Here is a 242,575-nt window from a genome sequence, read left to right as displayed (position 1 = left end):
GCAGGTGTTCTGGCCTCCCTGCAGGGCAGGGTGGCACTGCACGTCTGCCTGGGGCAGTCATCTCTGTCCCTCGACACCTCGGATTCTCCGACAGCAACTGGGGCTCCGTCAAAGGAACAAGACTGGACGAGTGAGGTGAGGAAGGCAGTTGGCTCAGCACAAAACTGAAGGGTGTGCCAAATGACTCGATCATCAAGATATCTTAATGCGACATTTTATTCTATTTTATTTTTCAGAATTATTTTGATTGTTCTTTGGAGTTTTTTTTTTCTTTTTTCTTTTTCATTGATTTTAGAGAGAGAGGGAGGGAGAGGAAGAGGGAGAGAGAAACATCGATGAGCAAGAACATCGACTAGCCGCCTCCTGCATGCCCCCCACTGGGGATCAGGCCCACAACCTGGGCATGTGTCCTGACCAGGAATCGAACCGGCGACCTCTTGGTGCATGAGTCGACGCTCAACCACTGAGCCACACCAGTGGAGCTTAATGCAACATTCTAGAAAAATCAAAAGTAGTGCAAAAAAGATGTTGATGAACAAAATTTCAGACCTTTGTATCTGCCTCAGGTTGAGGCCCTAGAAGAGCCCTGGAGGGACCCAGGGACACCTGCCACACCAGCCAGGCGGCCGAGCTGGGCCAGAGCCTGGGGTCCTGCAGCATACCATGCATAACCAAGAAGTCCACGACGCTGAAGAAACTGCAGTCCCTCTGAGACTCTTAGTTTACACGGGGGAGAAGACTGGCTTGAGTTCTCTGCAGTGACGAGGCAGGCAGGGATCCAGGAGCCGACCTGCCCTCCAGGGCCCACCATATGTTTGCTGAGACATATATAGACAAGAGCGGAGTATTAGGGACCTCCCTGGCTGGGCTTTGCAAAACAGCAGCCAGGGGGAGACAGCACCCAGCCTGTTAGCAAACTAGCCCACAGAAACTGCTGCCCCCTGGCGCCCTCTCCCTGCGGCAGCCAGGGACACACTGCCCCCTCCCCAGGTACTGTAGCAAAGTCCCGAGATTCTCAGGTCCCTTCACAGACGTGTCATCCTACAAAGTTAACACCCACAGGCTTGGTGCCCTTTACCCTCCTGGCAAAGGCCCAGGGGGCTGGGGGGAGGCGGTATTTATCTCCAAGGCAAACAGAGCTGCCTCCATACCCATGACTAGTCCTGTTTACTGATGGTAATCACATCCGTGGGGCTTCCTGCTTCATGTGACTCAAGCTACTGGTCAATGTGAGTCAGGCCTTGACCCACCCAAACAGGCCAGAATGTGGCTTCTGGGAGAAACCCAGACATTGGAGAGCTGAGCTGGAGGGAAATCCTGGCAGGAGCCTTTGTCCACGCCACGTGTGTAAATCTCAGGGCAGCTCGTTACCGTTTCTCAAGTGAGGAGAAGGGCTCCACGTGGAGAAGCGTCTTGTCCAAAGACACGCAGCAAGCGGCAGGGGGTTTTGCTTACTGTCTTGGTGACAGAGGCAGCAAAGTCGGGCCAGGAGCAATGATTGCAAAAGGCAGAGAGGGGAGAGGGGTATTCCATACAGAGGTGGGGAAAACCGGGTTGGAAAAAATCTAGCAGGTCACTGAGATCTCTTAAGTGGGGGCCCGAGTTCCAACAGCATGCCCCTGGCTTCCTCCAAAGCAGTCTTCTCCATTGGTGGCCCAGGAACAGTGTCTTTCAGCCTGGTCACCTGGCCCCCTATGGCTTCCCCCTTCTCTAACATCATAACTGCTAAAGGTCAGTGATTCAGATTGGGTAGGTCACCAAAAAAAAAAAAAAAAAAAAAAAAAACAAATCAAGGAGTATTATAGAGAAGGAGCTGAGGGTTTGCCAGAAGAAAGGAGTTGGGGGATGAGAGATCAGTTTTATCTTATGGAATAAAAGAATGGCTTCAGAAATGGCTAAATCCAGGTGCGTCAGAAAAAGAAGAGAAGTGTTAACTTTGCAAAAAGTAATGCTGCTGCTGCTGCTGATGACAACTTGAAATGCATCTGCACCGTAGTTGCACCACCTGTGAGGAGTGTGCAAATTCCATGTGACTTTACCAAACGGGCTGGGAGCCTGAAGGTGGGGGGAAAGATCAGGCCAGCCCATCTCGGCGTGAGCTGCGGTCTCTGTTGACAGCGCAGTGGAGTGATCTGGAGATCAAAGGCAGACTCCTGGAAAGGGACGAGGTAGGGAGCAGGCTGCAGCCTCGGAATGTGGACCCATGATCTTCCCTCAGGCTCCATGAAGGTGGCCCAGCGGCCCCAGGCCTCCTCCTGGCCAGCTCAGCTGCTCCTCACTCCAAGGGGGAGCCTGGCTAGGTCGCTGCATCTCTGGACAAGTGCCATTGAGGAAATCAGGTCCCTCACCACCCTCAGGGTCACCTGGAGTACTGTCTACCCCCATTCCTATTGATCAGGACATGGAGGCCCAGGGACATGACATGACTTGCTCCAGGACACCCAGGGATTGTTATCACTGAGATAGAAACTCCATTCAAAAGACCTACGCCCTTCCCACTATGTCAGGCACCCTGTCCTCATGCCTTACCTCATTTCAGTGGCAGAGGAGACCCCTGTCACCAAGTCACAAACAGGACACTTACTGGAGTGTAGGGCTACTCTGATATCAGTGTCAGGCTTACAACATTACAAGCCCCACATGCTTCTCTCTCCTAGCCGCTGTTTCTACATGGAGGGAGGATCCACTGAGTCTGCACTCAAGAATCTCCTCAACATCTAACTCAAGCAGAGGAGAGGAAATCCAGACACACAAGTATTTTGTCTGCTTAGTATCAAAGATCCGAACGTTTCACAGCCTAAGGAGCTCTGAATGATATTGTGTTGTAAAATCTCATCTCCTTTCGTGTTGGGAAGAAAGCCACTGCTCTAGGAGAAATCTTCCAAGAATTATGAACTCAATTACAGGCCCAGAGATGGATCATCATTTCAGTATAATAATAATAATGCAGGAATGCTTTCCTATCTGGGGATATTGTCATTGTTGCTGCTGCTGTTGTTTTGTGGGAACAATAACTGACTCAATAGCAAAGCAGATGATTAGTCTTTACAAGGTTTTTATTTGCCAACTTTGAAAAATGATTCAGAAATATTTTTCTTGGAAAAGGGGGTGTGAAATTATGTTGTTCAATGAAAGTAAAATAAAAGTATTTCTACAAAGTAGCCCAAAGATATAAACTCACAGATAATTGGGAGAGTCCCAGTTTTAACAACATCCTCCCCTTGTCTCCATAATCCTATTCTTACTTGGCAGTCCATGGGTCTTGTTTTATCTCCAAAATATGGCCACCCCTCAAACAAAGAAATGCAAATGTATTAAAATTTCTAAAAAGCCCTTGGATTTTTCACTTGGAGAGTCATTCCATTTTCGTGTGTGGACCTCCTCCCCCCGTTTCAGTAACAGCAGGTCACTTGGGAAGGCGTTCAGGTGCGAAGAACAGTCAGTGCTCCCTGAGGCTGCGGTCCCATTCTCTCCCTCTCCGCTTGCTAACCTCCGTGCGTGGTTCCAGCCTGTTCTCTGCTTCCCGCTGGCAAAGACGGTGGCTGCTTCTTGCACAGACTTCACATTTGCTTTCTAGGAAAGGATCAGGGGCTGCCTGAACCCCAACTGTTTCACTTTTGACCCTCTCGGCAGATCTTCGTTTCCTTGATCTCTTCGGCCAGACTGTCTATTCTGCCACGCCTCACTGCAAGGGAAACCAGGAAAATCCAGCTTGTTTGCTCTCTAGACCCTGAACAAGGAGAGGGGTTGAGTATCTGCAGTCAGATGCCTGCTTGTTGCCTTACCAAGGTCACAGTAATTGTAGACTTTGGATATCTCTAACTACAACACATAATGCATAGAATGCATGCTTTTAATTGGTGAGTGCACCCTATTGAAGACTATTAAAATAGTGAAGCACTTTCCACCACAAATTTGTGATTCCTACTCTTAGGCCCAGAGTACGACTTCATAGCCAAATGCGTGCTAAAAGTTTTATAGTGATTGGATATTAATGGGACATCATGACCAGCTTAAGTGGTGGAGGCTGTCTTTCATACTCGGCAGAGTTTCCATTGATTCTTCAACTTTCTTGTGCTTCTTGGTCAATGTCAATATGTTGGGGACATTGTTAATGAAACACATAAATTACTACTCTAGGTTTTTGCTTAATTATTTATCATTGCATGCATTTACCTAATGGAAATTTTTGTTTTATGCTGAATTTCAAGATCCACGGGGCTAATACTTCCCCTTTTAGCAACACCGTCTCATTCTCTCATTGTGTATCGTTCTCATAGATCCGTGGAAATTCAGAGCCAGTCGGAGTGGAGGGGCAGTTATAGACACAGGGAAAGGTTACAGAAGGTCTGAGCTGTTCTGGGAAAAAATGCACAGGAAATGCCACAGCCCAGCACTGAAGGGGCCCGTGTGGTGAGGTGGCACCTGAATGGCTCATGGACACAAACATGGGTGTGTGATGGGGGTGGGGGGGTTCAGACAGAAAAGTGCAGAGGCCAGCCTTTGCTCTCCCTGAAAGAGAGTGTGGAAAGTCAGCCAGTCCTCATGGAAAAGAATATTGCATTCCATTCCGCCCCTTAGCGCCCCCTGCTGTTCACTTTGGGAGAACTGCTCGATGCAGCTTCATTGCGGTGACAGCGGCAATGGGGAAGAAAATAAGAAATGTTTATCCGACTCGATCGATTTCTGTAAAAGAACTTCAGCGTGTCTTTTCCCAAGTCTTCTCTCTCAGAAAAAGCCCCAACTTTCTGAGAGCGTTCCAGAATGCACTGTACTTGTGTATCAAGGGAAATGCTGCTCAAGGATTTAAGTCCAGTGAGGAGGAAATGTGCAGATGTGGTCGATGTTTGGAATTTGCTGAATACAGAAAACAAATCTGCTTAGGAAAAGAAAGTCTGGAACTTTCTCTGCTGATGTTTTCCCATGGAAAAATCAAGACAAGGCCAATGAACATTAGCCAGATCCACTTCCACAAATCGACCACTTCCCCCGTGAAGCCATATCACCGAGGAGTGTTCAGGACAACAACCCGGTGTCTCTCCATTTCTGCCCTTGGAAAAGGAAAGAATGTTCAGGTTATCTTGGCCTCTGGCAAACAGCCTCTCTTAACAGAGGCCAACGGCACCTAGAGATAAAGAGAGACTTCAGAATCAGTGCTGTGAATAGAAGTTAAAAAGAAAAAAAAAATTTTTTTTCAGACAATGTTAGAACTAAAAGTAACTTGAAGACCAATACCCTCGTTCAGAGGTGAAAAAACTGAGACCAAGGAGTGAAAAATGCCTCGCCGGGTCCTGCATACCAAGAGAGGCAAACTGGAACGTGATCCTTGGCTTCCCAGCCCAGCCGCCCCTTATCACTCCATGAGCAGTCTCGAATGCAAACTACAAAGGCCCTTTAAGGCTTCTGGTAGACTGAAGACCCAGAATTCCTCCAGTTACAAATAGTTAGCAGTATGGCTAAAATGTAACAAAAATATTTTAACCCATAGCTGAGTTTGCAAGAAAAAGGAACCATCTTCAATACCAAAAACACAGAGGAAAGGAAACCAAGAGCTGGAACAGATACTATGACAGCCTTGGGCGTGTGGATGGAGGATAGGAGCTGGAAATGGGCCCAAATAGTCAGGTGTTTCAAGGGTTGTATGTTTTACCTGTATAAGGACTTGAGCCTTGCGTAAGATGGAGGGCAGACACTAAGACCTATTCATGCAGGTGGTGCCCTCAGAAAACTTCATGCCAGTAAGAGGGGCACGAGGAAAGGACAGAGAAGTTTGACTTTAGTAGATCTTTAGTAGAAGAAAATAATATCCTAAGAGAAATGAACCCATCAAGCCTCTGTCATGAGACAGGCGCAGAGTCTGAATTTTACACTCTCCTATGGAATACCTACCAGGAACAAATGCAAAACGTTTCTGGAGGAATGTTTTACAACCCAAGACCATAGGGTTCTTACAGACAAAATGGATCACCACTAAAGATGACTTCATAATAAACAAAATTTAATAAAATGAAAGCATGTGATCCACCATGAGAGAGAATCAGCAGGCACAACCCTGGCTGAATGACACAATAAACAACCACACAAAATAAAACAAACAGATTCCACACAGAGGTATCTGGTAGACATCATAAAAGAATATTGTAAATAATTAAAGAGATGAAGGAATAGAAACCATAAAGAAATAACACTCTGAAAAAGAAATGGAAAGACCTGTAACAAGAGACTGGATTAGTAATTTCAAAACTTTCCATAAAGTAAAGTTCAAACTTAGATGGCTTCACTGATGAATTCTACCACACATTCAAAGAAAAATAAATACCGGTTGCAGTCTGTCCGGCCCTCGTTGGGTCACGTGGGTGGCAACCACTCGATGTGTCCCTTTCATGTCGATGTTTCTCTCTCTCCCTTCCTCTCTCTCCCTCCCACTCTATCTGAACAAAAAAATGGAAAAATGTCCTCGGGTGAGGATAAAAATAAAATAAAATAAAATAGAAAAATAAATACCAATTCTTCATAAACTCTGCCCCAAAAAAGAGGATGAGGGAATACTCCCCAATCCCTTCTATAGGGACAGTATTACCCTAATATCAAAACCAAAGACAATGCAAGAGAACAACCGACTAGTATCCTTTTTTAAAAAAAATTATTGTTCCTTTATTGGTTTTTTTAGAGAAAGAGGAAAGGAGAAATAGAAACATCAATGAAAGAGAACAATTGGCCGCCTCCCGCATGCCTCCCACTGGGGACTGGGCCCACAACCTGAGCTTGTGCCCTGACCCGGAATCAAACCAGTTGACCTCTTGGGGCATGGGTCAACGCTCAACCACTGAGCCACATCTGCCGGGCCAGACTAATATTCTTTATGAACATAGACACAAGTGTCATCAACAAAATATTAGTGAACTGAATCCAGCGATAATATAAAGGATTATAGTTCCTGGTCAGTTTGGCTCAACAGTTAGAGCATCGGCCTGAGGACCTAAGAGTCTCAGGTTTGATTCCCAGTTGAGGGCATGTGCCTTGGTGTCAGGTTCAGTCCCTGGCCCCAGTCGAGATCATGTGGGAGGCAACCAATCAATGTGTCTCTCTCACATCAATGTTTCTCTCTCTCTCTCTCTCTTCCTCCCTCCCTCCCTCCCACTCTACCCCCCCAAAAAAATCAATAAAAAAAATCCTTGGGTGAGGATTTTATATGTATATGTATATGTATATGTATATGTATATGTATATGTATATGTATATATATATATATATAGAGAGAGAGAGAGAGAGAGAGACATATACACCATGACTAACTGGAATTTAATCCAGAAATGCAAGGATAATTCAACATACAAAAATCAATTACTGTAATACACACCAAATCAACAGACTAGAAGACAAAAAACACATGATCATCTCAATAGACACAGAAAACACGTTTGACAAAATCCAACAACCTTTCATGATGACACTCAAAAAAAGTAAGAATTGAAGGGAATTTCCTCAGTCTGATAGCTATTAGAACTAATAAACAAGTTCAGCAAGGTTGCAGGTTACAAAATCAATATACACAAATCAATTCTATTTCTATACACTCATAATAATCTCAAAATGAAAATAAGAAAACAATTCCATTTACAATGAAAAAAAATACTTAGGAATAAATTGAACAAAAGAAGTGTAAAACTTATACTCTAAAAACTACTAAATATTGTTTTAAAAATTGTGCCCTGGTCAGTTTAGCTCAGCAGTTAGAGTGCTGGCCCGGGGACCAATGAGTCCCAGGTTCTATTCCAGCCCCGGTCATGTGGGAGGCAACCAGTCAATGTGTCTCTCTCACATCAATGTTTCTCTTTCTCTCTCTCTCTCTCTCCCCCTCCCCCTCTCCCTCTCCCTCTCTTTCTCTCTCCCTCTCTCCCACTCTATCTGAAGATAAATGGAAAAATATCTTCAGTTGAAGATTAAAAATTTTTTTTGAAAATAAAAATAGAAATTGTACCCTGGCCAGTTTGCCTCAGTGGTTAGAACATCGGCCTGGGGACCCAATGGTCAGAGGTTCAATTCCCAGTCAGGGTGCATGTAGAAGGCAACCAATCAATGTGTTTTTCTCACATCCATGATTCTCTCTCTTTCCCTCCCTCACTTCCACTCTCTCTAAAAAAATCAATGGAAAAAGTATCCTTGGGTGAGTATTAACAACAACAATGTAAGAAGACCTAATAAATGGAAGGATATTCATGTTTATGGATCAGAAGACTTCTGACAAGGGTTTTATTGAATCGAGGTGGTTAGGGAAGGACTTGCTGAGGCTGCACTAGGCTGAAATCCAAATTTTGGGAAGATGCTATGGGGGCATGGAAAGAACATTCTGGGTGAAGGCAACAGCTAAGTGAAAAGCTATGCAACAGAAATAAACTGAGCATGCTAGAGAAGTTAATGCTGCCTGGACTGGAAGAAAGGTACAGGAAAGTAAATGAGTTTTCTAGTTAAATTTGCCTTTTCAAAATAAAAGCGCTCACTACTGACTGACAGTTTAGCTGAGTATAGAAATCAAACCTCTCTTTCACATCCTCTCTCTTGATATTTTATATGGGAATTGGCCTAAAACTACTGTTATCAGCAGAGACCGATTTTGTCACAGAACAGCAGAATTCTCATGGACATACCAGGGCACTCATCAAGACAGAGTCCCTAACAGGCCTCACAGTAAGTTCAGAAGAAGTTCAATAGCAGAGCCTGTTTGGAGCATGGCTGTCAAAATCTTATTGATATAGTCACCGGCAATTGTGTCTTACCACTTTTGTTACCATAAAAAGGATTTTTTATTATTTAAACCCAATCAGAAGCTAAAAGAGGAAAGCAACCTTGGTTGCTTCAGGCCTGTGTTCTAGGCAGTTGGAGAGTGGCCACAGGGCTTTCTCAGCAGGTAGAGAACTGTTTTTTGTTTGCTTGTTTGATTGTTCAGTTGTTTTTTTCCCAAGTCTGGCCAGAAAAGTGCTGGCAAGGTCACCTCATCGATTTTGAGAACTGTTAGCTAGCTGCTGCTCCTTACCTTCTCCTGAGTCATTTCTTCCTATTAACGCACTTCCATTCACTCTGAGCATCATGAAGTCTCAGGACAGCTAAGACTATGGGTTTTCAAGTTTATGTGAAACTCACAAACATACTCGAAGAATCCAATATAAATAGCCTTTGAGACCATGCCCACCTTTTGACACCTACAGCACATTTGACTGTTCCTCTACTACAGCTGTCATTGCTCCTGAAATTCTATCTCCTGCACGCATATTACAGGTTTGGGTCAAGCCAGTTCATTCTGTTCTTCTCCAGCAGAGAGCCTGGCACAGAGCAGATAATCAATACTTACTTGTTCTTTTGTTCAACAAACACCTGCCAGGCATCCATGTGTCAAGCACTGAGCTGGAGGCTGAACAGCACTACTCTTAATATCCATACCAACGAAGAACTGACCATTCTCGAAGACTTTTAAAGGAGCAGAATGATCCTAACCAGGAAATTATTTCTATAAAGGAGAACTAAAAATGGCCAAATGTCTGTTTGAAGATTTGCATACAATTATGAACCCGTTCTTCGATCAAATTCCAAATTTGGCAATCAAATTGGGCCATCTGAGATACTTGCTGGTTTTAGGATGGTTTGTTAATCCGTCTCTCCTAGCTCTAAATTACACTGCTGAGCTGTAGGGTGTTCAAGGTTAAGCCTCTGCTCTCTTTCCAGCTCCTTGGTTGACTGCCCTGCAACTGAGGTCAAAAGACCCAATCATCAGCCCTGGCCAGTTTGGTTCAGCGGTTAGAGCATCAGCCTGCGGTCCAAAGAGACCTGGGTTCGGTTCCCACTAAGGGCACGTACCTCGGTTGCAGTTTGTCCCTGGCCCTGGTTGGGCCCTGTGGGAGGCAGCCACTCGATGTGTCCCTTTCACATCCATGTTTCTCTCCCCCCCCCCTTCCCGCTCTATCTGAACAAAAAATGGAAAAATGTCCTCGAGTGAGAATTAAAAAAAAAAAGGACCCATTCATCAGAAAACACAGAGGGACGTTCTAAACAGTGATCTTCAAAGTCAAGGCAGCGATTTTCAAGTTTAAATGAAAACTAATAGACATTCTTCAGAAGCCTAATACGTAACAGTGATAATTATAAGGCCACAAGTACATCTCAATATAAAGAAACTTACCTGGCAAATCTTATGACCCCAATGCAGGAAACCTGTTTTTTAAAAAAAAAGGCCCTGGCCGGTTTGGCTCAGCGGTTAGAGCATCGGCCTGCGGTCCGGAGAGACCCGGGTTCGGTTCCCGCTAAGGGCATGTACTTCGGTTGCAGTTTGTCCCGGGCCCTGGTTGGTTGTGCGGGTGGCAGCCACTCGATGTGTCCCTTTCACGTCGATGTTTCTCTCTCTCTCTCTCTCTTCCTCTCTCTACCTCCCACTCTATCTGTGCAAAAAATGGAAAAATGTCCTCGGGTGAGGATAAAAAAAAAAGGGTGAGGATAAAAAAAAAAAAAAAAAAAGGGAGGCATCTGCTTCCACTGCCTGAAACCTAAAACTGATGTGTGATTCTCCCCAACATCCAAGAACACATAACCTTTTGGTTGCTAAGCATGATATGTTTTATAGCTTGCAAATCTGATAACATTGTCCCAGAGTCCAAGTATTTGTTTCTGGTCTAAGTCCAGCAGCATCTCATACACTTGGAGTTCCCACCTGGGCCACACAGTGCTTTCTTTGTGTGCACTTTCCAGTGAACTTTATCACTGGAGCAGCTGAGAAGCCTCACATCCTAACAACCCATAAAAGATGCAATTGCACTCAGACAGGAGTTTTTAAAAATCAGAATATAACCTTTCACTATGCTTGTTGGGTGAATGTCTCAGATGCTGAGTGGTGGTTCTGGCTGGAAGAAGCCTATTCTGGTTCCTCCGGGTCTAGGCTGGAGCTGGGGCTGGGGCTGGGGCTGGAGTGGAAACAGAACAGGAATCATCAGGAGCCGATGCACCTGCTCAGACTGAGTGTTGAAAGGAAGAGTTGCCTCCACATCTCAGCTCAGCATGGATTTCTAAATCTAGTAAGGGGCTTGTGAATAGCATGGTGAAATTGCATTGAGTTAAAGGTTGTTCTTAAAGTCAAGTTTAAACACCCACTGCCATCCTATAACCAGATCTTGGCATTTATTAATTTTTGATAAATGAGGAGCTTCCTAAAGTGCAAGTGGCAGGTTCCCTTTCTTCATCTATGAGAGTCTGTACCATGGGGTCCCTCAGATCTTTGGGGTCAGCAAGAGGGGTGCGCGGGAAGGGGTCAAATGGGGAAAGCAGTGCAACTGGGGGACGTGAGCCCCCCTTCCCGAGGTCCACAGAAGACAGGGCTGGGAGTGGGAGGGAGAGCCTGAGGATGCTATGGGTGTTGGGGACTCTGAGACCAGCTCTGTGCGGCACAGAGAGGGCTCTCGGAGCACAGAGGCCTGACCCCCTTCGGTGCGGGTCCTGCCCAAGCAAAACAGAAACCTGAGCTACCGGCGCCTTGCGGGGTCCCTGCGTCACCAGGAGTTCCCCGCTGGAAGTGCGTGGGCACAGGTTGGACGCCCCGCCGGGTGCAACACAGGTGGCGACACCCCGCCCACGTGGCCCACCTCGCCTCCTCCCCGCCCACCCCGGGCGCTAGGCCCCGCCCACCCAACTCGGCCCGCCTCCGCCCCGGCCGCTAGGCCCCGCCCACCACGACGGCTTCAGGTGGTGCCGCTCCGCCCGCCGCGGCCCCGCCCCGCGGCCCCGCGGCCCCGCCCCCCGCCCCTCAGGTGGGGCCGCCCGGCCGGGCGCGCTCGTCCAGCTGGCGTCAGGCCGCGTCTCCTCAGCTCCGCGGCTCCTCGCGGTCTTCCGCGGCGGCGCTGCAAGTTTTGACACTTTGGCGGCGGAGACGCCCGCCGGCACTCGCGGGCCCACGGCTGTGGCGGCGGCCGACCCTCGAGGGCCCCTCCGCCGCGCCCCGGAGCTCCCGCCGCCCAGGGTCGGGCGGCCACGAGGCCCGGCCGCGACCTCCCGCGCTCGCCCGGCCGGCGGCTGCAGCCATGTCGAAGGGGCCGGAGGAGGTGAACCGGCTCACCGAGAGCACCTACCGGGTACGCGGCCGGGGGAGCGGGAGGCCGGCGGGAGGGCGCTTCCCCACCTGGGGCGAGGACGGGACCTGCCGCGGGACTGGCCTCCCCTCCCCCCTCGCGCCGCGCGCCGGAGACGCCCGAGGAGGGGCTTCGTCCACGGCCCGACGTTCGGGGAGTTGGGGGTCTGCTCCCAGCGGCGCCTCGGAGGGCGGACTGCGCGGCCGGCGGGGGGGGCTCCAGGGACGCGGCGCCAGGTGCGGGCCCGGGACCGCGCGGACGGCCGGGGCGGGGGCTCCAGGTGTGAGCCCGGGGCTGTGCGGGGGGCTGGGGAAGGGGGGTGCCAGGTGCGGGCTCGGGACCGTGCGGACGGCCGCGGGGGGGGGGCTCCAGGTGCGGGCCCGGGGCTGTGCGGGGAGAGGGGGGCGCCAGGTGCGGGCCCGGGACCGTGCGGACGGCCGGGGTGGGGGGAGGCTCCAGGTGCGGGCTCGGGGCTGTGCGGGGGGAGGGGGGCGCCAGGTGCGGACCCGGGACCGTGCGGACGGCCGGGGTGGGGGGAGGCTCCAGGTGCGGGCTCGGGGCTGTGCGGGGGGAGGGGGGCGCCAGGTGCGGACCCGGGACCGTGCGGGGGGAGGGGGGCGCCAGGTGCGGGCCCGGGGCTGTGCGGGGGGAGGGGGGCGCCAGGTGCGGGCCCGGGGCTGTGCGGGGGGAGGGGGGCGCCAGGTGCGGGTTCGGGCTGTGCGGGGGGAGGGGGGCGCCAGGTGCGGGTTCGGGGCTGTGCGGGGGGAGGGGGGCGCCAGGTGCGGGTTCGGGGCTGTGCGGGGGGAGGGGGGCGCCAGGTGCGGGCCCGGGGCTGTGCGGGGGGAGGGGGGCGCCAGGTGCGGGCCCGGGACCGTGCGGACGGCCGGGGGGAGGGCGGGCTCCAGGTGCGGGCCCGGGGCTGTGCGGACGGCCGGGGGAGGGCGGGCTCCAGGTGCGGGCCCGGGGCTGTGCGGACGGCCGGGGGGGGGGGGGGGGCTCCAGGTGCGGGCCCAGGACTGTGCGGCGGGAGGGGGCGCCAGGTGCGGGCCCGGGGCTGTGCGGGGGGAGGGGGGCGCCAGGTGCGGGCCCGGGACTGCGCGGAGCTCGGCCTGGCCCGCGCCCTCTGGCCCCCCGCCCGCCGAAGTGGGCTCGGCTGTTCCCCCCGACCCTGTCCGAGGTTCCCGGACGCCCCGGGTTTTCACGCCGCCGACCGAACCCTAAGGAATGATGGCCGTTCTCCTACCTGCCACTTATTGTGAGAATTTTTCCACAAACAGGCATAGGCTTCGCATTGGGGCCAGTTGAGGGAGTTTAAGTACTTATAAATGAATTCCAGTGGAAACGAGATACGCGTTTAATCGTCTGCTATTAATAGAATACAAAACAACTTTTGTTTTCATTCGGCCGAGGCTCGCGGAACCCCTGAGACTTTTTCACGTTTCCACATTCATTTGTAGTCACTTTTCAGGCCCACCGTGTGGTCATTTTTATGGACTTTTTTTTCTCTCTCTCTCTCTCATCCTAAAATTTGGTTTCTAGATTTGCAAGGTCTGCATGAATTCCTGAAACCAGGGTTTATTGACTTTTGTTGGATGGGAATGTTAAAAGAGCGTGGAAATATATTCATTATCTTTTGAAGCTCAAAAAATTTGATTCCGTCATCTGAATACGAAAGTCCTGTAACGTGAATTATGATTTGTAGACATATAGACGCGGTTGACACGCCGTTTGGGGGCTCAGTAAGTCGCTGTGACCAAAATCTGTCCCTTGTTCATGTGTTGCCTTAATAGAGGGCGTTTAGAAATCCCAGATATCTGAATGTTAAAGTTTAACAGGTGTATCGAGGTTGTTAATATTTAAATGTTCCTGAAGATGATGTGGATCAGAAAATGTGCGGTCTTTTCCAAGTGTGTAAATGAAACATTCTTACTCTTCTGAGACTTTGGGAGTAGTAGCGACTCTGATGACTGTCAGTTAAGGAGAAACTATGCAGTTGAGGAATGCAGATGATTGCTAATTTCAGGCAGTCTTTTTCCGCAGGGCCACGAAAGCTTTAAAAAGTGAACATAGATTCCTCGCCCCCTGCCTCCGAGAATCAGGCACACATATCTTTTCAATCTGAGTGGAGATAACAACTTGAGACAAGCATGCAGGTGCTCCCAAGTAACATGCTCTGCTTTTTCATCCACTTACTCCTGACTTTCACTTTTAGTGATGACTCAGTAGAGGGGCTGTGTACTCCAGTGAATTACAGCACCTCAAATGCCAACCACTTTGGCATGTTGCCTTACTCAAGAAACCGGAGCAGGAGGGGAAAAGTGTGGAATTCATAGTTTGGTTATGTGTATTTGTAGATGTAAGGCAGTGTAAATAATTTTCATATTTTGAAAGGTTACACAACACTGAAGATCAGAGCCAGCACGTTACTTTCCATTCCCAGGTGTTTTCAAACGTGCTAAAAGCTCACAGATGTTTGTTGATTGACTCTAATCACTATTTCCTCGTTAATGTTTTAGGAGCATGTTTTTTATGTTGAGATGGTGGAATAAGAATTTACAGCCCTAGCCCTGGCCGGTTTGGCTCAGCAGTTACAGTGTCAGCCTGCGGACCAATGAGTCACGGGTTCGATTTCTGCGAAGGGCAGGTACCTTGGTTGCGGTTCATCCCGGCCCTGGTCCAGTCGATGTGGCTTTATCACATCAATGTTTCTCTTTCTCTCCCTCCCTTCCTCTCTATCTGATGATAAATAGAAAAATATCCTGGGGTGAGGAATAAAAAAAGAAAAAGACAAATTTACAGCGCTAGACAACAAGTTTATATATAATCTATGAAGTGAATGCTGCTAGCTCATGTTTTGGCTGTGATGGAAATTACGCAGTAACATTTTACATTCACAGGTCTAACTGAAAGCCTGAAATTCTTTCACCTCCTGCTCATTGGGTTCTTGCTCCCCCTGACGCCGCCCCACTACCAAAGCTGAAAACAATTTAAGCCTAATATGGTAAAAATCTACTGGCAGTGTTGATGAGTCTACCTAGTTCTTTTTTAAAAGAGGCTTCTTTTATGTTACCTAGCAATCTACGATGTTTTACTAAGAGAACCATAACCTAACCAGGTGTGTTTACAAAAGCCACCTGCAAATGAGATTTTATGGGTTTTAGGTTGTTGTTGTTGTTTTTTATAACACTCAAATTTCTTCAACTTTGAAATAAAGGAATAAATTCTTTAGAGAACATGGGGATTATAGAACGGTGTGTCCTCTGTATGCAGTATCAAATATCTTTCAACATTTATACATGCAGAGTTTTCTAAATATATACTTAGACAAATGATTACTGGAGAGCCATGCTAAATCCCAGAAGGATGTGTGTTTTACCACTTCACAAACAAATGGCATGATAATAAGCCCCAAGATGTCAAGTAATATCACTGTTGCTAATTAAGAATTAAACCAAAGATCCCTCCCCTTCCCCACACTTCAGTCTATAGTATGCCCATAATTTGCTGCTTGCTTGTGGCTTTGCATGGTTTTCTGATGAGTATATGCTTTAGTGGTACCAGGAAGAAGTAAAAACAAACAAAAAACAACAACAAAGAAAACCCCTAATTAAGAGTAACCACAACCTTCCTAGAAGTTAGAACTGTTAAAGTCTTAGGAAGTTGAGGAGGGATGAGTGTGACATCATCCAGGGTTGTCATACCTACATTAATCTTGCTAAAGCAGCAGTGAAGGGGGGAAATGACAAGAAAAGAAAGAGGTAAAGGGGACACAGAAGTCTTGATTTAAATATCACCTCAGAGAATCCTGCTCAAACAACTCTTTCAAATTGCAGACACCACCATCCATCTTGCAGCCCTAGCTAACTACCTTTTCCCCATAGCTCTTACTACCTTAGGGTATAATACATTTATTTATTATGTTTGTCCCTCTTCCCACACCAACTAGAATGTGAGATCCCAAAGGAAAGGCACTCTTTTGTTGTATTTGAACACTTAGAACAGGTCCTGGCACATAGTAGGTGTGCACGTGTGTTGAATAAATGGACATTTAGTAAGCACCTATCTTATGCCAGGCTCTCACCCTGCCTTGACACTTTTTATGGAGCGTTCGTTTCATTCTAAATATACATCAGACTTCAAGGTGGCTATGGATTTTGTTTGTTTACCATTAAGAAACTGAGTTCTATGCCCTGGCCAGTGCGGCTTAGTTGGTTGGAGTGTCATCCCATACACCAAAAGGTTTCAGGTTTGATCCCCTGTTGGGACCTGTTCGGGAATCAACTGACCGATGTTTCTGCCTCTCTTCCTTCCTTTCTCTAAAATAAATTTGAAAGAAAGAAAGAAACTGAGGAATCAACTGACCGATGTTTCTGCCTCTCTTCCTTCCTCTCTCTAAAATAAATTTAAAAGAAAGAAAGAAACTGAGTCCCAAAGCCAATGAGTGACCAGCACCCACATGCCATTTACCATGCCAGCCTCCATCCCTCCCATTTTTATATAGTAATTTAGTCTTTAGTGACTAACACACACACAAACCAATGCCTTTTTATAATTTGGTGATTTAAGATCTCACTGACGTTTTCTGTCATTCTGGTAATTCGTCATCATCGTGTTTTGAGCAAACTTTTTTTTTTTTTTTTTTAATAAGAAAATGAGGTGCTTTTGTTTCACTGGGAAAAGCAAGCAATCTCGGCATGTATACTAGGTTTTGTTTGCTTGTTTGACGGTTTTTATTTTCTCCATTTAATTGGGGATGTGTAAGTGAAAGTCACTGCCTGGTTGTTTTCCAGTGTGGACTGTGCTGGACAGGTCTAGCTTTTAAAGCTCTAAATTGTTTTTTATGTGTATTGCTGTAGCTTTATACAGTGTTTGATATCTTCATCTCTTCCCATCATGCTACTTTCTTCAAGTATGCTGAAGATAAAGTGGGATTTGCAAAAGCCTAGACAAGTTGCTCATGGCTCCATGGTGACTAGGGTAAGACTCATGTGCCAGGTAGTTGCAGAAGGGTTGCCAGGCATCCATATCAAACCAAACAGCTTAGTATTGTAGCTTTTTTGTCTGAGGAAAATGAAAATACAAAGCCAGACAACAGATGTCTTTTTCTGTCATCATATTTTTCTTGAGTGGAAAGAGGTTTTATGATAACATGATTGTCCTGCAGACAGAGCAGCAGCCTTTATTTTGAAGACTGGAACCACTTGGACAGGTGACACCATTCACAAGTGTCAGGTTGCTTTCGAATTTATGACATTATTCCAGTATTGGGCGTGAATTCTTACCCTGCACTCTGTTGTCCTGAGCCCCAGGTAGACTTGCAAGGTGATCTTAATGTGGGTGGAATTGCAACAAATTGGGTTTTTGTTTTCCTCAACATTCCACACAGCAGTTTCTTCTGCAGATCAAAGTAAAAATGATTCTAAAAGCACAAACATTAAATGAACTTATATTGGCATTTGCAAATATCTTTTAAATCTATTTCTAAAGCTTTTTTATTGATTTATAATATACAAACAGGGCCCTGGCTGGTGTGGCTCAGTCAGTAGGAGTGTCATCCTGGATTCAGTTCCCAGTCAGGGCACATGCTTAGGTTGTGGGTTCAATCCCCAGCCTCAGTCAAGGTGTGTGTAGGAGGCCACTGATCAATGTTTCTCTCTTTTTCCCTTTCCCTCTCTCTAAAAATCAATGAGAATGTCCTCGGATGAGGATTGAAAAAGAAAGAAAGTTGTGTTAGGTGTGTATAGCTCACTAAATTGTCACAAACTGAATACACTTATACATCCATCACCCAGATCAAGAAGCAGACCATGACCAGACCCCTGAAATTCTTCACATGCCCTCTTTCGGTCACGACCCCTCCTCCGAGATAACTACTCTCCTAACTTCTAACAGCACTGAAATTAGTTTAGGCCTATTTTGTCTGCCTTCTTTCACTCAATGTGTTTGTTGGATTCATCCATATTATGGTAGTAATTGTAGTTCATTCTTTTTGCTGTGTAGTATTCCACTGTGTGAATATGTCACACTTCTCTTGAGAGGCATGCGGATAGTTTTCAGACTATTTCTAGATATTATGAATAGTGCTGCTATGAACATTCTAGTACATGTCTGAAGGACATAGGTGTTCTTTTCTCTTGGGCATATACATAGGAGTGGATTTGCTGGGTTGTAAGGTATTTGAATATTTAGCTTTGGTAGAAACTGCCAAGCAGTTTGTAGATTGTACAATTTACATTCCCATCAACAGTATATCATAGTTCCTGTTGCTCAAACATTGATATTTTCTTTCCTTTTTATTTTGGTTTCTCTAATGAGTGGAAGGAAATAGAAAGTTTTAATTAAAAACAAAACAAACAAAACTGTTTGCTTCTGGCTTACTGGTTAGATGTCTGCAACCTCAGCAGGAGCCAGGTCTCCATAGGAGTTACTTAATGTCAGAAGACAGAGCCAGGACCCGGGAACATAGGGCTGAGAGAGGCCTTACAGTTGTGGTATTCAGTAGAATAAAACATACATTTAACTTTCTTAGACTCTAAAACTGTCATAGCTGAACACATCAAAAGGATTGTGTAAGAGATGTTGGAGGCATAGATATACACAAACTGGAATGCTGGGGGCATGTGGAGTTACAATTAATTGAATTTTCTTATTGATTATTAATGAAAGTACCTTTGACTTTTTTTTTTTTTTTTTACTTTTCTTGAAAATGTACCTACTGTTATAGGCACAATAGACTACTTTTTAAAAAGAATTTCAGTGACTTGTACTTGAATCAAGAGGTTTTAAAGCTAGTACTTTCTAGAGGAAATGTTATTTAAACTTAGATCTTCTCCCCACTTAGGTTGTACATGCTTGAGAACCAGTCTGCCCAATTATACTTCTTAGCATTTCCAACAGTCATTCATACTTTTATGTGTATGTTTTGGTTTTAATCTGTTTTTTAAACTATATTTTTCTCTGCTACTAGAAAAAAATTTTTTTAATTTATTGATTTGAGAGAGAGAGAGACATCAATTTGTTGTTCTGCTTATTTATGCATTCATTGGTCCATTCTTGTTTGTGCCCTGACCTGGGATCGAACCCACATCAGGACAATGCTCTAATCAACTGAGCTACCCAGCTAGTACTGCTGCCAGAAAATTTCCAAATTTTCTATTAATATTTATACTGCAAGTAAAAGCCCTGAAAGCCCACAACCCAGAGATAACACTATTAACTCTTGTTGTCTCTCTTCCCAGTATTTTTCAGTGCATTTGTCTTTGTCAATCAGTATTGTGTGCCTCGTTTTTATGAGTCCACAGAACTTTATTCTTTATCATAATTTATTGATCCAGTCCTCTGCTGGACACAGATCTTTGCCAGTACTTTGCTATTAAGGCACTGCAGTGAACATCACTGCAGGTAAAGCTTTGCACAGATCTGTGGTGGTTTTCTAAATTCTCAGGAGGGAATGTGGGCCAGAGAGTAGGTACATTTTAAAGGATATTTTGCTATACATTGCAAAAGTTCCTCCATAAAACATGCCCCAAATTATGCTGTAATCTGATTATGTGTGAATGAACCTTGTCTGAACCCCAATTGAGCAGATCTTTACAAACCACTTCCTTTTCTGTAACCTATAGAGGACTTTTTTAAAACAGTACTAAAACATACATACTTATAATATATAGTGGCTTATGGACATTGGCCAGGAGAACACCCTCTCCGTGTTCATGTCCACCACTGCTGGGTATCATTTCCTCCATAAACTTTGTAACTTGTAGGTGTGTACAGAGTAATTACAGCTCTGTGGCTTTTCAGGCCTGTATACTTCTATTTAATTCCACCTTGATTTTATTCTTCTATTTATGTTTTCCTGACTTTGAGTGTCTTTCTAACTTATCATTTTTTAAAAGGACTGTGTTCTGGTTGTAACAGCTGCCTCATATCTTGTGGATAAAGCTGAGACTTGTGTAAATGAGATAAAATGTTGTTGGTTTCTCTCTCGTTCAAAACTAAGTGAAAAATATTACCAGAATGTGTTTCCCAGCACAGGGAACAAAATAAATGAGCACCCCACTGGGACCTAACCAAGGGTTCACAGCCTTCTGCTCTAACTAGAGTTACCTGTGCTATAGAGAGAGCATCAGGCAGGGGAAGATGCCCTCAGGTTTGTTGCTTTTATTTATATGGTGCTTTGGAGGTTTAAAAGTCCCTAAACAGTAGCAATTTCTTCACTAAAAATATCAAAGCATGGTGGTGGTGAACTCTTGGGTAGGGTTGAAGGAGACTTTACTACTCACTTATAGTCTATCTTCTGGAGTGTTTACATTTTCTTTTGTGAGTGGATGACTTTTATAATGTTTAAGTAGCCTTTTTGTTTTTAAAACAGAAAACAATATATACCATTTTAATTGATAAAAAGTTTTAAAATCTGAAATGTGCCATTTTCTTTGTTTTGCAAATTGACGTTTTAAGGATAAACCTAATTTGAAATCTTAACTACTTTTCTCTTTAATTTTTACTTGTGGGGAGTACATTTCTAACGTTTACTCACCTGAGACTATGAATGGAGCAGAAAAAGAATTTTAAACTGAGAACCCCCCAAATTTTAGTTCTTACAGTTATCTTTTAAAAGTCTCGTTCCTGATGTTACGAGCAGTTGTATTCTTGAAAGGTGCAAAAGTAATAACAAGGACAAGAAAAGGTACAAAAGTAGTCACAACAGCCGGTCAGAAGTAAGTAGCAGTAAAAGTCCAGATGATTAGAACACATAGCCTAGAATAAACCTGAGAAAGATTGAGTTTGGGGGTCAGAACAGATCTCAGGTCACCAGTTCATTTCTGGCCACAAAAACTCAAGTGCCAAAAGAAAATCAGGAAAATCACAATGATAATTCCTTATGCTTAAGTGCTGTGATTTTTAAAAAAAATAAAACTTTAGCCCTTTCTGGTTTGGCTCAGCGGTTAGAGCACCAGCCTGCAGTCCGGAGAGACCCGGGTTCGGTTCCTGCTAAGGGCACGTGCCTCAGTTGCAATTTGTCCCCGGCCCTGGTTGGATGGTGTAGGTGGCAACCACTCGATGTGTCCCTTTCACGTCGATGTTTCTCTCCCACTCTATCTGAACAAAATATCGAAAAAGTGTCTTCGGGTAAGGATAAAAAAAAAAATAAAACTTAAATGGTGTTAGTAGACTAAATTGTATATTTTCTCACAGCATGGGCTTCATCGTGCCCTTGGAGTAGCTGGGGTGCACGATACCAACTATGTCTGACAGTACTGTATATTTCAAGGTGTGAAAACCATTTTAAACATTGTTCTTATTGGACACTCAGTCCAGTTGTGCCCTTTTAAAAGACAGCTTCTTCAGCTAACCAATCCATCCTTTGTTATTCCAGGTTTTGTTTTTTTTTAAATCCTCACTCAAAAATATTTTTCTATTTATCTTCAGACAGAGTGGGAGGGAAGAAAAGAGAGAGAGAGGAGAAAAACATCGATGTGAAAAAGACACATTGACTAGTTACCTCCCGCATGACCCAGACCAGGGCCAGGGACAAGCTGCAACCAAAATACGTGCCCTTGACCGGAATCGAACCCACTACTCTTTGGTCCATGGGCCGACACTCTAACCACTGAGCCAAGCCAGCCAGGGCTGTCCCAGGTTTTTATATGTTCTTGGTAATGTCATATTCCTCCACATGACCTTGTGCTTCAGTTTTCGCACCTGTAAGTAAGGATGATAAAGTACCCACCTCATGTGGTTGTTGGGAAGATTGAACATGATGATACATAAAAGCACAGAGAAGAGTGTCTTAGCTGCTAGCAGTAGTGGCCTGTGTTTGCTAGACTGCAACCACAAGAGCATTGATTTTCATCTGTTTACTGCTTATCCCTAGTATCTTATCCCCAGGGTGACTGACACAGAGGTGGCGCTCAGTAGATACTAGATAAAAGAACAGTGCGAAACAATTACTGGTACAAATTTTTCTGTCAATGAGCTAACCACTCCTTGAGAGTTTTGTGTATGTGTTTACCCTCCATTGTGCTCTTGCATGGTAAGAACTCAAAAATGTTTGTTGAATAAATACTGAAGATCTGTGAATATCACACAGTTGTAACTAAAATCCTCACCTCCGTTGCCCTTGGGCCTGAGATAGCACTCACAGTAATCGCTTCCATGTTTTGAGCACTGGTTATATATATGCCTGGCTTACCACCTATACTCATTCTTTCTGCATCTGTTTTTTTAGCATCATAGCTGTGCCAAGCACTGTGGTCACTACTGGGACCCACACTGGAAGAAAGATAGTCTATCATGATCCACAGTTTATAGCTTGTGCCAAATTTTAGTATCTCCAGCCTTGCCCCTCCACTTTTGCCTTCCCAGCATCCTCCTTCCCCACCATCTCTCCAGCGTTCTTTGGACTTTATTTTGTCCTGTAATGGAAGTGTTGGAAGAAAGAAGGGAAAGAGTAATATACGTGCAGGTTAAGTTCAAGAGGGTATTTTTTTAAGGCAATTTGTAAGATGTCTTTGGAAAATTGGATGTATGAGAGAAGTAGAGGAGAAACAATAAAAAATAAATTTGGAAGTTTTTATTCCCCTTACTGGCATTTGAGAAATATGAGTGATGAACTTGAACTATTTTAAAATTATTTTTGCCGTTTTGAACAATATTTCTCAGACTGTGAGGGCTGTGATTTTAATACAAAGCAGAGTGACCCATCTCATGGGATCTGGTTGAGGGGAGTTTTTTAGAATTATTCCAGATACTATTATTAGAGGTATTTGGAAGGAACTAGTCAACAAAGAAAAAAATGTCACTCGCTATATGAGATCAGCAATTTACTTTGGTCTAGTAAAGGTCCTGTTTACCTGTTAAGTACTTTGGGCCTTTCTAAACAAACAATGGAGCCCATGAGACACTCTGTCCTGTAAATTCATTGCTTGTTCTTTATTCCATGACACACCTTTTAAAAACAACTAGTCAGGCAGGAACACTTAGGCAAACAGTCCAGTATGGTCCGTAGCCTTCAAAATGTGTATCTTTGGACAGCTATTTAAAATCTAATAAAACAGTTACTGTTTCCTTAACATACAACATTTGTCTGTGATAAAGTTATATCTGTCTAAATGATATTCAAGTAATATTAAAGATGTGTTCATTTCTTATTTTCACTACATCAGCCTGGATTGCCTTGGTCTTGTTTCATTGCTGTCTCCCTGTTAGACCATGCATTTTTCAAGGGCTGGAACCTTTTCCTTGTTTATCTTTGTGCTCTCCACATCCAGCATGGGGGTGGGCTTGGGCTCACTATAGTTATACAGTAAAAATTGAACAATTGTATATTGTTTCAAAGGCCCAAATGTGAGAGGATTTTACAGAGTTAGTGGAGTGAAACGTAAATGCACATGTTGTCTAGTACTTGCAGTAATCTCATCCATCTATACCTGTCTCTCTTCCCCTTCTCCCAGTTTCCCCTCTCCCTCTCTCTCTCTTGCGCGCGCGCACACACACACACACACAGCAAAATACCAGAAAAGAGATACATTTTCAGATTCTGACTGAAAGTTATATAGTAGTCAACCTGGTATGTAGCTACCTATAGGCAAGATTGTGTTTCCATTCTTTCAAATAAGAACATGTGCTTCTATGCACCAAGCAAAAATGGATACTCGTATTATTATCATAGTTGGAATCTCAAGAAGTAGTTTCTATTCTGGTCTCACTACTCCTTCTGAAGTTCAAGGTCCAAAAATGGCTTGAATTCTGGGCCAGGGTTCCCAGATCCCTGCCCAATGGAAGTCATTGTGGCCTGAGCATTGTTACACTGTCTGATAATCTGCTTACTGCTGAGGCTAGGAACACCTCCTTTCAGCCCCACAAGTTTACTTGGCACTTCCAAGAAATGTAAGTACATGGAGTTAGAAAACCTGTTGGACCTTGGACCCAGTATAATCATCTGCATTTAAACTACAAGGAAAAGTGGTTTCAAATGATCCCACCCTCAGACAACTATACAACTTTTGTCTAGAATGAAACTATCTTGTGTTAAACTAGTTTCAGACCATTCTTTTTTTCTTCAGGTTACTTTATCAGATGGTCATGATCTCAGATTGCCCATAATTTGGTTCTCCCTCCACAATTAAAAAACAATTGAAAATGTATATTATTACACTAATTTACTGGGTGGGATAGCTCTGGAACTTAATTTTTCTAGATACACTTGATAATTTCATCCAAAGATTTGAACCATTATAAGACACACTTCTTACTTTTTCCCACCAGTGTGTGAATACCTTTTTATTTTGCTTAATTATGCTTTTGCTTCAGAATAGTTCTTGCTATCTCAATGAGGAGGGAACAGGGAAAGTGGAGTTTGTCACAGAAATCTGTTTCTTTAAACCAGGCATGGGGAACATCCGGTCCATGAGCTGCCCCCGAAATCAATACTAGCTGACATCACACGCCTTAACCAAATTAGCCTGACCAAATATAGCAGGCTAATTTTTAAATTGATAACTTTGTATCGCCCTCGAATGATGTTATAAATATCCAAATGGCCTTTGGCAGAAAAGAGGGTTCCCCTTAAACAATGAAATGGAAGTTCATGGAGATGTGCCTTTGGTAATGTTTTGGAACAGGTGGTACACACACCTTTCTGGACGATTACACTGGTTCTCATCACTTGGTTGGTTCTTAAGAAACTCGGGATCTAATAGATGTTTTGCGAATTCTCTGAGAATATTCTAGGAGAGGCGAAGCCCAAAGATGTGGCCCTGTGCTTTCTGACCACTGGCCCAGCGCTTCTCGTGCTCAGCCGTGTAACCCTCAGGCCTCAGGGCTTCATTTCTGGCATGCCCTTTGCACTCTGAAGGGCCACTTTGGCAGAAGGCATTTTTTTATAGACCATTGCCTGGATTATGGACAAAGGAAAGGAAAAGTGAAGACAGAACAATGTTTACGTCGTAGTGGGAGGTGCATGGAGCCTTTTCTCTGGGGGCTGAAGATTTCCTATGAAACTACCTTAGAAGAACACAGTAATTATCTAAATGTTTCATTTATTGCCTGGAGACAACATTTACCAAACTCCTTCCCTAATTACAGCTGGAAAGACAACTGCTAATCCAGCAGAGATTTGTCTCAAAATAGCTGGGTTATCTTTTTCTACTAATGGGTCCAATTGATTTTTCAACAGAGGAAGAGACATTGCTGCAAACAGCGACATGGGCATAAATGCTTTGCAGGCCAGTAGCACTTTTCTGGCAGGTCCTGGAACAGTGTTCAGAAAGGACAGTGGGTGACTTGCATCTCTGTACACCTGACTCTTCTGTGGGCAGGCTAGTTCGAAGAAACCCAGGAATAAGCAGGCACACAGCTTTGTGGCATTCCATAGCAGTAAGGATATAGAGCCTTAATCCTTAACAGCCTGGAACATCCAGGAGTTAAGACTCTTTGATATTGCTGTTCTTTTCCTTTAAAAAAAAATAATAATAACTTTATTGATGTGTAATTTGTAAACTTTAAAATTCATTTTAAATGTACAAGTCAGTCATTTTTAGTAAATTTCCAGAATTGCCTAACCATCACCACAGTCTAATTTTATAACATTTCCTTCATTCCAAAAAAGGTCCCTTTGTGCCTATTTGCTTTCTTTTCTCATTCTCAACCCCAGGCAATCACTAATATATTTTTGGTCTCTCTAGGTTTGGAGTTCATCTACGTTTGTAGTGTTAGTACTGTGTTCCTTTTTATGGCTGAATAATATTCCATTGATGGGTGTACCACATCTGTTCATCTGTTCCCCATTTGATGGACATTTGAGTTGTTTCCAACAAGGTATTTTTTTAAGGGCCATATTACTGCCTAGTATCTAAATAATTTAAATGTCAACTTGGAAAAACATAGGGTTAGGAAGTAAAAATCCCAAGGAAAGCTCTGATGTTTTCAGACGTTGTAAGCCTGTTATGACTTCATAGGTAGAAGGCAGAACCTTGCAGCTTTTGTGACCTCTGGTTGAAGCTGTTACTTTGAGCTAATGAAGTTGAAAGCAGTGGCCCCATTACCTCATCCCAGACTTTCAAGGCTAATTGGCCCACTGGGTCATTGTGTCTGTGGCAGTGTGTCAGATAAGCAAAAGGCACATCATGAGGCTGATTTATCCATGAACACATACATTCCATTTCTTAGACTACTGCGGCTGATGAGGACACTTTGAGGTTAGATGGTTCAGGCACTGTTCTTGGTGCTAGAGGTACAGTGGTCTTTGGCCTTGGTTTACATGCAGTTTCTACTAACGAGACAGAGGAAACAGGTAGTAATATCATGTGAGGTAGCGACAAGCCTTTGGAAAACAGAGAGGCAGGGACCTGATAAAGAGGATTAGGCTGGAGCTGCTACCATCCATGGGAGGAGGAGGATGGAGGAAGGTGTCTTTGAGTGGTTTGGAGCTGAGACCCAGCTGGGTGGGTATCCAGAGATAGAAGAGCAAGCACAAAATCCCTGTGGTGGGAATGGTTTGGGCCTATTCTGAGAGCAGCCCGGAAGTCACTGTGCCTGGAGCACAGTGATGGGGGTGGAGGGGGAGTGGCCACAGCCCAAACCTACTTGATTGCAGGTAATATCCAGGCTTGTGGTGCCTCTTCCGCCCTGTTGTTAACGTGACAGAAGTCACTGGTGGTGTTAATCTGATAGACATGAGAGCTGAGTATAACTTTCACAGTCATGCATCGCTTAGTGACAGGATACATTGTGAGAAAGGCATCATCGGGCAGTTTCATCCTTGTGCGAACATCAGAGTCACACAGGCCTAGACGGTGCAGCTTAACTACACACTTAGGCTATAAGGTATAGCCCACTGCTCCTAGGCTACAAACCTGTACAGCATGTTACTGTACTGAATACTAGAGGTATTTGCAACACAATGGCAAGTATTTGTATATCTAAACATAGAAAAGTACAGTAAAAACATAGTATAAAAACACCTGTATAGGGCAGTGGATGGAGCTTACAGGGCCGAAAGTTGCTCTGGGTGAGTTAGCAAGCAAATGGTAAGTTAATGTGAAGGCCCAGGACATCACGCAGCATGACCGTAGGCTTTATACACACTGCACTTCAGCTACACTAAATTTATATTTTTTAATTTTTTTTTCTTCAATAATAATTTTAGCTTATAGCTTAATGTCATTCTTTTACTTTATAAACTTCAACTTTTTGACTCTTATAACACTTAGCTTAAAACAAACACACTGTACATCTGTACAAATATATTTTTTCTTTCTTAATTTTTTTTTATCCTCACCTGAGGACATTTTTGCATTTATCTTCAGATAGAGTGGGAGAGAGGGAGAGAAACATCGACATGAGAGACACATCGAGTGGTTGCCACCCACACGACCCAACCGGGACAAACTGCAACCGAGGTACGTGCCTCTATTGGGAACCGAACCTAGTACTCTCAGGTCCGCGAGCCAGCACTCTAACTGCTGAGCCAAACTGGACTATGTTTTTTCTTTATGTCCTTATTCTATAAGCCTTGTTTCTGTTTAAAATTTTTTTTAACTTTTTAAACTTTTTTGTTAAAAACCAAGACAGACGCACACTGTAGCATAGGCCTACACAGGGTTAGGATCATCAATATCACTGTCTTCCTTCTCCACATCCTGTCCCCCTAGAAGGGCTTCAGGGGCAATAATGTAACAATGCCTTCCTCTGGAAGACCTCCTGAAGGACCTGCCTGAGGCTCTTCTTGTGGCGGTGTCATTCTCTTCAGATGTATATTCATGGTGGTTTGATTTGTTTCTTTTTTCATCACAATATGGTGGACCAATTCTGCCCAGAAATAAGCAGATAATCCACTGTGCACATTCCTATGAATGAAAACCTTTTTGTGTTGAGGTCCATGTTTGAAACATTCTAAGGAGCTTGTTGAAGTCTGCAAAACCTTCTGCTAAACCCTTCACTGTGAAATCTCTTGGGGGTTCTTCTTATTTCTTCTGCAGTTTCAGGAATACCATACAGAAGTTAAATAGGAATAAACTTAGTATGTACCAGAGTGAGCAGGTCTCAGAGGCATAACATTAAATTTTTAAAAGTAAGATGTAAAAGTGAAATATATCATACCATTTATTTTAGTAAATGCACAAAGCAGAATTATATATTAATCATGACTACATGTGTGTATAAAAGTATAAAATACGTTTTAGTACATTAGAAAGTTAACAGCATTCTTAATTAGTGGTTCCCTCTGGGGAGAAAAATTGGGATATGAAACTTGGATAATGTGATTAAGCACATGTCGTTTTGTAATGTAGGTCTGTAATGTTTCAATTCCTTCTCAGCAAAAGAAATCGATATGACAGTGTTAACCATTATTAATTCTTGTGAAGTAGTTGTGGAATCTTCTTTTTCTTCAAGGGAAAGAAAAGGAGATCAGAAATATTTGTTTGCCTGGGCAGAATTGGTCCACCATATTGTGATGCTATTAGATTAATTGTATCCATCCAAAAATCATAATTACGACTATAAGAAAGCGCTCTGGCTGGTTTGGCTCAGTGGTTAAAGCATCGGCCCACGGACCTGAGAGTCTCAGGTTTGGTTCCCGCTAAGGGTATGTACCTTGGTTGCAGTTTGTCCCCTGCCTGCCCCAGTTGGGGTCGTGTGGGTGACAACCACTCGATGTGTCTCTCTCACATCGATGTTTCTCTCTCTCTCTTTCTCCCTTTCTCCCTCCCGCTCTATCTGAAGATAAATGCAAAAATGTCCTCAGGTGAAGATTTAAAAAAAAAGACTACAAGAAAGCTTCTAAAAGCAAAATAATGTAGAGACTCCCATAATTTCTCATACTAAAATGGTTCTTCGTCATAAAAGCAAGTTTCATCTCACTTTTATTGCACAATTCACTTCAAGGAACTTGTTGTGAGGCCAGAGGGGTGAGTACAAAGGTTCATGGGGAGGTTGTCTGAGCTGACAGCACTTCTTACTGCCCGTGGGACCTTCAGCAAGATTTTAAAAAATCTAACATTTCAAAGATTTGTCTCATCTGTAAAATGGAGATAATAATAATAATCATGTTGTTGGGATCTAATGAGACAACCCATGTGAAATACTAGGCATAGAGCCTGAGACATAGTAGCACTTTATAAATGTCAGAATGTATCTCAGATAGAAAAAGGAATAAAATGTTCTCAACTGAATAAAGCAGATAACACTTTTGATTTCCTTTGTACCACATACACACACTCGAGAGGTTTTTGTATTTATGGTGTCTCTCATCCTAACATGACCCTTTAAGCAGGAGAGCCAGTATCATTTATTTGCATGTCACAGAGCAGAAATGAGGTACCTGGAGACACCTGTGGAAATAGGAATGTTCATCCATTTGAAGAGTTGACTGATATTTTAAAGCTTTTGTCTTGCATTGTTAATTATTACAACTGATTTGGTGTGCACTAATTATCAAGTATTTAGAAGATTAGTAAGTGCTCCATAAATATTAGCTATTATCTTCATTGACTCCTCATAGCCCTTGTGAGGTGGAAATGATTGTTATTCCCATTTTATAAAGGGAGAGACTAAGGCTCAACAGAGTGGTGATGTGATTGGCCCAGGGACTCCAGGACAAAGTTTTTTCATGACATGTCTCATTCCCCCTAGGCTCATTGCTGTGGGGATGGCATGTCACAAATTATATCAAATTGATTTATAGTGCATGTTTCAAATTTATTTATAATGCATATTGATAGTTAGTAGCATACATATATAATACAAACTGAAGGGGAACCAAAACATTATTCACATTTGACGGATGGGAAACATTTTTGTGTGTTTATATATTTGAATCCATGTATTTCTGCCCTAGCTTAATACTTCTTCAAACAGAAAACATCTTGGTTGTCTAATTTTTCTTTAGTTGGCTTGTGCCCCCCATTTAAGATGGGTATGAAAAACCTGACTTTTCTGGCCATCTGTTAGTCCACAAGCAGCTGCCTTTTTGCCCCATTTACTCACTTATATTTTCCCTAAAGGCAGGGACATAATCGAGTATTGATGTTAGAACAGCAGCTTCCAAGAACATGAGGAAGGAGGAAGTAAGATTTTCTATGCATGACGTCTATCTAGAAGTATTCTCAAATATTTAATCCATGTTAACAGATGTTCTTGTCACATGACATTAAATTAGTTTAAGCATTTGCAACATTGCTAAGCTCATTTGTATAAGATTGTATAGAATAAAATAGTATGGAAATTTTCAAGACTACATGCATTACCTGAATCAAGTTATAAAATGATTTACTTAAAGATTCTTAAAACACTTTTAAAACTTATTCCAGAGTGAATAGTACCTACGTTTTTTCAACTGAGAAAAATAAAGCACTCAAATATCAAATATGTCCTTGGTCATGGGGAGAACTGAAAAAAACAGAGAAACAATTCTTAATTAAAGCTCATTTTAACTGGCTAGCTAGTCATAATTGTATTACTTTATGCTTCATAATCTATAGTTCTAGGTTGGTAAAGGTAGTAATTTTTCAAAACAAAGAAAAATCTAAATGGTGAGGAAGTTAAAACCATCATAAGATTGTATACTTCGTTTAAAAATTGTGATCTCTACTCCACAGGAGTAGAGGAAATGGATTAGGTAAATGGATGAACTCGAAATCTGGTGAAAAGGGCCTGGAGGTTCCAATAGCCTGTTCTCAGCATTTTGTGAGGAATAGCTAGCCGCTGATTTTCCAGTGCTGGTGAGCTTGTGCAATAGAACCAGCCCCTCTTCCCAGGAGACTGGGCACAGGTAGTACAGTGACAGTGCTGGTTATTTTATTTCAGCCAAGACTCCATATTCTTCTCTGAGTGGAAATGAAACTCATTCTGTTTGAAACTAGTTTGGCAAATTATCCTCCTTGCCAGGCAGTAACCGGTGGAATACATACTAAGTTTTTGTTATTGATTATAATAAAATCATGCTTAATACCTTTTATAATTATTTTGTTTTTATACTTGTTATCTTAAACCTTTTACTTTTAGGTTAAATTAAAATGGATTTGTTCATTACTACTGTTGATCCTCCCTAAATTTTAGGCTCTGTAAACATTTCAGATCTTGACAAGCCTTGATACAGCATGACCTTTGACCCATCTGCTATCCTCCCTCCAAAATACGGGACTCATTTGATTCACAAGGACACCCACTGCTGCTATAAAATTTTATAGCTGTGGAACACAAAGGCAGCACTGCTTTTTTTGTTTCTGGGTTTAAAATGCATTTACCTCAGTTAAAATAACTAAATTAATGGCCAAGAGCCAGTATAGAAATGGATTTTCCACTGTTCAAAGAGGCCAAAATTTATAGGGGAAAAATTTCTGTAGCTAAAACTAAATAATAAAGAATTGAAGTATATGTTGAACTTTCAAGCTTAAAAACTCTTGCATTTTCTGTGAAGCTGATTATACTCTGAAGTCTTAATTAAACTTTTTTTTTTAATCCTCACCCGAGGATATTTTTCTATTTATCTTCAGATAGAGTGGGAGGGAAGGAGAGAGAGAAACATCGATGTGAGAGGGACACATCGAGTGGCTGCCTCCTGCACGACTCTGACCGGGGCCGGAGATGAACCGCAACCGAGGTATATGCCCTTGATAGGAATCAAACCCAAGACTCATTTGTCCACGGGCCGACACTCTAACCGTTGAGCCAAACCGGCCAGGGCTTAAACTTTTTTTCCTGTAGAATCATGTGTCTAGTGATTTCTGCTTGGTGTTAACTTTGGAAAGTCTCACTAATTCATTGTTTTTGACATTTTAAAGTAGGAGTTATATGTAAACATTTCAAGAATTGCATAAAGAAATCAAATTATATTTTCCCCTTATTTGAATAAGTAGAACTAAGAATAGTCTTGAGAAAGAACCAAGATCTGGGCTTCTTTTTTCGAACTTCTTGTGCTAGGAGGACAGGATTAGCTCTATCAGTTTCCTTCTATTCTTACCATCCAGACTCAGCATCATAAGATTATTATAAGAATTTTAAATGATATTTTTATCTTTTGATTAGAACTTATATTATTACCAACCAGACTTGATATAATATTATAAGAATTTTAAGTGACATCTTTGAAAAATAGTTTTATTAGAAAGTAACCATTTTCTTTTTTTTTAATTCTCACCTGAGGATATTTTTGCTTTTTTTTTTTTTTTAATAGAAGTAGAATCGGGGGAGAGAAAGAGAGAAAGAAACGTTGATATGAAAGAGACACATTGATTGCTTGCCTCCTGCACATGTCCCCACTGGGGCCAGGGATCGAACCTGCAACCCAGGTGCCTGCCCTTGACCAGGAATTGAACCTGAGACCCTTCTGTGTGCAGGCCAATGACATTCTAACCACTGGACCACACTGGCCAAGTCAGAAACTAACCATTTTTCTAACGAAGTTATTAGATTTTTAAAGTTATGGAAATCTCATACATTGCTGATAGGAATGTAACATGGTGTGGCCACTCTTGAAACTAGTTTACAAAGTTAAACACCATATCACGCAGCAGTTGAACTTCTAGGTGTTTGTCTTAGAGATACAGGCACTTATGTTCACATAAAAACTTATATGCGTCCTGGCCAGTTTGGCTCAGCGGTTGAGCATCAGCCTGTGGAGCAGAGAGTCCCAGGTTCGGTTCTCGCTAGGGGCACGTACCACAAACCAAAAAAAAAAAAAAACTTATATGTGATTGTCCATATCAGGTTTATTTGAAATTGCCAAAAACTGGAAACCAACTCAAATGTTCAGTGGGTGTATGGATAAATAAATTGTAATACTTCCATACTAGGAATACTATTAGGAAAAAAAAAAGGAATAAAACTACTGATACACCCAATGACTTGGATGGTACTTAAGGGCTTTGTTCTGAGTGAAAAAGCCAATTTTAAAGGTCACATGATTTCATTTATATACTTTTTCACAATGACCGAGTAGGAGTGATAGAGATCAGGGGTTGCCAGGGGTTTGGATTGGAGGAGGGCATGGCTATGAAGCAGGGAGCATGAGAGAAATCTTGGTGGTGGTGATTTTACAAATCTGTCCATGTGATACAATTTCATAGAGACAGTGCGCCCCTTCAAAAAAAATGAGTGATATAAAAACTGGTAAATCCAAATAAGGTCTGCAGTTTAGTAATAATGTCAGTTTCCTGGTTTCAATAATGTGCAAGATAATGGACTATGGTTATATAAGTTATCCTTGAGGGGGAAGCATACATGAGAACTCTCTGTACAATTTTTACAACTTCTTGTGAATCTTAAACTGTTTCAAAATAAAAAGCTTAAACACAAAACAAGGGAATTAAATAAAGAGACAGAAGTAGCCAGCAGTTGTGGCTACAGGTCCCGTGTTCAGGCCTTGAGGGGCCTTCGTGACTGCTAGATATGGATGAGGTGCTTTTTTTTTTTACTTTGTTACAGATGTTTCTCCCCTCACCCATTGACACCCTCCTCCCCATTCTCCCCTACCCTATCCCCAGGTTTGTTGTCTATGTCCATCGGTTATGCATACATGCATAGAAGTTCTGTGGTTTATCCCTTCCTTCACCCCCTTCTGAGGATTGTCAGTCTGTACCCTCCTTCTATGACTCTGGGTCTATTTTGTTCATCAGTGTGTTTAGTTCATTATATTCCAGAAATAAGTGAAATCATGTGGTATTTGTCTTTCTCTGGTTGGCTTGTTTCACTTAGGATAATACTTTTCAGATCCCTCCACATCGTCTCAAAGGATAAGAGATTTTCTTTTTTACAGCTGCATATTACTCCATTGTGTATATGTACCACAGCTTTTTTATCCACTTGTCTACTGATGGACTCTTGGGCTGTTTCCAGATCTTAGCTATTGTAAATAGTGCTGCTATGAGCATCGGGGTACATACATTCTTTCTGAATATATTGGTGTTTCAGGCTTCTTAGGTTATATTCCTAGAATCCTCACCCGAGGATATTTTTCAATTGCTTTTTAGTTAGAGTGGAAGGGAGAGAGGGAGAGAAACATCAATGTGAGAGAGACACATGAATCGGTTGCCTCCTACACAACTCCCACCGGGACCAGGGATGAAACCTGCAACCCAGGTACATGCCATTGACCAGGAATCGAACCTGTGACCTTTGGTCTGTGGGTTGATGCTCTTAACTGCTGAGTCAAACTGGCCAGGGCTGGATGAGTCTTAGATAGCTGACTGGCTTCAGTAAGACAGGATGAGTAGACCGCCAGTGAGGCATGGTAGATACACCTCATGTGTTTTTCTACTCTTTTTTTCTTGAGAATACGTTAAAATAAAATACAAAATCACTTTTTTTAAATGTTCTTATTCTTTAGAGAGAGGAAGGGAGAGACAGAAACATCGATGCGAAAGAGAGACATCAATCAGCTGCCTTCTGCAGACTGCCTACTGGGGACTGAGCCCACAACCTGGGCATGTGCCCTGACCTGGAATCAAACCAGGACCTCTCAGTCCATGGGACGACTCTCAATCCACCAAGCCACACCAGCCGGGCACAAAAGACGTTGTTGTTTTTTTTAAATCTGTAAATCTATAGTATAGAGACATGAAAAAGGAAATATCAGTTGACAAAAGGCCCAAAGAAATTTGGGGTAATAGAAAATGGACAGAGGAATGATAACTGCCTTAGAGAACTCAAGAGCCCTAACACCCCAAAAGCCTGAAGAGCAGGCCCCACACACAGAAGGTGGGGATGGAGGAGACACATGGGGCTGTAACAGGAGTTCTACAAGGTAGTTAAACTGCCAGGTTCCCTTTTGTACCTAACCACTTACTACCAGTAGTGTCCTCTGCCTGGCAGATTGGAGATTTAATCTTAGAATATAGTGTCTTGGAAACACCAACCGAGGTAGGGGGGATGATGTGAAACTCAGAGCTGAAAACAGGAATTCAGTAAACATCAGCTCAGTAAACTGTGGGATTACCAACCCCCTTCCTGACTGGGAAAACCTCCTGGTGATTGCCCTTCCCCCACCCAATGACAGGGAATTAGAAACATCTCTGGAATGACCTGGTAGCCTCTGGTTACTGTTGCATGGCCAGTTTGTCTGCAGCTGACCTGCTGTCAGTCACTCTGCATGAAGCCTGCCAGTCCATAACCACCCTGCATACATACCCACACCCACAAGCTTCCAGCCAGCATGTTAGAGTTTATTTCTAAACACCAACAGATCAGACAGTTGAGGAAGCCTTCCAACATAAAAGACAGATGAATAACAAACAATGAGAAAAAATAATTAGGAGATAACATGAGGAACTGGAAGGAAATATCCCAAAACTACAGTTTATTCAAATAAGAGATAATATCTCATCCATAAAACAAGAACAGGATGCTTTTAAAAAGGAATAATAAAAAGTAAATAGCCCAGTTGATGTGGTTCAGTGGATTGAGGGTCTTCCCATGAACCGAGAGGTCCTGATTCCATTCCTAGTCAGGGCACATGCCCGGGTTGCAGGCCCTATCCCCAGTAGGGGGCATGCAGGAGGCAGCCGATCAGTACCTCTCTTACAGCCATGTTTCTCTCTCTCTAAAAAATCAGTAAAAACATTTTAAAAAAATAAATAGGAATAATAAAAAATACATAAGTAAAAAGGAATAATCAAAAAAACTTGACAGAGCCCAAATTGAAAATATATCAAAAGTTTTTAAAACATAGTGGGAGATTTGAAATGTAAAGTTGAGGATCTCTATCAGAGATACAGAACAAAAAAGTGGAAAATGAGAGAGAGAAAAAGGAAAAAATTTTGGAGACTAACTACAGGCTTTTTTTTTTTTCCCCCAGACCTGAAGGACATCATTTTCTATATAGATTAGATTGGGTCTTTGTGTGCCCAGTAAAATAAATGAAAAAGGTATTGAGACAGACCTTTATGTAGTTTCAGAACACAGGGAGGGATAAAGCAAAGGCTTCTAGAAATAAGCACCCACCACCACCTCCAAATAAAAAACATATAGAAAGGAAGAAGAAATGATGGCCAACTTCTCTATAGCAAAATTGGATATTAAAGATAGCAAAGCATTATCTTAAAATTTCTAAGAGAAAATTGCTTTCGATCTATAATATTTAGCTAGCAAAATACCAATCAGATGTCAAGATAAAGCTAATTTCAGACACATGGGTACTCAGATTTACCTCTCACACATCAGTTCTTAGGTCATTCTTGGAGAATGGTCTTCAGTAAATAGGAATAAATGGAGAGAGAGAGGAAGATGTGGAATCTAGTTAATGAGAGCTCTCACACAAGGGACCAGAAAGGGACACTCAGGCCAGACTGGCAGGAGGACAGAGAGTCTTTGGAGGACGTTCTGGAGGAAACAGTGGAATGGAAGATTAGCTGATAACGTTGTGAGTTTGAAAAATAATATTGATAGGCTTCTGCTAGATCCAATGGAGCACATAGGTGGGGAGGTGAGATGATTGTTAATTCTACAAAAAACAAAAAGGCTGTACCAGGAAAGAAACTGTAGTCCTTGGTACATTTCTTGCTTTGTAGTGATCAATATTTACAGAGTAACAAAAACCCTATTGACTTACCAGGAAATGGACATTTAACTATGTAGCAAGAATTGGGGAAAGGAAAGTGGGGTGGTATGTAGAGCCACATCCTCATCTACTGTAGCAGAAAGACTATAATTATTGCCCAAAATTGAGAAATTAAGACTACTACTCAAAACTGTGGCAGTAAATACAAGAATAACAGCACAGTTGAGAGTGCTCTTGGAAATAAGGCCCCAGGGGTGGGGATAGGTGAAGCAGGGGTGGTTTTTCATAATAAGCCTTTATCACTGTTTGATAAAGTTAGTATTTTCTAATTACTCTTAATGGAGAACCTTTCTATCCTGAATAGCGTGCATCAAGTATCTACCCCTTTGAATGTTGCTTAATTTTTTATTCTTTGTATTGCCTGGTCCTCTACAAATGTTACACATCTTGGGAAAGGGGCTGAAGAAACTTGAATCGTCTGCCTGGAGTGATTAATATTGTGAAGCTCCTAGTTTTCAGATGGAACACGTATATTCAGTCACTGTGTGTTCTGAGTCGAGTCAGAATCCCCTAGGAATGATTTCTTGTCTGTACTTAAGATTTAGGATATTTTACATTTAGACTAACATTCTAAATAATTGCCTGTCTTATACCTGTTGTAACATTTGTCTGTGAATTTGTGGAAAACGACATCTGCAGAGAGATGGTATGAAATCCAAGGGGGAACCATGCTTCCCATCCACCGCTGTGTACAAGACCTAGCACACAGGAGTAGTTACTCCATAAATACTTAATAAATACACTGATGATTACATGGGGGCGGGGGGCAGTGACCACCTAGAAAGAAAGTGTCCTAGAGCCATCAGCAACACTTCCCCCACTTCCCCCATAATTAGATATACTTAAAACAAAATCTCTTGGAAGTTTCTGTCCAACTGATGGTCAAAACGTTGCCCATATAATTAAATTCCAGTCGCTAGAATGACAAGCATTGGCCAATCTAAACCCAAAAGGTGGCATCAGCTTCTGGGCTCACAGCCCTTGCAGGGTCCACTTGGTAGAGACAGCCTGTCTGCTACTTGCTCCATTTACAGTAGGTTCTAGGCAGCCCTTGGTTAACTGGAGAACTTCGTAGGTTATAGGCATCTTACCAGGGCAGCCCCCTGTTCATTGGTAAGGAAATAGTGCTCTTCATTGCCTTCAGGTCAACATTCATGACTTGTAGACTGTACTGTCCAGCATATAGATATTCCAGGCTGTGTAGTAAGAAAATCTAAAGATTACTTGGTCTACTTTTTGCTTATTTTATTAATTCGTTCGTTTTGTTTGTTTGTCAGAATGTTATGGAACAGTTCAATCCGCGGCTACGGAATTTAATAAACCTAGGAAAAAATTATGAAAAAGCTGTTAATGGTAAGTCTATTTTCTAAATTTGTAAATATTGAGCACATGTAAAAGGTATTCAGTAAACATTTTACTGAATTATTTCAGAATGCTTGATATTGAATTTTTTAAATACCTTTGAATTGTTAGAGATTATTTACAAATAACTTAATCTACAAAACTTTGCAATAATAGGATATTAGTATATTTGAAATGAGTAAGCCGAATAATAAGCTACTATGAGTTATGTATTTTAATTATCAACTCATACTTTTTGACATGGTTCTGTCTTTTATATCATTGCCAAAACATGTTTTCTACTTTTTCAAACAAATTATTTATGAACTAATAACATATTCAAAATGTATACTTAAAATATTTATGTTAGTATCTGCAGTGTAGAAGTTATTCTCCTTTTATTTATACAGAAGAATTTCTTGCCTTTGGGTGTGTCACTTTTGAGAGAATTTTGAGAAGTAAAACTTTTAGCCTGATTGGAAAAAAAATCTAACTTAAAGGTTGAACTTAGATTCTCATCTCAAAATGAGTACTTTCTTTAAAATGAATGTGAGCACTGGCTGTTGTCTCTCTTTGAGAACCAGAGTCATCTGCTCGTTTGAAGGGGCTTCATTTGGGGAAGCTGACATCATGTACACGTGTGTTTTCTTACTAAAAGGTGAATGTTGTCAATGATCACCTTATACACTTGAGGTGCTAGCAATCGCCAAATTCTAACATGGTCAAAACAATGTTCCTTTCTTGTAATCATCACCTCCAAAATACTCAAACCCTGGTTTTACCCTTCGTTTCTAACAGACTTGAAAAAGGCTTCAGATCAAGTTTTGTGTCTTTTATGTATCTCTCATTTTTCTCTTTCACCATGCCCCAGATTTGTGTGTTCCCTGTTGGTTTTGTTTTTTGTTTTTTGTTTTTTTTTTAATAAACTGGTGGCCTCACAGGCCTTCCGCATGAGCATTCCCCAGGTAAAGGGGTGTACTGACTAGACCTTAGATGATGGATGCCCTATTGTTGTAGTCAATGGAGAAGTACACTGCTTATTTGCTTCTGGATCTCTGTGCTGTTTGCCAGACGTTTCCAATGTCAGGAAATGCAACAGGCCTGGGTTTGTTCTCTCTCACCCTCCAACAGTATTGTGACTTCAGTGACTTCTGCAAGTGCCCTCTCCCTCCTTCAAAGAGCAGGAGTCTTGCACAGGTGACTCCCTTGGTGACTGTTTAGTCACAAGGCTGCAAAGTTTGCTTTAGATGCCTCTGTGAAAGAAAACACCATGACCTGCAGCGATTTTTTTCTTTATTTCTAGCATTTGCTGCCTCTCTGAGACAGTTTTACAAGGTGACTCAGTGAGTAGCCTGCAGCTTAACCTCCTGCTAAAAAGGCTTCTCCCCAAAGGGTTCTTATCACTTTAACACCTTCTGGGGACTATTCTGCACCTCCTCGGGTATTTCAGGAATTTCTGCAGGCCCTCTGGTTTTTGCTGAAGCCATTGAGAAATTTAGATAAATTTGTAGAGTCCTTGGTAAGAATTTGCAGTGTAATTGAGAATGCCAGATGAACAGTCAGTAGTGAGGTTATAACTCAGAAGAACATGCACAGCTAACGGCAAGCATGGGATGAGCAGTGTCACTGGAATTTGAGCAATGGAGGGAAGGGGACGGGAGCAGGCAGGGGCCTTTAGGAGCTGAGCTAGCTGATAGATGTTAGATTTTAGTAGGCAGAGGGCTGCATACAAGTACTTCAGGCAGAAAAGACACTTGGGGTCCACACTGGCATAGGTGAGAAACTGTTGGGGAATACTAAAACATGGTGGAATAGGGTCAGATTATTAATGCATTTCAATGCAGAATCAGTTATCTATTGCCTTGTAACAAATCGCTCCTAAACTTGGTTGCTTAAGAGAACAATGGTTTGTTATTTCTCATGGTCCTGTAAAGGCGTGCAGTTCTCTGGACCCCTCAGTGTCACTCCTGCAGCTGCAGTCACCTGTGACCTGGACTAGGCTGGGGGCTGGGCTCCCTCCCTTCTACTGGCATAGCAGGCTGTTCTAAGAGTGTATGCCCCTGTGGGAGTTACAGTGGCTGGTACCCCATTGGCCAAAGCAAGTCATATGACCAAGCCATCCATCAGTGTGTTAGGGGCTACACAGGCTGGGAATTCCGGGAAGTGTGATTCATTGAAGGCCATTAAGTACAAATCTATCATGAACTCTGGAGTGTGGGCTTACTCTCTGAGTAGTGGGAGACCTTTGGAGGTTTTTTGAGCAAAACCATAACCTCATGAAATCATATTTTAAGGAAAAATTATCTGGTAGAAGTACGTAGATTAGATTGATGAAGTAGTTGGTCAACCAATAAAATAGCACTAATATGGAAGTGATGTCAACATCATGGTGGAGTAAAAACACTCCATGGTTTCTCTCCTTAAAATTACAAGTCAGACAGCTGTAACTCCACAAAAGATCCCCTGTTCAACACACAAACACAATCTGAAAGATCCACACATTGGAACATCTGAAGGCGGGCATATTGGAAGGCATGACAGGAGGAAGAACATGGACTGTTCCCTCAGATGAAGTTCAACATCCACCGCTGCTCCTGCTAGCATGGCAGTGGGGGAGGAGTTGGCCCGCACTCTAAGAAAGACAAAGCAGTTTCCCGCCCTGAAAAATCATCTTCCTTCCCCCATCCCCATCACAGCAGAACCAAGTAGAAGTGGCTGGGAAGCTGTAAATAACACAGTCAGAAGCCGATAGCCAATAATTAACTGGAAGGGTGGGGCAGAACCACTGGATCACACACCTTCTCCCCCCACACACCCAGTAAAGCCAAAAACAATAGAAAAAGGAGGTAGCTTTGGAAGTTCACAAAACCATTCCCCCACCACAGTAGTGGTGCCCCATAACCAAGGTGAGCTGGTCACAGAGAGGACCCCTGCAATGCAAATAGTGCAAGTAAGAGAAAACAAAAACTTACAATGTAGCACTACCTACTGGAAAATAAAAGAAAGTACCCTCCCTACCAACTGGCTGAATTGTTGAGAGCAAAACTGTCTCTAAACAGAAGAGTACTACCTCAGATGCTCAGAGAAACAGTCCGTCAAACACCATAAACAACCAAGGTCCCATGGAAGCATAGAAAGAAAATGGAAAGTCTCCAGGAGCCAATCAAAGACGTGGAAGATAGTGATGTAAATAACAGAGAAGTCAAGGTTGCAGTTATGAAAAAACTCAAGAATATACAAGAAAACTCAGGAAGGTAGTTTACTGAACTCAGGAATCAAAGAGATTAAAACTAAAAAAACCAAACAAATGCTGGAACTGAAGAACTCTATGAATGAAATGAGGAATGCATTAGAGAGCATTGGAAATAGAGCAGTTCAGATGGAAGAGAGAATTAGCAAACTCAAAGACACCTAAAAATAACCCAGGAGGAAGAAAAGATAATTAAGAGTTTAAGAAAATAAAGGAAAGGTAATTATACGAGAACTGACTGCACTAGAAAGAGCAACCTAAGGATAATAGGTATATGAAAAGGAGGAGAGAGAGAAAAGGGAACAGTCTGCTCAAGGAAATAATTGATGAGAGTTCCCCAAGCCTATGGAAGGAATGTGCTTTAGAATAGAGGAAGCTAATAGAACGTCTAATTATATTAATGTAAAGAGACCGTCTCCAAGACGCAACTTACTTACTCAAACTGTCAAAAATTAATGACAAAGCCCTGGCCAGTTGGCTTAGTGTTTAGAGCGTTGACACCCAGACCAAAGAGTTGAGGGTTCAATTCCCGGTCAAGGGCACTTACCTCGGTTGCATGTTCGATCCCTGGCTGGGGTCATACAAGAAGCAACTAGTTGATGTGTTTCTCTCTCCCCCTACCTCCCTTCTACTCTATCTTAAAAAAAAAAAACTCAATGGAAAAGTGCCCTCGGGTGAGGATTAACAACAAAATAATTAATGACAAAGAATTCTCAAGGCATCCAGGGAAAAAAGACAAATTTACAAAGTAAACCTCATTTGCCCTGGCCAGTTTGGCTCAGCAGTTAGAGCATCAACCTGCGGTCCAGAGAGACCCGGGTTCAGTTCCCACTAAGGGCAAGTATCTCCATTGCAGTTTGTCCCCAGCCCTGATTGGGTCATGTGGGTGGCAGCCACTCGATGTGTCCCTTTCATGTTGATGTTTCTCTCTCTCCCTCTCCCTTCCACTCTCTCCATCCCACTCTATCTGAACAAAAAATGAAAAAATGTCCTCAGGTGAGGATAAAAAAAACAAAAAAACAAAGTAAACCTCATTAGATTAATCAGATTTTTCAGTAGAAGCATTACAAGGCAGGAGAGAGTGGAAGGAAATATTCAAAATATTGAAAGAGAGGAGTAATCAGCCAAGGATAATATATCCTGCAAAGCTGTCCTTTCAATACGCAGAAGAAATAAAGGTTTTTTCCCCCAGACAAACAAAGGCTGAGAGAATTTGCCACCATAAGACCTGCATTACAAGAAATGTTGAAAGGAACTCTTCTACCAAAAACAAAAAAGACAGAAGTGTGTAAAACTTTGAGTAAGATGATTGACAGAAGCAGGAAACTGCAGATCTACTTCAGAATCAGTTATTAAAACACTTAATTATAATGTAAAAGTTAAAGGGGGGAAGGGACATTAAAATAACGACTACAATTGGTAATGAATGCAAAGTAAAAAGGGAAGATTTGTGACAAAACTATAAAAGAGGAGGAGAAAAAGGACTGAACGGTTACAGGTGATTGAAGAGGCAGTCATAAGAAAAGGAACTACTGCATGTATGAGATGTTTTACTACCACAAAGCAAAAATCCAGGAAATGGGGGGGGGAAATTATAGAAAACCGCCAGACGAAAATAGCAGGCAGAATCACAAAGGAAAAGAAACTGGAGATACAGAGCAACCAGAAATCAAAAGCTAAAATGGCTGTAGTAAGTCCTCATTCATAAGTAATCACCCTGAATGTAAATGGACTGAATTCACCAATCAAAAGGTACAGAGTAATGAAATGGGTTAGAAAACAAGACTCGTCTCAGCTCCAAAGAAGAACATGGGATCAGAGTGAAAGGGTAGAAGATGGTACTTCAAGCGAATAAGGAAAAAAGGAAAATGACTCAATCAGAAATGAAACAAGAAGTTACAGTAGACACCACAAAAATACTAAGGATTATACAAGAATACTGTGAGCCCTGGCCAGTTTGGCTCAGCGGTTAGAGTGTCGGCCTGCGGTCCGGAGAGACCCGGGTTCGGTTCCCGCTAAGGGCACGTACTTCGGTTGCAGTTTGTCCCCGGCCCTGGTTGGTCGTGCGGGTGGCAGCCACTCGATGTGTCCCTTCACGTCGATGTTTCTCTCTCTCTCTCCCTTCCTCTCTCTCCCTCCCACTCTATCTGTACAAAAAATGGAAAAATATCCTCGGGTGAGGATTAAAAAAAAAAAAAAAAAAAGAATACTGTGAAAGGCTGTAGGCCACCAAGTTTGATAACCTAGAAGAAATGGACAAAGTCTTAGAGATACATAACCTTTCTAGGCTGAACCATGAAAAATTGGAAAACCCAACTAGACCGATCACTGGTAAGGAAATTGAAACAGTAATCAAAAACCTAAAAAATAAAAGTCCGGAACCAGATGGCTTCGCTGATGAAGTCTACCAATCATTCAAAGAAGATTTAACACCTATCATTCTCAAGTTTTTCCAAATATTGAAGAGGGAATACTTCCTAACTTGTTATGCAAGTTCAATATCACTGATACCAAAACAAGGCAAGGACAAAACAATAAAAGATTACAGGCCACTATCTGGTGAACATAGATGCAAAAATCCAAAAGAAGCCCTGGCCAGTTTGGCTCAGCGGTTAGAGCGTCGGCCTGCGGTCCAGAGAGACCCGCGTTTGGTTCCCGCTAGGGGCACGTACCTCGGTTGCAGTTTGTCCCCGGCCCTGGTTGGTCGTGCGGGTGGCAGCCACTCGATGTGTCCCTTCACGTTGATGTTTCTCTCTCTCTCTCCCTTCCTCTCTCTCCCTCCCACTCTATCTGTACAAAAAATGGAAAAATGTCCTCGGGTGAGGATAAAAAAAAAAAAAAATCCTAAAGAAAATATTAGCAAATTGCCTGGCCAGCGTGGCTCAGTGGTTAAGCATAAGCCTATGCACCAAAAGGTTGCTGGTTTGATTTCTGGTCAGAGCACATGCCCAGATTGTAGAACAAATCCCCAGTGGGGAGCATGCAGAAGGCGGCCAGTCCATGTTCTCTTATTGATGTTTCTATCTTTCCCTCTACCTTCTTCTCTCTTGCAAATCAATAAAGAAAAAAACAATTTGTTAAAGAAAATACAGCAATATGTTAAATGATAATATATCATGATCAAGTGGGGTTTATTTCAGGGATGCAGGGATCGTTCAACATCTGCAAATCAATCAATGTGTACAACGCAGTAACAAAATAAAACACAAAAATTATATTAATAGATGCAGAAAAAGCATTTGACAAGAAACAACATCTATTTATGATTAAAATACTAAATAAGCCCTGGCTGGTTTGGCTCAGAGGTTAGAGAGTCAGCCTGCGGTCCAGAGAGACCCGGGTTCAGTTTCCTCTAAGGGCACATACCTTGGTTGCAGTTTGTCCCCGGCCCTGGTTAGGTCAGGGCCGTGCGGGAGGCAGCCACTCAATGTGTCCCTTTCACGTTGATGTTTCTCTCTCTCTCTCCCACTCTATCTGAACAAAAAATGGAAAAATGTCCTCAGGTGAGGATAAAAAAAAAAACCTAAAATGGGTATAGAAGGAAAGTACCTCAATACAATAAAAACCTTATATGACAAACCCTCAGGTAATAAATATCATACTGAATGGTGAAAAACTGAATTGAGATCAGAAACAAGACAAGAATGTTCACTCTTATGGCTGTTATTCAACATGATACTAGAATTTTTAACCAGAGCAATCAAGCAAGAGAAAGAAAAGGCATTGCAGATGACATGATTCTATATAGAAAACACTACAGAGTCCACCAAAAGACCACTAGAAACAATAAATATAATTAAGTTGCAGGTTCAAAATCCAACATACCAAAATCTGTTGTGTTCCTATATACTAACAATAAAATTTCAGAAAGAGAAATATAACAATCTCATTTACAATTGCAATAAAAAGGATAAAATCCCTCAGAATAAACTTAGAAGGTGAAAGACCTGTACTGAAAACTGCAATACATTGTTAAAAAGAATTAAAGACACACAGAAATGGGAAGATGTTCCATGTTCATGGATTGGAAGCGTTATCATTGTTAAAGTGGCCATATTACCTAAACCAATATGTAGACTTAATGCAATCCCCATTAAAATCCCAATGACATTTTTCACAGAAATAGAATAAAAAATACTCAAGATATGTATGGAACCACAAAAACCCCAGCCAAAACAATCCTGAGGGATCAGGGAGGGGAGGGGGGTTGGTGGTATCACACTCCTTGACTTTAAACTATACTACAAAGCTATAATAATTGAAACATTATAGTATTGGCAGGAAAACAGATACCCAGACCAGTGGAACAGAATTGAGAGCCGAGAAATAAACCCACACATATATGGACAACTAATTTTCAACAAAGGAGCCAAACACATACCATGGAAAAAGGAAACTCTCTTCAATAAATGGTATTGGGGAAACTGGAAAGCCACATACACAAGAATGAAACTATACTGTTATCTGACACTGTACCAAAAACAACTAAAAATGGATTAAAGACTTGAGTATAGGACCCGAGACAGTAAAATACATAGAAGAAAACATAGGTACTACATTTATGAAACTTGGTCCCGGGGTTTTTTTGTGAACTCCAAAGACAAGGGAAGTAAAAGAAAAAATAAATAAATGAATGGGACTACATCAAACTAAAAGGCTGCTACACAGCAAAAGGAACAATCAACAAAGTGAAAGGCAGCCAGCCAATTGGGAGAAGATATTTTCAAACAATATCCAAAATATGTAATGAACTACAACAACAGCAAAGCAATCCAAAGAACAAACAATTCCATTAGAAAGTGGGCAGAGGACCTGAATAGACACTTTTCCAAGGAACACATACAGATGGTCAACAGATATAAAAGAAATGGTCAACATTACTAGTTATAAGGGACATGCAAATCAAAGCAAAATGACATATCACCTCACACCTTTTTAGAATTTTGATTATCATCAAGGCAAGGCAGAAGTGTTGGAGAGGATATGGAGAAAAGAGAACCTCACATGCTGCTAATGTGTGAATGTAAATTGGTGCAGTTACTAATGGAAAATAGTATGGAGGTTCCTCAAAACCTTAAGAATAGAGCTACCATATGACCTAACAATCCCTCTTCTGGGTATCTACCCCTCCCAAAATGTGAAAATGCTTATTTGTAAAGATGTGTGTACCCCTATGCTTATTATAGCATTATTCATAATAGTTAAAGCATGGAAACAACCTGAGTGCCTTTGAGGATGATGGGATAAAGAAGAAGTGGTACATCTATACAATGGAATACTACTCTGCCATTTCATAAAAGTATGAAATATTGCCTTTTGCAATAACATGGATGGATCTTGAGAGTATGATGGTAAGGAAAATAAGTCAGATAGAAAAGGACAAGAACCGTACGATTTTACTCATATGAGTGATATAAATCAAAAAACAAACTCATTTATGACAACAGAGTGGTGGTTACCAGAGGGGTAGAGAGGTGGGGGGGGCAAAGAGGGTGACAGGGTTCAGACACATGGTAACAGGAAACTAGACTTCAGGTGGTAAGCACACAGAGTATACAGATGTCGTATTACAAAGTGTCTACCTGCAATTTATATAATATTAACCAGTGTTACCCCACCCCAAATTTAAATAAAGTAGAACTACTATGCTTCATTCCTTAAAACAGTAAGTGGTAGAAAATCTCTTAATGTGCTTATTTGCAAAGGGAGCCAAATGAAAATATTATTTTATTCTTTATTCTGAATAAATTATATAATGTTTAAAGTTATTTCAACTTTATCATAAAAACAAGCATATTTTGCTAGACAAAGAAGGTTAAATAGTTTGAAATGTAAGTCAACAGATAATGAAAAATTTCACTTTGTGTGGGTTCAGACCAAAAATTTTATTTAAATATTATGTAATCCTGTGTACCATTCTCCCACAAACTTGCATTTCAGTTTATCTCAGTACCTTGCAATTTAAAATCTTCATACTAAACTATTGCATATATTATCTTGACAAGCTACTGGCTACAATATTGTTTTTAGGTGGAGTTGTCTCTTTTCCTGTTCTGAGGCCAAAGAGTTTAATAAAAAAAAACCAAAACACCATAATTTAGAGCTGAGGAAGTGGAAGTGCCTTAGCTGGAGTTGTGTACACTCCTCTGCCTTGCCAATGACATTGGGAATGTCCCAGAATATTTCCAGTTCATTCCCCTTCATGAAGCAGGGCGATAACATCGCCGACCTATGTCTTAATGTTGTTGGCTAGAACAACTTAAGTAATGACTTGGAAAGTCTACATAAATGCAACATATGATTGATCTTTTTTTTTTTTATTATCCTCACCTGAGAACATTTTTGCATTTATCTTCAGATAGAGCGGGGGGGGGGGGGATAGAGAAAGAGAAACATCGATGTGAGAGAGACACATCAACTGGTTGCCACTCACACAACCGCAACTGGGGCCAGGGACAAACTGCAACTGAGGTACGTGCCCTTAGCAGGAACCAAACCCGGGCCTCTCTGGTCTACAGGCCGACACTCTAACTGCTGAGCCAAACTGGCCAGGGCATGATTGCTCTTTTTTAAGATTATGATTCTACTTTAAGATTATCCTTCGTCTTATGAAATAACTGTATAGTAGCACATTACATTTCCCAAGCTTATATACATATATAGCAAAAGCCATAACTTTTATGTTAGGAACACATTCATCCTGAACTGGCATCAGGAGCAGGCAGGGCCTTCTCTGGACTTGTGCCTGCTGCTGGACGGTTCCCCAGGGCTGGTCCGAGGTGAGAGTCCCATGGTGCTCTCCAGTGGTGGGGGCCTCCGCCCCTGGCACAGCTATCAAGCACACACCCTGCCTTCTGAGAGCCACACTGGCCACAGCCCAAACCTTCCTGCAGCCAAGGGGACTGTGGGATACGTGGGAGAAAACCTCTGCGTTGTTTCCCCCTTTTCCTAAGTGATGATTTTGTGTCACCTTCCCTGTCTAGCTATGATCCTGGCGGGAAAAGCCTACTACGATGGAGTGGCCAAGATTGGTGAGATTGCCACTGGGTCCCCTGTGTCGACAGAGCTGGGTGAGCTGATCATCATTAATTATAAACCCAACTCGGGCTGTGGTTTGGGGGCCTTTCATTCTGTGAGTGCTGATGAGAACACGTGAAGTGGCCCAAATCCAAACTAGAAAGGAGAGCTAGCCCAGCACCCCGGTGTGTGTACTTGTGGGACGATCGAGTTCACTGCAGTGTGTCGAAAGTGGAGGCTTATTTAGAGAGCAGGCCAAAGCCAGTGCCTGGCCTCCCTGCTCCTTAGGAATTGGGCTTCTGCCTCTGAGGCTTGAACTCAACCTTTTCCCCCTGAAGCACAAAGCCCAGGGAGCTCTGACCTACATTCTTGACTGACTTAGGGTGGGCTGGGCCTCCCCGCTCTGGCAGGGGTGTTTCCTGACTCACCTAGCAGCAAGTCAGCCCTTTGCATTCTGTTCTTGGCTCTCGCTGCTGCCACAGTTGCTCCCAGTTGTGATTTTTCCAGTCTTGCCGGTATGAATTGGTCTCCTGTGCACACGGAGGGCGACCACACCCTCGGCAGTGCCAACTGCCAAGGGAATCTGGGTTTCTGTTCACAGAGCCCATTCTCCCAGTACCATCTCCTAAGGGGGGGAAGGTCAATTTTTTAAATAGCCCCACACATAATGATCAGTTTTAAAACTTGTCGAATATGTTTTATTTTACAAAGGGTAAAATTTCTGGCTTCCAAATGTTCTAATTTGGAAGGTTCAGAAAACCAAAAGAAAAGGTAGGTGAAGTATGTGGGTGATTAAAGAAAAGTGGGTCTGTCTCCACTTAAAGGTGGAAAGGAAAGCAGAGGACAGGCATAGGAGCATACATTTCAAGTTCGTATAATTCACACCATTTCTGTGTGAAGTGTCTTGAGGGTTTTCAGCATTGATTGGAGAACTCTTCTTGTTTTTTGTTTTTTCTTTTTTTTATCCTCACCCAAGGACATTTTTCCATTTTTTGTTCAGGTAGAGTGGGAGGAACAGAGAGGAACAGAGAGAGAGAAACATCAATGTGAAAGGAACACATTGAGTGGCTGCCACCCGCACGACCGACCAGGGCCAGGGACAAACTACAACCGAGGTACATGCCTTTAGCGGGAACCGAACCCGGGTCTCTCAGGACCGCAGGCCGACGCTCTAACCGCTGAGCCAAACCGGCCAGGGCTGATTGGAGAACTCTTAACTGACCCATAAAAGTGGAGGAACAAATCTGAGGTGTGATGACAGTGGCGGGGTTGGAGGCTGGGCTGTAGGCTATGAAGTGAATCTGGGTGCTCATTAACATTCTCTAACAAAGTTTGTACTTGGAGCGTCTGTAGTCTTTAAAACCTAGAGATGAAACCTAAGCCTGAAACAGTGCTCAATGATGAATAAGTCGGTACTCCTGTCTTTACTAGAATCCATTACATGCAGAAATTTTTCAAAACCTTGCCTGACTTGTGTTCTTTTGACATGCTCTGCATGCTCTGGTGAGGCCTGACCTAGAGTAGCTCTGTCCTAAGCAGGATCAGTGTAATACTATACACCCTGGGATATTGGAGGGATGGCAGAGATGATTATAGGGTTCCACAATATAGGACTAAATGAAAAAGAAACATCCTATCTGTGTCAAGCATGGGGGAAAAAAACGTATGACCCTCACATTAAAACTGGTGGTGTCTGACTCACCATCGCTCAAGTTTGCCATTTTTGTTTTATGGATCTTGCCACTGTTTAAATAAGACTTCTGTTCCACACCTTGTTTGATTCAGCTGTGAGTTCATAATGTTGACTCAGCTATTTCCACAGCAACAGTGTTGTTATGAACACAGGCTTAAAACTTCAGTTCCAGTAAGGAAAGTATGTTGCAATGGTGAGGTTTCATGTGGCGGTATGTTTTTTTTTTTTTAATTGTTTTTCTTTATTATTGATGTTAGATAGGAAGAGAGAAGGAGAGAGAGCTAGAAACAGCGATGAGAGAGAACATCGATTGGCCGCCTCATGCATGCCCCTCACTGGGGATTGGGCCCACAACCTGGGCATGTTCCCTGACCGGAAATCAAACTGGCAACCTCTTGGTGCATGGGTTGATGCTCAACCACTGAGCCACACCGGGCAGGTGCAGCTGTGTGTTTTATTCAGAGGGAATAGGAGTACCTTTTTGTTGTGTTTTATTTTTGTTTCAAGTTGTCTCAGATAGTTATTAATTTTCTACTCATTTATATCAACTCCATGATAAAGTTCTGTCCTAGTTAGAATTGCTTGTGGAGGCTTAATATTAACTTATTTTGATTTGCATAAGTTTTTGTTGTTGTTGTTGGTAAAGTTTAGACTAAAACACTACCCTATATCTGTTTAAGATCCCTGTATGGAAGTGTAGTGGACAGTTCATAGAAAGAAAGAGAAAGACCTAGGTAGATTGCGTTTTTCAAGAAGATTTTACTGAGTTACTGACTTTATTATGAAACCTGTTATAAATTCTGTCTGATAAAACTGAAGGGACGGTCCTGGCCGGTTTGGCTCAGCGGTTAGAGTGTCGGCCTGCGGTCCAGAGAGGCCCGGGTTCGGTTCCCACTAAGGGCACGTACCTCGGTTGCAGTTTGTCCCTGGCCCTGGTTGGGTCGTGCGGGTGACAGCCACTTGATGTGTCCCTTTCACATCGATGTTTCTCTCTCTCTCTCTCTTCCTCCCGCTCTATCTGAACAAAAAATGGAAAAATGTCCTCGGGTAAGGATAACCAAAAAAAGGATGTATCATGTGAAGACCATGAATCATTTCAAAATTGTTTTTCCTTAAGATTAATGTCTCTGAAAATAAAGGTCCTGTAGCTTAAATGTTTTCGATTTAAAAATATTGCTCTACCTCTGGCCAGTATAGTTCAGTGGTTAGAGCATTGGCCTGAGCACCAAAGGGTCTTGGGTTTGGTTCCCAGTCAAGGACATATACCTGGGTTGCAGGTTCAATCTCTGGCCCAGGTTGGGGTGCAAGCGGGAGGTAACCAATCAATGTGTGTCTCTCACATCGCTGTTTCTCTCTCTCCCCTCCCTCTCTCTCTTCCACTCTCTCTTTAAATAAATAAACAAATAAATAAATGGATGGATGGATGGAAAAATATTCTTGGGTGAGGATTAACAAAAAGTATATATTTTTTAACCCCTGTGTTTAATTGTTAAGTAATAAGTCGTATGAATAATAATTCACGTAACTCAGGTTGTCAGGATGTGTGCCTGTTATCACACACACAAGTCTTTACCACATGTACACAGTTCAACTCAAAGAACTACTCATTTATTAATTCACTTTTAAGTATATTTTATTGATTTTTTTAGAGAGAGAGGAAGGGAGAAAGAGAAACATCAATGTGAGAGAGATAATAACAATCGGCTGCCTCCTGCACACCCCCACTGGAGATTGAGCCTGAAACCCGGACATATGCCCTGACTGGGAATCAAACCAGGACCTCTCAGTCTCTGGGATGATGCTCAATCCATTGAGCCACATCGGCCAGGCAGAACTGTACTCATTTAAAAGAGGAAACTGAACTCTGGCCAAGTGCTCAGTGGTTAGAGCATCGGCCCTCGGACCAAAGAGTCGCAAATTTGATTCCCATCAAGAGCACATACCTCGGTTGCGGTTCGTCCCCAGCCATGGTCATGGGGTTCTCTCTGACTCCCTCTCTCTCACTCACTCCCACTCTATCCGAAGATAAATAGAAAAATGTCCTCAGGTGAGGATTAAAAATAAATAAGTAAAAGAGGAAACTGAAATTTGTGCAAAACTTCCGGTTTTGTCCCTAAATCAAACAACATTTATTTTAAAAACTTAGAAAATATTGCAAAGGTTGAGGAAAAAACACATGGTCATGGGGTAATGTTTCGGCAAAATATTTAAAAGAAACTTTGAACCTGTTTCAGCATCTTTAAAGCATAGAAAAATAAAGCTTTTTCTTATTTATTTCTCAGGAGACCTTCTTTGGGAAGTTGACAAATTTGCTTTGAGACTCTTACAGCTCACCATTACATAAATTTAGAATGTTACTTTGTTTCTGTTTAGTCAGCTATTATGTTATTTTGAATCAGTTATTAAATTGTTTGGGCCAGTTTCTTAAATTGGGCACAAATCAGAAGATTTATATCCCCTCACCACCAGGGAACTTAGAAAAATCATAGGTTTTCTTTTGTTATTGATAGAATGTTTATAGGTCATGTAATTTAAAAATGTATATTTATTACAGTATTGCCTTGCTGGTACTCAAAATTCAACTTGACAGTCTTAGGTCTTAAAAATAAGAGAAGGGGAAAAAATCTGAAATATTTTATTTTTATTTATTTCTTTTTTAAATCCAAACCGGAGAGCATTTTCCTCATTTATTTTCAGACAGAGAGGGAGAGAGGAAGAGAAAGAGGGAAACAATGATGTGAGAGAGACACCTTGACTGGTTGCCTCCCGCACAACCCCAACCAGGGCCGGGGACAGAGCACAACCAAGGTATGTGCCCTTGACCGGAATCAAACCCGCAACTCTTTGGTCTGTGGGCCAACGCTCTAATTGCTGAGCCAAACCTACCAGGGTGAAAATCTGAAATATTTTAAAAGAAGTGTTATGTATTCACAAAAAATATTACAAATATATTCCTACGGTTTAGATAAAAGAATCTAGCCCTGGCAGTTTGGCTTAGCGGTTATAGTGTCGGCCCATGGACCTAAGAGTCACAGGTTCAATTTCAGTCAAGGACACGTAACTCTGTTGTGGTTTGTCCCTGGCTCTGGTTGGGACGTGGGGTCCATGCAGGAGGCAACCAGTCAATGTGTCTCTCCCTCCCTCCCACTCTATCTGAAGATAACTAGAAAAATATCCTCGGGTGATAAAAAAGAATCCGTATCAGAGTTGATGAGAGAGAGACGTTGAGCCAAAGCAGTTATTATTGCCTGAAACCACTTATCTTTTAGATGCAAGTTTGACTTGCTTTAAAGAGATTAAAATCCATCCCACAAAAATAGAAAATAATTAATAGGGAATTTATTTTATTGGCTGAACACAGCAACTATTAAGTGCCAGGCACTGTTCTAAGCACCTTACAAATACTAACTCCTGTACTCATCCTCATAGCCCTCTGAAGTACCTACTATTATTTCCATTTTACAGGTGAGGAAACGGGGGTTCAAAGAGAGTAAGTGTGTGCTCAGGTCACCCAGCTGGTTAATGGCTAGTTAATTTGATCCAGGCAGGCTGCCAGCTATGTGGTCTATCAATGCCAATTTAATTGTGTCTATGTCCGAAGATGTGCTTTTTCTAACATGCTTTATTTTGAGGCAATGAAGCTGAACTTGCCCATTGCAGCTTAGCAGGTAGAAAAGGCTGTGTTACATAGTGAACCGTCATATAGTCTGACACTGACTCGGCACGGGTAAGCCTGTATTTTGTGTTTCCTTCCAACATAATCAGGAGTTGTTATAAGAAAAGCATTCCTTCTTTCAGCTTTGAAGTAACTATATGTGGAAGTGATGTACTATAATTAGTAAAAAGAACTACAGATGTGAAAGCTAAGTTGTCATATCAAGATTCATCAGTTTCACAGTCAATGCTTCCTAACTGCATGGTGGGTGCATCCTGAATGTAACTGGCTACGTTATTGTCTCGGTTTCATCTCACTGTATTGTATTTGCCTGTTCTCTTAAGTTTGAATTTTGAAGTATGTGAAGAGCAGATTATCTTGCTTAAATCCAATTTTCACAATTATTCAAATGGGTCTTTTACTTCTTGAAGGATATCGCGTGTCCTTTCAACTCAAATGGGGAGAATGTAGTGGTGGGGTCAGTAGTAAGGGGTCGCAGTGAGGGGTGGTGGCCCAGGGGATCAAGGGGGCTCTGCCTCACCACCACCACCATCAGTGTTTACAAGAACTACTCACATCACATCCTCTTACAAATGTGCAGTGTCTGTTTGTGGCACTGTGCTAGGCCTTAGAGTATATGTCAGAAATAAATCCAGTGAGTTCTAGCACACAAACAGAGGAAGGCAAGGGACTTTAAAGCATGCCAAGAAAGGATGACTCAGGTCTGAGGCACAGGAAACCACAAAGGGATGTGGCCCCTATGACAAGTTGAGGAAGGAGGACAACTAGGTAAAAGGGAGCGTGACATGCCGAAGACGGTGCAGATAGAGTCAGGACATGAGTGAGGCCTGACTTGGCACACGTTCCCAGGCATGTGGAGGGGGACAGCCTTGATTGGGATTAGCTAGATTCCTCATTAGTGCAAGTGAAGTTGTGAAAGTTTGGGGGCGGTGAATGAACCTCCTCTGGTGCTCTTTCCTGTAAACATTAATAACAGAGAAGATGCCAGCGAGCCCATAAGAAGATGCTCAACCTCATCAGCCACAGGGAGATAGCACTTCACACCCAACGGAGTGACTATAATTAAAAAGACAGACAATAACAAGTGTTGGCAGAGATAAATTAGAATCCTCACACATTGCTGACAGGAATATAAAACAGCGATTGTGTTGGAAAAGCGCCTGCTAGTTCCTCAAAGTTTAAACAGTTACCACATGACCCTGCAATGTCATTTCTTAGATACTACTCAAGAGATATGACACCTATGCCCACACAAACTCTTAGCAGCACTCGTCCAGCAGCTGGTGAATGGATACACTACATAGTACACGTGGGAGTATTATTCAGTCATAAGGAAATGAAGTCCTGATGCATGCTGCAACATGTTCAGTGAAAGCAGCCAGGTTTAAAAGGTCACATGCTATACGATTCCATTTATATGAAATCTCCACAGTTGGCAAATCCTTAAGAGACAGGAAGCTGCCCAGCCATTGTGGCTCAGTGGATTGAGCATCATCCCAAGACTGAGAGGTCCCAGTTCAACAGTCAGGGCACATGCCCAGGTTTCAGGCTCGATCCCCAGTAGCAGGTGTGCAGGAGCTGGCCGACCAATGTTTCTATCTCTCTCTCCCTTCCTCTTCGTCTAAAAAAATTAATTAATAAAATTTAATTTAATAAAGAGAGACAGGAAGCAGCTTGGTGGTTTCCAGGGGAAGGAGAGAATGGGGAATGAGTGCTTAGCAGGTGATGAAAATGTTTTTGAACTGGATGATGGTAATGGTTCTACAACATTGTGAATGTACTAAATGTCACTATTGGTAAATTATGTGTATTCTATCACACAAAAAGAAGAAGAAACAACAAAAAACCATAACTGTGCTACTTCTTAGAAGTTCCCAATATGGGGTGTCCTAGTTAAGTCACCCTTAATATAATAAAGATGAGAATAAATCAGAAGGCAGGTGCCACATATTGCCCGGCCCCTTAGAAAAGGCAGGCAGACCAGCAGTACTGTTATTAACATCCAGTCATGACTGATTCTCCTCAGCTTTTCACCAGAGGAGAAATCTGAAAACCCGAATTAGAATTCGGGTTGGTCAGAAATCTTTAGACAGTTTGCTCTGTGCTTTACAGCACGTCCCACACATGCTACCTCGTCACTGCAGCATGACCCTGTGACGAGTTTTATTTGGCCCTGGCGCAGTGTGAATAAGGCAATAAGTGGGTTTTGTTGGCATTACTGGAAATAGAGTTCGAAAGTCTGACCTCATTCTCACAGCAGTCCTCTGGGGGGGGTGTATGATCCTTTAGTGACATCTGTTGTAGGGACATTCCGGAGGGGGAGGTGCCAACAGTTATAACGAGTGTCCCATCCCTGTCCCACACAGCAAGACTTTTGATGGGGCAAGGATGTGAGAGCTAGATATACTCCAGGATGAGCTTAGAAATGTTTGTTGCCCTGGCTGGTTTGGCTCAGTGGTTAGAGCATCGGCCCTTGGACCAAAGGGTCGTGGGTTCGATTCCAGTCAAGAGCACATACTTGGGTTGCAGGTTCAGGCCCAAACCCTGGCCAGGGTCATGCGGGAAGCAGTCAGTTGATGTGTCTGTCTCACATTGATGTTTCATTTTCTCTCTCCCTCCCTTTCACTCTCTCTAAAAATCAATGTAAAAATATCCTGGGGTGAGGATTGACAACAAAAAATGTTTTCTGATTGACTAAATGAGTATATCAGATAAGGGTGTTGGGGCTCCGCCATTCTAACTCTATGCACTAGGTTTCTCTAGGCTATCATTTACAGCGTTAATAAGCTTGGTCCCTGCCTTCAGGACACCTACAACATAGAAAGGGGGATTATGAAAATGTATACATACGTAGCCCTTTTTTTTTTTTAAATCCTCACTCAAGGATGTTTTTCCATTTATCTTCAGATAGGGTGGGAGGGAGAGAGAGAGAAACATCAGTGTGAGAGAGACACATCAACTGGTATGGTAGCCTCCTGCATGACCCCGACCAGGGCCAGGGACAAATCACAACTGAGGTACGTGTCCTTGATCTTGGAATCGAACCCACAACTCATTGGTCTGTGAGCTAGTGCTCTAACCGCTGAGCCAAACCGGCCAGGGCTACATATATAGCTTTAATAAAGGACAAGTGCAAGAGTGAACGGTACAAAGGCTATAGGATTTCATGGGAAGAGGTGAACACACCTGCGTCTGGGTTGGAGGAGGTGGAGGGGAGCTGATGTTAGGGTATGCTGCAATATCCTGATGGTCAGCATAGCAGGTAGAAAGGATGGCGGTTTCTGGTGGAGGGAGCAGATAGAGAGGACAGGATAGTTCAGTTTGCCTGAGATTTGGGCTCATGGAAAGAGAGGATCATGGGAAGTAATGGGTACAAATTAAAATTGGAGCCTTGTTATTTTGAGTAGTAGGCCGCGGATTCTGTTTGCATGTCTTGTTTCAAATAAGAATTTATATATATTAGGACTGAAAGGTGTTGAGTTATTAAAAGCTGACTAATATTTTAGGAGCATGGGTTCACAGATAAAATAAAAATTACAAGGTGACTAAAGAGGCAAATTACATGGCAAGCTCTTTACAACTAAGAACTGGACTCAGAGTCCAAAATAAGCCTTTTCCTGGAACTCTCTCATGTGGTGAAGCTGATGTATATATGATTTGGGTGTTTATAACTCGGGCCATGGCTGACAGTCAGCAGATTCCATTGTTGTAGCAATAGAAATGTGACGTAATGAGGTCTCTTTTCTCTACATAGATATATGACTCAATATTTTAATCTCATCTCACTTTTATTTTCTACTTAATCCTGCCCAGCTTCCCATTTCATATAAATATTTTGAAATAGCTTGAATCCTTTAAATAGTTTAGAACTAGACTTTCATTTTATAATGAGTATTAAAGTATGCTTCAAGTTTTTTTAAAAATTACCTTTACTGCCCTGGCCAGTTTGGCTCAGCAGTTGGAGCATCAGTCCGCGGACCAGAGTGTCCCGGGTTCAGTTCCCGCTAAGGGCATGTACGTCGGTTGTGGTTTGTCCCCAGCCCCAGTTGGGGTCGTGTGGGTGGCAACCACTCGATGTGTCCCTCTCCCATTGATGTTTCTCTCTCTCTCTTCCTCCCACTCTATCTGAAGATAAATGCAAAAATGTCCTCAGATGAGGATGAAAAAAAAAATTACCTTTACTAAGAAAAAAACAGTTTCTATCTAATAAACAGTTTCTATCTTTATTATTTTTAAATGTTTTTACATAATTAAAATCTATGACTGTATAAACACTTTTGTGCGCTGCTTTTTTTAATTTAGTGTTCCACACGTATTTCTTTGCATTCATACGTCATTCATTGACTCATCATTTTTGATAGCTGCCTACATTTCACTTTTTTAAATTGTCCTCTGTTGTTACTGAAGTGGAGTCCCTGTTCTGGTGAAGGGGGTGAGCACTGTGACACTGGAATAAATACAGGGTTTGTTTCTGATTAGCTTTTTTGAAAAATTGTTCCTTGCCCTGGCCGGTTTGGCGCAGCAGTTGGAACGTCGGCCTGCGGACCAGAGAGTCCTGGGTTCGGTTCCCACTAGGGGCACGTACCAAAAAAAAAATTGTTCCTTAACTGAGGGGGGAGGAATCCTTCCATGGTATTCTGAAAAGCACATAAAAGCAAATATTCAGTAATCAAGGGATCACAGTAGTTTTTCTTTCCTCATTTAAATTGTACTGTACTCAGCCAAATGGAGGCATTGTCTTAGTCCCTGGGGATAAACCCAAACATAAGACGTCTTGCTCCATCAGGGGTGGAGTGTGGCCAGTTTAGGTAGAGTGGTTAGGGACTTGCAGTGGGGGGAGAGTGATGTCTGGGGACACTATTCCAGTGGATGCTGAAAGTGCAGCTTGGGTCACAGTATAGAAGCCAGACTGGTTGAGGTGCAGTTAAGAATGGAACAGTGGTCCAGCCAGTGTGGCTCAGTGGATTGAGAGGTCCTGGTTTGATTCCCAGTCAAGGCACATACCCGGTTTCAGGCTTGATCCCCAGTAGGGGATGTGCAGGAGCCAGCTGCTAATCAATGTTTCTCTTTCACATCGACGTTTCTATCTCTCTCTCTCCCTCCCTCCCTCTCTAAAAAATCAATAAAAACATATTTTAAAAAAAGAAAAAGCATAGCCCTGGCCGGTTTGGCTCAGCGGTTGGAGCGTCGGCCTGCGGTACAGAGAGACCCGGGTTCGGTTCCCGCTAAGGGCACGTACCTCGGTTGCAGTTTGTCCCCGGCCCTGGTTGGTCGTACGGGTGGCAGCCACTCGATGTGTCCCTTCACGTCGATGTTTCTCTCTCTCTCTCTCTCTCCCTCCCACGCTATCTGAACAAAAAATGGAAAAATGTCCTCGGGGGGAAAGAAAGAAAAGATGGACTGAGAGGTCCTGGTTTGATTCCCAGTCGAGGCACATACCCGGTTTCAGGCTTGATCCCCAGTAGGGGATGTGCAGGAGCCAGCTTATGATCAATGTTTCTCTTTCACATCGACGTTTCTATCTCTCACTCTCCCTCCCTCCCTCTCTAAAAAATCAATAAAAAACATATTTTAAAAAAAGAAAAAGCATAGCCCTGGCCAGTTTGGCTCAGTGGTTGGAGCGTCGGCCTGCGGTACAGAGAGACCCGGGTTCGGTTCCCGCTAAGGGCACGTACCTCGGTTGCAGTTTGTCCCCGGCCCTGGTTGGTCGTGCGGGTGGCAGCCACTCGATGTGTCCCTTCACGTCGATGTTTCTCTCTCTCTCTCTCTCTCCCTCCCACGCTATCTGAACAAAAAATGGAAAAATGTCCTCGGGTGAGGAAATAAAAAAAGAAAGAAAAAGCATGGAAGAGTAGGATTGGGAAGGAAGGGGGTCTTGAGACAGAGCAGGCTTAAGGAAGGGGCCAGGTCTGGTAGGGCCTTGCGGGTCATGGTAAGAATGTTGCTTGAGTCGGGGTAGGGAGCCTCTGAAGGTTTTGAACTCAGGAGTGTTGTGGCTTGACTGATATTTTAAAATACAAATGTTTTAAACTTATATTTAGATGTGTTAGGTTCATGATGCCTGTTAGACCCAAGTGGAAATGTCGACACAGCAGCTGGAAATGTGAGTCCGGAGTTCATTGTGTGAACGTGTAGTTCTATTTCCCTGTGAACAAGACGGGCCCTGTTTTGCTTGCCCAGAGACACCGATACTTAACCCTTCTGCCCTGTGGCCTTCCTCAGTCCCAAACCGACAGTTACCGAGGAACACAGCTGTCAGATGCTCCACTTCTGTGTTCCCGTTGGACTCTCATCAGGTCCTGGGAGGGGCTATTTACAGGACCATCTTACACCCAGCCCTTTTGCTTGCACCCCTTCTCCAGTGTGAGTTGTTTGTGTGGCAGGCAGTGGGGTTTCCTGCCATTTGTAACGGACAGTCATGTTTTTATGCCTCTTTAGTTCCTTTAGTGTTTTAGTGTTTCAGAATTTCAGGTTCAGCCAGCCAGGTAGCCAGTGACTGCTCCATTTGCCTGGGATTCAGTTCCTCTCTGTGTGTGATGGGGTTGTGGCAGGTGGGCCAGGGCAGGGGGGCTGGTCTTCATAGGTCTGGTGCTTTGGGGAGTCAGTCCCACCACTTTGGTTTTACTTCCTGCCTAACCCAAACACACTGCTCTGAACCAGCTGAGTGACCCGGCCAGTCCTCAGCCACTGCATTCATGCCTCTGTGATACTGCCCAGCCCCGCAGAGGTAGCCTGTTCCATTTTAAGACAACTCTAATAATTAAAGTGTTCTAGCCGATGTCGAGGAGACATTCCTCTCCCTGTAACTCACCTGTTCTGGGCATTGTTTCACCCTTGGGTGCCCATTAAGGAAAATCTAATTCCTCTTCTACAAGATTTCTCTTTGCACATGTGAAGGGAGGGTCCAGAGTAATTAAAAGTGCAGGCTGGGGATCAGACATGCGTTCGATTTCTGGCCCCACCACCTTTACTCGCTTAACTTGGGGAAATCACCTGAAAGCCCCCCAAGGCCTCAGCTTCCTCCTGGGTGATGAGGGTAATAGCAGCCACCCCCCCACCCCACCCCCACCCCCCAGGTTGTGAGGACTCAGAGAGGCCATCTCTGTAAGGTACAAGGGAAGGACTGGATACCTGAAGCTGTTGCTATCTTCAGGGGTGCTCCTATGGTGTGATGTCTGTCATCTTCCCCTCTGAGGTAGAGGAGGGTGAGGGTGACGTTTAAACTTCAATGGCACGGAGTCATTCTGTGGTTCATTGGTCAGTGTGGAGTGAGAGAGATAATAAAATGGGTACTAAGTTTTGTGGAATGCCCTTTAAATTCACATAGTAGGACCACCAACGTCTCCTTGGGTGCAGTTTCAGATCCAAGGAAAGGATGGCATTCCGACTGAAAGCTGGGATCTGTACCTTCTTTTATTTTATGTTTTTAAACTTGCTCAGTCAGAAGTGATTGCTTTAAAACAGGACAACAAAAGAACCTTAGGTCTGTTGAAAAATTCTGCACTTAAAATGTATGCGATGGTTTTATTCAGTAACACTGAACAGAAGCTGCCTGAGTGCCTTCTCTGCCTGTGCACTGTCTGCATCTCTGTGATTTGGGGTCCTGTTTTAACACTTTTAAATGGCTTTTTAAAATTTTGGATGTAGCCCTGGCCGGTTTGGCTCAGCAGTTAGAGTGTCGGCCTACGGACCAGAGAGTTCCAGGTTCAGTTTCCGCTAAGGGCATGTACCTTGGTTGAAGTTTGTCCCCAGCGCCGGTTGGGGTTGTGTGGGTGGCAACCAGTCGATGTGTCTCTCTCACATCGATGTTTCTCTCTCTCTACCCCTTCTCTCCCTCCCACTCTATCTGAAGATAAATGCAAAAAAAATGTCCTCGGGTGAGGATAAAAAATGTTTTAAATTTTGGATGTAGCATTTTTTAAGCTTGAATGGGAATGCCTACAGTTAATTAGTGATACCATAAGGAATAACTAGTCAGCTTCATTTATTATTGATAATACACCTGCTTTCATTTTCATGAGTATCAAAATGGTTGTAGTTTAGCCTTAATCTAATCAATGAAAAAGATGAATAATTAATGTTAACTTACCTGATATAATAGCTTGTAGAAAACTTGTAATCTTTGTAATGCTATATTTACATTCAGATGTAAATAAAACAATCATTTGTAATCTGTATATGGATGCAAAATTGATCTGTTATCTCTGTGATATATAATGTATCAATTTGAATCCATTGACATTGTCCTTTTAGCTAAAATAAGAGTAGTACATTAAAATCTGACTTGGGAAATAATTGTTCTTCATTGCAAATCCTGTAGTTTAATTTGATGGTACTAGTGTATAGCAGGCAGGCTTAGTTTAATTGCTAATAAAACATGAAATGGTAAGAAACACTCAATTTGCTCTCTGAGTCGATTTATCAGTCTTCATGACAGAATTATCACCTGCATCTCCCTGCTCCTTGCTGTAATGTTTAGTTATAATTTTCAGAGAACACCGCTACTAGGTGTCACCTTGTATATTGAAAAACTAGGTCTCTGCTACTCTTAGCTACTGTTAGTTCTCAACCTCGTTGAAAAGACTTGATTTTAAAATATCCAGAATATTTTCTTTTTAAAGCACTTCTTGCAAACAAATTAAGCCCTGGCCAGTTTTGCTCAGCAGTTAGAGAGAGCATCATCAGCCCACAGATCAAAGGGTTTCGGGTTCAATCCTCGGCCCTGGCTGGGCAAGAGGCAGCCAGTCAACATGTCTTTCTCCTATCCATGTTTTTCTCTCTCTCTGTCTCTCCCTCCTTCCTTTCCATTCTGTCTAGAAATCAATGGGAAAATGTTCTGGGGTGAGGATTAACAAACAACAAAAAAATCAGCCCTGGCTGGTTTGACTCAGCAGTTAGAGTGTCGGCCTGTGGACCAAAGAGTCACAGGTTTGATTCCGATCAAGGGCATGTACCTCGGTTGTAGTTCAGTCCCCGTCCCTGGTCGGGTCATGTGGGAGGCGGCCAGTCGATGCATCTCTGTCACATCGGTGTTTTTCTCTCTCCCTCTCCCTCTCCCTCTCCCTCCCCTCCCCCTCCCCCTCCCCCTCCCCCTCCCCCCTCCCCCTCCCCCTCCCCCCTCCCCCTCCCCCTCCCCCCTCCCCCTCCCCCTCCCCCTCTCCCTCCCCCCTCCCCCTCTATGAAGAAAAATGGAAACATATCCTTGGGTGAGGATTTTTTTTTTTTAAGTTAATTCATATGTCAGTTGTACAGGGTTTATTGGTTTCCATTTATTCTTCCCTCAATCCTTAAATCATCCCCTTGCTTAAAAAAAAAAGAGGGGAAAAAAGTTTAATGTTGCTGTTTCTGGCTACCTTCTTATGTTGCTTTTCCTTTATTGCCAAACTTCCTAAGTAGGTGCTTCATACCAGCTTTCTCCTTTCTGTGTCGTCTCGCTCTTCCTTTCCACTTTTTACCAGAAGTCAGGAAGCTGGAAGGACTCTAACACTGAGTCTTGTGTATGTCTAGCTTTCGGCACGTCTCCCAGGTCAGGATACTTCATCCTTTCAATGTGGGTTGCCAGGTGTCCAGCACGGAGCCCACACAGTCTGGGATTGTAGCTTCTTGTTTGGCAAAGTGAAAAGTTTGTAAACAAAATGTCCCTTGTTTGTGTTTTTGTTTTTTTAAATTATCTTGTTTGTGGTTCAATATCCTCTGAGACCAGACCTCTGTGTTAGTAAACCTTGGTTAACTAAAAGCTGCCAGGAAGTTGCTTTTGAAAACTGAGATGGAAACAGCTCCGTGTGGGTGCCAGCCCTGCCTGAGGGGTTCTATCAGCCAGGGCTCTGGGTCATGCGGACGGACGCGGGGCGCCTACACTCCACATGCTGCCTTACAGAAGCCTCTGTTTATCTAAAAGAAGTTTCAGGGGAGGAGAAAAAGGCTGGCAGGATGTCGGCCAGTGATTCAGGTTCAACAAAAGTAATTTTTCTGTAGGGATTTCTGTAATAAATATATTATATTTATCATATAGAAAATTATATCATTTATCATATAGAAATAATAAAAATATATTTATTGTAGAAATAAAATTCAGTACTAGAGATGCCACCTTTGGATGGGTCGGGCTTTTTCTTGTCACTGTATTTGACGTTCTTTTTCACTACAATTACCTTTTCATTCATTTGTTCAATATATGTATTTATTGACCAGGCGTTTAAGGCCTGTTGTATGCTAGACAGGGGCACACAGGTAACTAAGAATCGGCTTCCAGAAACATTCAGACCCTGCATGCATTTCCCCCAAGCAGCGTGCTGGTTCCTAATGACCACTAGTTTCAGATGGCTGCTGAGATGATTGTTTTGTTGTTGTTGTTGTTTTTGTTGTTAATCAATAGAATTAATTTTTTAGAGCAGCCATATGTTTACATAAAATTGAGCAGATCTTACCCAAGAGTTCACACACACTCCTCTCTCCCCATTCAATTTCCCCTGCTTTTTAACATGTATTACATTTGTTATAAATGGAGAACCACTATTGATAACACTATTGACTAAAATCCATAGTTGACATTAGGATTTATTCTTTGTGTTCTATGAGTTTCAACAAATGTTCAGTAACGTATATCCACTCTCTGCTCCCCCCCACCCTTGGTCATGACTGATCTTTTTAATGTCTCCAGTGTTGCCTTTTCTGGAATAATGTCATTTAGTTGGAATTGTATAATATGTAGCCTTTTCAGATTGGCTTCTTTCACTAAGCGGCCTGTACTTCAGCTTCCTCCACATCTTTCTGTGGCTTAATAGTTCATTTCTTTTTTATCTCTAATGATATTCAGTTGTATGAATGTACGACAGTTTGGTTATCCATTCATCTCGGTTGCTTCCAGTTTTGGGCAATAGGAATAAAACTGCTATAAATATTCATATACAGGTTTTTCTGTGGACATAAGATTTCAAGTGATTTAGGTAATGGTGAGACTGTTTACCTTTGTAAGAAACTGCCAGACTGCCTTGCAAAGCAGCTATACCATCTTGCATTCCCACTAGCAGTGAACGTGAATTCCTATTGCTCCACATCCTCGTCAGCACTTGGTGTTGCATGTTTCCTGGATTTTAGCCATTCTGATAGGTGAGTGGTGGCATTTCATTGTTGTCTTCGTGTCTGATTCCCATTGTCATATGATGTGGAGCATCTTTTCGTATGCTTATTTGCCATCTGTATATCTTTTTGAGATACCTGTTGGGGTCTTTTGTTCTTTTTTTAAATAAGTTGTTTGCTTTCTTATTGTCCAGTTTTAGGTGTTCTTTATATATTTTGGGTATAGGTCCTTTATTAGATGTGTGTTCTATATATTTCTCCCCATCATTCTTTTACTTTCAACCTTTCTGGATCTCTATATTTAAGATCTTTTGTAAACAGAATATAGTTGGGTGGTGGTGCCCTTTTTAAAAAAAAAAAATTTTTTTTCTTAATTGAATTTAGAGAAAGAGGAAGGGAGAGAGAGAGAGACATCGATGAGAGAGAACATCAATTGGCCACCTCCTGCATGTCCCCCACTGGGGATTTGGCCCACTACCTGGACACGCGCCCTGACAGGAAATCGAACCGGCGAATTCTTGGTGCATGGGTTGACGCTCAACCATAGAGCCACACTGGCTGGGCATGTTGTTGCTTTTTTAATCCTAACAGTCTTTGTCTTTTAATTGGACTATATAATCTATTTACTTACATTTTTACTTTCTACTCTCTGTCCTACGTTCACTTCTTCTCGTCCTCTTTTTGACCCCACTAGCTTGGTAGTTATGCACTTTATCTTTCAGGTACTACCCTTGGAGATTTTCAACACGCGTCCTTTCTTGTCAAAGTCAAATGTTAGTGGGATTCTCCTTTCACCTCAGACAACGAAAGAACTTCGGGACACTACATAATTCTATTGTATAACTCCTGTTTGTCCCACCTGCTTTTATAAGATGGGATACATTGTGCTCAGTGGCAGAGTAATTACAGTTTCTATGCAAGACATCAATTAGAACTGTGGTACTGGAGTTGGTTAAGTCAGAAGCCTAACTTTTGGAGGAATGTTCAATGACGCTCACCTATTACTTAGCATTATCCCTACGTGCACCTTGTTCACTGGTACAGTGTCAACACAGACGAGAGGAGAGTGCTTCTGATTGCATCCAGGGACTGAGTTTAAATAATCACTGCTATTCTTAGATGCTGGGAAAGCCTCTCAAGTTAGGTCATGTGTTCATGACATAATCTGCCTCTAATTCCTGGTTGGTTACTCTAATCTGTAGACTACATATTTGTGTGTTTAACGTATCCCATCCATGTGTAGCTTGGTTTTACTTCCATTATATTTTCTCCAGTGACCTTTTTGGTCAGTTCTACTTTAATCCATACAGTGTAACTGGAGGCCAGGCTGGCTTCCACCTGGTGTTTTATTGTCTGGTTGCACTTGAAGTAGCTTGGAGGAGGTAGTGTGTGAGTCTATCATTGCTCTGTGCTCTCCTGAAATAATAAATGTGTTCTGATTATTCATGATCAAATATAAATGGAAAAAATGAAAAAGTATTTATGCCTTTTTATTTATTTCAGCACATGTTCTGTGCTACTCGGGTCCATTAGTAGTCTCCATTTGGTTCCTCTAAATTTATACCATGAATTGATGAAGAAGTATCTGGTTGAATATAAATAGTCCAATGACTAATCTGTATTTCAGATAAAAACTGTGTTTATACCAGTACTTTTTCTTTTTTTTTTCCTTTTTCTTTCTTTTTTTTTTTTTGAGAGAGATCAATTTGTCGTTCCACTTATTTGTGCATTCGTTGGTTGGTTCTTGTATATGCCCTGACTGGGGATAAAACCCACAACCTTGGTGCATTTGGACAACACTAACCAACTGAGTTACTTGGCTAGGGCCTATACCAATACTCTTTTAGTTTTTATTTAACTTTATTTTTAAGTCCATACTGCCTAATGTCCAAGTATATACCTTTAGATAGTAGACAGTATTGTTCAAAATGTTTGACATAATTGTTCATAGTTCCTAATATTAGCTATTATTTATATTAATTTTAAGGGGAAATTGGTGGTAGACATTGACTTTTAATTATGTCAAGTTCATGATTTTAAAATAAGTATATCTTTAAATTCCTTTAATATTGCCATTTAAGAATTTAATTTATTCAGACTGAGTCACATTCCTGTACTTACTATGAGTTTCTTCCCAAAGTGTTGACTCAAAACCTAAAAAGGAAATGGTTGATTCAGTACATACGGTACTGTGATTTCTGGGATCAACACGTTAATTCCTGTTTGGGTGTGTATTTGGTTCTGTTCCATTAGAATCTGGGCTGTGCTTTCTCAACTCCACCCTCTTTTTTTTTTTCCTTCAAAAAAACCATATTTTTTTCTTAAATGTAACTTATGAAAATGTAGGTTACGGGGCTAAGAGTAAACAAACATGTATGATACCGCTTCAGACATAAAGTAACACATAGTATTAAGAATCAACTTCTGTAGATTAAACATAAGGGCTGCTTTCATTTTCTGTTTCAATATACACATTTGGCAGCTTTTGCATAATCACAGCGAAGATGTTTTTCAATCCCTTTTATGACTGAGGACTCCGTGGCTGCTGCTATGAGGTTGGCATTTAAATTCCATGAGCTACAAGGGACAGAAATAACAAGGATAGGGTCAGGTGTTCCACTCCTGCCCGCAGAGTGAATGGGCTTTTCACGGAGCCTTTCCACCCAGCTGCCTCCTGGGAGAAACCGTGGGCAGGAGGGCTGAGTGCCCCGAGGAGTGTGGGGGGAGCTGGGGCCTCCGGGCCAGAGCACCAGGTTCAGCAGGCCCACACTAGCACATACTTTTGTTTTGGCAACAGGCTTCTCAGAGATCTACATTGTATCAGGTTGTAGGAATAAAGTTTGTGGCAGTATGGGGGGTAGGGAATGGTTTGATTCTAGCTTGAGTCACTCTGACTTATTTTTAGACTTTTTCTTCTTTTTTTTTTTAAGTAGATCTGATTGCCAAGAATAGAGTGCTGGATTTTCAAGTAATTGAAATGGGCTTTTATTGTTGTTGTTGTTTTTTTGTCTCCAACCAGGAGTTGGTTGCTTGTGGATTTAACATACATGTGAAAGTAACTTAGATTATTTCTGTATCTGAAGTGACTAAATGATTAAGGTGACATGAATATAATTATATTCTTGGTCATGTGAGGGCTTCCTTTGTGAAGAACTCTTTTATATTGAGCTTGAAGAGAACTTAATTATGGGGTAAATGAAGTCAGTGTTGTCATTAAGGATGTAGAGCAGGTATTTTGATAACTCGGCATGGTGGACCCATGGGTGCTGGGGATGAGTCTGCCCTCACTATCGTATTTATCCAGCAGGCTATTCTGTTAGAATAGAAGACGATGCTTAGGGATTTACAGGTTATGTACCTATAACCTTACAAGGTTTTATCTTTACAGGAGATCCCCTACTCCCACCACCCGCCATGGTTATGCCACTGTTACTTTAAGCAGTGCCATTCACAGTGGGCTTCCTGCTGAGGACACCAAGAGGAGGGGTTTGGGGGAGGGACGTGTTACATTTGCATTTGGAAAGATCCCTGGCATCTGTGAGAAAGAAGGTCCAGAAGAGAACAAGCTGGAAGTCAAGAGAAGAAGAGCTTAGAGGGGGCAGGGGACTTTAGCAGTCCAGCTGGCAGGTTTCAGTGTGTTGGAGGGGTCGGACGGGGAGACTCCCCCTCCACCGCTAGTGGAGCAGATTACTGGACGAGCATAGACTCTAGGTGTTCCCTTGCGCCTTCTCTCCTGGGCAGGGAAGGGCTGGCACATTTGTTACCCAAAGTAGCAGGATGACTAAGGGTCATGGTTCCACCCTAGAATGGGCCCACATGATGGCACCACACGTACAAGGGAATGAGTCCTTGTCTTTGGGTATCACACAGGCATGGCTGGCTGGCAGCCAAGAGCTTGGATTAGAGAATGGGGTGAGCTCACTTTTAGACATGTTGAATATGAGGGTGCCTAATAGGACATTCACATGAACATGTTCAGGAGGGGGTTGAATTTCTAAGCCTGAAGATGAGGGAAAGACTGAGCTAGTCATTTGAAAGTCAGATGTCTTAAAACGTTTTTTGAGAATGAGGCATGCCAGGGTCACCATATGGAGGTGAAGGCTGAAGTCATAGTCCAGTCAGTATTCTTTTTCTCTTTTCCCATATTCTACTACAGTTATAATTTTAATTCTCCCTCATGTAGAGCCTTTCATTTCCCCTATAGAACCTACCCTTGTATCTATCCACTGAACTGTGGGATGACCCGCCCAGCACATTTTATTGTTTGGTCTGGCCTGGTTGGTGTCCCATATGATTATTTGGTTCTCCCAGTTCTTAGGTATCAGACCTATTTGGTCCTTGCAGGTAAGCTGGCAGAGAGAGGCTCTCATTCACCTTCATCAGAGTTTAGTAGCAAAGATGTACATGCTGCCATGAGCAGCAAGAGATATGCTTTGCAAATTAGGCAGCCGTCTTGCTGCTTTTTGGAGTGAGTCTCCTTTGTCCTGGAACATTTTATTCTGTGCGAGGTGTTTCTGAGAATTGGCATAGTCCCAAGAGACACGAGGCAGCGCACCATCCCTGCCATGGGTTTCCATGGCATTAATATTTTCCAGAATGAGATAAGAACTAATGTGAGAAAAAGAAAATGACTTTTATCTTTTATATCTGAGAGATAATCAGACTACAATGGGGATTAGATAAAAATAAGTTATGTGTGCCCTGGCCGGTGTGGCTCAGTTGGTTAGAGCATCATCCCATGCACCAAAGGGTTGCCAGTTCCATTCCCGGTCAGGGCATATACCCAGGTTGTGGGTTCAGCCCCCAGGTGGGATACATAAAGGAGTCAACCAAGTGACTCCTTTGTCTCTCTCCCTCCCTCTCCCTCCCTCCCTCCCTCTCCCTCCCTCCCTCCCTCTCCTTCTCCCCTCCTCCCTCCCCCTCCCTCCCTCTCCCTCTCCCCTCCTCCCTCCCTCCCTCCCTCTCCCTCTCCCCTCCTCCCTCCCTCTCCCCCTTCCTACCTCTCTCTCCCTCTAAAATCAGTAATAGCATATCCTCAGGTGAGGATTTTGTTTTTAAATGGTCATTTGTTCTTATAATGACCAAAAGAATCTTTTTAAAGAGAATTTAAAAATTAAACCAGAAAAATTCAGCACAGGGAGTGAGTAAATATAGAAAGAACAATGTGACTTTTAAGACAAAGTTGGCACTCCTTTTTGTTATTGTTAATCCTCCCTGGAGGATTTTTTTTTCCATTGATTTTTAGACAGAATGGAAGGTAGGGGGAAGGAGAAGAGAGAAACATTGATGTGAAAGAGACACATTGATTGGTTGCCTCTCGCATGCACCCCAACCAGGGCCGGGTATTGAATCTACAACCCAGTTACATGCCCTTGACCGGAAATCGAACCAGAGCACCTCCAGTGCTCAGGCTGATGGTCTAACCACTGAACATGCTGGCGTTCATTTGATGAATGGTGGTGTAGAGTGAGTCTGCTATCAGCTGCATCCCTCTGGCCCCACCATGGGGACGAGGCCAGTGTGTCTGAGGGTTGGGGACTGATGCTCACAGGCCCTGAGGACAACAATGGACTGTGCCTCACTGTTTTACTTTCCTTCATCTCTTTACAGAAACTGCACAGTGGCTTTTCCCCTAACATGTCTGGTTTTGTTCTCAGGCCATGTTCTCATAGAGATTTCCAGTACCCACCAGAAACTTGATGAGAGTTTTAAAGAAAATGTATGTGAACTCTTTCTACATTTTTACAAAATGTATTTATTTTTAAATTTTATTTTGCTTGAAGTCTCAAATTGGGTATGAATTTTTTTATTTCCCTTTGTTAACAGTTCAAAACGTTCCATAAAGAGATCATACATGAGCTGGAGAAGAAGACAGAACTTGATGTAAAATACATGAACGTGAGTACAGGGTTTCGCCCATCTTTGTGGTGGAGGCAGGTGGGGGCACTTACCTGGTATCTGAGCCTGAAGACAGCTTCCCCGCTGTTGACTCAGCTGTAGTGAGTGTGGGTGAAGCTTGGGGTTGAGTGTGCACAGATACACAAGATGGACAGGTCCCTTGGGGCTGAGTGGGCTCTTTCTTCTAACACTTGGGATCTTTATTGAAAAGCATAGGAAACAATGTTGTGGGGAGTGCTGCTTCTGGAAAGCATTGTTCTCAAAGAACACACATGCATTAGTGCCGCTGTGGCTCGCAGCCCGCTCCACGGGATGAGAGGTGTACCGGGAGAACACCGTGCAGGGTTCCAGGTCTGGTGTCAGAGACCGCTCCTGCGTGGACCTCTTGCTGCCACCTGGTATTGCCGGTTCCGGCAGTTTTCTCCTGCCTGGCCCTCGAGCCCCAGCACTCAGGGCTCATTTCCTTTGCCCTGACTGCCACCCAGAAGTCCCCTTTCTTCTCACCAAGACCCCGTGTGGCAGTAAGCGGTGCCCCTGCGTCCATGTGTTCTGTGTGCCCGGAGGAAGGCACAGGACCAACGGGGAGTGCGAGGGGGTGTGATACGAAGCACCATACGTCCTCCGTCAGATGTTCATCCCTACAGAAACTTCTAATGTGGGTATTCTTAGTATCCTCACTATACAGACGAGACTGCACAGGTGGATCTTAGAGAAATTAAACAATACTGAGATCACACAGAAAATGAGAGAAGAAGCCAGAATTCTAACCCAGGTCTGTTAGGCTCCAAAAAACCCATTACTTGGCATCCAAGTACCCAGAGGTGATTGTACCTCTTCATTCTCTTTCTTGAAACGTAAGTCATAAAATTGGAACATGAGATTTGATATTGCTGACTTTTTTACCAAAGTCCTGACCACTTAGTGTCCAAACACCTTTGAGTAAAGAGGAACAAGAGAAAGTCCTCTGATAGTCCTCTGAGAGCTGCCCTTCTGGTTAAGAGCCCCTCATGTAAACAGAACTGGAGGACAGACAATGCGTGAACATTCTAGTTGAAGGGAGGGCAGTGTGAAGTGAGGGTGTGCGGGGCCAGGGCCAGGGGAGGGCAGTGTGAAGTGAGGGTGTGCGGGGCCAGGGCCAGGGCCAGGGGAGGGCAGTGTGAAGTGAGGGTGTGCAGGGCCAGGGGAGGGCAGTGTGAAGTGAGGGTGTGCGGGGCCAGGGCCAGGGGAGGGCAGTGTGAAGTGAGGGTGTGCGGGACCAGGGCCAGGGGAGGGCAGTGTGAAGTGAGGGTGTGCGGGGCCAGGGCCAGGGGAGGGCAGTGTGAAGTGAGGGTGTGCGGGACCAGGGCCAGGGGAGGGCAGTGTGAAGTGAGGGTGTGCGGGACCAGGGCCAGGGGAGGCAGTGTGAAGTGAGGGTGTGCGGGCCAGGGCGGGTGAGGGGTGTGCGGGGCCAGGGCCAGGGGAGGGCAGTGTGAAGTGAGGGTGTGCGGGGCCAGGGCCAGGGGAGGGCAGTGTGAAGTGAGGGTGTGCGGGGCCAGGGCCAGGGGAGGGCAGTGTGAAGTGAGGGTGTGCGGGGACAGGGCAGGGGAGGGCATGTGAAGTGAGGGTGTGCGGGGCCAGGGCCAGGGGAGGGCAGTGTGAAGTGAGGGTGTGCGGGGCCAGGGCCAGGGGAGGGCAGTGTGAAGTGAGGGTGTGCGGGGTCAGGGCCAGGGGAGGGCAGTGTGAAGTGAGGGTGTGCGGGGCCAGGGCCAGGGGAGGGCAGTGTGAAGTGAGGGTGTGCGGGGCCAGGGCCAGGGGAGGGCAGTGTGAAGTGAGGGTGTGCGGGGCCAGGGCCAGGGGAGGGCAGTGTGAAGTGAGGGTGTGCGGGGCCAGGGCCAGGGCCAGGGGAGGGCAGTGTGAAGTGAGGGTGTGCGGGGCCAGGGGAGGGCAGTGTGAAGTGAGGGGCAGGCTGGCCGCACTGAGTGGAAATGTTAGCCACCTAGCTGCCTGAGGGTTTGTGTGGTACTGTTGTAGTGAAATAAGTCCAACTTTTAACTTGCAGGCCACTCTCAAAAGGTACCAAACAGAACACAGGAATAAATTAGATTCTTTGGAGAAATCTCAAGCCGAATTGAAGAAGATCAGAAGGAAAAGTCAAGGAGGACGAAATGCACTCAAATACGAGCACAAAGAGATTGAGGTGAACCATTCAGCACGACTTTGTTTTGTTGATATTTGTGCAGCTTCTGGGCAAGCATGCTCACCTCGGTCAGCCCATATTTATCCACTTACTGCTGAGCTGCTATTGAAGTTAAAAATAAGCATTTTAACTTAATATGAGCTGCTGCAGAGTTTTCCAGAGTTAAGGCTACTCAGTGGCCTCCTAAAAACATTGGCATTTTCTCCTCAGTCGGGGAGGGTAAGCATTGTTCTCCCCATTTTGCAGGTGGGGGAGATGGGACTTAAGGTAACTCAGTCCCTAACTGGGCTTTGAACCCAAACTCTCTGGTTCCAAAGCCCATGATTTTCCAGTAGAACATGTCCTTATCCCTAGAGTACAAAGTGATATTTTGTGCCAGTTGCCCACTGGAGTGGAAGGCCTTTGGCAGCTTCTCTCCATACTTGAGTCAGGGATCGTAATGAGAAGGGTGATATCTGCTCGGGTCAGGTTACAACTTTGTTATTTTGTCTGACGTTTATCTGCATTTAGTAGTTCGTCCATTATCCAAATAAACCGAGTGTAAAGATGCAGGAGATAAATGTCAGGCTGACGAGGGATCAAACAGGCTGAGTCACTATTTGATCCCTCGTCATACATGCATAATTGTTCTCTATTTCCCTAGTATATAGAAACCGTTACTTCTCGCCAGAGTGAAATCCAGAAATTCATCGCAGAGGGTTGCCGAGAAGCTCTGCTGGAAGAGAGACGGCGCTTCTGCTTCCTGGTGGACAAGCACTGCAGCTTTGCGAACCACGTGCACTACTACCACCTGCAGGTGGGGCACAGCCTGTTGTGTTGCGTGTGTTAATTTTATGTCTTATTGAAATGCCCTTGAAATGCTTCCCTTTCCTACATGTCCCACAACAGGTCGCAGTGGGCCTACTTTGCCCTGAGACAATTTCAAACAAATAGTTTTTGGCCAACTTGAATGTGTAAACTTTTAGACATGGAGATGAAACGGTCAAGTGTCAGCTTACAACATTTACTGAGCGTAGTAACACACCCATATTTAAAATCGTCCCGTGACTGAGAAACGACACGTTTTCCCTTTTCTCACCGGAGCCAGCGCTTCTCAGGCTCTCGGGGCAGCATCTTCGGTCTCCGGGCCTTCGGCAGAGCCACAGGGCGTCCCGCAGGCCCAGGGCCACGTCACCCGTGTGCTCTGAGATGCTCACCTTGAGAAATTGTGTCCGGGCTGTAGACCCCATTTGCAGCATCAGGACACTTATTTTTTTTGTTAATCCTTTCCCTAGGATATATTTTACATGGATGTTTATTTTTTTTTTTTTTTTTTTTTTTTTTTTTTTTTTTTTTATCCTCACCCGAGGATATTTTTCCATTTATTTTGTAGATAGAGTGGGAGGGAGAGAGAGAAAGGGAGAGAGAGAGAGAAACATCGACGTGAAGGGACACATCGAGTGGCTGCCACCCGCACGACCAACCAGGGCCGGGGACAAACTGCAACCGAGGTACATGCCCTTAGCGGGAACCGAACCCGGGTCTCTCCGGACCGCAGGCCGACGCTCTAACCGCTGAGCCAAACCGGCCAGGGCTTACATGGATGTTTAGAGAAAGTGGAAGGGGGGAGAGAGAGAGAGAAACATCAATGACTGCCTCCCACATATGCCAACCCGGGCTGGGCATCAAACCTGTAACCCAGGTGCATGCCCTTGACCGGGAATTGACCTGAGACCCTTCAGTGCATGGGACGATGCTCTACCAGTGATTCTCAGCCTTCCTAAGCTGTGAACCTTTAATGCAGTTCCTCATGTTGTGGTGACCCCCAACCATAACTAATTTTGCTACTGTTATGTCTTAGGTGACCCCTGTGAAAGGGTTGTTCGACCCCCAAAGAGGTCGCAACCCACAGGTTGAAAACTGCTGCTAATCAATGGGCCGCACCAGCCAGGGCTGTGGGAGCTACTTTTCATTCCCCTTCAAGGTGGTGGTCATGAGCTCATCAGCTTTACTGCCCTCCTTCAGCACATGCAGTTTTCAGTTCGTATCCCAAGAAATCATTACACAACGTGTCAGCCCTGGCTGGTCTGGCTCAGTGGTAGAGCATTCGGTTCTCGCTGAGGGCACATACCTCAGTTGCAGTTTGTCCCCACCCCGGTCGGGGTCTTGTGGGTGGTGACCACTCCACGTGTGTCTCTCACGTCGATGTTTCTCTTCCTCCCTCTCTCCCTCCCGCGCTGTCTGATGATAAATGCAAAAATGTCCTCAGGTGAGGATTAAAAAAAAAAAAAGTGTTAAATTTTCTTTCCTCTTTTTTTAAATTATGAATTTGGTTGGACTATGTAAGCATTCACAAGCAGCATCAATTGACGTCAGTCATTTGTTGTCATTTGGAGAGTGCTGCATGATACGAGACACTATGTAAGAGCCTGGATATAAGGCGACTTCCTCTTTTCTTCAGGTGAACCAAAAAATGCTTAGCCTTGTATGTGTGTGTATGTCTTATGTTATGTATTCTATAAAGTTTTTGCAACTTTAAGGAATATTCAGCCACCAAATCTAGTGAAGACCTAAACTTATTACAGGAAATAACTGCTGCCTTAGGTGATCACTTTTTGTCAACAGTGCGTCTGTACTAGTTTCAGCAGCCTCGGTTTCCATGGTGGGGTGTCCTACTGGGGCAGGGTCACAGTCTGGAGAGGGACAGAAAGTGACCTTGAAGCTCTCTTCCTTCGGCAATGCCCTCCTGGCAATGGGGCACTCACAGCGTCATGAGGCAACCTGGCCGATTTCCAGAGAGTCCTGGCTGTTGGCAGTCTTTCTTACACTTAACCTTGGGTTCCAATTCGGCTTTTTAGAGTGACATAGACCAAATCTGTTTCTTTCTATATGCTAGTCTCTCCAACTCTGAAAATCCCTTTGTACTGTCCCTTACCCCAACTGAGGCACCCCAGTCCTTTGAGTGGCTCCTAGATGAAGCAGGCCGCACAGTTGGTGGTCAGGGTTACAGTCAGGACAGAGGTGGTTTGGGGGACGGGCTTTGCCCTCTCAGGATTTACATCAACACCCCCAGCCCACACCTGATGAACATAGACTCTAGGTAAAAAACATTGCGGTTGCTATGAAAACAGCTTCAGAAAAGGTCCCCTGCTTCCCTTTTCCAATCAGATTGCTGTCCTGGAAGAGAGGGTTCATTGAAAGGCTTTTGGGGAACCTCCAGTTGAAAGAAGCAGAGCCAGGCTTGTGGGAGCCTGGGACAGATGTGGGGTTGTGGGACGTCCCTCTGTCCATCTGCATCTCTGCTCTGTAGTCCACCAGCCCAGAGGACCAGAGCATCCCCTCTGCACCGTCCCTGACTCTACAGAGCCCATTGAACCTTGCCTCTAGACCCTTGGTCTCACAGACAGATCTGATTCACTTCCCTGACACAGACATCGGTTCCCTGGGGCTCTGAATCCACTCCTGGTCCTCCGCCTGGATTGGGTGCTTTCTATGGGGAGGGCAGCAGTAGTTGGCATTTCTTGGGCTGTAGGAAAACAGTGATGATTAATACGGATTGCTCAGACTTCCCTTTTAGTTTACAATCCTTGTATTAGTCTTAAACTCAGTATTCACAGAGAGGGAGAGGATAAATTCTTTTAGAAGAAGCCTGCATCCTTCTGAGCAAATAGCAGATACTCACAGATGCTCAAACCACTTGCTGAATTTAACTCCGAGCTCCCGTGCTTCTGGTAATCAGCCGGTAAAACGTTATCAGTGATACTGTTTGATGTACTGTTTGTCATCTCTTCAAGCAGTACACATTTGTCTTCAGTTTTGTTTCCTTTGGATTCACAGTCTGCAGAATTGCTGAATTCCAAACTGCCTAAGTGGCAGAAAACCTGCGGTGATGCCACCAAAGTACCAGAGGAGATTATCAACATGATAGAAGAAATAAAGACCCCTATCTCCACCCCAACATCCTGGACACCTCAGCCTTCACCAATGGTCGAGAGAAGCAGCATGGTAGGAACTGGTTCCCTCTGAGATTTCAATTGTGTATTTACTGTTTAAAAATTTTTCTTTTTAGAGGGGGGGAGAGAGAGAGAGAGAGAGAGGGAGGGAGGGAGGGAGGGAGGGAGGGAGGCATTTATTGCCTGCCTCCTGCACACCCCCTACTGGGGATCAAGCCTGAAAGCTGGGCCTGTGCCCTGACACTCAACCAGCTGAGCCACATCAGCCAGGACAAAATAATCTAGGCACAGGGTGAGGGTGGGGAAGCATACATGAAACGGGATTGGCCAGGAAATGACAAGTGTTGAAGATAGGTGTTGGGTACATGGAGATTCAGGGTGGTAGTCTCTACTTTTACACTTGTTTGAAATTTTTCTAAAATAAAAGTTGTTGTTTTTCATTTCTCCCTCTACCCTCAAAAAAACCAACAACAACACAATAACAATAGGTGGGCTCATTAAAAGAATGGAACTTCTTGGAAAATAAAGCCAGAATTCTCTTCCAAAACACTGTGCAAAAACAGAAAGAGGACTTATTTTTTAACCAGAAAGAGGATAAGCAGGATGTTAGACCAGCTGAGACACGGGAGATACGTTTGGCTGCCTACCCAGCATCACCACCAGATGTCTAGTGGGGATCTCACCTTCAGCTTGTCCAGAACCAGATAACTGGTTTTCTTCAAACCTGCTGCTCCAGTCTTACCCAGTAAACGGCAGCTTCATCTTCCAGTGGCTCAGACACAAGACGACTCCTTTCTCTCTCTCATGCCACTCTCAGTCCATGGCCCGGCTCTGTTTCCACCCTCAGAGCACGTCCCCGGTCCAGCCTCCTCAGCCCACACTGCTCTCTGCGCCCCTGCACAGGTGACCACAGCAGCCAGGCTGATCCTGGACAAGTAGAAAAGACCAAAATCTCAATGGATTGCAGAATGTTAGGGATAAAGAGAAAATTCTGAAAACGGGGGGGGGGGGGGGGGGGGGGGAGTAGAATTACTTACCAAAAAAAAAAAAAGAGGGAGAGAGAAACCTATGCAGACCAGATTTCTTGTTAGCAAAACAATGTGTTGGAAATTAATGGAGCAGTGCACTTTGAGTTCTGTGAAAAATTATTTCAAATGTAGAATCCTCTATCCAAGCACTTAGAGGGAGCCTGAAATCCATAGAAACAGGAAGTAGATTAATGGTTGCCTGGGGGGGAGGGGGTATGGGGAGTAACTACTTTGTTTTTGTTTTGTTTTGAAAGATAACTGCTTTGTTTTGTTTTTTGTTTTTGATTTTTATTTTTTTAATCCTCACCCAAGGATATTTTCCCATTTATCTTCAGATAGAGTGGGAAAGAGGGGGAGAGAGAGAGAGAAATCGATGATGAGAGAAAGACACATTGATTGGTTGCCTTCCACATGACCCTGACCAGGGCTGGGGACCAAAATGCAACCAATGTTCGTGCTCTTGACCGGAATCGAATCCAAAACTTTCTGGTCTCTGGGTTGACACTCTGACTGCTGAACCAAACTGGCCAGGGCAGTTCTGTTTTTTAAAGACAAAAGTGAAAAAAATGTGGTATTAAAATAATTCAAAATGAGTTATTGCCTTACAACTAAGAGGACTTTGGGAAAAATTGGAATTTAGAGCATGTAATACAAAACAGCCCTGGGAACCTATAATTCCATTGCTGGGTTATTCTAATATTAAACTAATAAAGATTTCTTCACAGGTTGGGAAAGAGTATGACACCCTTTCTAAGTCCTCACCAAAGGTGCCCCCAGCTCCTTCAGCCAGAGCAAACACCAGCCCTTTGATTGATATGTTCAATAACCCAGCTACAGTTGCACAGAATTCAGGTAAGGTATTTCTTCTAAAACACATCTCTAAATGTTTAAAGTAAATGTGTCGTGAGGTAGAGACAAATAAGCACGTGTGCAGCACACGCCCAACACGAGGAACTTACACCTTAGAACAAGTAAAGGCCTGGGTTTATGATAAAACCAGAAGACATTTTATAAGTGACACATTTCTTGACACAGTAATTCTGTATACTGAATGATGTTTACAAGAGTCAGTATCCTATGGAAAGGTGCTATTTTTGAAATAGGATATGATGTACAGAGAACCTCCCACTGTGTCCCATGTTTGGTGCAACTGTAATAAAAGTGTTTTTTCAATAAGAGAAACTATAAAAGTTCACATGACAAAATTATGGTTTGAAATCTTACCAGTAGGCTCAGTTTGAGTTATAATTGGTGGTTTTCATCATCTCTAACATCACGTTTTCTAGAGATGTAAGTTCTAACTGCTTACATTTCTGAATTCTGTTGATTTATTTCAATAGAGACCAGTTACTGTTTGCAGACATTTCAGGGGCTTTGGTTACACTCAGCTCTGCCTACAACAGAGTCTTTGGCACCCAGGACCCTGGAGACTGCCTGGCAGCTAGCTGCGTCTCTGTCTGGGGTCTCCAGGCTGCCGGGTATGAGAGTCATGGCAGTCGAGCCGTGTGCTGCAGACCCTGGATGATCGCGTACGCGGCTGTTGGCAAAAAGATGAGGTTTTCAGATTGGCAGCTGGGAAAATAATAGTCTGTAGTTATTTGCCTTTGAGGGAAGGACTACAAGTTATATACAATATAAAGTTAGAATAGATAATGACGTGTGCTTCCCAACCAGTCAAAGGATTCTTTGATTCTTTTTGGTGAAAGCGAAATAAAATTGCTGGTGAATTCAGCACTGCCAAGGTAATTAGAGAGTGGCGTGGTAAGAAGCTAGCAAGTTTATACTGTAATTAGTAAGACTGCAAGAATAATGAAGAAAGATCTCACATTGCTTTAAAGACTAGGTTAGCAAAATTTGACTGGAAGAAATATCTAAAAAGAAAAAATCTCCATTCCAGTTTCGTTTGGAGTGATGAGTCGGGCTGTGTGAACCGAGACACAGGGTGCACAGCATGGTGCCCCAGGCGGTGTGGTTTGGGCTGTGCAGCCAGGCCGCTGCAGCAGTGCCTGGCTCTGTCTCATGCCAGCCTCAAAAGTTGTGAAGGTTCGAGAGCCCAGACGGGTGATTCTGGAGGGCTCAGTGTAGGTGCTCATGCCCACAGCAGCATCTTCAGCCCTCCTTTGCAGCCCAGGTCTTGGCGAGTTGGGTTTGAGTCGAGACCTCCCACGGCCCTGTGGTTCATTCTGAGAGAACAGAGGAAGGGGAAACGGCAGCACCTTTGGTGGTGGGCAGTCTGCCTCTCAGCCGTGCTGAGGGGGTGCGGGTGAAGCTTGGCAGAGCCTGCCTTAGCCACTTGGTCTGCAAAGGGGTCTCTGGGAAAGACAGGGGCCAGGGCTCTGCCTGTATTCCTTGTCCCTGTCCGTCCTGGCACAGGCAAGGGTGTGGCAGTGGAACATGCCTGAGGTTGGTGCTGGAGTGGCCTCACTGTCATTCTTGGAGAAGCCATCACTCTTGTGTTTGCCTTCAGCAGCTGCTTCAGATGATCCCAGTTTACAGCGCTCGGTGTCTGTTGCGACGGGACTGAACATGATGAAAAAGCAGAAAGTGAAAACCATCTTCCCGCACACCGCGGGCACCAACCAGACCCTGCTTGGCTTCGCACAGGGAGACATCATCACACTGCTCGTCGCTGAGGAGAAAGACGGCTGGCTTTATGGAGAGCACGACACCTCCAAAGCGTGAGTCTCGGGGTGGGTGCGTCTGCTGGGCCGCAGCTGCCCAGCACTTCCGAGAGCTGCTGTGTCTGCCGTTAGCAGCAGGTTGTCCCTGTGGACAGACGATGTTTGAGCCAACTAGCATCATAGTTTAGTTATAGTTCTGAAGTCACCTCTGAAAGGTTTAAATAGTCTCTTGTTTTCTTCAAAAACAAAAGCGTGACTTTGGATTTCCCAAGGATAATCTGCATCTCAGATGTACTTTGAGACTTAGCACATAAATAATTTAAATGGTGGCATCATTGAGTCAGCCATGAGTATATGCACAGCCTTACTGGAAGGAAGTACGTTAAATTGATTTTCTGTGTAGATTATTCATGTATTAAATAAAACCGATGTGTAGGGAAAAGATAAAAGAGAAATCCTAATGAAATTAATACTGCATGTAAAATGCACATTGTGTCATGTGGTAAAAGTGGCCTCAGTGTGTTACTGTTCACTGGTCCACTGCTGACACCAGCCACGTCTCTTCTCCCCTCCGCATGTGCAGGAGGGGCTGGTTCCCGTCGTCCTACACAAAGTTGCTGGAAGAAAATGCGAAGGAGACAGTGAGTGTGCCCTCACCAAGGTAGGACTGACTGCTCACCTTTCCCGGTGACAGAAAACTCGACCTGCTGTTTGCAGGCGTGTAGGAAGGAGTTCTGTCTGGATTTGTGGGAAACCCGGGTCGTGGGGACTAAGCAGGAGATTGCTGCGTCCACACTCGTGTCCACTGGCTTCACTGTCTGCCGTGAGCACGCACAGCCCCGCCCTCTGGGACCACGCCCACACCCCCGCAAGGGCTGCTTCCAGGCCCACCTTTCCCTCTTGCTGAGCAGCCTGTACCACTGGGGACATGTTTTCTGAAAGGCTGTCCTGCTGGGGTTTCTTGACCGTGCTCTCGATTTATTTTCCTTGCACCCGACAAGCCTCCCTCCGTCTCCTCACAGGCCACTCTGCTGGCCCCTGGTTCGGCACGGGTGTCCTCGGGATCTGGCCTCGGTCCTTTTCCTTCCATCTCCTGGGCCATCTTGTCTGCTGCCATGGTTTGAGTGAACCGATGGGCTTCCCTTGGCACCTCGATCCCAATGACCCCAAACTCTCTGCTCCGATCCAGATAACATGAGAGAGAAAGAGTGTGTGTGTAACCTCCTTCTGCACCCTTTTTTGCGATTAATCCGTTATTTCGGGTGTTTAGGATTCCAGTGGCAGGACCTTCTCTAACTGTGTTCTCTAATTTGGGGCTGTTAGCCCAGCCCCCGTGAGGAGCATGAGCACCGTGGACTTGTCTGAGAAGAGCTGCACTACCGTCCCCATCCCCCCACCTGACTACCAAGACTGCTTGTCCATGCGAGCGGCTGCAGATAAGAGAGCAGATGCTTCCAAACCTACTAGTACCTTTAAAGCCCCGGCGTTCGGACCAGAAACCACGTCTCCTGTGAGTAGAGCTGTGCGTCATATCCTGGGTACTTGAATCCTGAGTGGCGTCTCTAGAAGTGTGGGGGCGGGACCTTCTGTTTGCACCTCTAAGTTCCCTTCTCCATAACACAGCCTTTCCACCTCCTAACTTCAGTCCCTTCATTTTTATTTTACCTGCAAATGACCATTTGCACACATATCTTTAAAAACTGACCATAATTTCTGAGTGCCATTAACCGGTCACTCCAAGTTTCTGATCATCTCGTGAGAAGTTCCTTGACAGTGTAGTTGTTTGAATCTGGATCCAGGTCAGCTCTGTTCATTGCAGTCAGTTGCCAAGTCTCGTGACAAGTGTTCGTCTGTCCGCAGGTCTCCCCTGTCTCCTTCCTGAAATGTATCTGGACAGGCAGGCTGTGGGCCTGCAGGGTCTGTCCCAGTCTGGGTTTGCTGATTGCAGCCACGTGATGCCCTTACTCTCGGTTTCTCTCGCCTGTATTTCCAGCCTGGATCAGTCTGATGTTTTGTTATTCTGCTTTGTTTCGCTAGAGCATTTCTTTTTTTTTTTCTTATTAATTAATTTTTGTTACAGATGTTTCTCTTCTTCCCCCCACTGATTCCCCCCTCCCCCTCTCTCCCTGCCATCCAGCTTTGTTGTCCATGTCCATTGTTCATGCACACATGCATATAAGTTCTGTGGTTTATCTCTTCCCCCCCTCCCCCTCTTCTGGGGATTGTCAGTCTGTACCCCACTCCCACGTCTCTGGGACTACCCCATTCCTCAGACTGTTATGTTCATTAGATTCCACAAAGTGTCCATCAGTAGACGAATGGATAAAAAAGCTGTCGTACATATACACAATGGAGTACTATGCAGCTGTAAGAAAGATCTCTCATCCTTTGAGACTACATGGAGGGACCTGGAAAGTATCATCCTAAGTGAAACAAGCCAAACAGAGAAAGACAAGTATCATATTATCTCACTTATTTGTGGAATATAATGAACATAACAGTCACTAGAACATTTCATTGATTGGTCTCGTTGTCCATCAGAGACAGACATGTCCAATTATCCCTGTTTCTGTGATATTAGTAGCCACTGATAATGACCACCTGGCTCCATTACTTTATTAATATCGTACAACGCCTTTTAAGGTAAAAAGAAGTTTGCTCCAAAGTCATAGCACTGGAATTACAAGTAAAAACACTGGCATTTTAGCCAATGCAGTCACGAATTTAGAAAACGATAGCATGTTTTGTGTTTCAGTATTTTTACCATGTGGGTAAAGGGGGATGAAGAAAGCATTGATGTGGTTCTTACTACACTGAATTGGGTAAATTGAAAGGTCCCGTTTTCAAATATCAATAAAGGCATTATTTAGCATTTGAGCTTTAAATGAGGTCTAACTTTGTTTTATAACTGACTTTTTTAGAGAAGAAGGGAGAGAGAAACATCGATGTGAGAAACAACCATCAGCTGCCTCCTGCTCGCCCCCTACTGGGGATGGAGCCTGCAACCCCGGGCATATGCCCTGACCAGGAATTGAACAGGGACCTCTCAGCCCATGGGACAACACTCAACCCACTGAGCCACACCGGCTGGGCTCGCTTTATTTTTAAACCTCTTTGTTGGCTGGATCAGAGCACTGTCAGTGTAGGAAGGCTGCCTTGAAAAGGGCTGAGACTGTCCAGTAAACGGGACTTCAAACAGTGCCCCATCTTACTAATCCTGCCCTTCGTTGCGCAGCGGAGCTTTAAGCACCCAGCTTCCTCCTGAGGGCTGGGCGGGGCTGCGCAGAAGTGACCTGGGGCTCTGCCCTCCTCCATGGAGGGAGACATGCATGCCACTGCAGAGGACAGGGTGCAGGGGTCCCTGGATCGCACTCCCTGTCTGCTTCAGTCCTTCCCATCCCCCACAGCCCTCTCCCCTCCACACACTATCTCCACTCAACCAGTAATCTGAAGTGTCCCACCAAAGCCCTAGACCTGATGGCGTCCCTGGTGAAGTACCTACCCCACATGTAAGGAAGAACTACCGACCAGCAGCCCTTCACAACCTTTCCAGCGGGCTGAGGGGGCACTTCCTGCTAGCCCGGTCTGAGGCCAGCACTGCCCTGACCCTTCGTCGTTGCTTTGTCTTGCAGGCCAGAGGCTTTTTGTCAGTCTTCCACTTTAGCAGCCGGTAGTCTTTGGTTTCATGGAAAAAGAACATTTAGAATCCCCAAATATCTCATGCGATCGTCCTGCTTGTATGGATTCCAAGGGTGATTTCAGTTGTCATTGATTTTACAAGTGACAGAATAATGAATGTTGTTAAACTCCTTTCTTAATAACCACAATCTTCCATAAAAAAGGCATGTTTAGTAGGTAGTCGATACATACCATGAGGTCACATTTATAACTCTGGCACCAAAAATTCTAGGGCATCCAACTACTCTGCCTAACTAGACTCCTTTCTATACACAATCAAGACGGCGTGTGAAGGCACACGGAGGGGAAGGTTCGGGGTCACGAGGGGGCCTTCACCTTGGAGTTCATCCACTGGGCATTACCAGCAGCTTACGGTGGTCCAGGCCCTGGGTGAACTAACAGGAGTGAGACCAACCCAGGAGTTGAATCTGGTGAACAGGTGTTTATTGTGTGTATAAAGGTTCCTGGTGAAGAGGTAACAGACGAGGGGGCAGGGCTCCAGCTCCTGGGAAGCATCAGAAGTGGTTTCTTCAGGGCAAACATTTGCGCCAAGTTCAAAGGAAGAGCTGTGACCAAACACAAGGCCTCAGGCGTGCATTCTGGGAACTTGGGTGCTGGGCACTGCCTAGGGTGGTGGTCCCAGAAGCTGTGGGGCAGACAGGCCAGGAGTGGAGCACCGATCTGGGAGTGTGGGCTGCACGCTGTCCTTCCTCCATCCTCCTGGGTGGGTGGGTGGTATCTGCAGGCGGCCGAGGGTGTGCGCTGGAGCTGGGAGGTGGACCTGAAGCAGTGTGGTCATGGGGAGAGGATGTGCAGTGCAGGTGGGGGAGGGGGGTGACAAGAAGTAGTTACAAGGTGAGAACTGACAGCTGGTGACTACCTGGTGTAGCCTACATGGGAGAAACCAGTGTTTGTTGGAACTCTGGGAGCAGGTCTGGTTTGCCCACGTTTATGTATTTTGGAGGCTTTATATATAATTTATGTAATTTTGAGCTCCAGATCTTTACCATGCTAACATTATAAAGGAAAACCATTCTTAGTTACACATTTAACTACTAGAAAAAAGATTGTTTTGGACCAAGGTTCTGAATAATTAAAAATAACCAGTGTCCTATAAGCATCCTGTGTTCAGGGAAGACAAAGCTCTACCTACGCTTTCTTAAAGTGCCTGCAATTTGAGAGGCTCTCGTCCCATGTTTGCTAAACAGATTATCAGTTGCCTTTCATAGGGGTATTTATATATTTTATAATTTAACCTATGTTAAAGATAGAAATGGCTTTATGGTGAAAATTCTATGTAAAATTCTACAAATAATCAAATTGATATGTGATCCTGCTCTTGAGACAGAGATAGGATGAACTCTTGATTTAACATTTCCCAGTCCCATGCTACTTTAAGTAAACAAACATATGTTTCAGTATTGTTTTCACCTCGACCGTTGCCATTTGCTACCTGCGTGGAACGCGCTAAAATGCGGTTTCCTTCCACACCTGCCTGGCAGTCACAGCTGCTGGTTGTGGCTGACGAGCAAAAGTCCAAGCTTGGTTATGGTCCTTTTGTAAAAATATCTAATCACTACACCTTATTTAAAATACTTTCACAAGTAACATTTTTTCTGCTTATAAAAATAACCCAGAGAATTTCTGTCTAGGCAATTTTGGAAAAAATAGACAAAATATTGAAAAGAAAATTTTAGTTATCTATAATTTATTCCAGCATAACTACGGCTAACGTTTCATTCTCTTTGAGATGGACATAGGTAAATATATTTAGCTATCCAGTAGACATTCCTCCCTCCCTCCGCAGCGCCCACACAGTGGAGCCCTAACACTTGTCACATCGTGAAAGCTGTCATGAGGCAGAGCAGCCCGAGCCCTGCTGCCTGGGCTCCGACGAGCTGCTGGCTGTGACGGAACAGTGCCAGCCCACGGACAGCACCTCCACACCCTTCCTGCCCTCAATTGCCACCTGGGTGTGGGCCCACTTTCTGATATCCCAGGAGGCATTGTGGGGCTTTGTATGGCACAGGCATGTGACAGCAGCTTTCTGAGGTCCCAGAGTGGACTGAGAAATGCGGTTTTGAAATCTCAGCCAGCAGCTGATCAGTGTCCCTTCATCAGAACACTGTCGGCGAGACGGATAGTGTGTCATCTGTGTGCTCTTTATGAGGGATTGACAGGTTGCTGTAGTATTTTTCTGATCTGGAGAATATTGGAAAACTCCATTTAATAAAGGCCACAAGAAAGATTAATTGACTTTTAAAAGCCAGCAAAAGCTTTAGGGTTTGAGGCAGTCTGGCCACAATTCCAGAACGGTCACTTTTCCTGACCTGTTAAACCTGTGTGTCTGACCTTGGAACAAAGAGGGTGATAATCCAGAAATGAGTAGAGGGCGTGTCACAGATGCACAGCGAAGTTAAATGAATGGCTCATGTTTCTGTCACTAGCATCTTTGAAGCGATATTTCAAGATCTTAAGCAAACTGCAAAAGGGAAAAAAACGCAACTCTGTCACCAACACACACCCTCACACGCATCCTCTGCTGACATCCTTCAGCAGTCAGACAGGCTGCCATGTCATCGCTGCTGAGCCAGAGCAGAGGTCCAGGAACACTGGCTGAGGGAGACATGCATGCCACTGCAGAGGACAGAAACCGGTTCTCTCCGAAGGAAGAACCTCAGGAGGGTGAAAACTCCTGCCTTTAACAGCCTGTTGCAATAACAGCAGGAGGCACAGGATCATCCCGTGTGTCAGAGTGGGAAAGACAAGAAGTGCTTCTTCAGTACGTGCAACTGGAGAACTGTGGGTCAGACGGAAATGTTCCAGAGCTGCACTGCCCAGGACAGCAGCCACGGGGCAGCGGGCACCTGGAAAGTGGGTGGTGACGCTAAGGAATGAGATTTTTAATTTTTAACTTGTGTTTAATTTTAATCTGATCATATATGACTAGTGGCTGCCACGTTGGGTAGTCAGGTGTAGATCACACAAAATAGACCACTCTTCTGTTTAAACACCAGGTTAAGAGCATAGTGGTTGAGACGTACATACGGCCCGGCTGGTGTGGCTCAGTGGTTGAGCGTCAACCCCGGCACCAAGAGGTCACCGGTTCGATTCCCAGTCAGGGCACATGCCCAGGTTGTGGGCCTGATCCCCAGTGGGGGGCATGCAGGGGGCGACCAGTTGATGTTCTCTCTCATCACTGTTTCTATCTCTCCCTCTCCTTAAAATCAATAAAGAAAGAAAAAGTACATACCATGGCTGAATCCTGCCCAGGCACAGTCCTGGAATCTTGGATCAAAACTTCTTACGCCCAACTGGACTAACAGTTTATTTCCTAAACTAAAATGTCTAAACCAATTGATGATGTTGGGGGAAGTGTGTTCTCTCTCAGCCAAAGGCAGGCAAAGCATTTTTACACATAGTTTTTATACAAGCAACCATCAGTCACTGTCAGTTACACATAGAGCTTTGTTTAAACACCAGGACGCTTAGGCTAAGTACACTAAACGCCCAGTACCGTTGCCACGCTGCCCTGTGATCTGAGGTGCAGGGGCAGGGCCTCGGGCTGGAGCAAGAGTTCCCTACTGTAGTGGCAGCAGTTCTAGATAATCAGGGGACCAGGCTTTGGAGCGCTGTTGAACCACTGGGCCCACCTTCACTTCAAAGCGTGCCTTTGCTGACCCGTTAGCCTCTGTGCAGGCCCTGTGAGCCCCCTGTTTGCATCCACCCTCCGCTCATGGAAACGGGCACCCTAGTTTCAGAAAGAGCCCGTGACTCAGGGCTGTTGTCTTTTCCCTGGCCAGGCTCTGTGTCCTCAATTTAAGAACAGAAGGGTTGAACCAGATCAGAGGTTGTGGACTGGGGGTAAGTGGCCACAGCTGAGGACTGGCAGCTGCTGTAACGTTTAAAACAAGCATCAGGTATCCTTATGTTGCAGGTAACAGCTGACCTGTTGGCTTCAGAGATGAAGGGAGGCTGTGTTTCAAGGAAGCTGCAATAGAGAGGGCAGGCACCAAAGATGCCCTCAGGGCTGTCTCATCACCAGCCCTGCCTTCTGCACTGTGGGACCCGCCTCACCCTGACTGGGGGCCACACAGGTCCCTTGCCCTGAGTGCCTTCTGCCTGGGAGATGAGCTGTGCTGAGTGGTCTGAACCAACCAGGACCAACTGGTCCCCTTCAAGGAAGGTGGGCCTGTGGTGGGCACCCGAGCAGAAATCTGGGTGGAGAGGATGCCATGTGAGTCAGCAAATGCCCACTCCAGGTGGACCTGGGTGTGGTTTTTCCTGGAGAAATCACAAGGTGTGCCCCACTCTGCCGAACCCTGCTTGGCCACAGCCAGCGGGGGGGTGCTGTCTTGCTGTGCAGTCCCAGGGCCTTCACTGCCACTGTCCTGTGGTGGCCACTCCACTCTCGATGTGCCTGACCTATCAGCACCTGGTTTCGTGCCTGGATGATCTGTCTCGTCGAGTGCACTCTGGACCCACAACAGGCTGTGCCAGCAAGGCCACAGGGACCGGCGCTCAGGGCCTTGCTCTGACAGTCTGAGGGGGAACGGGAGACAGGATGCACACCGCTGCCTTGGAGAATGGGATGTGTGCAGGAGCGGTTTTTCTGCCCACTGGCTATGGGACCTGGTGGCTTAGCTCCGCAGATGTGGTCTGAGCACATGCTGTGTGCCCATACTGTGCATGTCCTGAGGGAACAGGGATGAGGCAGCCCCTGGGCCTGCAGGAGCCATACCAAGACACATCGGGTCCAGGGACAGAGCATGAGGAGAGACCTTGGTGTTCCTGCAGAACAAGGCAGCATTTGTCAGATGATGGGGAAGTGCATCAGCCGATAAGAGAGATGGGGCTGTGTGGTCAGGTGTGAGGTGGGGGGTGGTTCTGCAGACACTCTGGATCTAACATGAGCTCTCACTGGCCCAATGAGGGCAGTGCCACATCCAGCCTGGAGGTGCCCTTCCTCTGCAGATGGAAAAGGGGGGAGGGCAGGTTTGGGGACAGTGATCGGTTGTGGCCATAGCAAGGGGCTTGGTGGGAAGTGTTAAAAAGGAAACCTTTTAGAATATGTCATGTTTTTATGGTAAACACTGGAGGATACCATGTAAAGTACACAGTGACTTCACCAAGCAACAGGTGTAACCAGCACCAGCTCTAGAACCACAGCACGACCCATGGCCTCAGCACTGCGTGGTTCAGGCCATCATCTTAGGTGACGGTGCCCTCCTCCTCAGCACAAGCCCTTCCTTCTTGTCACTTCTCTGCCCAGGACGTTCTGTGCTATTTCTCTCCCCCTGTGTTTCTCTCAGATGTTGTGGGCTGAGCACCCAGGTGACACAAGGTGGCCAGACTGGTTCTGAAGCTCCCTTGGGGCGGGAGGCCGTCTGGGAACAAGCCCCAAGGCTTGAGGACAGTTGGGGTGCTCCCAAGTGAGGTGTTCTGGGTTCAGAGCAGACCCTTCCCCAGACTCGATACACATGGGAGGGAGACACTGCCCTGCCCGGAGGAAAGGCAGAACATGGTTTCTAGTGTGTCGTGTGGAAGCAGAGCATGGGCATTCCAGTTTGGCAGGAAGTGCACTTCCCAGACCGAGAAGACTCAGCTGCCCTTCCTCCTGACCCTGAGCTGCCACAGGGACCTTCTCTCACAGGACTCGGTGCCTTCCCAGCCCTTGGGGCCCCATTCTGGGCTTTCTGCACGAGGCCGTACACGTGAGCGCCCGTGGAATTGCATGGCAGGCATCCTGGTGTACTGGCGTCCCTAAATCATAGAATATGAATGCTACAGCAGGCGTGCTTGCTAGGGGCCTGCTGAGGACACATGTATGTCCTGTTAGGGTACACTACGCAGGGCAGCTGCTTTGTGAGAAAGGGTGAGTCGGGAGTGGGGACTCTGCCTCCTGGTGCTGGAGCTCGCCATCAGGATGACCTTGCTGGCCCTGGAGTGCAAGATCAAGATGTGAGGTCCTCAGAGCCCAGAGACAGCAGGCTCAGGTATTCCTAGCCCTCTGCTTTGTCAGTAGGTCCAAAGTACAGGCCTCTTCAGGAGCCCTGGTCTGGGCATCTGCCTGGCTTGCCTGCCACCCCCAGCTGGCTGCAGGAAGTGAGAGGAGCTCGCCTCGCCAGTGTTCAAGGTCTGCGCACCTGACCGCAGGGAGTCCTGGGAGCTGGCAGGTGGCCCCTTGGTCAGACAGCAGCACACCGCCCTCTTCTGGGCGGCCCCTGAGTAACCCCACGGTCTTGGAGCAGTACTTTCCTAAAACAGCCAGAGCAGGTTTAAAGCAGATTTTTCATCTGCAAGCTTTCTGGACTGAAGGGAAGGTGGCACACACCTGGCCCCTGGCCCTGGGGGACCCTAAGTCCCCGGGAAGTAAGGCCTGCCAGGCACCCGCAGGGCTCTGGTGGTCCTTGAAGGCGTAGTGTTCACGTCGGTCTTCCCTTCCCTTTGTGGAACTTCTGCAAGATCTGGGTGGCAGTTGGCACCAGTCTGTGGGCACCAAAGCCCACCAAGATTTCAGTTTCGCTCATCGTTTTTCCATGGCTCCCTTTCAGTACTGGGCTTCCAACAAGCCAACTGCACTCGCTGGTTCTACACCTGAAGGCCACGGGCAAGGAACCCAGGCCCTATTCCCCGAGCCCGCGACGTTCCAACACTCGTGAGGGTCCCTCACTGTCTTTTAACATGTTCTGTTCTTGCCCTTATTCTTTCAAGTGACTTTAGATTCTAAACAGTCTCAAATGAACTGAGACTCCAGGGCACCTTTAAACATTCATGGCTTTAACCAGTCCTGTCTTTAGACACCTCTACCTTCGAGTCTAACTTTAAATGTCCCAGTTTCACGAGCCTTCCATAAACTGCATTATCTTTCCACAGAGTAACACAAACGGGACTGCAAAGCACCCTTTCCTCAGGTATGTGAACTCTCTCCGCAAGCCCTGCCAAGCTGCCCATTGCCCTCCTTGTTGGTGAGCAGCCTGGAATGTCCCCTGGGAGGGCCGCCTTGGTGCAGAGCCCAGGAGCCCGATCCTGAGATGGGCTCAGGAGAATGTGGCCACCTTGCTCTCATCACAGTCCAGGGAGGATCCAGAAGGGTGCTCACTCGCTGCACATGGCAACTCAGTAACCCAGGCCTGGTCCTAGACGGCTGTCCCACCTAACCCCCCAACAGAGGCCTGCAGAGGGCTGGGCTCTCCTGTGTTCAAAATGGAGAGAGCTGCTACTGTGAGACTTTTCCTATTTAGAAAATGCTGCCCGGAATTAAATGAGGTGTATACTTTTACAGAGCCAGAACAATTTTTAGTTTCTTCAAATTCCCATCTTCTGGTATTTCTGCAGACACATTTTTTCTTCCCCCACAGTGGAGAAAACCCATTTGCTACTGTGAAACTCCGACCGACGGTGACAAATGATCGATCAGCACCAATCATTCGATGAAAAGATGTCCAAGGGCTTCTTCTGAATCTTCTGATGTTCTCACTTGCAAAATCATAGGTGTGGTTCATGCTGTAACTGTCATGACGCTTCACCAGAGGGCGCCTGATTCTCAACGTGTTCTACTCGAACAAATCAATGCATTTTCTCAATTTCACATAGCTGGGTTTGCACATTTCTGTCCTTAAGAAGATAAACTAGTTGAGTGACCAACTCAAAGTATGTGCTTCCTATTCTGTTCAAAACAGTAAATTTGGTTCCAATCCTGTCATTTTTTTTTAAGCCTATGATGATTTTTTTAAATAGCCAGAATAAGGGGTAGTCTGTGCTTTCATTACTGGTGAAATTTCTGTACCTGCATGCAGATGAGACCACAGTTTTATTTTGTAAAGCACCTGCTCTGAAGTAGCATTACGATGTTTATCTGAAGAAGCATCGTAAGCAATATAAATTATGAAAATTTACTTAAAATGTTTAAATTTTTTTTAGTTAAAATGGAGGGACTCCGATCTTCCCCCTGATGTAGACCCAGCTGTGGCGTGCTGACATGTTTGGCCTCTCCCAGCCACGGTACTTGAATTCCCCAGAGCTAGTGAATTTGGTGGTTCTGAGGTGACCAATGAAAACCCGCCATGCCGCATGTGGGCCTGGCCAGAGGGTAACATGCGCACCTATAGATCCACGTGTAGAAACCAGGGTGCTCTTGCTAAGCTAGTTGACCAAAGCTGCCTCTGGAACTAATTTCCTCTGACACTTCTCCACCAGGTACCGACGCATAAACTGTGCTTATAAAGCCAGGAGGACCGCTGGGAGGGTCTGTACTTCTGCTGAGACCTACCGTCACGCACTAGGAACCTGGGCTTCTCTGGGAGGGAGCTCTGAGCAAGTGGCCAGGTTTGTTGCTGGCTGTCAGGGATTAGGTCCTAACGTGGAGGATCACAGCTCAGTCACACCTAGGCCATTCGCTGTGTGGGCAGGGAAGGGGGCTTGTTGCTCAGAGCTCCTTTGGTCTTACCATACATATTATCATAAGCTTGAAATTGGCCAAGGTAAACCAGTGTGAGGCTTCAGGTACATAGTCCTATCCTCCTCGTGGCTGGGTCAGCCAAGGGGTGCTAATGACACAGGGCTGTGTGAGGCTCCCCCAGGACTGAGCCAGGCAGAGTGCAGGTGTCAAGCAGCACCCATCCTGAGAAGGACGCTCCCGCCAGCAAAGAAACCACAATCGAATTCAGTCAAGTGGCCCACGGCTCCCCTCACCATCTAGGTAAGAGTAAGGTTCACAGAAGCCCATTATTTTCAACAGTGGGCAGGGGAGCTGGGTCTAGGTCTCAGGCGTGTTAATGAGGGAGAAGACCCCACCTCTAGAGCTCTGGCCCTGGATCGCCAGATGCAATTCACAGCCGCCTCGACTCGCCCAGCCCATCTCCACCTTCACAGAACAGACCTTAGTGGTCACTTACCTGCCTCCCACAGGACGGGAGGCTTGCCTTGTCCTGGCACTGAGGCGCATGCTCTGTAAAGGTCAAGGTGTTATGTTCATTATAATAAAAGAGAACTTGAAAACTTTTCTTGAGCTGTAAATGCCTATCAAGAAATAACAGAATGGAACAGTGTTAAAGTTGGGTGGTATGTTGCTCCAGTCTCTATTTCACGTCTGAAATTTTCCAAATAAAGTTGTTTTAAGTGGCAGTGTACAAACACTGAATAAGCAGAACCAGGTAAACAATGGTATGAATCTCATTTATTTAAAACAGAATTTCTCACCTTTTTCAAATTGAAGACTGCAAAAAAATAAAAGCAGTGCTTTACTGAGTTGTCATTAACCCTGGGAGCAGTGTCGCTGCGTGTCCACTCTCCATGACCCCGGCCTGCACATGCCAAGTCTATCCCACCTCCCTTTACAAAACAGTCCTGAAGCTTAATCAAATAAAGCTATTGTACACGACATTTACATTAGAAAAAGATAGCTGGATGGGGGAAAGCCAGATGTGCTGTTCCCTTTAGGTAAAGTTTGCTCCACAGTTGGGACATCTTCGCTTCCTCAAGGCGAAACAGCAGATGAACCCAAAGGGGAACAAGACGATGGCCAATAAGATGCCCAGGAAGGTGAAGGAGTCCTCCAGAACCCCGACTCTGCGGAGAGAGAGATGGGGCTCGGGTTAGGGCCCTCGGCCTGATGTCCCCCCAGACCTCTGGCACGTGACAGTACAAAGGCAGTCTTCACCTGCCTTCGGCAGCCAGCCCTGTGGCCCGCAGCTCCGCAGCACCGAGGCCTCGTGCGGGGGGAGGCCACCTGCTGCGCTCAGCCACTGCCCAGAAAGGGGGGGGGACTTGAAAGCTATCACCATTTATATAAAGGCAACCTTCAGTTGCCATGTAATCTGCCACATTTTCTTTTACAAAAGAAAGAAGCAAATACTCGTTTTTATAAAAATTCTTGCATCTCTGAAAACATCAAGACCAAGACAACCAAATCATTTTTCCCCCCCAGTATTGAAAAGAGTGTTTTCTATCCTCTAGAGGGAAATTCCAAAAATAGAGGTAGAGTTCAGAATTTTGATTTTTATAACTGGGGGGGGGGGGGCAGATTTTAGTGAAAGACTAAAATCAGCCACATTCACATAGTCTGAAAAGCCACTTAGAAATTTCATCTCAAAGCTTCCTCTTCAGAAAAAATGTCAAGTATACCTTTAATGTGCACAATATAGAATACCTAAGACACGTAGGGGGACATCGCCAAAATCAGGTGCCAATGAGTATAGGTACTCACCACTCAGATTCAAGGGTCCTTTTCAAAGCCCCCCCCCCGCCCCCCAAAGTGGGAAGCAAGAGCTGTGTGTTTAGCTCCACCTTTACTCCTTAAGCTACTTCGGGAAAGTTCTGGACACGGCTGAAATTAAAATGAGAACTACAATAGCCAGCTCGGCCCGAATGAGAAATGTCTCTCTCCCACCTGACAGACCTGGGAGCTGGACAAAGCCAGCAGGAAGCAGCTGCGCCCTGGGGACCCTGGCGCACCTGCAGCCCTGTCCACCACACTGAGCTAAGGGCAGCTGCAGGTGGGGAGGCCTCGACACTCCTTCCCACTGCTTTACTACCTTTGCACCCATTCCCATGCCCCCGCATGTCCCTCCCAGCCTCCTTGTGTCTTCCTGAAGCTAACTTTCTCTGTCCCCTCCTTAGCCCCATCGTCAGCAAATACTGCTGAGGATCCTTATGCCCACAACGTTCTGGAAGCAGCTGCTTCTCCCTGTTTTGCCACCTTGTATGGAGGAGGAAGGTTCAGCTTAATAAAAGAGCAAACAAGCGTCAAGGTGAAACATGCCAAAACAGGGCTTCCTCCTCTGAAGATGAGAGCTGCTGCTGCTGCTCACAACTGTCGGCCTGCTGCAGCCTCCCAGCTCTGCTGGGGTCACAAGAAAATACATCAGACGAAAGAAATCTGGTTTTCAATAGCTTAAAGAAAAAGTCTCACTCCATGCCCACCTCCCTCCCTCACACCCTCAGGAGACGAGTGCCCGAAACGTCTACAAGGGAGGATGCGTTCTAGAAGCATTTCCCAAAGGTGCTCATCCTGAAACACAGGTCCCCCTGGTGAACTTCACAAAAATAAAACGGCCCTGGCTGGGTTCATCAGTGGTTAGAGCGGACCAATGAGACCCTGGTTCGGTTCCAGCCAAGAGCACGTACCTCGGTTGTGGTTCATCCTCCAACTTGGACGGGGTCATGGGGGAGGCAGCCAGTCTATGTGTCTATCTCACATAGATGTTTCTGTCTCTCCCTCTCTCCTTCCTTCCTAATCTTTCTAAGCATAAGTGAAAAAATGTCCAATTTTGGGAAACCGCCCACCTTCCCCTCCTGAAGTCATGATATACATTAGTTTAGAAAGGGCTCTGAGCCCTGGCCGGTTTGGCTCAGCGGTTAGAGCATCGGCCTGCGGTCCGGAGAGACCCGGGTTCGGTTCCCGCTAAGGGCACGTACCTCGGTTGCAGTTTGTCCCCAGCCCTGGTTGGTCGTGCGGGTGGCAGCCACTCGATGTGTCCCTTTCATATCGATGTTTCTCTCTCTCTCTCTCCCTCCCGCTCTATCTGTACAAAAAATGGAAAAATGTCCTCGGGTAAGGATAAAAATAAATAAATAAAATAAAGGGCTCTGAGAAGTCTTGCAGGGAAGACACCTGTTTACCTTTGTTTCACCCCATTTCCCAGACTCAGGAGTGCCACCCTTTCTGTGTGTGCTGAGCAGCTGGACTAGCGCACAGCAAGGCCCGGTCTAAGGGACAGCGACCAGCAGGCCTGAACTTGTATGGCAGCTACCGTTCCTGCTAGTCCAAGTATGACAAAGGTTAGGCCAGCACACTACTCCCGAGCCCGTCCCCTGGCTGTTCAGGGCTCTCTCTCAGACCATGTGTCAGGACAGCATAAGATCCAGCTGAAAAAGCACCTGAGGCCTTGTGCAAAAGTAGGGAATGGGGACTTCAGGAAGGCCCGGGGCCACCAGCTGTGGCCCCGCACATAGGTGGCTGGGAACACCTGCTCTGTCCACGGTCATGGCCAACAGCTCCCACTACTACTAATACGAATCAAGCCACTTCCAGAGGAACGAGGTGGCCTGCTGGCCTTGGACCACTCAGAGCTCTGGCACCGGGTTGGCTCCATGTCCTGCTTCCTCCTACAGCTGAGACCCCAAGAACCACATGGACTTGCACTTCCCATTCGAACATCCAGTGGAAAAGCAGAGTCCAAAGCGAACCACGGTCCCATGAGTCACCCGAACCAGCCAAGAAGCTTCTAGAGGGAAGCCAGGGTCCTTTCCCCATATACCCTCCAGGGACCGACCACCTGGGCTGGACACTCTGTATTATCCACTTGACAATCAAAGCTGTTACAAGGCAGAGCCTAGAACCCAGACCGTCCCCTCAGAGGCTCCAGGAGGCCACCCCTGCAGTGCTGCCCAGTGAACCTGCCCATACGAACTGTCCAGCCTGCTGGTTACTTCTGTTCTCTGGGGTCAAATGCCAAAGGGCAACAGCTCCCACCTGCATTTTCCCTCATTCTGTTCAGACCCAAAAACCCTGGTCTACACTGTCTGCAGCTAGAGGAAGCCCAGGAGAGTTGGACACTCTCACCAGGGCCCTCTGTGCCAGGAGGCCAGGGAGACCAGCCCCACCTGGGCACTGATTCCCAGTGGGCATCAGACCAGCCTCAGAAGGCCCACACCTCCCTTGTTCGGTGCCCCAGAAGCCCCCTGTGGTACTGTCTGCCCAGATCCATCACTTTGGCCAGAGCTAGCTGGCAGTGGGCTGCCTCTTCTGATGCTCAGTCAGGGGCCCGGGTTTGAGAATGACAAGACCCACCCCCCACGCACACACACACGCACCCCTCCCCAGCCCTGCCCACCCAAAGCAGAGCCCCCATCTTGCTATCTGCCATTCAGCAGGCCGTGGTCCCCAGAAAGAGCTAGAGTGTTCCCTTCAGTAACAAGGGGGCTGGGCAGAATCTAGTTCCTGCCAGCAAGTCCACGACCAGACCCACACCACCTTCCTCTGAGATGAGCCCGAGCGATCAGAGCCTGGAAACTGGTCTCTGCCCGGCCAGCAGGAGGCTCCGAGCACATGGGCAGTCCTCCCTGGAGTCTACAGCTCTCACCCACAACTCCCAATGCCAAGAGCTCAGGAAGCAGAGCTTCTCGGCTCGCAGCACTCACCGAACAGCCTTATGTGAGCTGCTCTAGCCACTTAATGTATCTGTGTCTTGCTGCAGAAATGTTAATGTTTTGCCTACAGGCACTGCCCCAGACCTCAATAGCAGCATTGGCGTAATTTACAGTTTTTTAAAATCTAAAAGATTAGAAACTGAGAAGCACAGTCTGGTCTCTAGGCCAGTCCTGATGCAGCAACACGCACCCTGGTACCCATTTCTGTGGAGCCCCTGCGGGCGCCAGGGGATACCCTGAACAAGCATGGAGTGGGAACATCCCCAGGGAAGATGTGCTGCCCTCCATCAGCCTCTGCCCAATAGCCCTGCACTCTTCCTCTCCAAAACCCCAAAGACCCCAATCAGTCCCGGAGGAGTGAACTTCAGCTCCTCAACTGGCTCACAACTCCAGCTGAGTAAATGGGCTTGGCAGTGGCTGAAGGCCCTGCCCCCACCCTGAGCAATGGGTCCTATGGAATCTGGAGAATCAGAGAACTAATTCTGAAAATGCTTAACTCTTGACTCTGACCTTCCAGAGAAAGTGGCCACTAGGTCCCACTGCCGTCTGCAGGAGCAGCCTCGGGCAGGCCTCTAAGATGAACTAGACGGAGGCCCTGCAGCCCGCATGGCCCCAGAGCATCCCAAGGCCAGGCACCCAACCAGGAAGAACCTCGTCCTCACCACCTGTAGTCCTCACAGCAAGTCCCGCCCAGGCACCATCACTGTGCCCCTTACAGGAAGCTGGAGCCCAGAGCGGGGAGGGCCCAGAGCGGGGAGGGCCCAGAGCGGGGAGGGCCCGTGCAGGCATCCACTGGTGTGGTTGGGAACAACCCACCTGGGGCCTCACCACTGCTGTGCCCCAAGCAGTGAGTGCCCTGGCTCCTGCAGCCCTCCCTGCTCATGCCCACTCACTGCTAGCAACCCCAGACCAGCTGTCACAGGCCGGCCTCCTCGGGGAGGGGGCAGGGGCAGATGCCCCAAAGCACCCGGCCAGCCCCCTTCAGAGACCAAGTCCCACTCCCCCGTCAGGAGTGGGAGGCACACCTGCCTGGACAGGGGGAGTGCTCAGGACCCCCAAAGAGCCACAGGCCACTCGGGCGCAGTTGGGAACAAGCCTGATGACCAAGCAGCCTCAGGCCCTTCATTCCCAACCCCCCAGAATGCCCAGGCACAGCTCTGCCTCCAGTGGGGGCTGAGCCTGAGGTCAGGGGCTCAGGGAGGCCCACCAGGCAGCCGGGCCTGCCAGGGACTCACTGTGGGCCACGCAGGCTCAGGCCAGGAGCAGCCAGACTAGAGACTCTGAGCACGACCTAAAGGGCCAACAGGTGACAGCCAGCCAGCTAGCTCTGGGCCCCACAGTCTGCACACCCTGCCCAGTACAGACCAGGACACAAGTCCCCACTCATTCGGGTGCTGCTCCCCCCAGGACAGGGAGAACCACGGGCTGTGAGATGGGCAGGGCCCGTCCTGGCGGCCTGTTTTCTAGCCAGTCCAGATACAGCCAATTCCCCGAGGTTCTGGCACAAGCCCCCTCCTCTCATGAGCCGTCCACACTCCGCCTTGCTACTGCATGCCATGTGTCACGTGCTCAAGGCCTGTCTGCCTCCCAGGGTCACCAGTAGCACCCATGCTGACCACCCATGCCACATTCTGGACTGACGGCTATTCCCTGAGTCTTGGCTTCCAAGACCCTTGTTCTTGGAGTTTCTCCTACCCCTCTGGTCACCCCCAAAACTAAATACCAGTGATACCCAGCCAGTATCAGCAGGGGGCCCGGTGCAGACCAGGCCCTGCGTCTGCTGCTTTCATCACATTCCAGCCTTTGACCCCTGCTGCTCAGGCCCTCTCCACAGGCTGCCCCATCACAGCCCAAGCGGAGCCCGGCCAGGCCCAGATCCCAGACCCACAGTGCTGCCACCGGGTCCTGTGTCTGGGATAGCCACATCCCCACGGGAGGACCACACGCTCACCTGCTGGAGTAGACAGAAATGCTCATGCGGTTAGCTAAAAAAGGGAGGATGGAGTCAGGCTGCTTAAGGGAAGGCTGGACAATGGCAAAGTGATAAGTGACACAGACCTCTTACACCAGACCTCACTCACAGGGAATCGCAGCCGTGTGACTTCAGCAAATTCCTGCCAAGCTGCCAGGGAGGGAGGGAGGGAGGGAGACAGAGCTTGGCGAGCCGAGTGGAAAGGGAGGCGGCAGTGTGGTCACTGAGAAGTGGCCTGTCTCCCAAGCCTATGAAGCCCGACAGGCAGTGGCTGCACTGGACCACACCCAGGGGAAACCTCTCCACTCTCCCTGGAGAGGACGCGCCCCAAGGCCCCCACGCCCACGCCCACACCCACACCAGAGCGGTGCTTCCGTGGAAAGCGCCCAGCCTCTCCCTCACTGTGCTGCCCAGCCCCAGCCCATGGCCAGCCATGCCCACCCCCACACACCGCTGCAAAGGCAGAGGGCTAAGGGGCCACCGGCTCCAGCAGGAAGGGCAGAGACACTCCCACGTGAGAAACCCGAGTTCAGGGAAGGACCCTTACTGCTGCATCTGTCCTCCTCCCCCCACAGACGGGAGGGCCCACAGGACATGCCTCAGGAGGAGTCAGTGTGTTTGGTCCCAACTCAGCCCCCACACTTGTTCTCAGAGCACCCTCCTCACTGCCTGCCACCCACCACCCAGAGCAGCAAGACGTGGTCCCAAGCCGGGTCAAATGCAGGCACCCTGCCCTCAGCCCGGCCGAAGATGCTCCCCAGAGAGCAGAGGACACAGCCCAACCTTGCTCCCGATTCTGAATGACTGGAAACCATGGGGCAGAAGCCACCGGCCTCTGAAATGACACAGCTCCCACTCTGGGAAAAGGAGGTACCGGGAAATGCTCCCCCCCCCCCCATGGCAGCAGTCCAGCCAGTGGCCTGGAAGCTTCATAGCCCTGGAGACATCTCAGTTTTGGCTCTCAGCCTCCATTGGCCACAGGGGCCTTGTTGCTGGTGTCTACTCCTCTGAACTCAGGGGCGTGGCCAACAAGAGCCTCACAAACCGTCCCATCAGATTCCCCACCTCCCAGGCAGGGAAATAGGCCCAGTGGCAGCTCCAGGGCCGGTATCTGAATCGAGCTCCCCTGGCAGGCTAGGCCCTGCTAGGAGGTGCCAGTCAGACAAGGCAGGGAGACAGTGATATCCCAACCAGACCACGCTACTCCGGGTGCCTTCCTGGTCCTCCTAGAATCTGCCAGCCCGATACCGCTACTTAAAACGTAAGACGACTTAAAGACATCCCCTCTAAAAAAGAGGTCCTTGGGATCCTCAGCTGGGCTGAGTGGAGACAGAAGGGCCATGCACACACCAGGGCTGAGCGCCCAGGGCCAACCTCGGCCAAATACAGCGGGTTTCCCGACACTCACGCCTTCGTGTTACCTCCCAGGATTCCAGGTGGCTCTCCACACGGGAACAAGCCTTGACCCTCGCCATGCCCAGCAGCACATAACCAGCCTCCCAGTCCATGCCATGCCCCCTCTATTCCAAGCCCACCCATGTACCTTCAAGTCCCCGCAGCTCTGACGCCCCCTAGTGCCGCATGAAGAGGGGCGAGCAGGAGGCAGCCAGCTGTCCGCCCTCCTCTGCCTCCCCCGTCACATCTACACAGGCCCAACCTTCACCAGCTGTGTCAGAAGAGACACTCTTTCTGGGTTTGCAAATGGGGTCCCCTGGCTGACACACAGCTCCAGGGGCTCTCCCGTGCCCACAGCCCCCTTTATTTGGCACACAGTTGGCTCCGGGTGTCCAGTCTTTCGCCCCCATTTCTGTCATGCCCTCGCCTCCCACACAGCTGCCCTGTGTGACTCTGAAATCATTAACTTCCCTGACTCCACTCTGGGCCCTTCTCTAGATGCACTTTTGAAATTAAGCCTAAGTGTGAACCGGGGTTTCTCAATCTCATCTCAGAGACTTGAACTTCCTCCTCCAGACAGACACAACGGTCCGCACCAAGTCTGTGCTGACTTTCTAAACTGTCCCAGCACCTGAATTCACCAAGGGCAGGGGCCACGTCTTATCTGAAATCGGATCCACACAGAACAAGCATCTAGCTAGCTGCATCTCAGGCCCTACATAAAGTCACTAGAAAACTGTCGAGGGCACGAAATGCCCTGTCCGGGGAGAAAGAACCATGGGCTTCCACCCTGCTTCCGCTGTGCACGGAGCAGTGCTCAGACTGTAGCCTCCTGGCCTCCAGGACCTTTGGTCCCTTGAACACACTGGCTGGCACCTGAGTCAGGGCTCCCCTGCCCGCACACTTCAAATAGCCCCTGCCCCGGACAAGGACACCTTCCACAATCTTCAAGAGAACCGTGGACGTGAGGGTGTCAGCCCAACAGTAAACACTTCTGTATCCCCTTCCCTCCGGGCTCCATGGGCCAAAGCGCTCGACTCCCCAAGAAACAGAGGCCCCCCCTTGCAACTCGGTCAGACCAAGGACAACTGAACCCATCTTGCCCACCACGCTCGCCCGCGTCCAGACGCCCACCCCTACGGCTGTGCCTGGACGAGGTTCCGGGTATGTCTGCTCCCAGGGGCTTCTGGGGGCCGGCCCCGGGCCTGTGACATACCTGCAGACTGGGCAGCCACCGACGACGACGATGGAATTGGCAGGGTAGCGGGTGACATTTCGACTGTGGATATTGTAGACCCTGGGGTGGTGAGTGGGTATCCCTGTGGACAGGAAGCACATCGGAAGAGGACGGGGAGGTCAATCTGGGGAGTCGGAGAACCACTTAGGTCCTCTCTCCGCCGACACACACACACAAACTCTCCCTTTCAAAACCAAGACAACAGCTGCCTTCGCCAAGTGCCTCCTGGGGGCTGTATCAGGGGCTCAAGTGAGACCGCCTCGCTCATCAGGTTCGTCTGGACCGGGACCGAGCTGCTTCCTGGGAAGGGCGGGCCCCGCGCGCGGCCCCCGGTGGGCTGAGGGCCCGGCAGCGGCTTCCTGGTGCGGGAGGCGCCCCCACCCTTCCCCGCGGGGGCTTGACACGGGGCCCGCGTACCCGAAGCCGCGCGCGGGTCTGGCCGGGGCAGCACCCAGGCAAAAGTTGCTTTCGGGGTTAAAGGTCGCCGGAGGACTCGGCCCCAAGTTTGCTCCCGGGGCGCCCGCACGGCTGGGGCCGGCCCCGCCCCCGGAGCCCGCCCCCCAAGCCGCGGCCCCGGCCCCGCGGCCCCCGGCCGGGCGCACCTGTGACGAGGTAAGGGTAGGGCGGCGGCGGGGGCGCGGTGGGGATGGCGCCGTAGCCGTGCGGGCCGCACGCGAAGTCGCCCTGGCCGGCCTCCAGGGTGTAGGCAGGCGGCCGCTCCTGCAGCAGCGGCTTGTGGTCCATGGCGGGCGGCCGCGCCGCCGGCGGCTCCCGGTGCTCCGCTGCGGCTCGCTGGACGGCTCGGCGCAGGCCCCGCGGCTGGCGGCGGCGGGGAAGGCCCCTCTGGCGGGCGGCGGGCGGCGGGCGGGCTTCCCCTCCACGCTCGCCGCCCCCCCGCCAGTCACAAGACCCAGGTCACGTGGCGCGGCTCCCGGCGGGGGTGCGGCGCTGGGCGGGGCCGAGTGGCGTCTTAAAGGGACCGCCCGCGAGCGCCCCGCTGGCCACCTGTTGGCGGTGACCCCAGGCGCCTTTCTGCGCGGTCTTCCTGCCGGGCATCGTGGCTCCCAGACCTCGCACCTGCGGGAGCACGCGCGCACACACACGCACACACACAGACACACGCGCACACACACACAGGCACACACACGCGCACGCACGCACACACAGGCACACACGCGCGCGCACACACACGCGCACACACAGGCACACAGGCACACACACGCGCACACACAGGCACACGCACACACGCGCGCGCGCACACACAGGCACACAGGCACACGCGCGCGCACACACACACAGGCACACGCGCGCACACACACACACAGGCACACACACAGGCACACGCACACAGGCACACACACGCGCACACACAGGCACACACACGCGCGCGCACAGGCACACACACGCGCGCGCACACACACACAGGCACACGCGCGCACACACACACAGGCACACACACGCGCGCGCACACACAGAGGCACACACGCGCACGCACACAGGCACATACACGCGCACGCACACAGAAGCACACGCACACAGGCACACGCGCGCACACACGCACGCACACACACATACATAGGCACACACGCACACGCGCGCACACAGGCACACACAGGCACACGCGCGCACACACGCGCACGCACACACAGGCACGTGCACACACACAGGCATACACGCACACACAGCCCGCTGGCCTGCGGTACAGTCGTGACCTTTATGGCCCGCGGGCCCCCAGCCCGGCGCTAGGGCCTGTCCCCCCATCTCCCAGGACACAGAGACTCCTTGCCGGCCAGAAAGCCTGGAGCCCAAGCCCACCCACCACAGGGCAGGGTGCTGGGGAGGGGATGGCCTGGAGGAGGGTCCTGGAGCTCGCGTCCCCGGCCGCCCCCCGGATGTCACTGCCCCTGGGCGGAAGGACCAGGGCTCCCCGTTCTGAGTGACCTGGGATCCCAATCAGGACGTGGCCAGGGTCAGTGGACGCGCACACTCCTGCAGGAGAAACTGGGTGTGTGTCTGAATCCGGCCTGCTCAGGCTCAGCTGGGGTTTTCTTGACAAATCAATTTAGGTGATTTATTGTACTTATTACAAATAACTCCCCCTTTAGGGACAAAAACCCTAAATACTGGGCACCTACTACTGTGTGACAGGCACTGTCCCATCGTTGTTCCTCAATATTGTTTTTTTTGTTGGTGGTGGTTTTTAAATCCTCACTTGAGAATATTTTTCCATTTATCTTCAGATATAGAGTGGGAGGGAGGGGGGGTGGGGAGAGAAACATCCACGTGAAAGAGACACATCAGTGGGCTGCCTTCTGCAGGTCCCTGACCAGGGTGGGGGACCAAACCCAAACTAGGTACATTCCCTTGACTGGAATTGATGCCCGGACTCTCTGGTCTGCAGGTAGATGCTCTAACCACTTAGCAACCAGCCAGGGCAGGTTTTGCTAATTTTCACAGCAACTCAGGAGGTACTTATTCCTCATTTATAGACCAGAGGCAGAGGCTCAGAAGATGGGAAGCGACCTCCAGTTGACCGAGATCACTGTCAGGCTCCCTCACTGAAGCACTTTTGTTGTCTCACCTAATGCTCAATGGGTTTGTAGTAACACTTCAAAAAGAAAGGTCTGCAAGCTTGAGGTCCCTCACATCTGGAGCTCCTCCGAACCCCCCAGGACCTTCTGTAGCATTTGCTGTGCCCATCCTTTTTCGTGTGGCCTGCATTTTGACGTTGCTCGGTCAAACTACAGGCAACTACAGGTGCTCTCAGACCCCACCTGGTTTCTGGGCCAGTTCAACTCAACAACAAGCAACCCCTGATGGGATGTTTCAGCTACACTTTGCAGTAACTCCGGCCACCAAGGCTGCCTTTGGTGTAAACTGAAAAAGTGGTCCTGAAAGCAGGCTTATATAGAAAGAAGTACTCACCCCTGGTCCCTGATTGGTCCACTTTCATGCAAATAAGGACTCCAAATTCTCACAGGTGGGTCCAAAGAGCACTGTCCCGATTGGTTGGAATGGAGTTGCTCTGATACAGGTGAAAATGCTAATGAGATACAATTGTGCAGCTCTGACTGGATGGGGAAAGTCTCAGTTCTATTGGTCCAATTTTGATCCTAGCAGCTCTCTTATAAGGGTCAGCTCAGCTGGGCTGGAAGACAATGCAGGAGGCCTGGCAGCCCGTCTATATAGCTTTTCCCTGAGCTGCAGTGTGCACGAGGGACCTTTGTAAACAATGGCCACTACACTGGTTAATCTGAGCCCGATTAACCACGAGGAGTCCTTTTTGGCAGGTATATACTTATTAGGGTCAACATCAGTATATTTCACAAATCAGGCTCCTCAGAGCCCATTCCCCATTGTTCTGCCAATCCTTTGGGGAGGAATGAGGGGCAGGCCAGGGAAGGGCCTGACTAGCGTTAGAGAGGAACCAGATCCAGAACAGAGACTGGCTGAGTGGCCAAGGCCTTCAGGGTCGGGTCAGCCAGGGTCCTGGCCTGGAGCGGCATGGCGGTGAGCCCCGCAGAGCAGCTGTGAGAGATGAACCATAGTGTCGGGGCAGCTCAAAGCGAGACCCCCGCCAGCAAAAACGGGTGCAACCTCATGCCATGCCTCATCAGCCAGTCAGGCGAAGCGGGCTCAAGTCAGACTTCCTCACACCTGTACAGCTGTGGACACCCATATGGGGCCCCTGTCCTTCCCTGCCTTGCAGACTGCTAACAAGCATCATCAGCTAGCTCAGTGATGTCCTTCCCTGTCAGATTAAATGTAAGTTGGTAGTTGTCCCTTCAATTTCTTGGCTAATTTTCCCTTCCTCACAGGACTGTGTTTGCTAATCAAACTCCACAAAATCTGTAGCCTCTGGCTTCCTTCTCTTCCAAAAATTGATACCCCCCCCCACTCCCGCCAGCAGTGCCCCCAGCTTGGAAATCCATATTAGTGCATAATATGGTGTGGCCTGGGGACTTCCCAACACCACTTTGATGAAGGCTTCTCACTAACTCAGAGCAGGCCCCTCCCCTTCGCTCTTCCAACAAACTGAGGGTGACTTGCTATCCCAGGTTCCACCATGAAAGTCCTGGGGGGACAAAGCTGACCGACCAGGAACACAAAAAAGGAGCATCTGGCCCTGGCCGGTCTGGCTCAGCGGTTAGAGCGTCGGCCTGTGGTCCAGAGAGACCCGGGTTCGGTTCCCGCTAAGGGCATGTACCTCGGTTGCGGTTCGTCCCCGGTCCTGGTTGGTCATGTGGGTGGCAGCCACTTGATGTGTCCCTTTCACGTCGGTGTTTCTCTCTCTCTCTCTTCCTCTCTCTCCCTCCCACTCTATCTGAACAAGAAAAGTGGAAAAATGTCCTCAGGTGAGGATAGGGAGCCAGACAGACTCAGGACAGCAGTGAGAGGTGGAGCCCGGGAGCCTGGGAGCCAGGGAGGAAGCCCCACCTGGAAGTCCAGCAGGGACTTGGCCTGCGGGACCAGGGGAGACGCATTCCGGGCAGAGTGAACTGCAGTCCCCAAAACAAGCCACAGCCAAGACTCGGAGTCACTTGATGTGGTTGGAGCCCAGGGAGCATCTCCAGGAGGCAAGGGGGGTGCTGTTGGGGGGGGGAGTGGACCCAGATATAGGGGTGGCATCCAGTAAGAGCTTATAGCAGAACTGCACAGTTTAAACAGGGAGAGGAACCCTGGCCGGTTTGGCTCAGTGGTTGGAGCGTCGGCCCGTGGACCAGAGAGGCCCGGGTTCGGTTCCCGCTAAGGGCACGTACCTCGGTTGCAGTTTGTCCCGGGCCCCAGTTGGGGTCGTGCGGGCGGCAACCACTCGATGTGTCCCTTCACGTCGATGTTTCTCTCTCTCCCTCCCTCTCTCCCTCCCGCTCTATCTGAAGATAAATTCTGTCCTCAGGTGAAGATGGAAAAAGCAGCAGAGAGGAGCATCAGACCTGCATGTGAGGAGGAGGACCGGGGAAGTGAGCTGAAGGAGCAGGAGGACTGAGGAGGAAGAGGAGTGAGCTGAAGGAGCAGGACTGAGGAGGAAGGGGAGTGAGCTGAAGGAGGAAGACTGAGGAGGGCGGGCGTGTGAGCTGAAGGAGCAGGACTGAGGAGGAAGGGGAGTGAGCTGAAGGAGCAGGAGGACTGAGGAGGAAGGGGAGTGAGCTGAAGGAGCAGGAGGACTGAGGAGGAAGGGGAGTGAGCTGAAGGAGCAGGACTGAGGAGGAAGGGGAGTGAGCTGAAGGAGCAGGAGGACTGAGGAGGAAGGGGAGTGAGCTGAAGGAGCAGGAGGACTGAGGAGGAAGGGGAGTGAGCTGAAGGAGCAGGACTGAGGAGGAAGGGGAGTGAGCTGAAGGAGCAGGACTGAGGAGGAAGGGGAGTGAGCTGAAGGAGGAGGACTGAGGAGGAAGGGGAGTGAGCTGAAGGAGCAGGAGGACTGAGGAGGAAGGGGAGTGAGCTGAAGGAGCAGGACTGAGGAGGAAGGGGAGTGAGCTGAAGGAGCAGGACTGAGGAGGAAGGGGAGTGAGCTGAAGGAGCAGGACTGAGGAGGAAGGGGAGTGAGCTGAAGGAGCAGGAGGACTGAGGAGGAAGGGGAGTGAGCTGAAGGAGCAGGACTGAGGAGGAAGGGGAGTGAGCTGAAGGAGGAGGACTGAGGAGGGCGGGCGTGTGAGCTGAAGGAGGAGGACTGAGGAGGAAGGGGAGTGAGCTGAAGGAGGAAGACTGAGGAGGGCGGGCGTGTGAGCTGAAGGAGCAGGACTGAGGAGGAAGGGGAGTGAGCTGAAGGAGCAGGACTGAGGAGGAAGGGGAGTGAGCTGAAGGAGCAGGACTGAGGAGGAAGGGGAGTGAGCTGAAGGAGGAGGACTGAGGAGGAAGGGGAGTGAGCTGAAGGAGCAGGAGGACTGAGGAGGAAGGGGAGTGAGCTGAAGGAGCAGGACTGAGGAGGAAGGGGAGTGAGCTGAAGGAGGAGGACTGAGGAGGAAGGGGAGTGAGCTGAAGGAGGAAGACTGAGGAGGGCGGGCGTGTGAGCTGAAGGAGCAGGACTGAGGAGGAAGGGGAGTGAGCTGAAGGAGCAGGAGGACTGAGGAGGAAGGGGAGTGAGCTGAAGGAGCAGGAGGACTGAGGAGGAAGGGGAGTGAGCTGAAGGAGGAGGACTGAGGAGGAAGGGGAGTGAGCTGAAGGAGCAGGAGGACTGAGGAGGAAGGGGAGTGAGCTGAAGGAGCAGGAGGACTGAGGAGGAAGGGGAGTGAGCTGAAGGAGCAGGAGGACTGAGGAGGAAGGGGAGTGAGCTGAAGGAGCAGGACTGAGGAGGAAGGGGAGTGAGCTGAAGGAGCAGGAGGACTGAGGAGGAAGGGGAGTGAGCTGAAGGAGCAGGAGGACTGAGGAGGAAGGGGAGTGAGCTGAAGGAGCAGGAGGACTGAGGAGGAAGGGGAGTGAGCTGAAGGAGCAGGAGGACTGAGGAGGAAGGGGAGTGAGCTGAAGGAGCAGGACTGAGGAGGAAGGGGAGTGAGCTGAAGGAGGAGGACTGAGGAGGGCGGGCGTGTGAGCTGAAGGAGCAGGAGGACTGAGGAGGAAGGGGTGTGAGCTGAAGGAGCAGGAGGACTGAGGAGGAAGGGGAGTGAGCTGAAGGAGCAGGAGGACTGAGGAGGAAGGGGAGTGAGCTGAAGGAGCAGGACTGAGGAGGAAGGGGAGTGAGCTGAAGGAGCAGGAGGACTGAGGAGGAAGGGGAGTGAGCTGAAGGAGCAGGAGGACTGAGGAGGAAGGGGAGTGAGCTGAAGGAGCAGGAGGACTGAGGAGGAAGGGGAGTGAGCTGAAGGAGCAGGAGGACTGAGGAGGAAGGGGAGTGAGCTGAAGGAGCAGGAGGACTGAGGAGGAAGGGGAGTGAGCTGAAGGAGCAGGAGGACTGAGGAGGAAGGGGAGTGAGCTGAAGGAGCAGGAGGACTGAGGAGGAAGGGGAGTGAGCTGAAGGAGCAGGAGGACTGAGGAGGAAGGGGAGTGAGCTGAAGGAGCAGGACTGAGGAGGAAGGGGAAGTGAGCTGAAGGAGCAGGAGGACTGAGGGGAAGGGGAGTGAGCTGAAGGAGCAGGACTGAGGAGGAAGGGGTGTGAGCTGAAGGAGCAGGACTGAGGAGGAAGGGGAGTGAGCTGAAGGAGGAGGACTGAGGAGGGCGGGCGTGTGAGCTGAAGGAGCAGGAGGACTGAGGAGGAAGGGGTGTGAGCTGAAGGAGCAGGAGGACTGAGGAGGAAGTGGTGTGAGCTGAAGGAGCAGGAGGACTGAGGAGGAAGGGGAGTGAGCTGAAGGAGGAGGACTGAGGAGGGCGGGCGTGTGAGCTGAAGGAGCAGGAGGACTGAGGAGGAAGGGGAGTGAGCTGAAGGAGCAGGAGGACTGAGGAGGAAGGGGAGTGAGCTGAGGAGCAGGACTGAGGAGGAAGGGGAGTGAGCTGAAGGAGCAGGAGGACTGAGGAGGAAGGGGATGTGAGCTGAAGGAGCAGGAGACTGAGGAGGAAGGGGAGTGAGCTGAAGGAGCAGGAGGACTGAGGAGGAAGGGGAGTGAGCTGAAGGGAGCAGGAGGACTGAGGAGGAAGAGGAGTGAGCTGAAGGAGCAGGACTGAGGAGGAAGGGGAGTGAGGCTGAAGGAGGAGGACTGAGGAGGGCGGGGCGTGTGAGCTGAAGGAGCAGGAGGACTGGAGGAGGAAGGGGAGCAGGAGACTGAGGAGGAAGGGGAGTGAGCTGACGGAGCAGGAGCTGAGGAGGAAGGGGAGTGAGCTGAAGGAGGCAGGAGGCTGAGGAGGAAGGGGAGTGAGTGAAGGAGCAGGAGGACTGAGGAGGAAGGGGAGTGAGCTGAAGGAGCAGGAGGACTGAGGAGGAAGGGGACGTGAGCTGAAGGAGCAGGAGACTGAGGAGGAAAGGGGGTGAGCTGAAGGAGCAGGCGGACTGAGGAGGAAGAGGAGTGAGGCTGAAGGAGAGCAGGCCTGAGGAGGAAGGAGAGTGAGCTGAAGGAGGCGGAACTGAGAGGGCGGGCGTGTGAGCTGAAGGAGCAGGAGGACTGAGGAGGAAGGGGAGCAGGAGGACTGAGGAGGAAGGGGAGTGAGCTGAAGGAGCAGGACTGAGGAGGAAGGGGAGTGAGCTGAAGGAGCAGGAGGACTGAGGAGGAAGGGGAGTGAGCTGAAGGAGCAGGACTGAGGAGGAAGGGGAGTGAGCTGAAGGAGCAGGAGGACTGAGGAGGAAGGGGAGTGATGGCTGAAGGAGCAGGGGGACTGAGGAGGAAAGGGGGTGAGCTGAAGGAGCAGGAGGACTGAGGAGGAAGGGGAGTGAGCTGACGGAGCAGGACTGAGGAGGAAGGGGAGTGAGCTGAAGGAGCAGGACCTGAGGAGGAAGGGGAGTGAGCTGACGGAGCAGGAGGACTGAGGAGGAAGGGGAGTGAGCTGAAGGAGCAGGATGAGGAGGAAGGGGAGTGAGCTGAAGGAGCAGGAGGACTGAGGAGGAAGGGGAGTGAGTGACGGAGCAGGACTGAGGAGGGCGGGCGTGTGTGAGCTGAAGGAGCAGGACCTGAGGAGGAAGGGGTGTGAGCTGCAGGAGCAGGAGGACTGAGGAGGAAGGGGAGTGAGCTGAAGGAGCAGGAGGACTGAGGAGGAAGGGGAGTGAGCTGAAGGAGCAGGACTGAGGAGGGCGGGCGTGTGAGTGAAGGAGCAGGACTGAGGAGGAAGGGGTGGAGCTGAAGGAGCAGGAGGACTGAGGAGGAAGGGGAGTGAGCTGAAGGAGCAGGAGGACTGAGGAGGAAGGGGAGTGAGCTGAAGGAGCAGGACTGAGGAGGGCGGGCGTGTGAGCTGAAGGAGCAGGACTGAGGAGGAAGGGGTGTGAGCTGAAGGAGCAGGAGGACTGAGGAGGAAGGGGTGTGAGCTGAAGGAGCAGGAGGACTGAGGAGGAAGGGGTGTGAGCTGAAGGAGCAGGACTGAGGAGGAAGGGGAGTGAGCTGAAGGAGCAGGAGGACTGAGGAGGAAGGGGAGTGAGCTGAAGGAGCAGGACTGAGGAGGAAGGGGAGTGAGCTGAAGGAGCAGGAGGACTGAGGAGGAAGGGGAGTGAGCTGAAGGAGCAGGACTGAGGAGGAAGGGGAGTGAGCTGAAGGAGCAGGAGGACGGAGGAGGCAGGGGCGTGAGCTGAAGGAGCAGGACTGAGGAGGAAGGGGTGTGAGCTGAAGGAGCAGGACTGAGGAGGAAGGGCGCTCCGGGAGGGAGAGGGAAGGAAAGGTGAGAAAGAGGCTGAGAGCCCATTAAGTCGTGAAGACCTGGCTGGAGGTGGAAGACTCCAGATCTCAGGTTTCTGGCTCAGGTGACAGTGGTGCCGGACCCTGGATGTGGCTCAGAAGCAGGCTTCAGAGGGAGGGTGGGAGGCCTGCATCTGCTCCCTTGGTGCCTGCAAATCCTGAAGTGACTCCCAGCCCAAGGAGGGCACTTGCAGGAAGGTGTCTGTGAAGCATTTTCTATGATAAAAGGTCTGAGATAATCTCGTGGCTCACAGCTGTTCACCCACTTGACAAATATTTGGAGCACATACTTTACCTGGGGTGCAACAAAACTGGCCACACTCTGCCTTGTGAAGCCGGCACTCGAATGGGTGGGGGTGGCGTGGAAAGTGGTAAGCTCTGGGGGCGGGGGAGTGTCAACTGAGCAGGGTCAAGGCAAACCGAGAGGTGCACAAGGAGGGGCAGCGGCCTGTGGTCTCGCACTGGTGTCAGTGGGCAAGTCAAGGTGAGCAGAGCTGCGAGGGGACAGGAGGGCCAGCCTTTGTGTTTGCCGGTTTGTTTTAAGGGGAGGGAAAGTAACCGTGTTGATAAGCTGGTGGGAACCATCTGATCTGGAAGAGGGAAGGAGGAGGCATAAGGGGACAGGGTCTAGTGCCCAGAGGGGCGGGCGGGGGCAGTGACCCCCAGGACCAGGGGAGAAGGCGGAGCCTGTGGGCACCAGTGCAGGTGGGCAGCTGGAAGGAGGGGCTGCTCTCTTCTGATGGTTTGTGTTCTGCATAAACAGACAGCAGGTCAGCAGCTGGGACGGAGGCTAGAAGAGAGTGTCGGGGTTTGAGGAGAGAGGAGAAAGGTGTGAAGTCACCGGGGAGGATGGGTGCTTGACCAGGCTAGAGACCATGGTCTGCACCCTAAGAGCTGACTGAGGCTGGTGATGCTTAATGCAGAGTGAGGCCGGGAGCAACCTCACCTGCAACATACTTTATCTCTCCGTTCATTCTCTGGCCAGCCCATGAAGCAGCCACCTTAGCCTAATGGCCTAATAAGGAAACCAAGGCACAGAGAGGCTCCCTCACCTTTCTGAGGACTCCCAGCCAGGTCCCAGAACCAACACATGAGCCCCTAATGATCACAGCACACTGCCTCCATGCAAGGTGCACAAGCCAAGCCAGCCACTGTTTGCCGATTTTTTAACAAATACATTCCTGTTGAGGAAGCCTTGGAACATACCTTCCTCTGTGCAGATTTTTCAGCTGACATCTGCTCTGAATCTACTTTGATACCATTAAGACAAATTCTAGTATTGCCATTTTCATACCAGGGAGTAAGTATGATTTAACTGCTGTGTGTGCGTGGTTTTGCTGGGAGCACTCAGCAGGGGCCCTGGGGGGGCAGTGGAGCCGGAGGGAACAGGCCCTTCCTGGCAGCTTCAACAAGTGCTGATAACCCATCACATGAGCCTCTTGCACATTCAAGCCAGTACCTCACATGGTTGGGATTGTGGCACACACACAAAAAAGGGAAGCAAATATCATTTCAAAATCCAAGGCTGTAACCGATTACTAGTGCCCAACTAACAGAAGGCCCTCGCCAAACATTTGATGCATTTGATGAATGTTTGCTAAATGTTTATCTTAGATAAACAATGAGTTTTAAGTTTTATAGTAAGCCGATGGTAAGCCTTACAGTTCTGCTAGGCAAATATGTTCTAAATTAAGCACTAACATTTCTACCTGACATACAACTTCATGCCAAGTCATTTTATGTATTTATTTTTTGGTATGTGCCCCTAGCAGGAACCGAACCTGGGACTCTCTGGTCCACAGGCCGATGCTCCAACTGCTGAGCCAAACAGGCCAGGGCATGCCAAGTCAATATTACTATATTAAAATCCATACTACACCCTCCATTCTCTTTTATTTTTTTAATCCTCACCTGAAGACATTTTTCCTTTTTTTGTTCAGATAGAGTGGGAGGGAGATAGAGGAAGAGAAAGAGAGAAACCTCGACGTGAAAGGGCCACATTGAGTGGCTGCCACCCACACAACCAACCAGAGCCGAGGACAAATCGCAACCGAGGTACATGCCCTTAGCGGGAACTGAACCCGGATCTCTTCGGACCGCAGGCCGGCGCTCTAACCACTGAGCAACCGTCCAGGGCTCCGCCCTCCCTTCTCTCATTCTACAGTGGTCCTCACTATAGTTCTGCCCTGTAGACCACACTTACCTGTGCGGTGAAACCTAGAAAGCATCTCTGTCAGTCAGCCTCTAGCAGTTCTCACAAGAACAGTAAATTCAGGACAGCAAGCTTCTGGCTGAGTGAGTTTGCAGCTGCTGTGCTGAAAAGGCGTGCAGTAGCCACAGAGGTGCTGATGTGCAGGCGAGTAAGAGGCTCAGACACAGACATCCACACGTTTGTGGTAACTGCACACAAATTAATGTAACACCTTTCATCTCTGTCATATTCAGAGTGACTACCGGGTGCTTTTCCCAGACTTTGGGATTGGAGGCGCGTGGAGTGCAAGACTTCAGCCAAACGTGGACGTTGAGAGAGGCACGAGGAGAAAGTGGGTTGTGGCCGGAACGACAACGGGTTCCCATCTGGGTTCCACAAACTCCCTGTGTGACTTGAGCAAGTCACATGGCCTCTGTGAGCCAGCTTCCCTACACCACGACTTCAGCACCCTTTCAGCACCGTAACAGTGTCTCCTCTGGAGGCATCTGCACCATCACTGCAGAATGCCCGAATCCCCGTTTCTAAACGGGACCTCCAGGGAGAGGCCAGTGTTGTGACGCGCCCGCGGTGTTGGGCGCGGTGTTGGGCACTGTGTAGTGATTCGTAGTGCACATCAGGGCCGTGGCACTCAGGTGTCATTGCCCCCGATGACATCTCCTCAGAGCCGGGTCCACGGATCCCCTTGTGGGCTGGAACACGTCTCATCCCTGTACCCCAATGCCTGGAACATAGTCGGTGCTCAAGAACAATTTGATTGAACTGAAGTTCGTCTGCCCAGGAGCATCTGGCTGTAAGTGAAGATTCAAGCCTAGACCCTCCCACCTCCAGAACGGAGCTCAGGCCGTAGGCAGTGAAGTATATCCCCCCTCAGGCTAGAATAGGTCTGGGTCATTCCATAAGGCCATTCCCGGTTTTGAAAAATCTCGAGTGCCCAGATCATAGGAAGATGCCCATGAAAATGACTAAGGTTCTTTGGGACCTCACTCAGTGGCTTTTTGTGATTACAGCATCATTCAGGGAAAAGGATATAACTGAAACTTCTACCCTTTATCCGTGGGAGTTACTCAGATTTACAGAAGGCGTTTCCCTATGAAATATGTCACCACCGCTTATGATGCTAGAGAGAAACCAAGGTGAACTTGAAGGGAACCTGTTACCATTCACAGAGCACTGAATTTGGTGACAACTAGGCATCTTCTTTGGTTAAGGGGAAGCAAATGACCACGGCCAAGTTGAGACGGAGAGGTAGTTTCCTGGGTGAGACTCGTGAGAACCAGCCCGACGTGGTGACTTTTACAGGCCTGTGCAGGCCTGCGGGGTCTTGGCCTCCTCCTCCAGCCATTCTATTCTGCAGCAGCACCCAGAACTCAGCTCTCCTGCGGGCCCAGAGCGCAGCAGCAGAGCCAGGGCTTCGGGGTGGTGCTTCGTGGAGCCTGAGGCTCGGACGACTGCAGTGGGCAGGGGTCCTCGAGCAGAAGAGAGGCCCCTCTGCTGCAAGGGCCCTTCCCTTGCTCCCCCTGTCCCTTCTCCTCCTCGGGCCACTCCATCCTCTCCTCTGGCCAGGCCCGCCCTGCCTCCCTCTTTGGCCCTGTTTGGTGGCTCCTACCTGCTGCCTGCACTGTGGACATGACTAGCTCCAATGAGCTGCCCCTGGGTGGTGAGAGGCAGCCTGAGGACAGGGCTGGGAAAAGCCCCTTTATGCTCCAGCAGAAGACAGGCCGTGGCCAACGACATGAATGAGTGATGGAGGAGAAAGCCACGGGGGAGGGGCCATCTCGGGTGGGGCGGCCAGGGAGGAACTGTGCCAGTTCAGAATGCAGCCTCACAATCCTGCCCTGCCTCCAAGATTCTCAGGTTCTGAGCCTAGTCCCGCCACTGCGAAGAGGCTCACGGCGCCACCTACCGGATTTCATTCTGGCAGCTGGAAAGGCTCGGAAATTGCCGGTTAAAGATCCTTCATAAAAACCATAACCATGAGTGGTAGGGACTGTAGGGCCAACCAGGTGAGGACAAAATGTGGCAGGCACCAAAGTCCCAGCCCAAGGCTTTTTCCTATGTCCCTAGAAAGTGTTAGCAGGGACAAGTGGGATGAGGACTGTAGCCTTATCCATGATTAGGCAAGAATGGCCCCCTAGTTTCCAGAATCAAGCCCCCCTCAAATGAGACCATCATTCATTTGTCTGCTTTTGAGGGTCATTTCCCTTACTTTCCTAGAACAAGTTCCTCCTGCAGTTCCAAAGTAGATCTAAGAAAAAAGGAAATGCAATTCTATACCTCTGGCAGGAGAAAAGGGATACCCAGGCACCGTGTAAAAGCTGGTGTCTGGGTCCAGAAAAGCAAGGGCTCACGGGAGGAGCCCAGCAGGGTCCACTCTGTCCAGGCCGTGACCTGTGTTCATTGACCAGCCATACTTCAGGCTGGCCGATGCAGGGTAAAAGTGGAATAGGTGTGACATGCAGAATATTTTTTTTTTTTTTGAGAGAGAGAGAGAAAAAAAAACATTGATCCGCTGTTCCACTTATCCATGCATTCATCGGCCAATTCCTGCATGTGCCCCAACCTGGGATCGAACCCACAAACTTGGCGCGTCAGGACAATGCTCCAAGGCTCTGGAGAATCATTCACTGCATACCACACACCACCTTGCCTGAGGAATCCATGTCCAAATCCGAGCTGTTACCTCAAGTATGGAAGCTGTTACCATTTGACTCAAAGAATGGGAAAGTTCTACAATACCTTTTGACTGAAAATGAGCTCACTGGGACCATTACTATTCTTGATTTTGATAACGATGAAGAAAGGGAGCAGAGATACAACTAAAACAAAAGTATAATCATGCCTCTCCAAGAAGCGCCCTCCACACAGGCTGGTCCTTCCTTCCTCCTCAGATTCTGTGTCACTCATCCGACATGTTTCGGGGAACCTAAGTTCATCCGAGGCAGAGAGGCAGGGAGGGCTCTCCCCTCGCTTTCCAGTTAAGCACACAGGCCCCGGGAGGTCAGGCTGTCCGGGTTCCAGTCCTCCCCGGCCTTGAGCTACTAACCAGGAGCCCACTTGTAACAGTTTCCTCATCTATAAAATGAGGTAGGAATTTCAGCTACATCACTGGACTGTTGTCAGGCAAACAAGGCAGTGGGTGGCCACTGCCTCCGCACAACACATGCTGCCTGGGGACCTCAAGCGTCCACATTAGGTACAACATGAGAGTCCCCCGCCCCTCCACAGGTAGCACAATGAAGGCTTTAGAGTGGATCTTGTCACCTTTTTCCATGGTTATATGGAAATGTAATTCCCTAGGGTTGACTTTTTTCCCGTGTGGGATCACACTATGTTTTGTTGTGTGATTTGCTTTCCTCACTTGGAGATCTTTGCAAATCCGAGATGCCGGTAATCCCTGTCCTCTTATCTTATTACAATGTAACAGATGTCCGTTTGCTGGAGGCCAAGTCCTCCGCTCAGACTCCAGAACCAATACCCCTGTTCCTTGCTGACTAGGTTCTAAACTACACCCGGAGGGTGGGCGCAGAGAGGACATCCACACTACCTGTACTCTGTTTAATGTTCGAGTTAAGTTCTTATGTCTAATGAATCAAATTTTACAAATCTTTGTGGGTTTTCTTGCATATCTAAACAACAACTACAAATATACTGCAGTAACTCTCTGAAACAACATAACCTGTAGAAATACATACAGCATGTCTGGTTCTTTTGAATACTGCAAACACCTTAGGTAGCAAAGCAAGCATATACTGTAATGGTAACAAAACCAATTTTTACTCTAAATATCAGCATCATGGATTTCACCAACATGTTCATTATTTCCTTTACTTTAAAAATATATATACCTTTTTGGGGTTACAGCTGTGTGTACTTCGATATTTTTCCAGGGTTGAAGGCCCCAGTGAACATGAATACCATCCCTAACCAGTGAGTTAAGGCATTTTGGCTATGGATGGCCTGGTTCTTGGCTAGGGCTGGCTCTAGACTGCTCTTCCCAACGCCATCAGATTACAGTGACTTTAAACTCGAATCCTTCACATAGGTTTTAGTTCTCTGCAACCTTGTGTCTCCCCTAAAAGGATGCATTTTAAAAAGTCTTGCTTGGTAGTATTATATAACCCATCTTTAGGTTTTTAATAATTGATTAACCTAGTCTTATCACTGCAATATAGTTTCTTGATCTGTTAACATCACTAAAAATGTATATTTGAGCCCTGGCTGGTTTGGCTCAGCGGTTAGAGCATCGACCCTCAGACCAGAGAGTCCCAGGTTCGGTTCCCGCTAAGGGGACGTACCTCGGTTGAAGTTTGTACCCAGCCCTGGTTGGGGTCGTGTGGGTGGCAACCACTCGATGTGTCACTCACATTGATGGTTCTCTCTCTCCCTTCCTCCCTTTCTCCCTCCCACTCTATCTGAGAATAAATGCAAAGATGTCCTCGGGTGAAGATAAAAAAAAAATTTATGTTTGCATTCTTAGTAGTATATGAAAATTAGAATGGCCATCTAAAAGTCTATTGCCAAGAAATGAAGGATTGCCCTGGTCGGTTTTTCTCAGTGGTTAGAGCGTCGGCCTGCGGTCCAGAGAGACCCGGGTTCGGTTTCCGCTAAGGGCACGTACCTCGGTTGCAGTTTGTCCCCGGCCCTGGTTGGGTCGTACGGGTGGCAGCCACTCGATGTGTCCCTTTCACGTCAATGTTTCTCTCTCTCTCTCCCTCCCATTCTATCTGAACAAAAAATGGAAAAGGTGTCCTGGGGTGAGGATTAAAAACAAAAAAGAAGAAATGCAGGATTGCATCTTCGTGGTCATTCTTCTCTTGAGGACATTGGGGAGTACATGATTTGGAAACACACTGCTGACACTGCTGACCTGCTCATTACCTGGCTTTTGTGTGGGAGCACTGGGGCGGGCACCTCTGGTTCTCAAGAGTAACCACCAGTGCTGACCGTTCCTGCTTGTTCTGAGACCCCTGGCTTTGTTCACTGGTCCCATGCATTTACCTGTTTCTGCTTACACAGACAGAGACTGTATAATTGGGGAAAACAACCGAATGTTAGCAATCTCCTACTGTACTAGTTTTCTACGCTACACCACAAATCACCACAGATTTAGCAACTTAAAACAAGGCACATTTATTAGCTCACAGTTGCCACAGGTCAGGAGACGCCACGGCTCGCTTGTTGGCCTTCCACTCAGGGTCTCGCGGAGCTGCAGTCGAGGAGACGGCCGGGCTACATTCCCACCTGGAAGTGGGAGTGGGGGGGAATCTGCTGTCAGCCCCATTCAAGTTGTTGGCAGGATTCAAATACTTGCAACTGCGGGTTGAGGGCCCCGGCTTCTTGTGGGCTGTTGCCAGCCCTTGGAACCTAGAGGTCTGTGGTCCCCTGCCCTGTGGCCATTCCCAGAGGCTGTTCACAACACAGCTGTTTACTTCTGCAAGGCCAGAAGGAGAGAGAGCTTCTAGCCTCAAAAAGTGCCACATCCCTCTTTAAAAGGGCTTCTACCTAATGAAACCAAGTTCGTCCAGGATAACCTCCCTTTCGATGAGCTCAGTACGTGATTCTGTGAATACAGCGTGGTATGGTGGCAATGGCAGGACATCGTTTTGTCCAGACTGTGTGTGTGAAGGACACCTAGCTCAAGGTTGCTGATACACCAGTAGTGTGCAGAGTGCTTGCTGCGTGCCAGGCACTGATGTAGGCGCTGTGCACGCACCTTCCCGCTCCATCCCTCCAGCATTCCAGACAGGCTGACAGGTGTCGTCCCCAAAGTTAGGATATACAGGGAAAAGAAAACCGAAAAAGGAGACGTGACTGATGAAAGGCCAGGCACAGCACTCATGCAGGCTGAAACAATGTCACCTGGACCGAGGTTCCCCCGCCCCTCCAGATCCCGCTCCTCTCCAAGGATGCAGATCGACTCTTCCCTAATCACGATGGCCAGGGAGGCCCCACCCGGGCCAGGTGCAGGCGGAGAGAAGGCAGAAGCTCTGATTCACCCTGATGGCCTGGTGGAGCCCTGTCTCACCTTGACCCTAGTTGGCGAGGGAAGGGCATTTTCAGGCTGGCTTAGCCTACAGACGTGGGTTGCTATGGACTTATGTTTGTGTTGCGCCCCCCTCCCCACCCAAATTCATAAATTGAAACTCTGAATCCCCAGTGCGATGCTTTTTGGAGATGGGCCTTTGGGGGTAAAGTCATAAGGATGGAGCCCTCATGATAATACTGCCCCTAAGAGACGTACAAGACAGCCCTGGCCGGTTTGGCTCAGCGGTTAGAGCGTCGGCCTGCGGTCTGGAGAGACCCGGGTTCGGTTCCCGCTAGGGGCACGTACCTCGGTTGCAGTTTGTCCCCGGCCCTGGTTGGGTCGTGTGGGTGGCAACCACTCGATGTGTCCCTTTCACGTCGATGTTTTTCTTTCTCTCTCCCTCCCACTCTATCTGAACAAAATATCAAAAAAAAATGTCCTCAGGTGATAAAAAAATAAAAGATGTACAAGACAGCTGTAATCCCCTCCCCTGTGAGGATATAGCAAGAGGGTGACTATCTACAAGCCAAGAAGTGAGCCGTCACCAGACACCAGATCTGCTGAAACCTTCACCTTGAGCTTCGCAAACTCCAGAACTGGGAGAAGTGTTTGTTGGTTAAGCCACCCAGCCTATGTGTTTTTGTTACAGCAGCCAGAGCAGACCAGGACCCATGCGCGAGGGCTCAGAGAGGCAAAAGGGTGATTCCTCGGAGGACTGTTAGGATACGAGCAGGAGGATGAGTGGCTGCCAGACTGCGGAAACACTATTCTGCAAGTAGGGAGACCTGGATTCTGTTCTGGCTGTGACACTTCAAACATTTCTCCTCTCTGGCCTCAATTTCCACGTCAAAAGAGGCATTCGATTGGGAGCTCTCCGTGGTCCCTGCAGTGCTCCTGTGCTGTGACAGAGTTCAACGCCAGTTTTCCTGGACCCAGGGGCTTCCTGTTCCTCCCCCTCTACCCACCGCACCCCTAGTCCTTTCAGACCTTACAGAGCTGACTTTCTTCCGTTGTTTTCAGGAGGTCTGTGTTTTTCTGCTCTTATTATAACGGATCATCCTCATCCCCTGGTATGCTCTTTTAACTTTCACTGGTTTCTTCTCCATCCTAACCTTGCTGCTTCTCTCCCAGGCCAGGCACAGTGGGTTCAAATCCCAGCTCCATCACTTACTATGTGAGTCACGCCACCGCTGAGCCTGTCTTCACCTGTAAAAGGGAAGTAACACCACCACCTGCCTCTCTGGGTTGAAGGATGATGTAAGAAGGTGCACGTCCAGCACTTCCAGTGCCTGGCACCCAGTGAGTGCTCACATATTACTAAAACCATCATCACGACCGCGGCTTGTTTGGGCTTGGGGCACGAGGCCATGCGTGTCACTGCTTAGTCAGAGTTCCAGAAACCCCGGATTCAGCACCATTTCAAATGACTGACAGAGGGCTGCTTGCAGGATGACAGACATTGCTGTTTGTATCTCCAGTGTTTGGGACGCAGAGGGATGGCCGACCCATGCCAGGCTGGGCTGGCTGGGGTTTCATGGTCAGCCACAGAAGACGGCTCTGGCGTTTCCCCACCCGGCTCTGCCTCCCTGGGTAGTCTCCTTGCTGCCTCAGCTCCCATGAACCGTTCAGCTTCAGCCTTGGCAGGACTCACTGTGCAGGCTCCTCGGCTCCGTCAGACTCCTAGGCTCCCCCCCGCACAGCCCTCGCTGTGCCACGTGCCCTTCCCCCCTTCTTCTCCCACTGTCCATTCTCATTCAGCCTTAGAGCAAAGGTAATTCTTCCTGAACCCAAGGGAAAGAGTCCAGGACTCTGTGCTCTGGTGATCCTGACTCTCCACTCTAACCCTCCCGCACTGGGTGTAACCGTTTTCTCAGCTGTCTTCCTGACCACACTATGAGCTCTCCGAGGGAGACTATGTCTTACTCATATTGGAATTTCCAGGCCCTAATGATTGCCTGACACATAACAGGTACTCCATCTTTATTAGCAGAATGAATATGCCTCCCTTAATTCCCCAAATAACGGCTAAGTCATGCATTGAAAAGGGTTGGAAGAGCCTGAGCCCAAAGGGTCGAGGTTAGCAGAGCTGGCCTGCACACACGTCTCCGTGTCTCCACTTCCTCCCCCACCTCCACCAGCAATGTGTGCGCTGCCTGGGCCCTCCCCTAACCTGGCTTCCAGGAGGCTCGCCATTCATTACATGGAGGTGGTTAGGTCGTTCCTAAGTTCTTTCTGAGGATGTATATCTTGTTAACAACTGTGTTTGACTTTTTCTGTAGAAACTATTTACCATTCGCTGGGAGTAAACTCTTCATCACAAGTGGTTCGTGGTAATTTTACTTTGATTCTGCTTACAGTCATCCCCCCCTTTGCAAAGCCAATGAGCCAACGGCCAGTGGATGAGCCCGGTGTTCCTTGTTCCTCAGCCTCAGCTACCCGCTCTCGCCACTCAGCCCGGAGCACCAGGCTCCTGGGGTGGCCCACACTGTATGCAGCTCCTTCCTTACACTCTGCATATTAATTTTAACACTTGTTTTTCCTTGTGATATATTTTTTAACTTTTTAAAAAAATCCTCACCTGAGGATTTCTCCATTGATCTTTAGATAGAGTGGGAGGGTTTGGGAGGGGGGAGAGAGAGAGAGAGAAACATTAACGTGAGGGAGAGAAACATTAACGTGAGAGAGACACATCAACTGGTTGCCTCCCAAACGACCTGACCTGGGCCAGGATAGAACCTGAAACCCAGGTATGTGCCCTTGACTGCCCTTGATGGGGAATCAAACCCAAGACCCTTCAGTCCTCAGGCCAATGCTCTAACCACTGAGCAATACCGGCCAGGGCTTCCTTCTGATAGTTAAGGTGGTAGATGAAGCAGCTAAAAATGTGATGTTTCCTTCTCTCCCTCCCTCCCCCACCACCACAGATGAAAACTTGCAGAAACTGTAGAAAAGTGCAATTCGAAATTCATGTGTACATCCAAATTCACATATCTAAATATAGGCAATAATACCTTTAAGAGAAAAAGTGATGGCCCTGGCCGGTTTGGCTCAGCGGTTAGAGCGTCGGCCTGCGGTCCGGAGAAAAAGTGATGTTTTTGTTTCTAAGAGAAAAAAAAAACCTGTAAAAATCCCTACAACCTGAAACACATACAAACAATGCCTAACCCTGGAAGTCAATGATAGTCATTCATGCCTGAGAAACTCAGCTGTCTGCCCTGCACCCAGTTATACAAAGTCATGCAGACATGGCTGAGGCAAGCGTCCATTCCACAGTCACAGAGTGCTTGATATGTGCGGGGTTCTACACTAGCACTGCTGTGAGTTCAAACTCGCCAGGAGACCCTTTCACTTGGAGTGGAAAAGGTTCAGTGAGGGAGAAAGATAGTTAGGGGGCAGGGAAGACTGGAACCCATTGGGCTTTATGTGAGTTTTGTGTATAAAGGTGGTTACTAGGGGTGAAGGAGGATACACTGATGTCAACAGTAAAGTACAAGGGTCAGGAGTAGATAAGAGAGAGCCTAGGTTGATTTGTTGAATAAACTATGGTCCAGGAAGCAAAGTAACACTTGCACTCAGACCTTGTTTAAGCCCTGATATTTCTGTACCAGGAGGCATATGGGTCTCTGCATCGATCTGGTAGACCAGAAGCCTCTCACACAGGACCTGCCTTCCACTGTTCTGTGCGTTACTCTGCACTACACCACGTGACAGCTACTGGTTGACATGAGTTTGAAGAACTTCTACAGGCAGTAAACTTGAGCAGTATGTTCATAACCAAATATAATCAGTGGTATATGTGTATGCAAAAGGAACATACGATATAGTATGACTCCAGAAATGTAACTTGTCAAACAAACCAGTTGTACCTAAAATACCTTTCACTGTGTTTTACAGGCATTGACACACATGAAGTTTATTATTAAGTTACTCCAGAGGGATGTTTACTAGTCCAGACCCCACAGCTGTCTTTCCGTCACAGAAACAGAGCTCTGCTAACTGCTGCCACCACCGTAGGATCTGCCCTGGGTAAGAACCAACGAAGCAGTCCTGGCCTCAGTTCTGCCCAGGCGGGCAGGGCACCGTGGATGGATGCCATCCGGCCCGGAGGTGTGAAAGCTGGGCCCAGACCCGACTCTCGCTCGGCATCCTCTTATGTTTCTGCACACCACTCCAAAAGCCAGCAATCTGCAATGGCCAGAATGGAAGAGGTGCTACTGACTTTCCTCCTGGAAGGACAGCTGAAGGAAAATTTAAAGACATTTTGAGAGTAGAAGGGGATTTTGCTAACTGAAGAGACGCTAAGACAAGAAGCATAAACCTAGACATATGGCCACTCGAATTACAGACCTAAGTGTAAAACAAAACACATCTAGAAGATGTGATCGTTAATATCCTTAAGACCTTGAGATAAGAATTTCTAACCAAAAAATATCTAGCAAGCACCAACCTTAAAGGAAAGATACAATTCAGCTCCTTGAAAATGAAGAACTCTTTATCAGGACACCATTTCATTAATAGGGTAAAAAGACAAGCCACCGAGTGGAAGAAGTATGTGCAATACCCATACTAGCAAAGGGCCAGGAACCAGAATATAGAAAGAATTGCCAATCAGTAAGAAAAACACAAACAACTAAAAAAAGAAAAAAAAGACGCGAAGTACACTTAAGAAAAAAGAGAAAATACAAATGGCCAATAAACTTATGAAAAAGTGACCTCAGCAGTAGGCAGGGAAACGCACGTTAAACCCACAAGGAGAAAGAAGCCTACCAGGCAGGCGAAGTGGAAGCTGGTGCTATCACTGGGCCATCAGTCTGGCATTTTCTGGCAAAGGTGACGATAGGGCAGTCCTGTGTGCAGCAACGCCTTAGATAGGACGCCAGAAGCACATCTTCCCAGGGTAAAGCGTTCAGTCTGTGCCCTCCAGGGACAGTGCAGACACAGGGACACCCCCTAGACACCTGACTGGAGCCCCAGGCTCTGCTCCCTCCTGGGGTCACCGCATGGCGGCGCCCTCCCCACTCGCCCCTCTCCTGGCCTGCCCGCTCCAAAGGTCGGGTCCTGGGGGGAGATGGGCCAGGAAGATGGGGCCGGGACCTGAGGGGGAGACGGAGAGATTCCTGGGGGGAGACCGGCAGGGACCTAATGGGAGGTGGGCCGGGACCCGGGGGAAGACGAGGAGAGAACGGGGGGGAGGGGGGGGGGGAGGCGGGCCAGGACCTGGAGGGAGGCGGGGAGAGACCTGGGGGGAGGCGGGCCGGGACCTGGGGGGAGGCGGGCCGGGACCTGGGGGAGGCGGGCCGGGACCTGGGGGGAGGCGGGGAGAGACCTGGGGGGAGGCGGGGAGAGACCCGGGGGGAGGCGGCCCGGGACCCGGGAGGAGGCGGGCCGGGACCTGGGGGGAGTCGGGGAAAGACCCGGGGGGAGTCGGGGAGAGACCTGGGGGGAGGCAGGCGGGTCCTGGGGGGAGTCGGGCCGGGACCTGGGGGGAGTCAGGGAGAGACCTGGGGGGAGGCGGGGAGAGACCTGGGGGGAGTCGGGCCGGGACCTGGGGGGAGTCAGGGAGAGACCCGGGGGGAGGTGGGGAGAGACCCGGGGGGAGGCGGGCCGGGACCCGGAGGCGGCGGGCCGGGATCCGGGGGGAGGCGGCGGGCCGGGACCCGGGGGGAGGCGGCCCGGGACCCGGGAGGAGGCGGGCCGGGACCCGGGAGGAGGCGGGCCGGGACCTGGGGGGAGGCGGGGAGAGACCTGGGGGGAGGCGGAGAGAGACCTGGGGGGAGGCGGCCCGGGACCCGGAGGAGGCGGGCCGGGACCTGGGGGGAGGCGGGGAGAGACCTGGGGGAGGCGGGCCGGGACCTGCGGGCCGGGGACGGCCACTGCTCTGCTCCTTTGAGCGCGCGGGAACTCGCTCCCCGGGCCCCGGGGCTCGGACCTCAACGCGACCCCGCCGCGACCCGGAGGCCGGCCCGTGACGCAATGCGCCTCACCCAATGGCGCGCGCCCGGCTCCTGCGTCACGGCGAAGCCGGCCAATGGGCGCGGGCCCGGCTCCTGCTTCCTACGCGCCCGCTTTCCCGGCGGCGGAGAGGCAGCCGAGCGACCCTGCCCCGCGGCGCTGGCCCAGGTGAGTGCAGGGGCGGCCCGAGCTCTGGGCCGGCGTCCCCGCGCCCCGGACCGGCCGGGCGGCCCGACGGCAGCAGGGAGGGAGGGGCTGCGCCCGTGCTCTTCCAGCACCGGGATCGGGCGCCGCCCCCGCACCCCGGAACGCAGCGGCCAGCTGACGTCCCACCCCAGCCTGTGCACTGGAGCGAGGTGTTTGTTAGGAGCCTTGCCGGAGCCAGGCGGGTTCCGAGGATCACGCAGGGAGGAGCCCATGCGTCCCTCCCCCGTGCAGTGGTAGCAGCAAATCTGCTGGTCGTGAGATTAGCGCGGACAGATGGTCAGGGCCCGGCGCTCCGATGTGCTTCTGGTGGTCGGGCAAGGGGCCCACCTGTAGCCCAGGTGCACGGAACCGGAAGGCATCCAGGCTGACCCACCCCCGGCGATGAGGCCGGGGATATCTTCAGAGCTGCGGGCTCCAGGCCCTCCTGCCCCGGCGCCCGGCGGACCCTGCTCCGCAGGAAGGGCTCCCCCACCATGCAGGTCCTGCTGTTTTCTCCCGCCTCTTTGGACCCTGATGTCGCCTTCCAACAGCCCCCGCCATTGGCAGGCAGTGAGCGACCTTAGCTGCCAGGACTGTTTGCAGAGAGGGTGGGATTGACGGGGTGTAATCGAAAAACAAACCAGCAGGCAACCTTTCAGGAAGGATCCTTGGGCTTCCTTGGAATTATGATGCCCCTCCTGTGGGTACCTGTGGTCTCCGAAGGGATCTGTTAACAAACAAACCCGTGCAGATAGGCAGATGGCTCTGAGGCGGGTGAGCAGAATGACCGCTTCGGCTGGAATTCATTGTGCGAAGTTGTTAATGAATCGGAAGTGGCTTTCTTAAAAGGTGGTCCCTCTATTCCTTCATTCCTACAAAACAGAAATACCAGAACCGCAGAAGCCTGAGATTAATGCTCCAACCCTCCTTTCAAGAGTCTTCCGACCCAGTGACCCAGTGACCCTGACAGGTTACCTGATCAGGTCCTATCTGGGAAGTGGCCTGTGGAGAGTTGGGCAGCACCCTGGCAGAGGTGGGAAGGAGGTGTAGCTGACCTAGGTGGAGTGTTCATCTTCAGTGGGAAGGGACTGAAGCGCAGGCTCCACTCTGAAGGGAGTTTGCACAACCCCACCCCATCCTTTCTCTGCTGTAGAGTCTTCCATTGGGTGCCCCGAAGGTTCAATTATGTCTGTGTGGAAATTACTGCTTAGTCATTTCTCTGAGGGAAAGTGTATCAAATACACGTCAAAGTCACCATTCACTGAGCTCAACCTGCAGAATGAGCCTGACTTAACTGGTCACATATACTGTGAACTGTCACTAAGAGATACCTTTGAAGACTGGACTTATATTAAAATAACACCATGGGAACCAACATTCCCCCTCCCCTCAAAAAAAGACCTTCCCTTTTCCCCAAGTTATGAGGATTTTCAAGCATACAGCCAAGTTGAAAGAATTATAAACACCCACATGCCCACTACCTACATTCTTCTATTGACATTTCACTGCATTTGCTTGATCACATTCCTATCCACCTATTATGACCTGGCTGCTGACCTTAAATGATTAGTGACATGTGGTTTTCTTGGAGCAGTGTTTTAGTCTTAGTTCGGAGAATTGACAGTGTGGTGGCTGGAGGTGGTGTTAATTATCTCTAACTTCCGTTAAAGACCCACTGTGTGTAGAGCGCTGTTAGGTGCTGAGGAAGTGAAGAGGCTGAAGACCCAGGCTGATAGAAATGGGCTTGATTTTTTTGTTTTGTGTTGTCTTTAAGAGGTAGAAAATAAATGGCAATTTGTGGTAGCAAATGCCAAGTAATAAAATGACATCAGTAACAGTCATTGAGTTCTTGCTGGGTACTGAGCTCTATTTAGTAGGAGCTCTGTGCCCGTATTATCTCATTTAATTCTCACAATCACCTCAGTAGGTCACGATTTCTTTTTTTGCCTTTTACAGATCAGGAAACTGAGACACAGAGAGGTTTGTCGATTTTTGGTGGTGTAGCCAGGACCAAAGTCCAACAGTCTGGGCCTGGCTGGCTCCGGGCACTCTTAGTCACAGTGGAGATGCCGCAGGGAGATAGTGGACCCTCAGTCCTGTCCAGGGAGAAACAAAGGGGTATCTGGAGGTTGCCACGGCTTTCGCATGGGTCCCACCTCAGGGACATGTGCCAGTGTTCAGACGGCTCCAGAAGGCTGGCCTTCTGAGCTCCCGTGTGTTTGACTGGGTGCTGGTGCCCTGGGTCACAGCTGGAGGGACTGCAGCAGCTCCCCTGGGGCACGTGTGCCCCCCCTCCCCCCCCCCGTCACCTCCCTCCACTTCCTATCCCAGTATTTTCCGGGCTTGGCTCCTGTCCCTTCTGCTCCTCTACTTCCTGTTCCTTATTCTCCTGTCACTTCCTTTCCAACTTGTCACTTCTCTTTCCTCCTGGTGTTTGTAAGACTTTGTTCCCAAAGAGCCTACTTGCCCCTGGCAGATGCTCCTGTTTTGGGACACAGTCCATCTCCTGTTGACATTCCAGTCGCTGACCTTCCGCAGGGCCCCCATGCTCCTGGCGTGCTGCAGGAACAGCATGGCCTGGCTGGAGGTGCCCACACTCTGTCTGCTGGTAACTCCAGTTTCTGAACCCGACTGGCTGTGTCCTCACCTTCCAGTTGTTCCCTCCACCCTGACCCTTGGGCAGGCTTCCATCGCACTGCCATTTTCCTTGCCGCCCTCATCCAGCTGCTCTGTTTGGCTACCGTGGATCTGGCCACGTGGTCCTGCCATGGTGGGGGGCTCATCCCTCCCAGAAGCCAGGACTTCGGGAGTTACGCCCCAGGGTCAGCAGCGGTCAGCCCCAGGCTGGGAGTGGCCAGTGGCAGAGTGCAGCGGTTGCCTTGCCCACCCCCTGCCAAGCAGAAAGGAGAGGGGAGGAAAAGCAACTGGAATGGAGAATAGCAGAAGGAAAAGGATGGGGAAGAGAGGGAGGTGGTCACACAAGGAGAGGGAAAACAGGACCCTCACAGCCCTGCCACACAGCCACAGGGCTCCTGCAGGACCACACAGGGCTCTGGCTGGGGTGTGGTCACACCTACCAAACCCATATAGGAAGGTCCCGATGGGACCAGCATGACGATGGGAACCCTCCCACCCTGGGGCAGAGGCCTCCTGGGGAGGCAGCAGGACACGTGTATATTTGGGGTTCACTAAATCTGTGACTTTTCATTTATTTGTTTGGTATGAAAGATCTGAAGGCAATGTGACAGAATAACAACATTCATTAAATTTGGGGAGGGAGAGATTTGGAGGTTATTTTCTTCTCTGTACTTTTTTATACGTTTGAAAGAAGTGCCCACAATTAGAGGGACAGAAAAGCAAAGAAGGAAAAAGGGCCTTCCAAAGACTCTGCCAGGCTCTGCCTCTGATTTATGGGATGACCACTCATCCGCTGTCCAGACTGCGTTTTGCCATCTGTGTATGAGCCTGGAGCTGGCTGTGGACACAACACTGACCCTTGCTGCCACCCCCAGTCTTTCTGCAGCCCCGCCACCATGCCCAGCTCGGCGCTGTGGGCAGTGGACCTCTTCGGGAGGGTGTACACGCTCTCCACAGCCGGCCAGTACTGGGAGCTCTGCAAGGACACCCAGCTGGAGTTCAAGCGGGTCAGTGCGGCCACGCAGTGCTGCTGGGGCATCGCCTGTGACAACCAGGTCTACGTGTATGTGTGCGCCAGTGACGTCCCCATCCGCCGCCAAGAGGAGGTCTATGAGAATCAGGTGGGGCATGTGTGTTTGGGTTGCTGAGGTCGTTGGCTGGGAAATAACCGCCCCCCCCCACCCCGACTCCCGGCCAGTTCCCACGTTCTGCTAAAGATCCAAGGTCTGTAGTGTCCGGGGTCTTTGGGGCCAGAGCCTGTGTTGTCCTCACCAAGGCAGGTTGGTCAGGGTCACACAAGGGTGAGTCCAGGCAGTTTCCAGGAGCCCAGGATGGGCCATGCCCCACACTGCTTGCCCCTTGGGGCACCGCGTCCTGTGGCAGGTCTCTTCCCTTTGGGGCTGCGAGGATGTGCTGGCTGATCCCTGAGTTCCAGGCAGGCCCTCCACTCCCTTCCCACCGTGGAGACGAGCAGAGTGCCCCGCTGGCAGGGGCCTGGCCTCCCCATGCCAGCTGCAGGCCTGAAGCCCATGCCTGCCCCCTGCCCTCAGCGCTGGAACCCCGTGGGCGGCTTCTGTGAGAAGCTACTGCCTAGTGACCGCTGGCCATGGAGCGACGTGAGTGGGCTCCAGCACCGGCCGCTGGATGGGGTGGTGCTGCCCTCCCCGCACTGGGAATGGGAATCCGACTGGTACGTGGATGAGAACTTCGGAGGGGAGCCCACCGAGAAAGGGGTAGGTGGACTTGGTTCCCGCCAGGGCTCCCACGTGGGGAGGGAATGCTTCAGGCTCAGCCCGGCCCTTCAGCGCTGTCCCCCGTGTCCCGTGGCGGCTGGCCCCGGCCTCTGCCCTGCGTGCTCCCCACTTTCGGCACAGGATCGGTGGGGATCAGTGCTGTTCCTCCTGCTCCCTGCTCTCCACCTCCCCCAGCCCTATCACCCCCCCCCCCAGAGCAGAGACCCCCCCTTGTATTTCAGGGATGGACATATGCCATCGACTTCCCTGCCACCTACACGCGAGACAAGAAGTGGAATTCTTACGTGCGGCGGCGAAGGTGGATCCGGTACAGGAGATACAAGTCCCGCGACACCTGGGCCAAGGTCGGAGCCTGCATGTGGCCTGGGGGTGGGCCAGGGCCCACAGCAGTCCCTGTATTGGGAGGATCACGTGGACCCTCGTTTCTGCTCTCCTGCCTATGCTCAGGGGATGCCACCCCCACACTGGGACCCGGCCTTTGACTTGTCTCCTGGGAACACGGTGGCACTGGTGTCCCCTTCTGGGAAATGGCCACATGGAGAGGCAGGCCCAGGACAGCACAGAACTTGTCCTAACCCTGGTCTCCGAGCTGCCCTGTCCCAGATGAATCTCGATCTGTGCAATTCTTTCTGCCTCACCCCCAAATGAGCCACTCGAGCTCTTGTGTTGTTTCTGTGACCCAGACAAACCTCCCGACAGGGCATGAAGCCTGGATTGGGTCCTACATGGCCTTGGATGAGGAGAAGGCTTGAGCCCTCACCGGACCTCTCTCTAGAGGGTCCGTGCTGTGGGGGCTGGCAGCCCCGCCTACCTGCCACCACCCCCCCCCAACAGCATAGAGGGCTTACACTGCAGGGGCCGCGTCTGGGATCGGCCCCCTTCTAGGTGGGGGTGGCATCATAGCCCTCAGGTCACCACAAAGCACAGAGCCAAGGCCGTGTGTGCAGCTGCCTTCACGCGGGCACAGCAGTGACCCCTCGGGGGCGGCAGCTCGGGCCCAGGGGCTGGCAGAGGAAGGAAGGGTAGAGAGGACCCAGGGCAGGAACAGTGTGTTCTGATGTCTGATGTGCTTGTCCGCTGAAGTGGGGCAGCTGTGCCCTGAGGTTGGGGAACAGGAGAATGGAAGGCAGCACGCTGAAGGCCAGAGCAGGCACGGCTGGGGCAGGGCAGGTGTCTCCCGGGGAGCAGTGCCACCTACCGGCCCAGGTGCCCCAGGGACTGACTGCCGCTGCCTCGCACCTGTTTGTTTCAGATCCCTTCGAAGGATGACCCCAAACAACTGCCCGACCCCTTCAACGACCTCTCTGTGGGGGGGTGGGAGGTCACCGATGAGCCCGTGGGCCACCTGTCCGTGTGGGCCGTGTCTCTGCAAGGAAAGGTGAGCCCTGGGACCCCGTGCCTTGAGCAGGAGGTGGCTGAGGGGTTGGCCACAGTCAGGAGCAGGGCAGGAGACGAGCTGGCCTTCCACTGTCGTCCCGGAGATGGAGGAAGGAGGAGGCTGCCTCTGAGACCTTCTCCTGACCTCTGTCCCCACAGCGGGGGTCAGCCTAAGCAGGTGGCATGTCACCGGGCTCCCCATCACTACCCTTCCTGTGGGTCCTGCACCTTTCAGAAGCCTCTTGCCTCCCACGCTGTTCCTGGCCCTGGCCTGGCCCTCCTCGGAGCCTGCCCTGGGTTCAGATGCCATCAGTATGGTCTCCCTGCCCACTCCCTCGTGGCACCTCCACAGCCGTCTCTAGAAGGGACACCCGTGGGTGGGTGTAGGTGATGGGAGGGTGCGTAGGTGTAGAGATGGACAGGTAGGTGGGTGGGCGGGTGGACAGGTGGGTGTTTAGAGAGGAGAGGAGATCCTTCTCTCGGAGTTTGTACACGAAACAAAGGGATACAAGCACCCCCAGACTGCAGCAGGACCCACGGTCCTGGGTGCGAGTGCTGCAATGCTCAGCCGTGGTTTCAGAGCGCACCGTGTGACCGCTCAGTACTCCTTAGCAAGCTCTCTGCCTGGCTTTGGGACAGTCAGGGCAGGCTGGCGTCAGGCTAACCTCTGGCCCTGGGACAGAGCCCCTGCCCAGGGGCCACGCCCACCCGGAAGCAAAGAGAAGGGGGAATGGGGGCTCGAGAGCAGTGTTTATGGTGCCTGCATGCCAGCTGCCAGCCGGCACTGCCCTGCACCAGCCCGTGGTCCATAAACGGTGTGACCAGGATGCTGGGCTCCAGGAGGCGCTGGGGAGACAGGGGGCCCCCAAGCCAGCAGGTAGAAGAAGGGGACTGTCCAGTCTGGTTCTGCAGTGTGGCTGTAGGGGTGAGGTGACAGGGTTGGGAGGCCACGGTCGCGGCACGGAGGCGGCTCCTGGGGGGTTTCCCAGCCCTCCGGGACCACAAGGCAGGCAGCGTGCGGCGCCCTGCAGGCGAAATGAGCCGGACAGTGCGGGCAAAAGGAAGAGGCGGCTCCGTCTTAAATATTTGATTATGCTCGCGGTCTGGGGGTTAGAGAGAAAGAAATGGGCATTTCAGACATTCCTGCGAAGGGACTTGGTTGGGGTTTTCCCACTTGAAACCAGGTCAGCTTCCCCTAGACTAGAGACAGGTGTTCTGAGACTGTGTCACCACTAGGGTGCGCAGGACGCCCAAGCTGGGGCCGCGCGCTCAGTGGGCACGTGGGTAAGCGAGGAGGAGGTTGTCACAGCAGCTGAACAGCAGGTCTGTCCCCGAGGACGGCGGAAATCCACGTGTCACGTTTTTTTTTTACCAGCACTGAGGCGTCATCTTGTCTGGCACCAGAATCCCAAAGGCAGTTGGGGCAGGGCGAGGGGCCCCTAGACTGGCAGGGCACCCTGGCCCCTGGTCTCCCAGGACTCCGCCCACGCTCAGCCTGTGCGTGTGCTGGTGCCCATGCAGCCAAGCTTAGGCAGCTGGTTCGTCTGTGGAGCCCTGGCCTGACCCCACTGGACCCTTCCTGTGGGTTTCTCTCGCCTTTCAGGTGTGGTACAGAGAAGACGTCAGCCACCCCAATCCCGAAGGCTCGTCGTGGTCCCTCGTGGACACACCGGGGGAGGTGGTCCAGATCAGCTGTGGGCCCCACGACCTCCTGTGGGTCACGCTCTGGGAAGGGCAGGCCTTGGTTCGGGAAGGAATCAACAGGAACAACCCCAAAGGTGGGAGCCCTACACCCCATACTGGCAGAGGCAGGGTGCCCAGCTGCTCCCCAGGGCGCCCACTGATGGGGACCCTGTGCTTTCTTCTGGTGCCAAGTAGGAAGTTCCTGGTGCATAGTGGAGCCTCCTACCTCTGAAAATGGGATCATGCACGTCTCTGTGGGAGTGGGCGTGGTCTGGGCCGTCACCAAGGACCGGAAAGTAAGACAGGGTCCCGGGGGTCTGGGTCCCGGGGCTGTTTCGTGTGGAGGGTGGTGTGGGTTTTTGTTCTTTTGTTCTGAACCCTTGAGAACAAATCCACCAAGCACCGTGCACTGTCTGTGTCGCAGAGCAGCTGCATTGATCTCTTGATAGCCCGTAACCTTTCAAAGGATCAGGAGCTGATTTTCTGAAACCCTCGGCTAATTGACCGCCTCCCCTGGCTCCTGTCCATGGTTGTCCTTTTCATTTTATCAGAGGCCAGGCCAATAAAATAAGCTGATTTCGGGTTGCTTACAAGTTCCCTTTCTAACCCCATTCACATCAAGGGCTTCCCCTAACATCCAGGGGGACAGGTCACCCACACATCCAGTCCGTCTCCAGTGCTGAAGCTCCCAAGCCTCCGGCCACATGCCCACCCCAGAAAGTACAGATCGACTGTCCCCCTGGGCCCCCAAGCACCCCACACTCAGAGCAGTGGATTCAATGAGCAGCAGATTGGCTGAATATGAGCAGTTAAGATGAGTATTTGATTATGCATGAGCTGAGGTGGGGATTGCACAGGGGTCCACAGGATGGGGTCTCAGATCAGAGTCTGGAGTTGAGGTGCAGTATGTGTCGTCCCCTCCCCCTGTCACCTCTGCCTATGAACTGTCCCACTTCCCGTCCCTCACTGCACTGAAACAACTGACACCTGCTGCTGCTGCCTGGTGCCACCAGGTGCCGCCAGTGTCTGAGCCAGTGGGAAGGTTTTAGAAAGATCCAGGAGACAAGTCTGCCTGGACAATGCCCTCAGCCAACAAATGGACAGGAAGCCATCAGACAAGTGTGCCTGGGGACAGGTGACCCTCAGCCCCGAGGAAGGGGTGTGGCATGAATGTTTCCTCCCTGAAAGCTGTGTTGTGCTCATTTGTGGCATGAATCAGAGGATCAGACTACTCATTTGTTCTTGCACTTTAATCAAAAAATAAAATAAACCCCCCCTATTTCAGTGGCACTCCAAGGAGGCATTTATTTCTGACTCTCCCAGGTGTGGTTCCGCAGAGGCGTCAACTCGCACAATCCCTGTGGCACCAGCTGGATCGAGATGGTGGGAGAAATGATGATGGTGAACGTGGGGCTGAACGACCAGGTGCGCGCGGGGTTCTGAACCTCAGCTTCGGGGGCTGGGTCTCCGCGCGGGGTCTCCTGATGCCACCACGAGGGGGGGCCCCGCCTTCCTCCCTGAGCTCCCCCTTGCCTCAGGCCCCTCCCCGAAGGACCCCCAGAGCAATGGCAGTGAGCACAGGTCTGGGAGAGGGACATGCAGCCCGGAGGCTGGGAGAGTTTTGTTGAGAACTGTTTGGGGGAAATCAGACCCCCAGGTGCAGACAAAACTGATCTTCCCCTTTCTCAACGTAGCATCTCTGGGACATCACCCGTGTAGTTGGTGCGGCGTAGCCTCGCCTCATAAATAATGAGATTTGGCGGTGTTTGAGACCGAGCGTGTGAAGGCGACATGTCCCCCGTCACGCCGCGGCAGGAGCTCTCCCCGGGGCGCTGGCCTCCTCCCACCCGCCCCAGTGAACTGTAACAGCAGTCGGGCGGGGCAGGCATCAGCAGGTGCTCACGGGGCGGGGCATGAGGCCACGGTTCTGCCAGGCCCAGGGCTGGCTGGGGCCCTTCAGCTGCCCAGCACCCAAAGGCAGAGGGGAGGAGGCCTCGGCTACCTCTCCCATGGAAAATTAGGTCAGAATCAAGGAGGTTATTTTGCTTCTTAAAAAGGAGCAGGACCACCATCTGGGTTCTCTGGGGAGCAGCGTCCCTGCCAGCAGACAAGATGGGGACGTGGTGGACTTTGTGTCCCAGGACAGCACCCGCTAGCACCTCCTCGGGCCCCCTCTTGCCTCAAAGCCCCGGGTCTGCCTGAGGTCAGGGAGCAGGACAGGTCCCTGCTTCTCCTGAGCTCAGCACCGTGCCCCCCCAAACTTCTCTGGTCTCCACCTCCTGAATTTTACCTCCGCACCCACCCGTGGCCATGCCATCCACCTTCCAGCCCTGACGCACACGTGTGCACACGCACCCCACTGCATGTACAGATGTGTCCTCCAGCTCGGGGTGCTCTCCTGCATCCCGTCCTCCCCCACACTCCCAAAGGGAGGAGAGCCCCAGGTCCGCACTGGCTTCCCACCCAGCAGCACCTCTCTGTTCCAGGTCTGGGGCATCGGCTGTGAGGACCGGGCTGTGTACTTCCGTCAGGGTGTCACCCCAAGCGAGCTGAGTGGGAAGACGTGGAAGGCCATTGTCGCCGGCCGAGAATGTGACCGGTCACACTCTGGCAGCTCCTCAAGTCTCCTCAGGTGATCCCAGAGGTGTCGGGGCACAGAGGAGTCAGGAGGGAAGGGCCGTCCGTGGCCGCGGTGGGCAGCATCTGGAGGACGCTGCCGGGCCTGGTTTCCGGAAGGAGAAACCAGCCTGCGGTGTCTTCCCTTCCTGTGACTGGTGCCCCGGCTCCTCCCGCGGGTGGGAGGTGGGGGAGGCTGGGATGTCTGTCCGTTTTGGAGCCACGGACTGTGCCTGGGCAGGACTGGCCTGTTGGCTCTGGCATCTCAAGGTCAGGGAGAGAAAAGGCTTCTTTGCAGGGAGGGTGCTCAGGGAAGGTGGACGGACTCTCTGCAGCCGGGACTCCAGGCTTGGGCAGGCACTAGAATCCTCCGGGGCGCCTGTTCCCGCAGCGGTTTCCAGGCCCGTCCCCAGGGCGTCTGTTCAGGTAGCTCTGGGGCCCGAGATTTTGCGTTTCTTGCAAGGCCCAGGTGTGTTGCTGTCGCACTTCTAGGGAGCACACATTGAGACCCTGGCACCTAGAGGCGTGGGGGAGCCCTGGCCGGTTTGGCTCAGCGGTTGGAGCATCGGCCTGCGGACCAGAGAGTCCCGCGTTCGGTTTGCACAAGGCTCTCGCGGCTAGGGGCATGTACAAAAAGAGAGAGAGTGTGGCGGAGGCCCAGCTCTGCCCGCCAGCTGTGACAGTGCAGGCAGGTGACTTAGCAGAGCCTGGAGTCACCCCCGCTCCATGGGAAAGCCCACAGTGCTCACCTGCCCTGTCAGCACGGTGCTCCGAAGCCCCCACGTTCCTGCCCGCAGACCCTGGTCCACACCCCTTCGCTCCCCCGGCCTGGGTCGTCACACTGTTGCACCAGCAGCCCAGAGCGCTCAGGGCTGGGCAGGCTTTGCTCCATTAGCTGAGGCTTCGGTGGTTCTCACACTGAGCAGCACGTTGGAATCAGCTGAGAAGTGTCTGAAACTAATGTAAAAAAAATCTGCCTGACCCTGGAGTTGGCAAAAGCACAAGAAACAAAAGGAAAGATAGATTGGACTTCATCAAAACGGGACGTTTCGTGCATCAAGGACACTCTCGAGAGAGTGAAAAGACAGTCAGTGGGAAAGAGTATCTACAAGTCGTACGTTGGACAAGGGCCTGGTGTCTAGAATGCACATCAGGAATTCTTACGGCTTGGCAACAGAAAGACAGGCCGACTTTGAAAGGGCGAAGGGCTTGCATGGGCATTCCGCTACAGTAGGTGTGAACGGCCAGCGAGCACAGGAAACGATGCTCGGTGTTGTCGGTCGTGAGGGAAACGCCAGTCAAGGCCAAAGTGAGACACCACTGCACACCCACCAGATCAGCCATGACTGAAAAGCAAGACAGAAGTGTTGACAAGCACGGAGACGTCGGAGCTCGGTGCTCTGCGGGTAGGACTGGAAACAGCGACAAGTCTGGCAGTTCCCCGGGAAGTTAAGACAGAGTCCCCTTGGGGCCGAGCTGTCTCACGCCCAGCGCTGCACCTGAAAGAACGGGAAACAGGTGCTCAAACAACGAGCGTACGGATGTTCCTAGCAGCGTCGTTCACAGTCGCCAAAAGGTGGAGACACCCCGACTGTCCATCGGTGGACGAACAGATAAGTGAAATGGGGTCTGGCCATACAGTAGACTTTTACTCGGCAGTGAAGAGGAACGAAGGCCCTGGCTGGTTTGGCTCAGCGATTCGCCCAAGGACTGAAGAGGTGTGGGTTTGGTTCCCGGTCCGGGGGACCTTTCTCATGGCCCCTGGACCTGTCGGGGTCATGTGGGAGGCAGCCAATCGATGTGTCTCTCTCTCTCCCTCTCTCTCACCCTCTCCCCTTCCCTCCCTGTCTCCCTCCCTCCTTCCTACTCTATCTAAAAAAACAAATGGAAAAATGTCCTCAGGTGAGGATTAGGGGAAAAAGGAATGAGGTGCTCGCGCCTGCCGCAACACAAGTGACCCCTGCCACCGTTTACTGAGTCGAAGAAGCCGGCCCCTAAAGGTCACATGTCGTGTGATGCCATTCATGTGAGTGTCCAGACGAGGCAGGCGTCCGTGGAGGCAGCAATCGAAGGAGCGGCTGCCAGGAAGTTGGGCACGAGGAAGAGGGGGTGATTCAGTGGCGTTTCCATTGGGGGTGACGAGAAAGTTCTGGGACCAGGCTGTGGTGAAGGTGGCACGACGTTATGGACGTACTTCATGCCACTGCGTTGCATGATCTCAGATGCTAAACTCTTCCTCACACAGACTTTGCCACAATTTAAAAAAATGGTATCACTGCCGGCTCAACCTCCAGAGCATTGGTCTGATGGCTGTGGGTACGGCCCGGGTGTCGGGACGCTGCGCAGTGCCCGGCTCCCTGTGAGGCACAGAGAGGCTGTGACTTGCCCGGGGTCACACAAATCGCGGTGGTAGAGCAGATGAGCCCGGCCTCCCCCAGGCCTCCCGACAGCGTGGGTTCCTCCCTCCGGGGAGTCACAGCTCTGCCCCTTTCGTCCCCAGTGCTGGCTGCTTCTTCGGCGACGAGGTGAGGGGCGGTGGTGACTCCTGTGCACCAAGCGACGTGGACGCCTCCTCGGAAGCTGAGAGACCGGGGCCTGAACAGGCTGTCCCTGCAGGGTCTCTGGAAAGTCCCAGGGCCTCCAAGGGCAGCTCGGCCGCGGGCCTAGGCGCCAGCAAGACCACAGAGCATGCGGCGGAGGCTGCCAGCCCGGCCGATCAGACCCCTAGGCCCGAGCCTCACCCTTGCCCGGCCTCCACCCCAGCCGAGCTGCCCTGGACCAACATCGACCTGAAGGAGCCCAAGAAAGCACCCAGCCAGTCTGCTGCTGACTGTCCTGAGACGGCCGGCCTCTCCTCGCTGGGCATGCTCCCACTGGGCTTGGAGGAGCCCTACTGCGCTGACGACCACCCGCTGTGGGCCTGGGTGTCGGGAGGAGGCTGCGCCATGGAGCCCCATGCTGTGCTCAAGTGGTTCACTGTCCAGTCGGGTAAGGGGGGCAGCGGGCCCTGGGCCCCAGGGGGTGCTCCTGGGGAAGGGGAGCAGGCCCACTGCCCTGTGCTCAGACAGGTCTGTCCAGCCTCCAAGACCAGTGCCCCTCCCCCTCTCTGTCCTAGCATCGGTGGCCCTTCTGGGCTGAACTGGGGGGACATCAGGGTGAATTATGTGGGGAGGCTCGTGGGTGTTTTATGGAGATCATAGCTTCCTAGCAAGATAGGCTGATGTAAAAATGAAAGCAAAACCCTGGCTGCTGCCCAGCTGTGGGCAGGCCAGACACGTGGCCTGAGGTTCTGGCCGGCCCGCAGGCCTGTCTTCCTCCGTGCAGACGCTGTCCCCGGCCATCACACCAGCCCAGACTGCCACCTGGCGGAAGCAGATCTTCCAGCAGCTGACGGAACGGACCAAGCGGGAGCTGGAGAACTTCCGACACTATGAGCAGGCCGTGGAGCAGGTGGGGGTCCGGTGCACTGTCCTCAGCCCGCATTTCTGTATCGAATGCCCGCTGTATGCCAGCCCCAAGGTGGGCAGGAGAAGCAGGCGGGTGCAGGCATCCCTCTGCCCGTCCATCTTGGATGGAAAGCCATCCCTTCCCGGTCTTCACAGATCCAGAGTGAAGAAATGCGTCCGTTCCTGTGCTCATCCACCCTAAAGAGCTCGGTTCAGACCCCACTGAGCTGCAGGCGGGAGGTGTGGGAGGTGCGGGGGGGCGGGGGTACAGCCCTGCCCCTGCTGGGGGGTCTCCACATGCCAGGATGGTGCAGTTTCACTGAGAGCTGAGGGCGGGGTTGAGGGTGGTCTGGGACGCCCTGAGGCCGAGCCCAGCCCGAGGCCCAGTCAGGTCTGGAGGCAGAAGTTACGGAAGCACAGGCTGGGCTCACGCAGAGGACCCGGCTGTGTTTCGGCTGGTGGCACAGAAGCGGCTCCCGGTGGCTAAGCTCAGGGCCTCTGAGACCGGCGGGCCCGCCGTGGGCCCCGCTTTGCCGCTGACCACTCTGAGGTTGGGCCAGGAACAGGACCTCCCCAAGCCTCAGTTTCCCCATGCAGACAAGGGGTAACGACCCCACAGGCTGTTATGCTTGGCTGACGCTGGCTTGCTGCCTGGCCCCTGTCGGGTGTCTGATAGCGTCACTTGTCACTAGGGCGAAGTGGGGGAGCGGGGAGCTCTCGGGACGGGCCAGGGTGGCCCCGGGGTGCTGGGAACTGGGCACAGACAGGGCCAAGTTTGGGGACCGGGGCCTGCCTGTGACCATCCCGGGCTCTGCCGCAGTCGGTGTGGGTGAAGACGGGGTCCCTGCAGTGGTGGTGCGACTGGAAGCCTCACAAATGGGTGGACGTCCGCGTGGCCCTGGAGCAGTTCAAGGGGCACGATGGGGCTCGCGACAGCATCCTCTTCGTCTACTACGTGGTCCAGGAGGAGAAGAAGGTGCGGGGGGGCGGGGGCGCGACGGGGGTGGGTCCCGGGGAAGGGAGCAGGAGCAGGCTGGGACCCTGGCTCTGAGCTCCGCCCAGCACAGCGTCTGGCGCCTGCAGAGTCCTGCCCTGGTGACAGGCCCCGGGAGTCCTGGGCGGGCGTGTGGCAGCCCCGCGGCAGCTCCTGGTCCGAGCCGGTGTTCGTGAGCCCAGGCTCACAGACGTGAAGCTGGCCACCCCTCCAGGCCTGGGGGCTAAGCCCAGTCGGTCCGATTCTCAAGTGCCCTTGTCATTGTCGAAGATGAACCCCGGCATATGCTCACGAATTAGGCTTCCACGCGGGACCTTCCAGAGCCCACCGCCAAAACCCGCAGGCCAGGGCCCCAAGAACCACCTCTGTGGAACTGGGGGTGGCCCAGGGTGGCCCTGCTCACCCCCAGTGACAGTCCTGCCGCCCCGCTCTGTGCACAGTACCTGCATGTGTTCCTCAACGAGGTGACCACGCTGGTCCCCGTGCTCAACGAGGCCAAGCACTCCTTTGCCCTGTACACCCCCGAAAGGACCCGGCAAAGGTGGCCGGTGCGTCTGGCTGCCGCCACCGAGCAGGACATGAATGACTGGGTGAGTGGGCGGTGTTCCCCACAGGCCGGGGTCAAGGGGCAGCAGGCTCAGGGCAGCCCCGCCTCGGCCTGCTGCCTTCCTCCCAGTGGTGACCGGCTGTCTGCCCACGCCAGCTGGCCCTGCTCAACCTGTCCTGCTGTGAGAGCCGGAGGGTCCTCGGCCGCCCCTCCCCGCAGGCCATCTGGTCCGTCACCTGCAAGGGGGACATCTTCGTGAGCGAGCCCAGCCCGGACCTGGAGGCCCCCGAGCACCCGCTGCCCTGCGACCAGATGTGAGTGGGCCAGCTCCAGGCGGGCGGGGGCCCGGCCACTCCCCCCCAAGGGAGCCATCGGGCAGGTCACCCCGCTGAACTTGCTGTGGCTCAGGGTGAAGGGCCGGCTTTGAGGTGGCATTTAGAACCAGCAGGTGGAATGAGGCCACCCGCTGGGGCAGCGCGAACACAGTCCTGGGCACCCGCCGTCTTGGTGGGAACGTGGTGCTCCGATTCTGCCCCCAGAAGGTCACCCAGAGCCAGTGAGGACCAGGGGGACCTGAGACCAGGAGGGAGCAGTCGCTGTGTCTGTCCGCCCGCCCTTGGTTCCTCCACTCGTGGTTGGAAAAGCCAACCCCCTGGTTGACAGTGGCAGGGCCTTGGCCCCAGGAGGGTGACCAGGTGGCAGCCGCACCCCGCTCTCTGCCCACCCAGAGGCTTCGCTGCCCGTGAGGCTGTCGCTGGTCCGTGTGGCTCACCCTGCGGATGAGCCGACCCTGCGCCCTGGCGTGACGCGCTCGCCCAGGCCCAGGGCTCTCGGGGAGAAGGCCGGGACGCCCTGCTCGGGTCACTTCTCCCTCCTCTCCCCTCCTCCCAGGTTCTGGCGGCAGATGGGAGGCCACCTGCGGGTGGTGGAGGCCAGCAGCCATGGCGTGGTGTGGGGCATCGGCTACGACGGCACAGCCTGGGTGTACACGGGCGGCTACGGCGGAGGCTGCTTCCAGGGTGAGGGTGGCCCGCACCCCGAGGCTGGCAGGACCAGCTCCCCGTCCTGCCACAGCCTTCCCGGCAGTTCCCCTAATCCCTCCGGTTCCCTGCCCCGCGCCAGAGCCGCTGTCCTAGTGTTGACATTCAGTTGGCAGCTGGCTGACAGGTGACCTTCAGCACTGCCAGCCTCTGCAGGGGACGGTTCCGGGGCCAACACGTGAGGCGTGAGAGCCCGGAGCCCAGGCCTCGCCTCGATACACCTTCCCAGCCTTGCAGGTTCTAGAGGCCTCCGCCGTGTCTGAGCCTCAGCTCACAGGCAAGGATACACCTTCCCAGCCTCGCAGGTTCTAGAGGCCTCCGCCGTGTCTGAGCCTCAGCTCACAGGCAAGGATACACCTTCCCAGCCTTGCAGGTTCTAGAGGCCTCCGCCGTGTCTAAGCCTCAGCTCACAGGCAAGGATACACCTTCCCAGCCTTGCAGGTTCTAGAGGCCTCCACCGTGTCTAAGCCTCAGCTCACAGACAAGGCCCCAGGGCACATGCGGGCAGCCCAGGAGCCGGTTCTCCTGGTTCCCAGACCCAGAATCTAGCTCATCAGGTGGGCTGTGCCTGGAGATGAGAGCCCTGCACACACCCCCAGTTCTGGGAAGCGGGGTGCTTTGGTCTCCTACTGGGACGCAGAGGCCGAAAGGAACCCCGAGGGGAGAGATTCCTGCCACACGCCCTGCCCTGGGGTGGCTACTGCTGTGGAACTGTGGTCCACTGAGACCACGGGAACACCTCCACCCGGATTTCACAGCTTCGTGTCAGTGAGGCACGGATGAGGAATTGGTGTTCGTGGAGGTTACTGAGTGTTAATAAGGAGGGAGCTGCTGGGCCAGGGACGTGGGATTTCCTGGGGGGAAGAGGTGCAGCCAGAGCGTGAGACTGAGGAGCTGGAGCGTGTGGTGGGAGGCTGGGCCGTAGCGGTCTCGTCAGGGTTGCGCAAACCCAGTTATCAGAGAGCTGGCTGGCCGGCCCCTGGGTGCCCCTCGGCTGACCCTCTCCCTCCTCACCTCTCCGCCCGGCCTTTGGGGGCCCCCGCGGGCAGGTGCGGCCCAGGGCCTGGCAGCTGCTTCTCCCCGCAGGCCTGGCCAGCAGCACTGGGAACATCTACACGCAGTCGGACGTGAAGTGCGTGCACATCTACGAGAACCAGCGCTGGAATCCCGTCACGGGCTACACCAGCAGGTGAGCGGGCTGCGCCCGGTGCCGCCAGCCCGGGCCACCGCCCGGACCCGAGGGACAGCCACGCCCAGTACCAGCGCAGCGTGAGAGCGGCCTCCAGCGCCAGCGTGGCCCTCGCCGGATCTTCCCGCGCACGGGCTCGTTTTGACTCTTTAAGTGTAATGCACATGTTTAAAACGGCTACTGAGAGGTATGACATACGTGGAACACAGAGCATAAGTGTGCACCGACGAGCTGTAGATGGCCCGGACACACGTAGCCAGGCTGGTAACACATGGGTGCCAGCAGAGAGGTGGTCGCAGCCCTCGGGGGGTTGCGGTCCAGGCCCCCTCGTGATGTGGGCTCACCCCACGTGGGCCCAGACGTGGGGCAGTTCGCCCCTTCTGAGTGCAGTGGTCCTAGCGTGTCTGTCACTGGCCAGTGGGCTGGGGCAGGCCGCTCTTGCCTCGAGTCCCACACTCGCCCCCCCTTGTCCTGCCCCAGGGGCCTGCCCACCGACCGGCACATGTGGAGCGACGCCACGGGCCTGCAGGAGTGCACCAAGGCGGGCACGAAGCCCCCTTCCCTGCAGTGGGCCTGGGTGAGTCCCCAGGGGGACAGGTCAGGGTGGAGGGTCTGTGGGCCTGGGTGAGTCCTTGCGGGGGATGGGTCGGAGTGGGGGATCTGTGGGTCTGGGTGAGTCCCCGCGGGGGACGGGTCGGAGTGGGGGGTCTGTGGGTCTGGGTGAGTCCCCGCAGGGCACGGGTCAGAGTGGGGGGTCTGTGGGTCTGGGTGAGTCCCCGCGGGGGATGGGTCGGAGTGGGGGGTCTGTAGGCCTGGGTGAGTCCCCAGGGGGACGGGTCAGAGTGGGGGGGGTCTGTGGGCCTGGGTGAGTCCCCACGGGGGACGGGTCGGAGTGGGGGGGGGGTCTGTGGGCCAGGGTGAGTCCCCGCCGGGGACTGGTTGGAGCGGGGGCTCTGCCCGCACTGACCCTCCCCTTCCCCAGGTTTCTGACTGGTCCGTGGACTTCAGCGTCTCTGGGGGCACTGACCCCGAGGGATGGCAGTACGCCAGTGACTTCCCTTCGTAAGCACCTCCCTCTCTCTCTGTCTCTCTGGGGGGGGCTCACAGGGCTGCCCTGAGAGGCAGGACTGGGTGTGTGGTCCGGACAGCCCCTCCTCCCCAGCACTGGCCTCACCACCCTGCCAGGCAGAGCCCCTGCCCGCTGCCCCAAGCCTCCAGGCCTGGCTGAGGGCAGACCCCGGGGGCTCCCTCAGGGCTGGGGCCAGAAAGGCCTGGGGGCCCAGGCGAGCCGCAGCCAGCACACCTGGCTCGAGGATGGCCCAGGAGGGTGCCACGGCTGCTCCACGCCTGGTTGTCTCTACCCTCGGGCCAGGGTTGTGGGCGGGCCAGCTGGGGACCTGGTGCACAGGGCTAAGGAGTCCTTGGGGAGCTTTTGGCCAGGCCCGAGGAGAGGAGCCAGGGTGGCCCAACATGAGGGAGGTGAAGGGGTGAAGGGGCAGCTTGAGCAAAGCCCGGAGTGAGCCGGCGCTCTTTGGGGAGGCGGGGACAGGAGAGCGGCTGACAAGCCTGGTGGGCCGGTCCCGGCAGGGGGGCTGCAGGTCTTCACGGTACAGAGTCACCTTCGAATGAAGATGGAACCAGGAGAGCCCCAGCCAGGGCCCGAGCCACAGCTGTTGAGCCAACCCAGGGAGGTGACCGGTGTCAGAGGCCTCAGGCCCTCGGTTTGACTGTTCCCAGAAGGGCCCTGGTCAGGCCTGGGGTGGCAAGACGTCCGCTCGCTTAGCTAGAGCCCACCTGTCGGGCAGCTGCCACATCCTGGCCCCAGGGAGGCCTGGCTGGGCTGGAGGCATCTGAAGGATGAGCACGCGTCCTGGGACAGCAGAGAGAGTGTGCACGTGTGCTGTGACTTTCCAGAAACTTCCACAAAGTAGTCTCAAGTTCATCTGTGTCTTCCTCTTGCAGCTCATATCACGGGTACAAAACCATGAGGGATTTTGTCAGGAGAAGGTGCTGGGCCAGGTAAAGACTGAGCACAAGGTAACAGGGGGGTGTGGCCTGGCCCCTCCTACCGGCTCCTCCCTGGCCAGACCGTCCCTCCTCTGACCTCAGTCCCAATGGAAGGAACAGGGAGGCAGAGGGGAGGGGAAAACAGAATCAAAGTAAATGTCAGCCCAGGAAGTGCCTGGGGGCGCCCAACGCTCTCTTATTTCTGAAGAGTTTGCTTTCAAGAGCAAATAAGAGAAATGTCATAGCAGCCTCCGCTTGGAAGCGGGCTGGCAGGACAGGAGGCCTGGCTGGGGGCAGGAAGCGGGCAGGGGTGGGGAGCGGGGCCACCCATCCAGGAAGGGCGCCCACGCAGGTGCTGGGTGGGCGGCGGGGTCCTGGCCCTCCCCGGGTCACTGAGACTGCCTCCTGCAGCCTCCCCGTCGGGCCGGTGGCCTCAGGCTGGCAGTAGCGTCTGGGTGCCCAGGACTGTGCTTTCTCCACCCTGCAGAAAATGCAAGCTGGTGACCAGCGGGCCTTGGCTGGAAGTGTCCCCCATTGCCCTCGGGGATGTGTCCATCATCCCCGAGAGCCCGGGCACCACCGAGAGTGGGCACAGCATCGCCCTCTGGGCTGTCAGCGACAAGGGCGACGTACTGTGCCGCCTGGGTGTGTCTGAGCTCAACCCCGCGGTAAGCACCCCAGTCCCTGCCTCTGGGGACACCGGGGCTGCCCCCTGTGGTCACTCCTGGGGTTCTCGGCTAGGTTCAGGCCTCCCTGGCCCTGCCCGGGGGTCACCAGGCTCTGGGCAGTTGGAGCTGAGGATGAGGCTGGCGTGAGGAGCCAGCTCCTGCGTCCTGGGGCTGGGGCGGCAGAGGAGGGGCCCAAGCAGCCCACGTTTCCCCTCCTCGCTCGGTCTCCAGGGCTCCTCCTGGCTTCACGTTGGCACCGACCAGCCCTTCGCCTCCGTCTCCATCGGGGGCGACTACCAGGTGTGGGCCGTGGCGAGGGACGGCTCTGCCTTCTACAGGGGCTCTGTGTCCCCCTCCCAGCCGGCCGGTGAGTGCCACCCTGCAGGAGGGCCTGCTTGGTGCCACCAAGCTGCGCCAGGAATGGAACTGGTCCGAGCGGGCCGCACGCACCTCCAGCAGCAGGGGGCTGGGGCCAGGCCTCCAGTTTGCAGACCAGCTTGGCAGGTGTTTGCTGCAGCAGCCTGTGGACAGATGCTGGGTCAGAGCCCAGGTCCCCAGAGGCCACGCCCCTCCCTCTGTGCTCTGGGCCTGGCGGGGCAGTTACCCCTGCCCCTGGAAGCGGCTCTTCGAGGTCCTCGGCCTCCTGCCAGGGCAGCTGGTCATGGCACTTTTGGGCGCTTTGCATGTCCTGCCCATCAGGGGACAGGCCTGGGGAGGGCAGTCCAGGCCAGCTTGTTCTTAGCTGGATGTCTAGACAGTGTCCAGCATGGGGGAGGCTGGCACAGGGATGGACAGACAGATGGGTGGTGGCTGGTATGTTGTGCCCTCCACTCGGGGCCGAGGGGCTTGGGCAGGGCTGGCTCTCCCCTACATGCCAGGGGCTGTGAAGTCAGCCCCTCCCCCACCTGGAACCGGCCCTGCCTCCTTTGGGCCTTCAGAGAGGCCAGGGTGTTGGAGGGCAGGAGGGCATGGGTCAGCTCAGGACAGGCCGTGCACCCCGCACCGCACCCCCCGTGAGCTGCAGAGGAGGCCGCATGCCCCCCAGCCCCTGGGGTCGCAGGGCTGGTGTCCGCCAGCCCACCAGGTCCGCCCTCCCGTTGCAGGCGACTGCTGGTACCACATCCCGTCGCCTCCCAAGCAGAGGCTGAAGCAGGTGTCCGTGGGCCAGACGTCCGTGTGTGCCGTGGATGACAACGGCAAGTTGTTCCTGATCCCCCATGGTCACCAGGGGAGGTTTGGGGTTCCCTGAGCACCCGAATGGGATGAGACCCTCACCAGCCCCCGGGTCCCTGACACAAGACCTTCATAAGACACCACGACAGCCTACCCAGCCCAAGGTCAGCCTCCAAGGAGGTCCCTCCCCCACGTTCCCCAGGGTTGGGACAGCAGCCCCCACAGCTGGGCAGCCCTGCCCGGGCCTGGGTCAGAGGGCACAGTGCCAAGGCCTGGGTGATGCCGCACAACGGGGCTGCGCTGGGGGCTGGCAGAGGTGGCCACGTGGCGCTGCCCCAGGCACCTGGTCCCGGCTCCCTTTGCCCTTGTGCAGCTGTCCCGCTGAGCAGGGTGAGGGGAGGACAGGGATCCGGGGACCCATCCTCTATCTGTGTAAAGAATTCCTTGTCCTCCGCTTCTCATGCGTAGAGAGCAGACCAGGGTGCCAGCCCCGTGGCGCAGGTGGCGCTGAGTGGGGGAGGGCGGAGCTGGCTCCCCTGGGCTCCTCTCTAGCTGTGGGTTGTCGAAGCCCCAGCAGGTGTGGGGACGCAGAGGGAGGGTGGTCAGACCCCCGGCTCCGCAGACCCGTCAGTGGGTCCCGACCCCCTGGGCCTCACCCGAGGTCGCACCCTTCTCTCCCCAGGAAACCTGTGGTACCGCCAGGGGGTCACACCCAGCTACCCACAGGGCTCCAGCTGGGAACATGTGTCCAACAACGTGCGCCGAGTGTCCGTGGGGCCCCTGGACCAGGTCTGGGTGCCCAGGGGACAGAGGGCAGACGCTCGCTTGAGTCGGGGACTGAGGGGCTCGGGTTTTGGCTCTGGTCTCCCCGCCGCCACCCCACGGGGCCACCTCAGCCAGGGCCGGGCCTGCAGCCGCTCTGTGTTCTAGGTCTGGGTCATCGCCAACAAAGTCCAGGGGAGCCACAGCCTCAGCCGGGGAACCGTGTGCCACCGCACAGGCGTGCAGCCCCTGGAGCCCAAGGGGCAGGGCTGGGACTACGGCATCGGGGTGAGCAAGCTGGCCGCGGGGGCGGCTGGGACCTGGCCTGGTGTTGGGAGACCCGGGCAGAGTCCCTCAGGGGTCCTTGGGCCCCAGCCATCTGGGAGGATGGGCCCTGCCCCTTGACCCCTTACCACCCCAGTGATGTGGCTCTCTCCTTCCAGGGGGGCTGGGATCACATCTCCATCCGGGCCAATGCCACCAGGGCCTCCAAGAGCGCATCCCAGGAGACATCTGGAGAGCAGGGCCTCCCCAGTGGGCCCTCGAGTGTGGCCAGTGCCCCGCAGGAGGCCGTGGGCCCTGTGTGCTGCTGAAGCCGCCTCCCTCACCGGAGGCACGTGCGGTGCCCAGTGGGAAGGATCGTGCGGTGCCCAGTGGGAAGGATCCACGACGCCGATTCACCAGCCTTCCCCTCGCAGTGAGCTGTTCTGTGCTAAAACGTGGATCCTGGCCGCGGCCGGAGGGAACTGGCCGAGGTCACAGCCTCCGTGGTGCCAGAGCAGCCCGCAAATGTGAAGCCTTGGGGGCGCTCCCCACACTGTCCCTGTCAGCGAGGAGGGCGCTGGGTGTGGAGTGTGGATGGGGCCCTCACCCTGCCCCTCCCGCCCACCCATTCCCCCTGCCTCCTGTCTCTCCAGGACGGGGACCTTCCAGGAAGGCTGGCTCCCGGGGAAGCAGAGCCCGCAAAGGAGCCCTGGGCCCCAGACCTCCCCAAACAGAAAAGGCTGTGGGGCTCGGCCCCTGGCGTCTGTGATCATTTCTCAGGGCAGGACTCAGATGGGGGCCGATTCCGAGTCAAGGAGTTGGCGGGTTGGAAATAAACGCTGGAGGGGACCGTTTCCGCCAGGTGGGGTGGGCCCCGTGGGTGGACAGAGGCCCGAGGGGCCACCCTGTGGCTGGGAGGAACTGTCGGGGTGCTTCGGCTGACCCCTCTCCAGAGGTGGTCAGGGGCCGGGGCATCTTTTACTTCTGATCATGTTGTGCGGGGAGGGGCTGGGATGGAGGCCAAAACCCAGCAGGCCGGTAGAAAGGCACCTCCCAAGCCCGCTCCTGTTCTACAGCTTCTGGGCTGCTTTTTATCCGATGACGCCCCATTGGGTGAAGTCTCAGATTTGCTTCCTACAACCAGACACTTTGCCTGGGAGCTTCCCCCACACGCACAGCCGGAGGCTCAGTGCCTCCTTTGGGGTGCCCTCCCAAGGGACATGTGAGGGAGCCAGCAGTCTCTGCATTTGCAGGTGGGACCACGCGGTGTGAGTCTGGGCACAGGGCCCAACTGGACTGTGTGGGGTTCACGGTCCCTTGTCTGTCTCCATCCCTGCGTCAAGTTTTCTGCGTGGGCGTCACGGGTTAATTCTGTGGCGGCCACCTGTCCTTTTGCTGCGACTCTAGCTGGTCTCGCCTGCCCTTTCTCTGGGGACACTGTGTCCTCTCACCACTGAGCACCAACTGTTTACCTGCTCAGTATCACGGAGCCATCTCGATTCCCAGATACTTTATTCAATAAAAACGTACGCCAGAGTGTAAATGACCAGACTTTTTTTTTTTTTTTTCCCTGCTACCTTACGATGAAAACACGCAGTTCCCCATGCTGGACTACAGATTGTCGTGAAATCTTTTATTTTCATTTTGTGACGCAGCATCGATTTCATGAGTATTTGGAAGGGGCCATTAGGAAAAATAAAGAGCAAATTTGGGTCATTTAAGAAACATTTCACACAATTAGCTGGGGCACTGGCCGTTCAGTCCCAAGGGGATGGGATTCCCAGGCAGAAAGTCGAAGTTCCGGTTCCTCTGCTCACTGGATGGGCTCCCCGCCTCTGGAGCTTACTCAGAGGTCTGGTCTGCAGGCAGGTCCGGGGCCCAGGTGGGGGCCAGGCGACCAGGGCTGGACGCATGAGGGTCTCTGCAATTAGGGCTCCTCCCGAGACAGGTGATTCCCCTGGACTTGGGGTGCATGACGAGCGTCGAGGGAGCAGACTCAGCAGCAGCAGGCCTCACCAGCCTGTCACCCGACCTGTTTCCTCACTCCCCCCATATTTAACACCCCCAAAAGCGGGACTGAGACCATCATGATGTGGCCACAGAGTGTGCGGATGCCCTCCAGCCTCGGGGGAAGCAGGACTGGACATCTGAGCCCACGTCACCCTCCGGGAAGCACAGGAGGTGCAGGTACAAGTGACAAAGAGCAAGAGCCTCCACAGCCGTCATCCTCAAGGTGGTGACTCCCAGGCCCTCCTGCCACCCCAGTCACCAGGCATGCCCTCCTGGGCGGAGAGTTCTGCTGGGCGCCCCTCGCTGTGCCTTTGGCTGTGCGTTGGTTCACTCGGCAAGTTCAGGGGCGTGCTGAGCCCTGCTCTGGCCTTGGCTCGGCCAGAACGACAGCCTGCAGGTTGCCAGGCCTCACCTTTCTGTGTTCAGCCGGCAGGCCACCCACAGCGGGGTTGCACGGACCCCATCTTCCTGAGCTCAGAGCCGCTCTCGACCTCAGCTCGCATTGGCGGCTCGTCCCGACCACCACTGACCTTCCCGAGTAGCTACGCCTGAGGGCCCCCACCTGACCCACACTGAAGGGCAGCTGGGCCAGTGGTTCTGGGACCAGATGAGGGCCACCTTTCAGAGCGGCCTGCGTTAGGGCCTGGGGAGGGCCTGGCCAGCATCTGACCAGGTAAGCTGTGCTGAGGGGCGCCACCTGCTGTCCTCGATGCTGCCAGGGCTGACACACAGCCCACAAATGCATTAAAAGGCTGGGTCAGGACTACCAGGGTTGGGACAGAGGCCACGCATGAGGGACATGTCCTCTGCTGGGACAGCCCCACTCCCAGCCCAGCCCCCACTCACCAGGAGAGCTCTGGGCACAGCACCGCCCTCTCCACAGCCCCTGTCACTGCGGTTCCTGCCTGAGGCAGCCAAGGGCCCTGTCCCCTGCACATGCTGGCTGTGGGCAGAAGGACAAGGGAGGGGAGATGCCAGCCAGGAGGGAGCAAAGTCGCCAAGCCTGTCGAAGCCAGCAGGGCAGGAATCCCACAGAAGGAAGCTTGGCCCCAGGCTGCGCACACCTGCCAAGATGCCAGTCCCGCCTTTGAGGGCACCAGGTGGGGGAGGGGAGCTCTTGCACCCCAGACTCCTGCTTGCAGAGAGTCCCGCAGGGCCCCCAACCCCAACCAAGACCCAACATTCTAAAGTCTTGTCAGACCACCCAGTCAGTGACAATTATGACAATGAGCAGCAACCCTGGGTGAGACCCAAGCAAGGCCTAGAGACACACGCCCTTCCCTAAAGGGCCGGGCTGAGAGTCCCAGCCACTCGGAACCAGGGTCCAGTGTCCGCTCTCCCGTCCTGTCTCAGCACCACGCCACAGACCCTCTGACCCGGCTCAGCCCCTCCACAGTCAGAAGCCCCCAACGCAGGAAGAGGCGGGAGGATATCCCAGCCCCTCCAGCACCTGTACGATTCCCCTTAGAATTAATTTGAGGCCATCTGATCAGGGTTCTATCTGACGCCGAACTAGACGCTTCAACCACGTTGGCTCAGCCACACTGCCCGAGTGACGGTGAGCTTTGCTTGCTCTGTGCCTCAGTTTACCCCGAATGAGGAGACGTTGATGCAGGTTGGAGGAGGTCCCTCCTTGGGCCTGGGCTTCAGGAGTAACTGGGGAAACTTACCAATTATACCTTTTCCTGGAACCTCCCTGGCTTCAGGAGGGAGCCAGGAGTGAAGAGGATTTACTTACAAAGGCCTGTCACCTCCTGTGTCGTCCACTGAGAAGCAGGTCCTGGGACCTACACGGAGATTTGGGCCTCATGCCACCCAGGGCCATGGCCTCAGCCAGGTCTTGTCCCCTGGGGGCCAGGATGTGCTCCAGAAAAGGCAGCTGGGTGTTCAGGGAAAACGAAGCCTCTGGGGCCACGGCCACGTGGGGTGTTACCACGAGTCTGGGGCTCTGGAGGGGACCAGGCGAGGCGCTAGGAGCCCTCTCGGAAGCTGTGGATCTGTGTGGAGTACTTCTGCAGGTGGCCCTCGGGCTGAGCCTCGGTGGCACCCAGTGTGCCCCCAGCCGCCTGCTGCTGCTGGTAGTGTTGGTAGAGCTTAGGGCCAGGCCCCTCCAGGCCCGGAAGGCGACCGCTGGACATGGTCAGGATGGTGGCTGTCAGCGACTTGATGTAGTTCTTGGCCAGCGTGAGGGTCTCGATCTTGGAGAGCTTCTTGTCGGCGCGCACGTGCGGGATGACCTCGCGCAGCGCCTGGAAGGCGTTGTTCAGCGTGTGCATGCGCTGCCGCTCCCGCTCGTTGCTCTCCAGCCGCCGCTGGACGCTGCTCTCCCGCCTGTCCCGCCGGCCCGCCGGCCCCGAGAGCCCGGGCCGCCTGCGCCCGCCCTCGGCGCGCGCCCCCTGCGCGCGCACTGTCCTGCTCCGCAGACCCTTGGCCATCTGGGCCCCAGAGCTCGGCTGGGGCCTGTCGGGGGACTGATCCCCTGGGCTGCCCTCTGTGTTCTGCGGGGGCACCCGGCGCCTGGGGGGCCGGTTCTTGGTCTTCATGGCTCCAGACTGGTTGTCCCAGGTCGTGGCAGCTCTGAGGGGGCCTTTGGAACTGGAATCTAGAACACAGGCCACCCCGTGGTCACTCCGCAGGCCGGTGGACACTGAGAACAGCCAGTGGACACTCAGTGCAACTACCCACGGCTGCGTCCCCGCTGACTGCTTGGTGCACAGTGACCCCGGGGTCTCTCTCCCCCTGGGTGAGGCGTCCTGACCCCTGGACTTTTCTCTGGTCCCATGCTTCTTACTGGCCCCCAGTGCCTCCTGAATCTAGGTGGCCTTGGACAATTTGCTCAGGCCACCCTGCGCTGTGGCGCCGTCCTAGCTCGGGGCAGCGCCTCTGCCTGAGGCTGCAGTGCCTCCCGTTGGCCCTGATGGACGGGCACCGATTCCGGCCACCACACTGCCCGTGCTGCCCCGCTGGGCGTCACATGCAAGGACAACGTTGGGGCCAGAACTGCAGTGGACAGGGGTCAGTAGAGGTCGACAGCGGCCAGAGCCTGCAGCAGTCCCCCAGGCTAACCCGTGGAGGGTCCCAGGCAGGGCTCCAGGCCCAGGTTTGTCCCACCCGGGTTTGTCTCCAGAACCCACCTGGTCCTGACCCTGGGTCCTCTCCCCACCGCTCCGCCGGCCGCCCAACCCTACCGCATTACCTGGGGATCCGGACCGCACGCGCCCGGGCTGTCCACGGGGGACAAGGACACGTAGCTTTAGCCGCCCCAGGCGGGGCCCCGGCCACATGTAAATGAGCCCACGGGGCGGGGCCTGGGCGGAGGCGGTGCCCGCGGGGGCGGGGCGCGCACCTGAGGACCGGCGGGCTGCACCCCGCTCCTCGCGGCGGAGCCCTGGCCGCGGAGAGGCCGCCCGGCCGGCACCTGGCCGCCGCCCCGACACGGGGGTTGAGGCTCAGCACGCAGGCCCAGTCCGAATCCGCGGAGGAGCCGTTTTTAATCATGCTGGTCGCGGCGGTGCACGACCCCGAAGGGCAGTTCCGGCGAACCCGGCGGCGCCCCGCGGCTCTGGGGCACCCCACACCCCCACGGCCCCCGCACCGGTCCAGGTGCGAGTGGGCGGGGCCCTGCCCACGGATCACCTGGGCGGCAGCCTGCGCGCGTCACCGGGAAACAGCTGGTCGTCGGTTCTAGGTCCCAGGGGCCGCAGGCGGGCAGCTTGGGCTCAAACCCGGCTCTGCCACCCGCGCGCTTTGCTTAACGGCGCCCTGCCTCCGGTTCCTCACCACTTACGAGCACAGTAGAAGCATCTGGCCCAGGGCTTCTTTGGGGGCTGCCAGGACGATCCTGAAGCGCATGAGCCTGCAGTCGGTGGCCCGTGAGCCTGGACTCCCACCCCCAGGACCAGGGTCAGCACTGTCGCTGGCGGCCTGTCTTGGGCATCTCGGAAGGTGGGAGGGGGGCGTCACACGGAGTCCTTGTAACCTGGGCTGCGGCCTGGCGTTGTCAGTGTGGGTAAGGGCCTGTTAGGGGGCTCCTGGCAGCTGGGGCCACGGCAGCAAGGACAGGACAATGCAGGGCGAGGTCCACTCAGGGCATAGAAAGCTTGGTTTTGAGCTAATTAGCCTCTTGGCTTAGAGCTCGGTTGATGCTGGACCTCAGGAATTAAAATGCTTCTGAAACGCACCGAGTGCAAAGGATCCGGCTTACAGATGCACTTTAAGGCACAAACACTACATAAAAGTGTGGTTTTCCAGTCTCTACAATCTGAGCGTCCTCGGGGATGTGGGGATTTAGGTCTGTCGTGGACAAGGGAATCTCAAGACCAGGGCGGTGCCAGGCCATCCACCCTAGGACTTCAGTGCTCAAAACACAGAATAAACGCAGCAACAGAGTTTATAAATATATAACTATATTTATTTTGAATATTAAATAGTTTTTAAATTACAAGCAATTTATTGAATCACACTATGCATCAATATACAGTAAAAATCTTACAATTTAAAAATGTACACAATTTAAACTGAAAGTTCATTAACTGTTATATTGCCATGAATATAACTCTTATGACTGTGTTAAAGTACAACAGGGAGACCTCACGGTGTGACTGACCCCCGGGTCCCCCTGTGGACGGAATGAAACAGTGGATTGCAGGTCCATTAAGACCTACTAGGCCTGTGCTGTGTGAGCTTGAACTCAGACATGTCCAAGCCACTCCAGTAACAGGCTGTTGGTAACTCAATACTGTCAACACATCCTTAAGAATTTACTTATACACTCAAGAGAACTTTCTTATTTAATGGTCAAAACTGAGCCAATCCCATGACGACTTAGGAAAATTGGTTTTGAGATTTAGATCTGCAGTAACTCCGTACAGCCATTCTAGTTCTAAGGCTACTTCTCGCGAGGCTGACGTCCTGAAGCCCGACACTGGGAGCCTGACTCGGGGTTCACGTCTGAAATTCTCAGGTGCCAGCTGCGTCCAAGAAAACACCTGGGCCCTCAGAGCGAACAGGCAGCAAGTCATTAACCCTACACACACCCTATGAAAAATAATACTAAGAAAGGTTTGTAAAGGCGTTTTATGGCAGCAAGACATACAAAGATGTGTCTTAGATAAACCCATTTTTATAGCAACAATCACCTGTACATTTAAAAATAGAACGTCTGTTTTCAATTCAGCTTTGTTGAACTTCACCCTTCAGATGAATGGCTTCTTCCCCAGACCACAGTTCAAGCTTCAGAAGGATTTGGAGAACTCCTTTTCTACATTTCTCTTTCTGACTTACAACAGAGTCGTTTGATAATACAAATTAACATCTAGCTAGGAAGGAAGTGAAGGTTAGATTATTGTATTGTGGGATTTAAAGTATGTAAACTCCACTGAAGTAGGACTAATTAAAACCTGATCATTGATTCCGAGAGAGGCCAGGAAATATTGTGAGCCAGGTATTTCAAACCTCATCCATATTACCTAGAGAATCCACTGATTTATTTCACTGCATAACTTAGTAGCGCAAGTACTGCTTGAAAACCCACTACTGGTAAACAAGTTAATAAAGTAAAACAAAACAAAACAAAACAAAAACAAACCAGAATCAAATGACAAAGCACATGCTGACATTTCAATAATGGACTGAAAATTTTAATGTACATAATTTATTTCCTGTGTATTGCTTGAGATTTCAAAAGAACATGTTCACGCACATGTTTACTGTAAATATAAAATCTTCCCCACCATGCAACCCCACAGTAAGATCTACTCCAACCCCCTCCCCCAATTCAATGTATAAAATGCCTTTTTTGGCAATTAATTATGAGAGCAACACAGACTTAAATTAAGATGGGAATTACGTTGTTAAAATCCCCTTATAACCATAGTGAAAAATGGACAACCCCAAAATATCAAATTTAGCCTGGGCTGACAGTATAAGACTATATATTCTATGGATAAGCTTGATTTTAGTCGTTAAATCTGAACCCCTTAATCCTATACTTTGAAAAAACTAGTATAATCGCCTTATTTCTCTCTAAACCAAGCTGGTAGTTAGACGTAAAAATTCAGGAAGTCTCCATGGTAAGAAATTCAAAGTTTGGCAATTTTGGCAAATCACCTTCTAATGCCCTGTTAACTTTTTCTCAAAGTGCACACACAGGGTCCGGCTCCTGGTAGTGCTCCGCACCCCGCTCCGTGCTGCCCCACGCTCACCGCAGGTGGAGAGTACAGGGGCTCTTTCTCCACTCTGAGTTTTCTTGCTCTGGAAAGTTATTGCTAGTATAAAAAGTTAGTGGAGCGAACCGGAATTGGTAATAAAGGTTAGTGTTTACCCCGGAAACTCTTGCCAGTATATACATCGCATCCCCCCTAGGACTGAGCCTGTGACTGTGTCACGCAGCCCCACCTGGGCTGGAGTCCGCCTGGGGTCAGCTGGTGTGGGGAGAGCACAGCAGCACCGGAGACAGCTGGGGAAGGGCCAGCCCCTGGGGACTGCAGACCTGACTTCAGGACGGACACGGCGAGCCTCCCTCAGCACAGCACTGCTCTGGCCCCTGGGAACGCCCCGATGTCAAAGCAGGGCTCCAGGGCTGCAGAGAGGTCACCAGCATTCTGAGGTTGTGCCGGTAATGCTCAGCCACTTTCCAAGCAGGGGCAGAGCTCAGTGGTGATGCAGAAGGGAGGGTCAGTGCAGGTGCGCCGCCGGGCGGCGTCCGTGTGGGCGGCCACACAGGGCTGCCCGGCTAGGACATGCCGGCTGCGGAGGCTCCGCCGCTGTCCCTTGTCCCTCCTTCCTCAGAGCATCTCCTTGGCTGCAGACATCAGCCACGTCTGGACTTGACATGACTCCGAGTGGTTCTGAGGGGGAAATTCAGCATTGGGGGTTTCTAGAGCTCAACACCCGAGGCTGAGCTTTAATAAACAGAATCGCTCCCACTCCTCTGTGCTACCAGAGCCCCCCGTGGAGCAGCCCCTCCCTCCGAGTCCCTCACCTTTCTGAGGAAGGAGTTCCAAGGACAGGGAGCCACAGCAGTCCGCGCTTCTAAAAATCAAGCAGAAGGTGTCGAGCGGAGGGCATCGCAGCCTGGAGGGAAGTGCCTCCGGGCCACGCTCCGCTCAGTTCTGGGGTTGCCACCTGCTGATTTTTGCCAAGGGGGGTGCAGGAGGGCCACACAGAGAGACTGCAAGGCCCCCAACTCCTAGAGAAGCCCCGTCCACTACAGGGAAGCCACCTCATAAAGAAGAGACAACATGGGTTTCAGTCCATTGACAAAAGAGCCATCTTTTGAGACCCATCAAAAATACTCCCTGTGAGGACACGGACACTCGGAATCGCTGTCGTTCACGGAAGAGCCGCAGGTACAATTCCGACAGTTCTAAGGACTGCACAACACTCAAAATTTTTCAGCTTTACAAGTACCATGCAGAGCAAACAAACTATACAACAGAAAAAAATCAAACTAGTGGGTAGCACCAGCTTGACCAGCCTTATTTTCCTTGAATAACTTAAGATTCTGTACAGTATCAGGGACTCTTAGAACATTTATCCACAGTGCAATTACAGAAAGCAATTCGTGATTTCTTTAAAAATAATAAATATGGCTCACTGGTGCCAAGTCCCATCATGCATCCTCTGGGTCCCTGTGCGCAGACAGGACGCACACGTGGACGCAGAGAACACCTTGCGTGGAAACCAGAAACAACCGGGAGTCCACAGCTGCCCACGACCGAGCAGGGCCGGCCCTCCCCGAGAACGACTGGAGCCGAGTGTCCCCAGTGGGTGAGAGCGGCTGCAGGAGCGCGGCTCCCTGCGCGGACGGGCTTCCTGCGTGGGCACCAGTGCCGGCTCCCTCTCCACCTCCTGAGTCTCAGCAGATGTCGCATGGGTGGCGTTGCTCGACAGGCAGCACAGAGCCACCGCCCCGGGGAAGCATCCACTTAGTCTTTCTCTCCATCTTCACTGCTTCCTATGTGGGAGAGAGCAAGCAAAGGACCGCCAGGTAAGAACAGTCTGGACAGCACCACCTGCCGAGCCCGTGCGTTCTTCCCGGGGCCGCAGCCTCGCCAGACTCGCAGACACATCTGCTCAGCTCCCACGCTGGGTCAATGTCAAGGCCGAGGGCACAGGAGCAAATCAGCTCTGATCGGCACACATCTGTCCCTCTGACAGAGTGCTAGGTCATGCACATTATCTAATCGGCACAAGTAAGCACAGCACAAACACAAACAAAAGCTCTTTATATTTCCTAGTTATTATTTGATCTGCAAACTTCAAAAAAAAAAAAATGTACCTCTTAACATTTATCCTCCAATCTAGTTATGGGGAAAAAAAGGTCCATATGTTCAGATAATACGACTTCAAATGTGCCCTGCCCATGACTTCCCACCTGGCCCTCTGGTATCACATGAAGACCAAGACTTAATGGCAAAATCAACAATCCTGGGAAAAAACAGGGCGCATTTGGGCTCAATCCCAAAACCGGGGCCAAGTGTTCTTCAAAGCACAGCTTTCTGAAGAGCTGCTTGTAGGGGAGGAAGAACTGGAGACGTGAGAGGGGCTAGGAGCAAAAGCAGAAGGGAGAAGAGCTGGCCCACACACGGGGCACGTCCTGCCTGCCCAGGCCGCCCAGCCCAGCAGGGCAGCGAGGGGCGCCTGCAAGCAGCACCGAGCTCGTGGAGTGACAGCGCCCAGAAGGGTGGAGTGGGGCCCCGAAACCATTGTCAAGATGGCGAGAGCTTTATAAAGAACTATTTATGGCTCTGGCCGGTTTGGCTCAGCGGTGAGCGCGTCGGCCTGTGGTCCAGTGAGACCCGGGTTCGGTTCCTGCTAAGGGCACGTACCTCGGTTGCAGTTTGTCCCCGGCCCTGGTTGGGTCGTGCAGGAGGCAGCCACTCGATGTGTCCCTTTCACATCGATGTTTCTCTCTCTCTCCCTCTCTCTCTCCCTCCCTCCCTCCCACTCTATCTGAACAAAATATGGGAAAATGTCCTCGGGAGAGGGTTCAAAAAACAAAAACTGCCCTGGCCAGTTTGGCTCAGCGGTTAGAGCGTCGGTCTGCGGTCTGGAGAGACCCGGGTTCGGCTCCCGCTAAGGGCACGTACCTTGGTTGCGGTTTGTCCCCGGCCCTGGTTGGGTCGTGTGGGTGGCAGCCACTCGATGTGTCCCTTTCACGTCGATGTTTCTCTCTCTCTCTCTCTGTTCCTCTCTCTCCCTCCCACTCTACCTGAACAAAAATATCAAAAAATGTCCTCGGGTGAGGACTAAAAAAAAAAACAAACAAAAAACAAAAATTGTTTATAATCTACCCAGCCAGGAAAGCAGCAGATGAAATGCATTCAAGTCCAGAGAGACAGGTCTCCCAGGCCGACCCCCAGCACCCCCTCACCTCCTGGCTCGATGTCCGAGTCGGTCAGGTGTGTGAGAGAAAAGCTGGCGATGTTGGCAGGAGAGATGGAAAACCTGGAGTACGGCGCTGCGTGGGCCCAGCTCTGCTCTGTGCTCCGGGGCGGTGGCGGTGGAGAAAAGTACTTTGAAGTCTGCAGAGACGGCTTGGAACTAAGAAGGTTACTCGTTGTCTTTGACATAAAAGGGTCTGAGGAGAAGTCGTCATCCCATTCAAAGCCTCCACCTACAAGCACAGAATGAGACATCACTCTGCTGTGATCAGTGCGTGATAAAGAACAGAGCGAGCACACAGGTGCACTCTGCAGGTCAGCAAACAGGACTCCGCCAGACAGGTGGCGAAGCTGCTCCCGTGTGTCCCAGGGCTATTTACAGCAACAGTGAAGTTATCCTCAAAAAGTTTACATTCATAACGTACTTTTTAGTTTCTTTTAAAACCCATCTGTGAAGTAAAATACCTTCTTCGTCGGTTGAACTTTCGGAATTTATGCACCTGCTCAGGTAGGGGGAACCAGATGACAGTGCTGGGCTGCTCCGCTCGGGACCACGCGCTTCTGCTCCACAGTGTCCCAGCTCTTTGGTTGGGGTCTCCTGAAAAGCCAAGCAAAAAGCCCGTCAGCGAATGCCTACTCCCAGGAGCCCACCAGTGTATGCATCACAGGCCACAGTGTGTCCCACTGACTGGCCATGAAATGTCCATCTTAAAGCATCTGGTCTGGAGAGGAGGGACAGGAACACACAGCCCTGCCTCTCCCACCAAACACAGCTCCAAAGCCTGGGCAGAAGGCACAAAGCAACTCCTTGGGGCCTCTGAGAAGTAAACATAGCAGGCCAGTTGGGGAAGAAGGCCAGAATCTAAAGAGCAAACCAGCAGTGAATCCGTCCCGCCCCGACCACAGCTCCTGGCCTGGCCACCCGACCCTGCCCTGTGCATGTGCCGCTCTCCAGCCAGAATCGGCTTTGGGGTGGTGGTTCCCGACAGCTCAGGTCTTGAAGTTTTCGTGTGCTGTTTTGAGTCAGATCTGCCTCCCAACTTGGAGGCAAGGTGGGAGCTGAGAAACAACTTTATGGGGTTGCTTTTCTGAGCACCTCAGTTTCTGTGGTGTCCCTGGTACTTTCCAATGTCATGTCTAGAACCTTCCCACTGTGGTCCTCTGGCCAGAAAGCTAGGACTTTTGTCACCCCACTACACAGCACACTTTCTGCAGCTCTGCAGTGGAGCACAGAGATGACAAAGCATTGGGGTCTTCTCCTCACTCTCCTGGGACCACAGCTTCCCCCGGTGGAGAGGACATTCACCCTCTCGTGATCACAGGCGCCTGCCACCCGTTGCTGCCACCCTAAGATTGCTTGGGGCTGGGAGCAAGAGAAAAGGTGAACAGAAAGGAATGTCTTCCCTTCTCTCTGGGTGTCAGAAGACCCCTCCCGTTGCTTCTAGAACCAGAATAAAAGAGCTTCCAGGGCTCTTTGCCCAACCTTGGGCCCACTGTGCATTTCGGGCTGTGCTGACTTCAAACTGTACAGCAAAAATGTTGAAATAGGAACCCCAACCCACAGAAGGCTTGGAACTCAATATATTTATAAATAATATACAAGTCAAAGAGGAAGCCTTGAGGAAAATCAGAAAATATTTTGAACTGAATGAAAATACAACATTAAAAGTTGTGGCATACAGGTAATGTAGTATGTAGAGGGAAGTTTATAACATGAAATGCTAAAATTAGAAAAAAGAAAGGTCTTAAATCCTAAGTGTCTTCCTTAAGAGTCTAGAAAAAGAAGAACAAAATAAATCTAAAGCAATTGGAAGGAAAGAAATGATAAAGCAGAAATCAATAAAATTGAAAGGTAAACAATGAAGAAAAAACACCATGAAATCAAAAGTAGTTCTTCAAAAAGATCAATAAATCTACACAATATCTTCCAAAAAGAGAAAATACTTCTCAACTTCTTTTATGAGACCAGTATTACCATGATACCAAAACCAAAGACAGCGCCCAAAACAACAACAAGCAAACATCCCCCCAATCACATCCCAACATACCTCATGGACACAGGCACAAATCCTCAACAACATCCCAGCAAACACACCCAGAGCCATGTGACAAGAGTGAGACGTCACCGTCAGTGGGATTCACTCCAGGAAGGCAAGGCCGATCCAAGGTTTGATAACCACAATAATCCACCACGTTACCATAGCAACAGAAGAACCACATGTTTCTATCCACCTGGTGTATACAATGCATTTAACAAAAGTCGACAACCATTTAGGATAAAAATTCTCTCATAAAGCCCTGGCTGGTTTGGCTCAGCGGTTAGAGCGTCGGCCTGCGGTCCAGAGAGACCCGGGTTCGGTTCCCGCTAAGGGCACGTACCTCGGTTACAATTTGTCCCCGGCCCTGGTTGGATCGTGTGGGTGGCAGCCACTCGATGTGTCCCTTTCACGTCGATGTTTCTCTCTCTCTCTCTCTCTCTCTCTCTCCCTCCCTCCCTCCCTCCCTCCCTCTCTATCTATCTGAACAAAACATGGAAAAATGTCCTCAGGTGAAGATAAAAAAAAAATTCTCTCACACAAAGATGAGAACAGAACCTTCTTTTTTTTTCTTCATTCCTCACCCGAGGACATTTTTCTATTTATCTTCAGATAGAGTGGGAGGGAGGGGGAGAGAGAGAGAGAAACATCAATGTGAGAGAGACACACTGACTGGTTGCCTCCCGCACGAGGGATGAACCGCAACTGAGGTATGTGCCCTTGACTGGAATCGAACCCGCAACTCTTTGGTCCACAGGCTGACACTCTAACCACTGAGCCAAACCAGTCATGGTGAAAACAGAATCTTCTTAACTTGATAAACAGCGTCTACAAGATACCTACGCCATCATCAGGGCCTAGGACTGACGGCTCCTCTCCCCAGCAGGGTCCAAGCCAGCACACCTACTCTCGCCCCTCCTAGAGCACACTGCACTGGAAGTCCTGGCCAGTGCAGCACACGGCAAGGCACAAATGAAAATCAAAGCATTTATATTACCTTTTATACTGGCTACTCAAGAAACGGAACATTTAGCTATAAATCTAACAAAACATATAGAGGATATGTATACTGAAAACTACAAAACACTGCCCTGGCCAGGTATCTCAGTTGGTTGGAGCATCATCCCACGCACCAAAAGATTTCGGGTTCAATTCCGTAGGTACATACCTAGGTTGGGGGTTCGATCCCTGGTCCCAGTCAGGGCATGTATGGGAGGCAAGTGATTGAAGTTTCTCTCTCACATCGATTTCTCTCTCTCTCCCTTCCCTTTCCACCCCCTCCCTCTCTCTCTGAAATCAGTAAACATCCTCAGGTAAGAATAAAAACAAAAAAACAACAAAAAACTACAGGACGTCTAGAAGAACTAACTAGATGAAGAGACACACTGTGGTCATGAACCGGGGCGCAACACAGTGAAGATGTCAGTTCTCCCCAAACTGCGCTTTAGATTGTGTGCACTACCCATCAAAATCCCAGTAGGGTTTTTTTTGTAGCTATAGACAAACTGATTCTAAAATTTATATGGCAAATTAAAGGAACTACGAAAGCCAAAACAATTTTAAAAAGAAAAATGATAGAGGAATCACACCCCCCGATAATCACAAGAGTGAGGTATTGGCAAAAGGGTAAGTACACAAATCAGTGGAACAGAATAGAAAGTCCAGAAATAGACCCATACAGATATGGTCATTTAATTTTTGACAAAAGTGAAAAGGCTGTTAATTGGACAGGGGACAGTCTTCTCAACAGATGGCACTGAAACAGATGGACACACATCCAAACATAACAATAAACCCCAACCTAAACCTTATACAAAAATCAAGTAAAAATGCATACCAGATCTAAACAAAAAACATAAAATTATAAAACTTTCTGGACACAGGGCTTGGTGATCCATAAAACAAACAAACAAACAAACAAACAAACAAAAAACAACTGATAAATGGGAATCCATCAAAATCTATCTCTCTGCTCTGTGAAAGAACCTACAGACGGGGAGAAATATTTCCAAACCATGTACTTGACAAAGAACTCATATCTAGAATTTATTTTTAAAAAAACTCTCAAAACTCAAGACAGGAAATCCAGTTCAAAAATGGGCAGACGACAGGCCATTTCACCGAAGAGGACGGACAGATAGCAAATGAGCACGAGACAGGAGGGCACAGCAAGACGCACAGCATCACAGCTCAGCCGACGGGAACGAATTTAAGGTCACAAGAGAGACATCACTTCACACCTATTACAAAAGCTAAAGTAAAAGACAGTGACAACACCAAATACTGGCAAAGATAAAGAGAAATTAAATCTCTCCTACATTGCGGGTGAGAATGTAAAATGGTACAGCCACTGTGGAAAACGGTTTATTTTCTTAAAAAAAAAAAAAAAAAAACTGAACATACACTTCCCATACAATCTAGCAATCAACCCTGGATACTTATCCTCCCAAAATCTGTGTTCACACAAAAACCTGCACACAATTGCTCAAATGAGCTTTATCTGTAACAGCCCCAAAGTGGGAAAACCACACTGTCCTTCATCGGGTGAATGCTGAGACCACGTGAGGGCACCCACACTGTGGAATACTGCTCAGCAGTACAAAGGAAGGCACTATTGATCCACGCAACTTGAATGGATCTCAAAGGAATTACATGCTGAAAGAAAAAAGCCAGTCTCAAAAGGCTGTATGCTGTGAGTCCATTCACATGACATTCTTGAAAAGACAAAACTAGCCCAAAGAGCAGAGCCCAAGAGGCACAGTGCTGAACAAGAGGCCATGAGTCTAGGTCCCGAGGACCAACACAAAGGGAGGGCGGGCACTTTAAGGAGATGAGAATGGAGGACACCCATACCTTCTGGAACATAAAGGGATCCCACTCAGACATGTCTGCGACTGAGCTTTCCTATAATCCAGCTGATTCAAGAAGCAAATTCAAGGACTACCGAGACTAGTCAGCAAAGAATTTTTTTTTTTTATCCTCACCCGAGGACATTTTTTCCATTTTTTGCTCAGGTAGAGTGGGAGGGAGAGAGAAGAACAGAGAGAGAGAGAGAAACATCGATGCGAAAGGGACACATCGAGTGGCTGCCACCCGCACGACCAACCAGGGCCGGGGACAAACTGCAACCGAGGTACGTGCCCTTAGCGGGAACCGAACCCGGGTCTCTCAGGACCGCAGGCCGACGCTCTAACCGCTGACCCAAACCGGCCAGGGCCAGCAAAGAATTTTTTTTAAAATGTTTGAATTATAGGCTAGTTCACTTTCAAAGAAAGCAAAGTCTGAGCCCACTTCTCGTGGTGCACAGTGGGCCTCCTGTTCCACAGCGGGAAGGGCAGGAGGTCCACAGACCCTGTCGCCACCCTGCGGACACTGCTGCTGGGCACCATCTCCAGCGCTACTCGTGAGCCAGACTCGCAGCTCGCACCTGCACGCGGGGCCCCAGTGCCAGCATCAGATTCACAAATCTGGTCTGTGCAGGGGAACCAACCTCAGTAGGACTCTGCCGGGACCCAGGAAGAGCACACGGATGTCCTTTAATTCAACAGGAGTTCCTTCTGCAAACGACATTTCTGCATATTCTTGGAATTATAAAAGCAACAACAGCAATTTTTTTTAAAGCAATCTGTGGCCTCAAAATAAGAATTGGGGAAACAGAGCACACTCCATTTCCTACCACATTTTGAAATCCTCTAATATGACAATTTGGAGGTAACAGATACCTGGTCAAACAGATAGACGGTGACATCATCAAAAAAGGTCACTGCCTTCTTTTCTTTTTTCCAGTCATCTGGTAGCTGGTCAACAGCAGTAGCAGCAGGGGTTTTCAACAGACTCCGCAGGTGCCTCCCGTCCTCATTGCTGAGGATCACGGGGACAGGATGCTCAGTCTCATCCTCAGACTCAGAGCTGAGGCTGTGCAGGTTGAATGCCCGCAGGTCCTCGTCCGAGTCATCGCTGTTCTCGTCCTCCTCGTCCGCATCGATCCCATCCTCGGAGAGGTCAAGCATCCCTGACACACCAAGCTTCCCCAGGTACTTCCCTTCGATATCTGGCTCCTTCAGCTTGGGGCCCTCCGAGTGGCTGGAGGAGGACTTATCCGCCGTCAGGTCAGACGGGCTACCGGAGCGGAGGGTGGAACTGGCAAAGGCAAGGAGCTCGTTGGTGTTAGTCCCGGTGGAGGTGATCATGCAGGGGCGCTCTTCTTGTGCCTCGAAGTCATCGCCACTGCTCAGCTCCGAGTTCAACAAACTTGAGGGACTGCCAGCCTCATCTTCAGGAGGATGCAGCTCTTTGGAAACGTCAGGCAGTGCTGGTTGTGACATTTCTCTTGATTCCAGGAGACTGGAATTCTGCAAAGCAGACAGACAACTTTGGCCTGACTGGCTACTTTCGGTTTCCAGGCCGCTGTCCTTGGTACCAGGACTGTGCTCGGGGAGGGCTGGCTCAGGCAGGGGCTGATCTGCTACCGAAGCCAAGGCTGACAGGGAGGTGCCCTGAACCCCCTCCGGCTTCTTATCAGGTTCAGAATCATTATCTGAGAAGTAAGCGGAGTCTCGGTATGAGCTGTGAGAGCCAGGTGCAAAAGTCTGCGAGGTCGCATCAGTACTTCTGTGGCCATCGGCTGCATCTGAGATGACGATGACAGGGTTGGGGGGCAACTCGCCATGACCTCTGTCGCCTGCTGTGGCCATGTCCGAGGCTGAAGCACCGTCGGGAGCAGGGTGCAGAGTCCATTCAGGTGACTCCAAGTTCTCTGTCTCGTACCCACTATCTGCAGGCTTGTCCGGGGGCAAGAGTTTCTGTGGGGCGTGAGAGCCTGAGGAACCCAGCAGGGCCTCATGGACATCCACTGAGTCCAGAGAGTCTGGGGTCTCCGCCGACTGGTCTGAAGTTGGAATGGGTGTTGACAAGCTATCGTCTAAAAGGCTGTCCTGACTGGTAGAGTCCGAGGAAAGAGCAGACACCAAGCCCCCCTCATTGGTAGCATCTTTACAACTGAGCTGATTCAGAGTGTCCACGGTTTCGGAGTTTTTCTCTAGTAGCCTATTACTGGGATGGTCTTCTGAAAGCGGCTGATTTTGCAGGTTCTGTTTCAGTTCGGGAAGACTACTCCCTGTACTCATTTCACTGGCAAAAATGTCATCAACAGGAACAGGGTCACTCGGGGTCCATCTTGAAGCCTCCCCATTTTGGTGAGTCAGGTCGTGGGACCCATGGCCCACGCCGTGTGTTCTGGGACCAGCAGAGGGAATTTCAACTGGGACAGTTACAGAATCTACACTTGCTTCTTGGCAGCGACAGTCATCGTGGCTACTGCCATCTAAATGCCTGGGCATGGCTTCTCCCTGCTTCGGGAACACACCTGGAGGCACTCTGTGAGGGGTTCCCGCCATTCCGAGCGAGGCAGGAGGCGCCTGCCCCTCCAGGGAAGACGGCAATGAGGCGCGCAGAGTGCGGTCCTCGAACACAGCCCCCGGCTCCCGCCCCTCTGCGCTTCCGTTTTCCTGCAACGGAGAAAAGCCCGGTTCGTTTTCAGCAAACTGAAGCTCAGGATCTAAAGTGTTTCCATGTGGAGTTTCTAATATAGTTTCCATAAAACCAGCATTTTTAAGTTCTGTTTGAAGATCATTTATATGTTCTTTGCGACACAATGAGTCTTTCAGTAAGTTTTTTTCTTGAAGAAATAAAAAGTTTTCTGACAATTCTTGTACATTCAGTGGATCAAAATTATCTTGGTGCATAAGGTTTTCTGATAAGCAAAGAGGCTCATAGTCAAAAAGCTTATGGGGCTTTTCTTTCTCAAAGTGGCCTGTTATTACTGAGTCTTTGGGGTCATCCAAACTTGAACTTAAAGTGGTTGGCTTAAAGTCAGCTTGAACTCCATTTAGTTCCATTAAGTCAAATATTTTTTGGTGACTGGGCAGATCCTCCGATTTGTCAAGGTCATTAAACATATCATTGAAAGGGCTCTCAGGGCCCCTGGTAGCACGCATGTCCTCAGGGATGCTGGTATCTTTGGGGTCTGTACTGCTTTGGAAGAAATCTTCATCTGTACTGGACTCCTCAAACTCAAGGTTCCTGAGTGTCAGAAACTGGGGCGTCTTGTCACCTGTCCTTCCTGGATTCTCCATTTCAGTTGTTACCAGTGCAGGTGGGTAATCGAGCTCCAAGTTGCTACCACTTTTTTCCTCTAATTGGATGTAATAGTCGCTTCCAACAGAAAGGTTGTGGGCATCAAAAACGGGCACTACGCCAGGGGCTCTCACAGGGACGTCCTGGCCACTGGCGTCTTGTTTCCCAGGCCCAGGGTCTGAAAGTGAACTCTCAAACACTTCAACCGGGAAGAAGATGCTCGTGTAGGACAAGGCTTCGTCTGGGGGGCCCCGGCTGTGTTCGTCAAAGTGGTCGTGCTTAGCTGCCTCCCACACGTACTCGAAGCTCAGGCCCTGGCTGGTTTCTGTCACAGTGAGGACTTCCTCCATTTCACGACCGAGCCGATCCCTGGCAAAATGGTCGAGGATCGGGAACGCAGCACTATTGGAAGTGTCTCTGCTGTTTGTATTCGGTTTAAGAGCATTCCACTGCTGTTCAAAGTCGACTTCCGAGTCCCTTTGGCTTTGCATGCGCAGGTAGGTGAGCAGTCTGTGCACATCTTCAGCCGCTGGTCTCTTGTCTGGTGACAACCAACAGAACTGTAAAACTTCATACCTGAGAAACACACGAGAGGTAGTTAATGGATTGATAATAAATTGTTTTTAAAATAAGAAAAGGCTTCACAAGAACCCCTAAGCCAACTCGACACCCCTGAAGTTTCCACACTGTAATTGCTGCTGACCACACGAAGGCGTTCAGTCCACGGCGAGACCATGGTGAAGGAGGAAATGAAGAAATAACACACTGTGACCACTGAGTCTTGTTCTCAGGACGCTTCACAGGACCGCTGCAATTCCTTTGCCCTGTCATTTGTTCCTCTGGTGTGTAACCAGGGACTTCACTGAATTCAGGAAAAGTTTTAACATGCTGCCCTCTTAAAACAACTGCCACAGGTATTCTGGGTGGAAAGAACATGCTTGCCTTGCGTTTGGAGATTTACTCACTTTATTTTACAAGAACTCACATGGACAAATGCGGTTGTAACTAATCTCTACTCCTCCGACAAACAACAGCACTACAACCTTCCACAGCACATGGTTTCCTTAGATCAGAAAAGGAGTTGAGGGTGGCGGGAAAAGAGAGGATGAAGTCCAAAGGCGGCAGCAAACAGGAGCTGGGTCTTCCAAGGGATGGCTGAATATGGCCAACGAATGTAGCCACGCACAGACGGGAAGACAAAGACAGCTTCAAAGTATTAAACTTAGAACGTTTATGCCAAGTTATTCTGGGTGAAGGGCTCTAGCAACCTGGGAAGCTGAGCCCTGCCTCCAGGCAGGGGCACCGAGCTTCAGGGGCAACGCCAGCTGGGCACGCAGGGGTGTAGACAGAGGCCTAAAGCGAGGTGAATCCAATCCTAATTGAAAATGGAGTAAGAACTGGTCCAAAGACTCCTAAGAAGTTTGTTTTGCGAATGTGAACATATGTTATACAAATTGGTTTCAGCTGAATTTAAATATCATCATTTTTACACTATCTTTTTTCTCACATATTGGATAGCACTTATATAAATAGCCTCATTTGAAAATAATTCCGCAATAGCAAACTCCCCTACTGTTGACTTTTTTTTTTATCCTCACCCGAGGACATTTTTCCATTTTTTGTTCAGGTAGAGTGGGAGGGAGAGAGAGGAAGAGAGAGAGAGAGAGAAAAACATCGACGTGAAAGGGACACATCGAGTGGCTGCCACCGGCACAACCAACTAGGGCCGGGGACAAACTGCAATCGAGGTACGCACCCTTAGCAGGAACCAAACCTGGGTCTCTCTGGACCGCAGGCTGACACTCTAACTGCTCAGCCAAACCGGCCAGGGCACTGTTGATTTTTTTTTAATGAATTCTGACTTTACATTTTTTTATTGTGCATAATACAAAAATTCCTGCTTGTTCTATACATTTTTCAAAAATAATATTAAATTATAAAAATGGATGTTAATTATTTTTTAAGTCATAGTGTATCAATGAAAAATATAATATTTATCGCCCTGGCTGGGTTGGCTCAGCTGTTAGAGTGTCAGCCTGCAGACCAAAGAGTTGCGGGTTCGATTCCAGACAAGGGCACATGCCTCAGTTGCTGTTCATCCCCAACCCTGGTTGGGGTCATGCAGGAGGCAACCAATCGATGTGTCTCTCTCCAGACACATCCATGTTTCTCTCTCTCTCTTCCTCCTTCTATCCCTCCCTCCCACTCTATCTGAAGATAAATAGAAAATAGCATTGGGTGAGGATTAACAAAAAAACATATATAACATTTGTTTAAAACTAGGGACTATCTAATTAAAAACCCATGGAAACAGAAAAATCACCAACCATCTATCAGAATACGGCTGCTCCAGCTGGGGCTTGGGAAGTTTCGTGTCTCTCTCTCGAATGACCTGGCTAAGAACATCCAAGTTGGAAAGGTTGGAATACGGTTGAGCAGCATTATCAAAAAGTTCCCAAAGTGTCACACCCAGGGACCTGTGGAAAAAAGAAAAGTGGTTATTTCCTTCTCCCTTTAGATGCTGAATGTTTAACATCCACATTTTTATTTGTACAGTCACCAGAAACTTTAAGGATAAGGTGTGTACTAAAAAGGTTAGTAAAGATAGCTCTTGAACAGGATTTGAAAGAGACATTCTCATTAAAATGAGAACCACAATAAGCATGCCTCCTATCTACTGGTGGGTACGACTCCAGTAGTTTTGGCCAACACACACACATACACACACAAAAGAAACAGAGACAAGTGGCACAATTCTGTACAGGGAGGAGCTAATATGACTCTCAACTTCAAATGTCAAGAAATCATTTGGAAGATCATGAAAATGATTTAAGTGTTCAGTAAAATGGTTAGATTGAAAATAAATATCCTGAATTCTGAGTTTTATGGTAGAAAAAAATATTCCATTCATAATAGTAGTAAACAGGACAAAGTACCTAAAAGGAATCTTTTTTTATTTTTATCCTCACCCAAGGACACTTTTGCATTTATTTTCAGATAGAGCAGGAGGAAGAGAGGGGGGAAGAGAAAGAGAGAAACACCAACGTGAGAGAGACACATTGACTGGTTGCTACCCACACGACCCCAGGGACAAACTGCAACTGAGGTACATGCCCGTAGCGGAACCAAACCAGGGACTCTCTGGTCCGCAGGCCAACGCTCTAATCTGAGCCAAACCGGCCAGGGCCCTAAAAGAAATCTTTACCTGAACAGCTCTTCCCTGTTGCACTTGTACATGTCTTGTGGTTCCTCCTGAATAGCTGGGGTCAAGTTGCTGTTGTGAAGGGACTTCCCTCCCTTACTCGGCCAGCTATGTGTGTGCCAGGAGGAAACACCTGCCCAGCCTCTCGACGCCTCCAGCCATGTGGCCACTACCAAAGGCAGGAAGGCCCCTTCTCTACTGGTCCCACTCACACTCCTGCCCAGTGCTACCCCCAAGGAAATGGCCTCTGCTGCCCAAATCAGCCAGATACTGACTCTTCACCTCCTCTGCATGATCTCTGCATTTCTTTCCCACCATTTCCTGCCTTCTGTCATGTATGATCATCTCCAATTTACCACAATGGCTGATCATGTGTGTCACCTGGGGAGCTTTAAACAAACACACTCGTATTTAGGGCTCACCCCTAAGAACTCTTAGCTGGTGGATGCCGGTGTGGCCTAGGAAACAGTCTTTCTAAAAAGCTCCCTACTGATTCTGGTTTCCAGCCAGGCTTGGGTGTTGATGGATTATGTGACTTTGATCAATGTCCACCAGAATGCTTGTCTGAATAAACTATATTGAATGAATAAGCTTATTATCGGACACTGTATAATACAACATGAATTAAATTCTCTTATGCTAACTTCACAAATCAGTAGGAAAAACAGCATATTCAGTATCTAAGCTGAGAGATCATTTCTATCAAAGAAAATAGAAGGACCCACACTTCTCAATCCCGTTCGAGAAGTCAGAAGTGCCTTCTCCCTGGCACAGAACTGCCGGGGCAGAGGGCCCTTCCGGACACTAAAGTGTGAGACACCGCCAGAGACTGTAAGGCATTGACAAGTTAACTGAGAAAAATAAGAAATTCACGTGAAATATAACCACCACGCAAGTAGCACAGGATTAGTGGCAAATTATGAGTGTTATCACCAAGTTTGGTCTGACCTTGGACACACAGTTCTTCCTGTTTCCAGTTCTCAAAATCCCGGATTAACCCCCTTCCCTCTCCCAGTAAGCCCTTCCAAAACCAAGCCCTCTCCAGCCTGGCTAACCTCTTCCTCAGAAAGCAAGAGGCATGGCTTTCTCAACTCCCATCCACCACTTCTAGCATCTTTCTAAGCTCCTCAAGCCACAGAGAAAGAGGAGCCATGTCTCCTGCTCAAGGTCAACCCTACCCTGAGCACTCTATTCTACGGCATCCAGTCTCCTGCAGGATAACCACCAACAGCCATCTATCTCCTCTTAGGACTGTCCATTCGATTCTTCACCTTGCAGGGGCTCGGGCTCCTTCTCCTGGGAGAAGAAATGTCCTGTAGCTCCTCTCCTTCTTGTTCACCCAGCACAGGGCACGTGGGCCCCGCCTCTGGCAGTAGGTGGCACTGTTGCCATCCCTGCCACCAGTGACTCCTCAAACTGTCAGAAATAAGGGTCAACCCCATGCTAAGAACAGTAAGGATGCAAATAAGGGATAAAACATCTTTAAAGTATCGAAGAGCACATACAGCAGCAGAGGCCACCGGACAGAACCTAAAACTTGAGAACTAAGTAGAACGCCAAACCCCCTGCCCTGCCCTGGGCTCTGCGGAAGCACAGGGCTTGGGCTGCTGTGTTTTGGTGGGGAGGCTGGGTGGGGTGCTGGTAGTGGTGGTGGACAGCCCAAAGCCCTGGGCTGCCCAGGTCAGGGGTCTCACAGAGAGACCTCCTCACAGGGGAAATCACCTGCTCTACCTCCCCCTTCAGGAGGCTGAGGGGCAAGCTGCCTTGGCCCTGAGATGCTGTGAGTGTGTATGTGCATGAATGTGCATGCATGTTGTGTGTGTGTGTGTGTGTGTGTGTGTGTGTGTGTGTTGGGGGGGTAGTCCCTAAGTTGTAACCACAGAGCTGGCCCTTGGATTTGAAGCCCAAATTCGTATCATCTGAGCAGTCCAAAGTATCTCAAGCTGAATACATCAAGCCCTGGACGCGTAAATGCCCTTCCACGTGAAACGCCCAGGAGCCCGCAGGAGCAGAGCAGGTCTTCTCTGGAGGAAGGCTCCTCCACTCCAGGTTTCCAAGAGCCTCACCACAAAGCAGCTCCCGAAGAAACAAGGTACCACCAAGCAGGAAGATCAAGTACACAAGGACTTCAGATATTGAAATTATCAGATGCAGAGTATAACCCAACCATTCAAAACACTGGGACAAATTTTTTTTTTAATATTTTTTCTTTATTGATTTTAGAAAGAGAGGAAGGGAGAGGGAGGGAGAGACAGAAAAACATTGATGAGAAAGAACATCAAATGCCCCCATCCTGCATGCCCCCCACTGGGGATCAGGCCCACAACCTGGGCACGTGCCCTGACTGGGAATCGAACCGGTGACCTCTTGGTGTATGGGCTGATGCTCAACCAGTGAGCCACACCAGCCAGGCTACTGGGACAAATTTTGAAAAATCAATAACTGAACTATAAAACTTAATACAGAGATTTAATAGAAGATCAGACACAACTGAAGAGAGAATTTTTTAAAAAAGAGAGAATTAGTGGCTGGAAAATTATCTACAATGTGGCACAAAGCACCAAAGAGATGGAATATAAAAGAGAGATTAAGAGAGAAAGGACAGAGCAAGCAGGCAAAACACATGTCTAATCACCCTTCCAAAAGGAGAGAAAATGGGGCAAAGGCAGTACTGAGCAGAGGCAGTATTTTAAGGTTAAGGGTTGAGAACAACATCAACCTACAGATTAAAGCCAAATATATTCCAAGCAGAAAAACATAGGAAATCCACATCCACATACATCATAGTAAAACTACAAAAAACAAACAAACCCAAAAGATGAAGAGAAGAGTTTAAAAGCTGCCAGAAAGAAAAGTCACATTACCTTCAAAGAGCTTAGGTAGACTTACAGCTGACTTCTCAATAGCAACAATGGAAGCCAGAAGACAGTAGAATGATACCTTCAATATGCTGAGAGAAAATAACTGTCATCAAGTAAAAATATAGTTATAGACTGAGGACAAAAAATTATGTTCAGACCTACAAAATCCTGAGCATCTGTTACCAGCAACCTCACTAAAGGAAATTCTGAAGGACACCCTTCAGGCAAAGGGAGTAATCCCAGATGAAAGGTCTGAGATTTAAAGAAAAAGAAAATTTGGGGAGGAGGGGTTGTTTAGAACCTAAATAAACAGTGATGCTAAAAACCAATATTCTGAAATCCTTATATTGTTCAGAAAGAGGGCCAAGATATGAACTAATATTAGACAAAATTAGTGAAATATGTTATAATTTCTAGGGAAGCCAATAAAAGTACAGGAATAGAGTATATATTTCCCAAACTAAGAGAAAAAAACGTTTACAAAAACAATCCAAAAGAAGGCCAGAGGAGAAAAAGAAATTTTTTTAAAAAGCAGGACAATAGTACAAAAAATATATATAGAGAGATAAATCAAGAAAGCTGTAACCGAAATTGTTAGTCAAAGACTGAGAAACATTTTTCCAACTTCCGTTTAACTGACCTCCTATAAATCACAGTATCACACAACCATCCAAACCCCTTTCTGTGCTTTCATTCACTTCAATATTTATTTATTAAACATGTATTACGTGCTAGGCCCTGGAGTAGGCACAGAAAATGGACTTGGATCCCACTTTTGTGGAGAGTATTGCCATGTGGGTAATAGAGGCAGCATTCGAAAGTCAACCACGTCACTGATGGTGACGACTGCCATGTCGGTACATCGTCTTCCCACCCGCCAGGCACTCTGTCCCTGCATCTGTCCAGGCACTTCCATCCCAGAAAGCCCTCCAGGACAGTTAGGACTGTGCTACGAAGGCCTAGTAGAATGGTAAAGCGATACATACCAAATGTTACTATACTTAGTTTGCTCTGCAGTTAGTATTCTGTCTTGAAAGCTGGTTACTAATTCTGGAGCAGTCCATCGCAGAGGGAGAACTTTTTTATCATCTGTTTCAATATAATCCTCCTGTTTTGTTAGAAAGTACACAGAATTTTGAATTCCATCATACTCAGTGATTTCATTCTCAGAAAACACATACTCAACCCAAAAGAAAGTGAGCATGAAGAGATTTTCTGGGCAGAGGGTGGGTAAGGGTTTCTTTTCTCCGAAGCCTCCTGGGCTTCATGAGCTGGTCTGAGCTACAAAAACTTGCTCAGTCATTCTTCCTGGAAAAGGAAGGCACGAAGTATCTGATGCACAGAACACAGACTCTGAGCGAAACAGCTGGGCTTTACGCTCCCAGTAGGGGAGTGGTTCCGATTAGCAAGGGGGCAGGATTCAGAATCTGACAGATGGGGTCGTAAGTCCACATTCAACCATTTACCAGCTACATGACTCTGGGCAGGAAACAAACACACAGGACCTCTTTCTTTATCTGTAAAATGAGGTGAATACCCCCCTCCCAGGAGAGGATTGAATGAGATAATGCAGGCAAGTACCTCAGAGGGCCTGGTATACAGCAAGCCTGCAGACACTAGGGCTACTATGTAAACAAACGGCCGCATCTTTCGTTACAAAGCACTGTGCATCACATGAACCCAGAGCACGCGCAGGAACTATCCTCCCGCTGCTGCTCAGAAGGAGGTGAGTGCTTATTCAAGGTCTCCCGGCAGCGTGAAGCCAGGGCAGTTGCCTTCTTGCCCCCCATCAGCTACCTCTTTCAGCTGGGCTACAAACACACAGATAAAAACTTCATGTACTTCTTATTTTCTTTGGGGATATATTTATGGCAGAGTTTAAAAATCTAAATCCTAAGCTTATTGAATTTGAGCCAAATTTTTACTGAACATGGAGAAATATGTATGTGACATGTATATTTTATTATACACATGGTAATAATGAAATATATTACGTGTACACTAACATTTATTATACAGCATCAAACCATATCAATTACACTCAGTATAAGTCTTTGTGAACTAAGCATCAGGGAAGCTGTCACCAAACCTTGGGTACAAAGCCACAGATTTAGAAAAACCAAACATCAGACATTGACACCCCCACTAAAATGACTGGAATCAACCTCTCTCGAAAAAGGCAACACAAACAAGATTCTTGCCCCTCTTCCAAAAACAAACTGGCGTTCTGTGACATTACCACCTGAGGACTACGAATGATTAAATCAGACTAAGGAGAGAACCTGTAGACCTTTGGCTTACCTTGTACCTGCTGAATCCTATTCCATAGTCTCCCACTTTCACATTTAAGTCCGAGGTAAGGAAACAATTCCGCAAGGCTAGGTCACTGGAAGCAGAGAGAGTGGAGTGAGCACGAGAGCAAGGAGGATCCATGACCGGAAAACGCAACGGGACACTGTTATGCAAAAGGCTTTCTTGAGGGCTCAGAGCAGTATTTTGAGCTCCTTGCTTAATAATATATGTTTTAAAATTCTTTATTATAGAAAAAAGAATATATATCGTATATTTTTTTAATCCTCACCCGAGGACATTTTTCCATTTTTTGTTCAGGTAGAGTGGGAGGGAGAGAGAGGAAGAGAGAAAGACAGAGAAACATCGACGTGAAAGAGACACATCAAGTGGCTGCCACCCGCACGACCAACCAGGGTCAGGGACAAACTGCAACCGAGGTACGTGCCCTTAGCGGGAACCGAACCCGGGTCTCTGGACCACAGGCCGACACTCTAACCCCTGAGCCAAACTGGCCATATTACTAATGACTTACATAATAGAGATGATCAGATATTTTTGCAAATAACTATGACTGCTAAGGTCAAATACTGACCATGTCTGTACCTGGTTCTGCATTAATACCAGACTTATGGATCATTTCCTAGTATTTTAAGAGGGACCAAGAAAGAATTCTAAAATATTATTGTCTAAATTGTTTGATTTTTTTTCCCCGCTTTGATTAATCCTTACCCAAGGATATTTTTCCATTTATTTTTTTTAGATAGAGTGTAAGGGAGGAAGGGGGACAGAGAGAGAGAAACATTAATGTGAGAGAGACACATCGATTGGTTGCCTCCCACACGACACTGACTGGGGCTGGGGATTGAATACAAGACCCTTTGATCTGTGGGCTGATGCTCTAGGTGATGAGCCAAACCGGCCAAGGCTGTCTAAATATTTTTTACAATAACTTGTACTACTTGAGTAATAGTCTAGGTAAAGATTAATAAATTACAACTTCAAGTCCCCCAAATTTACATTATTAAAAATGTCTGTTTTATAACTCCCTTTTCAAAGAGGTACAGGCCCTTTTCTTTTCTTTTTTCTTTATTAATTTGAGAGAGCGAGAAAGGGAGAGAAAGAGACAGAAACATCGATGAGAGAGAACATCGGCTGGCCACCTCCTGCACGCCCCACACTGGGGATTTGGCCCACAACCTGGGCATGTGCCCTGACCAGGAATCGAAACCAGCGACCTCTTGGTCCATGGGCTGATGCTCAACCACTGAGCCACACCGTCTAGGCTGTGCAGGCCCTTTTCAATACACTCTCATCTCTTCCAAATGATTTGAAAAGAAAAAGTACTTTTCTTTTCTTTTTTTTTAAATCCTCACCGGAGGACATTTTTGCATTTACCTTCAAGCAGAGTAGGAGGGAGAAAGGAAGGGAGAGAGAGAGAAACATCGATGTGAGAAACACCTCAAGTGGTCACCACCCACAGGACCCCAACCAGAGCAGGGGACAAACCACATCCGAGGTACATGCCCTTAGCAGGAACCAAACCCAGGACTCTCTGGTCCACAGGCCGATCGATGCTCTAATCGCTGAGCAAAACCGGCTAGGGTAAAAAGTTACTTTTCTTAAAGGAAATTCCTATATAGACAACAGATTAAAATTTTTTGGCTTTAGTCCTTAGAATTTTTAAAATCATCAATTGGCAAACAAAAAAGACCACTAAATTAAAACAGAAAAGGACACCTAATTTATCATTTTAAATCATACATAAAATTTATCAAAAACTGACTTTCTGTAGTCCAAAATAAAATGTTTGTCTTTATATGCCTACAGAAGACCAAAAATTAATTCTTAAATTCTTACTTTCAAAGATTTTAATTTCCAAAGCTCAGGTCTGAAATATAATTACAAGAATGACGACAGCAGTAACTAACATTGATATAATTCAATGACAACTTGGTACATAACACTAATTCAATTATATAATAATGGCTAATATTTACAAAGCACTTACTTTACACAAGACGTTTCTCTAAGCATTTTACTTGTTGGCTAGCTCATTTACTCGCCACAGCAAATCTCTGAGGTAGGTACTATTATTTCCCCATTTACAGACAGGAAACTGAGGTACTGAGAACTGAAGGAACTTCGTTAGGATCACACAGCTGGGTAGACAGCAGCACCTCACCCTTTCAATATCAGTAACTATCGACAGTACGTCAGCACCAGAGCACTGCATCATGCGTATGGCTGGGCTGCGATAGACACATGATGATCTGAATTTCCCATTAAGTTCCTCTCTACACGTTCTCTGTTTACATGAGGTGATTTCGGCACTCCCTCCAGAAACCCTCAGGCCTGTGGATGTCTGGGGAAAACCTAGGCACCCTGGCTCCACTGTTACAAACAACCGAGAATTTCAGCCTTAGGAACAACTGGCCCTGCTGCTCGGAATGAAGGGAAAGGAGGAGGGAGGCAGCAGACTCCATCTGAGGGCGGAAACGCGAAGTGCTCCAAGGTCGGCAGCTCTACCCCCTGGGCCAATAGCTGCAACTGGACCGCTGAGGGTTGTGCCGACAGAGGCTGTTACCCAGCACGAGGGATGAGCGTGCCTACGCTCTCCATCAGCAGACCCTTCTCGGCCACCCCACACCTCCTCCCGGACACAACTGAAAGGTGGTGCCAGCAGCCCACCCAGGGCTCGTGTGGGTCCTTTCAGGCCTGAGGCCAGCTGCGTCACCTTCAGAGTGCCTGGCACCTCTACTCAGGCCATTCAAGCAACTCCTGGACTGCCCACTTTCTCCCTTCTCTCCTTCCTCATGGTCACTGGAGGTCTTTACATTTCAAATGTGAAGGTCAAGTAAAAGATGGAAGTTATGTGCCAAAGGCCTTGGCTCACACTGTACAAGGATTGCAAAACTCCACTACAGTTCAACTGGTAGTCTCAGGGGAAGGAGAGAGCTTCTCACGACTGGGAACCAGAGGTGAGGAGGGAGAAGACAGTGGTGTGACAATGGGGGATTTCTGCTAACCCTGCTCCCTCCCTCCATCCCAAGCGTCCCAGCCACCGCAGCCAGACCTGGGACTAGTCTCGGCTCCACTACTTAAGAACTGCGTGACTCTGGGCAAGTCACTCACTGTATCAGAGCCTCAGTGTCCTCACAAAAACAACAGGGGTGTCCTGCAAGGGCTAATTCACAAGTTTTTTTATAAGGATAAAATAAAAACACATAAAATGTTTTCAAAATGTTAGAGTGGTATCCAGATTAGAGATGATGATAATATAATTTGATTCAAAATTGGTAAAAATAAATATTCTCTGAAGCCCAAAACATGCAAATGTAAAGATGAGAAAAAAGCAAGGTACAACTTCTTAACAGAGGCAACTCTTGACGTCAATGGCAGGTTCTGGTCAGGAAATACAAACATACCCAGTATATTCTTCCTTCAAGTTGAAAAACAGGTCTGGCGGGGAGGCTGCCAAGCGAGCTAGATCTGAAAGGGTTCGCAGGCTCTGGCTCACTCCCCTCGCCTTGCGGCACCTGCTGTCGCCTCAGCTGCCAGTGACTGCACACGACTCAGCCGTGGAAGTGGGGCTGACGGACGCAGGAACTGGGAGTCTACGGTTCTAAAGAGTCCCCACCCCAATTCCCAAGGAAGCATTACCACTTGTCCTCAACTCCAGACCTGGAGTTTACCCATCTGCAAAAGTGCCCTGTGAACAGTCAACATCACTGCAGCCATTTCCAAAAAATTGAATTCCTGGTAACAAACGGCAAGCAAAGTAACTGGAAGTTATTGACTGTCACAATTGTCCTATGTTTGACTTAAAAAATGCAGGCTACCTAAGACCAAGCGTAGGTCTCTCCTTAAACAATAAGTAAAAGGAAATGTATCAGCGTGTGTTACCAGATCCGTTTCCTAACGCAGCTCACAGCTCTCAGCTGGACATGTGGGCTGTTCTATGTTCAACCAACACAGAAAGTCCAACTTTGAGTCAGCCAATAAATATTCTAAATTCCAACTTTAAAAATGCTCTACCACCTTGGCCGGTGTGGCTCACTTGGTTGGGCGTCATCTTGTGCACCAAAAGGTCACTGGTTTGATTCTGGGTCATGGCACAAGCCCGGGCTATGGGCTCGATCTCCAGCAGGGGTGTGCAGGAGGGACTGATTGATGCTTCACACGTGGATCTCCCCCCTTTCCCTTCCTCTCTCTAAAAACCAATCAAAAGGTTTTATTTAAAAATAGTCATTCTATAAATATATCCCAGTCCAACCTGCCTTTTAAAAAATGTAATATTTCATAAACATTCCTTCATGTCAAAACACACAGGTGTCCCTTTTCAGGTTTCTGGATTATTCAGAGTTAAATGATTTAATTAAACTCAACTTCAGACACACTGCCTAGTCCTGGCCAGTTTGGCTCAGCAGTTAGAGCATCAGCCCACAGACCAAAGAGTCACAGGTTTGATTCCGGTCAAGGGCACATGCTTTGGTCGCAGTTCGATTCCCAGACTCCCAGACTTGGTCAGGGTCATGCGGAAAGCAACCAATCAATGTGTCTCTCTCACATCGATGTTTCTCTCTTTCCCTCCCTCCCTCTCTGAAGATAAACAGAAATGTATCCTTGGATGAAGATTTTAAAAAGAGAGAAGAAAAAAGACACTGTCTGGTTTCCTGGGAGACCTGAGAACTAATTTTAAACATATTTAAAACATAAATCATAGCTCAAAAGGCTAGAGGAGAATAAGCAGAAATCTCCCTTTGAGTTCACAGAACAATATCTCAGGTAGGACTCAAAGCCCTTTGTTGTTTGATTATGAAAATTATACCACTTACCTGAACAAAATACAGCGTGCTCCAAGGAGCTGCGCCTATATGAGTAGGCCCAGAAAGGGTTCGACAGAAACATGTCTACCCACTGATGTGCTGCTCACACAGCCCTGACCTCATACACCCCAACATGGGCAGGACTCTCAGATCCCTGGCCAGAAACAACGCTATGACTTCATGTGAAAGGATGATGTGAGCCTATCAGGCCCTCTCTTCCTCTCCTAGGAAAGTCACATGGGACACACCATCAGACCTAGCAGCTAGAACCAGAGCCTGAGGCTGACATGACAAGGACACGAGAGATGTCAGGAGGTAGACAGGGACTATTTATTCTCAGCACAGAGCAATGTACAACTCTATACATCCTTTGAAACTTGGGAAATAATTACTAGGCCTTAGGCCTAAGACATTCTGTTCCCCAGCGTTGGTTTAAATGAAGCCCAACTCAGCCCTTATGCTGACACCAGGAAGCACAGGGCAGCGTCTACATTCTACACCTGTGTCCTGGAGCTTTGTGGAGGCCCTCTGATACACCGCCCGGCCTCCACCTCCCAGACGGACCCACCTGTGCAGGAAGTGCAGCTTGTGCATGGCGGCCAGCCCCGCGGCGATCTCACACGCCATCCGCTGCAGCAGCATGGTCTGCGAGTCCCCCCGCATGTGCTCGTGCTCGTTGCGCAGGTAAGCTTTCAGATCGCCCTGCAAAGATCAGTCCAGTTTGCTTTCAAAAGCAGGCAACAAATTGGCAACTAAACATGTGCCTTAATTGACATTAGTTATTAAGATTTTTATCAGTTAGTTTAATAAAGAATCTCCAACTGAGTAAGTTTCACATTACAAAATACTTTAACCAAATACTTCAAAGGTATAGAAAACACTATTCCCCTTTTAGGATTGTTCTAATTAAATTAAACAGTAGCTTATCTTTTGTTATATAAACATATATAAAGCAAAACAGTAAAAAAAAAAAAAAAATTGCAATGATGCACAATTTAAATTAAGTGCAGAAGTATAGAAATTTCCAGGTAATTAAGAGATGATAAGAGAGTAAAAGAAATGAAGCCATTTGTACTGCCTTCAGGGATGCGTGGATCATGGAATGAGAGCTACGCCCAGGCTCACGAACGAGGGGTGAGGAGAGAACAGAAGGGAACGCGGAAAGGAGGGATGAGTGTGTGCAGTGCTGGTACCAACTGCCTCGGGTGTCTGCCAGCTTCCCCAGGACCCCGAGCTGTGCAGAGAGCACTGGGAGAAAGAACACTCCAGTCCCTCGAGAAAAATTCATGAAGCTAAGCAGCTTGTTCGCAGGACAGCAGCATGGGCAGGAAGAGGAACAAACTCACGTTTAGACACGGACTACGAGGACATGTAAATACTGAGCTCTCAGGCGCTCACGAGGCTTCCCTGTTACTGTACTTCCTGCTTTGATTCACTCTAATTCAGGACTGCATGTTTGGAGGAACTCACTTTTGAAGAAATAAATCTTCTGCATTCTCTTTATCATGATTAAATGTTTATTGATGTGACTTACTTCCAAACTAAAGCTTTATTTAGAAAGCAAGCCAACAGCTTTCCATTCTCTTTGTATCTGAGTCAAGAAAAGATTCCTGAGGAAGGAAGTTTCCTTGAGCAACTCAAGAATACATTTCTTTTTTTTTTTATCCTCACCCGAGGACATTTTTCCATTTTTTTGTTCAGGTAGAGTGGGAGGGAGAGAGAGGAACAGAGAGAGAGAAACATCGATGTGAAAGGAACACATCGAGTGGCTGCCACCCGCACGACCGACCAGGGCCGGGGACAAACTGCAACCGAGGTACACGCCCTTAGTGGGAACCGAACCCGGGTCTCTCAGGACCGCAGGCCGACGCTCTAACCGCTGAGCCAAACCGGCCAGGGCAAGAATACATTTCTTATACCTGTTACCAAAGGTAGTAAATTTGTACAATTCCTCCCAGAATAAAATTTTAAAACACAGTATCTCTTCAGAAACCCTTTAGTAGTAAACATATTTAATAGTAACTACATCCTCATGTAGCTTCTAGGCCCCCTCCACGAATAGAAATGCCTTCATTCCCAGCTTCAGTGATCTATGGACGACAAGACTGGCACAAATGATCAGTACCACTGGAGTTGTTGAGCAATGCACCAAGCATTGTGCTAGTTTTTACACTTTGACCTCAAAGAACCTTATACTTGGAGACATTGTCCAGATGTGGAACTGAGGCTTAGAGAGGTTAAGAAATTTGCCCAAAGCCACAGAACTAATAATGGTGGGGCTGCACCTCTTTTCAGTTGACCAAGTCATCAACAAAGTTCTATTCGGCGAGAGGGATATAATGAACAAAATAAGCTGATGGGGCGGTGGGAAGAGGTAAACCAGAGAACTTACATGCATATATGCACAACCAATGGACACAGACCACAGGGTGGTGAAGGTGGTGAAGTGGGAGCAGGATGGCAGGTGTCAAGGGGGAAAAAGAAGGAACACTGTAATAAAGTTAATTAATTAATTTTAAAAATTAGTATGCAGATCACATCAATTTATTTGATAAGGATGAATGTATATGATTTAAACTCAAGCCCTGGCCGGTTAGGCTCAGCGGTTAGAGCGTTGGCCTGCGGTCCGGAGAGACCCGGGTTCGGTTCCCGCTAAGGGCATGTACCTCGGTTGCAGTTTGTCCCCGGCCCTGGTTGGGTCATGCGGGTGGCAGCCACTCAATGTGTCCCTTTCATATTGATGTTTATCTCTCTCTCTCCCTCCCTCCCATTCTATCTGAACAAAAAATGGAAAAATGTCCTCAGGTGAGGATAAAATAAATAAATAAAGCCAATCACATGGTCCTGCAGAACTCTCCCAGACTTAACGGAACTTCTCTGCCAGGGAAACAGCTGCTCCCTCAGGGCCGGTGTGTATGCTCACCCACATCTGTTTCTTCCCAATCGTATGGCTTTCTCTTTTTGTTCCCGCTGCGATCACAAGTTGCTCCAGAGAGAAATGGACACCTGTCTTGCTTTTAACAGTGCATGCCCTCTCCACCTGCACCCAGGCTCTCCCCAGCGTGGGAGTGGGGGGAATGAGGCAGATTTGGATGACAAATTAACCCAGAAAAGTTCCAGCAAAAAACTCCAGGCTTACAAGCTATGGGATTTTTTAAATAAGGTAGACCATATGGAAACTAAACACAAAAATAAATGGGTTAATTTATTTGTATTACCAATGAAACAGCAACTTAAATTCATTTGTATAACCCCTTTCCAGAAATATCCATCTGGCTCAGCGGTTAGAGCGTTGGCCTGCGGTCCGGAGAGACCTCACCCAAAAGGATGGTTACGCTGTGCTGTGTCTGGCTAATTCTCAAAGCAAACAAGAGCTGGCAAACCGGGAACAGTTCACGGGTGACTCTGGCCACGAAGGCAGAGGAACGGCAGAGTGGGCGCTGCTATTTTTCAAGGTTATCTAAAGTATATTCATTACCACTCACTGGTCTTAAAATATCTTCTGTCCACAACTGATTCCACTCCCCAAATTCCATTGGAAGACAAATTTAACAGAAGATTTTGCTTTCTAATGCTCACACCGCTAATGTTTCCAGCTTGGCAAAAACTGAAGTCTCTCCCCACAGATCTCTAAGCTGGGTAAGGAGTTACATCAACTATTACTGAGGAGCCGAAGCACTGTTCCACATGGGTGAGACCTGATGAACTGTGCAGGGTCCAGGGTTAGATCTGTGTTCTACAAAGAGCTCTCCATGGAAAAGAAAAATTAGCACCCTACAGTGTGGCTCAGTGGATTGAGCATCGTCCCATGGACTGGGAGGTCCGGGTTCAGTTCCCAGTCAGGGCACACGCCCAGGCTGTGGGCTCAATCCCCAGCGGGGGGCAGCTGATTGATGGTTCTCTCTCACATCGATGTTTCTCTCTCTCTCTATAAAAATAAATGAAAAAAAAAAAAAAAACATTAAAAGAAAAATCAGCATAAAACCTTTAATTACAATAAAAATGTCCATGTTAAGTAAGTACTAAAAATTGATTCATTCTATCCAAAACAAAGCTGTTTTTGATATCTGGTCTGTTTCATTTGTTTTAACCATGTTTAGTGAGTAGACAGGGATTATTGCTTTGGTCCAATATTAAAAAAAAAAAAAAACACTTAAGAACGGCAATGCAGTCTGAAAAAATAGTTTCCTTTAAGTTTTTAAAATGCTTCAGATCCTTCCAAAAGTCCCTAAAAAACTTGGAAATACAAATTTATGACACTAGATGGCAGCAAAGCGCTATACTAAGAACTCAGATAACAGAACAGCAACTTGGAAAGACTTCTTGGAATGAGTCATTCAACGAGTAACAGACTTTTAAATGGGTTTCTCACAAATATCCTCCTAAATCCCAAACTAAACTGCCATGAGGGTTTTGTCCAGTTTTTATTTTTTATTTTTGCAGGATACTGAGAACAATTAATTAATTTCAATACAATGAAAAAGCCAAACAATTAAATAGCTTTATAAATGAAAATTTATTTAGTTAATAGGATGATGGGGGGTATAATTTTTAAACAAAACTTTTAATGAAAGGATGAATGAGTGACCTAAATAGCCACATGCCCAGCACCGCTGAGGAGATTAAACAACATCACAGCTGCAGCCCCCAGGGACCCCGTCCCTGTTGCTCCAACTTGAGGCTGTTTCTTTCTCTCAAGTTCTGTGCGTCTATTGTTTCTCATCACCACTCAAGCTCCCACCTGTCTTATCCACCCTTACACACCTTCATCTGTTATTCCAGATTAGTCGCTCCCGTGCCTTCCGAGGCGCAACCTCTTGGTGAGCCATCCCTCTCTGTGTCTAATGCTCAAATACCTCTCAGGTAAATCCAACAAAGAACCAAACGCCTCCTCGGCCCCACTCCTCTCTCGCTGCCATCCCATCTCCCTCCCCCCTTCTCGGAAAACCTCCTCAAAAGCCTGGTCTGTCAGGCTGTTCCTCCTCCTCCTCCTCGTCTCCACTCTCTCGAGAATTCTTCGTCCCCGCAATCCACTGCCCCACCCCCACCCCGTGCCCCCAGACTCAGTGGCAGCGGCTCCCAAAGGGCTGTGGCTGACTGCCTCTGCCACCTGCTGGTCACTGGTCCGGTCTCACCAGCCTAACAGAGTGATGGCCCCAGTCTCCTGGCTTTCTTCCTATCCCACTAGCGACTCCTTTCTCCATGCCTCTCCTGGGTCTCCCCCTCAATGATCTGTAAGTGCTGGAACCCCTGGGGCTCAGGTCCTTGGTCCTCATCACTGTGACACTTTCTCGAGGGATTCTATCCACCCCATGGCTTGAAGAAAAAAAATCAAATACACTTCCTGGCCCTAAACCCCTCCATCTCCTGAGCCCTAGAAGCATTTGTCCAACTGCTGACTTGACGCTCTTTCATACATAATCGAAGAGGCAGCTCAAACCTCACACGTCCTGCGTGAAACTCCACCAATCTGCTCCTTAAAAACAGCTCCACTTTCCTAGCAGATCAGACCAAAACCAGACACCACTCTCGAGTTTGCTCTGTCTCTCGTTGCCAATATCCAACCCATCACCAAGTCCCAGGTCGATTTCCCACTAAATTCAGAATCAGACTACCTTTCATGGAATCCACTGTGATCACACAAGTCCCAGGCACCCCCTCTCTTGTGCGAATTACAACAGCTCCCTACATGGCCTTCCTGCCTCCACCCTAAGTAGCCACTGCTTAAAATCACCCTCAGTCCTCCCTGGCATTTTATTTGTTTTGTCTGTCCCTCCCACCATAAATAAGCTACACAGGGTTGGGACTCTGTCTGGTTCTGTGTTCCCAGAACCTATAACAGCAGGAGTTTGGCAAATACAGTCATCCATCTGTATCCACTGGTACCCTACCTGTAGATTCAACCAACCACACGGATCAAAAATATTCAGAACAGAAAGTTACACTGTTGCTGACATGTACTATGTAGTTAGGCCCACAATGGTTGCATCTGAACTGAATATGTAGACTTTTTTCGGTATTATTCCCTAAACCATACTGTATAATAACTATTCACACAGTATTTCCGTGGTATTACGTATTATAAGTAATCTCGGGATGGCTTCAAGTCTACAGGAGAGCCCTGACCAGGGGGCTCAGTGGGTTGGGGCATCATCCTGTGCACCAAAAGGTGCAGGTTCACTCCCCGGTCAGGGTGCATATAGGAGGCAAACAATGAAGGTTTCTCTCACGTCCATGTTTCTCTCTCTCTTTCTCTCCCTTCCTCTCTCTAAAAATCAATAAACATATCCTTGGGTGAGGATTGAAAAGTTTTAAAAAGTATACAGGAGGATGTTCATGAGTTATATGCAAATACTACACCATTATATATAAAGGGTCTTAAGTATCTGTGGATTTTGGTATGGAAGTAACCCCCTGTGGATATTGAGGGACCACAATTGCTTAATGAGTGGCAGAAAAAAGAAACACTGAGAAGTTCTAAAAGATGTCCTCTCGCCCTGGCCGGTTTGGCTCAGTGGTGAGAGCATCGGCCTGCGGTCCAGAGAGACCCGGGTTCGGTTCCCACTAAGGGCACGTACCTTGGTTGCAGTATGTCCCCATCCCCAGGTGGGGTCGTGCGGGTGGCAGCCAGTCGATGTGTCTCTCTCACGTCGATGTTTCTCTCTCTCTCTTCTTCCCTCTCTCCCTCCCACTCTATCTGAAGATGAATGCAAAAATGTCCTCGGATGAGGATAAAAATAAAATAAAAAAAAGATGTCCTCTCAAATTAAAATTGGGACAACCATTTTCCCCAAAGCAGTCCCATCATATTTTAATAATCTAATAATGAATTTAAGAGAAAATCAATAGTTACAAAATTTTACTAGGCTTTATATTTATCATTTCATTACTCTGCACATTAAAGCTAGCCAAAGACAGTTAACATGGAAAGACTTTACTTTAAATAAAATCAAACTGTCTGAAAGTTTTATCTCTTTAACTAGGATATGCAAAAGATTTTACTTTGAGAACCAGGAGTGCAGATTGTTCTAAAACATCCAGAGCACAGTCACCGGGGTCTCAGAATGCACTTCTCCAGAGACACAATATAAAGCAGAGCTGTACAAGAGAAACACAGTGCAAGCCACATCTGTAATTTTAAATTTTCTAGTAGCTTCAAAATCCTAAAGAGAACACAGTTTCCCCTGCATGTTCACCCTGGGCACCAACTCCAGGTGTGCATCTCGGTGCCCCAGCAGCGAGGACCTGTGAACTCAAGGGAGGACATAGCATCTGCTACACAGAGCAGGTGGGCAGTGCTGTGATGTAAGCAGTCTCAGGAAACCCAGGGTGGAGTGAAGCAGGCATCAGGGAGAGCTGGGAGGGCCTGGCCACCAGCAGCCAGGACAGCCTGCCAGCGAACAGCCAGGGCCTTGGGCCCAGGGCCGCAGGGCCGCAGCCAGGCCTGGTTCAAAAGGGAGAAAGAATAAGGCGGAACCAAATGTAATCTACATCCTTCTCTCTACCACCTCAGCTTGCAGTCTGGTCGCAACAGTGGTGTCACTGCTGTTCACCCAACTGATCCTTCCCAGCAGATGCCAACCTGCTGCTCCCCACATGCACGCACTGCCCGGCCTCCCTGCCTGGCTCACGCTGCTCCTGATATCCTTTCCTGCAGAGGAAGTCAATTCACTCACGCTTCCACACTCAGATCAAACACACTTCCTTCCCCAATGATTCTAGTTAGATTTTTTCTACACACACACACTGTTCAAATCTTTATTCTATAATTATGATCAATAAATTCAAGTAACTAAAAATGAAAAACAAAAACAAAAGCTCCTATTTTCTGAGCACTTAGTATATGCCCAGCAATTTACATTCATCATTTTACTAACAGTCAGAGTAGTCTATGGGCCAGGCAGTATTATCACCACTTTATAGATGTCTAAGCTGAGGCTTAAGGAGGCTAGGTAACTTTCCAAGGTGAAACACAAGTGGCAGAATGAGCGTCTGAAGGCAGGTCCGCCTGGCTCTACGGCAGCAAAGGCAGGGATCGAGGTGACTCACCTCTGTTTCCCAGGGCACAGCCCAGCTCTTTGTACTTAATAGGTGCTTGATATGTTTTTGTTGAATGAGTGATCCTTACCCAAAAAACAATCTCCTTGCCTGCCTCCCTGGTCATGTGACAGCACTGTGTACCTCCCATGGCAACAAGTTACAGACAACACCCTGCAGTGAGGGCTCCTTTCATAAACACCGCACCATCAGCATTACACATCAGTGGCTGTGGTCCAGCTGCCAAACTCAGTAAAGTTTTCATTTTCTTTCATAAAAATTCTAAGAGAAAGTGTTTTTGAAAAACAGGCTGGTAATTCTATCTCACAAAGAATGAAGTAAGTGCAAAAATATTCTCTTTTCTACTTAAAAGATGTTATCACTGAGCATGATCACTGCCTGCTGACGACTGAAAGGCCAATGTCCATTCAATAGCTCCTGACCTACTAAGAGCATGTGAAGATAGTGGCTCCTTTCACCGTGGCTGCAGCTGTCTGTTCCCAAGCCAGGGTGGTTTTGCCTCGGATGGCGCTCCTCTGCTCAGGCAGGCGCGCTCTGGCTCACTGGGCTGGCCCAACCCAACTGTTCCTGACACGGAGTCTCCGCAAACCCTGAGCCGAGAGCCCAGACCTCAGAGCCAGTGACCCTGTCAAGGCCCTGGTCCTTGCTGCAGGAAAGCTTCTGAAGCTGACCAGGGCCTCAAGGTGCTGAGCATGAAACTGCCCAAGGAGATAAATGCGACCTCTCGCTCCTGGACACACTGGCAGGACCCCTGGATCAAAGGCCTTTACTTTGACATGAGACTGGCCATTCCAAGCACTGACAAATTTCCCAGGAAAATCTGGGAATTTCTTGCCTTCTCCTTTATAGAGGTAACACCAAGAACAGCACCTTAAAAAATAGTAGGTAATTATTAATGTCTTTAAAATTGTGGTAAAATGCATAACATAAAATTATCTTAACCATTTCTAAGTGCAGAGCTCAGGGCATTATGTAAACTTGCACTGTTGTGCAACTGTCATCACCACCATCCAACAAACACAACTCTTTTCATCTTCCCAAACTAAACTCCATACCCATTAAATACCAACTCCCCATTCCCTCTCTCCTAGCCCTTGGCAGCCATCCTTCCACTTTCTGTCTCTGTGAGTCTGACTATAGAAGTGGAATCACACAGTATTTGTCTTTCTGGACTTGGCTTATTTCACTTGGCACATTAGAATAATATCCCATGATGATATAACCAATTTTGTTCATTATTCATCCACTGATGGACACTTGGGTTGCTTCTACCTCTTGGCTATTGTGAATAATACTGCTATGAACATGCACGCACAAACATCTCTTCAAGTTCCTGCTTTCAATTCTATGTACTGAGAAGTGAAATTGCTGGATCATATGGTAATTCTATTTTAATTTTTTGAGAACTATGTTTTTTAATTTTTATTATTGATCAGTGTTCCAATGGATGACGGACCTAACTGAAAAAGGCCATTAGCTCTGCCCTGCCAATGAAAGCTGTGGGTGGAGACAAGAGGGCTTTCAGTCTTCAGGAGTAAACATTCCCCTAGGGCTGAGGAGAGTCACATAAAATGCGTTTCAACCATAAAAATCCAAGAAGAAAACATAAGCAGTAAAATCTCAGACATTTCTTGCAGCAATCTTTATTCTGATACATCACTTCAGGCAAGAAAAACAAAAAAGAAACGGGACTATATCAAACTAAAAACTTTTTGCACAGTAAAAGAAATCATCAACAAAATGAAAAGACATCCCACTGAATGGAAGATATTATCTGCCAATGATCTGATAAGGGGTTAACATCCAAATTTATAAAGAACTCATACAATTTAACACCAAATAAACAGACAATCCAATTAAAAAATGGGCAAAGGACTGAATAGACACTTCTCCAAAGAGGACACACAGCTGGCCAATAAACATATGAAAAGATGCTCAGCGTCACTAATCATCAGAGAAATGCAAATTAAAACCACAATGAGATATTACCTCACATTTGTCAGAATGGCTGTCATCAATAAATCAACACACAAGTATTGGCGAGAAAGTGGAGAAAAGGGAACCCTCGTGTAGTCTTGGTGGGAATATAGATTAGTGCAGCCACTATGGAAAACAGTATGGAGGGGACCTCAAAAAATTAAAAATGGAACTGCCTTATGACCCAGCAATATATGCGAAGAAACCCAAATACTAATTCAGAAGAATATATGCACCCCTATGTTCATTTGCAGCATTATTTACAATGGCCAAGATTTAGAAGCAGTCCAAGTGCCCAAAAATAGATGAAAGGATAAAAAAGCAGTGGTACATATATACAGTGGAATATTACTCAGATGTAAAAGAAAAGAAGAAACCTTACCTTTTGCGACAGGATGGATGGACCTGGAGAGTATTATGCTAAGTGAAATAAGCCAGTCAGAGAAAGACAAATACCACATGATTTCACTTACATGTGGAATCTAATGAACAAAATAAACAAACAAAACAGAAACAGACCCACAGATAAAGAACAGACTGACAGTTGTCAAAGGGTTCTCATGCCTCTGAAAAATAATGTATCAGGCTACATGGTCATCATCACATCTGCTCCCCTTAACTAGGAGACCCACAGGACAATGACCACATCTTCTCTCTGTGTCTCGTGAGAACAGCATGCTGACTTTCTACACCACAGCAAGCGTTCAGTAAGTAAGGCCTCCCCATGAGGGGAGGGAATGTGAGGGTGACACAGGAAGTTCGATTCCAGCTTTTTTTCCTTGGAAAGAGAGCTCTGTGAAGTCCTAGCTTCTTTGAAGGAAGGTTAAAATACTAATTTTAGACTTTGTTAAATTAAATGTGCATTTGTAACTTCTGGTGTAACCATACACAGAAATAAGAAACAGTATCTAAAATCCAAACTAGTAGATGGAAAATCTGAAGCAAAAACAAAAAACAAAATCAAGAATCCAAAAGAGAACAAGAGAAAAAGCAAAAAGAAAACTGAAATAGGTAGAAAAAATAATGCAAAATACATACATAAAATTCCAAATCTGTCATAGATACAATAAATGTAAATGGACTATATGTTCCATGTTAAATGACCAAAACTGACAGGTTAAAGAATTGTAACAATAAGCTATCTACAAGAGATGTAAACCAGAGAAAAGAGTTGTTGTAAATAAACCAGGCAAATTCTAACCAAAAGAAAGCTGGTGTAACTATACTGATATCAGTAAAAACAGATTTTACCCTTAGTAATGCTTTTAATCTGAAAGAGGTTCAAATTACAGGAAGTTAAATCAATTCTAAATTTGTATCCCTGGCACAATAGGTTATGAATATGTTCAAAGCAAAATGAACTAGAATTATAACAAAAAATAAAGACAATCAGAGAGCCTAGCATAGGGATGGAATGCAAAACAACACTGATACTAGTCTCAAAGGTAATTAATGAATACTTCATCAAGTTCTTAAAATGGGGAACAGAAGTGAAGGCAGTCCCTCATCCAGTATTTCTATTTGTCAAAAACTCTTGGGGATAACCTTTTGAATGCTTAACTTTAAATTTCTACTAAAAACTTACCAGGTCACAGAACTCAAACACCAGAAGATAAGGAATTGCTTCTACACACTGTCCAACACACTGAAGAATATTTGGATGCTGAAGAATACTGTGAAGAAAAGTCACAGCACTGTTCATCAGAGAGCATACTAGTGAAATTGTTCAAACAGTAATCCAAATTTTAACATTCATCATGATATGCTGAAAAGAGCACGTTAACTCAATAGATTGACTGTTACCTAATGATTATATAATCCAAAGCCAATCAGGTGAACGTTTTCAAAAATCAAAACAGGACTCCTGTCAGAAGAACCTCTAACTTTAGTATCTTAAATTTATAGATTACCACTCTGAAGCAGCATTTTTAAAAAGGTGAGGCAAATATACAAACTTAATAAGCAATTCAATCCATATAGTAAATAGCCCAGTTACTCCTTAGGTTATCTAGCTTACATACTAGTTCTATAAATTTTCACAGTATGTACAAATTCTTTTTGGAAAATATTTTGTCCAAGAGAAAGTTTATATATTAAAAAAAAAAAAAAGATATGCCAAAATTGTTTTTTAAAAAGCTTATTTTGAAGCAATTATGAATTAATAAGTGCAAAAATAGTATAAAGAGGCCCCACGTTCCCTTCCTGCAGTTTCCCCAGGTTATGTCTGACAACTATAGTGCAATACCAAAACCAGGCTACTGATGCTAACATCCGTGTGTGTACATGTCTGTGCTGATATCTATCACATGCATAGATTCAAACCACCACCACCTCAACAGAATTATAGATGTGTTCCATAACCACACGATCTCCCCAGGCTGCCCCAAGTCAGTACCAACCACCTCGCCCTGGCAACCACTAATCTGTTTTCCATTTCTATAATGTTCTCCTTTTGAGAATATTGTGTAAATGGAATCACACAGTATGTGACCTATTAAGATTGATTTTTTCATCATAATGAAAAAAATAATGCCCTCAAGATTTTCCAAGTTGTTGCCTGTATCAACAGTTCATTCCTTTTTATTGCTGAGAAGTATTCCCTGGTATAGACATATCGGTTTGCTTAACCATTCACCTACAACGGGACATTTTCATTTTCAGTCTTATGATATAAGACTCTGGATCTTATATTTAAATTGTGCATTCTGCAAGGAGAAATTTCCAAGTTTGGTTTTTTGGCGGCTTAATAAATATTTGGGTTTTATTCAGAGGCAAACTGATTTGGTAGATTAGATCTTCTTCTTCTTTTTTTTTTTTTTTTTCCCATTTTTTGCACAGATAGAGCGGGAGGGAGAGAGCTGAAGAGAGAGAGAGAGGGAAACATCGATGCGAAAGGGACACATTGAGTGGCTGCCACCCGCACGACCAACCAGGGCTGGGGACAAACTGCAACCGAGGTACGTGCCCTTAGCGGGAACCGAACCCGGGTCTCTCCGGACCGCAGGCAGACGCTCTAACCACTGAGCCAAACCGGCCAGGGCTAGATCTTCTTAAATCTAACAATGCTGTAATTTTAAGTGGTGTATTTAAAATATTGGTCCTGCCCTGGCCAGTTTGGCTTAGCGGTTAGAGCGTCGGCCTGTGGTCCAGAGAGACCCAGGTTCGGTTCCCACTAAGGCATGTATCACGGTTGCAGTTGTCCCCGGCCCTGGTTGGATCATGCAGGTGGCAGCCACTCGATGAGTACCTTTCACGTCGATGTTTCTCTCTCTCTTCCTCTCCCTCCATCCCACTCTATCTGAACAAAAAATGGAAAAATGTCCTCGGGTGAGGATAAAAAATAAATTTAAAAAAATAAAATAAAATATTGGTCCTTACAATCTGTCCATACAGAGATCAAGAGAAAAATGTCCTAAATGAATCCATTTTCATTACTATCCACGACAGGTGCACAAAATGACATGCAGTGAAATGAGCAGGACCAGCAGACGCACCTGTGACATCAGTGTCAGGTCTCTTTTGAGGTCCCCTGTATCTTGCTGACATATCTCAAGCTTTCATTCTCCCTCAGGATCACAAAATCAATTTGTTGCCAAGAAGCTTGACAATCGTGTTCTACTTTTTAACGTCTGGGGTTACAATGCCATCATTTTCCTGACCAGGAACGCTCATGTTCTAGAGCTCCCTTGTGATGTGTTTGTTTCTTTAAGTATAGTTGATATACAATATTATATTAGTTTCAGGTGTACAATAGAGTGATTTGACATTTATATACTTTACAATGTAATTCCAAAGTATTTTTAAACACGTGATTTTCAGAGACCACAGACTGTTTACAGAATATATATTAAGGGTTACTTACTAATAAGGTTCTCCATTTTTCAAAAAAGTATCTTGTTCCTTTGGGCTTGCACTTGCTTTTAACTCCTTCACTATTACTCTTGCTACACTAGTGCCTGTGTAAATCTCTCCAAGGAGGACCTAAAACCAAAGAACAGTTTTTCATTTCACTTCCAACAAAATGGTAGAGAAATGTGTCTCATTTATTAGAAAATGGAATATAGGAAAATAAGCAACAAGCAGATGGCCTTCTATTATTTTAAATACTGCCTCACAAAAAGCTTGGAAAAATAAAATACTACCTTCAGTTTTAAACCATTAATCAGTATTTACAACATATATTTATATGTATCTCTTTTCTGTTTACTTAAAAATGTACTATACTTTCATGGAAATTACTAATGGCATTACAGAAGAGCAATTTATAAGTTCAGTACAAGCATAACTTAAATATTTCTCAAAAACACTTCAACTGAGTTTTGTTATTTTATCTCCTTCACACCTGAGAAAGTAAACTGACAAATAGCCAAAGTACAAACTATCATTGCATTATAATGCCAAAAATCCATGGCATTCCAATTATTCCAAGGCTTTATCTTGTACAAAACCTTAGTCAAAACTCGGGGGAAAAAATATCACACTGAAATAAACAGAATACAAAACAAAAATGAAAAGAACAAGTTACAAGTGAACTATTAAACATAATACAGGTAGCCCGGCCAGTGTGGCTCAGTGAATTAAGCGTCATCCCATGGACTGAGAGGTCCGGGTTCGATTCCCAGTCAGGCACAAGCCCAGGTTTCAGGCTTGATTCCCCAGTGGGGGGCGTGCAGGAGGCAGCCGATCAATGTTTCTCTCTCACATTGATGTTTCTATCTTTCTCCCCCTTCCTCTCTCTCTTAAAAACATTATTTTTAAAAAATCTTTAAAAACTAAAAAAATAAACATAATATAGGTAATGCAAAGGCATTCCAAAATACAATACCTAAAATAAAAATAATGATGAAGTTTTTATTTAATTCAAGAATGACCAAAACTAAAAGCTTCCTTTTAAAATCGTTTTTTAAATCTTTTTATAAAATAGATTCATTTTAATGCCCTGGAAATAGAGTATAAAGTAAAACAGAATTTAATGTGTTTATTAGGAATATAAGAGCAGAATGAACAGAACAAGAAATTCTGATAATTAAGTCATATTTTTTGTTTCAAAGAGCCAACTTGTGCCAATATAATATAGGCTTAACACTCATAAGATATCAAGTTTTTAAAAAGGAGAAGAATCGTGTGCTGTTGCAATAACCTGGCTCACTGTTTCTCTCCCCACCACCAGTTACCACTCTCAGTGTTCAACAGGTGCAGGGACAAGCCCTTCAATACCTCTCAGTTCTTTGACCTCACTTCCAATCATCGTTTCTCTACAATCCCATCTCAGCAAACACTCCCGAGTCTATACCTAGCTAACTAATTACAGTATGTCCCAAACCTTGAATTTTAACTTCTTCTCTACCAGCCCTTTGATTTCCAGCTCACTTCAACAGTCTTATCCAGTAAGGGTACAACTCATCCTCTGAACCCCTTAATGCCATCACTTGTCTACCATCCGGATGGGTCCCAAACAGTTCCTACTCCATTTCTCTGCTCTTTTATAGTACATCTCAATAGACTTGTCTAAACGTGCTGTCTCTCCACTTTCTCCCTCGCATCCCCTCCACGCGAGGACGTGCCCCCCGAATGCCTCTCTTGCGGATATCACAGAGCTCGTGGTGCTTGGATATCAGTCTTCATCTCACTCAATGTGTCGGCAGCATTTACCATACTTACTCTTCTTGGACCCCTCCTTCACTGACTGCATCTCTTCCTACTCACTGGTAGATTCTTCTCCGGTTCCCTCACTGGTTCTCCCTGTCTGTGTGTGGAGCCTCCGGGCTTAAATATTTCTCAAAGTGGTTCCGCCAGCCCCTTTTCTATGTTCAGCTTCTCCATGATTTCCTCTAGTTTCATACTTTAAATACCATCCATGAGTCTCTCCCAAATTCCTCTCTCCTCTGGTCTGGAACCTCTCTCTTGAACTCCAGATTTGCTTCTCCAACTGCCTACTTGATATCGCTACCTACATGTCTAAGAGGTCTCACACCTAACACATCCAAAGGCAACTCCTGACTCCCTCCTCTATGCCTGCTTCTCCTCAGTCGCTGCCATTTCAAATTGACCTCAACTACATCCTTCCCTTCAATCAGGCTATAAGTAGTCATCCTTGACTCCCCTCTTTCTCCGGATCCGTATCTGCTCCATCCTAAATCCTATTTATGCTTATTTGGAAAATCTGTCCTGGGTCACACCACTTCTCTTCCCTCCATGCTTCTCACCTATCATCCAGGTCCAAGACTCTGCATCTCTCTATGTGGCTGCTGCAGCCTCCTAACACCTCCCTGCTTTCCCCTGGCCCTCTCCCACATCACTGCCAGAGTGATCCTTTTAAAAAGTGAGCCGCCCAGCCAGTGTGGCTCAGTGGCTGAGTGTCGACCCATGCACCAAGAGGTCGCCAGTTCGATTCCTGGTCAGGACACATGCCCAGGTGGGGGGTATGCTGGAGGCAGTCAATCAATGTTCTCTCTCATCAATGTTTCTGTCTCTCTCCCCCCTCTCCCTTCCTCTCTCTAAAAATCAATAAAGAAAAAAAAATTAGCCCTAGCCGGTTTTTCTCAGCGGTTAGAGCGTCAGCCTGCGGTCCAGAGAGACCCAGGTTCTGTTCCCGCTAAGGGCATGTACCTCAGTTACAGTTTGTCCCCGGCCCTGGCTGGGTCGTGCAGGTGGCAGCTACTTGATGTGTCCTTTTCATGTCAATGTTTTTCTCTCTCTCTCTCCCTCCCACTCTATCTGAACAAAAAATGGGAAAATTTCCTCGGGTGAAGATTAAAAAAATAAAATTAAAAAAAAAAAACGGTGAGCCAGATTATGTCACTCACCCTTGAGACTGGAGTACTTTCCAATCTCACTATGAGTAAAAGTCCATCTCTAAATGCACACCTATCTCACATCACCTGGCTCCCTACACCCCCGCCCGTCTCCTATTACTGACTGTTTACTGTCTGGTCCCCCACACCACAACATTCAGCTGTTAGAACGAGGCTTCTATTCTGTTTGCTGCTACATCCCCAGCACTCCACAGGCCAGGACTTCCCCCACCTTCCTCTGCATCGTACCCTCGGCATTAAGAACAATGTGTGAAACAGAAAAACTTTTGCTAAATGGCTTAGAAGATCTGGTAACTGACAAAATTTGGATGACGTGAAAAATACAGGACTGACAGACAATTCAGAATGAAAAGAAAGAAGCATAAGATGGCTGACTACAGAGCAAATACATCTTCTCATCTTGACCACCCTGCTTATGATGCAATCACTATTCAATTAGGAACCTTTTACAGAGCATGACTGCTACATCATGGAAACAGTGTTATAATAAAATTACTCCTTCTGAACACTGTGGTATAAAAATCACCAAAGGCTGTTTCTAGAGGTCACCACACAGGCTGTGAGAAACGAGAACAGTTCTTTGCAATGGTCCCCATTACAATAATACTTTGCATCTACAGTTATAAAATGATTAAATGTCATAAGGAGAAGGGGAGAAGAAAAAAAAATAATTTAACTGAGAAGGATAAAAAGCTTCTAAAATGCCTATATGTTTTCCCTTCTTACTCTTCTTATGCCAACAATGAGAAAAGTCTCTGATATAACCTAAAAGACCCTCTTTTACCCAGGAACAAGTTATTACCCGGGAATGCTGAAGCTCACATTCCCATGAGGTTTCAGAGGATAATGGGAAAACTCAATTGGGACTATAATGTCTACAGACAATGTGGAACGTCACACAATATAATTCTTAATTAGCTTTAAATTCTAAACAGTATAAGTAGGAGGAAAAAAACAGAAGTGAACAATACTTTACCTTTCCAAACCACCCATTTCCAATTTCCTGTATATAGCTCAGACTGTGGCGGGCAACTTGAGACTTCAAACCTTCTGCAGGAAAAAATAAAGAGCATTAAACATCTCTTTCAAACTAACAATGCTAAAGCAGTTCCAAGTTTTAAAATTGACAATATTTTTGAATGAGTATCTCACACTGATTCTTTAATACCTTGCACTGTTTTTTCCTGACCCAACTACTCTAGTATAACCTCTAGTCACCATTCCACTGGCCTTTAGTTAGTCCTGTTTTATGGTACAGGAGGGAACCATAGGGACTCCCCCCCCGCCCCCTCTATCTTAGGATGAAAAGTCCATCTGATTAGCAAATCCAAATATAGCCCTCCTCCCAAACACCGGAAATCCCAGAAGATGGCAACATCTCTTCAACAAGACAAGCAGTGCAGAGAACTAGCAGAGAAGCTTGCCTACTGAAACAGAGGCAGGAGCCCTGTCCAAGAGTTCCATCTGAATGAAGTGAGGAGGCCAGCTTATTCTTGTAACAGATCCAGGGTCCAAAACGAAAGAATCAGCTTTTGCAGGAATGCAATGGGCCTGACCACTCAGCCTCAGCAGGGAGCAGAAGGAAGAGAAATAAGCCCACAGGGTCAGCCCAATTATTTTACAATTCACAGCAAGGCTCCCAGGCTCACCCTCAGATATAACTCAGGAAAACATGACTTCGGGACAGAAGGTCTTACCTACAGAAGGCTGGAATTGGGATGGAGCTGGGAGTGAAACATTTGGTACTGAAAGTGTGAACACTTCTGCTGGGGACTGAACAGAGGGAGTATCTTCTGCTGGTGGTGTGAAATCTATCTCATCATCAAAATTATCCTCAAATTCCTAACAAAAAAAAGAGCAATGTTATAGCAAACATAGATCGGTTTGAGAGCAAATCCTAAAAAATACTGGCTAACATTTAAGGTATGAACATTTATTCACTCATTTGAAACACATGGCCATAATTTTTTTTCCCAATTCAGACTTATTTAAAGTAAAAAGTATATGTAATTGTGTTCTCCAACTCCAAACAGCAGAATAAATAAGATTTGAAGATAAATTATACATAGCTTATTTAACTTTTTTGTTGTTGTTAATCCTCACCCGAGGATATTTTTCCATTGATCGTTCAGATCGAGTAGAAGGGAGGGAGAGGGAGGGGAGAGAGAGAGAAAGACATTGATTGACTGCCTCTGGCACAACCCCAACTGCGACCAGAAATTGAACCTGCAACCCACATACGTGCCCTTGACCAGGAATTGAAACCAGACTCTTTAGTTTGTGGGCCAACGCTCTAACCGAAGAGCCACACTGGCTAGGGCTTATATAACTTTTTAAGAGAGCTTGAAGGTAAATGTACAATTTTCCAATAATGACCATGGAACTTAAAATGGAAACACTCTTCTAAGTTCAAATTTTTTTTTTTCTTTCTTCCCTTATTGATTTTTAAGAGAGGAAATGAGAGATAGAAACATCGATGAGAGACAACATTGATAGGCCACCTCCTGCGTGCCCCCCACTGGGGATTGGGCCCACAACCTGGGCATGTGTCCTGACCCGGAACCAAACTGGTGACCTCTTGGTGCATGGGTCAATGCTCAACCACTGAGCCACACGGGCCGGACCTAAGTTCAAATTTTTTACTTCTAAGTTATTATTGTCTAAGCTATTCCTTCTCATTATTATTCACTTTCATAGATCTCTTTGCATATTAAATCAAAACAAATTTATTTTAAAATTGTATATGCATTTCTGGTGCAATGTAATTCAATCAAAACAAGGAAGTTAAGCCCTGGCCGGTTTGGCTCAGCAGTTAGAGCGTCGGCCTGCAGTCCAGAGAGACCCAGGTTCAGTTCCTGCTAAGGGCACGTACCTCAGTTGCAGTTTGTCCCCGGCCCTGGTTGGTCATGCGGGTGGCAGCCACTCGATGTGTCCCTTTCATGTCGATGTTTCTCTCTCTCTGTTCCTCTCTCTCCCTCCCACTCTACCTGAACAAAAAATGGAAAAATGTCCTTGAGTAAAGATTAAAAAAAACAAGGAAGTTAAAAAAGACTCAGAAAAGGTATTTTTAAGCAAGTCTTATTTGTCTGAAAAGAGTAGAATAAAAAAATTACTATCCCAGGTAGAAAATCATCTAAGATCTGAACCACCAAGGTTATGGTATAAAACTGTATAGCACACAAGTGCAGTTAACATTTTAAGAATATCTGGTTTTCTAAACATGGCAACTTGAAAATCAAGGTTGCACCAAGTGAGCTGCAGAAACCTTTTAAGTGACTTTGTTCAGTAGAAAGCTATCCTACCTGTTCCCATCAGCGAGCTGGGTCTACTTTGGTGTCCATGTTAATACAGATACAGCTGATTATCAAGGTCATTCATTCACCAGGGCCACAACAGAAGCTGAGAACAGACCAGTGAACGAGACTGCTTTCCATTCCTCTACAGAACATACCTTCTTCTCATTTTCATTTTCTACCTCCACCACTACCACCTTAGGCTTCCATACAGGGAAGAAACTAAAAGCTGTAAGGGCATGTCTCTCTGATATAATATTTATGTTATTACATGCATGTGAGGGACATTATTTCCTATGTCACATATGTTGCCAGTGCATCAGGACATTATTGCTAATTGTAACAGGGAAGGGGGGAGCAGAAGAAGTGAGATGCCCTGACTTCTATCTGTGAGGGTACCTCCACACAGAAGAGATGTGTTCAACTTTCCCTCCAGACATTCCTAATTGTCCCATTAAAAAGACTGTATTCATCATTCCCACCTTAGAAATAATGCCACTCAAGCATGATACACCGTTAGGCGGCAGATGATTCTAAAGGTTTGGAAAAGGAATACAGTATGATTTCTTTTTTCTTTTCATCCTCACCGGAGGAAATTTTTCCATTTTTTGTTCAGATAGAGTGGGAGGGAGAGAGAGGAAGAGAGAGAGAGAGAAACATCGAGTGGCTGACACCCGCACGACCAACCGGGGCCGGGGACAAACTGCAACCAAGGTATGCGTCCTTAGAGGAAACCAAACCTGGGTCTCTGGACCGCAGGCCAATGTTCTAACCGCCGAGCCAAACCACCCAGGGCTACAGTATGATTTTTTAACGGGGGTGAGAGAAGACTGGGTCACTTAAAGTTATGCCAGTGGTCATCTGGATGCATGTGGGCAAAGCACTTACTTTACCAGACTGTTAGCTTCCTACCTGGTCCATAAGATGACTTCCAAGGGGCTATTCAAGCCTAAAACTACACAGTTCTAAATCTTAAGGAAACCCACAAATTACATACAGTGATACTCTTCTTCTGTCAGATAGCTGGTAGAGCTAGAGAGAATTCTCTATGGGTGTGGTCACTGGGAAGCCCCTGATAAAAATCCACATTCCCCAAGTCTGCATCATCAATACAAGATTCAGTGGGGTTAGAACAATAGAAGGCAAAATGAGGCATCATTCATGACATGTGAAAGAGAGATTGAATTTCAGCTTCAGCAACACTCACCAGACTTCTTCTTTGTACCCAAATGGCTAGGTGTCTGTGCAAAGTCTATCAGCAAGACTGACAGTTAAGGGATCCAGACTGTCTGCCTACCACTGTGCCCCCAGGGTGGTGCAGTCATTAAGATCCCACAGAGGTGTCTGCTGTGATTCTAGGGCCCAGGGGCTGATGTTATGAATAAGGCCTACACATTCGGGGTAAAACCTTGTAAATAACATGACCATGCTACCTGAGTCTTTCCCTCTGTTCTCAACCTTCCATGTGGATAATGCTAGCATTGAGCCAAAGGACAGCACACATCCTAACTTCTCAGAGCTGCCACCATGCTCGAGGTAAAGAGAATACACGATGAAAAAAGAGGTGAGGTCCTAGAAATAAGGTTCACATATCCACTAGAAAGAAGGTTTTAGCTAGGAAACAGCTTTCTTTTTCCCCCAAATGAACCTGTGGCCTCAGGGCCCTGGGACAGCCCCTAGTATAGTAGTAGGCCTTGACATAAAGAACCATTTTCTCCGCATGCAGTCCTTTTTATTTTACTTGAAAGAGAGAAGCATGGACCTGTTATTCCACTTATCCATGTATTCACTGTTGAGTCTTGTATGTGCCCTGACCAGGGATTGAATTGGCACATCAGGACAATACTCTAACCAACTGAGCTGACCAGCCAGGGCCTGCATTCATTTTTCCAGCAGGCATGTGGTAAATTCTAGGGCAGGATATTCTGGTACATTCCACCCATTTGTGGCTACACCAGCCCTTCTTATTATGTACAACCCCCCTCATCCCACCAGTATCTACAATTGACAGCATTCTTCTTTCTCCCTCTTAGGGTTCAAGGTAAACTGAAAGATGCTCTCCTCATATACAAAACATACTGGGTGATCCCTTGACCTCAATAATCTTAACAACCACAGACTTGCCAGCATATAAAAGTTTGAAAAAAAAAAAACCAAAACCAGCCTGCTTTTCCTTATAGGCCTTATAGCAAGTGAATACAGTCATCATGCTTTATCCCCCCCTTTCAAAACTTAAAATTATCAATTGCCAATAATGCTCTAAGGCACAGCGAGCAAACTGCAGCTAATGGGCCAAATCCAAACCATCCATTTGTGTAAATAAAGTTTTATTGGCACACAGCCACAACCACTTGTTTCTGGGTTGTCAATGGCTGATGTAGTGCTATGATGGCAGAATTGAGAGTTGAGGAGCTGTGACAAGACTCTGCATGGCCCATGGTATTTACTATTTACAATGGCAGAATGTATTCACTATCTGTCTCTTACAGAAGTCTGCCAACCCCTGCTCCCAAGGGACTGTGATATTTAACCATCCTATTGATAAATGTATCAGAGGATGATTTTATATGTTCCTACCATCTGTGCTCACCTTAAAGTCTATTTCTGGATCTTTACAGCAGGATACACAATTTGCAATCAACACGATTAATATAATGAAACTGCACACAGAGAGGATCACAAAAGATGAGGAAACTTCTGCAGCAGGTGACTCCCCTGGAAAGAGAAATAAGTAATATTAACATCATGGACATTCTAAATTCAACTTTAATAAACAAATCAAGCCCAGCTGGTGTGGCTCAGTGGTTGAGCATCAACCCATGCACCAAGAGGTCACTGGTTCGATTCCCGGTCAGGACACATGCCTAGCTTGTGGGTCTAATCCCCAGTTGGGGGCATGCAGGAGGCGGCCAATCGATGTTCCTTTTCATCAATGTTTCTATCTCTCTCTCTTCCTTTCTCTCTAAAATCAATAAAGACCTATTATTAAAAAATAATAATAAATAAAAATAAATAAATGAATCAATGTATGTTCCACCAAATGTAAATGGGACCAAGAGTTAATAAAATAATGCTTAAATGCTCAAGATAAAGCTGATAACCAATCCAGAATAAAAAGTTTGGGTTTTTATTTACTTATTTGTTTTATTATTTTTTTAAATATGTTTTTATTGATTTTTTGAGAGAGAGAGAGAAACATGGATCGGCTGCCTCCCGCATGCCCCCTACTGGGGATCTAGCATACAACCTGGGCACGTACCCTGATGGGTAATTGAACCAGGATCTCTCAGTCCATGGGAGGACACTCAATCCACTGAGCCACACCAGCCCGGCAGAAAGTTAGAGTTTTTAAAAATCTTATTTTGAAACAATCTTAGATTTACAGAAGAGTTCCAGAGACAATTCAAAGTCCCCATTACCCTTAACCCCACTTCCACTAACAATAGCATCTTATGTTTCCATGGTACATTTATCAGAGCTAAGACAGTAATGTTGGAACATGACCACTAATTGAACTTTAGACTTTATTTGAATTATACCAGTTTTCCCATTAGTATCCTTCTGTTTTCCAGATTCAATCCAGGCTACCAACACTGCACTTAATCCTCATGTCCCCTTGGTCTTCTCCAATCCCTGATGTTTCAGTCTCTCTTTGTGTTTCATAACTTTGACACTTCTGGAGAGTACTGGTCAGTTATTTTGTAGAATGTTCTTCAGTTTGGGTTGTCTCATGATTGGACTGAGGTTGTAGATATGCCAAAAGAATCTAGAATAGCACAGGGTGAACGGCCCTCCTCATCACATCGCATCAAGGGCACATGATGTCGGCACGACTTATTCCTGGGCCTGTGGACCTTGATCACTTGGCCAGGTGGTTTCTGCTGGGCCTCACCACTGTGAAGTACTTTTCCCTTTTCATCTATTCCTTAAAAGTGGGTCCCAAAGTCTAGTACACACTGGTAGGGAAGGGAAAGTAAGCTGTACTTCCTGGAGGGAGGAACATTGCAAACTTTGTAGACATATGTTCAAACTACCACAGTAGTTGTATTTGGCAGAGACACTTTGAGATTATGCAAATATCCTGTGTCTCCCTCAAGTTCTGCACATTAATTTCCCCATTTGTCACTGCATCTTGCCTGCAGCCATTAATACCATGATGCTCTAATGGTGATTTTCTATTTCCCTCAATCCTTCAACACTTATTATTTGTAAATCTTCTGTAAGGAAGATTTTCCCCTCCTTACTCACTTATACAGTTACGGACTCACAGGTATTTGTTTTATATTCTGGGGTTATAATCCAGTGTTATCATTATTTTCTTGCCCCAGCTGTTCCAGCTTTGGCCCTGGGAGCTCGTTCTAGTTGACTGTGGGCCTTTTGGACACGTTCCATCCTTTCCTTTCTCCCACACTTCCTCACTTGCTGGCACTACAGTTAGCTCCAGGCTCCTCCGTATCTTCCCTACGCCAGCTGTAGAATCACCCACTTCTCCGAGGAGCCTTGGTCATCATAACCAGGAGCTTTTCCACCGGAGCAGGAGCTGCACACCCTGCCCGTGGCCCCTTTTTGCATGGCAGTGGTGGGGGCAGGTACTTTTTCAAAATAAAGCAAAACAAGATGCAACAGAAATTACATGTGAGCCACAAAGCCTGAAATATTATACTATCTGACCCTTTATAGAAAGAGTGTGCAATCCCTGTTTAGTGCATAAAGATTTTTTTTTTATTCCTCACTCAAGGATATTTTTCTATTTATCATTAGATGGAGTGGGAGGGAGGGAGAGAAAGAGAGAGAGAGAGAAATATCAGTGTGATAGAGACGCATCGACTGGTTTCCTGCACGACCCAACCAGGGCCAGGGACGAACTGCAACTGAGGTATGTGCCCTTGATCAGAACCGAACCCTCAACTCAATGGTCCGTGGGCCAACGTTCTAACCACTGAGCAAAACCAGCCAGGGCTAGTGCATAAAGATTTTTACATCTCACTTTCATCAAAGAGTTATCTGGAAAACATTTAATCAACTAGGGCTATTTTGAGCATTTTCTTTGAAAGAACAAACGGTTAAGTCTCACCTACTGGTGTTTTAATAAGAAATAAATATTTCCCCCCAGCTTTATCGAGCTATAACTGACACATAACATGATTTCAGTTGAAGGCGTCCAATGTGATTTGATATATGTATATATTGTAAAATGATTACCACAATAAGGTCAGAAATAAACTTTTCCTGCCCTGGCCGGTTTGGCTCAACAGTTAGAGCGTCGGCCTGCAGTCCAGAGAGACCCAGGTTCGGTTCCCGCTAAGGCATGTACCTTGGTTACAGTTTGTCCCCGGCCCTGGTTGGTCGTGAGGGTAGCAGCCACTCGATGTGTCTGTCCCTTTCACGTCGATGTTTCTCTCTCTCTCTCTTCCTCTCTCTCCCTCCCACTCTATCTGAACAAAAAATGGAAAAATGTCCTCGGGTGAGGATAAAAAAAAAGAAAAAAGAAATAAACTTTTCCTGAAAATCCTCATCTACAGCTAGTTATGTGTTCAAATATACCAAGGGGAAGGCATGGAGACAAGTTAATGAATGATGCCACCATTTTTCTTCAGTGACACTGTAGTACCTGAAGAAAAGAAAACCAAATCTAAACTCCTATACGAGTAAAACACATTCTTGAATATACATGCAGAGAGGTCTAAAATCAGCAGCAAACAGGACGAAGTCCCTTCTCAATAACAAAAGGTCTGTGAAAGCAATGCTGAAACCACACAGTTACAAGTGGGGCTCAGACTCTGTGCTCACAAATACTATAACCGAGGGTTTAACCGAGGGTTGTTAAGAATCTTCAAGTTCTAAACCAACAATATCTAAAACAGAAAAATCCATACATTGAACCCAAAGTGACTTGGTGACTCCTCTCGGAAAAAAATGGGAGAGAACATTGCTGACTCCTCTCAAAAGCCAATCTGGAGGGACGTGAACTTGCAGAGAGAAAGAATTCCTTAGCTGTAGACACTGTGCACATTTCTAAACTAAACTAAGTGAGGTGTGAGAGCCAACTTTCTATGAATTGAAGAAGACCCACAAAGATCCCTTTTTTCTCTTTTTCCTTTCAGCTGCCTGCCCTTTCATTCAGCTGGGTTTGTGTGTCCCCACTAGTATTTATTCTTATAACTTGTTTTCCTCCTGATTCATACAATAAATATATATGACTCCTGAGGCTTGTAGCAAAGTACTTGCATATCCACTGTCCTTTATTTCATTTTAAAATGCAGTCTGTCCATCGCATTTTAACATCCCTGAATTTCAGATGCATATTACACTCAAAAGTTGGTTTTTATTGGCAGAGTTTCTTCTTTTTAATGGCACAGAAATAAGGGTGTGTCATAATCAATTGTATCTGAGATTTGACAAAATACAGTATGATTTCATTTGATCGTTACAGCACCTCTGAGGATCGACCAGCTCCATGGCACGGGTGAGACACTGGCTGATATGCCCAAGGAGAGAAAGTGGCAGGGCTCCAGGTTCAGGGGCACTGAGTATAAATCTCCATTCTTCCCAGGATCCCACATTGTTTTGCTTTAATGAGGTTAACTTTTAACACTTGAAAAAAGCCTAAACTAAGTACTTTGAACCAAAATCTATCACTGTTAATTAAGACAGTTCACATTTCTGAGGCTCTCCTCCAAACTCCACACAGCAAATATTACATCATTTTTTCCTCTCTTTTCATCCATAATTTTTTATCATCACACACTATGTACTTATTGTAAAGGCAGCTCAAGGATCTGATTCATGAAACCGTCTTCTGTGCATCACAGGCAAGCATGAGAAGTCCTACGGTGTGAAAAGTAACAAGTGGCGCCGAGTTCTGCCCTACCTTTTACTCTCTGCTCTATCTACGTGTGTCTCGGTGAGGACACTACAGCGGCGTCTGCTCCCTACACTCAGATTTCCTCAATGTACACCTCAATGTATACTCAACGTCAGTGTCTACCAGTCCCATTGAAAGGACTCTACAAATTACTGTCTGAAAAGAAACTTACTAGGTAGCCTTAAGCAGAAATTTTTAGTTTTACCACTTTTAAAAACTGTTTTATTTAGTTTGATCAGTCCAAAGCACTGTGCTTTTAAAAAAAACAACTATATATACCAATGAAGAAAATATGTCCATAAAATGAGAACTAGAAGCAACCTACTCAGGCTGGAAGGTGAGATGGGTGTGCATAACCACAGAGCGGAAGTCGACTCCAGCCCTGAGGAACTAGAGCTAGAGGCCCATGTCCCAGTGGTCAAACTGCAAACCGAGCCCTGGGAGGGAGGTGCCTGATCACAACTGTTAGGAAACCATGAAGCCAGATAGTTTTCCTTTAACATCCTCCATCTACAGCATTCAGAAATGCATAAATCAAATCAGCCATCTACTAAAGAAAAACATCAATAACAACAAGAGTGTCTCCAGACGTTTCGGCAGCTCTACCCATTGCAAACTGGGAACAAGGGTAACTAGAGGTCTGGGGTGCTTAGCATGCTTCCCCTAGACACCAAGTAAAACATCCATGGCATCTCTAACACACAATCTTGAGTTGTCATTTTATACTTTCAAACCATTTTAATAGCTATCTAGCACTTAATTTAACATACAGAAACTCTGAGAGGTACGTACCTATTATCTGTTTTATAGACAGTTAATTAGGAGCCTGTGATTTCTCAGAAATGACTCAGAGTAAGTCAGGAGTACTACCTGATTATTAATTCAACTATTATAAATCCCTGTCCAGAGCTTCGATTAGAACTTGAACATACATGTAATTAACTAAAGAGTTACCTATGAATCCATTTCAGGAGTAAATAAAAAATTTTAAAGACCCACATACAAAAAGAAATGATAATCAATGTTCGATCCATTAGAGATTGCAAAATGCTGATATTCTAATTTTGTCATTTCTTCTTCAGTTACAGGCTGATATACTTTATAAAGAGAAATTTCTTCATATTTACTATTTCCCTACCCAGGAGTTCAAGTCATAAGGGGTGTGGCTGAAAGTGCAAACCTTCTAATCACATGGTTGGTTCCTCTGCCCACCAGCACCATCCTGAAGCTATTTGGGGCCCACCTGGAGTCGCTTTATTAGCATCAATTCAGGTAAGGTTGATAGAGGCCTGTTATTAATAACAAAAGATGCTCCCATCACCCCTATCACTCAGGAAATTCCTTGGGTGTTAGGAGTTCTGTGCCAGGAAAGGGGGACAAAGATGGAACATGTGTTTCTTATTACATCACAGGTATTTACATTCTCCCTACCAGGAAACTTTCCCACTGACACACCCCTCCACTAATTCGTGCTCACCATTCAGATCTCAGCTTTGCAACTGGTCCCACAGTTTTGAGTCCTTGACTTTGGACCCCCAATGCACCCTGAATTTCCCCTTCTTAGAGTTCATCACACTAGTATTCTAAACATCGGTAAGTCTTCCCCACTAGACTGTAAGCTAAACAGGGTTAGGGACCAGGCCTGTATACTCCACCAGTAACTCCCAGTGCCCAGCACAGAGCCTGGCATTCAGTCAGAGTAATGGAAGGGAGGGAGAAAACAGTGAGAGACACCACTAAGGAGCTCCAGCAAGGGAGGGAAGATAAGCAAGGTGGGAGGGGAGAAAGAAATTCATGAGTAATCTCCTGATTAACTGAATGAACTTATGTTTAAAGGGGCTAACAACATTATAAAAGTAGCAGTCCTTTGATAATTTTATGCCTTATTTGGCAAAGTTTTCCTCCCATTACTAATCACACCCTAATGCATACTGTATTGGGTGGTTCTGTCCCTTCCCACTATTAATAGTTTATCACTTATTCCCCCGGTCTCAGAGAACTTCCACAAATACTCTTAATTTACTCATTTTGCAATTCAATGTTTAGCAGTATAAATATTAAGTTTTCTTTAAAAAATAAGTTTTCTTAAAAAGTGGATTTCCCCCAACTTATGTTCTCCTGTGATAACAAGTATTTACTCACACACTCTGTTCTCCATGGCGTCTCACTTCAACGGAAAGATGTAGGCGTGGACGTACTCTCTGCTGGCAAAGCAGAGATCCAAAGACACCCTTTCCTCCGTGGGAGCCCCAGGACACGCTGGACTGTGGAGACGGGGCTCCACTGTCCCTGGGCCACCACTCCTTTTTTTTTGGTAAAAAAAAAAAAAAGGGATCTTAGCAGGTCCTTTCTAAGATGTGACTCTAGACTTGTAGTCTGAACACTGTGTATTAGTCTGCTTGGGCTGCCATACGAAACACCACATATTGGGTGGCATAAACAACAGAAATCTATTTTCTCGCAGTCCTGGAGGCTGGAAAGTCCAAGATCAAGGTGTTTAATAGTCACCTTCTGAGGTGGGGGGAGGGGTGCCGCAGGGGGACTTGAGTCAGCCCATAACACTGTAGAGTTATTAATTCAGGAGCACCCTCCCCACGGGCAGGGAGTCCTTCCTTGGGGGCACCAGGACAGCACATGCTGCCTTCCCCTACCTGCTCAGGGCACAGTGGTTTGGGAATGGGAAAGAACTGTACGACTGTCAAAGCAAGTATCAGATACCAATGTCAGTCTTCTGTCTTCTCTGTTCTCTCGCCTCTTGCCTCGGGAAATTCACATGAGACATTTATGTGTCTAGCCGACAATGAAAACTGGTAGCCACTGGCTCACTAGACCATGGCAACTCAGTAGAACTCAGGGAAGCTAAGGACCAGCAATCTTCCAAATTGGTCTTGACATCAAATCCACCTCTGAAATACATTGCTTTGGTTTTTTGTGTTTTTTTAAACAGTAGAAGCACTAAGTCCATTGCCCTTTTCCAATATCCTGACAAATAGCTTCACATCCCAGAGACCTAGTAAAATGAATCATCACCATACTACTTGCCAACAGACACTAGACAATCATTACATACATTTCAATTTAACCCCTCAAAATTAAAAACCCACCTATCACAAAGGTTTCGCACACAAAGAATCTTAAGTCACTAAAGGCTTCCCTGCCTCTTAATGTCACAATACACCTACATGAACTAGTCTCGCATTAGAAAGGGAGAAGGAAGCCCAGCACTAAGGACACCCAACCACACGGGACAGTGAACAGTGCACTGATGGCCCGGGTGGGTCAGAGGCCCACAAAGACCACTGAGCCAGAGGGTCTCAGCCTAGGACAAGCCTCACTGTGTGCAATCAGTGCTCTTCAGAAATGATTCTCAAGGTCAGCCAACCCAACTTGCAGAAAGGGTATATAATTTGAGTGCTGACTGAATACCTGTGGACGAGATCATTTTAGGTGAAGTTACTGTTTCACTCAGCCTATTCCACTAAAATCTTTATCAAAAGTTCTTTTCATTCCAATTTTTAAAGACGCTAACTAAGATGAAAGCTACCAGAGAAAGCCTCATCTAAGGAGGCACAGTTTGGCCAAAGGAGTGTCAGGCTTAGATGACTTCTGTCAGACTATTGCTCCCCACACCCTGGGAAGACGACAGCAGGGGTAGAACTGTATGAACCGGACTCCTGGTTAAGCTGAAGGCATGGTCAAGCTGAGGAGTGATGCCCTGTGCTCAGATGTTTGTGGCAACTTTGAATCAGACCTTCCTGCAGTCCAGGAAGACAGGTCAGGAACACACAGCAGCTGGTCCCAGAAGTAGAAGCTGGGGATGTTTCCCAGGGCTCCGCCCTCCACACTGGCCGCTTCAGTGTACTGGCCGCTTCAGTGTACCGGTACTCTCGGGGAAAGGACATTCTGTCTCTCCTCACTACTTCCCATGGAAATCTGTACAAATGTGCAGGCAAATCAACGGCAGAACTGGGGTCACAACACAACTTCAGCCAATACCATTTCCACCCAATTGAGCCAAAGTCTAGAAAAAAAAAAACCTAAATGCATTTGCCTTACTTCCAGGTAGGGCAGACCCTAAAAATCCCAGAAAAACACATTTACCTTTTTTTTTTTTTTTAAATTTTCCTACAACACCTTGCAGTAGTCTATGGTCTCAGAAGCTTTCTAGCTTCCTAAGGGCTAAGTTAAACTCTTGCTAATATAATTGCAATGTAGTCTTAGGCAACGTGTCTTTAAAAAGTTCTCTCTTCAGCCCTGGGTGATTTGGCTCAGTGGTTAGTGTCAGCCCACGGACCAAAGAGTCGCAGGTTTGATTCCAGTCAAGGGCCCGTACCTCAGTTGCAGTTCGGTCCCCAGCCCTGGTCGGGGTCATGAGGGAGGCAACCAATCGATGTGTCTCTTTTTCACATCGATGTTTCTCTCACTCTCTCTCACTCTCTCATCCCCCCTCCCCCACTCTATCTTAAGATAAATGGAAAACTATACTCGGGTGAGGATTAAAAAACAAACAACAAAATACACAGCTAATGACTGAATGGTGCTTACTATGTGCCAGGCACTACTCTACACTCACTCAATCCTGCAACAGCCCTCTAGGTAGGTCTTATTATCAGCCTCATTTAAAAATGAAGAAACTGAGCAATGGAGAGGTGACAGTGCTTTTCCAAGGTCACATAACTCCTACGTGATGCTTAGGGTATGCGCTCCTACACCCCTTGACAGCAGAGGGGTGAGAGAGACTGTGCCCAGGACCTGGGCAGATGTGACATGGAGTGCGGGGTAAAAGGACAACTCCCATCAGTGTTCCTCACTCTTAACATGAACAGATTTTCAAGGACCGTCTGACATTTGGGAAAAAACTCCTTAAAAAGGTTAAAAGACAGTGACCAACCCAGACAGACAAAAAGGTACTTGAAGGAGGCAGACAGTATAGATGTTTACAAATAACTAAAACAAACCAACTATATTCAATATCCTCAGAAGTAAGAGGAGATATTACATTCATGAGAAGATGCTATTTTAAAAGTGTGTAGGTGTTGGGGGGTGAGAAACTCCTGGAAATAAAATGTAATGGAAAGAATAAAGGTACTCTCCCATAGTAGGACGACAAGACAAAGATGAACAAAAGGAGAGAAGCAGCTCATTCCAAGAAATCCAACATTCAACAGACATTCTTCAAAGAAATAAATGTTTACAAGTGTACAAGTTTGTCACTACATTTTTTAAAAATCAGAAATAAGTCTTATCATCTTTAATTAAGTAGTACAACTTCAGCCCTGGCTGGTTTGCCTCAGTGGTTGGAGCATCGCCCGTGGACTAAAGAGCCTCAGGTTCATTTCTGATCAAGGGCACATGCCTTGGTTGCAGTTCAGTACCCTCCCCCATTCCCCTGGCTGGGGTTGTGCGGGAGGCAGCCAATCTATGTGTCTCTCTCACGTCTATGTTTCTCTCTCTCTCTATCTCCCTCACACTCTATTAAAGGTAAATAGAAAAATATCCTCGGGTAATAATTTTTTAAAAAAAAGTTGTCCCTGGCCGGTTTTGCTCAGTGGTTAGAGTGTCAGCCCACAACTGAAGAGTCTCAGGTTCGATTTCCGGACAAGGGCACGTATCTGGGTTGCAGGTTCGATCCCTGGCCCCTGTCAAGAAGGCAACCAATCAATGTGTCTCTCTCACATTGATGTTTTTATTTCTCTTTCTCTCTCTTTCTTCCCTCTCCCTCCCTTCCACTCTATCTAAAAATCAATGAAAAAATATCCGCAGGTGAAGAGTAACAAACAAAAAAATTAAAAGAAGTTAAAAACTAATGTGACTGTTTTGAGCCTAATCATGGAAGCTAGCACTTTAGTTTCTTAATTTATACTAAGGATTTACCGTTAATACTTCAAGAATCGACTACATGACAACTGTGTTTAAATTTCATCTCAGTATTTTCAGTTGACAGAAATAAATATCCAGAGGAGAAATGACTGAAATTAGTCTGTGTGTGCATCACACTAATAAAAGTATTCTCGACAGTGCAAAGCAGTGAACATGGTGAACAGGATGAACTGGACGGTAGGACCCCTCATCCTACAATTAGACCACCAATGACCAGCAGTATGAGACTGACTGTGCTACTTAACTTCTCTGGCCCTCAGGTCCTGTACTTATAAACTGGCATGTTAGCTCTAAAGCTCTTATAAGGACATATAATTCCAAAATTGTATGATTCTACCAAGAGCCTATATATGGTTAATATTGGTAATCAGATCTTCTGTTAAAAGCTAATTTTTTCATAAAGATAAAGTTAAATTACAGATTTCTGGGCTGCACCCCACATCAGGACTCTGGCAGAATGTTCCCAGGGTATTTTTCAGTGTCTCATTAGCAATCAGGGTGCGGGTGCTGCTGCATTTTAATAACAGCCTCAAGTCAGAGTCAAGTGGGGCTCTGCTCTGTAACTGCAGGCTGGATCCTGAGAAAGTAACAGTTGCTCCTGATATAAAGAACCATTCTAGAGAGGGATGCTGCCAGGGAGAACCAGGAAGAGGATTTTTTTTTCCTTCTGAAAGGAACGCAGGTTGAATTTATTGAGGGTTTGGAGGAAGAATTTGCAATGTGAAAAAGACATAAAACTTAAATTTAGAGGCTTATCTGAGAGATAACCAACAGGTCATAACACCTATTTTGCAATAAAAAGCTGAAACTGCAAAATTTCACAATTACCGTTGGTTAAGACAGATATTTTAAATGTGCAAAATGACTGCAAACTCATCCTCCTCTATCTTCTAAATCCAAGGTATCTTAGAGATTAACTTCCTATAATTAAAGGTTGCAGTTATGTCATATCATACTCAAGTCTTCTGTTCACTACAGCAAAAGGACATCAGATGTACTCAGGATGGACTAGGAACATGGAGAACAAAGGCAGGGAAAAAAAGAGCTTTTAAAAATAAGATGCTAGCCCTGGCCGGTTTGGCTCAGTGGTTAGAGCGTCGGCCTGCAGTCCTGAGAGACCCAGGTTCGGTTTCCGCTAAGGGCATGTACCTCGGCTGCAGTTTGTCCCCGGCCCTGGTTGGGTCGTGTGGGTGGCAACCACTCGACGTGTCCCTTTCATGTCGATGTTTCTTTCTCTCTCTCTCTCCCTCCCACTCTATCTGAACAAAAAATGGAAAAAATGTCCTCGGGTGAGGTTAAAAAATAAAAATAAAAATTAGATGCTAGCGGTTTCACTTTGGGATGAGAGCAACTTCTCTCTTAAAGTTCACTATCATAGCCCTGGCCGGTTTGGCTCAGCAGTTGGAGCGTCGGCCTGTGGTACAGAGACCAGGGTTCGGTTTCCGCTAAGGGCATGTACCTCGGTTGCAGTTTGTCCCCGGCCCTGGTGGTTGGTCGTGCGGGTGGCAGCCACTCGATGTGTCCCTTCACATTGGTGTTTCTCTCTCTCTCTCTCCCTCTCTCCATCTGAACAAAAGATGGAAAAATGTCCTTGGGTGAGGATTAAAAAAAAAAAAAAGTTCACTATCATAGATGCTTGTAACTAATTTATTTTCTCCTATTCAGGCATACATGTTGCCAAAAATGAGTCCTGAATTATCTGTACTAGCATATGAGCCTATGATGTTCTTAATCAAACCCACTATAATGTAGCTATTTCAGAGGTAGTCTACTTTCTTTAGCTAATCATAAGGATATTTTGTACATCACCCAAAAATGTACAGTTGTTTGTATGGAAAATAATACAATAATTAATAAACAATAATACAAGAATAAACTGTTTTGAGTACTCACAGCTGTAAACCTACTTTTGCTCTACCCTGTATATCAACATACATCTACTAGCTTAAAAAAAAAGTACCTGGCCTGGCCAGTGTGGCTCAGTGGACTGAATGTCATCCCATGGACTGAGAGGTCCTGGTTCAATTCCCCATCAGGGCACATGCCCAGTCGGGGCGTGCAGGAGGCAGCTGATCTATGTTTCTCTTTCTTTCTCTCTTCCTCTCTCTCTAAAAAACAATAAGAACATATTTTTTTAAAAGTACCTGATAAGCCCTGGCCAGTTTGGCTGAGCGGTTAGAGTGTCAGCCTGCGGTCCAGAGAGACCCAGGTTCCGTTCCCACTAAGGGCACGTACCTTGGTTGTAGTTTGTCCCTGGCCCTGGTTGGGTCATGCGGATGGCAGCCACTCGATATGTCCCTTTCATGTCAATGTTTTTCTCTCTCTCTCTGTCTCTCTCTTCCTCTCTCTCCTTTCCCACTCTATGTGAACAAAAATGGGAAAGTGTCCTCGGATGAGGATAAAAAAAAACAAATTACCTGATGAAAATATGAAATAGGCTACAAATCCTAGGCAATTCCAAAATTAACTAGCTTGGGGGAAAAATACTTTTTAAAAACCAAGATGTTAACATAACATTATGTGGAGCAAATAACCCTGCAAGCTATTATATAGGTCAAGAACCAGGACCTGCCCGGGGCAGTGTGCACATCTACTACCTGGGAGTCAGAAATGTCACCGAATTAAATCTGCTCTAGCTTAGAGTCCTTGCTAGGCTGGGTTGCAAAGGGCAGAACCTGGCGGTTGGGGCTGGCACGTCTACACCACAAGGTTCTCAGCTCCCAGGGCCAGTATTTGACTGTCAGGCTACTGGTTCACAGTTTTTACTGATTATTTATACAGGATATTTATAAACTGTAAAGAGATTACTAGTTATACCGACTTCCAAAGAAGGGACTGAAGTTAAAAAACAACAACAGCCCTGGCCAGTTTGGCTCAGCGGTTGGAGCATCAGCCTATGGACCAGAGTCCCAGGTTCGGTTCCCGCTAAGGGCACGTATCAAAAAAAAAAGCAAAAACAACAACAACAAAAGTATTTAGAGCCGTAGGGGTGTTCTACCCTGGAGTGTTTACATTCCTTTGTGGTTACAGAGCAGGTACTTTTCATAGGAAGAATCTTCAGAACCATATTCTTGCATAGTGGTCCGGAGTAGTGACCTCTTCAGATTTTAGGTGTTGGTATTAATTTTTTAAATTTTAAACTGTTCTTCCTTCCTTGAATCTCACTAGTTATACAAGCCAACAGATTTATATTAAATAACTGATATTATTTTGTCTCTAATAAAAGATAAAATATTTGTGTTGTGAGGGCAGAGAAATCCCAGAAAAGTACTATAAATGCAGATTTCCTGGTCAACCTCCAGAATCCTGAATCAGTTGGTCTGCTTAGGGCTCAAACACTGCTTTTCTACAAATCCCCAACTGATCTTGATGAAATGATCCTGTTTTATAAAAACACCTTTAGGCCCTGGCCGGCTTGGCTCAGCGGTTAGAGCGTCAGCTTGCGGTCCAGAGAGACCCAGGTTCGGTTCCTGCTAAGGGCATGTACTTCGGTTGCAGTTTGTACCCAGCCCTGGTTGGTCGTGCGGGTGGCAGCCACTCGATGTGTTCCTTTCACATCGATGTTTCTCTCTCTCTCTCCCTTCCTCTCTCTCCCTCCCGCTCTATCTAAACAAAAATATGGAAAAATGTCCTCAGGTGAGGATTGATTAAATAAATAAATAAATAAAATAAAATAAACATCTTTACTTTTTCCTAAAAAATTTTCAACTGAACTGATACCATAACTGGGATTTATATCAAAACAATGGGGTCTGAGCCAGTGGGAAGGGTACTCGTGAACAAGACTGACCACAAATTAAAAGTTGTTGATGCTGGGCAATGGGTACATGAGGGTTCATTATATTATTTCCTCTACTTTTGCGTATGTTTGAAATTTTCCATAATAAAAAAAAGAGAAAAGCCCTGGCTGGTTTGGCTCAGCGGTCAGAGCGTCGGCCTGCGGTCCAGAGAGACCCGGGTTCGGTTCCAGCTAAGGGCACGGACCTCGGTTGCAGTTAGTCCCCGGCCCTGGTTGGGTCATGCGGGTGGCAACCACTCAATGTGTCCCTTTCACGTCGCTGTTTCTCTCTCGCGCTCTCCCCCTCCCACTCTACCTGAACAAAATATGGAAAAATGTCCTCGGATGAGGATTAAAAAAAAAGAGAGAGAGAGAAGCTCCATAAACAGATCAAAACAAGTCTACCATCCATGCTCTTCAGGAGACCAGCCATCAGACATTTGACCTTAACTTTTTTTTTAATCCTCACCCGAGTATATTTTTCTCTTTATCTTCAGATAGAGTAGGAGGGAGAGAAAGGGAGAGAGAGAGAGAAACATAGAAGTCAGAGGGACACATTGACTGGCTGCCTCCTGCACAATCCCCACCAGGGCCGGGGACAAACTGCAACCGAGGTACATGCCCTTGGCTGGAATCGTACCCAAGACTCATTGAGCCAACGCTCTACCACTGAGCCAAACCGGCCAGGGTTGATCTTAACTTTCACCAACTAAATGAGGTGCCCACAATACCTTTCAATAATTTCCAAAGTCAACAGACCACTCCTCCCCTTAAATCACTCTAAATTCTTAAGTCTACGAGGTTTCCTCCCTCATATTCTTAGAGATCAGGGGTATAACTCATCACAACGTAAGTGTGGGCTGTGCACATGTACAGTGTGGGGAAGGGAGGAAAGGTAACTTTGCAGCAGAGAAAGCTGACAAACAGTACCTCAGCCAGGTGACCAAGGGGGGGGGGGTCTCTTAGGCTTAAGAATTTAGTGAGAGTGATTTTAGGGGGTCCGGAAATTGCTGAAAGGGACTGCAGGCACCTCCTCTAGTTGGTAAAAGTTCTGGGAGAATGTGTGATGGCAGTTATGTTGAAAGCACGGAACCGTGATGTGACGAGAGCGGCACTTCACCTCTGTGGTGTTCCTCCCCGGAACATCTAACCATGAGGGAAACAACACACCAATGTCAGCAGAGGGACATTCTGCAAAACACCTGACCAGTACTTTTCAAAACTGTCAAGATCATCAAAACAAAGAACAGATTGCTAGAGACTAAGAGGACATGATAACTAAATGCAACGTGGAGTCCTGGAACAGAAACAGGACTTTGGGAGACACTGAAGATATCGGAAAAAAAGGATGGACTCCAGTTAATAATAATGTGTTAGTAATGGCTCCTACTTGAGACAAATGTACTATACAAATGTAACATGTTAACAATAGGTACATGCCCTTGGCTGGAATCGTACCCAAGACTCATTGAGCCAACGCTCTACCACTGAGCCAAACCGGCCAGGGAAATCTGGGTAAAGGATGTACAGGAGCACTTTGTACTACCTTTGCAACTTTTCCATAAATCTAAAAGTGTTCTAAAAGAAAAAGGTTATTATTAAAAAAATAAAACAACTATAAATGGCCTCATTCCAGGCGATGAACTGTGGCTGGATGAAAAGCAAGGTTCACAGAAGAATTAGAGGCTCTAAGCTTATACCCTCTCCTTTTAACACACACACACACACACACACACACACACACACACACACACACACAGGAATGCTGGTCTGGTGAACTCAGTTCTCCAGTATCATCTTGATCATCCTCACCCACAAACGTTTACTGATCATCTACAAACTGTGGGATACCATGCAAACACTAGAAATACTAAGGCTATAGACACAGTCCTTGCAACCTGGGAGAAGAGGCAGAACTTAGAGAAACAAGGGGTACTTATTAAGTGCAAACTGGAGACTGGTACAGTGACTCCAAACCTTTTTTGATCACACAGCCCACCCATCAGTAAATTTTCTTCACATTCCTTCCACTTCATGTTAGTGTGCTAATGTATTCTATACCTTAAAAAGTCACATAACCCAAAATTTTAGAAACATGAAATGAAAATAAAAAGTTCAGTTCCCATGTTTTCATCCTGCACCCCATGGAACATCCTATCCCACAAGTAAACATTCTAGGAGGTCCTCAGGGGTAGGATCTCTAAGGACTGGGCAAGAAAGTTCTTAATAGGAACAGTGAGGCTGCAAAGAGCTCTCAGGCACCTGAGACATTTGGCATCAATAGTTCTCATTTTCCCCACTTAAATCACAACAAAGTCAAGTGAAATTTGGAATCTCTGCACTGCGCTAACCTTTGCACCAAGAAAAAAAAACAAACAAACAAAAAAACAAAACAAAACAACAACAAAAAATTTTTTTTAAATAGTGAGTTATTTTTCTGATATGCATGTTCTTTGTGGCAAATAACTGTAATGCCAAGGCATGGTTCCAAATGAGTCACTTGCTACAATTTAAAAATACTTCACTCCAATATTTTGCTCCAACACACTGGTTTTACCATATTTCTTCAGCTTTTTCTTACAACAGTGTCTTCATATGAAGATTCACAGAAAGGTTGAGAATGAAATCTAAAAACAGCTCTAATGTAGCAGTCTGTTTTAGACGAGGAATGTCTGTCCAGCTTCTCCTTTCTATAATATTCCTTTCTTCATGTCAGAGTAATAAATAAACATTCTAATAAGAGTAAAGCATAGCTAGGAGACTGCAAATATACATGATTTTAAAAGAGAAGGAGAGACAGTCAGAGTCACCTCTCCGAATGACATTTTCTAAGGGAAGCCTCAGCCCTGTGCAGGTCCAGGTTGACTGGCTGCTTCAGGGGTACTTTATGCGAGCATACAGTTTTGTTCAGGATCAACTAAACTTAGATTGCTCTCAATTCCTTTAAATTAAAACCAGCAATTGTTGACATGCAAGAAGAGATTTAGTCATCTTTTTTTTTTTTTTTTTTTTTAATCCTCACCCGAGGATATTTTTTCCATTTTTTGTACAGATAGAGTGGGAGGGAGAAAGAGGAAGGGAGAGAGAGTGAGAAACATCGACGTGAAGGGACACATCGAGTGGCTGCCACCCGCACGACCAACCAGGGCCGGGGACAAACTGCAACCGAAGTATGTGCCCTTAGCGGGAACTGAACCCGGGTCTCTCCGGACCGCAGGCTGACGCTCTAACCGCTGAGCCAAACTGGCCAGGGCGAGATTTAGTCATCTTGATGTTTAAGACCAGGTTTATTCCACAAAAGCAGACTAATCCTGATCATTAAAAAAATTTCTAGCATAATTCCTCAACATCATGAATTTCAAGAAGTAACAATACTAGCCTATATATCATTTTTTAATTTTTTTATTAATTTAATTTTGTTACACGTTTCTGCTTTTCCCCCCATTGACACCCTCCTCCAGATCCTGGCCCCACCGCCCCATCCCTAGCATTATTGTCTATGTCTATGGTTATACACACATGCATATAAGTTCTGTGGTTTATCTCTTCCCTCCCCCTCACCCAACCCCCTCTACTTCTTTGTCTCTGGGTCTATTTTGTTCATCAGTTTTTTTTGTTTATTATATTCCACAAATAAGTGAGATTATGTGATATCTGTCTTTAAATAAACTAGATTTAAAGGGTCTCTTTTTCACTCATCAAATAACAAATTATTTTGAGTAACAAAGGTTTTTTAAATTCAGCAAGTTCTAGGCATTCCACTTTGAGTTTCCTCTTTGAAGCCATACCACCCACCATTAGTCAATTCTATGATAACCCCCTAAATTCACAAATCAGAAGCAATGAAAAAATCCATGTTGTTGAGTGCCCAACAAGTAGCAGATGTGTCATATCACCATGACTCGACCTCACCCGCCCAACAACCCTTTAGGTAAATAGTATCATCATCCTGTTTTAATAATTGAGATTTAAGAAGCCTGGAGAGGTCAAATAACTGGCCCAAGGTCTTAAAACTATTGAAGTGGCACAGAAAGGTTCACACCCAAACCAACTCCAAAGTCCAAGTTCCAGCTACAATACCTGCTTTCCTATGGTTGTTGATGCCTTTTCTCTCATCTAGACTGAAAACCTGGACTCTTTCTATATGTCCATGTACAAGTGATTTTTGGAGGACTCATTTAACTGTTTCAGAGCCCTGGCCATCCCTTATTTACACTACAAAGTCTTTTTTATCGTATGTACCGGCTGTTATCTAAGTGACAGCCCACCGGGAACACGGAGGGCTCAAGGACTACATTTCAAGAGCTGCATAAACAGTCAGCACACTGGTATCAGCAAAACTGTAGGGATTTGATAACTTCAATGCTAATCAGTTACAAAATTGTTGGACCGACTTCCTATTACTGGGCAAATGAGCATATTTAATTAACCCAAAAATATCACCAACTGAAAGCAATTAAAGCATTTCCAACCTAAATCTCAAGCCTTACAGCCATAAACCTTGAAATAATTTACATGGAAAGCTTATTAAAAATACTTTTTATTTCTCAGAAGCTGTTACAATAAACACAAAAATTCACACTTTAGCAAGCACTCCCTTTACTTCAGAAATCTTTTTCAAGATACAAGTCTGTTTGTTTAATCTAAAACGAGAGCCCTGGTTCCCCAAGCTGCGGTTTAATCAGTAGCTGAGTCCCACCGGCTTCAGACTTCCGTGAGGTCCTTTATCTGGAGCTGCTGAGCGCTTCCTCTGTACTGTGTGACCTAATATGCCACAGAACAATAGAAGTGCTTTCCCTGTCTAACCACTACCCTAACATTAATAAGCTGTGGACTGAGAGGAATGCCTTCACACATACAAGATCTTTACGACATGAATTCGAAGAATCTTATAAAAGGCACATAAATGTTTTCTAAGAGAAGAATAGTCTAATACCATGATCCGTAGAAAATAATTTAACTGTAATCTTAATTTGGTAATTTAACTTTTTCAAAACAGTGGACTTTGTCCTTCTATCTAAGCTTCCTAGTGAGGACCAGCAAGATCTCAGTCTACCTAACAATGGGTCCTTGCAGATACAAATTCTCAGGAAAAGAGGCTTCCACAGAGGGAGTAAGGGACTCCCAGAGAGATAGGCCCAAAATGAAGTTCAACCAAGAAATGCCTCTACTGGGCAAAAGCAATCCACATATTTACAAAGCTTTATTATTAATGAATGGGTAAATACTTGTTCCAACTTCTAAATCTAGAAATGACTTTGGATGACAAAGAAACCTTGGATAAATGAATTTCAATTTAAATGCTGAATTTTAGCCTAGCCAATGTGACTCGGTGGACTGAGCATCATCCCATGGACTGAGAGGTCCCGGTTCAATTCTCGGTCAGAGTACACACCTGAATTTCACATTCCATCCCCAGTGAGGGGCAGGCAGGAGGCAGCTGATCGATGTCTCTCTCTCACATCAATGTTTCTATCTCTCTCTCCCTTCTTCTCTCTCTAAAAAAATCAATAAAACATATTCTGTTAAATGCTGAATTTTAGTAAATTGTCTCATTTCTTTCCCCATGCAAATGGGGTGGCAAAGGATAAAATTCAAGTATTTTTTTCTAACCTGTTTTTGATAAGCCATGCTTTCTCCAAGGTACTATTAATCAGTCTGAACTTTAAATAGAAAAAAATATGGCCAATGAGGCAAAAGACCCCATGCAATGATCTATCCTTAATTTGAAATGGCCCCAGCCCTACCTTCGTATCGAGTACCAGCCCTCAAATAATTAAAAGCCTGAAGATTATGTTTAACTGCTCTTTTATCTACAATATATGTTCAAGGGGTTCCTCTTTCTTAACCAGTGATCTCACCTATCAGGATTAGCTCAAAGGCTTCTTTTTTTTTTTTAGTCCTCACACCCGAGGATATTTTTCTATTTTCAGATAGAGTGTGAGGGAGGGAGGGAGAGAGAGAGAGAGAGAAATATTGATGTGAGAGAGAGACATCAATTGATTGCTTCCCACATGACCCCAACCAAGGCCAGGGATCGAACCGCAACCAATGTATGTGCCCTTGACCAGAATTGAACCCGAGACTCTCTGGTCCTCGGGCCAATGCTCTAACCGCTGAGCCAAACCAGCCAGGGCAAAGGTTTCTTTATTCTCTTTGGCCTAGAACCCATCTCTGCTACCAGGATTCATAATCTCTTCTACATGGAAATACAAACCTCCAAATCTATGTGCAATTGTGCATCTTCTCCACAGAATTTAACTCTATTTACCTGTCAGTCATAAGCCACATGTCTAACCATACAACTTTCAAGCAACAGAATATGAAGAGAAAATTATAAAAAGCTGTTATAAATAATCGAATATTTCTTTATGCTTTATTTATGTCAAGATTTGATATTACTATTTATGGATTAATTTTCCTGATTTTACAACACTGAAAAAAAAATTTAGATTTTATGATTTTTGCCTCCATAAAAAAACATGTTAAGAGGTTGATAGGAAGGCACATGTCTATGGGTTCCTACATAGGATCTGTTTTTCAACATTTATAAATATTCAATTAAACATGAAGTCATCTGGAAACTTCTTGAATCCCTTCCACTCTTTACCAACTATCCTACTCTGAGGCTAATTTTCAATTTCACCATCAGTATTTTTCAATACCAACATCAACATCTTTCCATAATGTCTTTTATAACTTCCAGATACTTTCTTTGACTCTTACCTGGGCTGCCTTTACACTTCTAATAATAGTCACTCTTCTTATCTATCAGATCAGAAGACCTAATTCACCTTACAAATATTTGATCTAAGGCAGTGGCAGAAATTTAGCAATACATTATATGGTACAATGATAACAGTTAATACTCAAATAAAGGGCACTCAATGACATAACCTGGTGTAGCTCTGGAAATAATTATATACTGCTTTCACTGTCGATGTGTTTGAAAATTATGTCTTTGCTGGGGACAGTAACTTCCACATACTGTACCAAATTAATAACATTCTAAAATAACTCTGGACTTCAAGAGTATTTCTAAACAGTTACAAGACTTGAATCAAACAAGTAGGGGGATCTAAGACCTGGGATTCAGTTATGACTCTACCTACAATTCAGCTGTCACCTTGGGGAGGTCATTTGACAACACCACCCCCTTTAGCCTCAGTGTCTTCAACTGAAAAATAAAGATATTGGACTACATTTTCTTGAAGGTCTATTCCAACTCAAAAATTTTATGAACCTATGAAATTTCAGTCTCTTCATTTCACAGATAAGCAGCAGATGATAATGACAAACTCGTCTAGATTTTTTTTTTTCCCTTTAAAAAAAAAAAAGACACAACTTGGGAATGCTTTCCTGGGGCTGGGGCTTCATCTAGGAACATAAACCGCACATGAAAACGACATCGCTAAAATGGAAAGGAAGAAAATCACACCGACTTAGCTAAAATAGAAACTTCCATCACCCTTGGGCCATTTTGTCAATAGTATTTCCAAGGCTGCTGCTCTCATCACTGGCTTCCTAAAATAGAAATATTGATAGAGGTGTTTCCTCCCCATTCCCAGGGAATCCATCTGAACCAAAAGCACAGCGTCTCCCATCAAGGAATAACTTCAGAACGAGTTGCAGACAATGAAGGAAACTCCGCAGAGCTCCCCGACCATTTGCATGGGGGCACGACCGGAGCTAAGAAACGGTTCTTATTATAGGACGTGAGAAACTCCCAGGAGGCAGGTGACATCTGGAAAGGGAAGCAGAACCGCCAGGAAGGGATGTGGGTTGCGGACCTTCGGGCAACAGGTCTGGAGCCAGTACCGCAGTCCGCCCCGGGAGGGGTCGGTCGCTGCCACCCCGCTCACCGCCCTCCCCAGCCCCGACCGCATCGCCTCGCCCCCGCTTCGGCCCCGGAGAGGCAGCCCGCCCCTGCGGCAGGAACCTCCCTATTCGCTCGCTTCCCCGGGCCTCCCGCGGCCGGCCGGCGCTCCGACCCGTCGGCGCCGCAGCCAGACCCGGCCTGCTGCCTCCTCCCCGGCGGCCGCGGTCCCGCAGCCCGGTGCGCGCCGCGGGCCCGCTCACCTGCACCTGCTTGCGGCAGCGGCACGGCCCCGGCACTGCCAGCGGCCAGGAGCAGCAGCAGCAGCAGCAGCAACGCCGGTGGCCCCGGCATCTCGCCCACGGCACGGCCCCGGGGCCGGCTCTCGGGTCGCCTTCCGTCCGTCAGTCGCTCCTGCCTCCCTACGCTGCCTCCGCGGCACCGCGCCGGCTGCTCCTGAGCGCACGTCGCTTCGGCCAAACCTCAGCACGGCTCCTGGTCCGCACCCGCCGCTCCGGCCACGGAAACACCATCCTTCCCGCCTGCGCTCCCGCCTGCGCCGCCGCCGCCGCCGCCGCCGCCGCCGCCTCTCAACAGCAGCAACAGCAGCAGCCCTGCGGAACCGCGGGCCCGGGCAGCCGCGCTCCCGCCGCCATGATGGGCTGCGTCATGTGACGTAGAGCGGGGGCGGGAAGCCGGGATGGACAACGCAGCTAGCCAATCGCCGGTTCCACAGAGCCTGGGCGGCCCCGCCCATTAACCTGGCGATAGGGAGGGTGTCTGCGGGTGCGCCCCCTGCAGACGGAGACGTGCGTGGGCATCAGGTAATGCCGGCAACTATTTTCAATTTTAAAACACGGGGAAGTATAAAGGAGACAATGAAAAGCATCCAGAATCCATTCTGAATTTTTTTCCCCAGGAGTTTAAAACATTTGGTCTTCCGTCTTTTTGACTTGTCAGAGCCGTTTTAGGCTCTTAGGTTGACCTTACCCATCCTATCAGCCACCAAAGAGCTTTGGGTGTTTTATCTCAATTCAACAAGAATAGAATCCCTCTCACCTCATACCCACTGACCCAGCTCCTGAGCTCGAGCCATTCCCTTTACCAAGAGTGCCCTTCCTGTCCTGTCTTGGCCACCTGGCACACTGCTGTTCATGGGTCAGGACTCACCTGAAGGATGACGTCACCTGAGAAGGACGCTCCCCAATCCCTGGAGAAATGAGGCACAGCTCCTCGTGCCCCGCCCCGGACAGACTGCTACCCCAGATACCATATTTTATTGTTCCCCTTACTGTAAGCTCCCTGAGGACAAAAACTGTGCCCCTGTTAACTGGGGCTCCAGGGGGCTGGCTCAGGGCCTGGCCCCCAATAGGAATTCTCTAAAGGAGGGGTGCCTGCTCCTGTTCCTGGGTGCCAGGGAGGAGCAGCTTCCAGGTGCCAACCTCTCCCCACCAAGAGACAAGGCCCAACCAACAAGGGAAAAGGGTAGAGAAAGCATTTTCCAAGCAGAAGTAACACCATGATAAGAGGCCTGGAGGTTGGGAAAGTGTTGGGCTTTTCTGGAAAATACGCTCTAGTCCAGTTTGTGCACGAGAGGACCTGATTTGAATCTTATCAGATGGGGCTCTACCAACTGGCAGCAGGGGAGCCTCCCCGATTCTCCAGACTCCTCAAATGTCTGTCCTAAATGCCAGCTCTGACCCAACGCTGGAGAGGCAGAATATATGCCCAGGGAATGTTTGTTGCATGATTAAGGTGAGCTGATAAACACCTAGGTACACAAATAGCCAGAATGTGAAGTGCTGAGCCAAAGCTTCCGTGGCTATCTGCTGATCTCTGTGTGGGAACGGGAAGGCCAAGGTCTAGGAAAGAGACACAATCAGCCTGTTGTGCTTCGACATCTATCGTATCAGGCAGCTCGGGCTTGGAGTCTGAGGAAGCCGGGAATTCTCTCCTGCGTACTGGGAGGAGGCCCTGTGTGTGTTTGCAGTTCATCATAATTAAAGTACACTCCGACAACAACGCGTCAGACCACAATCCCAAAGCAGGTTTCACTATTATTTGAGCAAGTCCAAAAGTGTTTTGTCTTGTTGTTGTTTTTTAAAGCCCCCCCCCCTTCACAGAACAGGGGTCGAGGTACACATTCCTCAGAGGGTGTCTAATAGCGACCTTTACCCCATCATCCACTCACACCTTTGCCCAGTGCTTCTCTTGAAGACTTCTGGAATTTACAAAACAAATGAAAACCGGTTTGCTCTATCTCATTTCACCTAGGACTCAGAAAACAGCCTTTGGCACAAAGTTGGGATTAAATCCCAAACTGTAATGGTGCAAGGTATTGTACTACATTTTACTGTTATCTATGCTTTGAGATTATTTACATCTATTATAGCTATATGGTAGATATACTATATTATACTATACTACTGCACACCTCTTCCCAACTCCAACTTCAGTGATATCATGTCTGTAGCTTGAAATAATGGTATTTACACCATGGGAATTGGCAAACAGCGCTAATCAGGGTTCTCTTCTGCCCAGAGAACCATCTGGTCCACACACTAGTGGTCTTGCCGTAGGGTACCCGCCACAGAGTTTCAATAATGGCCCGTTGCTGACCTGCATCCTTTCTGTGGCTGCATTACCTTACTTCAGCCTTATGCACATAAAGAGATCATGCAGGCTGAAAGTCAAGCTTTCTCAGTGGTTCTAAAAATGTGATCCTCAGACCAATAGCAGCGGCACCCCCAGGAAAAGTGTTAGAAATGTACATTTCCAGACCCCACCCAGACCGACTGAATCAGAAACTGAGGCTGGTGCCTAGCAATTGTGCTTTAATGGTCCCCCAAGTGATTGTTTTGCAGGCTCAAGTTTGAGAAGCACTGAGTGAGGGGAGGCGATGGGAACAAAGGGACAAGATGATAAATTATTGGCTATATACAGGAGGAAGCCCAAGTGAATAACTGAAGAACCGAGAAAGGAGATTAGACAGACAAAACCAGACATGTAGTTGGGGAAGAATAAAGAAGCATGAAGAAGCCTTAAATTCCCCAACTGAGGGATTTTAACATCATGTGCATTATGCTGGAGATAATGCACGTGTGAAAATATTCTTTTTTTTCCTTGGTTCTACTTTTGTTTGTGAAAAAAGAGAGATCATTGGTACATATGAAAAGTAGTAATGATGTTTTATAGGAGGCATTAAAAGAGAGGAAATAGTGGTGAAAAAAAGGAGGCAGGCTTTCCGTAGTTCTCTGCCAATCAAACAAAGGCCACATACCTCATCCGTCTCTCCTTCTACATGCCTCTGTGTGGAGTCCTCATCTTCAGTGTCTTCTAGACAACTGTCTAAAACTGTCTGAGTCAAGAACAGCTCATCAGGTGCGTGTTCCTTTCAGAGCCCTAAGCCGCCTCCCATTTTGGGGGGACTCACCTAATATGACAAAAATATGAATGAATGAATGAATGAATGAATGAATGAATGAATACAAGAAATACCGAAGCAAGGCTCAGATATATGCTAAAGTTTAAGTCCAACAAAGTAACACTTTTAATATACTACATAAATTATAATGTGCTATAATGATGCTATCCATAACATAATTACAGGATTTATAAAACGTACGCAGCAGTGAGATTCAGCAATGGGATTGCACTTGAAAATTGTATTATGAACATATGTTTTCCAAGCTTATCTGCGTGTACATCTTCATTTGGAGGTGAATTTTATTTGACAATGACCTAAAATCACTAAGCACTTTATAACCCTTTTTTGTAATTTTTTTTTTTTATCCTCACCTGAGGATGTTTTTCCATTTATCTTCAGATAGAGTGGGAGATGGAGAGAAAGAGAGAAACATCAACGTTAGAGAGACACATCTACTGGTTGCCTCCCGCATGACCCCAACCAGGGCCAGGGATGAATCACAACCGAGGTTACATGCCCTTGGCCAGAATCGAACTCATGACTCTGGTCTGCAGGCCAACGCCCTAACCGCTGAGCCAAACTGGCAGGGCTGCTTTTTTTTTTTTTTTCAAACATGTTTTTACTGATTTTTTTTTTAGAGAGAGAGGAAGGAGAGAGAGAGAAACATTGATCCGCTGCCTCCTGCACACCCCCTACTGGGAATCCGGCCTGAAACCCAGGTACGTGCCTTGACTGGAAGTCAAACTGGGACCCCTCAGTCCATGGGATGATGCTCAATCTACTGAGCCACACTGGTCAGGCTATAAGTAGTAACTCTTTAAACTTTACCTAATTATAAAATATTTTCATTATTCCTAGAAGAAATACTATGTCCCCTCGTCCCCTCTTCCCCTCTCCCCCTAGCCCCTGTTGACTACTAATCTATTGCTTGTCTCTATGGAGATACCTAACCTGGACATTTCCTATAAACGAAATTATATAATATGTGGCTTTTCATGACTGGCTTAAGCTACTGTTCCCATTTTACAGATGAGGAAATTGCGAAACAGACAGGTTAAGTACTTTGGCCAAGGTCATGTGACACAGTCGGGATTCCAAACTCAGGCAGGCTGGCTCCAGAGTCCTTGCTAAGTCTCAGCCTCAAAACTAAATAATGTCAAAGTGTACAGGCCTTTTGTGAATTGGAGGCATGAGCCAAAATGCCCCACGTGTGCCCCCCAGGTGAGAGGCCCCATTAGGAGTCGCCGTCTAACGGGGACAGAGGTGGGGATAGGGAGAAGAGGGGAGGTGGGGAGACAAATACTACCCTGAAGGCAGGAGTTGTTCAATAAAGTACATTTTTCCATTGCAAAGGACACTTGCAATGAACACTTCAGAATGAACACTTGCATTTTTTTTCCTCTTTGGCCTGCCCAGCAGCAATTAAGGAAGCCCCATGATATGAGTCTTGATAGTGGGACAGTTGCCTCCACTCACTATGAAGACTAGGGTCAGATATGCCCTCTGGGGCCCCAGTAGCCCATGCATGGGCATCCTCTCAAGTCTGCAACAGTGCCAGCCGCTGCACCATCCCAGCTCACAGTTCCCAAGGTGAGACCTGATGACCTCCCCACGGCCCAGCCCCCTCGGTGGCTACTTATGTCCTGAGGCCAAGGGCCCAGCTCCTCTGTGGCTGTCCACGGATCTCCACCACTTCTCAGCCCTGCTCAGCCTCTCAAGGGTCAGGAGACGCCCACAACCAACTCAGCTACTTCAAGCTTCTGCAGAGACCCTTGGACACGCCCGATGAGGGCAGCCAGCTCCGCGGGGCTGCTCCTGAACAACGCCCTCGGCATTCGTGGAGCATCAGCTTTCTGTCAATCCCTGTGCTGGGCACTAGACATTCCGTGAAGGACAAGACAGACGAGGCCCTTGCCCTCCTGGCGCTTGTGCTTGTCGCACGGAAACCGCACAGCCGATGACACAGGAAATTGTGAATGTGCTGTTGTGATGACGTGAGGTGGTGAAGAGTGCGTGGGCCACGCAGTCTGATCCAGCCCTGGGGATCCAGGAAGGCTTCTCTGAGGAGGTGACGCTTCAGCAGCAATCCCAAGGGTGAACAGGAGGTAGTTTCATAAAGGGATAAAGGAAGGAGCTGGTTTTAATGTTTTACCTCTGATGTTTCAGAGTGGAGGCCATCATTGTCTAATAGAAGGACCCTAGACAGGTAAGTTCTAATGGGGAAAGGGAAGAGTCTGGTGTAGACCATGGGGGTTAGGGATGGCACGGGAGGATTGCAGAGTCAGGCCCTCATTCCTTACATGTGTCCCCTGGGAGTGGGGTGGGGGGAGCTTCATTTTTATTTCTGGCTGCAAGGCAAGCATGCGCACTTCTACAGTGACTCTTTCCTGCAGGTTGTCACTTCCTGCCCTCTGGGTATGTCCTTTCACTGGAGTTAGGCTCCTGGCCACTCCTCAAACACCCCACACAGCTGCCTCCCCGAGGCCCCTTGCACTGGCTGGTCCCTTGGCCTGGAATGCACCCCCCACCTCTGCATGTCGGCTCCCTTAGGTCCTCCCTGGCCACCCATCCCTGTCTGACCTGCACTAGATGTCATTATCCCTCAGAGCTCTCTTCTCTCTCTGCCTGTCACCTGCCATCAGAACGGAAGTCCCAGGAGGGGAACCCTGCCTGTGGGGTTCCCAGCCACATGCCCACTGCTAGAAGGCGCTGGCACCAGCGGGATCTCAGGCAGCCACAGGGGAGAAGCCATGGGTTCATGGCCTGCCAGGACCCAGGTGTGCTGATGCCCATGCGTCTGACCGATGGCCCCCTCACAGTCCGCAGCGTGTGTCTAGGGCAGGATACATGTTCTAATCACACCTGCTCCTCACCAGTCGTGTGACGATGATTTCAACAAACATAGGGGGTGGCTGTGATGTGCCGGGCCACGTTCCAGGCACTGGTGTGAACAGGAAGATGAGGTCCCTGCTGTCGGGAGTGGCATTTTGGGAAAGGGAGAGCCAAGACTGTTTTGGAAAGTCCTGCCTGGCACAGCGTCCCTGCCAGTCACGAGATCCTTGCCCCAAGCTCATAAAACGGAGGCTGGCTTACAGGGTAACCTCCCGTGTCAGTCCCCGAAGGCCAGCTGGGGCAGGCCGGGTGGCGGGTGCCAGGCAGCCTGCCTGTGCAGGTGGAAGTTTCAGCAGGGTGGGGCTGGCACATGGGCCCAGCCTGTCTGGAAAGGGCAGGCAGGGGCCTGTGGGCTCACCCCCCCCAATCAGCTCAGGAAAGCACCATCCTCTGGCCCTGGGCCAGAAGGGGATTTCAGGACTCCAGGCCTGGAAACCTTGAAGCAGAGGGAATCTTAGGGAGGCCCTCCAGCAACACCTGCCTGGACTTTTCCTCCTCCTTTGACAGTGCCACCCCGTTCCATCCAAGGTGGCCATGGTGTCCCAGTGGGGACAGCTGGAAAAAGGAACTTTCCTTTTCTTTTTGGTCTGCTCCCAAATGCGTCATGTGACCCCAAAGATGATGAGTGAGGAAGTGACTCCTGTAGACCCAACTGCTCAGAGTCTGGGGTCAAAGCCATGCCAGTTAACCAGTGCATGGTTGGTGCCTGATCCTGTCTGAGGCTCGGTGCCCGTAGGAAGCTATTCCTTCCCAGCAGCACCCCTCAGCCCCACCCCGGCTGCTGGGGCCCAAGTCAAGACGGCCAGGTGACTTCCTGCACCTCCCTCTGCCCCACCCCTTGTGCCCGAAGCTGTTTAGGGTGGTTCCACCATCTGCTGACAGGCTCAGCCAGAAAAACATGTGGCTGCTTCTCAAATGTTCAATGGATTTATTATTTTATAGCAGAGGGAGGTGTGGCTATTGTTCTAATCACCAGATTTTATCAGAAATGGGCGTTTTCGCTGTTCCTTGCACACCCTGGTTGCAACCCCAAACCACAGTTCTCCTCGGAGGGCGAATGTGCATGTCCCTCTCTCCAGTTTTCAGGGACAAACCACACCCAGTTCCACTGTGCTCAGGGTGCTCAGACAAGACACGTGCCGTGTCTGGGTGACATGCAGACATTCCTGCCGGCTGCTTCATCGCTCCCTGGAGTAACCCTCTGGGGCTGGCGCTGTGCCCACTTTCCAGATATGTCTTGGTTTTCCCCAAGGCTGACTGGGTGCAGGGCGATATTTGATTGGCAGTGGGAAGGTCATGAGGAGGCTGACCTTCCAACTCGGACTTCCCTTGGGCCCAAGCGGTTTCCCTCCCCTCACCTGTCTCCTTGTGGGGAGATCAGCTCTGTCCCGCCTGCTCACCTCTCCTTGTGAAGGGCTGAGGCCGCCACCTATGGATAGGTAAGGCTCTAGTCCAAGTGGCATGGCAGAGATGGGGCAGAGAGGTCCTGGGGCAGAGGGGACCTGGGTATCAAGGACTAACACAGCTCTGCCCTGGCCGGTTTGGCTCAGCGGTTGGAGCATCGGCCTGCAGTCCAGAGAGCCCAGGTTCGGTTCCCGCTAAGGGCACGTACCTCGGTTGCAGTTTGTCCCCGGCCCTGTTTGGATCATGTGGGTGGCAGCCACTCAATGTGTCCCTTTCACGTTGATGTTTCTCTCTCTCTTTCTCTCTCCCCCCCTCCCCCCCACTCTATCTGAACAAAAAATGGAAAAATGTCCTCGGGTGAGGATAAAAAGAAAGGACTGACACAGCTCTGTCCTATGTCTTAAGAGAACAAAGGACCTCAACTAGCTCTTCAGTGGAAATTGGGGACTCTCCTAATCCTAGGAGGAGTCTGGCACAGTGTGTGGGACACCTCTGGGCATCCCTGGAAACAGCTTCGCTTGCCTCCGCCGGTGACGTGTTTCCGGGGGTCTGGCTCCACCACGGCCCAGATCCCTCTGAGAACAACCATCTGTGACTTTCTTCTCGAGATGGCTACTGAGTGGAAACTCAGCGAATGCTTCGTATAGGGAAAACTGATTGGAAACTTCTTTACACTTCAAACAAATCATTTCAAGGAACAGATACAGGGCCTCATGAACCTTTTAAATCAAGGCTGGTGGTGAGTAGCGGCTATTCCCTGGCTGATGGGAGTCTGGCCAAGGAACGGGGAGTCCAGCAGGGACTCGTTGCTGGGTCCCCAGAAGGGCCTGGTGGCCCCACACGGCCCGAACACAGAGACTCCAGTGGACAGGTAAATTAATGAGGCTGGACGAGAAAGGCAAGTGCATGGTGAGAGAAAGGTCCCAGCCAGAGGACAGAGGCCATAGGCCTTAAAAGGTAGGAGAGGGGTCATGCAAGTGACCGGACCTGGAGTGACCACGTTACAAGGGAAGATGCCTTGTCATCATGCTAAGTGTGATCCCATGTTCACATTCATACATATTTACAAGGAATGAAGGAAATCACCAAACATTAGAATACTAGCATGGTTATCTCTGAATGCTAGGCTGTGGCTATGTCTTCCTTTGTTTGTTTTCTCGTTTTGTTTTTTTTCTTTTTCTGTATTGGTGTTTTCTTACTTTTCTATAAGGAGCCTGAATCAGTTTATAGGCAGAAAGAGGCTTTTTGTTCATCGTGTGTTGATTTTTTTTGTTTTAAGCTGGTGGATTTCACAGACTCCACTCAGAACAAGATCACGTCAAGGACAGAGACTTTGTCAGCGGCATAGCTGCACAACGAGAGAATCGTGGAGAACTTTTTTTTTAATATGCTTTACATGGTGGAAAATATGCCAGATGGTACCAAAAGGATAACATCCGTTTCCAAACATTTGTATGCACGGCACGAAGGCGCGCGGCCCGGCCCAGCCAGTCCGCGTTTCGTTTGACACCTTGGGGCTCCGGCTGCCGGCGGCCGCACTGTTCCCCTCACCAGCCGAATCGTGCCTGCTGGGAGGTGTTAAAAAAAGCCCTTGTTTTAAAGAGAGATAATTGAATCAGAGAGTGGAATGTTTTATTTTGGGTGAGGACGGTTGGCTACAGTCCATGTATTCTCTTTAAATTTTACTTGAAGGATTGTTGCTGTTTCGTGATGGCCAATCGCTTTGGATCTTGTTCCTCAGCACGGCTTTTGAGCAAGGTACAGACGCCTGGAGATGCCATTCCATGCGCCGTGTCTTTATTAAAATCTGGGCAGGGGGTGTCTGTGTTCAGAAGGAAGCTGGAGCCCTGGCCGGTTTGGCTCAGTGGTTGGCGTGTCGGCCCGCGGGCCAGAGAGACCCGGGTTCGGTTCCCGCTAGGGGCACGTACCTTGGTTGCAGCTTGTCCCCGGCCCCAGCTGGGGTCAGGTGGGTGGTAGCCGCTCCATGTGTCTCTCTCGCGTCAATGTTTCTCTCTCTCTCTTCCTCCCTCTCTCCCTCCCACTCTATCTGAAGATAAATGCAAAAAAAATGTCCTCGGGTGAGGATGAATAAAAAAAAAGGAAGGAAGCTGGAGCCGTTCACTGGCTTGTTTGTGGACAAGGCACGCTATGCGATTTTAGGATGTCTAAGCGGAGTCAACAGCACCTTTTCTAAAGTCAGGTCTGATGGCTCAGGGAGTCTAGGTCTCCACGCCATCAGCGCGTGCTGGCTCCTTTATGTAAGAGCAGGGGAAGGGGTTGGCTGGTTGCTTTCTTCTGTATTGATTACAATGATCAGTGAACCGAGTGAGCTGATGGGATGTTTTGACATGTTACTTGGCTTTGGTCCAGATGAAAGTCTTTGAAGACACTGGGCCCTGAGCAATCAAATCTTTCCAAATTATCATTACGGTAAAGTATACATAACATACAACGTAGCACTTTAACCATTGTTCATTGTACAATTCAGTGACATTAAGCACATTCACACTGTTAGGCAACCATCACCACCATCCATCTGCAGAACTCTCTCATCTTCCCAAACTGAGACTCGGTCCCCATGAAACACTAACTCCCCGTCTCTCTCCCCCAGCCCTCGGCGACCACCATTTCTACTTCCACCTCTATGGCTTTGACTCCTCTAGGTCCCTCATACAAGTGGGAACATAATAATTATCCTTTTGCCCTGGCCGGTTTGGCTCAGCGGTTAGAGCGTCAGCCTGCAGTCCGGAGAGACCCGGGTTCGGTTCCCGCTAAGGGCACGTACCTCGGTTGCAGTTTGTCCCCGGCCCTGGTTAGGTCATGTGGGTGGCAACCACTCGACGTGTCCCTTTCACGTCGATGTTTCTCTCTCTCTCTCTCCCTCCCACACTCTATCTGAACAAAAAATAGAAAAAATGTCCTCGGGTGAGGATAAAAAAATAAAAAAAAAATTATCCTTTTGTGACTGTCTTCTTTTGCTTAGCGTAATGTCCTCAACGTCAGTCCACGTTGTAACGTGTCAGAATCTCCTTCCTTTTGAAAGCTGAATAATATTCCATTGTATGGGTAGACCACATCTTGTTTCTCCATTCCTCTGTCTATAGACACTTGGGTTGTTCCCACCCTTTGGCTACTGTGAATAATGCTGCTAGGAATGTGGGTGTGTGAATATCTACTCGTGTCCCTGCATTCAGTTCTCTCGGATATAATCGCAGAAGGGGAATTGCTGAGCCAGCAGATGTTTTAATAGAAACGGAAATAAGGTCAATTGCAAAGTCTTCTAGCTCCCGACTATTCTAAGTATCAATACCTGCATCCTGGAGGGACCCCAGGAAGATTAGAAAATGCAGCAGCATCCAACCCCAGAACATCAGTTTTAGCAGGAAAGGTCTTCAGAGGCATGGAGCTCAAATCTCTCTCTTCTTGGATGAAGAGTCGATACGGAGCCCAAGTCTTGCTGGAGATTGTTGCTCTGTCCTGGTCATGAAGACTGGGACCTTCTCCTCTCCAGGATAAAGAAACTGGAAGCTGCAACTCTGGAGCATGTGCTGTAGGGGGACTTTCCCGCTGGGTCAGGAACTACTTGCTCCCCGAGAACTGTGTGCTGCGTTGCATATGCTTCTCCTCGGGATGGGAGGGGAATTTCAAGAGGCATGACACAGACTCATTACATCCAAAATGACAGACCGTAGAATACATTAAAAGGTGCAGCTGGTCCAGTCCTGGAGATAAACCACTGTCCGTCAGAGATTTCTTCCCCATGAACATAAACCAGAGGTCCAGTCCATCAGACAGCCACGGGCTGTTTTGCTTTGGCAATGGCTGAAGAAATGCCGGAGGCTGCTGTAGCGGCCACATTTCATTCTTTCTGGCTGAGCAGCACAGGCTGTGGAAGGCTGATGATTATTTCCTTAGCTCCCCTTGAAGCTGGGGTCCTGCCATGGGGCTCTGTTCCACCAATCAGATGCACAGGTGCCTAACCAGGAGATGCAGAGAAACAGGCACCTCCACTTCGAAGGAGGATGGTGAAAATGGCATCTAGAGGCTAGAGGGAGGGAGCCAGAGGGGTTGCTCTCTGCTTCGAACAGTGGTGTCCCCACTAAACCTGTTCTGTAGTGTGCTCAGGGCTTGTCCCTGACTGTGTAGACTCCAAGCCACGTTCTACAGCCTCCTTGGAGATTCAGTGAGTTACCCAGTACCCTTTAATACATCCCTTTTCTGCTCAAACCAGTTAGAATTCGTTTCTGTGGTTACAACTAAGAACCTAGACTGACCCATCACACTGCTGGTTATTAGTTAGAAGTAGGTTCAGTGTGAATATCAGTGCTCCCCGACCCCACCAATAAGACAAAAGCTTTCTCATTTAGAAGTCTGGGCAAGCAGTCTTCCACATCAGGGAACTGAATTTGACTTCTAAATGTACATGGTTATAAGAAGCCTGAAACACCAATCAGAAAGAATTTATGCACCCCTATGTTCATAGCAGCGCTATTCACAATAGCTAAGATCTGGAAACAACCCAAGTGCCCATCCGTAGATGAGTGGATAAAAAAGCTGTGGTACATGTACACAGTGGAATACTATGCAGCTATAAAAAAGAGAGACCACTTATCCTTTTTAGACGAAATGGAGAGACCTGGAGTGTATTATGCTGAGCGAAATAAGCCAATTGAAAGAAAGACAAGTACCACATAATCTTACTTATTTGTGGAACATAATGAACAATATAAGCTGATGAACATAGTGGATCCAGAAGTAGGGAACAGGCTGACAAACCTCAGAGTGGAGTAGGGTGGGAAAAGACAAACCACCCTACTATATGCACAACCAATGGACACAGACAACAGTGCGGTGAAGGGAGAGTGTCAGTGGGGCAGGGGAAGGAGGGACGTCTGTAATACTTCCAACAATAAAGATAAATTTACAAAAGAAAAGAAATGTACATGGCTCCACGTGACTATGGCCACACGCCAGACAGCACAGGTACACCTTTCCAGCACCTGAACAGACTCTTTCCTGGCCCTTCCAGGTCAGCCTCCCGCATCCTAGGTAACCCCTGCTCCGACTTCTGTCGCTAGAGATGAGCTTTGCCTGTTCTTGAACTTCAGGTAAGCGAATGACAGATTTTCAACTGTATGTAGCTCCCGTCACTCAACATCACAGTGGAGAGTCATCCAGAGGTGTGCTGGTAAATGTTTAACAACAGGCTCTCCAGGAAATAACCAGACCTGATGTTCGCAGTGTAAATACTCTCTCCATGGCTGATGGTGACATCAGCTGGCCAGTAGGAGCTGGTTCCAGCAACCACTGCTCACGCCTGCTGCTGCTGGCGCGTTCGTTGGTTGTGGTGGCGGGAGTGTGTTCTGCTCCCTGTCTGTACCCCACAGGCGCCAGGGCAGCCCACTTTTTCCCCAGTGCAGGTTTCCCCATTCGCCAGCTTCCCCAGCCCTTCGACATCCCCTTCAGGGGCTTGGGTCTGGAAAGGCTAGGTCAGGACACAAGGGTCATCACCTGCTCCCTCTGGCCTCGGTCCCTCTCTCCTCTCACTGTCCTCCGGGTGCTAGGAGGGGACATTCCCGTCTTGTCTAGCCTTTAGGTAAGGGGATAAAGCCAGCCAGTCCTGTATATGTTAATAGAAGCTAAAGGAACTTAGGAAATCTCCTTCCTTCATGACAATACTTGGATGTCAACCCCATTGACTTGCTATCGATGCCTAAAAGAAATCAGTTTTGAGACAATGAGTTCCTAGTTCTCCTTCTGTCCCATCTATCCCTAGAGCAAGAAAACCTCCAAGATCAGCCTAGGACAGGGATCAACAAACCACAACTGGGCCAAATCTGGTCCATATTCTATGTGGTCCACAAGTAAGAATGGTTGTCACAATTGTTTTGTTGTTTATTAATCCTCACTGAGGATATTTTTTCCATTTATTTTTAGAGACAGTGGAAGGGAGGGAGGGAGAGAGAGAGAGAAACATCGATGTGAGAGAGACACATTAATTGGTTGCCTCCTGAACATGCCCCAACCTGGGCTGGAGGGTGAACCCACAACCCAGCTACATGCCCTTGACTGGGAATCGAACCTGAGATCCTTCAGTGCATGGGCCGACGCTCTAACCACTGAACAACACCAGCCAAGGCTAAAACAGTTTTGCGCTGGAGTGTGTAGCAGGCGGACGGCTCGCATGTTTTAGGAGCATTGTCCCCTGGTCTTCAGAGTCCTCCACATGGGTGCACACCTTTCTACCTTGAACTTTGAGAGACATGCTGGTGATTAAGACCTGGGTTTCAGGGAATTTCAACTTCCCCAAACTTCTTCAGTACAAATCCAGATCTGCCACCTCTAGCCGCGTGACTGTGGGTGTGTTGCTTAACTTCTCTGAGCCTCAGTGTCCTCCTTGTGTAAACAGGGACTCTTGGGACCTCTCTCTTTGGATTACTGTGACAACTGAATGCGATCACGTATGAACTGTGTTCACACAGCTGGGTGTTGAGAAATAGCGACAATGACAATCGCAAGAGCTCCCCGGGCCTGTGTTTAAACACCCAGACAGTGGTCAGAGCCTTAATCCAGGTACTGAGCCCCAGGCACCTGAGCTAAGTGGAGCCAGGGCCCCCTCCCAGGGGAAGCTGGCAGTGCAAGGGCTTCAGTTCCCCGAGGGCTGGCCACTCAGCCTGCCTTTTGGTGTCAGCACAGCAATTACTGACACATTGCAACATAATTCTCACCTAATTACAGCAAAACTGAACTTCCACCCCTTGGAGACAAAACCCCCAATTAACCAAGGAGGGGTGCCAGCATTCAGGTCTGCGCGCTCCATCCTCAAAATTCTCAGGCCTGAAGACGAGAGTCCCCCTCCCCTCTAAATCTCTCGTTTTTTCACTTAACCACCAAAAACTCTTGTCTGGGAAGATCCCCTAATCAAGATGCCCAGGGAGTCACTGATGGCCACGCTCAAGGAAAGAGGATGAGAGGACCGTGAACATGGCCCCCATCCATCCCCCGGGTGTTCCTGGGGACTCAGTTTGGGCTTTTTGGAGTTGCTGTCCCTTGTTGGCGTCTAATGATTTCAGAACTTCCAAAGACAGCTGTTAGAACCGACCTCATCCAAAGCGAAGTCTGGTCTTTGCCCTCAGCTCCTGTGAGGTGATCTCTGTGCCCTTCAAATTCCTGCTGATGACAGTGTCTCTATTTCGCTGGGCCTTGGGGCCACGCTGGACAGTCTAATATTGTGATTTGTAGTGGGGACGGACAGCCACATAGTATCAGTTCGGCCTCTGGAGGGGCTGGAGACTGAGGTCAGCCACATGGGGAGTCAACCCTGTCTACGTGATGGAGCCCCAATATTCTGGACACTGAGGCTCAGAGGACTTCCCTGGTTGGCAGTATTCCATGTGCATTGTCCCAGGGTGCTGGGAGAGGTTCGTGTTGTCCCTTCCTCCACTGGAAGGGGACAGCTGGAAGCTCAGCACACGGAGCCCTCCTGGACCCTTCCCATGAGCCTCTGCTGTTGGCCGACTTCCGTCTGTCTCCTTTGTTGTAGTAAATCACGACCTTGAGTATGACAGCTCTCGGTGAGTTCTGTGAGTCCTTCTGGCTAATGATCCAGTCTGAGGGGGGTCTTGAGAACCCTTTGAATGTGCAGACTTGGTGACTGAGGGTGGTCTTGGGGACCTCTGAACTTTTCGGTTGAAGACATAAGTGGGAATGGTCTGGAGGACCCCCAGATCTGCATCCTTCTTTCCCAGTGACTCCTTTTCAAGTGAAGGCAGACCCAGTGAGGAAGGTGGATCAGGCCGTCACCTGTGATAAACGATCCAAGGAAGAGAGCAAACCCTCCTGAGGAGCATCCCTGTTGACACTCAGCGGGGCCTGTTCAAGGAAGACGGCAGTGTGGCACCTTCTTTTATTGAGGAGCTGAAACAAACACTACCCAGGTGTGATGGTTACTCCCCAACATCCATTCTACCTTCCTTCTCCTTCATGGCAGACCCCACTTTCTATTCAGGTATTCATTGGACTTTGTTGGGGGAGCCCTCACCCCAGCCCCACTCCATGGGGTGGATCCTAACTGGTCTCCGCCAGTCATATAATTCCAGTGTCCCTGCCAGTGATTGGCTCGTGCATGACCAGGGGGTGTAATCCTGTCCAATGAGAGCTCTTGTTCCTAAGGGGTATTCAGAAGGAAAGATAGACTGTGGAGGCTATGTGTCTGGGAGTGACACCTAAAAGGCATCGACCATCTCCAGAGAGACTTCTTGAGGTGCGTACCCCCACCTGTCTCTCTAGATGGCTTGCTACCCGAAATGACAAGCATCCTGGTGGTGTGGCCCCACTTGGGCTCAGCTGTTCTTTTCCTCCAGTAGAGCACATCCTGGTTGGCCAGTTACCAAGGCCTCTGGTGACCAGCCCTGCTTTGTTGTGGGAGAAGCCGAGGAGAGCCGTCAATTAGGGTGCAGGTAACATACACCACGCGCAAACAGCCCCGCCCAACAGTGGGGCTCTGTGGAAATGCGTGAACCACCCACGTCACAGCCAACAGCACTTGCTCTTGGTCGCACAAACACACCCATTCCAGGGTGCCGTGGACAATGCACCCCTCCTCCTGGCCCTGCCCACTTCCTTCTCCACCCCTCCCCTGACCTCCCCAAGCCATTTCCACATCTTCACCCCAGGCTTGCCTCCCCCTGAGGGCCCCCGCCCACCGGTGGCCCTAATTATCACAGCAGAGGGGCCTTGGGTGGGGTGGAGCTTCCTTCCGGGACCAGTCACACCCCACGCGCAGGAGGACTGCGACTCGGCGTGGGGGAGGGGCACACCAGGAACACCTGGCTGGTTGGCCGGCGATGCCCAATATGCCCCAGCAGGACAGGGGATGCAGGCCCTTGATTTAGTTTCTGTAGAGAACAAACCCTCCATTGACCGAAACCTGGAAAACCAGCCCAGCCCGTGCTGTTGGGGCGGCATGCACAGGAACGCCAGGGACATTTTTCTGTTTTGCCCTTGGCCCGGAGATAAAGGCTCCTAATCTTTGTTCTTGAAGAAAACTGTTCACCCGAGAGCTTTAGGCAGAAGGCAGGGTCCAGGGACAAACAGGCACTAAGGTAGTCACGCAAGTGTGCTTTCTCAAAACTTCCCAGCTCGGGAGAACCCCGGGGCAGGGGGAGCGGAGCTGTGACGCAGCTCCAGGCCCCAGCGGGGAGAAGGGTGGTCTGAAGGCCAGCCCGGGGCAGGCGGGCTGACTCCTGCCCTTGGTGGGGGCGTGTCGGGAGGCGAGGCCTGGGCCTAGGGCACGGCCAGTCAGAACATGGAAGCATCTGCTGTGGGCACAGCCCAGCCTGCCCATGGCTGTCCATCTCCTTGGTGCCCCATGGCCCCGGCCCCACCAATTCCTGCCTGGAGACAGCAGCAGCCCACTCTGCCTCCTCAATAGTGTCCCCCCCAAATTCAGATCTACCTGGAACCTCACAATGTGACCTTATTTGGCCCTGGCCGGTTTGGCTCAGCGGTTAGAGCCTCGGCCTATGGTCCAGAGACAATGTGACCTTATTTGGAAAGGGGGTCTTTAAACTTTTTATTTTTTTTATCCTCACCCCAGGACTTTTTTTTTTTTTTTTTTGCGTCTATCTTCAGATAGAGCGGGAGGGAGAGAGGGAGGAAGAGAGAGAAAGAGAAACGTCGATGTGAGAGAGACACATTGACTGGTTGCCACCCACACGACCCCAACCAGGGCCGGGGACAAACTGCAACCGAGATACATGCCCTTAAAGGGAATCGAACCTGGGACTCTCTGGTCCACGAGCCGATGCTCTAACCGCTGAGCCAAACCAGCCAGGGCTGGAAATGGGGTCTTTGCAGATGTCATTCGTTAAGGATCTTGAGCAGAAGTCATCTGGATTTAGGGCGGGCCCTAAATCCAATGATTGGTGTCCTTATAAGAAGAGGTGAAGACACATGGAATGAGGTCATGTGTCAGTGGAGGCAGAGGTTGGAGTGAAGTAGCCATGAGCCAAGGAGCAAGTGCCCGAGGCCACCAGAAG

General features: G+C 48.4%; 5 protein-coding genes across 8 annotated transcripts; 2 read left to right on the top strand and 3 right to left on the bottom strand.

Annotated features, from left to right (window-relative positions):
* Nucleotides 1-12,064: 12,064 nt before the first annotated feature.
* On the top strand, nucleotides 12,065-91,691 carry BAIAP2L1 (BAR/IMD domain containing adaptor protein 2 like 1). 3 transcript variants are annotated; one of them, XM_036240443.1, is made up of 14 exons: nucleotides 12,065-12,110; nucleotides 37,941-38,016; nucleotides 48,238-48,324; nucleotides 70,377-70,438; nucleotides 70,546-70,617; nucleotides 72,656-72,793; nucleotides 73,437-73,589; nucleotides 76,610-76,777; nucleotides 78,521-78,605; nucleotides 80,221-80,431; nucleotides 80,958-81,035; nucleotides 81,698-81,884; nucleotides 90,929-90,966; nucleotides 91,414-91,691. In XM_036240443.1, exons 2-14 carry the CDS (start codon nucleotides 37,947-37,949, stop codon nucleotides 91,487-91,489), a joined length of 1,425 nt encoding a protein of 474 aa, XP_036096336.1. In that variant the 5' UTR covers nucleotides 12,065-12,110; nucleotides 37,941-37,946; the 3' UTR covers nucleotides 91,490-91,691. The 3 variants fall into 3 exon arrangements, with proteins under 3 accessions (XP_036096336.1, XP_036096335.1, XP_036096334.1); XM_036240442.1 differs by having other exon boundaries at nucleotides 78,479-78,605; nucleotides 80,224-80,431; XM_036240441.1 differs by having other exon boundaries at nucleotides 78,479-78,605.
* Nucleotides 91,692-93,210: 1,519 nt separating this feature from the next.
* Nucleotides 93,211-102,552, bottom strand: BRI3 (brain protein I3). The gene is made up of 3 exons (XM_036240444.1): nucleotides 102,411-102,552; nucleotides 101,788-101,890; nucleotides 93,211-93,622 (listed from the first exon to the last, which is right to left on the bottom strand). Exons 1-3 carry the CDS (start codon nucleotides 102,550-102,552, stop codon nucleotides 93,490-93,492), a joined length of 378 nt encoding a protein of 125 aa, XP_036096337.1. The 3' UTR covers nucleotides 93,211-93,489.
* A 22,811-nt stretch (nucleotides 102,553-125,363) lies between these two features.
* On the top strand, nucleotides 125,364-147,977 carry TECPR1 (tectonin beta-propeller repeat containing 1). Its single transcript, XM_036241632.1, has 25 exons — nucleotides 125,364-125,407; nucleotides 128,938-129,183; nucleotides 129,613-129,795; nucleotides 130,038-130,160; nucleotides 131,069-131,194; nucleotides 132,797-132,971; nucleotides 133,072-133,172; nucleotides 134,200-134,301; nucleotides 135,363-135,508; nucleotides 137,993-138,480; nucleotides 138,797-138,942; nucleotides 139,759-139,914; nucleotides 140,373-140,522; nucleotides 140,636-140,793; nucleotides 141,371-141,498; nucleotides 142,606-142,708; nucleotides 143,189-143,285; nucleotides 143,691-143,770; nucleotides 144,671-144,727; nucleotides 145,203-145,383; nucleotides 145,615-145,750; nucleotides 146,487-146,579; nucleotides 147,239-147,345; nucleotides 147,487-147,606; nucleotides 147,762-147,977. Exons 2-25 carry the CDS (start codon nucleotides 128,959-128,961, stop codon nucleotides 147,909-147,911), a joined length of 3,531 nt encoding a protein of 1,176 aa, XP_036097525.1. The 5' UTR covers nucleotides 125,364-125,407; nucleotides 128,938-128,958; the 3' UTR covers nucleotides 147,912-147,977.
* A 3,585-nt stretch (nucleotides 147,978-151,562) lies between these two features.
* Nucleotides 151,563-152,135, bottom strand: BHLHA15 (basic helix-loop-helix family member a15). The gene has a single exon (XM_036281591.1). It carries the CDS (start codon nucleotides 152,133-152,135, stop codon nucleotides 151,563-151,565), a length of 573 nt encoding a protein of 190 aa, XP_036137484.1.
* A 4,430-nt stretch (nucleotides 152,136-156,565) lies between these two features.
* LMTK2 (lemur tyrosine kinase 2) lies at nucleotides 156,566-225,181 on the bottom strand. 2 transcript variants are annotated; one of them, XM_036239612.1, is made up of 14 exons: nucleotides 225,076-225,181; nucleotides 203,064-203,188; nucleotides 198,878-199,022; nucleotides 198,157-198,230; nucleotides 194,228-194,346; nucleotides 191,951-192,038; nucleotides 180,899-181,032; nucleotides 175,514-175,598; nucleotides 174,199-174,320; nucleotides 169,477-169,626; nucleotides 164,737-167,725; nucleotides 159,444-159,576; nucleotides 158,969-159,211; nucleotides 156,566-157,549 (listed from the first exon to the last, which is right to left on the bottom strand). In XM_036239612.1, exons 1-14 carry the CDS (start codon nucleotides 225,164-225,166, stop codon nucleotides 157,521-157,523), a joined length of 4,527 nt encoding a protein of 1,508 aa, XP_036095505.1. In that variant the 5' UTR covers nucleotides 225,167-225,181; the 3' UTR covers nucleotides 156,566-157,520. The 2 variants fall into 2 exon arrangements, with proteins under 2 accessions (XP_036095505.1, XP_036095506.1); XM_036239613.1 differs by lacking the exon at nucleotides 225,076-225,181 and adding an exon at nucleotides 209,481-209,641 and having other exon boundaries at nucleotides 156,567-157,549.
* Between the last annotated feature and the right edge of the window lie 17,394 nt (nucleotides 225,182-242,575).

Source organism: Molossus molossus, unplaced genomic scaffold (genome assembly GCF_014108415.1).
Source record: "Molossus molossus isolate mMolMol1 unplaced genomic scaffold, mMolMol1.p scaffold_m16_p_4, whole genome shotgun sequence".
Lineage (NCBI taxonomy): Eukaryota > Metazoa > Chordata > Mammalia > Chiroptera > Molossidae > Molossus > Molossus molossus.
The sequence above is the reverse complement of the archived record's forward strand: the minus strand, read 5'-3'. Positions and strand labels throughout refer to the sequence as shown.

What these genes read in the sequence shown, in the direction of transcription:
- BHLHA15 (XM_036281591.1), bottom strand. Translation starts at nt 152,135, where the DNA reads ATGAAGACCAAGAACCGGCCCCCCAGGCGCCGGGTGCCCCCGCAGAAC.
- BAIAP2L1 (XM_036240441.1), top strand. Translation starts at nt 37,947, where the DNA reads ATGGAACAGTTCAATCCGCGGCTACGGAATTTAATAAACCTAGGAAAA. An exon ending in TTGATGTAAAATACATGAAC is followed by an intron (nt 70,618 to 72,655) that starts GTGAGTACAGGG and finishes TTTAACTTGCAG; the next exon opens with GCCACTCTCAAAAGGTACCA. An exon ending in TACAGTTGCACAGAATTCAG is followed by an intron (nt 78,606 to 80,220) that starts GTAAGGTATTTC and finishes GTTTGCCTTCAG; the next exon opens with CAGCTGCTTCAGATGATCCC.
- BRI3 (XM_036240444.1), bottom strand. Translation starts at nt 102,552, where the DNA reads ATGGACCACAAGCCGCTGCTGCAGGAGCGGCCGCCTGCCTACACCCTG. An exon ending in CTACCCTTACCTCGTCACAG is followed by an intron (nt 101,891 to 102,410) that starts GTGCGCCCGGCC and finishes TCCTGTCCACAG; the next exon opens with GGATACCCACTCACCACCCC. An exon ending in GGTGGCTGCCCAGTCTGCAG is followed by an intron (nt 93,623 to 101,787) that starts GTATGTCACAGG and finishes CTCTCTCCGCAG; the next exon opens with AGTCGGGGTTCTGGAGGACT.
- LMTK2 (XM_036239612.1), bottom strand. Translation starts at nt 225,166, where the DNA reads ATGCCGGGGCCACCGGCGTTGCTGCTGCTGCTGCTGCTGCTCCTGGCC. An exon ending in TGTTTGAGTTCTGTGACCTG is followed by an intron (nt 181,033 to 191,950) that starts GTAAGTTTTTAG and finishes TGATCTTTGCAG; the next exon opens with GGCGATCTGAAAGCTTACCT. An exon ending in AAGTTCAACCGACGAAGAAG is followed by an intron (nt 159,212 to 159,443) that starts GTATTTTACTTC and finishes CTGTGCTTGTAG; the next exon opens with GTGGAGGCTTTGAATGGGAT.
- TECPR1 (XM_036241632.1), top strand. Translation starts at nt 128,959, where the DNA reads ATGCCCAGCTCGGCGCTGTGGGCAGTGGACCTCTTCGGGAGGGTGTAC. An exon ending in CAACAGGAACAACCCCAAAG is followed by an intron (nt 132,972 to 133,071) that starts GTGGGAGCCCTA and finishes GGTGCCAAGTAG; the next exon opens with GAAGTTCCTGGTGCATAGTG. An exon ending in CCGTCACCAAGGACCGGAAA is followed by an intron (nt 133,173 to 134,199) that starts GTAAGACAGGGT and finishes TGACTCTCCCAG; the next exon opens with GTGTGGTTCCGCAGAGGCGT.